A 288,358-nucleotide genomic window follows, 5' to 3' on the forward strand; every position below is an offset into this window, starting at 1 on the left:
GTTGGATGGTGTGAGGTTAATCGACCAGGAGCTCATCAAGGCATTCAAGAAGAGGTACCCAGATGGAAACTGCATGGCCCCACCAAAGACTTGAGAGTTGTCAAGAATGGTATTGTTGATATTTGAAGGCGCAAACAACCCATTTGTTGCTTGCTGGACTCCTGAAAGGGTTTACTTTTATCCAGGACAGTGTCGGTTGATTACAACACATTCTGTTGTATGTGTGAATGATTCAACAAATGAACGAACTGCTGTGACTTCATTATATTTTGAGAATTGACCTTGGAACTTGAAATAATTTTATCCTTTTCTTTATCTGACAACAAATGGCACGAGAATACTAAATTCATACATTATGAAACATTGCATAAGGGTAATGAAATTCAATAATCACTTTTTGGCACCCATTTCCTCGTGGGTTTTATGCAAAGATCTTGTAAAACACTAGATCAACCAATGCTGTTGATTGTCCTGATTGACCGAAGGCTGGAAGAACTTGCATGCAACATTCTCGGTCCATGGGAATGATGCACAGTTCAAACAATGCGTTGCTCATGTTTAGAAAATGAAAACAAGTCGCTCGAGTATGCAGATTGAACACAAAATGGTCTTTGAACTCCGGTGTGTATAATGCAAATGAACCAAAAAATACATACCACAGATTATTCTGTCCCCCATGACATTGTTTCAGCATTACTTGCAATTGTTTCACAGCGTGTCTACGAAAAAGTCAAGAAATCAACAGATAGGTCAAGAAATTATGCTCTTTTTTTCAGTATTGGGATTTGATAAAGATGAATATTTGGAAATCTAAAATTGTATTGAGTTGTGGTTAAAATTTGTTCTTTGTTTAAGAATTACATTTTTGTATCCGTGAAGTTTTGTAAAAATATTAAATAAAGTAATGTGGCCATTCCTCATCCAGGATGAAGTCTGAAGTATTAATAATTAAAGCCACTCTAAATCTCTTGTTAAAGTACAGCCTGTTTTCATGATAACCAGCCTTGTGGTAGGGGTTTTTCATTGAATAAAAATATCTATTTCCTTAATTTCCAACTGTAAGTAGGGGGGGGGGGGGGGCGATTAGATAAATGTTAAGAAAAAGTCAAGAATTTTAGATTTGGTATTTTGGTTTCAGCACTATGCATCATATTTTTGCACATTTTTAGAGCCACCTATTTATGGTGGAAAAAAAAAAATCAAGATTTCGGTATGAAAACTAGGCACATTTCAGGATCAAAACCAGTATATAAAATGACATTTTGGTGTTAAAATAATGAATAAAATCCTAAATTTGATTTCAAAACTATACTTATTACACAAAATAAACATTTAGCTTCTAATAGGACATTCATATAGTTATGAGAGTATTACATTTATTCCTGTACAAGGGAGTCCATTTTTGCTTTTCACATATTTACAGCAGAATTATCAAATTTTCTGTGAATTGGATAACTCGCAGCATAATTCTGACTTCAGAAAGTGTCACTAAACTCTAAATTCTGTTATTTCACATTTTGCAGTTGATTTCATGACAAAAGATGGTAGGGAAATGTACCTCACACCTTTCAAAAACATGAAAAATGAACATTACAGAATTTTGTTTCACATTTAGTTATGCATACCTCTGCTATTTTTTTTTAAAAAAAAAACATAAAGCACCCTTTGTTCATTGCAACATGGTGAAGGCATGTTGATCAGCATCATGCTCCAGCCACATTTATCCCCTAAAGTCGTTTTCACGTTCAGAAGACACAACGGCGTTTATGGAGAAACCGCACAGTGTTGCCAATACAGCGCTAGCTCATGTCGCCGGAAAATGATGACCTTCCTTCACAATGAAGGTGTTACATATGTTGTATATATAATGATAATTATATGTAATTATTAATATTAATATTATACTGTGAACGTTACAGTTACCCTTTTTACTATGATCCATTGCGATCACTACACGCGAGTGTAATGCACGAATATGACACTTCAGAAATCACTTAAAAAAGTAAAAATCACTGAGAGCTCACACAACTGAAAACACTTTTTCGAGAGAGGGAAAAAGTCTAAACAGACCAAAGCAGATCTCTCACTCAAGTAAGGGGAACCTGGCACATGGGTTAGATTCAAGTTGCAACCCAAACAAACAAATGAGTTATGGCCCACGTGAACTGATAAGATGTGAATGACTCAAGCAAGGCATGTCATATTTCTATCTTGAAGCCCCATCTTTTGTCACGTGTTGGAAAGCCTTTCAAAGGTTAATATGGTGTCTATGAATTTATGTGTACGTTGGAAACTGAAAGGTGATCTTCATTTCAGTACTAATGTCGACAGTAATGTAAACAAAAACAAGGTGTATTTGCGGCAGCACTAATGTTGCTCACAACAGCAGCATTGGAAATAATTGTCAATTATTAAATTTAAGTAATTTCAATTCTATTATAACAAACTGCATGAAGTTCATATTTTTACTGAATGGAAATAAAATAACTCGAAAACTTGGTGGTGATTAGCCGAAACGCTGCGGTGAGTCAGCTCAAGATGGCCAGACAACGTCTCCTTACTTCGCGTGCGGTTCGGGTTAAAAAGAAACTCCAAATGCATGGAAGTAATATTTCTGGGAACCTTTGAGTGGTTATAAAAAATAATTTCATTATTTTCTCCACAACTTTGTCGCTGGTAGTTTTTACTTGGAATTACAGAACAAAAAATGGCCAGCGACGACATTTTCTACTGCAGGAATATAAAAAATCTCCACATACTTTATTTGAATATTTTTTAATGCAAATATGCTTTAAAGTATTGATAAATTCTGAGTACCACTGTCACCTATGACAATTAAAAAACAGTGTCAATTTTTTTAATAATGAATGCTTCAATTTTACGGCATGTTTCAACATTAGGAATGAAAACAATGTAAAAATTGTATTTTCACAGAAAATTTGCATTTTTAATTTATCTAAAATTATGTAAGCAAGTTACCAGTTTTTTGTGTTCATCGTATTCTCTACAAAATTTTCTGTAAAACTGCAGGTACCGATTTTGCTTAAGCTAAATTTGTAAATCCAGAAATTTCACAACAGCATGCTCGTATTTCCCATAAGAGCCCATTGTGTCTTCTGAACGTGAAAACGACTATAGGTACCAATTCATCGAGGCTGAGTGAACTCCAGAGCCACTGCATGCCTGGAAAGATCCCATGAAATTACCACCTTGGGAATTGAACTATGGTCTCTTGCATGGCAGTTATATGTCCTACCAACTGCTTCTCATATATGTATATTGTAAATGCATTATATTTATGGTTGAGCTGACACTTTTCCGGAATTCTGGCCTTTCGCGGAGCCTGCAAAAATGCTGCATGACACTTTTGCAGTACAATTACCCTGGAAATTATACATTATAACTTTTCACTTACAGTAGAGCGTCAATTATCTGAACGTCGGTCAACCGAACGACTGCTTAACCGAACTGTGTACTCGCTCACTTTCAGATATCTGTAATGAAAAAAGTACGTGACTTAGCTGCTCGTAAGCATGTAGGCTTGCTTAGACAGACCAAAATAAAGGATTTTTTTAAACGTTAATTTTGTGTAGTGTGTATTGTTCATGCAAAATGCGTATGTAATATGTACATATTTTTGTTTAATAAACTGTACCACATACTATATATTCCTACTAAAGTTGCCTTTGTACGTTACTTTGTAATACATACTTAAAGAGATGCCTGTTTTTATGAATAAATTTACTGTACAGTACTTCTTTTTGGCAAATAAACATGTACAGTTCGATTATCCGAACAAACCAGTTTTCCGAACACCCATGTCCCCCAATTACTTCGGATAATCGACGCTCTACTGTATTTTGCTCCAGTATTTGTGTGGGAAAACTGTAATTTGTAATTACATAACAGGTATTTTAATATTCTCGTAAAATTCTTTAATATTTTGAAGCAAAACTTTGATAAATTGATGTTTATAATTGGAATAGAATGCTATTAATATTTTGAACAATTTTTAATTATTAGAATTTTCAAGCATCAGTAATGGAATAGGTGAGAATCAATAAAGGAGTATTGGCATCTGTATGGATATAGGTTCAAAATTGTATCGGTTCTGCTCCCCCTAATAGTATTATATATAGTTGTGTTTAGTAACGCTTTGTGTTCAATCCTACTTCACACTGGAGTGGCTATACTTATTTCACAAACACAAAGAATTGTTTTACCCTGAGTTGCAATGGTAGCCACCCATAGCTGAGGTAGAACCTTGTTTTCACATCATCAGGGGACAAACCGTTGTTACCAGCCAGATGAAAGATAAATACCATGACAGGCAACTGCTTTGTTTTTTAACTTTGTCTAATTTACCTTTTAACCTGTTTTAAGCCTAAATGTGTCAATATTCCTGAAAGCTAGATGGTTTCTTGTTTTTCTGTTAAAGACATTTGGTTGCTCTGCATTGCGAGCTCAAGATATGAAATTTAGCTGGAATGACCAAACAAATTCCCCAACTTCCCAGCTAATTTTGAAATAAATTACGAGACCATTCTGTTGTGCTTTAATGTAATCAAGTTTTAAGTGTTAAACTGAAGCTACCATCAAAGATAATTTACTTACTGAACATTGTTAAAAATAATCTAGATGATTGTGTTGTTTTTAACAGAACATTTTTGTGTAGAATATTTCCCTTCAAGAAAAGTGAAAATTATTTTCTTTTCCCAAATGCTACCATGTACAAAAAACACTATTTACCTGGACTTTTCCAGGTTTTTTAAAAATATATTTTAAAAATTTTCACTCGTGGGCAAATTTCCACATCAGTGCAAAATCGAGGGGGGTGCCAAAAGATGATAATTTTTGTGTGAAAATGTTGGTATGTGGAAAGGTATGCTCTATTGAAATTGAACTCAAGTGAATACAGATACATACCTGTGTGATGCTGCTGAGGCTAATTGAGTTTCTTTTTAATTATGCAAGTAACAAACACATTGGGTTGTCTGCTGAAAAATCTCATTGTAGTGTTTTCATGTTGTACATAATAAATCACTTCCTGAATAGAAACTGTGTGTAATCATTGAATTATAAACCCATCTTCTTCTTTTCTTTTCCTGTTTGTTCGAACATGTTGAAGATGAGTCCCAAAAAACCTGCATACACACATTTTTTTATTACATAGATCGAAAGTCTTTCACTTGGACAGAAACATTAAATAATAAAACATTGAAATAACTTGAATATATTTATTTTTAAAATTTACTTTCATACATATCTGGCAGCATTCAATTCTACCTGCTACGTGAATTCATTTATTTTGCAACAGGAAGGAATACCTTTGGAGGTATATGTAACAAAATAGATCATCACTTACTTTTAAGTACTTCATATTTGAAAACACATTTACAAGACTCACTGGCAACTTCATTCTATCCACGTCACACATTGAAATACGTTCGTATTGTTTCAGCCCTGGCACAATGTCATCAATTCATTGTAAAATAGTTGCACATGAAAATATTTCAGCTGCCCTAAGTAACAGCGTTAATATTCAATTTTTCTACATTTTTATGGACTTCAAAGTTCATAAAACCCTCAATTAGAAGGTAAAGATAAATAGACAAAAAATTATAATAAATTTGCACCTGTCAAAATAAGAGGTACACAAGAGTTATGTAATCAATAGATATGTTGCTCCTTTGCATCAAATATTCACAATCAGGGGTAGCTCCCTCCAATATTAAAATACTGTAACTTGGAATGTCGTCTTCATCCTTTGCCATTTCCTGGCTCTGGCTGGGTTGGAATGTATTGTTAATAAAGTGTACACCTCGACTTGAATCAAGGTAAAGTAAAGTACTCCCCTGTGCTTTGCACCATGCCATAAAGGCGTATAGTGGGTGTGGGGGTTAGGGCTCCACACTTTCTTGATCTCGGCCGAGCTAGGGGTGATGTGATTAGCACCATGCCCCTGGCTGCCTTCACCCCCCAAGTTTCCTCCAGGTACCCACTTTATATGATGCTGGGTGGGTGCCGGAGCTGCTTGAATAGGTTGAAAAAGTCCCGGTTCTCCTCCGCTGGGGATCGAACCTGGGTCTCTCGCATGATAGTCAGATGCCCTAACGACTCAATCCAGATATGTACTTTATTTTTGTTGTAAAACGAAGTTATTCACTAGAAATACAGATCAACAATATAACATGATTTAGGCACTTAAAGTGTGTATAAATGACAAAATATGTTTTGTTTTCCCACGAGATCATTTTAAAGAAATGTAAGACAATATGGCAGTGCAAAGGTAAGAAATGCTTTGCTTTTCACTGAATGATCGTAGTAGTTTTGTATGGGAAATCACAATGAAAGCAAAACTTTCCTTCGTATGAAACAGTATAGGTGTAAAAAAAATCGAGCAAGGCACAATGAGTCCCTGTAACAACATCTGCAGGTGATAATTCATACTTTCCTACCAGTTTGTGCAAGGCACAATGGAGCTCTGATTTGAAGCTCCCAGAGTTTACATTTTCCCATATATAAGCTTTACCTTCTTGGTCCCAATAAGGCATTTTCCTGCATTATACGTTCTTTAGACCCAGTCTTCCCTTTAACACTTGTCTAGCTGAGATTCCACTGGACATAAAATATGATAAATTATATGCTTTTAGTGTTTATCCCTAGTCTTGGATTGAATTTTTGTCATTGATGCAATTCTAGGACAGTCTAAGGAGTATTCAAGACTCAATCCATGTTGAGGCACATATTTCCATGGTTCACATCTCAAGTCAAAGCTCTTTCTCTGCCACTGCAAAATGTGGAATTCTTATTTAGTGCATGAAACACAAAGATGATTCCACAACAAAAAAAGTTTTCAAAAATATTTAAAGATTATTGTTGACATATGTCAAAGATGCAAATATTACAAGCGAACTCGCGAAATACATACAAGTTGTGAGAATCATCAGTTTGAAGTATTCACATCTATCTTGTTGCACATGCATTTTTTTTGTTGTATGTACACATTAATTGCATTGTAGAATTATTTCTCTTGTAGTCTACAGTTGATACAAGCATAAAAACAGTTTTCCATTGTGACGTTTCAGGAGAACACATGTCTTCATCAGACATTTATTTTTAGATTGATTAAAGTTCTCTTTTTCACAAATGGAGAAGAACTAAAAACATGAAGAATCTCTGTAAAAGGAATGAGGATTTTGAATTGCCTGATGATATTTGGGATTTACAATTTTTAAAAAATGTGATGAAAAATTTTCATCTTAAATAATAATAAAACAGACTGCTTGTTTCACAGTTAAGTTGCTACATTCCAACAACGTAACATTGACAAGATCCATTGTATAAGTGCTTCTTTTTTAACGATATGTAATCATTGTTATAACTGTATCTTTAATCAAACTTAAACTGTATGTCTGATGAAGGGAGTGTGCATTCTCCTGAAACGTCACAACGGAAAACTGTGTTTTTATGCTTGTATCAACTGTAGACTACAATAGAAATAATTGCACATGCAGTGTTTTATTCTAAAGCAAACTTCAGAGAATTAGAGGCGAGGTACACTCCTGTCCTATGTTGCACGAGTTCCTACAGTTTCCAATGTATATGATACAACAATAAAAGAAAAATCGCCCTTGTTGAGTTCGCCCCTTATATCGACAACGCCTCATGTGTTCTATAATACTCCTCTCACTGGGTGTATACAATGTTTCCTAATTTAATTTCTAACAAAAATATGTATGTAGTTACTAAAGAAGTGTACTGGCAGGAACTTTTTAAGATCGTTTACAAATCTTTTGATTCTGCATATAAATAGTGACACCAGAAGGAAATAAGTTCTGTATAAAAACAATCATGATTTGATGGCTAAACAATGTGCCTTTTTCTGTCTATTTCATAGTATAGTGTTCAATTTGCACTAGCAGCATCCAATATTTAAATTCACTTAATTCTAATACTTAACCCCTCTAAAAATTGAGAGAAAATATACAAAAACACACCTTGACACGAACGTATGAGTTATATTGAACTTCTAAGAATTGATAACAATATACCTGGGCTGATACAATCCAATTAAGATATTGGAATGTACTGTTCTACCCTTTACACATAACTCTTACTTTTGGACATGGAATGTATTTATATGAAAATTATAAAACTTCTTTCATTTTCAAAGGAACAAGGTACAGCTGAAAAAAAAAAAACAGACCATTCTTTTGTTGCCTATCCTACGTAACACAGTTTTATAAACAAGAGCTGCCTAAAATCAATTTCAACCTTAAAAATTCAAATGTAAATATAACATGTTGGTTACAACTTGCACTGAAAAGTAATACAAATTCCTGTTCCTTCAATCATGTATTGCTATTTAGTTCAATGGGTGCACAACAGCACCCTGTTTCTTAATAAATATCTTTGTGATAGGCACATTACAGTTATATATCGTCCATCCTTTTCATTATTTTCATATGGAATGTACCAGTAACAACTATTCAGTGATAGAAATCTTGCTATGTTTCTTCCAACAAGAGTATGGATGGTAGGCACATGTGGATAGCTGTTTTGAAAAACCTGCATAGCTTTCCGTACCAAGTTTACTTCAATACTGCTTTTTCCTTTACCGTAATATCAGCATAAAGGAGTTGGACATAACCGTTGGTATGTTGTAGTAAAAACTGAGGAAGGCACATAAAAATTCAGTTCATATTTCTTTCATACGCTTGTAGGCTACCATCAGATTGCTAGATAATGCTGTTCAATTTTCTGCATACCATACGTATATACTTTTTTTGTTTCTTTGTTAAAAAAGCAGTCGCGATAAAAAGTTCTCTTGACTTTTTGATCTTGATATGTTTTCAGATTACACACCTGCTGCACATCTTATTTTTTCTTTCTGCTTAAATTAATACTTCCCTATCAATTACGACTGTTTTTAAACACCCTCATTGTCGAATATGACCAACATTATGGTTCAAAACCATTGTCATAGTGTTTCACCTTCCACGAAAGTTTTTTTACATTTACCAAATGTGCATTTACAACAACAAAAATTGTTCTAAAAATAACTTTCTGCTTGCACATGACAAAAAATTCCAAAGAAAAAAAGTACTTCTAAACTAGTGATAATATTAGTTGCCAGGCATGGATGGATTTGTTGAGTATAAGTCACGCAATGGGCGGAATGTGAGCAACGTAACAATCTCTTAAGTATACTGGTCTTAAAAAAGAGGCACTCTTGAAATTACAAGCCACGTTGACGAAACAATGGATATAGTGACCTGCACTAAAATTTGCATGTTACCGATCATGTCACAACAGACACAAAATAACCAAATTTCATTCACGATCTGTAAACAACGTAAACACTGTATAGAAAGATTACACTAAAAATCTGATAATTCATAAAAATCATCTTACAAGGCATTTATCAAATGGTTATCATTCATAGACACACACACACACACACACATACTCATGTAGAGTAATGGAATTCACGCAGGGGCACGCACACATTTTTATATATATTTCTATATGTATATACACACATTGAATCTTTCACTCAACTGCACAATCACACACTCAAGCAGCACAAAATTTGACAAGAGATAGAGAAGAAGGATGCATATTGCAGAAGTCAGCAGAACATTTCCCCCTTTTCTGTATGTTGCAAATACGACTGTTATTGTGAAATGGTCCCAAAGTACCGTATTTAAAAAAAAATCCCACTTAGTCAACCTTAAGTAAGTTATAAATGTGAATCATTTAAAGCCCAGAACTTTAGTACCATATACGAAGTTCGAGCTACATTACATATCAGACTTATCATTGGAGTCTCAAAAAAGCAGAGCACCTATAAATTTCCAACTGTTCACTTCGTGAAGTTCATCTTCAACATGCAGTTCCCACTCACACGCTCAAAAATGACACATATCCACACAGCTATCTTTATGCAGGTCCGATCCATGTCTAGGTACGCCCAGCCTCTCGCTGACGTGCCACGATGAAATGCAACTTACTGAACGACTCGAGATCACTTGCGGTACGATTGCTCATAAGTGTAAGATCCCTTCGTCCTTGCTTTTGCTGCTCGTCGTGTTCTGGTCCTCCAGACTAAAACCGGTGAGATCGACTATCTCATCCTGATCGTACCTATCGTCATCCGAACCAGTCCCTGATTGCGTCGATTGGTGTGAACCAGAAGACACTTGTGATGTACGAGAAAATGAGCCTCGACATGGTGGGGGTAATGTTCTCTGATTCGCTGGTTTCACTGTGATAATTAAGTTGGAGCTGTTGGCCACCATCATGTCAGTTACCTTAGGAGGAGAAAAGGCATTATTTTACAATATTCAGATATAAATTAAAAGCAGTTTTGCTTTACCTGCTACCTTTTAGCTTTAATCAAAATTCACGCTCCTGCAATTAATAGCATAAACTTCACATGCAAATAGTATTATGAATATTTTTTTTAGTTTTGTGAATATTTTACTGCTTTTCCAGAAATCTGATCATGAATTCTTTTTTTATGATCCACAGTTTATTCAGCAAGCCAACGTAAACACTTATGGGAACACTAAATACTGTATTTTACTGTATCAAATTCATAGCAATTAATGTTTAATGCTGTTGAATCATTGTGAAGGAGACAACAATGAATTGTGACAGAAATATTACCTGCATGGAGGTGAATGTTTGTTCAAATAACTAAACATTTCATAAAACATTAAGATACTGACCAAGGCAGAATTTATTGTATAAAAAATTATATACACTAAAAAGCTAACACTTCCATCCTCTAACAGGGTCTTCTTCAGACGAATATTCACTAGTGTTAGTAAATATTGAATCTGGTTAGAACCAATGTTCTAAGGCAGCCACTAGTGTGAATATTCGTCTGAAGAAGACTGTTAGAGGGTGGAAACGTTACCTTTTTAATGTATATAATTTTTTATACAATAAATTCTGCCTTGGTCAGTATTTTGATGTTTTATTAACATGGAAGCAAGGCTTAACAGTGTTAAATATTTTAAAAATGTAAGAAAATACCTTGTGTTTATTAAGTTTACTAAAAGGTGCATAAGAACTCAGCAATAAAACTTAATTATAATTATGAGAAAACTGGTTGAAACTGATGTTGCCCTAAAACACAATCATTTTATTTGACATTGTATTTGAAATTTTTTGCATTGACATGAAGTAAGTTCGGTAGTTTTCAATAATAAAAGGAAACTTACAGACACACCATTTTAAACATACTTTATTTGCATTAGCAAATGTATATACCTTTTGTACAAAATGCATGAAGAAATACAAACAAAACAATTTCTACACATTAAATGTAAATATGTCAAGTAGAATGTATGTGATAAGGACACAATGCATAAGTGAAAGTGATATACACAGGTGAAGACATTGCCTGTCATGTCAATGTCTCATTAACATAAAGTGACACTTTGGTCCTCTTAACAAACAGCTGTAAGATCCACAGTTTGAAGCATTCCCGAGAGAGAGAAAGTCCATGGAAAATTAAGACCTACAGCTCAGAGAGTCATGTGATAAGGCAATCTATAGTAATTGACCATATTGATGTGATGTCACTGAGCAAGACTGAATCCAAACAAACTTGTCACGTGGTATTTCCCTGTGCAATAGCATTGGAAAATCCATTGAAAGGGGCAACTTTTAAAATGGTTACCGCAGTTGTGAAACAAAATTGTGGTGCATCATACATCACTGTAAAGATGATGTTTTGGTGAACATATCTATATATTATACATAAATTACAGAGGATAAGGCAAAGCATCACTGGAGTAATAAAACAAATAAAGCAAATGGTCCTAACTGGTGTCAGATCCGGAACTGCAGCCAATAGGTGGCACTGCTGCAATCACGCGAGGTGGCTGGACTCTCATCAGCCATCGCTGCAGTTGAGCTTCCGAACTGGAACGGCTTGTTTCTCTTTAAAAATGCACGATTCCCTTACTCCAGTTATCTTCTGTAAGGCATGTGTAATATGTAGATGTATTCTCCGAAAATTCATCTTTACTTTTGATGTATGATACAAATCCCAATTTTGTTTCATTACTGCTGTCACCATTTTGACAGGGAAAAAAACACGACAGGAGTGTTTGACTATTTTGTCTGCTGGTGATGTCACCACTAACATGGCCCATTATGACATTATCAGTCAGTTGTCTCAAAGCAGAAACCAGACGTTTATTATCTGGCAAATGACGGCAAACTTACAATTGAAAACTAACCTGATCAAGAGTTTTCCCTACAACTTCTATTCCATTAACTTCCAGCACCTCGTCATTGACTGCGAGCAAGCCTGTGCTTTCTGCCAGGCCACCAGGCACCAGCCTCGAAATGAAAATGCCCGGAACTTTTTCCAAGCCACTCGGCGTCACTCGCACGCTTGTTCCGTCGCGAATGTAGAACCCTAGAGGTTTGTCAGAACCATGCTTCAGAAGTCGAACACGTCTGCATGTCTCTGGCACAATGTCTACGTCAATTATTGCAGACACCTGGAAACAGAAAAATAATTAAGAGTTAATACTATGTACTACATATTAGATAATGCACGTATCTAATATGTGGTCATCACACATGTGGTTCAGTGTAAGTTAGATTTAATGACCCAGGTTAAAACCAATGTTCTAAGGCAGCCATGTCAAACTTGCGGCCCTCAGCATCCTTGGCCCGACGTACAATTCATGCATGAAATACTATCTATACATTTGTAGTTATCCCACTCTTGCTTTTCTCATGAATCAAACCTTGACTCATCCGAACTTCATGACATTGACCTCTTTTCCCTGCACATGTATGCATTCCATTAAGGTGTAGGTGTGGTGTTAACTAAGCAAGCTGATTGATAGGTTAGTTCTGAAGTTCAAAAGTATATTTCCAGCTGGGGGAGGGAAACGTGCATACTTTCTGTAGCCTATGAGTCTGTTTCTTGATTCTGAAGGGTTTACCGTGAAGAAAAGTCAGTTTCTGGAAAAGTTTCAGAAAACCAACCATGTCGAAGCCTTGTGGGAGTCAGAAAAGGACTACAGAAGAGGAATGTAGACTTCTTCAAGTGAAATGCTTAAACATTTTGTACCCTGATAAAGTGAATTCATTCAGAAATATTTACAGTTGTCAACCTCTTTGGCGGAGTGCTACGACACCAGGGAATGCAGGTTCGAATCCTGGCGTGGGCAGTCTTTGTATGTGTCCCTTCATCAATTTCATCATATCCTCGTCGTCGCCATTAGCCAAAAGTGGCAGAAAAGGCAAGCTATATAACAAAAATTAAAATAAAAGAAAAACAGAAATACAGTTGAGAGGAGAGGATTAACGACTCAGCAGGCAAACAAACAATTGAAAGCAAAGATTGCTGGTTTTGTTGCATTTTCGCTCACAGTAAATGAAAATACAGACGACATCTGTGGGGTAGCTCAGTTAGCTGAACTCATTCATGGATGCGATTCTCATCTCGATATGACAGAAGAATTACTTGAATGATTCCTCTCCGTGACACAACAAGAGATCATATTGTCAAACGGAGGCCATTTTGCAAAGGTACAGTCTTCCTTTATCTTAAATATATATATATATATATATATATATATATATATATATATATATATATATATTAGTTATAATTTGTCATTTCCCAACTTCTCAGGAATACCAGGAATACTTTTCCAAAGTAAAAATACTCCGAGATGAATTTGGAAACAGGCTTCAAGATTTCAAAGAGTGTGAATGGTAATTTTCTTGTACTGCTCTGCTCCCTTTTCTATTGATGATGCGTCTGTGTTATGCTCCATTATGAAGATTAGTAAAACAACTCAACGATCAAGGATGACGGACAAACATTTGCTGCCTACATTGAGAGTTTTCTGCCCACAAAAACTTATTGCGGATATTGAGAAGCTAGTTTCTAAAAAAATGTGTCAAATCTCTGGGAAACGAAAGTGGAATTACTCACAAACAGTTCCTTGCCAAAATGTTGGGACAATTGTAACCAATTTATACTTGAAACAAACATGTAAAATAGTACCACTAACTATGAAAAAATATTTGTTTGATTTTATTTCAATATAACATTATTCAATTCTAAGTAGGGTGATGAGAGCGTATTTCTCGCTTTTTTTGGTTTTGTTTTGCATTCCCCTGTGGTTGCTAATTTATGGCACTTGAGGGGGGGGGGGTCTATATATAATTTATATACCGATATTGCAATAACAACTACTGGAATAAATCTTTAGGGGCGAACCACCGAGTTCTGGACTTCAAGGGATTGGGGTTCGAGATGTGCGGCCCGGAGAGTTCATTAACGTTATGCGGCACTATTCATAGGGTGACCAGACATCCTCTTTTATCCAGACATGTTCTCTTTTTTAGGTCTCTGTTCGGCCTCCGGACAAATTTTTTAGAAATCGGTAAATGTCCTCCTTTTCGAAAAAGTTTTTTATCGACCATAGCAAACGTGCTGCATAGAGAACACATAACGATCACCATTTAAGGCATATCACTTGGGGCACGTTACGTATTTGAACAAAGCTCACCTAGCATCTGGGAGTCGAACATGATCACTTTCCCGACATAGTCATTAGTATCATTCTTACTGTTTGCTTCACCCTCCGAGACTGCTGGAACTCGTGTAGTTTTTGCAGTTCATTTTCGATTGATTGATTTGGTTTAATGAACTTCGCCTTTCTGCCCCTTTTGGCTAGTGATGATGTGATCATTTTGATGAAGAGACGCTCACAAAGAACACCCATGCCAGGCTGGGATTCGAACCCAGGACCCCTGACGTGGTGCAGTGTGCTAACCACTCCACCACGGAGGCCGGCCAGTTGCTTTTCGAGTCATACATATGCGATACAGAAACGGGTAAAATTTAAGTATCCCCGAAATGCATTTCTTCAAATTTACAAGAGAAATTACTTACCGAATGCAGTTTCTTTAGAATTGTGGAAGTTCGGGGAAGTGTTTTCTCGCATCGTTCATTCCATTTTGCCGGGAAATCATCTATTTTTCGATATAAATGTGTGACCGATGCACAAAAGCTCTTGCACCCATTTACTTCCAGGTTGAGGTAGCCTGTATGTGATGATGTAATCCCAGTCAATCCCGGTCAGTTTTTCGAAACACGTGTTTTTGTAACTGATGAAGTTACGTTTCCGCAAATGGTTTGTGGGGCTACGTAGGTATTTTTGGGTGGAGTGGGGTGGAATCACTGCATGCCGATTACCGTAGTGAAACTGTGACCGCCATTTAGCGTGTTACTGAAGGGGAAAAGAAACGAACAAAACTTACTTCATACGTCGAAAATATAGATTATTTCCGTGAAAATAAACAAACGAAATGGCACCTTCAAGAATCCTTAGGAATGCAGAATACATAAGTACCAATGTGAAAAAGAAGAAAATAAAGGAATTTCAGACGTTTCGGGGATACTTAACATTTAATATAATATAATATCTTATGTAGGTCCCGTATAAAAATAAGAATGAATTAATTTAAATATGTTTAATGATATACATATTTTAAAATGTTTAGAAACTTACATTTTATATGGGATAACATAATAAATATGTATCACATACGCGCGTGCGTGTGTGTGTAAATTAAGACATCCCCTATAACGATTTCACGCACTGACTCAAAGTAAATACTAGGGACATGATCCACTTACTTTCTGGCGGGATAAGCAACGTAAATACAATTAGTCATTACTTTACGGGGAAAACCGCGTGTAGCTACTGATCACTTGTAAAAAATCCTGTTCTACGGCGAAACGTTGAGTCATCCCACGCGCATTTTGTCAATGGCATTCCGCCCTGCTCGCAAAACGGGACAAAAAAGTCATACTAAGCAAAGATGCATCTCACGGCTGACGATCGCGCCAAGAAGCAGTTGGAGGTCCCCCAGCTGACGTCACGAGTGACGTTCAACGTTCCTTTTTGCGTGAGTCAGCGGCAAAGCACGCGCCCTCTTGGCTGACTCGACGAGCGTTCAAGGTGCGGCGAAGAATCAACAAGTTGTTGGAAAACACAAGCAGGCGAACTCCAAAACGCTTTCTCGCACTTATCAAACAAATTCAATGACATGTTAAGGGATGATATTCGCAAATCTATCTTTTTGACATTATTCTCCTTGCCACGACAGTCTTTTTACATATTGATGCAATAACAATATTTATTAATTTAAACATTATTTTCTTATCATCACCATTATTATTATTTCTGAGACACTTGCGTCGGACCGGTCCAAGCGATTGCAAGACTTGGGGATATTACACCCCTATTTCTTTACATGCACGGCCACTGATCACGGGACATGTTACATTTTACTTAAAATAAAAATAATCCCTCAAAATAAAACTACAGGTTTTATACAGTCTCGAAGCGGACCACATAAATTGTAGTGGAATGGATGTGGTGTGGCGAGCTGTTGCTTTTGGGCTATGCCCTTCAAAATTTACTTTCTAAGGCTTTGCTATGTAATGCAGGCAGGCACGTAGGCAGGAGGGCTGAAGCCCCTTCCGAAATTCTACAAATATTATTTAAATAGTGTATACTGGTAATTAATTTGACTTTCTTAGCAGGATTAAACATCTTGTGTAATATTTTGTAATATACTGAGAAATTCATCTTCAGGCCTTCTACCCTCCCACTTTTCGCCTTTAGATGGTGCAAAGATCCCGCTTCTTGTGACGCCATTAGACAATCTCTGTATCGGGTCTTTAGGCATGGGATGAGCCCCTCCCGATATAAAATCCTGGCTACGGGCCTGAACAGGGATCCTAGGTTCGATTCACCAATTCAGCAGTATGAATACTAACTTCTGCGAATAATGTGGATTTGTAAGCATAACAAGATCCCCTTTTAGATTATAGTTGAAAGCAATGCTTCTAGTTTTCTTGTTCCTCGGCTATTTCCCGGCAGCCTTTGAGCCCAAACGCACACTCCACCCGAACACTCATGTGGTTAATGCGACGCCGGGCACACCCGCGGACAAAAATGCTCAAAACGCCGGAAACGGAAGCGAAAGAAGGAAAATAAACGCGCAGTTCGCTCGGGGAACAGTATTCCACAAAACACGGAGGAAAAAACGAAAGTGATGGACTGTTGGTTGCTGAACCACTGTCTAAATGGAACTGCTGCCCCGTGCACCTCGCACCACCCTCCTGCCATGAGAACGCTTAGTTGGCAACTGCACAGCCGAAGACACTTCATACACGTGATTGTCAGGTTAATGCCCCTTCACTACATTCCAAACAACAAAATAACAACGAAAGTATTGTTGTTTTTAAGTTCACTTTATGCACAGATGGGCTAATCGGCTCTGGACATAGAGTTTAAAGTGGGATCCGAAACCACTGTGCAATGTGCCTCCACCAGGGATAATGATAAAGCGTTCAAAGACCAGGGATAATGATAACGCGTTCAAAGAGTGTTATGTCGACAGCTCCATACGTTTAAGTGAAAAGAGTTGACAAACGAAAGCTTACGTACATGGACTTCCGTATAGTGGGGGGGAGGGCAAACGAGGCATATTTACCCCCATAATAGAGTTACCCCGCTAAAAAACAACAACAGTCCTTCAGCTTGAAGTTATCATGTTACTGTAGCCACTGGCGTACGCAGAGGGGGCTGAAGGGGCTATAGCCCCCTCCGAAATTTTGAAAATCAACATTTTTAAATAAAAGCACTAAAAACTCGGGAACAATCAACCCATAAAATGATCCCCAGTTGTCATTTTTGACAGTGGGATGTTCTAAATATACGAAATATCTTATTGTGTATCCCGGCACTAGAAACTAGACACGGGATACAACTTTTGAAAAGCATTGGGTTCTTGTAAGTTTTAAAAAATCTCAAATTTTCATGTATCATGGTATGTATTAATGCACACCATACTCCTGCCAGCGGAAGGTCAAGAAACGCCGGGAGAAAAGTGTGCATCTGCACGGTGACTATGTAGCGAAGTCTTAAAGACCACAACTTCAAACAAAGTTTCTGCTTCATTTAGTTCATGGTGATAATTAACGATAACCCCTCGTACTTACAATGACAATTACAAGTTTTGTTGATTTTGTTTATTTTACTTCGCTCTCTGCCACTTTCGGCTAATTGCGAAGATATGGATGAAAGGTGGTAAGATGAAATTGGTGAAGGGACAATCGCAAACATGGACAGGCCCCACAGAGGGGTATATTGGCTGAGAGTCGAGAAGCCAGAGCCTCGCCAGGGTGCACTACGTGGAAGAGAAATTGGCATTTAGATGTCTTCACCCTACTGCGCAAAGTTTGTTTAATAAGCGGGATTTGTGATTTGGGAACAAACACACGAAAGCAATAATGAAAATGCATCATGTTTGAACATGTGGCCAAGGCATATTTTATGTAGTTCTTCACGATCATGAACATTAAGCGGAATTCACGCTCGATTCCCGATATTCCCTGAAATAAATACGCACATTGTTACTATAATTAGTTGACAAAACTTACTTGTCGGAAGTCCTGAGGATTGGATATGCACAGATGCGACTTTGTGCGAGGTGTTCCGAGGATCGACGAGATTATATTCCGTGGTTTATGGGTTCCGTAGCCATTCAGCTCCTCGATGCTTTCACCTGGAATGGAATACAAAAACAAGCCATTAATTTTCCACAAATACAATGCACATATCATTAAAGATTATAGGAAACTAATGCAATAAAATCCAACTAATCCATTTTCTCCCATAACCTCAGACAATACATTACATTTCCGCACTCTTCAATGCAGGCCCGTAGCCAGGATTTTATTTCGGGGGCTGGGGGGATCATCACCTATCAGCACAGGCGTCGCCAGAAATATTTGTAGGGGGGAGGCACAGGCCACTGATAAAACTATCTTAGTAGAAATAATAATGACAATAATAATTATTACCACGGTTATAATTGTCATTTTACAAAAATAACTATAATTTATTAAAAATAAACGAATTTTAATTCTAAATTTATTATTATTATATAAATAGAGACTTTGCTACTCGTTCCACCGTATGAGTGAATATCCAACACTGTTGTCCATTATTTTTATTACATTTTTTACAGCTAGTGTTCTGAAATTCATAGTTATTGTATTTTGTTATTAACTTTTACATATTCCATTTAAAAAAAGGCTTTAAAAGTTAGGGCCAATTCTCAAAGTTTATATTGTGTGATCTCTCACAAAGAAAACTATACATTTTCAGAGCTGTGGATCCATTTATTCGGTGGATTAAATAATAGAAAATAAAAATATAGCTAAAATCTGGTTCCTCTGTTGAACCTTGGCCCCCTAGTTTTGGAACCCAATCGCCTCCACTGTGTGGAAGTGATACAAATGTTTTCTACCAAGGAAAAAATGTCTGCAATTTCAAATTGATAAAACGTGATGAATATTTTAAGTGCTCCTTGACCAGTTTAGAATCTAAAAGTTGGGAAAGGTGACTGCGTGACTCACGTATCTGGAGACGGTGCAAAACCGGAATGAGCGTCCGCTGAAGATAAGCGAGCATCGAATTACAAAGCCTTCCAGTTACCCGTGGGTTTTCGATGCTTTACGGGTCAAAACTCAGGTCTACAGTTTTACTCGCCTACTCGCCAGCCAGGCGGGCCTAGTAAGCGAATTTGCCCGATCTGCAGTTCTCTGGACTGGTATCACCCTATGCAATTCGGAGAGTAAACGATCTCCTACGCCTCCAAATTTACAGTTTCCCTAACTTCGTTCCCAACCGTACCCTGTGGAGCACGGGACGCCCACAGAAAGAGGGCTACTGGGGCGCCTAACCCCCATGAGATATCTGGGAAAACTTCATACAATTCGAATTGTAAAATTGTAGCGTGAAAACATGGATGAGGGGTGTCATGAAATGCAACATATTACGTGGTCTCTGATACGTGAACACCGTGAAAATAGAAAAAGGCAAAGAACTGTTCAAGATGTTTAGGGGAAAGGAAGCAAGTCGAATCCAGTTTCTACTTTAATAGTGGACTCAAGTCTGAACAACGACAAGGTACTTTCAATTCAATTTCAATTTTATGACTTGTAAATAATAATAATGCAGTGCATTTCACGGTCGAGTCGTCCGTGGAGCGGCGACCAGCTCGTCGGGCAGGTGGGAGAGCGTCTGCCGGCATTTAGATCCACAGCTGTACGCTGACCTTGGCACTGGATGCGAGCTGGTGTCCAGTTTGCACGTGTTTGTGAAGTGTTAAGGTGTTAACCAGTGTTTTAGATTGTTTTGTTTTACTTTACGTATTACTGGTGCTTTTCTGGAGTCTAATAATGACACGCTATCCGTACAAATTAACCTTTTGATTACCAAGCCCAATGTAAGCCCTACGGGACCGGGCCAATTTAAAGCAAAATGCAGTTTCATTTAGATGACTGTAGATCGGAGGCTAATTGCCCTATACATACGAATGAAGTACCGTTATACGCGGAATGAACCAGAGATTCGGACTACATACAATTTATGTAAATTGAGTGTATACATGGATGCGGGGGGAGGGGAGGAACCGAAAAATTTCAAAATCTCTGAAAAATGCCCCTGGACAACAAAGTACAGGATATTGTCAAAATACACATGGAAATGATCGCAGGCATATTTGGAACAAGAAAATAATTGCATTATTATCATACGAGAAATAGAACACGACTTGTACTCCCCAAAAGACATGTCTATGAGCCAGTGACTCAGTTTCAAAGGAAGCCGCCATTTCCCTACCCTCTTTTTATGGGAGAACAAGACGTGCAAGAGTCTTTACGGTGCAGTATATGTGTTAACAATAATATAAAAGACGAAGACCGCAATTCCAGCGAAAAATAGGGACAGTATGACGTAAAAACTACGAACATGACAAGGTATCTTTTAAAAGATAGGTGGTCTCCGGGGGTTACAGGAAGGTATCTTTTGCAAGATAGGTGGTAAACAAGAGGTTAAAACAACGAATTTTATGTACTGTTTAAGTCATTACGAGTTCTTGTAGGGAAGGAAGTTATAAGGCGTTTCGCAGCAGAATTCCCAAATGTTTCTGCTCCATACAGAGGCAGTGTTCGAAAACGTGAACACATTTAGGGAAAGAGGGTTTGTTCTTGATAAGAAACGAAGGGTAAAGGCCGGTGTGCTTACTGAGGAGAAAGTAGACGGCGTTAGAGCACGATTGGAACATAATCCTAAAAAATCCTCCCGGCGTCGCCTCCCACAAGTAACAGACATTTTTAAGTTTTTAAACCTGAAGCCATACATTAGAAGAATTGAAAGAAAATATCAGATGTTACGCGGATGTTGCATCAAGTTTGCCGGCAGACGAGCTCTCGCTGCCAGGTGCGCTTGCCGCCGCTCCGCGGACGATTTGACCGTGAAAGGCACTGTAGTATGTAAAATATGAGTCTTTATGACTGAAGGGCAAGATATGAAATCTTAGTCTGTCGCCCAGTGCTCCACGGGGAAATTCCTAGCTGGGAGAGGGGATGCTTGTATGGATCCACATTGAGACAATGCACTGGGTTGGGAATGCCTATGCAAATTTTCCCTATAGTCAGGGATTCCCTCTACTTTGAGCACTGCTGCCCTCCTAGAAATAATCCTGCATGTGCCCTTGGGAGCAAGTGAACGAAAACAAGTCCTCCATCGGGTATCGAACCCGGGACCCCTTGATTAAAAGCCGACGACGCTACCACTGCGCCATCGGGGAAACCTAAGTAGTGACTTGAGACGGCTCGACTAATGAACACACAGAGGGGGCAACGCGGCTGCAGCTACCAGCCATTTACAGCAGCGCGCACTGCTGCTTTGCTCCGCCCACAAGCTCTCTCTCTTCTCTACTGCCATGCGCGGGATTGCTCCACAGACTATTGCGGTAGACTGCAGCTAGTAGCCGGGGTACGAAACTACACCATAAACATGCCTTATCGGTAGAGGCATGCAAATTTCGTTTTTGACGAAAAAACGAAATATGGAATAACATGCTGTAATGTTCATTTTTGTTTCTGAAAGGTGTGAGGTGCATTTTCCTACCCTGTTTTGTCACGAAATAATGCGAAATATACTCTTAAACACGAAATTTACCGTTTATATACCGACGTGACACTTTCTGAAGTATCCTGCGAGTTATGCAATTCACGGAAAATTGATTAATTCTGCTGTAAATATTTGAGAAGCAACAATGGACCCCTTTACACAGGAATAGACTTAATACTCTGGTAACTACATAAATGTGCTATTAGAAGGGATAAGTTTATTTTGTGTAATAAGGGCAGTTTTTAAATCAAATTTAGGATTATATTCACATCTTTAAAACCAAAATGTCATTTCAAACAGCACTTTTGATGTGATTATTCACAGCTATACCACCGGTTTAATTTTATTTACAGCTTTTGAACCCGAAATCCACTCTGTTTTTGTACCGAAATTTTGCTTTTTCATTTACCAAAATTATGTGCCTCTACTTATCGGTGATTTAAGTCCTAAGACCATATATGGGATTTCGGACAGTAATGGATGAGATGTTGACATCGTAAAAAGATAAACGACAGCGTAGTCCGATTTTCTAACCAAACACCACTATAGGTTAGTTAGACGACGTCCCTGCTAAACCGGCCACGTTGTGGCACTTAAGAAGTTGTAACGACCCTCATGCACTGGATTCTGGACGGTAATTCGTGCCAGTTCTACGTCCTTTACCTTGAGATTACAACAGAACAATAGATAAACTGGAACGACCAATTTGTGGAATGATTAATCGAAGAAGCGAGTGCTACAAAAGAGTCCACGGAGATAATTTCATCATGATAAAGTGTATGTACGTCATTTATTGACGTGGTTACATTTCTTTATAAAAGCAGAAGCTGCCTGGAATGCAAACATAAAGGAATGAATCACTCAATGAAATTAGTACCGGGTGGCGATTGAATCCATTGGTACTGTTGATTTCTAATCAAAAGACATCGGGAATAGTCATCATATGCGTAACATGAAACATACCCTTCCTATCTTTCCGAATAAAATGAGACGTTGGAAGAATACCGAACTAGAGGAACAGGCGATGGGTTAACATTGATTGATTTGGTGTTCTAAGTCCACTTTATGCACAGGAAGGCTAATCGGGACTGGACCTAAAGTTTAAAGTGGGATCCGAACCACTATGAGCCTCCACCTGGTATCGAACCCAGGACGCCTTTATTACAAGTGGACGACGCAACCACTGCGCCATCGGGGAGGGATGGGTAAAACATGTATCCAGGGTTGTTAAGGGTCCAGGAATTTTAAATAAATTCAATTCCGGTCCAGGAGAGGAAATCAGCAAGCGTAAATGGGTTCTGGACCGTAAAGAACCTTCTTATCTGTAAAATGTTTCAATTCGGTCCATGAACCTTTCTTTCCGAATGAATTTAAATACGGTCCAGGAACGTTTTTCTGGGTCAATTTAAATATGGTCCAAGAACCTATTTTTCCGTAACTTGGACCGAATTTAAATTGTGCGAGAAAAGGTTCCGGTCCCAATAGAACCCATCACAATTTATAGATTCCCGGACCTTGAACAACCCTGCATGTATCTACGCCTTTACATGGAATCTACCATCGGATCCCTACGGTTCGTAGGAATCACCACGGATGCCAACAGGGGGGAGGGTTAGCATCACAAAGTTTGATGTATTGCTTTATTTACGTCTCATCACGAAAAAAGTTTATATACCCAGCCCCCAAACCGAGCACGTTCCCGCGCTCGAATCCTGGCATGGGTGTTCTTTTGCGATTAGTCAAGAGTTAAGGAAGGAGACTCAAAATAATAAGATTCGAACCCGAGACCCCTGGCGTCGTAGCGAGAAAAGAGAAGATAGAGAAGGCGAAGGGAGAGAAACAGGAGGGAAAATAAGGAAAAAAGAAATTACAGTATCAAGAACGAACAAATAAATATTACAAGTGAGAAAAGGTCGAAGCAAAATATGCAGGGTGAGATCAAAGGTCAGGTTACATAGGGATTTATAGTCTATCTTCAATGTGTGAACCTTGAACAGCAATGCACTTGTGGACGCGACGTTTCCAGTTCTCCAGAACCTTTTGCAGAACGTCCGGCATAATCATGTCTGCTCATTCCACAATGCGTTCCTTCAGTTGCTGGATGCCGGTGTTCGAAAGTAACCCCTCTCTCGCCGCGGCCTTTGCGCGCGATTTTTAAATTTTTTACACTTATTTCAGAAAAAAACGTTATATCTCTGAGACTATTTGCGCAATCTACTTTGGATAACTTTTGTTGAAAGCAAAAACATCGGAGCACGCGACCGTGTACAATTCAAACAACCCAAGTGAGAAAAACGGGGTTGTGGGGCAACTCTCCAAATTCCAATAATAAAAAAAAAGGCGTTCACAAACTCTTCTCCTCTTATTTTAGAAAAAGGGCGCCAACTTTTGCATTGTTTTCAAATAATAGACCTTTTGCAACAAAGGGAAACTTCTTTCAAGTCTCTAGCCCTCATAAAGGCTGAAATATGACGCAATATAAACAATCCTGCATTTTGGCAAAAATGGCTAATTTGCATATTAGAGAATAAATTATTATATCTCGGAGACTATTTGAGCAATCTACTTCTGATAACTTTTGTTTGAAAACAAAAACATCGGAGCACGCGACCGTGTACAATTCAGAGAGCCCAAGTGAAAAAAAACGGGGTTGGGTGGGGATAAGTCCTCAAATTTTAATGAAAAAAAAATCTGGCGTTCGCCCCCTCTTCTCCAGTTGTTTTGGAAAAAAGGCGCAAACTTTTGTATTGTTTTCAAAGAGTAGAACTTTTGCAACAAAGTGAAACTTGTTCCAAGTCCCTAGTTCTCATACAGGCTGAAATATGACGCTAAACTATATAATTTGCATATTAGAGAAAGGGGGAGGGGGCGGGGTTTCTTCCACATGACATTTCAATGTCTTATCTCAACATCTGTCAGCGTTTACAACCTCACATACAAGTATGAAGGTCCTAAAGCCACGTGAATGTTGTAATCGGCACCATGGGTCATATATGACCCATTGGCTGTTTAAAGGTTAAATGACCCCAGTGGACAAAATCCGTTGATCTGGAGACCGCGGTGGCCACTCAAAGGGACAACGGCAACCGATACACGCATTCAACCATTCACGGACAATTAACGAGACAATGAAAACTTCCTATGTAACCTAACTTTTGGCTTTGGTTTTTCAGCTCTAAATTGAACACATAACAAAACACGCAGTCGCAGATACAAACTAAAACAAATGACAAAGAAGTCAATAACGCTGTTTTGGTCCCAAGAATAGCGAGATCAACCACAATTAATTATGTAAAAAACTAACAATGTTTGTATCATATTTACATATCGTTTACTAATAAATAAGAAATGTAAAGACGGGGGGAAACATAAAAAAATTACGCAACTGACGTCCTGGTATATTTTCAGGAACCAAGACAATAAGCGTCATACCCTCGAATGTATGCGGGTGGAAGCGGATTTACTTCGCACCCCCCCCCCCCACCTTTTTGACACGCTGTAGAACAAAAGAAAAGCAGCAGAATAGAGTAACAAATACAAGGACAGAAGGGGAGGGTAATTACGGATTTTGTCCTTAGCGGGGTTAAGTGCCTTTAAGTCCACTTTATGCTCAGATAGGGTAATCGAGACTGAACCTAGCCTAAAAAGTGGGATCCGAACCTCTACGTCAATCCAACGGGGATCGAACCTGCGAACGCTTGATTACAAGACGAGATACTACTAAACCATCAGGCCCTGACAAGAGACCTGCTCATTTTAGCTCGTTTATATGCTCGAGAGTCCATCCAATTTCACACGAGCAATCCTTAATTTGACAAAATGCATCGCGCTGCTTCTACAGACCTGTCAATGCCTTCTGCGTGATGAGGTGGAGAACAAAGATACTCTTCACGCACGGATTCCCAGGAGGGTATATTTTGAAACTTAAACACATGCAAAGGGAACAACATTACCAAAACAATGTAAAGTCGACTCGTAACCTCGGGGTTGGCTATTAACCGTGGGAGCTTCGTTTGCATCAAAATTTCACACGCACAAAAAAGCAATATTACGCATTCGCTGGAGGAAATATCCACATGAAAGTGTGTGAATGTAAGGCCCTGTCTTCTCTTCGTTGACCCTGACCACGGGCGCAACAAAGAAGTGGTCAAACGAGGATCCCACGTCTCGCACTGGCTCTGTAACCTCCTGAACGATGCTGGATTTCGAAAGCGTTGTGCTATGTGCCAACATGGACGACTTACGGACTGAGGGGGCGATGACCCCCCAAAATAAAGAACTGGCGTCAAAAATTAAGGTGGGTCTCTAAAACAAACATTAAATCGTGGCATGATTCACAGATTCACGATCAAAGTAAACAATACCACATTTCTGGGTGGATAAATATGATTTTTATTTAAATCACAGTTTGTGATTAAAAAAACAAATTTTTCGGCACACACACACACACACACCGGCAGTTAACGTCTGCCGGCATTTACAAGGCAGGTTATCTAAGTGTCCCCCTCCGATTTCCATGCAACTTGGCAGGTGTATAGAGGAACCCAAAGGAAGAAATACGTGTTTTTTTTGTTTCAGCTAAAAAAACTGTTTTAGGGGGCACAACCCGCCCTCAAATGTCAAGATGAGGAGAAATTTAAGTGGGGATCTGACCCCGAAACCACGTACATATGGCATAGGAAGAACACGCACATATAATTGGAACACACACAGCACAGAGTAGTGTTTGCCAGTGGTATGCACTTCATATCTCCCACTTGTGTATCTGAGGTACTATTAGCACAGAACTTCAACCGCCATGGTCCTTCACGATAGCACTTGCGTTTGGTACCGACCATCCTACAGTTCTGTGCTGTGTGTGTTCCAATTATATGTGCGTGTTCTTCCCATGCCATATTTACGTGGTTTCGGGGTCAGATCCCCACTTCAATTTCTCCTCATCTTGATATTTGAGGGAGGGTTTTGCCCCCTAAAACAGTTTTTTTTAGCTGAAACACAAAAACACGTATTTCTTCCTTTGGGCCCCTCTATGCACCTGCCAAGTTTCATCGAAATCGGAGGGGGACACTTAGATAACCTCCCTTGTTAGACCCACAGCTTTACGCTGACCTTGGCACTGGACGCGTCAGTGTTTCAGTATCCAGATAGCTGGTGTCCAGTTTGAACGTGTTTGTGAAGTGTCAAGGTGTTAACAAGTGTTTTAAATTGTTTTGTTTTAGTTTACTGCTGTCTGCTGTCTAATAATGCCACGTACAATTTAAAACAACCATTTTTATGTACAACTCATACTTCATTACGAATTCTTGCAGGGATGTCAGAAGGCGTTTTAGCAGCAGAATTCCCAGATGTTCCTATTTCAGACACAGACAATTTTTGAGGACTTATGGTCAAAGTTAGGGAATCAGGGTCTGTTCTTGGGAAGAAGCGAAGGGGAAACGCCCGCGTAATTACTGTGGAGAAACTAGGCGACTTTGGAGCACGATTGGAAGATACGCCTAAAAAATCCCTCCGGTGCCTTGCACAAGAAACAGACATTTGTATGACGTCTGCATGGCGAGCTACCAAGCCTTTAAACCTGAAGCCTTACATTATAAGAATTGGAAGAAAATATCAGGAGAGAAATTAAAGCAATTTCGGAAGGGGAACTGATACGTGTTAGTGAAAATTTCCTTAAAAATTTACGTACATGTGTGGAAGCAAGAGGACATCATTTCCAACACCTCTTCTACCAAGGTACGTGTAATTGTACAAGCTTATTTCATTACATAGCTAGCGGTTCCATTTACGCGGATGCAGCATCCAGTTTGTCGGCAGACGCGCTCTCGCTGCCCGATGTAACAGCCGCCGCTCCGCGGAAGACTCGGCCGTGAAAAAAGGTATATATAATTTTTTTTTGGCTTATCTTCCGTGATGATTTATTCTTATAACAACTCAATTCAGTTTATTCTTGGGCAAGATTCAGCAAATGCTCATTTACCAGCTGAGCCGATAAAAAAATATCACATAAATTGTAAAGTACTACATGAATGACATGGCGGCCTCGCCGCTGGCGTAGCGGTCCAGTTCCAATTAGCCTATCTGTGCATAAAATGGACCAAAAAACTAATGACACGGCATAGAAAACTCATAAAAATGCTACACAAAGAAATCGCAAAATTAAAAAAAAGGATACAATATAGATTGCATGCAAGCGTATGTATCAGAATATGAAAATTAATAATTATTAGTTTACCGATTGCTATTGAAAGTAAGGAAGTATCTAGTAATTCACAGGAATTTTCGTTTTTGATCAAACGTAGCAAGCAAGCTGGCTTGATTGAAATCAGGTTTATCGCCATTAGCGTATATTGTTGATTTGAATATTTATTGAATAGTAAAAAAGGACCGTCTGGTTGAAGAGTAAAAGTTCTTGATTAATATTTTATGTATATAATTGATCCCACTTTAAACTGTAGGTCCGTCCCGATTAGCCTTTCTGTGCATAAAGTGGACTTAAAACAACAATTCTATCAATCATGTATATAATTTTGAAGAGCAGTGTGCATATATATCTTAGGTATTGTTAATTAAACGCTGTATGATCGCAACCTAATCCTTGCCTTCGTGAAAGTTCGAAGCAACTTACAAGGAATGCCAAACAAATAATTTTGATTGTTGAATAATATTGTAACTTTTAGATATCTGGGAGGAGGGGAATCAGTTAATGTTTAGTCAGAAGAGAGAAGTGAAAAAGGAGGAGCGATATGGGAGAGAGAGCAACAAGCGATTAATTCAAGTGTTTCACTTTCGCACGTCAGCTGCCATGCCTTATCAAGCAATCCACTTGTACATGTCACAGACTCGGAAAAAAATGTGTTGGCATGTTTAGTTTCACCCTCGTGGTGTAGAGAGATAACGCACATTCTTTCACTCTCCAGCTGTTCACTCTTGCAACAAGCAGCAACTGTTGACAAACTTATCCGCATTTTCTGCACTTTGATCGGAATTCTGCCATTATCGGTTCTCATAATATTTGCATACTGCTAAACCGTTGCGTCTGGCCACGAGACACAATAATGAGGTTCAACCAGTGGCGTGCGGTGACATTTTTAATTGCGAAAGCAGATCCCGAAAAATTAAGAAAACCAAGAATTCATTGCTTCTACGTGTTACGTTATAATGAAAAAATAGCACTCTACATGAAACTGTTTCCACAACGTCTAAGGGAAAGTTGAATGTCCTGGAGCAGTTGTTAATTTTTTCGAATTTCAGTTGGTCTGTTGTCAAACGTGTTTAATGCAACAGACGATCGCGGATGATAAAAAAAATTTCAAGATTTTCACACATTGCAATATTCACAAATCCACTTTCGCACCACGTAGTTCTTTCCGCAGTAAATAGTAAACAATGCCAACACAAAAGTTTTTGAAGCAAACAAATAGAAATTCACCCGCCTGAAATGCCATAACTTTTCACCTCTCAAAGCGAGTTTTACCAACTCCATTTGGCGGATGTGTCCATGGACATGTTGGCTCTCTTAATAGACCGAACGCTCTGAAACGTTTATCTTCACATATAATATATCATCCGTATGTCAGCAATCATATTTTGTGTTTCTCCTGTGTTTTGAAACTTTATAGTCAATTTATGAATATAAATTTTAACTAGCTTGGTGGATATGCTACAGTATACAGTACACTTGGACACTTAATCGTGCAGTTCGCAACACTGAGGACATCAGCAGGCTGACCGATGGCAGGGTGGTGATACTACGCAGATGTTTTGTCAACACGCCGCGAGAGGGTGTTGATGGCCCAATATCGGAAAAGGACGAATCTTGGACGCTTGCAGGTTCTGTTGAGGCAACCGGGAAGAAATAATGAGAAACCAAAAGTTAAAGAATGAATTTGTAACAGTTAAGCTGTGTGCCACCACTGCTGGCCTTGCTGTACCGGAGTGCACACGCATGGGTTCAACACACCCTAGTTACTCCGAAAACGCCCATGGACTTTAATTAATCAATGTGTTGCTCTTTCAGTAAACCCGTAGTGAACTATGTAGTTGGATGGAAGGAAACCCATCTCTGTACTATGCTTCTTTGTAAATTTATGTATTTATTCCAGATCCTTGATGGAAATTGCGAAGATTAATGACGACTGGATGAAAAGGACCGTCAGAAATGAACACTCATGACCAGGACTCGAACCGACAGCACTCAACGCTGTCACTTGAGACGACAGGAAACAAACTTTTGAGCTTTCGACTTGATTAATGTTATTTAGCGTCGATTTTCTGCCATTTTTTTTGTCTAATCGCGAATTCGCGAATATGAGAATGAGTTATGGTAAGATGAAATGAATGGACACTCACAAAGAACACCCATGCCAAGGCCGGGATTCGAACTCGGGGCCTCTGGTAAACAATCCGCTATCGGGGTGGCAAGTATTTCGACCGGTATGGTGAATTCTTTAACTTGCGTGTATGCTTATGCAGTCCCCCCCTCCATCCCAAAATTTTAAAAATATGTGTTCTATCCCTAAAGTGGGTTGAATCTTTGTTCACCGTGTAGCGAGAATAAATAAGGTTAGTTAGTCGTAAGGACCGATAGTTAGATCTAGGTGGTTTATGAAATCTGCACTGTGGTTATTCTAGCTTCCATCCATTCCATATCTATCGTAGACTTCAGCCGAAGCGACAGACGACACGTGTCGCCCCGGTCTGGGGTTCCAAGGTAAAGTTCCCGATGAACATGGCACTGTGCCATGTAGGCACATTTAAGGGGGATGTGGGGCTATCCCCACACATTCTCGATCTCACCTTTTATTTTTTTTTATTTTTTTTTATTTTTAGGTGATGTGATCAACACCACGCTCCGGCTGCCTTCCTCCCCCCACCGGAAGGTAGTCGTTTTACTTGAGGCTGGGTGAAACCCGCGGCCGCTTATTGCAGAAAAAACTCCTATCCGAGATCACCCATTCCGGGAATCGAACAAGGGTCTCCCATGTAGCAGTCAGGCGCCCTACTGACTAGACCACGGCGGCTCCAAAATAAGTATAATATTTGGAATTGATTTGTTTGGCAAGCCTTTCGAGTCAGAGTCAGTCTCTTCTCGAATTTCAAAGCGCGTGTCCCGTTTCGTGAGCAAACAAAGGATAAGCTACTTGCTCTAGAACCTAAGGCCCCACCCCCTTCAGGTGGCACGGCTCTGACACAACACACCTGCCACACTGGCGGATGCTAACAGCGTTGCCAAGTCCTGGCTCTCCACCTATTTTAACTAATCCTCATTCACCCACGCACTCGGTCTTTTCTTTTTCAAGCCTCGGCGTACACATAGACCGGTGGCTGGCATACGTGATGCGGCGTAGACCCTGCCTGCCCCAAGGAGCAGTAATCGACTCCTGGGCGAGAGAAACGTGCCTCCGAACAACAATTGTTCTCCTGACTGAAAAAAAAGGCCCAGTGTGCCTGCCATGTACACGAACTGCACAAGTCAATTCCGCTCTGTTAGTCACAACGATGAGAATTAAACCTAGCTTACCCGCGTCCTGCATGGAACTAAATTACCTGAGAGTTTCAGAAGGTTTGATTTATTAAAATATTGAATTGTTTCCTCTACTGAGTCGACCGACCAGTCCTACCCCCCGCTAATAAATGTACATTCTGTGAATTTCAATGTAAAATGATCCCTGAATTTAATTTGGGATTTGTGTCTCAATTAAAAAAGTAATCATTACTCATCGTCACGATTAACCGAAAGTGAAAGACTAACCAACCAACCAACCAACCAACTAACTAACTAACCCTAGCCTTCTTAAACCCGAAGGTTTATGGCTACAGTGACACAAGCCTTTCATCTGTCCATAGGAAATCAGGTTGCCAACTCCAGAATCAGCATCATCATCATCTCACTGATATGAATAACATTTTTACAATTTGTGATCGATTTTCCTCCTGTATTTTATTCTTTAAACTTCAGGCTTCGCAGATAGCCTAGAATATACGCTCCTGAAGGCCACACTGAATCAGTGTTGCCACAATATGAGGGCACAATTTCCCTTTCCAATTGTTACCGAACGCTTAAACTGTCGAAAATTGTGCTCACGATGGGTACCAAAAATGTTAACCGAGGCGCACAAAAGCAAACGTTTAGGTAGCGCCTTGACTTTTCTTGTCAAGATCTCATCGCATCATTTGACTGGGAACAATTTGATCATCCTCCGTACAGCCCCGATCTAGCGCCCAGTGACTACCACGTGTTTCTGCAACTGACGAAGCATCTCTGAGGTCAGCGCCTCGATGACGACGATAGCCTCAAAACGGCCGTGTTGCAGTGGCTCTCAACTCAGGCGGCAAACTTCTATGACGACTGAATACAAAAGCTTGTTGTTCGATATGATAAGTGCCTTAATATTGGTGGCAATTATGTGGAAAAGTAGGTAAAAGTGTGGTCCTTCATGTCGCAATAAAATTGTTACAAAAAGTTTACTTGTTTTTTGTATATCAAAACGGTACTTAAAAAATACCCCTCGTATTTCCTTCAATTTCAGTTATTTTACGTCGCCTTTCTGCTTTTTGATTTAAACTCGGCGAAGAGGATCACTAATGAACTGATGACATAGACGGTGGTGGGGCGTCCCCGATGGCGCAGTGGTAGCGCCGTCGCCTTGTAATCAAGGGGTTCCGGGTTCGATACCCGGTGGAAGCACATAGTGGTTCGGATTCCACTTTAAACTGTAGGTCCAGTCCAGATTAGCCTTACTGTGCATAAAGTGGACTTAAAACCACTAATGTAACTTCAAACAATGGCCAACGATTACACTTCCTAACCTGAGACCACGAAATACAATGGCTAAGCAAAATAACAATGATTTCAGCCTGCAAAAAAAAATTGGATCCAAAAGTTTTCTTGCTCGCTTCGCTGGCAATTTATGTTTGTTCGCTGTAATGCATTGTAAATTACCAGACAGAGAAATTAGACTTGTCTTAATTGATTTTGTTTTAAATGCAGAAAGGGAGCGTGCACATTTGAGAGGCAATTTATGTAATTTTTGCTGTTGGTTTATTGTGAGATGGATGAATTGGTTGCGTAATGTATTTAAATAATATATGCTGCATATAATATTTATTAAAGAAAATTAGAATGAGTACACAATTTAGTCTCCACGTCATTCCACGTTGCATGTGAAACATACGTATATCGTGCATGAAAGTTATGTTAATGTAAAAAAAGGAATCATATTTGGAATGCATTTATCAAACATTTTCTGTCTTTCAAAAATAGTTTGTGCTTCTTTTCAGTTATTAATGTGAAATTGAACGTGCTAAAAAAATAATTCAAATCGTTTGTTCGAACACAAATACTTTACCACAAACATCTACCCCCTTTTTGCGTAATTTGCAAGGATAATAACGTCTTTGATGCTACCACTACTAATAGTAATAATAATGTTGGTCCTGAGTTCGAATCCCGGCTTGGGCATGGATGTTTGCGAGTATCCATTCATCATTTTCATCATGCCATCATCACTCATCCCCATCTTCGCAAATTAGCCAAAAGTGGCAGAATAAGCGAAGTAAAATAAAGCAAATCAATAATAACAATAATAATGTTATAACATTATTATTATTATTGGTACGTTTATCCTGGTACTTGCCCCCAGACAAAAATTCGTGGTTGCCCCTCTGACCCAGGATTTTAGAAAGGAGAGGGGGGTTACATATACTTTTTTTTATTAGTCAGCCCTCATTTTGCCATCTTTTATTGCCTTTGACGTTCATTTTTTAAGGAATATTGGACCAAAGGGAGGGGTTATGACGCCATTGGCTGTAAAATTGCATTTCTTTGACTTAAGTGCTTTTCCCCAAACAACCTAGAATTAAAATCGAAGTTTTGGGACAACAATCTTAGCACTACAGGGAACAATAAAAGTACTTAGGTTATTTTCTTAAGTGCGAGGATAAAGGAACGTTAATTTTCGCTGGAAGGCTCTTTGAGCACGAGGTGTCACTTGATACAAGTTCTTGGAATTCTATGGAGAGTTGCTTTCCCTTTCACTTCAACAACGTGGATAATTATGCTAAGCGCAGTCTCAAATGCATCCGAAAGTACCGGCACATATCTCCAAGGTATGGTTTCTACAAATATTACAGCACCGTGTTTACCAGGACGTACAGATGCGAAGCAACGTGGTGTTTAATGTTTTCCATCGCACTTTTCACGTAATGCATGTTGGGAAAACGTGGCATTTAAGCTGGACCTTTTACCGGAAGTCGAAAGCACAATTTCACAAAGCCATTTTACGTCTTAACCTCAGAACATCCGACAGACAGATGTAGCTCTATTAGCTAACTTAAATACCTCCCCCATAACTTTCACAACTTGTGAAAGTTCGGCCCCCTGTCCCTTGTTTTATCCGGCCCTCTGGATTACTTCCTGCCTTAATCCTTCAAACCTCTCCTTTCACCTCACCCTGGGTGCCAAGCGAGCAGATTATATTTGCGCCGGAATTACAAAGGGGGGGGGGGGGTTACATAACAATTTATATTTTTTAGTCCCTGGTTCGTTTGTACAGCAAGTGAATATACAACTGGTTTAAAATTGACAGGACTGTAGTTCTTGGAATCATAACATTTCTAGTAGGATATATTGGTTTATTATACTTTGTTACATATATATACATATTTACATACTGCTTCCATGTGTGTATTTACATAATCAATCAATTTCCTTAATTCAACATAATTGCGCACCTATGGCTTACACCATCGGCACTTCCTTTACCGCAGAGTTAGCATAATTATCTCTGCGTGCCTACCCTCAGCTGAAATAATATTCCGTTCATAACAATGCGTTTTCTTACGCCTTCACTCTTTCTTTCGGGCATCAATTATTCAACACGGAAATATCCACATATTCAAAGCTTTATCTAAAAGGGGACTTGGGACAGCAACAGGGGTTGGCTTACATCAAATGCTACATTATTATATCCAGTCTAGCCACCAAAAGTGGACTAAACTTGAGGAGACGTTTCTCTTTCGTCGATCAATGGGGAAAGACTGTTTTTTTTATATAAAGCCCACTGGCCTTTTTATAGTCGGGGTAAACGTCCGTGGACATGGACCCCGTAGCGTTGGAAAAGTTCCACTGCCAACGGTCTTTTGTAAGACAGCTAGCTCCCCCAAGTGGGGAGATAAAAAAACAGGGGAATCTAATATCCAGTAAAGCACAATCCAATAAGCACACACACTTACATGCAATAATAACACAAAAGTACACTCATGGAAACCTATTACTTAAGCCTACACCTTGTAGCTGGCCAGCAATTAATTATTACAATATATCAAAACCAGTAATGGTAAATCCGACCATTACAAACTTAACGGAAAATCAGTGATGCTTGTTAATCACTCAAACGTCTGTCTCCCCAAGGATATAATGATAACAATAACTTTACAGGACTCTTGTTGGGAAACCTGATGGTAAGAGACCTGTAGGAAGGCCAATGCGAAGATGAAGGGATAACGTTGAGATGGACATGAAAGAGATCGGCAAGGATGGGAAAAAATGGATTGATCTTGCCCAGGATAAGGACAGATGGAAGGCTTATGTTGCTGCAGCCATAAACCTTTGGGTTTAAGAAGGTTAGTGAGTTAGTTATAATAAAGAATATTTGTAATACAATTTATAATAGTTATTATTATTGTAACAAACGGTCTTTTGTAAGACAGCTAGCTCCCCCAAGTGGGGAGATAAAAAAAAACAGGGGAATCTAATATCCAGTAAAGCACAATCCAATAAGCACACACACTTACATGCAATAATAACACAAAAGTACACTCATGGAAACCTATTACTTAAGCCTACACCTTGTAGCTGGCAAGCAATTAATTATTACAATATATCAAAACCAGTAATGGTAAATCCGACCATTACAAACTTAACGGAAAATCAGTGATGCTTGTTAATCACTCAAACGTCTGTCTCCCCAAGGATATAATGATAACAATAACTTTACAGGACTCTTGTTGGGAAACCTGATGGTAAGAGACCTGTAGGAAGGCCAATGCGAAGATGAAGGGATAACGTTGAGATGGACATGAAAGAGATCGGCAAGGATGGGAAAAAATGGATTGATCTTGCCCAGGATAAGGACAGATGGAAGGCTTATGTTGCTGCAGCCATAAACCTTTGGGTTTAAGAAGGTTAGTGAGTTAGTTATAATAAAGAATATTTGTAATACAATTTATAATAGTTATTATTATTGTAACAAATTATAACCATGTTATAATAAAAAATATTATTACTAATCAAGTTTTATTAATGGCCTGACACCGCTCCCTACCATTTCTGGCGACGTCTACGATCGACGGGATCAAAATAGGCATTTAGGGCAAAATCCAAAGTTTAGTGCAGACGATGGCCATGTACACAAAAGGGTTCCCAAGGCTTCGTAGGCCAAATATGTTCATCTTATGCTTGAAGTTATGCAAGAAACGTCGGCTGAAGGCTTTTCCTTGCCATTGCGGTGGGACGTGAAGGTCGGTGGCCAAGGTGGTTCAGCAGACGAGGAATCAGGGTCAACGGCCAACGAATTCAGGTCAGCGCGCATCTCGACACGGGCTGGCCCACTTCGGAGGAATCGCTTCCGATATTTGGGAAGAGGTAACGGTGTGGCCCTTCGGAAGAGAGAGGCTTCAAAACTGTTGAGATTAGACTGGGTCTCGCTCACTCACTCTCTAGCCTCCTTAAACTCGAAGGTTTATGGCTGCAGAAACAAAAGCCTTCCATCTGTTCCTATCCTGGGCAAGACCAATCCATCCGCACCGATTTCCTTTGGATCCATCTGAACGTTATTCGTCTTGGCCTTCCCACAGGTCTCTTACCGTCAAGTTTCCCAACAAGAATCCTGCAAACTCTTCTTTCCCCTCCCACTCGTGCCATATGGCCTGCCCACCCAAGTCTTCTTGATTTAATTATTCTAATAATATCTGGGATTCGGCTGGGGTATAGAGCGAAATTCGGAGTGGGACAAAATGGAAGTCCCGTTCGACTCGGCAACAAAATCTATAACCACAGGCGTACCCCGGGAATTTTATGGAGGGAGGAGGTCAACCAAATGAAAAACATGAGTCTGCTTCCAGAATGTGCCTCTCGTTAAAAACCAACACACACTTGTATAGTTCTCATTCTCAAGCAACAACTTTGGTATGGGAAGAATTGAAAGTCCTACAAAAGAGTGCAACGATTGACAAATGCTGCTGTTCTGTTCCAGTGATGCTGTTATTTGAAAATTATACAAAGATGAGAAACTTTCCATTACAAAACTGTGAAGAAAGAAAAAAAAAGTAATTTGCTGTATAACATGAATGATGGCCTAAGAGAGGGGAGTTTTGACCCCCATAAACACGGACAATAAAAATGCCTACTAATACAATAAATTAAAATTATGCATGGCTTTAGATTATATTTATTCGTTTTACTTGCAAGTGAAAGAAAGCAGAAAGAAATGACAATAGGTCACCAGATGACGCGAAAGGAAGCACGACCGACAAACGGCCAAGGAATTAACAGTAGTACACCAACTGGTACTTCGTTCTCACTTCCGCACCCGTGTAAGTCAAAGGAGATTCGACCACCATGTGCGATCTTACAGCAATGTTGCTTAAGATATCGATGAACCTTGGGTCAACAAATATTTTTTCGAAAATTTCTCTGGTTTCCAAGAAACACCATTCATTATATTCCACAATCTGCAAAATGCATATTATGTTTTAGAATTCCTTCGAGGCATTCAAGTTAATCTACAAAAAAAAAAAAAAAAAAAAAAAAAAAAAGCTCACCGCTCAGGAGAAGATCCCTGCCGGAAGTCAAGTGACGTAGGGGCAGGCGACTCCACTATTAACGTTAGGGGAGTGCACCCTGGGTCAGAAACAAGCGCTGTGGTGTCGCTGTAAGCTTTAAGGCTTCATTCACATCTACGCTCAAATCACTGTCCGCGCACGGTCAGGGGGTATCCACATTAGCGGTCAAGGTATGATCATCGTCAATCTGGTATTGATTTCTTGACAGAGTACACAGATTTTTTCTTTGGATTTTTTTTTAATAAAGAACCTGACGATTGTACTAACTACAATGTTTAAGATATTTTTAACGACGGAATTGGCTGTCACAGCACTGGCGTTCGAAGAAAATGGCAAAGAAAAATAGGAAACATTTATTTGCACTTACAATGTGCAGAGCTACAAATATCAACAATGGTAAACATTACTTTGTCAATCTAGGTTTGGCATGAAATTTTTTTTTAAGGCTGATTGATTCATATCGACATTGTTGATAATTTATTTTATTCCAACAGTTCCGACACAACACGGCTAAATAATGTACAGGATAAGCAATACAAAAATATTCTGTACACTGAAAAGAAAAGACAGCAACCAATGAGAAATAAACAAATTCATAATTCAAAACGAATTGAATTCATGATGGCATTCATGTCAAAATCATTGAGAGTCACATTACGGTGAAGTAGTGTTTTCGTAATATTTCCGGGGGAAACAAGTTTTCTCATCGTGGCCGATCATTCCGTTCAAGCTATTCTTTCCGAATCCTCTTGATTGTCGGCTCCGACAAACCTGTTGCTGCAGACGCACGCTTGGTGCTCTGCGTAATTGACAGATTTCTTTTCTTCAGATTCACTATCTCAGAATTCAATAATTTTGCTGATAATCTCACGCGCTTCACTATGCACAGTAGCACCTTTCCTCCTTACACCTGCCATAACCCTTAAAACACCACGAAAACCACGCAAAATCCCCCAAAAATCACAATTAAACATCCACGCACAAGCACCTCCACAACGACAATGATCGCAGCGGAAGACTTCCTACTACCCCTAAAATCTGTAAATAGACCGGTCTTCCCCTGTCCCTCCGCACGTCCTCTCCCCTCATTTGGGGATCTTCTCGTGAGCGGTGAGCTGTACTTGTGGTTTGCTTTCGTTGTTAAGGCTTCTCCGATGGAGTATTGATTACTTCGTTACCTTGTAATCAAGAGGACCTGCATTCGATACCAGGTGGAAGCACATATAGTGGTTCGGATCCCACGTTAAAAGTGTAGCTAGTACCAATTAGCCTTACTTACAATAAATGAAACTACGAATACTACCGACACCTAGTTTCCTAGACCACAACGAGAACAAAAGGGTACAAGGATATTCACTTAAATACTCTACAAGAATTCTAAGATATGTAATTTCTTAGAATTTGGAACATTATAGCGATTATTTAGTCTGTTGATGAAACCGAAAGATCCAGCGTCTCTCCAGGGTGTTTCCGGGCTGATGATACAAACTTACACCGATTTTCGCTTAAAACTTTCGACTAAATGGTTTCCGGACCGGGGTTCATTATCTCAAATTGATACACGTGCCATTCTCCATCATCCCTGAAAGTTTGTATCATTAGCCCGGAAACACCCTGTATACAAGTCAATAAAGCACTGCACAAGCCTTCAATGTGCTGAATAAGGATGTCGCACGAAAACTTGAAAATACTAGAAACAGCACACTTAGAGCCGACTGGAAACCGGTGCTCGAAGTTGAAATTCATAGATGGGCGGATATCATCCCTCTCCCTAGCTTCGAGCACTACTGGAGATCCGATATCATCTATGGTCTGGGAATGAACTAAGTCCATGAGGTTGGTAGTTTGGTGTCTTCGGACTGTTTTGTACAACCAGTCTTTTTCAATTTCGGATTAGTCGACAAGCGACAGGCGACACAATGCACGATACTGAGAAAACTGCCCAGTCCGAGAGACACGTACAGTCGTCGCTTATGTACGAAATGTTATCTTTCTTCTGACATCTCGGACACGATGCCCATTAAATATACACAATATTACACTTCGCCTAGAACCCAAAAAAGGTAATTTTAAAGGGCTTGTTTTGTTGTTGTTTTATGCCAATTTTCAGGCCCTTTCCTCCGGTTTTCGGCATTTTCCCGTCATTTTTCGCAATATTCGGTGTATTGTTTCGTCATATTTTGTCACTTCTTTCATTTTGGTAATAGAGTATTTTCACCGAGGTGAACATAGGCCTATATATATCTTGCAGGATTGCAATTTACGAGCAAAAGAAATGCTGAACTGGTGACAGTCTTTGTTGTGTCCGGAGAAACTACTAGGTGTCCGTCTGGGGCAAACTCAGATTTAAGATAAGATTTTTCCATTGGAAATCCTCGTTGCATATTTTAATTGAATGTGCATGTTGTATAGTTTGGTGCCTTTTTTTATTATTTATTTTTAAGTAACATTGCATTTCGTTTAATTTCCTTTTCATTTCGAAACTAACAATTTAATGGTAATTTTTTGCATTTTTTACGTCAATTTTTCCCATTTTTTAGGACATTCTATAGGTCATATACCTATACTTTTTTTTTAGGTTATCAACTTCCGCTCTCTAGTTATTATTTATTTCTGAAGAGTCCTTTCCAAGTGCCTCGTGTCGCATCGGTCTGAAATTTCCCTTAGGGGCATATAAACGCGATTTCATCTGCTTTCTGGGCCTACTTTTATTAGAAGGAAGAGAAAACCCAGATCATTCGCGGCCTGGGAAGGTCGAGCCAACGAGCACAACAAAACATCTCTCTTTCCAGTCGACTAACTGGGCACGATTCAGCGACGATAACACACGGTCATTTTCGTCTTTCAAGGTCGGTTGCCATCTCGTCATCAAGCTGCTCTGGAGGCCAAATGCCGAGGCGGTGTCCGTAACACCGATGAGAACGCTAAGAAGAAGATATTCAAGCAAAAACATTGTTAGATCTGTGGATCTCTTGCGGAAATAAAATAACATAATAAGTCTCTTTTCAGAATCGCCGAATATTTTCAGCCTTTACGGAAACAGACGTGTTACTCTCTTGCCCCATATATTTCTATGACTTATCACGTTTTTTCTAGACACTCTTTAATTTTACTTTGTCCAGACTTGTTTCACTTTGGTTTTTGCTTTTGATGTATAAGTTAAGGCCAAAGGATTTAATATTTTATTTTATGTCGATGTACAGTGACGGACACTTCTGGGTTGTAACGATACCATTAGCATTCAATGGGATTGTTACAACCCAGCAGTGTCCGTGACTGTACTACGTCTTTAAATTTTTATTTGATTTCTTGTTTTAAGTCCACTTTATGTACAAGAGGCTAATCGGGACTGGATCTACAGTTTAAAGTGGGATCCGAACCACTATGCACCTCTACCGGGTATCGAACCCGGCACACCTTGATTACAAGGCGACGACGTTACCACTACGCCATCTAGGAGGCCCTATTACGGCTTTAGGACACACAAATTAGGAGCCTCCTCCACACCTCTGCTTACGTCACCTTTCCAAAAAATGCTACTAGCAATAAAATGTAACGACTGTCCTGTTCGCACATAGGGTTCAGTTTTGTTTGATTTTAACTTTTTTACCGTCCCAAGACGGTATCGCCGCCATGCCGCTATCTCCATAATCGCATTGAATAAATGTACTTCCTCACGTAAGGGAAGGAATTATCAGAAATTTTGGCTTAAAATCGGTGTCTGAACACTACTGTTCAGATACAAGTGGCACATTCTTCAACGGCCAAACCTATAAAGAGGCACACTTTATGTGAACAGGAGTGTACATAAGGAAAATTTCCCACCTCCCTATTCCTGGTGATAAAGGAGAGAAAAGCTAATTTTGGCATGCGTAAACTATAGTGGTGCGAACCCAACTCCTGTCTGAGGCGTAAGGGACATCATTCCTGAGGACACTCGCTTTCATTCTGGACTACTTTTTGCAACAAGCGAGGCTCTGGCGCCTAGACTCGCAGCCAGTATAATCCTCTGTGGGGCTTGTGTAGTGTCCCCCTTCATCCATTTCATCATATCTCCTCCATTCATCCTCATCTTTGCGATTAGCCGAAAGTGGAAGAAAAGCGCAGTAAAATAAAACAAATCAATCAACCAACCAACGATTAAGGCCGATTATTTCCAATACGCACAGCAAAATAAACCATTAAAGAGTGAGGTGACGTCACCAGCAGACAAATGAGCAAGTTTCAGTCCGAATGAACTTGTCACGTGGTGATTCCGTTCGATTTCTATTTGTTAACACATACTTGGAAGTTTTTGCGATTACCTATTGGGCTATTGTTTCAGAATGTTTCCCCCACCCCCCTTTCATATGACATTTCTTGACTATAGCTCTCGCCACGAAAACAGCCCAGTCAAGGTTGGAGCTTCCCCTTGCCTCCTCCACACCCCTGGCCCTCCTGGGTTGCCACACTACTACTAAGCTGGTCGGTCAATACTTCGTGCGTTGTAGAAGTCGAATTACTTTCGGAACATCTCCAGCGGACTACGCGAGTCTGTCTAGCGAGCCTAGTGGGCGTGTGGAGCCTGAGCAAATGGCTTAGCGATAGGTTCTGGGTTGAGATGACGTCAGCGGCTCGCTTCGTTGATTGGCTGCTTCGAGAGTTGTGACTCGTTCCGAAGCTTCTAATGCATACCAGCCAAATATGTTATGGAAATAATCTCTCTCTACGTATGCGGTTGATTTCGTCGGTTGAAATTGTTGCTCTAGCAGCCATTCGTTTAATGTCTTCATGGATACAGGCTGCTGCTGCTGCTACTACCGCGAGAAGTGAATTGGCATCACGTCCCTAATAACCAACTCCTATCACTGATATAAGATTAAGGCCGATTGCTTCCACTACGCACAGCAAAATAAACCAAATTAAAACGAATCCTTCGTGCGCTGACGGAGAGCGCGGTTACCTTATGCAATAAAAAAGGGGGGATGGGACAAACGTGCCGCTTATCCAGCAGACGCTTCGGTATGCCAAGGTTCTGCCCAGCCTCGAATGTTGATCACGTGACCCTAATACAAACGAAGACGTAAAATGTCAATAACTTGGAAAATGCCACGCGACAAAGCAAGAGCAAATTCAAGTTCAGCAATTTAGTTCTGCGATTAAAAAAAAATGTACCTTGGCAGAGCGACAGAGACCTTGACACATGAAGGAATTGCGTAGGGACTGCTCTAAGGATGAAGTTCCAATTGTTTACACCCAGCAAGTCTTCAGCTGGTTTCATTATACATGAATATATTGCACATATAATGTACGGAGGTTGTGATATTTCTTGCGATGTTTCTCAATTTTGACTGATGTACTCAGTCGAGGATACCTCCATCCACTAGCGTACGCAGGATTTCATCAAGGGGGGTGTTATTTCTAAAACGTTTTCCAAATTCACATTACCGTTGGTTTATTATAATAATAATAATAAAAAATAATAATCACAATTAATTAATAATACTTATAATTAATTAATTAGCTGAATTAATACTAATAATACTACAAATACCACTACTACTACTATTAAGTAGTAGAGATCTACATAAATATAGTATTTATGAAAACAATAGAAGGAAATTACTTTCTAGTCATTCGATTTTTATCAAATCCTGGGAGCATTGTTTTGTTTCTTTGTTACGAAATAATTGTCTGGTCAACGAGGTGAGATATTTCAAGGGTGTAGAAGATTCATAAATACAAGAAAATATATTAAATTAAATTGAAATAATCAAAGTATGGAACTCCCAAAGAGCTTTTGTGATCTGGTCGGTAGAGCGCCTGAAAAGTGACAATCACGCGGGAGATCCGGATTCGATTCCGGAAATTGGTTGGAATTTTTCCGGCTTTTTTCCCGCATAAATGTCCCCGATAATTCACATCTGGATTATCTCGCTGTTCTTACCAACAAAACAGTTTGCAATAGTTAAGCTTATTGTCGTTTGAATAATTGTCTAATCAACAAGGTGAGACATTTTAAAGAGAGAGATTCAAAAGTGTTGCGGTAAACAATACAATTGGAAGGCGGACTGGTGACTGATTTTTGTCCGCCTAGCCTTTGTCTATACATTAGCCTCTTACAACGTACCAATAACTTTATTTAGTTAATTCTCATTGTTCACACACAAAAAAAGTACATGTTCGTTGAACACTGGCGTACCTAGAGGGATGGCCGATGGTGTTCCAGCCCCTACCGAAATTTTGATAAAATCAGAATTTTCAAATAAAAATCCGTTAAGAACTTTAAAAAATCAAAATGTGTAAATGCGAAACCTCTTTTAAAGTGAATCCCGATTACCATTTTTGTCTTTGAATACAATTTTAATAGACTGAAAAACTCCAAAATGCGAAATATTTTATTATGCATCCTGCCCTCCAAATCGAAGCCATTTGCTATCCACATTTACTATTCCAGCCCCTCCCGAAAAAGAAAGCCTGCGTACGCCAGTGTGTTGAACATTGTTGCAACTGAAATACAAAGCAACTTTTTTCTCTTTTAAATCATAGTTACCCTAACCTAACCTCATAAACTCGTGGTTATTTTCAAGGCATCACTCTGAAAGACGCGTGTGTTTGAAATGCTGTGCTTTTCTCCATGATGCATGGAAATAATAACTCAAATTATTATTATTATTATTATTAGTAGTAGTAGTAGTAGTAGCAGTAATAGTAGTAGAAGTAGCAATAGTAATATTATTGTACCAGATCTTTGACTGTGAAAAATTGGCCATTTAATTTTTTCCACAGCATTTTTCTTAATATTTCACAAGCTCAAGGGGGGGGGGGTTTAAACCCCGTAACCCCCCCCCTTGCGTACGCCACTGCCTCCATCATCACAAATCTGATACCTTAATCATTTTTTTTAAAAAAATGCGTCTGCATGCCAAATAATGAAGAAGTAACCATTATCAGCTGCAAGCTGCTTTCATGGAAGTTGTGAATTAGTGACAACTTAATGAATATGAGAGTTGCCTCTTGTTGATTGGGTTTTTTGACTTCGCTTTTCTCCACTTTTGGCTAATCGTGAAGATGAGGATGAGTGATGATATGATGAGGGACACTCACAAGGAACACCCATGCCCAGACTGGGATTCGAACCCGGGACCACTGGCTTTATCTATGTTGTATGTCAGCTTTTGATCACGGAGGAGGGGGGGGAGCGGCTCTCTGTTAGGAGTAGACAAAATCCACATTACTATTATTACTAGTAGTCGCAGTTAGCAGTAGTAACAAAAAACATTAAGATAGTAAAAGCATAATTTCTCACACTAATCTTTCTTCCGAATAATCACTGTTCCATTCCAGGTTCCTGATTTTTTTAATATTTTGCATCGATTATTGAAAATCTAGAAGTCGCAACAGTACCGACCTTCCACACCCTGTGTTGGGGACTACGGCAGGTGAACAGTTAGACGCAATACAAAACCCTGAAAACGGAAACGTGCCAGTCTCCGAAACGTAGGTACGAATAGAAAGTAAGAAACAGTAGTTAAAAGTCCAACAATTAACATGAATCAATAACCACAGATCAGCTACAAAGATGACCTCAACGTAAGGCTTTAGTTTAAACACGCACACCTTTTTTATTATTCCGTAGATGAGAACAAAACATTCATTTGCGACTCAAGACGAGATGGTACCATATCCTGCTCAGTGACGTGCCCAAGGGGGTTGGTGGGGGTTATAACCCCTCCCCCTTTGGCCCAGTATTCCTAAAAAAACGACAAAGGTAGGAAAAGTTGGCGAAATGACTACCAGAAAAAGTGTTCATAATCCCTCCCTTTCGAAAATCCTGGGCTTGCCACTGCCCTGTCATAATGACTCATTATGTATTCCTTTAGCCCTCAGCGTATCTTGTGTTCATATGGAAACCTGGAGGATTTTGAAGAAAAGCACAGATTCTAGTACCTAGAACAAAACTACTGTACTTTGCATCTTCCTTCTTCAGACGTGCCATGCGGATATCTACCTGGTTATTTGCATACTCGTTTATATTAAAGGCAAAGTTAATTAAGTAGTGTCAATTGTGAACATGTGCTGCGTGGTTGTATATATATCCAGGATAAAAATATTTCTTAACGAGGGCTCGTACAGTCGAAATGAGGCTTCAAAATTTATCAAGTAAATGTGTTTGTCTTCCTGACTTCTATGGGATGTGAAATTGTGTGGCCACACGTTGTGTTTGTTGTCTCGTCTCGATACCCCACCACGGTTCTTCCTCAGTGATGTGTTTCCGGGTTACAGAGGTAGACATGTGATGACAAATTTGGGTTATTAACAGGGTTCGAAAAATCCGGGTCGCCAGGTCGACTAAAAAATTCAGCCTGGCGACTGTGATCTTCTGCTGTAATATTGCCGTTTTTTTAAAGTTTGCATGTACGAAATTTTGAAGATTCAAAGTTTAAATTGCAGTACAGCGTAAGTTAGCAAATGAGATTTTTTTTATCAATGTTGTGAACATTCCATAGAATCAGTAAAAATTTCTTACTCTTTGTCCCCCCAACCATCCATTTCCCGCTTTCTCACATGATTTAGCGATGTTTTGAATATGGTGATGCTCAGCTTATTATATAATAGCATACACAATTGGTAGTAGGTGGTTTCCTGGCGCCTGATTTTCAGAGCTGGCGCCTAGCTCTGATTAATATTTTTCGAGCACTGGTTATTGACTATACAGCGTGAAAGAAGCCCGCGATTCGGCCAATTCCGCCGTGGACAAACTTCATAAACTAAACGGGGCTGCTGCGAGAACGCTAGTCAGAAGTATCGCGGCAATAAGGCAGGCGTATCAACAGTTAAGATTTGCATTGCAAAGTACACTTTTCGCAATGAAGACTCGCGCGGTTAAGTATACACGGCTAAACGAATTAACTGTCAAGTACAGTCATAGACACTTCTGGGTTGTAACGATTCCATTGAAAGTTGATGGAATTGTTATAACTATGGCTCGGAAGTTGAGGAAAAATCCCTTTTTTTTCCTAGTGTCCAAAGACGAGGCCCAACATAATAATATATGTTCATTTTGGGTCATTGTAGGCCAGAAAAAGGTTTTATTTGTCGTTTTTTGCCTTTTTCGGCATTTCTTGGCTTATTGGTCCATTTTTAGCCTATTTTTAGGTCTTAACGGCTTTCTTTTGCAACTTCACCTTCTTTCCACTAGGTTTTTACTGCCCGATTCTCAAATCGAATCATCATCAGTTTATCGCCTCTTAAACATCCTTTCTGTAGTAAAGAAATAAAACAGAAAGAAAGAAATATATTTGAACCATCCCTGAAACGAGAGAAAAACATTCTTGGACCACTGAAGCAGGTACGGTACAAGATCCTTTAACCGTAACTTGTCTGGAAGGTGTAAGTGGCAACTTTATCTTGGTTTGAAGCTTTCAGCACGGTGTATATGACCAGACAGCACGCGCCTGAAAAGATCTCAAGTCAGATAAGGAGGTACGGCGCATATTCATTAAATACGTAATTAGAACTGAAGTTATTAATTAATTTGGATCACATTTATACGTCCTTTTTCCCGTTTTTAGGTCATTTTTTAAAAATATTTTTAGGTCTTTTTTTTTGGCAATTTATAGGTCTTCAACTTTTGAGTCCTAGTGATAACCCAGAATGTCCGTGACTATACAAGGTAGTCTGCGTACGCTTTCAGCGGGTTTATCCTCAATTTTTCATCTGTGGGGAGAGGGTATAGTTTGGTGTTTTGGGAGGTTGTGAGGGTAAATTTCGAGCCAAAATGGCCATAAATTGGGCAATTGTAGAACATTTTAGGGTGTGTTGGTGTGTGTAGGTGAGTGTTAAGAAATCACTGGTACATTTTACCACACTTTTTATTCTGTACATTTTTTCTCTCTTCCTCCGTGTGCGCGTATTTTGGTTTATTTTACTTGCTTTTCTGCCACTTTTGGCTAATCGAGAAGATAAGGGACAGACACTTACAAAGAACATCCACGCCCAGGCCGGGATTCCAACCTGAGACCCCCGGCGTCGTAGTGCGCTCCGCACGTGTGCAGAAACTAGAAACTTGCTCATCCCATATCGCGCTCCGCACGTGTGCACAACTAAAAAAAAGTGTGGACCATAACGCAAATGGGAAGGCTTTGTACGTTGCCGTGGGAACAGTTTTGCACCACACTGAGCAATCTCGCCATACAAGGACCTCGGTTCCAGCCCAACGAGAAAATGGACATTCTTTCTCATCTACTATTGAAATTAAGCATTCATCCTCTTTGCGGTGGTTAACTTAAAACAGGTACAAAAGCAACGTTGAACAACCAAAAGACGATGCTGTTCTATAGACCTCTTCAAAGAGATGACATGGTATCGAGACAGCAGAACACGGAAAAGTTTAACCCCTGTATACAGGAATAAATCCTAAGTAAAGCAGTATTTCGACCCACGTAAAGTTCGAAAACAAAGTTTTGTTTATATCGCCACGAAAGCCACGATAATGGTTCAAATTTTCCACGTTTGTGGAGCGTGTAGCGAAAAGTGGTACGTAGTTTCGAAAGCGCACAATAAAATCTTGAGAGAGGAAGCCTGTTACACTTCATAATCACACGCGAACACTGAAAACATCTTTCCCTTGGTAGAACGGCGATACTGGGTCTCCTCGCCGGAAGAAGCAGAAGTTGAACGCACAATTTTATTTAGTGTACTTAAAACCAACCCGTTCTTCTTGTAGGGCTATTTAGGGGAGGAATCGTATTGCTCTCTTAGTTATAACTTTTTAGGTTCTAAAAAGTGTGTTTTTAGGTTCCTAAAATAGGCTCTAAATATCCTAAAATAGGTTCGAAAACCCCTAAAATAGGCTCTAAAATCCTAAAATAGGTTCGAAAAACCCTAAAATAGGCTCTAAAAATCCTAAAATAGGTTCGAAAAACCCTAAAATAGGCTCTAAAAATCCTAAAATAGGCTCTAAAAATCCTAAAATAGGTTCGAAAAATCCTAAAATAGGCTCTAAAAATCCTAAAATAGGTTCAAAAAACCCTAAAATAGGCTCGAAAAATCCTAAAATAGGTTCGAAAAACCCTAAAATAGGCTCTAAAAATCCTAAAATAGGTTCGAAAAACCCTAAAATAGGCTCGAAAAATCCTAAAATAGGTTCGAAAAACCCTAAAATAGGCTCTAAAAAATCCTAAAACAGGTTCGAAAAACCCTAAAATAGGCTCGAAAAATCCTAAAACATGTTCGAAAAACCCTAAAATAGGCTCGAAAAATCCTAAAATAGGTTCGAAAAACCCTAAAATAGGCTCTAAAAATTCTAAAATAGGTTCGAAAAACCCTAAAATAGGCTCTAAAAATCCTAAAACAGGTTCGAAAAACCCTAAAATAGGCTCTAAAAATCCTAAAATAGGTTCGAAAAACCCTAAAATAGGCTCTAAAATCCTAAAATAGGTTCGAAAAACCCTAAAATAGGCTCTAAAAATCCTAAAACAGGTCCTAAAAAATCTTGAAGTAGGTTCAAAAAAAAAAACACACAATTGAAAATTCCTGAAAAATGCCAATTATGTATAGTCACCGGCAATGAAATTGGGACACACATCCTGAAATAAACACTCTTGCATAACGTTATGTATGTTGCCTAACCCTACGGCGATGGAAGAACTTACCATTGGAAATTTGCTTCGCCGTATAGTTAGGCAAAAATCTTTTTTCATGTTATCCACACTCAATCTCCGCAATTTTGTCTGTGAGGATCACAGACAAAAAATAATCTTTCAACAAAAACATAGTCAGTGGTGTAAACTTCAATGCTGAAATGTTAGTTTGCAAGGCGTGAATGTCACAAAGCACTGTAGTGACGCGAAAGTGAGCAGGATCCCATCAGAACACTTTGGAAAGTATAGGTGACAGTGGCACCAGACATTTTGCTTTGTTTAGAGCTTTGAAAAGTCACCATGGACTTGGAGGAAGGGAAATCGACAGAGAGTACGTTTCAAACACGTTCGTCATTGAATTTTCTCGTGACCAAACAAAGGAAATGCCTCTGTCTGATATAAAAATCCCGTAAAACCTTTAAAAGTATATAAAAACCTAAAAAAAGAGGCTTGATTTAGGCGCATAAACATAAAATAGGTTATTTTAGGCACTATAAAGCTTCATCAGTTGCTGCTTTTTAACGAAAAGCTGACATAACTTATTATTTCCTACATACCTGTAAAGGTAAAAATAGGTTAAAAACCTAAAAACGAGGTCTACTTATAACTACAGCCACATATCTATAGTGGCTCGCGGGATCAAAGCGGTATGTAAAATGCCATTTTGGTGGAGAAAATCTCAAATTTGATTTGAACACTATATATTACACAAAACAAAATAAATCCATTCTAATTCTTTCCTTCCTAATAGCACATTTATGTAGTCATTATAGTGTAAAGCTTATCCCTGTGTAGCCGGCCCCCGTGGCGGAGTGGTTAGGTTAGCACATCGCGCTACGACGCCAGGGTCACGGGTTCGAATCCCGGCCTTGACACGGGTGTTTGTGAGTGTCCATTCATCAATTCCATCATATCATCACTCATCCCCATCTTCGCAATTAGCCAAAAGTGGCAGAAAAGCGAAGTAAAATAAACCAAGTCAATAAATCAATTAATTATTCCTCTGTAAAAAAGTACATTTTTGTTTTTTCTAATTTCTCCAACAGATTTAATCAACTTTACGTGATTTTCAGGCTTTAGAGGATGTTGTGGCGGTAAATAAACTATACAATTCGGGTTTACAGTCTTATTTCGCATTTTGAAGCGACAGGCGACCTATGTCTCTTGGGAACGAACCAATCAACATCAATATTTCACATTGCAGCGGCATGACAAGACACGCGTGCTTGCGTTCGATTGATGAAATCCTCAATCGACACGTGTCGCATGTTGTTTCTGTCTGAAAGTTCCCTTAGGGAGATTGGATGACACCAAGGGCCGATTAGTTATTCCAGGGAATAAAATCAAGCGACAAAATTTTTATTTTGATGCTATACAAGTGTATACCCTGGCTATTTTTCTACATAGTAACCATGATGATCCAAGCATTTTTGGTACCGCGGAACAAGTTTTACGTAGACCCTCTGCGTAGAAATCTGCCGCCCGGGATCTCAGCCAGTCGAGAACTGAGGTCTTAACTACACTATCATCGAAACGTTGCGAAGCAAGCCACTTTTTGAGGTGAAGGAACAGAAAGTAATCACTTGGGGCAAGATCGGGACTGTGTGGTGGGTGATTAAAACGTTCCCATCGGAATTTTTGAATTGTCGCAACAGTACGGTCAGTGTGTGTGGGCGGGCGTTGTCATGAATAAGCAGAATTCCAGACCGTAACATTCCTCTTCGCCGGTTTTGGATGGCACGTCGCAGATTAGACAGTGTTTGGCAATACATGACTGTGATGGTACCGGTTCCAGGAATTCCACGATTAAACCTATTTGGTCCCAAAACACGGTTGCCATGATTTGGCGGGAATTTCTAATACAGCAGCCATTTCAACTTCCTTCTACTCACACGTACGCACCTCCACACTGACAAACATACCTCTGTTGCAGGCACAGAATACTAAAGCATGCTTCCTTGCACGCGCAGCTTCGTCAGTGTAGCCAGTCCTAAGTAAAAAATTATCGGCCCCTTTTTTTTTTGACATGTGCCTTGTACGATTGTATACACAAAATGTTTAATGCAAAGGTGATAACTGCATCAAACGCATGTTCCATTCCATATTGGTGTCACACCAAGGTCGTACGTACAGTTACTTCCAATAGCCCTCCTCTGGTTTCTCAGAATCTAGGGCTGTGTGAAACCAGGCTACGCAAATAAAATCAAAATACCATCTGATTGGAGGGTTTCTTCCAAAACAACCTGTCGACTGTTCATCGTTATCTTGCAACAGCGATAAGAAGTGTAAATCACACTAGAAAGAATCGTTCTTTGAAGAAAACAGAAGAAACGTTTTTACTAAGATTTAAAAGATTTAAGATAAAGAAATATAATGATAATGTGGACGCTTAGAACTGAATGTAATAGCAGTTCCCCCAGCCCCTTAAAACAAACAGACAAAGACACAAATATAGATATGATAAAACAAAAATAAATGGCGATACAGAAGGGAAACAGCACTTCCAGAGAAATAACTTCATAGGTCAAAAACCAGATTTTTATAAAGCTACTTCACCATTGCTCAAAGGAAATATTTTAAAAGGTCGAGAAACACAAAAACATATCAACGACTGGAAAAAACCATTGATTTCATTATTATTATTTAATGTCGCTTTTATGCTACTTTTTGCTAATCGCGACTCGCAAAGAACACCCACGCCCAGGGCGAGATTCGAACGCAGAACCTCTGGCGTCGTAGAGCTCTCTGCTAACCACTACACCACATACGTTGGCGGAAAAAAATATTGAAAATCCACAATACTAAATGGTGGCTGAGCACGTTAAGTATGCAACTTTCGATCTCGTCACCAAAGTTCACAGGTTCTAGTCCCGGCAAGGTCATTCTCTCTGAACGTCCCTTTGTCCATATCACCACTCATCCTCATCGTCGTGATTGCTAAATGTGGCAGGAAGAGGGCGCTAAATAACAAAAACAGAAATGTATAGGAGCGCGTGTGTGCACCGCATTTTTGTGATGTGACAAAAATTAGCTTGATTTGTTTTCAGTTAGTTTTTAAGTCCACTTTATGCACAGAAAGGGTAATCGGGACTGGACTTAAAGTTTAATGTGGAATCCGAACCACTATGTGCCTCTACCGGGCATCGACTCCTTTCTTGGCCCTATGATGTGAAAAAAGTTCTGTTGAATATTTCTTTGCGACATCAATGGAGGAACGATTGCCTCTTTTGACGTACAAAATTAAGCGATTGATTTCACGAAAAAAGTAATTGCTAACTAATAAATAAGAGCGCGGATTTGTATGTAATTACATATTGTATTCCTTTCTACATACATACCTTGAACAGGAAAATGTCAACGAATTATATTACTGACATGATTTTGCATAAGTTTTGTTACATATTTTTACATATTTGCCAGGATATTACATATTTTACATATGTGCTAATTTACTTTACATAAAACAACATATTTCGGTAATTGTTTCCTAGTCCTATATTTTCGATCTCTGAAATATGAAGAAAATTTGTAGCTCATGTGATGTCATATTATCTAATCAATGAGAAGTACAGTGTTTACGGTCCCCTAAAATTGACTGCCAAGTCGAAAGACAGACTGAAGAAAAAAAGCCGGCCCCCGTGGCGGAGTGGTTAGCACATCGAGCTACGACGGCACAGGTCCCGGGTTCAAATCCCGGCTTGGCATGGATGTTTGTGAGTGTCAATTCATCATATCATCACCACTATCTTCGCAAATTAGCCAAAAGTGGCACAAAACGCGAAGTTAAATAAAATAAAACAAAACAAAACAAATCAATCAATGAAGACAAAAATTTAAAAAAATACGGGAATTGTTATGTATGGAAAGTCCCCCCCCCCCCTTCTGGTTATATGTTCTCGTTTAGGCAAAACACCTAGAAACTTGGCATCGGTGGACAAGAAAGCTACTTTCTTGTACGTAGCGAGTTACACAATATGTTCCCTTGTATAAAAAGTACAAAAGTAGCTATGTATTTTCATTCGATTGTTCTTTCTGTAGATGCTTCTTTTCACAATTTGTTTCGAAAGTTACAAAGAGCTCTCTTACATATTATACAATAATTTGCTATGTGAAAAGTAATTAATAGTTGACAAAATTGTTTCTTAAATATGTGCACATTGCTGTGCTTTTTTGACTTTATAAATCTGATACAAATTTAAATAACTAATGTACTTAAAATTAAGTTGAATATTCAAATAAAAGAAATATCGAACAGAATTCTTAAAATGCCTTGGATACTCCATTGTTATTAATAAATTGCCAAAAAAGACCTAAAAAATCAAAAAAAGGATCTAAAACCGGAAAAAGGACGTATAGGCTAAATGTGATCCAAATTAATTAATAACTTCAGTTTTAATACCATATTTAATGAATAAAAAAAAATCAAAATCTGGTGGTATGGAACACACAGTGCGAAAAATCTATAGAATGAAATGCATCTTCCTTCAGTCCAAAAATGTTTTTCTCTCGTTTCAGGGATGGGTCAAATATATTTTATTTCTTTACTACAGAAAGGATGTTTAAGAGGTGATGAACTGATGATGATTCGAATTGAGAATGGGCAGAAACAACGTAGTCGAAAGAAGGTGAAGTTGCAAAAAAAAGCCGTTAAGACCTAAAAAAAGGCTAAAAAAGGACCAATAAGCCGAAAAAGGCAAAAAAGGACAAATAAAACCCACCTTTTTCTGGCCTACAATGACCCAAAATTGACATATATTATATTGGGCCTAGTCTTCGGACACTAGGAAAAAAAAAAGGATTTTTCCTCAACTTCCAAGCCCTAGTTATTAATATTACATATTCTTTGTTACTACATATTTAGTACTATGATATTACATAAAAATCCGGGGTCTATTAATAAACAACCAGTTTTCACCCGTGCAATATTATCTGCGGAGGCCTAGAATACCTGCTGACCAGGGGGGTGGGAGAAAGTGAATCACCAAGAGTTCTTCACAGGCGAACATCAGTGGAAGCGAAGCACTCGACGAGTACATAATTAACCTTTCAAGAGTTACGTAAGCACGTCGACGGGAAGATAACTTACTGAAGGACAATACAAACGCATTTGTCTCGGTCTATTCAGTGGATTACGCAAGAATAGACATCCCGATAAGGCACTCACAAAAGGCATGTGACGGCTTAATAGGGAACGAAGTGAAATGTCAAAATGAAAACGAAGAGGACTCGCTATTATGGAAAAGTATGCTGGAAGCTTTCATTAGCTGTGCATGATTTACAGGACACTCCGACACGTATCTAAAGACCCTGGATAATAAGAATGAAACACAATAAATTATCACTCTGCATCTGTTGACGTATTTCATTTATTTTGTCTATCTTTGATAGGAGTCGTGGTGACGTATCCATCTTACAATAGGCAAGGCACTTTCGGATCCCCCAAAATTCACATACGAGGGGAGCAGGGCCGGATTAAGGTGTGTGCTTTTGATGCTGCAGCATTAGGCCCATTCCTGAAATAGGCCCAGATGAAAACAGAAGAGAATTTTCCGAAAGCTGAACAGTTTTCTTTTGCTATATTAACCTGAAAATAAATCTTAGAATGAAATTTCGAGCCCCAATTTCGGATGCCTAGACACAGCGTTGTGTTTATTGTTTACCGAAGATTTCAAGCATCAGGCTCAATTTCGTCTTAATCCTTCCCTGGAGGGGAGAGTGAAAAAGTTTTGAGCCTCACAGGGAAGGGGTGTTTGAGCTACAGTTTAACATTATGATTTCTCTACATAATCACATAATCTCTATAATCACCCCCAGATCAATGCAGTTATGCATTCTGTGCTGCAATTTGTTTACAGTCATCTGGTAGAATGATTTGTCGTGAGTCTCACACCACCGAATGACCGCCTTCGTCAGTATGGATGTGACGTCCTCGAAGTGAACTCTTCATAGCAGGGAAAAGATGAAAATCTGACGGGGCAGGTCGGGGGAATAAGGTGGATGAGCAAGTGCGGAGAAGCCACACTCGACCAAAGCAGCGTGTGCAGTGAGGCCTTGCCGACAGAGGTACCGAATCACGGCCCTGTCGGCCACTATCTTCTTTGACACTTCATTCATTTTCAAACTGACAAAAACATAGAAGAAAACATGTGAATTTCATAAAAGTTCGCACAGAGTGTCCTAAAACTCAAACCTTACATCCTCCAAAACTTGAACTACCTAGCATCACTCCTTCCATGTGAGGCTCAAAACTTTTCACTCTTCCCTCGTAGAAGGACACATTTTATGTATATTTTCATATATACACAGAGAAAATGTTTGTTTGGATTAAGCAAAAAAAATGGTAGTGGTGAACAGATAGTTTGTTTAAATAGGCATCAACCAAACAATTGTTCACCAGTACCAAAAGATTTGGTCAAGTTCTACTTGTTTGTCGTAAACACTTTTGTGGTTACCAAAACCAAATATTATTTTGGTAAATCTAACAAAATGTAGCCCATTTGTTTAGAAAAACCAAATAATTTAGTCAAAATTACCCAACGATTTGTTGAATTATTTATAATCTGGCTAATTTTAGCTAGCTAGAGTGGATAGTTTGTACAAACTAAATGATCTCAAAATACAAATTCAGAATAGGAAGTTCACGAACTAACAGTCTTTGGAGTGTTTGCTTTTCTTCGCCACACTTAGCTCCTAGTTATATAGTCTGGAATCAAAAAGGTTGCTCATGGGAGATTCACTTTTATTTACTACAGTAAATTTTCTTCTTTAATTTGTAGCTTTAATGTTCACACATCTTTCGAAGAGTGTTCAGTATGATTACAACTAAACGTACAAAAACTTGTTTTTCCTACACATTTTAGCAGAACCATCTAGCGGCCGGTGTAGGAAGCTCAGTATAAACTATGTATATTCTTAGCTTTTTTTTCAGAATATTAGGTTACACAACAACATTATGACTCGCTTCGAGTAATTATCTATCTACATGAGTTTCAATTTTCGACAAAGGACTGTCACACTACACTCGACGAAACTAGACAATCGTTATTTCAAATTCGAAAGCACGCTCACGCACATATAGTAAATTTAACCAAACGTTTTGTTTCTCCTTACTTACATATGTATCATTTTGTTTACGAGTACCATATTTCCTCTGACCATTTTTTTTTGTATTGTTAAACAAAATGCTTTAGTAATTACAAGCAACATTTTATTGTCGGAAACAAAAAGCATAACCAAACAGCTCAACCAAACCTTTTTTGGTAATTCCAAACAAACCAGTTTTTTCTTTGTAAAGTATTGTTTATGCCGATCCCAATAATTTATCTTAAGTTCGCGCCTCTACATCCTACGTGAACTTTAGTTGATTTGTTTTATTTTACTTCACTCTTCTGCCATTTTTGGGAAATCCCTAAGATAAGATGGACGATGGGACAATAACAAACATATCCACGGTGTTCGGGAAAAGGCACTTTCAAGTCATAAATTGTGATTTTCTATTGCTTTCATTTCAGTCACGATCAATTAAAGAAAATATAAGTATGATTAAGTATGTAAATATTATAAACAGTGACGGCGCAACACGTATATCATAGCGGTTTTTAAAATTCGAGCATATTCTTCCAACCCTGAACGAGAACAAAATGCTAAACATGAACAGACGTCGCAGACTTCATTTCTGTTGTTTATACAGAATCGTTTGCATAAAAAAATTCCCGAAAATTTATTCGAGAAACTCAAAACCAGAAGGGAAATACACAACTACAAAACAAGAGGAACAGCGAAACTTGAACTCTTCAAACACTCGCTGGAAATTTTCAAATCGTCTTTTACACTTTCAGCGGCAAAAACATGGAATGAACTTCCGCCCTGCATTACCTCCCTCCCCAGTCCTAACAAATTTAAGAATAAAGTAAACAATTTTCTGTTACATGAGCAATATCTCTGTTCAAGCTCCCACGAGTAACACTACACAATACAGTTTAGACTACATACGAGCCTCGCCAATCCAATCCAATCCTTGACAAATCTACAACTATATTGTAATATTTACGTATGCGTTGTTCTATCGTACCTCACAAATGTTGAGAGAGAGAGAGAGAGAGAGAGAGAGAGAGAGAGAGAGAGAGAGAGAGAAAGAGAGAGAAAGAGAGAGAGTGAGTGAGTGAGTGAGAGTGTGTGTGAATGTTTTTTTTCTCTTTCTTCTTTATGTGTTGTCTTCATTTTTTAAAAATCTCGTCTTTGTTCTTTCCTTAACCATTTTTTTCTTTTTCTTTTTTATTGTATTTTCTTATATTTTTTATGATTTTGTTTATGCAAATGTCAAACGGGGTTAGGTGGGAGAACAGCCACAGGCTGAATCTCGCCCTTTAATAAAGAAAATTTGAATTTGAATTTCTCGAAAGGGGAGGAATTTTAGGAAACTTCTTGGACTGGCATCGGCCAAACGTCCAGCGGAGCCTTAACGTCGAGAATAAAGCAAAGAGGCTGATTGTTAGATAATCCAAAAACAAAGCAACAAACCACACACATTTGAATTATTGATAGTGTTTTTCGAATTGTGTGCTATCACAGCTACCTCCCCCGCGCTCTCCTCTTGTTCAGGACGACAGGGACAATTCAGATGTTAAATAAAGCCTCACACAATTAGCGGCGTACTCAGGATTTTCGAAATGGGAGGGCGGTATGTATACATTTTTTAGTAGTCAGCCCTCATTTTGCCGCCTTTGACGGGTTGTTTTTAGGAATACTGTGCGGGGGGGCTTGAGCCCTCCTTTGGGCACGCCACTGCACACAACGACAAAGTAGGTTAGGAGAACGGCGACAGTTTCCCGATGCTCACCTCCGCCATCATCTCCCGGAAGCCCGGTGATTCAAACCCTGCGTTTCCCAGCCTTCGCATGATTCTCGCGTCACCCGATCCAATCATCTCACGGCGATTCCCACGCCATCTGGAAGACGCTGCATTCCCCGACGTAGCAATGTTTCGAGTGTCTTTCTGGCACCCTTCGGCGCAAACTACTCTATTCCGCTCTGGTAGCTCCTGCAGCAGCTAAGCTGTTGCAACATCTGCAGTGGGAACGCATGATTTGCCTTTCTCGAAGCACGAATCGTGTGCCTGACTATCACGGCTTTTCAATCCCATCCCTCTCCTCTTCAGCTGATCTTTCCCATGCAATGGTGTAGCCCAATGGGTTTACCCAGAATGGAATTCTTGTTTTAACAGGGTGTCTGCCAGAAGAGCAAATCCAAAATTCTTGGACTTTTTCTTTCTTCTTCACTTTTCCCCAATCTTTCTTAACATTTATTTAATCGCCCCGTACTTAGGTATAGTTGCAAAATTTAGAAAATATATATTTTTATTCATGGAAGAACCCCTACCACAAGGCTGGTTAAGATGAAAACTGAAGCTGTATTTAACAAGAGATTTAGACTTGATTTAATTATTAATGCATGTAAAAATTAATGCTTCAGACTTCATCCTGGATGGGGAATGGCCACATCACTTTATTTAATATTTTTACAAAACTTCACACATACAAGAATGTAACTCTTAAGAAACAATGTGAACAAATCTTAACCACAATTCAATACAATTTTAGACTTCAAAATATTCAATTTTATCAAATCCCGGTACCGGCATATAACAGTGTAAAGTTCACCATACTGTAAAAAAGTAGCAAAAATTATTGACCAAAAGCATAATTTCTAGACTTTCTTGACACCCTGTTTAAGTTCACTTTATGCGCAGATAAGCTAATCGGGACTTGACCTAGGGTTTAAAGTGGATTCCGAACCAGTGTGAAATGTGCCTCCACTGAGTATCGAAGCCGGGAGCCCTTGATTACAAGATGACGTTATCATTACGTCATCGGGGAGTAAATTATCTACAAATATTGATCCAATAAGGCTCGGAAGTTTATGACCTAAAAATTTCAAAAAATGACGTTAAAATAGTTTCCGTTCTGGTTTTTTACAAGAGAGTAGTTTCATCTAATATATAAAAATGGATGTATGTGTGGGTGCGTACGTATGTTTGTTCCGGCATAACTCTCGAACACCTGGAGCTATTTTAACCAAACTTGGTGCATGTATCACTTGCAAGCTGGAAAGAAATACTGTGGGGGTAAGACACCCCTAGCACCCCTAGGGGTGGGGGTGGGAAGGGGTGACATGAAAAATAATCGAAAACGACCGATATTAGTGTGGAATCTATAGTTTTCGGGGTCGCTAAGATGAATAGTGACACTCCCAATGCCGTTCAACTCCAAGTTCATCACCTATCGGGATGGGGGATGAGAGGGGGTGAAAATTAAAATGTCACAAATGACCAATATTAGTGTCGAATACATAGTTTTCGCAGTTGCTAAGCTAATTGGTAACATTCACGATGACTAAACTTGGTACACATATTACTTACAATCTGGAAAGAAACACTGTAGGGGTAAAACACGCCTGGCACCCCTAGGGGCGGGGGTGGGAAGGGGGTGACGTAAAAATAATCGAAAACGACCGATAATAGTGTGGAATCCATAGTTTTCGGGGTCGCTAAGATGAATGGTGACACTTCCAATGCCGTTCAACCCCAAGTTCATTTTACACTATAGTTAGAATTCAATGTTTTCCTGTCTAATAGAAGATTGGGATAAATAAATCCCCAGGCAACGCCGGGCAATCAGCTAGTAATTCGATAAAACCCACTGTTCGCTGGTATAAACTACCCCTTCATTTTTACTTCTAGGTTACATAAAACACACGGCAAGGTTTAAGGCCGGAAAATGCAAAATAAAAACAATCTTTCCTGGTTCTAGCTGAAGGGAAACGGGCTACTATCAGGTTTAGCAATGTCTTCAATACCCAGAAGAAAAAAAAATACCAACTTCCAAGCCTTATTGATCAGTGTTGATAACGTTGGCAAAAGACTTGGAGCTCGAGCAACAATAGAAAACCCGCGTCGAATTTCAACCCCTTGGAATCAGTTGCTTACCATAATCCTGCGTTGCCAAAAGGTGCCAGCAAAGTGGACTAAAATAAAAACGCAACTTTTGGACAAATCGAGGCCCTATCCTCATCCAATCGGTCTTTCTCATTCAACACCACAAGTAATTTAACGGAGAACGCATAATTGAGAACCGCGCTTTATACTTATCGCAAAATCCATCGCGTTTAGCATGGTGCGGAATCGCGCTTCTAATTTTCCTCCCGAATTCCTCAGCGTTTTGTAATGCGTAACGCTGGGAGGAAAGCTTTCTACGTTTGACGCTCAGCTGCTTTCGTCAGCTTCGTTAACGCTTACACTGCCACGCGGTCATACCTGAGCAGTTTCCCTTTAATTTACAATTATATTAGCAATCGCTTTCGCCTCATTTTTAAAATTTAAAAAAATTAACCACAAGCAGCTCAGTACTAGGGAGTATCCCTTCTCTGAAAGCCAGAAAGAATGAATGATTTCTTGGAAGGGCTGAACAAAACCCTGCGACTGGGAACAAGAGATTATTTTCCATAGTGGAGAGAGTGAAAATATTATAAAGTTATCCCCTGAGCATGCACCGTGCCATAAAGGCACATGAGGAGTGTGGCGGTAGGGTCCCAGACCTTCTCGATATCAGTTATACTGGAGGTGATGTGATTAGCACCACGTTCCGAGAGGCTGGATGAGCTAGGGAGCAGGATTGATAGATTGACTTGGTGTTTCAAATCCACTTTATACACAGGAAGGCTAATCGGGACTGGACCTAGTTTTTAAAGTGGGATCCAAACCACTATGTGCCTCCACCGGGTATCGAACCCGGGACCCCTTGATTAGAAGGCGACGAAAAAAGAAAGAAAAAAACGATGCATCCAGGATAGGTTGTCATATCGGCAGGTACACTCCTGTTGACATAAAGTGGCACTCTTTATAGGGTTGCACAGCTGAAGTATGTGCCACTCTGTTCTTGTTGAGTTACTGTTGTAGGTCCACTTTATGCACAGATAGGCTAATCGGGACTGGGGCAACAGTTTAAAGTGGGATCCCAACCAGTATGGGCCTCCTCCGGTTATCAAAACCCGGGACCCCTTGATTACAGGGCTCCGCTTTATCTGAACAGGAGTGTACGTTAACACGAACACAAGTCGAACAGGAACATAAGATTTTCAGGTAGTGGGCAACCAACAACGATGGATCGGAACATTCCCGTTCAACAGTAAAATTATAACTTTGAACAATAGTGGTGTGCCAATCTCCGCTCATTGTGTGCACTCCACCGATTCATCGGAAGAATTGTGCCATTACACACATAGACAAATCTTGAGCCCAGTTCTAAAGTGCAAAACCAGTGGCGAGAACCGATAATTAATCTTTTTCATTGTAACGGTAGGATTGATAGCATTTTAATTTTAAATGAGCAGATAAGAGCATAGTTATCAAGTATGAGGAGCGATATGAAATAGGGAAATTGAATTGATAAAAACACCCGTAAAGAATTCCTATAGAATTTCTATTTGAATTTCACACAAGCAGTGTAATGATTTTCTCTATTTTGTGATTTAAATGTTGGATGACTAATTGAATGTGTCTCGAGATCCAGGAGCGTGATCACAAGCACTGGTGTGTCACGCACGGCTGCCCCATATGGCCATTCTACAGGTTGATGCAACTGGAAATATGTGGCATATTGCTCTAAGCAAAAGAGTAATGTTAATTGATTAATTTAGTTTATTTTACTTGGCGTTTTGTGCCTTTTGGCTAATTTGCGAAGATGGGGATGAGTGATGAAATTGATGAATGGACATTGACAAACAACCAAGCCCGAGCGGGATTCGAACCCGGGACCCTTGGCGTCGCAGCGCGATCCGCTAACCACTCGGCCACAGGGTCCGGCAACAGTGATGTTAACACTTATTGCCAATGTATATATCCATTTCTACTGTTTCCATATTTGTGATTCTTGTCATTTCTTCATTCCCTTTCAAATAATCCTTTACGTATTTCTAATTATTTTGATCCTTTTCCTTGTTCCATCGAAAGAACTAACCTAGACGAGACTTAAGTGTTCGAGACTTTCTCCGTGGTGGAGTGGTTAGCGCAGAGCGCTACAACGCACGGGGTCCATGTGATATTTCAAACATTTACGCAAACCAAACTTACTTTACTGTCCACCTTTTAAGACACCAAGCGAATATGAACGTGATTATTTATAGATAGCTTGTACAATCTGTTCATTGTACTTGCAAAATCAATCCATTTGTGGCAATTATTAACCCATGTAACGTGGGTCCGGTTTTTATAGAATCCGTTGCGTCGAAACGAGGCGTCAAAATAAAACATTAAAAGTTACCGATCTCTGCGGCGGAGTGGTTAGCCCAGCGTGCTACGGCCTGAACATGGGTGTTTTGCGAATGTCACTTTATCAATTCTACCACATCATCATTCATCCTCGTCATCGCGATTAGACAAAAGTGGCAGAAAAGCGAAGTAAAATAAATCAAATCAAAGTTGAAGAAAAGTTTTGTCTTATCTCTACGCACTGTGAGGCACAGTAGAAAGTGCATTAGAACTCCGTTTATAGCAACAAAACACGTTTATTATGGTGTATTTAAATGGCATAGGCATAAATACACTATACAGTACAGTACAGAGTCTGCGGGAAACAGAATTTTATCAGTGGCTGACTGCCTTTTCTTTGGGAAGTTCTCTTGTTGACTTCTAGCCACATTTAAAACCTTGCATTCTGCTTCTTCTTTTTTGCCTTTTTTCCCTTTTGCCTGTCCGGATTGACGAGGTTTTACTGTATTACTTATACTATACATTTGGAGACTTGTCGCCTTGTAATTAAGGGGTACTAAGTTCGATACCTGGTGGAGGCACTTCCGATCTAACTTTAGCATATCTGTGCAAAAATTGGACTTTAACAATAACCATTCCAAATTAAATATTTCGCACAACTTTAAGCTGCCCCTTGCCTTGCAATTAGGCATAAAGATTCATTGTTTAAGAGGCCTTGATGTGGAGCAGACATTTGAATATAAACTTAACGTGGGAACCTCTGAAATTACACGCGTTATTGTTCGAGATTGCACACATTGTCTTCACTACGAGACTTACTTGCTTTCCTCCATCTCCACAAAACCCGTTTTGGTTTGTAGTCGAACGACAACAACGTTAACCCCTTTTCTGCAGCTTTGTGTATAGTTCAAAACATTGAACTGCACTATAAAAGTTAACACAATTACAATGTGACCCACTAACTTGACAATGCTGTGTAAGGAAATGTTTACGTTGGTCTCATCAAAGAAGAACAGGGATACTGTTACCCAGAACATGCTCCTGTTATTCAACAAAGAATAACTGTTATCCAATATGAATTACAAGGAGATCCCTCCGTCTCCGAGCGCATTGAAACATTTTCTCGCAGTTTGTGTCGGGTTTAGCTCTAAACCCCGGTTGCAACTGCACGAATGCATACGGGCGCACGGCGAAGTGCAGCCAACAACTGGAAAATTACGACGAAAATATAGGGATGGAACTGAAGGTCTCCCGGCTTGAATTCCCACAGAAATAATTTCCGGTGACATGCCATCTCTGAAGACAGATACGCGGCGATACTATATTTTTAAAAAACAAAGTCCCTCGCGTGAAACATCATGTCCCTATTCTCTACAAATTTTTTCCTCACTTTAGAAAAGTTTCAGAACATCTATTATGAATAGCAAAAAACTGAAAACACAAAATTTAAAAAAAAGAAATGTGGCTGTATTCATGCCCATGTTTTGTTGTTATGCTTGCGTTTCTAGTTTTCAAAGTGAATCTCAGCACGACTCTGGATCTGACCACCGAAGTTCTCACGTTCGAGTCCCGGCGTGCATGGGTGTTCTTTGTTTGGTTGCTGTCTCAAGTCAACTTTGTGCACAGTAAGGCTAATCGGGAGTGGGCCTACAGTTTAAAGTGGAATCCGAACCACTATCTTCCACCACCGGAGACCCCTTGATTACAAATCGACGACGCTACCACTGCGCCATCGGGGAGGCCTTGCGTGTTCTTTGTGAGCACCTCCTCATCAATTTAATCTATCATCACTCATCCTCATCGTCGCGACTTGCCAAAATAACAAAAATACAAATGATAACACAACATAACGCTCGTGCCCTGACGAAAGTCGAACCGGAAACTTTCGATAGATATTTGTAATCACGCAGGTGAAGTGCATTTTAAAGCTGCAATAACTTCTAAATGTGTAGGCTATCGTAGTTCACTGTAACATTAACACTGGATAATAGATATGAACATTTAACATTAAGAAACGACACTGACTTCCTGAATTTTCTGTTAATATACTAATTAATTAAGCATCGACTATCATATATAAAGTACAACATAATAAATATGTTTTTGTGGGTGATATTTGTTGATTTGTTTTCTTCAATGCATAAACACGCGTCTTTTTCAAGACCAAAGAAAGACAGAAAAACAATTCTGTCGTTCTCTGTATGGGCGTCGGGAGGGAGAGTCGACACACCTCTCCTGAACACTGGAATCGTTCAAGTTACAAAAAAGCAGAAAGATTATTATTTTTTTATAGTTAATCACAGTTAGAAATTCAAGTATCATACATAATTAAGGTAGAAGGTATTTTACATATTGTTCGTTTATTTTTAACTTTTTGATTTAGTTTTGTTTTCTATTGTGTCCCAACCGTAACACCAAAAAAACAATTTCTTCCTCAACTACACTACAATATTCTAAGATCAATTACCCTCTCGGTCTTAAATAATTTATTTGTCATAATTTGAAAATTGAAAGAAATTAAAATAAAATTATTATTAAGTAACGAGGCAGTGTTTTACCTGTTCCACCCGTGACACAAAATTGTTCACTTACAGCTATAAACCTGGGAAAGTATTCTAAGGGTAGTTATGTTTAATCAACAGTATTAAGTTTCATAATTCATTACACAGAAACTGTAAGAACAATGTTGCTTAACTATCAGTAGAATAGTTACTTTAATGCCAGAAATGTAGTGCGTGTGTGTCCCACCCCTGACAATGGAATGAATGCGGCCTTGTCCCTGCATATAGCAGCTCCGGGATTTACCCAACCTCTAATAAATAGGCACCTGAGGGTTATCCTGAAGGGGTGGAAGTAAAGGCGGCCAGGGCGTGGTGCTGATCACCTCATCTTCACAAACAGCGGAGATTGATAATGTGTAGGGTCCTATCTTCACATATGTGCGTTCATGGTACTGTGCAATGTACCTTTCCCGTACTATCTCGCGGACTTTCCTTCACTTAGAATTTCTTCAGTGTTTCCCTCGAGTCACCATCAGCGCTCAGAGTCTAATCCAAGCTCCTGCACGAGTAACAGTGGTCCACATATCTTTAAATTAGCAAAGTGAGACGGCCTTCTTTCCCGCGCGGCACCTGCATTGCGAGATGCCAGACGCCTTCCTTCTTTCCAGCACTCGATGTAATTTCCGCAGGCGTCTCTTGTCGGGATCTCGGAGAGGTTGCTCAGACGCTTCTTCTGACGTAACGCATGGAGGAACGGAGACAAGTCACGCAACGACGTTCACGACAACGAAAATTACGAAGGTTGCAGGACAAAAGCATGGAATCTTCGGCGATATTAGATTCAATATCTCTCTTCCATCTTTCGGGCTACCGTCTCATTACGGAGCTATACGGTTGCTTCTGTGTTACAACCGGAGACCACATCTGAGTCGAAACCGTAACCATTTTTCATCTTTTACATTGCTTGCACTGTTATAAGATAAACACACTTTTTATTGTTAGGATCCAGGGTAGTACATGGCCCCTCTGCCAGACATTTACTTGTAAATTAGATTCAGTCATTGAAATGGCGGAGTGGTTAGCACATCGTGCTATGACGCCAGGGATCTCGGGTTCGAATCCTGGCCTGGGCATGGGTGTTTGTGAGTGTCCATTCATCAATTTCATCATATCATCACTCATCCCCATCTTCGCAAATTAGCCAAAAGTGGCACAAGAAGCGAAGTAAAATAAAGCAAATCAATCACAGTCATTGATTGAAATGAAAATTTTGGGTACGTCAGCACTTGGACTATTTGCCCCGTTACATTATACGGGACCAAGCCCCGTACTAAATCAACAAGTTATCCAAGGACTAAAATCCCCTTACCTAAGTCAATAGCCGAGACTGTATAGGGCACTCAGTACATATAAGGTCAAAACACAGCTCTGTAGGGGGTTATATTGACTGTAGGTCGAGACGCCAGAGCCTCGTTGGCCCGCAACATTGCAGTTCCGTGTACTACATGGAAGCGAGGTTGACTCTTGGGTGCCTTCTGAAAGGTCACTCCTTACACCACATTTGTAGAGATTTTTTTTTTTAATAAACAAATGCCACAGACCCAGCAGGGCTATCTTGAATGATTGAAGTGACAGACTGTTTATATCAACGCTCGGATCATTTGCTACGACTTCATTATAATTTTTACCCATTTTCCACATCGGAGATATCTTTACATAGTTGGTTCTAGATTTCGGTACATGAAACAGCCCGGGATTCGGTCCGGTTCTCATTTGAGGTACACGATATTGTAATGCAGATACTAACCCCATAGTGTCTATTTTGTTATTTGCAATTTTATATAGCGTGCTCATCAAATTTACATCAAACCTTTCTTCAATTTTTTCGATGTTAAACTGCGATACAAGCTCAGAGTACGGAGTGAATTTAGGATACACTCTGTACTTCAGGAATCTCAAGAATTTGGACTGAATCACCTATGTTTTCTTATCCCGGGGCTGCCATATTACTGATGCATATTCTACGAGAGAGCGTACTAGGAAGACATACAAAGTCATTAATATTGATGCACTTGGTAATCTTCCCCACATCTTGTTATGAACCTTTGTTTCTTGTACGCTTGGTTAACGATGTGATGAATATGTTCTTTAAAACATAAATTAGCATCGTATGTGACACCAAGATCTGTGAATTCAGTTACCCTAGTTGTTTGTTTCCCTCCCATCTGTTATGACAAGTTTATTATTGTTTGAGCGTTTGTTATAGACATTACCTGACATTTATCAAGATTAAATGAGAGTCTATTATTTTCGCTCCATTGTAGTAATGAGATGATGATGATGATAACTACTGCAACTATAACAATATGCGAATTTAACTAAAGCAGTTAGAATATTGTTTTTTTGTATAATTTGTCATTTCATTGCAAGGAGTCCCAACAACTTCATTAAGAATGAATAATGAAATAATTTTTCTACCTCTTTCATTACTAAAGTCCAAAGCCGCCAATTAAGAATACTGTCAGACTTCAATCATATCATTGAGAAGAACATTTTTTTTTTCAGATTGAGTAAAAATTCAGAGGAACTTAAATCTCATACTACCAAGTACTAGGTCCCGATGTCAGTGTTTTAACAAACGTTTTTGATTTTTGAGAAGCACTGGTCTTTTACACTATCTCTGAGGTAGCATTTTAGTGTCTCCTTACCTTTCAATGTGTTATGTGTGTTCTGTCCAATGTCCCTTTAGAACCTTACACTTTTAACTTTTCCCAAGGGACTTTTATATCCCTTTAAAATCTAGGAAAGGATTTTAGATAAGAGGCTGTCTTCCCATCGTTCAATCCGTCACCAAGGAACTTAAGAAACTCCGTCAGTTGAAATTTCACACTGACTATACTTGGTGGTGACGCCATGCGTTTATGGTTTTAAAAAAAGCCTTGAATGCTCAACATATAAAGCTCTAGAAATATCAGGGCAAAACCACAAAGCAACATTTAGGCAGTCGAGATTTAACGCCTACACGCGTGCATCATGACAATTATTGAGCAAAATGTATACAATTCAGTATTCCAGTCCTGAAGCCTTTATCGGAGATACGACAGTGGAAGTCTACCAAACGATCCTTTGTTAGTGGAAATCTTGTAGCAAAGGTACCTTTATGTAAATGAAACAGGGGCGGTGAATTGAATTTTGCATCGCACAACATCATGCTGTATGCTTCAAATAGGAAGTTGGCATGTAGATAGCGCATTCACTGAATTCTTAAACAAACCGATTCACGAGAATGTTAGCATTTGATAAGTCTTTTAGCACGCCAAACTTAATCCTCTTATCGCGAAGCAGTTTCTGAGGAATCAAGAAGTATCGAATGAATCGACTGTTGACCGTAAAACACCAATGGAGAAGCTAATTGAGAATACTTACTCCTTATATCCATAGAGTTGTTGTTGGTTGTTGTCTCTTAGCAAGTTTAGAGGAGGTGATGGAAATTCTTCCTTCACCAATATGTCATATTCAGTATAGCGAAACTCCAGCAGTTCGAAGCAAATGATTCAACTCAATATCCTTCTTTTTTTTCTTTTTTTTTAAGCTCTTCGGAGAGAACCGATAACCCCCACCAAAAAAAAAAAAACTCCACTTATGCAGTTAATGCTTCCAGCAGCTAGAAATGTATTTGCTCTACTATCTTTTCAACGCGCATGCATCTTTTTTCAAAAGTAACATAGAAATTCTGACACTACAAAGCATTAAACATTAAAAATCCTAACCGCTATAAAAGTTATATTGATCTACAATGTGGCGATATGGACGTTCTGCAACTTTAGACCTGAAATGAAAAAATTGTATGAAGACTGCCACGCATCTTTTTTGCAACCAACATTGGAAATGGGGGTATGGAGAAGAGAATAAATAGTTGCAAGAGATTTAATCATGGGAATGAATAGTACAAAGGATGCCATTACATAATTACATACCGCGCTGAAGATATGAGTTGATGGCTTGATGATGACGTCCAACAGATGACGACCATTTCTGCACAAACTATCCTGCAGTCGTAGAGAGAACATGTGTACAGGAATCACACGATTCTTCACTTGTAGCAGGTCGAGTCGAAAAGGATCCGTGAGGAAATAGCCCACATTCCCTCCACGACTGCAGGAATGTTTGTGCAGAAATGGTTGTCACCTATTGGACGTCATGATCAAGTCATAAATCTACCCATCTCTTCAGCGGTATCTTATTGAAGACCCCCGGTGCAAGAACCAGACAGCTCCAAATTATAAAAGTTTTCAGGAGACACGAAAAACTGAATAAAAGAATGAAATGTCGAAGAAGTAAGGGGTATTCACGTGCAATAGCTAGAAGGAACAGTAACATACATATTGAAGTGTGCGGTCTCGATAGCAACTGCTGCACGCTGCAGAGTGGCCGAACACTGAACTATAGCCGGTGCAAGAACCAGACTGCTCCAGGAGCTGTCTGAGATGATGCGCCGGCAGAAACACGCCAGACAACTCCTTTTCCATTCCTACAACGCAACAAATCTGTGGAGCTGTCTGATTCTTGCACCAACAGATGGAGCATTTTTTTCATGATAGATTACAGCAAAAAAACAATTTTGACCAAAAAATGGAGCTGTCTGGTTCTTGCACCGGGGTCTTCAATTATGTAATGGCATCCTCTCCACTATTCATTTCCATGATTAAATCCCTTGCAACCATTCATTATCTTCTCTATACCCACCCAGTCCTTTTGAGACACCCTTTACAAACCAAGACCACAACAAGGTATACAGGGTGGGACAAAAATGTTACCACTTATATGGCAATTTGAAGGGAGGTTGAGTTATATGTTTATATGCCTTGCAAGTGATTATTGGAGACATATTATATGAACAGAACTGGATCCTTGAGATACACTTTGTACCATTCACATTCCTACATACATACACAGGAGAAATAAATACCTAAAAATATACTAACCCTAACATAGACATATCCATTTCAGTGGTAACATCTTTTTGGCCCTCCCTGTATTTTGAACCTTGTTTTGTTGTTAATTTGAAAAAACGACACACTTACCTTTCCTCTGAATAATAACCCTGAGCAGGGGCCTCGCGTTCTGCACCGCCCGGCCGAAGTTCTCGTCATTGTTGATGGGGAGGAGGTCGCCGTCGCTGGGGTCGGTGTAGCTAATTAAAAAGGGTAGGTCTCCCAACTGGTGCAGTCTTTCCAACAAGCTCTTAAAATCCTCGTACTTTCCCGCTTGGTTCCTCGGCAGCGAAAACCTTCGAAACTCCGCGTCAAACTGAAAAGTACAAGAAAAAAATATGTACTAGTGACTCAAGGTTTCATTAACCCTAACATACCACCTCTGTTTGTTTCAATTTTTCTTCTGTGAAAATTTTTATCAAAAATTGAAAATAAATTACATTGTTCCCTAGGGTGTTCTGAATATTCTGTATTAGTTTTGTTCATTAAAAAATGTAATGTAAATAGGAGGCAAAATGCACAAACAGAGCGTATCAGGCGCCATCTTTAAAAGCTCATCAAGATACTCATCCTAGTGAGAATGTACAATTGCTTGGTAATGATTTTTTTTTGTAATTATTATAATTAATAAGCAACTGCCCCTCTATAAACCAAGAAGAATTAATAAAAAAATATCGTGGTTTTTGTGAGTTTCAGCGAATGGTAAAATATGGGTGACAATCATGCAATAATTGGGGCCCGGGACTTTATGTCATATAAATTGGAAAATATGTCATGAAAAATTACAAATATGTCAGAAAAATGCAGAAATATTCCCAGTAAAGCCAAAAATATGCACAACAGTACTCTCGAATTTCTCCCATACCCGATAGAGTAGAGTAGGGGCTGTAATGTAGCTAATGTTATTTTTACTTTTGACTGATTTCTGTGAAAAGCGAAAAAGGCAAAGGAATGAGAACGAAACTTCTTTACTTCCCGTGCAACAATGAGAGAGAATATTTTGTCTTGAGCAAATAATGTTTGCATGGCTATCAAGGGATAAAAAAAAGTGGGTGTATTATTGTTTTGTACTAAGAAAAGACGGCACCTTTCTTCCTCCGTATTTTCCATATCCTGCCATCGACAATATGAACTATCCGTTGTGCTAAAGCTACGAAGAAAAAATATGAAATAACCGATTATGTGCGAGAGAATTACGAAATTATACAGAAATATGTCTTATTACAACAAAATTGAAGAAATATGTTGTAAAAACGCGAAATTGGTGAAATATGTCAAAATATGCTTTGTCAAGTTTGTCTATTTCGGCTTATTTTCATCAGATATGTAAAGATCTCACCCCAATAATAGATCCGAAGCCAATTGAAAAAAACCTTATAACATAAAGTCCCGGGCCCTTATTATATTTTATAAATTATGGTAATTTTTGTAATCATTATAATTAATAAATAATTAAACATCTAAAAACAAGAAAGCAAGAAGCAATTCAATAACAAAGTGGTTTCTTGAATTTTAGTGATTAAAAAAGTGTGGGCCTGTGAGTACCCCTCCTCAGCTAAGTACCTTCAGGAACACAGGTGTAAACCTTGTGTGTTCAGTTGCGCCTATCTGAACAGGCTCAGAAGGTTCTTGCCTTCAACGTGGAATTAACATTGTTCAGACAATTGAAGCTTCCCTTCGGAGTAAACTCTGCCAGTGCCATTTTCCAAGCCACGATGGAGCAGATATTGACGGACACAGATCAGATCTGGCGTACACCTTTAGTCGATATACGACACCAGGTTCGATCCGGAATTTTTTCCACCTGTTCAAGCAGCTCCGGCGTCCACCAGCGTCGTATAAGTGGGTACCTGGAGGAAACTCTGGGGGGTAAAGGCGGACAAGGGCGTGATGCTGATCACATCACACCCACCTTTAGCCGTGGTCAAGAAAGTGTGGGGCCCTAACTCCACACCCCTATACCCCTTCATGGCGTGGTGCAAAGCACAGAGGACCACATTCCTTTTTTTTTTGTCAACCAATTCTACTGTTACAGACAGGCGAGTCACGTCGGAACACACATCCCACGGGGGAGAGAGGGTGCTTGGCACCCCACCACGTGAATTTTGCCTCCTATGTACGTTACCTTTATGATTTTATGAGCAAAAGTCATACAGAAACATTGGGAACACACTAGGTAACAATGTCATTTACTTTCAATTGCTTATAATAATATTCACAGTTCAACAATCGAAAAACGACGTCGTTGGCCTGGCTTAAGTGGACATATATAGCTCAAGTGGTTAAATATAAAGCACTTAACAAAACAGCGTATAAAAAACGACAAGCAAATATATTTATAGTAGTAATACTTTCTGCACACTTAAGACGCCTCTCGCCGGGTCGTTTCACATTGTAAACGTCTCCCCTTATCTTTTACAAAGCATTTCCATGCTGACGACTTTCACAAACATGTTTTGGACACGACACGGCCGACAAAGAAATCGGGATGCTCATGTAACAAACATCAGTCGCAATCTAAAGGCGGGAGAAAATGTTTAGAAAGAGGCCGAGTGACAAAGCTGCATTATGCAAAAGTGGATGTGGCGCCTCAAAATTTACTTTCGAAGCCTTCTCTAGAAACTTTAGACAAACCATACTGACGGCGATGAAATTTTTTGTAAAATTTATACAATCCTATTGTAGGAGAAGCAACATATGTTTGCATGGGTGTATTTATCGTCACAACAGAATGATCATGTCAATTGTGTACTTTGAGTTTTAAGTCAATTTTTATGCACATATAGGCTAATTGTATTCAAGTGGGATCCGAACCAATGTGCCTCCATCGGGTATCGAACCAATGTGCCTCCATCGGGTATCGAACTCGGGACCACTACGCCACCGGAAAAGCATAGTCGATATGTAGGATAGAGATTGATATATTTGATATTTTTACTTAGTGTTTCTCCCACTTTTGGCTAATTGCAAAGATGAGGATGAATAGTAACAAGATGAAAAAAGTACAAACGCATATGGACAGCACACAACACAAGTCCCATAGAGGATTATATTGGTCACGGGCCCAGACGTCAGAGCCTCGTTAGTCTGCAAAATGCAGTCCAGGGTGTAAAGTGACATTTGGGTGTCTTGAGAAAGGGCCACCCCTTATACCCCGCTAGAGAATGAACGTGAAACTTTACCTCTGTCGCCTTGTAACCAAGTGGTCCCAGATAACGCTCAGATAGGATACTAGGGTCTGTACCTACAGTCTAAAGTGGGGTCCGAACCACCGTGTAAGGTTGACAGGTTTACCTACGCCAACGCGGAAGTGACCTACATTCACTTACGGAATAGCAAAGGCTTGTAACATCTGGGGGAACCAATCTTGGAAGAATCGGGTAATAAAATCAGGACTCGGATCCGACCGGACATTCGTAGAGAAAAGCATTAAATGTGTCTTTGGAAAGTTCAATAAAATAAGAAAAGTAATAATATGAACAATATGCATCTACCTTTTACGTCTTACACATTAATTCCGCCTGGGCTCTAGATTTATGACATTTTCTTGTCTCGGAGACCTTTCCCAACCCAAAGGGCACAGACTTGGTGGATCACCAAGAAATTCGGATGACGCTGATTCTAAGGGTTAGGCAACTATGCACTTCTGCGTTGTATTAAACAACCACTTCTTTGGTAGAGATGTTACCGTGTACATTACGGTAACGAACTTACCAAACTATTCAGAATAAAGACTCCTTAAATAGAGAGAGGTTCAAAATTGGGAGAGGGTTGTAAGGGGTGACAACCTAACTTCCAGGTAGTACACCCGGTAAATGCAGCTTTGCAGGCCAACGGAGCTATGGCGTCTGGACTCTCACCCAGTTATCCTGTGTGCTGGCCACAACGAATTAATCAAAATTGGGGAGAAATTTTGTTTCACTTGCCAGACAATTCAGCCATTCTTGTCTACTATTTTTATCATTTTAACGTCCCTTTTCTGCCACTGTTGGCTAATCGTGAGGCTGAGGACGAAAGGATACTCACGCACAAAGCTCAAGCCGGGACACGAACATGGGTGGTGAGATCGAAAGTACACCACTTAAAACGCACGTCCACAGAGATGGTGTGTACTAATTCTAAATTGAATTCAGTACACTTACAACACAATTAAATTTCTGCGATTATGCAAACGTATGGACCTTTCGGAGCGTCTCATAGAGCTCGGCAACGAGGATGTGGACGGTGCTGTTCCTACGTCCCCGTTGACCACGGTACGAAATCAGAGGTCCTGGGTTCAAATCGTAGATAAGGTATGGTTGTGAAATAGTTTGTTCTATGACCTTGTGAAATAGTTTGTTCTATGACCACTTCATACTCATATAGGTTAATGGGTACCGGACGAGCACTTTAAAAGGGCCTAATTACTGTGATATGATCCATATTTTTATGTGACGTCACAACTTTAAAACATGTCACTGATATATTATACTTTTATGAAAGGACGCGTAAATGTTGTGTTATTATATGTAATATTGCACCCTGTTTGTAATATATATCTTTTGTTTAATGTTTATTGCATTTTATGCTCTGTTATGAGAAGTTTAATGTATCTTCATGTTTGCAAGAGTGCACTATACGAATTTGTATTTCTAAAGATGTATAGATGTCAGTTTTGTTGATAGTATCCTTTTGTAGATAGTGAGTGATTCATCTGTACTTTAATCTGTGTTCTCGAAAATAGTATAAAAGCGAGGATATCGCGTAAGAAATCATCACACTTTTTCGCCACGGATCGACGAAGCTTTTAAAATTAAAAAGAACTCCTCGGTGTTGTGCATACATCTTGGTATGGTAGTTCGGGGCGCAAGCTAGGCCTATGTGATCATAGGTACGCCGATAGCCATGCATTGATGATATGCACAATACTGCAACCATTCTACGTTAAATAATAAAGCTAGCCTGAGGATTAATTTGGAAATAAAAGGCTAAAGAGCAAATATTGGCTCAGTTATCATTGCATATCTCTTGGTGTGGTAGTTCGGGGATCAAGCTATGTGATCATAGGCTTGCCGATAGCCACGCATTGAGTTTATGCGTTTTAGTTGAGTCAATTCATCGACAAAGCGAAGTCCTCGCCTTTGTCTCAAGTACATTTGCATTATAACTGCAATAAATAAAGAATAAACCCTTTCAGTGTATACATACTGCAGTAATGTGGTTTTATTTCTCTGTGCTGTGAATATTGTCTTTGCCTAATACTATCCCTGTACCTTAGAGGAGTCTGTGTACTTCACTGAGTCTCATCGTTCACCGCATGGCATTATTAAGTTAATATTAATAGTAAAATAATACGACGCGTGAAGTAATTGCAGGAACGTATCAACTGTGCAATATGACCCTGCGAGAATCGAACCAGTGACCGCTCGATTATACGCTTGGATGTGTCCCTGTGTCTGTCCCATCTACCTTATCGTCACGATCAGCTAAATAGGTAAAAAAGCAACGTAAAACACCCCCAAATAAACGTACAAAATTAGTACGTCTCTAAAAGTCAAAGAATAAAGAAAACAACAAAAAGGCCATGCGTCTCTTAGGTTTACTGTATCGTTTCACCGAAATTAGTGACATCTCAGCCCTCACCTTGTACATCAAATCATTCATTTCCCCCAATAATAGAATACTGCTCTCCCGTCTGGTCCATGGCATGTCCCACGCAGCTCTCTAGAATCGATTCTGTTCTTAACTTTTTCCTGGCTATCGTTCGTTACAGGGTTCCCTCATTACGCAATTTTTCAACACCACACCTCCTGTCCTTTCTAAACTTACAGACTCCCTATCAGCGCCGTTTACTGAATGATTTTAGGTATCTTTACAAAATTGTCAATGGCAAAATCCGTTGCAACACGCTCCTCCAGGAATTCCACTTTCGAGTGCCTATGCGCTCAACACGCAACACAAATCTATTTTACACAAAAAAAGCCTAGACTGGAAATTCAAAGAAGATCGCTCTTCCACAGACTTCCCACCCAATATAACGACCTCCCATCAAGTGCTGATGTATTTTCCACAGAGTACGCCTTTCGGTCAACCATGCCAGTGTAAAATGGCTACGTGCTGTATCTGAAATAAATAAATTTACAACTCGATCAAGGTAAGAAAAACCCGGAAATCTAGTGAACTAAAGTGGACAGTATTTTTTTCTTCACGCGCTTCTTGGCTTGTGCTCGGGCTCCCGTGATGCCTTGTATATAACTTACATCTCTTGCTTCGTTGTCAAAGAATTATATCGCATTACATATTACGTCTCTGCTTTCGCTGTGTACGGTTCTTGCCCTTTACGGCGACACACACTTGTCACTCAATAAAGGTGACGAAGATGTGTTGAAGAACGCCGTACATTGTGGCAACGCAGGGGCATGATTACACAGCAAGTAGCTGATTGCATCGCTCTCCTCAGCTCGCTTATGGTTGAAAATTCGATGACAGAACCAGAGGAAAGAGCTGCACGTTCCGGTTTTATATGAAATGCATAACCTTAACAAAAAAATCTTTGCAGGAGCAGTCAACAATAATACTAATTGATTTATTAATTTGACTTCGCTTTTCTGCCACTCTTGGCTAAACGCGAAGATGAGGGTGATAAGTTGAAATTGATGAAAGGACCATCACAAATACAAATGAACACTCAAGACGAGGCCCACTGCGAGTTCAGACGCCACAGCCTCGCTAGTCTGCAAAATACAGTCGAGTGGAAGTATGGTTGACAATAATACTAATGTTCAGTGGCGTCTTCAGGATATTCGAAAGGGAGCAGTTGCGTCTCCTTTTTCAGTATCCTGTCCTACATTTGCCATTTCTTCCAGCATTAAAGTTGGTTTCTCTTAGAGATGCTGGACCAAAGGGATGGGGGTTACAACATCCACCAACCCTTACCCCTTGAGCACGCCACTGCTAATGTTGCTGCTATTGCTGATGCTACTACTACTAACAATAAATGCAGCCATATGTACTTGTAGAACTTTTCAACCCATACAGGTAATTCAACCCATACAGGTAAATGCCACTTCAACACATCTGCCGAAACAACGCCAGTGAGAAAAAAAGAAGTAACTACGTAATTATCTACTTTGTCTGCAAGCCGCAACAGACAACTATGCTAGAGCGCATCTGCCCCACGAGAAGGGGGGAGGGGGGACACTTAACACGTCGCTACAAAAGGAAAGGAGAGAAAAACGGGCCACTTGGAACTTTCACCGTATCATTCCCTCCACTTGAAATTTGTGAGCAATCAAGAACCCAGGCATAAACATTTCTGATGGGAGCCCCCCTTTCTCTCTCTCGCTTTGCAGTCATTGACACGGGGCACAAGGACTGAGGAAAATACTAAGCGACGAGCTCTAGGATAATATCCTCGAAATTGTGGGATACTTTACGTAACAGGGAGACGTCACGTAATCCACGTTTACAGCTATTGTTAGGTCACGTCAAATTCATTCGCATTTACTAAGCACGTACGTTTACAAGAGTTGTTTTTATCATGCAATCCATACATTTTGATAACCATAACAGGAAAAGTCCTTCCGAAAGATGGGAAGAACTCAATGTCTTGTTTTCGTCAAAGAAATATCCGGTGTCTACCAAAATAATAAATCCAAAATTCTTGACCATTTTTCTTAACATTTCTTTACTAAGATATAGTTGCAAAATTAAGAAAATAGATATTTTATTCAATGAAAACGCCCTTCCACAAGGCTGAAGCTGTACTTCAACAACAGATTTAGACTTGATTTAATTATTAATGCATGTAAAAATTAATGCTTCAGACTTCATCCTGTATAGGGAATGGCCACATTACTTCACTTAATATTTTTACAAAACTTCATGCATTTAATTCGTAAGAAACAAAGTGAACAAATCTTAACCACAACTCAAAACAATTTTAGATTTCCAAATATTCAATTTCATCAAATTCCAGTACAGGTATAACAATGTGGCTGAGCCGATGTATCGGTATCAGGAAGTATAGGTTGGAATTCATTTACCGATATCAGCCAATACTTTTTCGGCATATTGGTCTTTCCCTATTCAAACTTTATTTTTACTTTGAACCAATTTTGCACGAAAAACTATATTTTGTGATTACATAATATCTATTTTAATATTCTGATGCAATTCTTGAACATTCTAAAGCAAATTTATTGGTAAATTGATGCATATAATTGGAGAAGAATATTGGCACACCAATATTTGTCAATATTTTTAACAAATTTTAATTATTGCAATTTTCAATAAACGGAATCGGTAAGAGTTTCGGCATTGCTATCGGTTCAAAATAGTATCGGCTTCACTTCACTGTAAAAAAAAATCTTGACCACAGCCATGATTTCTTTACTGGAAGACACCCTGAATATATATAACTTAAAAAGTCTTGCTGTGTCTATTAGCATGGAAGTATTTCCTACCATTCTGTATTCTGGTCTTTTCCAACTAGGCTACCTTATTTGCGAAAATACTAATACTCTCTCTCTTTCACACACACACACACACAAACACACACACACACACACACACAGACACACAACCAGGGTTGTTAATGGTCCAGGAATCCATAAATTTTAATGGGTTCCTCTGCAGGACCGGAACCTTTTTTCTCGCACAATTTAAATTCGGTCCAAGTTGCGTATTTTTTCATTGAAAAACGTTCCTGGACTGTATTTAAATTGATCTGGTAAAAAAGTTCCTGGACCGAATTGAAATAATTTACAGCTAAAAAGGTTCTTTACGGTCCAGAACCCATTTAAGCTTGCTGATTATCTCTCCTGGACCGGAATTGAATTTATTTAAAATTCCTGGACTTTTAACAACTCTGATATTAACGTCTGTGCTCGGATAAACTAACGGAGATTGAACTCACAGATTAGAGATCCGATCCACTTCACAATGTGCCTCCATCTGGAATAGAACCGAGGCCCCTGATTAAAAAGCGAACCATTAATTAATCCCCGATAGCGTAGTGGTTAACGTTGTCGCTTTAATCAAGTGGTTTCGGTGGAGGCATATTGTGTAGTGGTTTGGATTACATTCTAAACTGTAGGCCCCCGTAACGATTAGCCTCTTTGAAATAATTTAATATTCCAGACATTAATGGGAAAGAATTCAAACCCGTCAACAAAGAATTATGGACCTGTCAAATTTCAACACTTAATCTGACTTGAAACTTTTTTACAAAATTTTCCCTATGAACGCATTTATTAGTGAATACATCCACTTGCAAATGGAAATTTCGTAATTTCCGGATATGTAAATACGACTCGACGATTACATTTTCTATTGCTATCGCAATGAATCTTAAGAGTCTACCCCTCCTTCTTGGATGTAGGTCGCACGGGATATCAGAGTGATCACGCAAGAGCTTCTAAATCGGACTACATCTTCCCACAAGTGGCAGACAGGCGAGGGAACAACAAAGCTTATCACATGACTAAGATGAAGGAAAACAGACCCTTCTGTCAATCAAAATACAGGCCTGCATGAGTACTGCAAAATCTACACCCATACACATTTATCAACTACTCCTTTTTAGACGTTTTAGTATCGTTTCAATATTGAACACAGTTGCACAACCTAACATCTGGCAGTGAAAAGGTTTGAAAGTCGCCGGAAATATTTTTCCTACACTTCTATGTAACAAGTTTTCACCCTTAAAAAGGTTTTCCAAATGATTGTGTAACTCAACACGAAATTTATGACAAAATTAAAAGTAGTGTTAAAAGCACTTAAAAAATCTTCAATAACATATTGCAACTATATCTTGTTATTTGATTGTGACGCTTCTTTAAATAGATGCGTCAAAAGACATGTCTACTGCTTGGGCCCCAACGCACTGGTCAATTGACTTTAAACTGAACTCCAAGCGTGTACGATTTGATTGATTGATTAATTTGCCTACTTTACGTAGCTTTACTGTTAATTTTGGGTACTCGCGGCGATGAGGATGAGTGACGATATGTTAATTTCATGAAGGGGCAATCACAAAGAATACCCAATGCCGGGATTCGAACCAGAAACCCCTGGCGTCGTAGTGCGCTAACCACTCTGGCACGGAGGTCGCAAGCGTGTATGTTTAAGTTTACAAGCAGACACCTACCTAAGAGAGATCTGCTTGTAAACTTAACATAAATACTTCAGAATCACGTAGATACGTTGCAGATATGAAATTACTACATAAGATCATTAATGGAAACCTAAGATGTAGCATCCCACTCCACGAACTCTCCCTCAGAGTGCCCAGACATAAAACACGGAGCAAGGAGACTTTCCACACTGCAACTCCAAGACTCTCTCACTCATTCAACGTTCACTATTTCATAGGCTACCGAACCAATTCAATATCATCTCAAACCAAGTAGATATTTTCAGTTCATATTAGTCTTTTATCACCAATTAGAAAAAAATGTACATAAGTAATGCATTGTGAAAGTAATCTGTTTATCTTGGTACTGTCTTGGCTTGTTTATGTTTCTATTTATGTATTTTATTTTGTTTCGTGTGTTCTTTTTAACACTAGGGTACTGTTTTACTGTTGTGTCTTTTCGGTTTAAAATAGCTTCTGCTGTACTGGAAATTGCAATAAATAAATAAATGCCACAACAATAACCTTCAGCCATTTCAGCATTGATTTATTCCGTGGGATGATTTCAGAAGTGCGAAGGTACTGTCAAACGGTCGCACACACGCGTAATATGTAATGGAGAATTATGTAAATGATTAACAAAGATATTGACCTAATCCGAGGAATAAAGAAAGTGCGGAGCCATTCACAGACGGGAAATAAATAACTTCACACCAACTTCCCCAAAGGAAACGCTGCCTATTACGTAAATCGTGGTCTTGATTATTGGAAACTGAATGAATTTTCTTCGGCAACGCGCACGAACGAATGAATTTCGCAACTAATTCAATTTCAACATGGTGAGAACATCCTTCGAATAAATATTTCACTCCCTCTGCAGATTAAGCGTATCGCCTTCCAGTTTGTGCATCAACTTTCCCGACGGTGGTTTCACCTCACAAGCATAGCGCGAGATCATTAACGACACACACGTTTCCAGATTTTTTTAAGGGAGAGACAGGCCATTGACAAAAACTTGAATAGTAGAAACAATAAAAATATTAATTAATAACAATAATAGCTATTATAAACGAATATGATTTCAAATTTATTATTATGATTATCATTATTAAGTGTCTCGGTGTTGAATATTGGAACTGTACTGAAGAAAGATGCCTTTGCTTCGAAAAGTACAAGTCTGATTCTCGGCTTATGTAACACGTACGTATATCGCATTGCTGCAAAGGGGCACCCAGGACAAACAAATACACCATGTATTATCGTGGTTGCGATAAGTCGCCAGAACATCGCTAGCCTGTAATTACCACTTTGCGCTTTACAGAATGATCACGGCTACGTATACTGACAATTGTGGCGTACCACCTCGAATCCTCTGCATCGGGGATGAGAACCATTCCATCAGTGGCGTGCCCAAGGAGGAGTTGACGAGGGTCATAACCGCCCCCTTAGGTCCAGTATTTCTAAACAATGTTTAGTTTCAGTCAAAAGCAGGAAAAGATGGTAAAATTAAGGGTACTAAAAAGTATACGTACCCACCCGTTTCGAAAATCCTAGGCATACCACTGCATTCACCCCCCCCCCCCCCAGTTGCAAGGTGTAAGTAGAAGAAAAAAAGACTTCCCAAGTATCGCTGATACTTCGTTAATAAAACCGTCACGTTAAAAAAAGCGCTAATGCTACAGACACGATTCACACACAGAAAAAAAACAACTTTATGGCTTGCGACTGCTGGTGACTCATTGTTCTCTGCAAATACGGCCACAGTTATGAAAAGCAGCACATGTGGATGCCGTGGCCTTCGGTTGGAAAACAATAGGCCGAATCCGCATTAGGTAGCAGTAGGCATGCACAGATGTCCTACTGCGACCTGTTAATTAATGAGCGCTTGATGCTTGGGAAAATGAAACGATACCTGTTGATTATAATCAGGAGATATTTTATATACAGGGTAATTCAAAATGAATGGTGCAACTTTACAGTTATTATGATGTTACTATTTTTGATAGAAAATCAGACAAGGCCTAAATATAAAGAAGAACTCTGGAAGTTTTATTCCCACTTAGCGGGCTTATTCTGCTTAGCCGATGCTCCACATGGATCGCCAGTGTCGCAAAATGACCAGCAGAAGGCGTATTGTGTGTTGGAGCTATCGAGAACTGATTCAATCACAAAGGTGCGCAAAGACATTTCCGTATGCGTTTCTGTTACACGTGGTTTCCATGTTGAATCTTTATAATGTGAGTAAAACTTCCAGAGTTCTTCTTTATATTGATGCCATGTCTGATTTTCTATCATAAATACCGTCATAATAACCGTGTAAAGTTGCACCATTCATTTTGAATTACCCTGTATAATAAGTACGGCGGCTCGGAAGTTGATGACCTAAAAAAATCATTTTACAAAATTACCTATAGAATGACCTTAAAATTATTTTTAAAAGACCTAAAAATAAATTTCGCTCTTAAAATCAAAGCTCGATATTTTCATAGTTGAGTAGTTGAATAATTCGATAAAACAACTCCTGAAGCAAAGGGGGGAAAGAAATTAAGTTCTAATGTAGTTTTCTCCATTCTTACTTCAAAGTTACAAAATACACCGCAAGGTTTTTCTGTATGCCATTCACCTCCTTCCAGAATGGGCTTTGCAGGATACAGTATTCGGTCAGCAACTGAAAATACAGTAGCAACTGAAAATACAGTTGTGTTTCGTGTACATCCGATTACATACGAGGTGTGGCTAGAAAAAAAACGGATTGATATTGCTGTCGACAAATGGCAAGCGCGTCAAGGATAAGCGGTGCACTGGTGTATAACGTGATATCTTGCCTACCGGCTGTGTGATTGCCCAGGGTGCGCGGCGCTCAGTTCTTCTGTAGTTTGTGGACGAAGTGAAGCTTACATCTGTGCTCCGTCGGAAAACAAATTAAGTGTGAAAGTGGAACAGCGTATCAATGTGAAGTTTCTTATCAAACTCGGAAAATCCGCCACAGAAACTTATGGTTTGTTGAAGGAAGTGTACGGAGATGTGTGTTTATCACGCACTCAAGTATTTGAGTGGTTTCAAAGGTTTAGAGAGGGACGAGAAGTGATTGCGAATGACAAGCGTCCTGGACGGTCTTGAACGTCAAAAACGGAATCAAATATTGCAAATGTCAGTGAATTGATTCGAATTGTGTACCCGCAGGTCAAACTGTCAACCAACAATATTCCATTACGATGCTGACGACCTTTCGTGGGCTAGTAAGAAGACGACGACCTGATTTGTGGAAAAGCAAGTCATGGATTCTTCATCAGGACAATATTTCTGGCCACACGGCATTGTCAGTCAAGGCTTTATTGGCCAAGTATGGGGTCCCAGTGTTAGAATATCCACCCTATTCGCCAGATCTCGCTCCGTGCGACTTTTTTTTATTCCCAAAGGTCAAATCAGCACTGAAAGGAACCAGATTTAAGACCGTAGAATGTGTGAAAACAAAAGCGACGGAGGTCATGAACATGGTTTCAGAAAATGATTTCAGCACTGTCTCCAGCAATGGAAGATTCACATGGAGCGGTGTATCGATAGTGCAGGAGAGTTCTTTGAAGGGGGTAATGTTCATATTGTACAAAATAGCCAATAAAAGATTTTGTAGCAACAGTCCTGTTTTTTCTAGTCACACCTCGTATATCCTTTTTGTATTGTGACTAATTTTACTTGAAAACCAAACAGATGAAAGTGATAATAGTAGCCAGCAAGGAAACCTCAGAGTAGGCTTTACACAAATTTAAATTTGGTGGGAAAAAAAATAGCACAATTATTTACTCCATTGCCAAACATTTCGGTTAAACATATTGTGCTTGTGCATGGACTGAATTTTCGAATAACAGCGACCTTGCTAAATACTGTCAGGAAATTGAAATAAGTTATGCAAACAAATTCATGTAAACAGTGGAAGAAAAATGCAACAAAAATGAACTAAGCGCAAAAAAAAGGGGGGGGGGATAAGGCGAAAATGAAAAAAAAATTGTATACATTGAAAAACACTGAATATACATATGGTATAATAGAGACTGGACCTTCACTTTAGAAGTCGTATCCGAACTACTTTTACTGAATACAGAAGACACCCTGCAGGATAAAATAAAATATAAACTCATACATCGAACAATGCCACTCTGAGAAAGGTGTTTAAAAAAGTCGACAAGCATCTGAATGTATAGTTTACGACAATGCCTTGATCCACCAATCAAAAGAGAACTCTCAAATAACAGTGAGAGAATGTGCTTTCTAGGAATTTAGTCATTCCCCCTGCACTCGGGACTACTTTCTCTTCACACGTAAAGCAACACTTCCGCTGAAAGCAATATCCCAGCAGATGAACGGTGTCCGTTCTCACTCGTTTCGATTCCAAGAGCGCTCTCGGAATTTCAGAGGGGGGGGGGGATACAACATTTAACTGTAGTTACATTGAAATTACAATGCACGGGCGCTGACGATGCCTTTGATTTCGGAGGCGACGCCAATGAAAGCTATTCGGTAAACATTTTACAGGAAAGAGATTTTTTGGATTTGGCTGATCGCAAACATGATGTTGAATGATGATATGGGTGACGGGACATTCACAAACATGCCCAGATCGGGATTCGAACCCGGGATCCATGGCGTCGTAGTGTGCTGTGTTGACCCCTCCGCCACGGAGGTCAGCTTACAGTGGAGAAAAAAACTAGAAAAAAATATCGGTAATATTTGTCGTAACTGGTTTGATGCTCACCCACCTTGGTCCTCAAGGCCTGTCCAACCACGGGTTATGGACTTGATATATTTTGTAATGATGTTTCACGCAAGAGTTTTCTACAGGCATACAGCAAGTGAAAGTTGAAAGCGAAGTCGGAAAAGACATCAGACAGGTCCCATGTTTCTTATCTTATCTTCCTGACTCTCTACGCTAATTCGGATGATGATGAAGAGTTTCAATTGAATTCATGTTTTAAGTCCACTTTATGCACAGGTAGACTAATATGGACTGGACCCACAGTTTTCAAGTGAGATCCGAACCAGTGTGCAACGTGCCTCCACCAGATATCGAACCCGGGACCCCTTCATTACAAGGCGGCGACGTTAGCACTACGCCATCGGGGAGGCCAGGATTATGAGGATGAATAGAGATCCGTTGAAGCTGGGGCTAAGCCCAGCCATTGGTTGGATTCTATTTAGAGATACTTTCTCGCGTTTGGATCATTAGCGAAGTCCACAAAAATGCCAGGTCTGGACTTCGGCGGAGGCACTTGGTGGTTCGGATCCCAATTTAAACTGTAGGTCCAGTCCCGACTAGCCTATCTGTGCCTAAAGTGGACTTAAACAAAAAAAAATCAAACAAACTCTTGACTGTATTTCCATTATACAATTATACACAATCGCAGTAATAAGAATTGTTGGCAAATACCTTCGTTTCAAGGCAATGCGCTTTCAAAGTACACAACTTGGAAACCAAGATGTGTGCGTAATTTACGAAGCGGCTTGATTATACCGCCGTGCTTCAAGACTGCAGCAGAATGCGGAAGAACGAATGCAACACGGAAGGCATGCTTCTTCCTCCTCCCCAACTTTTAATTCTTCCCCTCATGACAAACCTCTTGCGTTTACGACTTATTTCCTCCAGTTCCTCATTCTTAAAGCTTCGGGTAAACAACAATTCATTTCATTACGGCCATTGTTGCTGTTTTCAGGGCGATTTTGGTGACACACAAAAGCGTCCACCCTCTTATCATCATCCATGAGAGTTGATTTATTTTACTTCGCTTTTCTTCCACTTTTGGCTAATCGCGATGATATGATGAAATTGATGGAAGGGACAAAGAACACGCATGCCCAGGCCGGGCTTCGAACCCGGAACCCTGGCATTGTAGCGCGCTGTGTTAACCACTTCGCCACCAGGAGCGTATATTCTAGGCTAGCTGGGCTATCTGCGAAGCCTGAAGTCTAGAGAATAAAATACAGGAGGAAAATCGATCAGAAATCTAAATATTATTCATATCGGTGAAATTATTTACAAATAATAATTTGAATAACAAGGGTTATTGAAAAACGAAATGAAATAGAAGAGAAATATAATTTAAAATAATGCTCTAATTATAACTAAACGGACGGCCATGAAAAAAGGCGGGTGGCAGAAGTTCGCGCTGTTGCCACGTCGGAGCACAACCCCGTGTGTTCGGAGGTTTAAGAAAATGAAAGATCTCGTTGAAGAGTTGGTCTTTGTAATCCACGTGATACAAACTGACAGTATTTGCTCCAAAGGTCAGGGAGAGAGGTCTGTCTGACGCTCGAACTATAATAGGCAACGCAGCCCGGTCGACGTTGCAACACAGTGCGCGGGAACCAGCGTCTTTTGTCCAGCTCTCGCTTTGCTTTTCCCATGTGTGGCACCAACGCAATTCTGCCCAGCCGCCTATTCTCATGGCCGTGCGTTTAATATCCAGCACCTAAACACATAGAATAACGCGTAAAATACATTTTTAATGTACACATGTTATTTTATATTATTAATTCTGTGCAGGTGTTTCTTTAAATTACACTGGGTCAAGGTCGAACTTTTGAAAGCTCCAACAGTGAATTAAACCCGAAAGGCGAGAACGATAACCATTTGGCTACCAGGGAGCCCATACTAGGCGTGCTTCTCTAAAGTGCACTTTATGCAGAGAGAGGCTAATCGGGACTGGACCTACAGTTTAAAGTGTGATCCGAACCACTATGTGCCTCCACCGGGTATCGAACCTAGGACCCCTTATTACTAATTGCCATGTTAAAAATATAGCATTCGAAATTCTACGGAGATCAGCTTCAGGACTTGAAAACTCTAACTTCATAGGAAAATAAATGTACAACTGTTCGGATAACTCAAGTCACCTTTGTATTTCGATGAACTGGGGTGGAGGCCACAACAGAGATTGGACTTTCTGGGAAAAGTTAACGAACTCTTACAACAACAATAGGTAAACGTGAAGTGCATACGAAATGGCGATAACTACATAATAATTGTAAAATATACCCCACGGGGATTACTGAGGGAAAGTACGCCATTTAGACAGGCGCGGCAGAACACAATGAGGGTTCTGAGAAATGTTCTGTTATTCATTTCCTCCACATCAGATTACTATACATTTTCTAAATCTCGTGTAGATTGGACAGTTGGTTATGTGTATGTCAACTTCTCTCTTCCACGTAGTACACCCTGGACTAACGAGGCTCTGACGTCTGGACTCTCAGCCAGTATAATTCACTGTGAGACTTGGGCTGTGTTTTCTCCATGCGCGAGATCAATTTCGTCTTATCACCACCATTCATCTTGAACTTCGCGATTAGCTGAAATAGGTAGAAAAGCAAGTAAACTAAATCAGAATCAGGACACACACACACTTTTCAAAGCTGCACGGTGCCACTCCGATGGCGTAGTTGTTATCGTCGTCTTATTGTAATCAAGCAGTCCCGGGTTCGGATTACTTTAAACTGTAGGGCCAGTCCCGATCAGCCTTTCCCGGTGAAATGTGGTGCTACATTCTTTGATTGCTTGAATTGGTTTATCGTCGCTTTTCTGTTACTTTTGGCTAATCACGAAGATGAGGATGATATGATGAAATCTGTGCTCACAAAGAACACCCATGCCCAGGACGGGATTCGAACCTGGAACCCCTAATGTGGAATACAAAACGCAATGATGAATTTACCCATCCAGCGGAAAAGAAGGCAGAGAAAGGACTTCAAAACGAAAGACAGAGGACCGACGCAGGGCAGCCATAACTAGGGACCACCCCTGAAATTCTCTAGCGGAGACACTGAAGACCCGCTCAGAGAATGGTCCACAATTTTAACCGACCAGCAAACCCACGAATGAGAGTGTGGGTCGTGCAGAGCTTTTATGTGGCCTTTGGAATGCACGTACGCACCTGATGAGTATTTCCGCAGTAGGTTATTGCCTGTCGCAATGCTCCCCCCTCCGAGAAACCATAAAATACATCTCCTTTTCAGGGCTTCCTAGAAAGAAGCCCACAGCTTGGATTTCGCAACCTGATCAAGGAAAGATTCTCGGCACTTAGACAAACATTTCTCCACTCAAAATACGCTGGTCTAGCCCTGAACCGTAGATCTGTCTCGACAAAAAAGTTTTCCGATTCCTTGTATATGTACGTTTGTACACTAATTGTTTTCGTTCTGTTTATGTTTTTTCTGTGTAAACCAATATACGTATGTGTGTGATTATCTGCCTTTTTGGGGGTCTTCCTTCTGTTGAGGACAGTTCTTAGTTAAATAAAAGTCTTTGTTTCGAGCAAAAAGAGGGGGAGACTTTCACACAAGATGCCTTCTCTTCCACGATGGATAGCATCCTTGCAGACTAACGAGGTTCTGGCGTCTGTTGTACTCTTTAAGTATTTGTCGTTGCTTCCTAGAACAACGCTGCACAAACTACGGCCCGCGGATCCGTCAAGGATTTTTATGTGACCCAAATGGAAATTATTTTCTGAGGCATTAGATACAGTATGTTGTGTGTAAAATGTATGGCCCTTGACCTTACTAGCCCTGTAAAAAAAGGTTTGATATAGACAATGGTAAATTTCAACATTCCCTAACTTTTCCGGGTTGTCCAGAATACTGAATAATTCTGAACAACACGAACGCTTTTTAAGAAGTCAAGCATACTTGAGGCTAGATTGATTGGTTTATTTTACTTCGCTTTTCTACCACTTTTGGCTAATCACGAAAATTAGCATGTGTGGCGATATGATGTAATTGATGGACACTCACAAAGAACGTCCATGCCAATACCGGGATTCGAACCCGGGGCCCCTTGCGTCGTAGCGCGATGTGTTTACCACTTCGCCACAGGCTTGAAATGCAACAGTGAACAATTGCAGGTGCTCACACAGGCACCAAAAACGCCATGATGACGAAAGCGCCTCCAAGTCTGATGGGATCATGGAGGTAAGAAAGGGACAGGAGTAAGCCCTGCGCGCTTTTTCTGAAGCCGGGTCACGTGACAGAACCGGAGACGTCAGACCAAAACATTCTAAGACGCCGTAAGAAAGTATGTAATTTTGTGTACTTTTGAATAAGGTATAGGAAGCAATGGTGCCTGCTCAACACACGGCTGTACTAACAGAAGCGACAGAATACCTGAAGGAATAATATTCCATAAGGCAATAAAGGTAGTTATAGTTTGTTTTGTAGTATTTAAGTGTAAAGTAGACCTCGAGTTTTCGTTTATAGCCAGAGCCTACTTCCATGCTCCTTCCAGCCTGCGTGCGCTTGCAGCAGCCGATGCGATGTTCTTCTGTCTGTTGAAGTCATTGGTTGAAGTAGATGCGGCCATCTTACGCAGACAAACTTAAGCTCCGCCCACTGGCTTCAAAACAAAAGCAAGGAGTGATATGAGACTGCAGGCACCTGGACGGGATTCACCGACGGGCCAACCGGACAACTACACGATGCAGCAGCCTACGTAACCGCACCAACTTCAGCTGCAACGGGCGACAGGTGAACTCCCACCAGAATTATTTCCTGTTTCCTCTCCAGCGATACAAAGGACTCCTCTCGAAAGCGACAGGGAGAGGCGCTCTTTACTGGAAAAGTTGAAAGGAGCTGCGAGTATGGCATACAGTGGGATGTATAAATATTAGCAGGCAAATTGTCCATCACAGTCTTCATTTTTTTCAATGCGTCGAGAGGTTCGGCAGCTTATTTCTAATGTTTCCTCTCCTTACGAAAACCGCTTTGACATTCCAAAATATGAAAAATTACCATGTGCTCATAATACTTTCAAGAGCGTTCGCATGAATTCATTCGCTGTGGCCTAGACATAAATAGTTTCGTGGTTACGTAAGTCTATTATGCTATTGGTAGGGACATTGAATTTTCGCGATGCGCGAAATGTGAAAAAAAGATGCAATTTTGAACATTCTGCACGTAATTACACCCCCAATGATGAAATATGCATGAGTTTTATTCGCGAAGTAATGCAAAATGTGTGCTTTTCCACGAAATGAACGCTTTTTCGCGAAATAACCGTGAAATATCATCAAATTAAGTAGAAAACACGCAAAAACCGGCAATCGAGGTTGTGCGCGCAAACTGTCGATCTGTAACGAAACGTTTGCCTAAAGTTTCCTACCACTTTAACATTTTATTTACCGCTCTCCTCAGTTTTTATTTACCATAAATTCGTCTCCCTAGCTATTGGTAATACCTAGACAATGGCGAAAGCAAACCACATGAAGATTCTCTAGAAGGAATTTAAGCATAGGTAATTTTTCATATTTTGGAATATCATAGCTGTTTTCCAAAGGAAAAATTAGAAAAAATTTGATTAACTCATTTGGTTTCCCTCACATCCCTTCTAGGCCACTTTTGGCTAATTGCGAAGATTATGAATGATACGAGGGACACTCACAAAGAACACCCATGTTGCGATTCGAACGCGGAATCCCTAGTGTCGTGCTAACCAGTCACGTATCTTCAATTTACTCACTATTTTTAAGATTCCTAAGAATTCATATTTCATCTCTCCTGTAAATTTGATAAATCGGAGTTAAATGTTTAAAAACAACAACTTTTTATTGGGATTTTTTGTCGGGCATTTTCCTCCTCGTTTTAAGTAGCAAGCCAACTTGACATCGATAGATGAGACTCAAAACAAAAGTTCTTACAGTTTTAAATATATTCCTCAGAGTATGTGCTAATCCAACACACGATATATGTTATCAAATGAGGACATCTTATAACCGCTATTTCAGTTTATCTGTGGATCAAAACACTTATCGACGGCATTTTCCCACATACGATCACAATTCAATTTCCAACTTATATCAGGAGCAGATAAGTTTGACAAAGCTGCCGTGTACAAGATTACATATCCTTAGAATCTTATCGCCAGCCACAATAACAAGTTTATGGGAGAAGCCTTGTTGTCATCCCTCAAAAACCAAGGCCCACTGATTGATACAGTATCTGAATTCACCACTTCCTGTAATGTGTTTTTTCTTTCAGTGTAGCAAGTGTAGTTTATTAATGTTCTGTAAATCTCAAATACATTTCTGTTGAGGAAAAAAATCCATTCAGATCACGATATCATTTATAGAATGTGGACTCGAAAATAAATGTGGGTGTAAGGGGAAAAAAATGCCCAAATGTCAGCCTCTCTTCCCTGGAGTGGACTTTGAAGGCTAACGAGACTCTGGCGGCTGGCCGGACTCGCAGCCAGCATAATCCTCAGTAAGGCCAGTATTGTGTCCTCCCTACGTGTTTGTCCCTTCATCCTCATATTCGCGATTAGCCATTAAGGCGAAACAAAAACACATCGAGCAATCAAATCACTTGAACCATTCGATTGACTGATTTAATTGGGTTATTTACGTCGCCACTTTTGGCTAATCGCGACAATGAGTGATGATATGATGAAATTGATGGACACTCCCAACGAACAGCCATGCCCTAGGCTGTAATTCGAACCCGGGTACGCTGTCGTTGTAGTGCGCTGTGCTAACCACTCCGCCACGGAGGTCAAACTGACGGGAACTCGTAACTGCTTTAAAATTATCACTGGACCTGAAACTCGGAGGGGAAAACTTGTCTTGTTGATTTCTACTGCCATTCTAATTCCGAAAACCCTGACCAACCAAGCCACCCTGGAGGTAGTTCTTTGGGGAAGGCGGGGTGGTCCTCCCCCCAGCAGGAATTCATTCAACAATTAATTCTCTATATGCCGGCACGCGACTTTTCACACCAGGGTTACACCCTTCCCAACGTAAATCATGTCTTATACCTGGCCCATTCATCCGACGTGTTTCCCACTTCACGTCGAGCGGAGAAAAAAAAAGAAAATGGACCCACGTTTTAGAACGTGAAAGTGCAAAGGAAAACTGTGACGTAGGCGAGGTGTTTCGAGAAAGTGTCTGCCTCGCCGCAGATCGCCCGTGTCGTTTAGTTTACCAAAGCGTGGTTCCGACCTGATTGCAGCCAAGTCGCCCAAACGAAGGCATGCTTCGGAATCTGACCTTGGGAGAGGTTCCACTTGATTTTCTGCGAGGAAGGCCACACCTTCGTCCAGGCGCTGCCACGTTATTTTGCGAAGATACCAAAAGCCTGTACGAAACTTTTCCCCCCGCATCACTGACCACGTTATTACTTTCTTCGTTATGTCCGTCCGATCAATGCTCCCAAAATGTTTGCAGGATATGTGAATCTTGGAAGTATTATAACTTATACACCACTGATGATACTTGTGGGGGGCGAACGTACAATGCTTAGCTAGCTCCCGCCCCAAAGTTCTACAAGAAATTAACTTTAACCCCAAATTAGGGTGACCAGACACATACATTTAAAAAAGAGGACAGAGCATGGTGAAAAAGAAGGACAACGTCATAAGAAAGAGGACATCGCAAAAAATGGCTATACATTTGCAATTACTCATAATTTAATCAATATACAAAAATCATACCAATATTTTGCTCACAGATACTTTTCAGAAGATCTCTTTCAATATCTTCCTCCTACCTTTAACCAAAGAAAGCAATATCCTAATCTGTTATTTAACAAATGATAAAGAATATCTATAATTTAAAGCACAGAATTTTACCCCTTTTCTAATTCTTGGCTATTAGACTGAAATATCCCCACAAGTGAATGCAAATAACAAGTAAGATTCGCTTAACTTATTTCGAAAAGCCAAATTAAAATTTTAGGTAGTTTAGATTGGGTGGAGAAATATGATTTTAATGCCAAGAACATTTCTAGCACTCTTTCAACAGCAGGGAAAAGTGACAGCCACCTTACACTTCACATCATATTCGTTTCTTCCCTCCTTTAAAATTTAAATATTTTCATGCGATCATTGATGAATTTACACTTTCGCTTCGTTATTTCATAAAAGTAAATATGACTTAATAATCAAAATTCTCACTACGCGTTTGTGTATCGCGTATGTATGACTCGAAAATGAACTGGCCGACCTCCGTGGTGGAGTGTTTAGCAAACCGCGCCACAACGCCAGAGGCCTCGTTTCAAATACCGATCTGGGCATGGGTGTTCTTTGTGAGTGTCCTTCAAAATCATCATATCATCGCTCATACCCATCTTCGCGATTAGCCAAAAGTGGCAGAAAAGCCAATTAAAATAAACCAAATTAATCAACAGAAAAGGAACTGCACAGAGCCATAGACTACATACGTTCCAGCAGTCTCAGACCTTAATGCTAATCACTGGGGTGCGGAAATTTGCCTATTTTATTCCTTTGTAGTAAAACATAGGTTTTCATGTTTAAACTTTAAAATTAGTTTCATGGAGTTTCTATTCCGAAAACACATTTTTATAGTGCCTATAAATCCCTATTTTGATGGTTAGTGCCTATTTAGCTTAATCGTAGCAAAAAAGGATATTCTGCAATTTTTGCATTCCTCAGTTTTTTTTACGTGCCTTTGGCTTTCCCTATATTGAAAGATGTAAGGCTTTGTTGATGTTATACTGACTGAAATCTGGAATTCACCAGATTTGATGGTCTAATTGGAACATTGCTTGCAATATTTTTTTGTTACAATGGTGCAAATTGTTTTTTCATCATTTGTTCAAATTCGCACAGTCGTAAGCACAAGCTGTTTTTGTGAGAATTACTTTAACTGACGATTTCCTGCAAATGTGAATTTCAATCAAAAGAGTACTATAGTATGTTAATCGTTAGCACACTTTTATGTATAAACTGAAATGCTAATACAGTATAACTGCATTATAAGAAGAAAATTTAAATAAGTTCACATCCATTGCCTATTTTAATGTCTTTTTTTTTTAATTTTAGGGTGCCTATTTTCATCATTTTGGTGCCTATTTCAGAGGTTTTTAGTGCCTTAAATACACGCCCTACTAATGACTCAGTCGGGAAAGTGATCGTGTTGAGCTCCCAGATGCTAGGTGAGCATTGCTCGAATACTTAACGCGCCCCAAGTGAAGCATTCTGTATGCAGCAAATTTGCTATGGTCAATGCCATACTCTTTCCAAAAAAAGGAGGACATTTACAGAATTCTGAAAAATCCGCCCGGACACCGGACAGACACCTAAAAAGGAGGACATGTCCGGATAAAAGAGGACGTCTGGTCATCCTACCCCAAATACCCCACCTCCCCCCCTTTTTTTCTGTATCAGTGTTATAGCTTCTGGAAACTAAATGACGATGGTCTGAATCTGATACATAACTGGAAAAAGAAATCGTAAATATTTCTTATATACTTCAACACAGTGATACACCTAGAATTCTTGCCAGATACGATTTTCTTTAAACATTAGTTTACACAATCCACAGATTTTTTTTTAAAAAAAAATACTGTTCGGGGAAATTTGTTTCAAGAATAGTAAACACTCCTCTTTTGGCCTTTGTGGGTGCGCCATCAGTCCCTTGGCTGCGCCAGACCAAGACTCAACGGAAGATTTTTCACAATTGTCTTCTAATGCTAATGACGGGTAATAAATTCAAGCAAATTTACCATTTCATTTTGGACCTCCAACTTGTTGGTGTTAACCCAGCATCACAAGGTCAATAGAATTCTACTAGAAGGAAATAGTGCGGAATCCAGTTTTGAAAGGCAGGTAATAGAACAGTGACGAGAGACTTATTTACTGAAAATGCGTCACTCAATGAAAGGTAGAAGGACGGACTTGACAACCAAAAAGGTTGGTACCACAGGGACACGGTGTTATTATTCATAATTTTAACAATGCCATTATTTTTCGATATACTAATGAACATATATTATTGCACTTTCTCATGATACAAGACCTGGTCTATTAATAGATCAGTGCTCGAAGTGTGGGGGGGGGGGACGGATGCAGGGAAATGTTATCTGCCAGTGAAGAAAATTTTCATAAAGCATCCCCCACTCATTTTATTGCATCCATGTTTATCCATACAAACATCCTCCCTTCTATCGTCTAGTGTAGATCATAATACATTGGAAAAGAAGAATTCACTCGATATAAATGTCCAAAAAAATTCAAAAAATCTTCCAAAATAATGGTGACATTTATCTCATACTCTTCATACCCTGGGCGACAGAAGAGGGAGTACTGGCCCTTAGGACAAGGGGATAATGCCCCCTGGGCGCCACCTCCTACTGAGTTTTGGGATCCTTTGAAGTAACACATAACAGGCGTGGACTACGTAGGAAATTTATCTCATCTCTTATTTCAATAGGAAAAGGATTGGGGCCCCCATTGAAAATATTTGGTTTGCATTTCAATTTTAAGTACCACACGCAAAACTAATATTAGTGGTAAAAGTTCATGAATTACCAAGTGTAGTTGTTTGTTGTGTAGTAATATGGCATGAACTGGGTGAGCAACTGAATATTTGTACTGGATTCATAACTGTAGACAATTTACACACTATAAGTTTACGACAAACGGTGTTCGTGTAAAGGAATGAGATGAGGGATTTTTTCCCTATCGATAGCCATTTGTGAGCATGCCACATGTGCCCAAGTTGCCCAGATCCCTCTGGCTGAGCAAGTACGCGACCATACTTAGTATTGCAGACATCGTCTTATGATATGTTACTGGAAACCAGATATCTTTTTCGTAAATTGAATTTATTTTGTAAGCGACACTATCTGTTGAATTTCCTGGATTAAATAAAATTTCACGAGTATAGAGAGAGAACATTGTAGCACATCTAGATATCAGTTCCCACTGCATTGCAGGGGTGGCCACTATGCCACTGGATGCCTTTTGACCATCAGAGTACTTGCACTGTAATTTTGTAAAAAGGGAAACTACAATATCAATTTTTCAGATTCATTTAATTTCGATCAGTCATGTAATGTGTGACAAACTTAATTACTTTTGATTGACAAATTATGTGTTTGTACCAATTTCTTGTTCTGTATTTGTGTATATTTTTCTTACTGCTGTGGTATTGTCAGTATAAACGTTGTACTCATAACGTGGCAATTAAGACATAAGCTGATTTACTGTCCAGTAAATGAAAGCTTCATCTCTTATAATTATTTGCCAGTGGCGGCATCATTTATTAAACAAAGGCATGTTTTCTGTGTCCAAAAATATATATATAAAAATTAATTGCAGCCTATATCTACAAATATAACCAATGCTCTGAAAGACATGTCAATACTAACTTTGTAAAGTACAAACAAAGTCTTTAAGTGATTAGCTTCAACAAGACACTGGCCGAACTTCAAATGCTACATCCATAACAATGGATTGTCCTACAGTTGTGAATGTGTTTTATTGTATTTTCTATCTACCCATTTCAGTGACCACGATAAGTGGATGAGAAATGAGAACTAAACTGCATAGAAGCATCCACACCTTGACCAAGATTTGAACCCAGTGGCCGCAGAAAGGTGATATCCTACTATGCTGTGCAGGTTGCTATCTGGTAAACCCCAACACACATATATTGAAACTATTTGATTGATTGGTTTGTTCTTTTTTATTTAACTTTTTCTGCCACTTTTTGCTAATTGCGAAGGTGACAATGAGTAATGATGTCATGAAACTGATAAAGAGGCACTCACAAAGAACATGCGTGGCCAAGTCAGGATTCAAAACCGGGACCCTTGGCATCGTAATGTGCAGTGCTAACCGCTCTGCCACAGTGGTCAGCTTGAAACTTGTATGTTTAATTTAGTGGCCAGTCACCTTTCTTGAGATACATAATTTACATGCATCAACCTATGTAATTTTACCTCATCTCAAGGCAAAATGGCAGAAGGATGCAATTACTGGCAAGTGAAACACTTTCTAAACTGCATTAATGTACTTAACTTTACACGACTTCTCTAATATTAGTAGATGCATTAACTGTTATGTCTACATTTTGAAAGACTACTAGACAGCAGGGTATCAAATTATAATACATATGAATAAACAGCGGCCCACCCAGCGTCGAATAACATGGGTACCTGGGGAAACCTGGGGGGTAAAGGCGGTCAGGGGCATGGTGCTGATCACATCACCCCCACTCACGACCGGATCAAGAAAGTGTGGGGCGTTATCCCCACACCCCCTATACGCCTTCATGGCGTGGTGCTAAGCACAGGGGAACACTTTACTTTACTTTTTTTTAAACAGGAACTAAACCGTTCTCTAGATTATCACTTCATTTATTAGGGTACTTTTCTAGGTGCTGAGTCTGTCCCATATGCATTCTACACTTCAGCATGCCTTCAGACAGTTAAAGTTCCACTTTGGCTCCTTGAGTTTGAAATCTATTCCAAAAACAGGTTACAATCTAAATCACCTGTTTTGTTAGTTTTATTAGTACAATAAAATTACACTACTACCATGAGTATATTATTTACTTAACTTTAAAGAAATGGTAGCAATAGGTTAATGTTACAGCACTTTACATTACGTTTCTCTGTATTTTTATTTGCTTGAATTCTTAATTCTCGGTGGATGTGCAAAGGGGTTAGGTCAAAACCTCTAGGGAAAAAAAACAAACAAAAAACGAATTCTTCATATTGCATTGTCACACAACGTTGTAGCATTGTACATGTAGAAGAGATGAAATACATGCTTCTTGCAAAGATGCTTTTCTTGTTTAAGACAACTTGGCATAGCTACCCAAAAATTACTTATGTATGCCACTTGAAAGATTTCTGATGATCGCTTCTACAATCACTTAACATTTCCTACCTGGTGAGGTGAGACCTGGAATCTTTCATATTTAAATTGACAAAGTTTCATGCTTACGAATGAATTATTTACTTTCTATGTGTTTCTGCCACTTTTGGCTAATTGAGAAGATGGGGATGAATATTAAGATGAAACAGATTAAGGAACACTCACACACACATAAGGACAGTACACACCACAAGTCCACAGAGGATTATACTGGCAATGGATCCAGACGCCAGAGACTTGTTAGCCTGCAAAAAAACAGTCCAGGGTGTACTCTGTGGAAGTGAGGTTGACAGTTGGGTGTCTTGAGAAAGGATCACCCCTTTGATGCCTATCTTTAATGGTTTTCACAGGATGTAAATACCAAAAAGCAAATGCAACAAAACACCTGTTTCTCTTTCTTTGTTCAATAAGCAACATTATGTGTTCTATTGTATGATGCTTATCACACAAAATAATATTTTTCTTCAAAGGTTATTTATACAGAGCATTCCGTGACATTCACTACGAGACTCGGCAGCAAGCGGGCCGGCGTCAGCGCTTGTCTTTCCCGGTGAACGGGGTCCACGACAGTCTGCTATTGAAATTACAGTTTGCATATTGTGTACTAACCTTGACTACAGAAGGTGTTGAAAATGATGTCCCTCTGCTGCAACACATTCCTGGTATCTCCGAACGAAATTGTCATTTACAGGTGCAAGTTCGTCTACTGTAATTCTCTCGATTCCTCATACAATACTCTCTTTTAACTCACGGATGGTGTGCGGATTGTCTTTGTATACTTTATTTTTTAAATTACCCCCTAAATAAAATCGCAGGCTGACCCTGTTACTCTAAACTTTTTTACAAGGTTTAATATAGTAGTGGTCATATGTGGAACGGGAACACCAGGAAATTTCGTTGCGAAACGTCATCGCACTTCTCCACAATTCCTCTTTCTGAAGTAACACTCGACAAGATAAATCCTTTGTTGTAATGTAAACTTTTGTGGTGCCATATTAAGCCACAATCTTCAACACACGGACACGACACAACACATTTTCCGAGGGAGGATTATACTAGTGTCAGTCAGAAGGCTGGGAGAGCGAAAAAACACTGTAGCGTGTGACTGTCGCGGACCCGTTCACTGTGAAAGACAGCGCTGACGCCGGGCCGCTTGCGACCGAGTCTCGTAGCGAATGTCACGGAATGCTCTGTAGATATAATTTAACATATGCACAATATGAAAAGTAAGTATTCACTCATGATTTTCGTCAAGTAAATAAAAACATGAAGCTTAGCCACTAGCATACTGTGCATCTATAATTGAGAGAATTTATTCTGTGATAATCCCTATTGTAAAGGTCCAATGCTAGTAAGTAACATACTTTTACATGCAATTCGTGACTGCTAATTATCCTACTACCATCTGCTTGCACATAATTTATGCCTAAATGTTATATCTGATAAACAAAAGCCCATTTTATACACTGCAGTTGATGCACCTAATAACATTAGTAAATATAGGATAAGGCAGGCACAATCAGATGATTTGAAGTGTGTGCTATGGCAATTCAAATTCAAATTCTTTATTTGCGTTGGCGAGGTTCAGCCTGAGGCTGTTCTGCCACCTAATGCATTGGTAGGTGGCACACCAGAACACACATGGTGGATACAATCATTCACAGTTGTCAGTAGTTGTGGAATATTGGTCACGAGAACAGCGAGTGTTTGAACATGTTTTAAAACAACAATTCTACCACTGTAATGCAGCATATGCTAAGGAGCCAATCCATTTGTCAAGGGTGATACATTTTCAGTTTCCTATAAAGCTAGTGTCACTCACTTTTCTATAACAACTGTAACAGAAACAGAAGTAGTACAAATAATTGATTGATTGAGTTGGTGTTTTAAGTCCACTTTATGCACAGTAAGGCAAATTGGGACTGGACCTACAGTTTAAAGTGGGATCCGAACCACTATGTGCCTCCACCGGGAATCGAACCTGGGGGACCCCTTCATTACAAGGCTACGATGCAACGTTCTTTGCAGGTGGAAATATTGAAATAAACAACTCTGGTCCCTGAATTAACCTGAATGTTGCGTGTAAAGAACAAAAATTCTAGTTTTAATTTTTGAAAATATTCTTCAATTCAATATTATAGAACAAAATATCGTGTGTCATGGGTGTTACACTTGTTTTGTCACGAGTGCTACAAATAATCTACAAATTCAAGTTCAATGCCAAATAGAAGTGAAACAATAAACTCATTGGATCCATACAATTTGATATTTTTTAAAAATGTATTTCAATATATATTCCCACTTTTCATGGATTTGCTCTTAAGCTACATTTATCCACTGGAAGAAATGTCCATGTTCAGGGCTCGAAAAATTGTGGTTGCCACGTCGCCATGGCGACTAAAAATTTCAGCCTGGCGACTGATTTTTTGCTGTAATATTGCATTTCTTTTAAGTTTGCATGTACGAAATTTTGAAGATTCTAAGTTCAAATTGCAGTAAAGTGTAAATTAGCAAATAATTTATATCAACGCTGTGAACATTCCATAGAATCGATAACTATTTCTTACTCTTTGTCCCACAAACCCCAATTTTCTGCTTTCTCACATGATTTAGCGATGTTTTGAATATGGTGATGCTCACCTTCTTATAATATGCACAATTACTGCTAGTAGGTGGTTTCCTGGCACCTAGCTATGAAGAAGATTTTTCGAACACTGGACCAATATGGCCAATCTTATTGAATAGGGATAAAGCATTTAGTAATATTGCATCCATTGTTTACATAAAGTCTCTGGGTGCTAATGTTCACAAATACCACACCTAGAATATGCATTGCTATGGACTCCTCACCATTCGTTGGAACTTAGACATTCTTCCACAGCAAAAATGTTGCCTAAATGCACATTGTGTTATAGTCTCAGATTATTATTGTTATTTTTACATATGTCTTTGGGAAACACTTGCTGTTACCTTAACCAACACTCTACACCAGACTATGAACTGCATTCTGACATATTGGGAAAGTGTCCAATAAAAATGGTCTAATTGTTTCTACCACACCCTGTTTTTGATAGTGATTTACAAGGATTTTAGTCAATGTACTTGTAAAACTTTTATTTCGCAGGTAAGTAACTACAATTATGTTAGTCTACATTTCAAAGTAAACCGGGATGGCTACTAGCTCCTGAACTAGACTTGCAAGTTTCAAAGGCTATATCTGAAGCCCAGACTAAATACAGCAAATAATTGTTTAGCAAATGTACTGATGCTTCACTCTCAAATAACGACCGTGGGGGAAACTATAGTTTATAGGTGCCTTTACTTTAAACTATCACCACGCTTCTTCTTGAAAGATTCTTCCCCAACCAGCACCTGGAGGAGACCCTTTATGTATTTGTGGTGGCTTCTAGCTTAAGCGCTGGACAGGGAAGTCTTTAGTTCACCCCGGAGATAAAACCTTCCAGCGATGCCAATTTGCTAACCAGCATGGGATTTCCTCTTGGAAACTACAATTACAAGAATGGAAAAAGGGTGGCATGTGACAGGGAAATTATCCTCTGGGCCGAGAACAACCCTGCCCCATTGAATATTCAAGTCATCTGACTGACCTTTTCAACCAACCATGCTTTACAATGGTGACTGTTCGACCACACTGAAGGATGTTTATGAAAATTATGTTCCTTACTGTGCGTATTTTATTTAGTGTAATGAGTGAGTGAATTATATATGTTTTGAAGATCTGTGATGCGTCGTGTAGTGAACAAAAATGGGTCATATAATTAATGAACTATTTACGAAACAATTTACTTGGTTCTTGATTCAGGATAAGCTTCAAATTGGGAAGATATGCAGGCCTCTGGCATCCCAAATAAGAGAAGAATGGATTTGATTTAGTTTTATTATTTAGCAGCTCCTTTCTTCCACTTTAGCTAATTGTGAGGATGAGTGACAATACGAAGGAATTGATGAAGGGACATTCACAAGAAATATCCATGCCCAGATCTGGACTTGAACCCAGGACCCCTGGCATCATAGTACACTGTGCTAATAATCATTTTTACCACAGAGGTCGGCAAGAGAAAAATAGAGTTCCTGTTCAAATAAAATATTCAAGGTAAAAAGTTTATTATATATTTTATTCTCGCACGTAGGCCTACATAAATATTTCACAATATGGGCCTCTATATTTTATAAATAACCATGAAATACTTGAATTCCTTTCCTTACTGTTTCTATATTAATGAAACAATGATATTTTCATAATTATTTGTAAATTGTAATAAAGGGTCTTCCAATAAGGGCAGGTCGATGTTGGCAGCCTGTGGCGGCCATGTTGTTTTGGTGGCGTCTGTCTAATCTGTTGTTTCTTTTTCAGGCACTGATGCCAAATCACCATGGCAAGTTACACGATTGACCAGCGTGTCCAAATGATAAAACTTTATTATCAAAATGAGTGTTCGTTAGTGTAAACGTTGTGTGCGTTGCGCCCATTTTACGGCAGATGCTGTGGCCCTTCAAAGTCGACTCTCCAACGTTTGGTGGCCAAATTCGAGACGACCGGTTTGGTAAACAATCAGCCAACACCCGTACGTCAAAGGAACGCCAGATCGGTTGAGAACATCGCCGCGGTTTGTGAAAGTGTGCAGGAGAACCCGAGGCAGTCAATTCCTCGACGTGCACAAGAACTCGGCCTTTCGCAGACTTCAACTTGGCGAATTTTGCGTCGGGACTTGGGCCTACACCCGTACAAGATCCAACTGATCCAGGAGCTCAAAGTTAATGACCATAGACAACGCCGTTTGTTCGCTGACTGGGTTTTGGAGCGTTTGGAAAAGGACCCCAATTTTGGCCGAAAAATCATCTTTAGCGACTAGGCGCATTTTTGGATGAATGGCTACGCCAACCCACACGAGGTCCACCAGGTGGCATACATCCAGAAAAAGTTACTGTTTGGTTCGGATTTTGTGCCGGCGGCATCATTGGTCCGTACTTTTTTGAAAACGATGTTGGTGAGGCCATCGCCGTCAACGGCGAGCGCTACAGAACGATGATAACCGATTTCTTTTGGCCCAAATTGAACGATATGGACATAGACGACATGTGGTACCAGCAGGACGGCGATACGTGCCACGCAACGGATGCCACGATGGACATTCTGCATGAACGATTTGAGGGTATGGTTATCTCCTGCAGAGGTGACGTGATTTGACCCCGCTAGACTTTTTCTTGTGGTGTTTCCTGAAGTCGCAGGTCTATGCCAATAAGCCGCAATCGACCGATGCCCTTAAAGTCAACATCACCCAGGCCATCGCTCAAATTCAGCCGGATCTATGCGGCAGAGTCATTGAAAATTGGACCACTCGGATACGTGCCACAGTGAGAAGCCACGGCATACATTTGAACGATGTTATATTCCATACATAATGGCATACATGGGCCTTTCAAATAAAAAAATAATTTCGTTCATACCTCACACACATCTTGTTTTATTCCATTTCAACATCGACCCGCCCTTATTGGAAAACCCTTTACATATATATGTATTCTTAATCACAATGTCACATCTCTTCAAAATCAAAGAAATTGAACAAAATAGAGCCTCTCATTTGAACATTATGATATGAATAGATAGCCTATGTTTTGAACCCAGCACTGGTTTGTGTCTTATGGATATAGCGATTTGCATAACTCCCTGATGGGGTTGTGGGTTTGAATCCTAAGAGGCATGGATGCTTTTGTTCTCATCCATCCTCATTGTCTAATTAGTATGTAGAAGATTGGCATAAAATGACTCTAAAATATATTATTTGGGGCCGTTGACCCACTGTACCCCATCCATGTTTTACATAATATACAATTGGTCCCAGTGAGCAGAAAACACAAAAAATTGAGTTATTAAATCCCAAAGTATGGCCCGCATAAGTAAAAACTTGCCATATCGAAGTACTTTCATTGCTTTTTATTAGTAAAAACAATCTTTATGCACACTGAAATAGTGAAAGATCGCATCGAAAATAACTATCGGTCTAAAACCTAACAACATAAAATTATAGCTGCTGTTGTGGAATATTGTGTTGGGTGCTATATTCACTTGTGCAGAGCCTTCGGACTGTTCTGCTTCACGGTAAGGTAACAGCCATGCTTAAGTTCACAACAACACATTTTCACGAGCTAAAAACAACTGAAAAAGTTCATACGCAACATAATTTTCAAAAACCATGCAAAATATTTCACTTTCTTGATGGGGTACAGAGGGTCAATGTATCTATTATTTTAGTGGAAGCACATGTTATACTTATCATGACCTCACTTGAAAACCACAAGTTTAGCTTAAAGACTTAATCAAAAACAGTGTCAATAATTGTTAAAATCTGCAACAAGAAAGAGAAGGGGAGAGTGATGAGACTTTTCTCATAAAATTGTGTAATATCCAACAATGGATACATACTTTTAGTATTACCTTTCGTCTTGGGCTCTCTCCCGACTGCCAGTCTCCCTCCCACAATCCTACCTAGAGGTGTGGAGTTCAACAGGTAATGGGGTGACGTGGGGTCAACATGAACCCTCAGCTGTTATAGGAGATTTTTATGATCGGGTTACGGTACTCACTCGTAGTTCCCCAATTTCCTCATGATGGTGGGTTGCCACCGGTCCTATACACAGGCCGAAAACCCAGGCAGAGCCCAAAGCACAGCACCTTAGACTGCACTGCCACGGAGGACAAATTTAATATTACTAATAAAAATATATCCCTGAATGGTTACATTCAGTGCTGTGTTCAATATTTCAGCAATATATTCATCCATGGAAATGTAATTATCAACTCAAATTGACTATTCTTTTGGGATTAAAACTTCTGCATAGTAAAAATTATTCAGTGCAAGAAACTAACTCCACTAATATCCAATCTTGGTACATAATTTATATGGTTGCAAATTAAGTTTGAAATTTTGATGTAAATTTTTGCACCCTGTCATGATTCTCTTCACAAAACACTGAATGTTTAGTGTCTTCAGATAATTGAACAATGGGTGGAATTTTTTAGCCAATCAATTTCGTTTGTATTGTGCTTTGGTTACATTATTGTTATACCCTAACGATGAATATCAATGAATATTTTACTGAAATTCAAGACATCAACCACAAAGATGTCTTACACAGGATTTGAAGAAAAGAAAGCTTTAGCTTTTTTGCACCAATCAAATTATCCCCCCTTGCCTTAAATGTTAGGATAACTAAAAAGTTTTACCTTTTCCAACATGCAAAAACATGAAAATCAAGAGTATTTTTTAAAAAAAATGAAGATTGTATTGATTTTATTTCTTGCATGGTATAAAAATGCCAAAACTATTTTTTTAATAGAGGCAGGCATTCCAGCATTACTACGTGTGTGACATTCACACATAAAATATAAGGTTCTAGGCATGCAGTTGGATTAAAATACTCATAATGAACTGATTTCATAGAATTATGAAGTGCTTTGCGGTGTTTGCTAACAAATTAATAATAATAAAACGTGAGTATGCTAACATAGCCAGAATACAGAAAAACATTAACGAAAATGTGTTACGTGGGTGAAGCTTTAAAACCGTAGCAAAGTTTGACTTAATTTTTGACTGTGAACCTTACAGGCTACAGATGCTAATGGTTTTTGTTGGTGAAATATGCTAATTATATGCATTCACAAACATTTAAACCTGAATGCAATTGAAAATTATAATAATTTCCAGATGGATCCTGCAATTTTCATGGAGTGGAAATGTTTTTTTGTCTACACCAATTGTGGTATTAGACATCTTGCTACTGAATGCATGATGAGTGGTCAGCTCAGCATGCTGCAAAGAGATGTCAGGTTTGAATACTGTTCAAAACACAACAGTTTCACTGTTTTTGTCCCATCATCTTTCATTCTTATTGTCGTAAATCATCCAAGAGATAGAGAATTAATACAAATAACCAAAACATAAATAGAGATAGCTACTGAATCTCAGTGTGTAGAAAGTTTTCAGCTTCTGGGTCTAAAATTAGTTGCCAAATAGCACAAGATTTTAAAGTTTATTTCTGAACCCTACAGTGGATAATAACCACATATCAGCCAAATGTGAACATCCCTTTTGGCCCAAGTTCCTTTTGTTTTATTGCGATTTGATCATGCTAAGAATAAAATTATTACATGGTTCAATTTCGATGTACGTCTGTTAACACATACTGTGGAGTTTTAGCGATTACTTAAGGTTTTGTTCAATATATGCTTTCGTGGTTAGGTTTGATTCCCTTAACATTAAAATAAAGTCCCTAAATGCATTCTACTTAGGTTCCGATTTACTTCTACATTCATTCCCACGCTTCTACCATATTTACTGCCGGTTGTCGATGGAGAATATCTTGTCCATGAGAAGTGCGTAAGGTAATTTTCAAGTTGTTTTTTTCAACATAAAAACTTCTTTTGGGTCCAAACAGTGCTCATTACCTTAAGGAAGGTTCAAATTTCGTGCGACAATGATTTTCAAAATTCTAAGATAATTAGTCTTTGTGCTAGGAGAAATCGTAAAACAATCGAAACCGTTACCTAGCTTTTTTCCCCCAAGTAATCACCTACACACTGGAGAACAATTTGGGATTCGTGGAGCCAAGAATTTTGCCATGTAAATTTTGAAAAGTAGGTAATTCTATGACACAGAAAACCTATATTTATGTGTGTTTCCTACTTGAAGGTCAGAATAACAAAACATTTGTATTGGTAGTTTGGTGACGATGAAAATTGAATATGCATTATGTAAAAACTAACACCACTATTTGTTCTACAAGTATGGCACTTTTAGTATTTTGTGTGCATTTTGCTACGTTTTCTGCCACTTCTTGACTAATTGCGAAAATGGAAATACGTGGTGATTAAATGAAGTCGATCAACGGACACTCAAAAAGAACACCATGCACAGATCAGGATTCGAACTTGAATTCAGTTGAAAGATCAAAAGTACAGAACATAACGTGCTTGACTACAAAGCCAGCAGGAGTTTTAGTGAACACCTATGCAGGCATACTATTTCTGTCTGACAATCAGCATATTTAATTGTAAATGATTAAAAAAATAATTTGAATTCATGATACTTGTTAATATATTTCCCCCCTACATTCATGTCAATGAATATTGACTGCAAATTGTAGAGCTTGTTTCATAAGTATAGAAGTGCCTAAAGTGCTTTTTCTTTCTTTCTTTCTTAGCATTCAGATGCAATTTAATGCAGTGTAAGGAACTTTTTCTACAGATAACGGCCGATTTAAATCCAAGGCGCAAGGAAGAGGAAATGATTGTTTAGATATGTGTGTGTGTGTGTTTCCTACATTTTTACCGTAACAAAAAAAACTAGTATTTACATAAATGCTGTGATACTGACACCTACGCCCACCATCATTCCATTGTGAAAAAAATAAAAGATGTAAAGGTTCGGAAAAGTGTATACCTCGTTCAACTTGGTTTGTAAAGGAAGTCTAAGAACAACATAATTGGAATTCTTTAGTTTTGTATACAGTGGGACAGGTTAAACTATAATTCACGGTTTCATTAACGCAGTGCGTGGTTGCATACGTCAGAAAGCAATCGTAACGCGAACAATTAACAGGTAGTTTCAAAATGTATACACATGACAAAGCATCGCAAATATGTGACTAAGGCAGATTCATTTTTGTGGAATTACGTGTATTATCTATTTCTACGCTAACGAAGGATAATGACCCCTTACTGATCTCACGTGATGTGTTCTGACACAAAACTAAACCGGCTGAAAGAGGAAAGAGTTCATCACGTCCATTGGGAGCGAGGTTAAATCTCTCGCGCTCAAAAATACACCTACATTAATTCCAATATACCAAACTTATAAATTTATATATTCCGTGTACAATACAAAATATAAAAACCTGGTGTCAAAGAGTAACAATGATTATTGTCATGTAGGTAAGAAAACCGTGCATTCCATCAACTCAACTCCACATTCCACAAGCCAACTAAGCGGCAGAATTAGGACTCACCTTGCTCTTCACTTCCACGGTACCGCTGTCAATTCGAAGATGATTCTTGGAGCTCTTCGACATATCGGGAACATTTACACTTCAGTTTGCACTTAATCTAAACACACGAAACATAATAAAAACCGAAAGCAACACAACACTCACAAGGTCACACAAACAACTAAAACCAACTTCATACTTCACTTCGTCACAGTGGTGGAAGCGCAGTGGAAATGAGTGTACACAATATGGGTGACGTCACTCGCACCTGTTACAAAACTTACCAAGTCAGAAAGTTTCCAATTCAATGAAAATAATCCAAGTGCAAATGATTTAAATATATTAACGCAATAACATAAATATTATAACTTTATTATGAAGCTATATTGCGATGTTATTATCTTTCAATTGAAAATATTTTGGTTTCGAGATTATACATGGCGGCTCCCATTTGAGATATAAACAAGGTTTATTTATATTAATTTTCTTGGTTATAAATATGAAATGTGCGAGTTGTTAAGGCATATATAGTTGGAATAATAGCATGTGCAGCTTTTGTGTTGTATCTAAATAGAGAATTTGATCACACAGTCAGTAAATCTTATATTTTTCTAAAAAGTAGGATTTAGATGAATGCTTGGCAATTAGTTTTATTTTTAAATGCAGTAATCTAGTAATGATGCTACATTTTATGAGATTTGTATCTTGAGAATTAATTTTTGAAAACCACTGCTGGTTAAAGAATTAAGCTCTTCTTGATGGCAAAAATAGTACACCCTGATCTGTCAACATTAGACCTGTCTAATAATAAATAAATAAAGTTTTTAGTTCACATACTCACGTTATTTTTCATTTTTGTAGAGCTTACCTGGAATACCATGGGACTTCTTACTGACCCAGGAGCTGGGCAAGGGAAACTAATGAATATATTGGTCACATACCATCACAAATTATGTGCCTTATTGTACTTGGGAGGCCTTGTGTGGTTTGCTCTACTGGCCTATGAACCATATAATGCAGGTAGGTAATAGAGAATACAAACAGTGATTCTCGTAAATATTTGGACACAATTTTAGATAAATCTTCAATATTATAGGATGTACAATCAGGGTGCGAAATCATTTAAAACTGGTGGGGGGAGAAAGATCTTAATCTACAAACCGCCTCCCCTACAAACATACATATAAATTATACGATATACATATTTATAATGTTTTTTAAAGTAAAAATAAATTACTAAATTAGTAATTAAAAATAGTATTATTATTGGTAACAGTTTCATACATAGGAGGCACATTTCTTCAATTTTACACAAGAAGCTACTTACGGGAATGAGTTTCTCCAAGGTTTACAACATTCGTCGAGGTATTTTCTTTCATCCTGGAATATATTTGACCGGGAAATCATTTATTTTTCAAGAGAAATATCTCACCGATGCACAATTGATATTGCTTTCATTTGCTTGCCCTACGACAACCAGATGCTGCTTACTTTTGATGACGTAAGCCCCTGCCAGTGTTTCAAACCCTTTATTTTTTACTATCCTTGCCTAATGTAACCAAACCTAACCTAACCTTATCGGAAATGGTTCGTGGGGCTATCGGTCAGCTACCGTGCATAATGGTTCGTAGGGCTATCCGTGTATGGTTCATGGGGCTATCCGTCCGTCAGCTACCCTTGCATAATGTATAATTTCCACCGGTGACAAACATGATAGTAGGTATTTTTCGGTGAAGAAGGTTGGGTAAAATTTTCGTATCCCCAAAACATATTTCTTCAATTTTACAGGAGAAAGTACTTACCGAAATGGGTTTATTTATACTTTAGGAAGGTCTTGGAAGTTTGTTTTCACCTCGTTGAATTTTTTTTGCCGGTAAATCATGTAATTTTCGACATTAATGTCACTCCGATGCACGAAAGCTGTTCCCTTGATGTCCGTCTACTACGTGAACCAAATATTTGCGAGCGTTTCGTGACGTAACAACCAGTCAGTGTTTCCAAATACATGGTTTTGTAACTGTGTAACAGTTGTAGAACGTAAATAAACGTGAGTTACTGTTCATCATTTCTGATTAGGAACTTGCGACAACATGACGTGCACAGGATCAGTGGCGTGCTCAATGTGAGGTTGATAGGGGTTAAAACCACCCTTCCCCTTTCGCCCAGTATCTCTAAGGCTATTTATGAATGGTTCGTGGGGCTATCCGTGAATGGTTCTTGGGGGTATCCGTCAATGGTTGGTGGGGCTATTTATGAGTCGTTCGTGGGGCTTTCCGTGCATGGTTCGTGGGGTTTTCGAACCCGAAAAAAAATTCTAATTTTGAAAAACAAATTTAACTATGTTTGCCTAACCTAACAGAACCTAACCTAACCTTGCCGTGCATGGTTCGTGGGGCTATTTATGAATGGTTCGTGGGTCTATCCGTGCATGGTTCGTGGGGTTTTTGAACCTGGAAAAAAATACAAAATCACTAACACGAAAGTAGGTATTTTTCTATGAAGAAGGTTGCAACACTGCATAACCACTGATCATGGACTACGCTAGTCAAGATTTCTCCGTCATATCGTGTGTAATGGAAGCAAAAGCGAACAAAATAAAAATACTCGATATTTCGAAAATTGGGATTATTTGCGTGCTAAAAACGAAACGCGAACTTGAAGAACCCTTAGGAATGCGGAATACGTAAGTATCAATGTGAAAAATAGGACAATAAGGGAATTAGAGATGTTTGGTGGTTACTGAAATTTTAATGAAGGTTGAAACTGCATACCCACAATGTGAGTCAAGGTGTGCCCGCCATATTGTGTGTTCTGGAAGCGAAGAAAGGAATAAAAAAAAAAGCATTCAGAATGTGAAAAATTGCGTTTGTTTTTGTGTAAAAAGCATAAAGGCTCCTTGAACTATGTTATGCAATACACAATTGTTAAGTACGAACCATGCAAAACACAAAATATCAGATTTTAATGTGTCTCCGATCTATGAAACTGGTACCTTATTATTAATTACACACAAAGAAATACATTTGTTACTCTTATGTATATCAGATATTTTAATGTAGCAAACTACGTCCTTTACTAACTGGTTAAATATGTTAATAAATTATGAAATAGTTGAAGTGGTTTTATCATGTGTAAGTTTTTATTTAGTTTTTGCTTTATGTTAATATAAATCAGTTAGATTTCATAGTAATTATTGTTTTGTATTCTTGTTTTACTTTTATTGTGCGTATTGATGTAGATTTGTTTACGATCTCTTGAGAGAAAAAGCATTGAACACTCACAACTACACTAATTTGTGTATGTTTTCGATATTATTCTTAGTACAGTATATTTGAAATTAAAAGTAATTGCTTATCTTTTGTTTGTTATACAAAGAATTTTATTTCCTAAACAGTATACAAGATATGGTTACATAGAACGATTATTATTTTATGTATACGGATAAAAGTAGTCAAGCTACTTTCGGAGGTATGCGCTTATGCCCTGGTACCTGAAAATTAACTCAGGGCGTCAGTTCCGTGAATTTTTTACGGATTCCCCCACTTTTCTTTGATTCATCCTCGATTTCCATTATTTTTTTTAATTACAATAATTCACTGTGACATTGGCAAGAATGTCCCAGTGTGAAGAACCAAATTTGTTCGGTTTTCCTGAACAAAGTTGGTTTCACATCATTCTACAAGGTAAGAAGATTAAGATAAAAGTTAGATATAGTAGGAAGTAAATAAGTGTTAGTGTTTAACATTAATATTATTTATGATCACAGATACGAAATTACATAAGTGTGTAATTGGGTGGGTAATGTTTTCTTAGGATAAGTTTTATTGTGTGTCGTGTGCATTAGTGTTGATGGATGAGATGAGGAATGGACATTAACACGATTCTATGAATGTTAAGCAGGGTCTATGTTCTAGTATGTTATGTTTGAGATAGTGAGAGTATTATTGGCTTTGAGATGTACGTATTAATAGTAGGAAGAGATATGAAAGAACGAGTGGTACCTGATGCAAGGAGACTTGCGGGAGACCAGCAAGAGTTGGTCGGACTGGGATGAACATCGGTACGACGTTGGTACCCGGGACATCATCAGGAAGGGAAGAAGTAGGGAGGGATTTCCTGGGAAGTATCGGGTACATTAGTACGTTCAGTAGTGGAAATGTAGAGAATTGTCAAGAATCAGTGAGAGAAGTTTGCAGTGTGTTTAGTAACGAGAATAAAGAAGGGGGTGTAAGATTACAATTTAAGAAAGAAACGAAAAAGAAAAATCTGAGTTAAATTCGGTTGGTTCCTAGGTCGAGTCCTTGCAGTGTTATCCTTTGCCTTTCTCCGGGGAGGCGTAACCTTTTTTCGTTTTGGTGTATTAGTGTCTCCTTCTTGATGTTCCTGTGGGAGGTTCTGCTTCATTATCCTCTTGGTGTTTGTTGTAACAAAAGCTCTCCCCCCGGAAAATTTTTGGTGGAGAATCCATTTGTCTCTGAACACATCATTGAGGTATTCTCTTAAAATGGCCACCTGAAATCCAGATCTGACATCTTATGTTAAGGAGGATTTCACATCGCACCTGGAGGCGAATAATACTGTGCCATGAAAATGGCGGTGTGCAGACAGATCCTCTGGAGTAAATGGTGGTGATTGGTCTGATTTAATGGTATACCATCCTCTCATCATATGCATGCTGTTAAAATAACATTTTGCAGGTTTGTCTACAATTCAAATGGGGGTGGGTAATGGGACTTTTGGTACACCCTGTATACTGTACATACATATGTATCTCACTGCATACATGCTGTTAATTTTGGAACATTGCGAAGAGATGCATAAAAATGTTCCATGTCTGAATATTATTGTGAATCATTGTTTATGATTGTGTGTGTCACACACATGGTGCTTGTATTTTTTGCAGAAGCATGGAACTGTGGACAGTGCTAACACAATTTTTTTATAGCTGAGAATAAAAACTTAATACATAATAATTTATGCACATATATCCATGCATATAATCTTGTATGAAAATACTATAGAATTGTTGTTTGTGTTAATACTTGTAATTGGGGGATTAATTAACTTGAAGTATTATAGCTAGTATATTTTTGACATATTATGACAACTGTTCTAAAAGAAAGTGTTCCAACTGTTGTAAAAGGAACTGTTCGTATATAACTACGTTTCCTTTTAGAACAGTTGGAACTTAAGTCTTGTTGCTTGAAGAAAGTAATTGCTTTTTGTATCAAAGTGCATGTTTTTTCAACTTTTTCCCCTCAGGTACATATTTCTCTGAGAATGCTCTGCTACCAGGGCTAGTTAAGGGGGAGTACACTGAAGACTCGTATGCCAAACAGTATTTAGCAGAGCTTAATGAAGAATCAAGCAGATATGAAACAGGCATACCATATTCTTGGATTTTGGCAAAGTTCAACCAATTGGGACTGGATGCATACACACACAACTTCACACTAAATTATCCCATGGGACAAGGACAGGTTAGTATTTTTTCTAGGGGTGCATACAAGATCCAAGCTGAACATCAGATAAAATAATTTTTATTTTAAACTAACTAACTTATTAGTTTTTTACAATTGTTGTCAGGCGAGAATTAGTGTTTACTGTTGTATACCATAGTTATTATTCTTATTGGCATTTGTCTGGATGAAAGCTCCAAGAATTGATTGATTTGGTTTATTTTACTTAGCTTTTCGGCCACTTTTGGCTAATCGCGAAGTTGATGAGTAATGATATGATTTTGATGAAGGGACACTCACAAAGAATACTGTGTGCAGGCCAGAATTTAAACTTGATACCCCTGGCATCGTAGAGCTCCATAACAAGATGCAGCCAGTTCAATAATTAGATGAATTAAGAAGAATTACATAGGCTGGTTAAATTTATTTATTATAGCGATGAAATCCATTAATTGGTAGATGTGAATATTGATCAATAATGCATACTGTAAATTTGGTGGTAATTTTAATAGTCCAATAGTTTTTACTGCACTGCATTTTGACATTTTGTTAATCATACTAACCCGTCAAGACCTAACCGCATGCAGCCAGGTTTGGGTGTTTATTGGTCTCCATCTTATTTTTTCCCACTGTTTCTCACCTTTTAGTGTTCTCCATTCTACTCTCCTTCCTCAGTATCTTTCTGCATTTCATTCTTCCACTTTACCCCTTTTGGTACTTTAGTATTATACAGACTAACTCATTTGTCTACGTTAAAATTATATTCCCCTCGCAAAGACACCTAACCTAACCTGAGAATCGTATTTGGCGGAATACATGTGGTGGTGGTAGCATCCGCTTTCAACCAGGTAATCTGTAATAATACTAAAGTACCCCCCTTTTCCCTGCTTTTTTTATTACGAATGTAAAAGCATTGTTAATGGATGCAATTTTTGTAAAATAAATGTCTTCCTATAGAAGTCTATCAGAATCCCATGTGGGATTGTTTTTAAGCTTTAAATCCCTTGTGTTGGGTGGTGTTCAGCCATATGCCTTTCAAACGTACAGTGTACACAAAAAAAAAATCGGTAAATATGCGATATCGCCTGAACAGATTTCTTCAAATTTACAGGAGAAACTACTTACTGAAATCAGTTTCTGTAGCATTGTCGAAGTTCTTCGAGGTATTTTATTTTGCGGAAACTGAAAACTTCACCATTGAATGCTGCAGAACAAGAAATAATCACTTTTATGTAAGGAACTTGCATTTACTGTAAAGCGACAATATTATGCTGTTGTTTCCATTACGTACCTGCAGATGGCGTGAGCGTCGAAAGTCATGTGGTCTCGCCAGTGTTTCCAAACGTGCTTTTTTTTAACTATGCTTACCTAACCCAACCTAACCTTGCCGGAAATGGTCCGTGGGGCTATCGTGAATGGTTTTTGGGGCTATCCGTCAATGGTTCGTGGGGCTATCGTGAATAATTTTTACGGGGCTATCCGTCAATGGTTTGTGGGGCTATCGTGAATGGTTTTTTGGGGCTATCCGTCAATGATTTGTGATGACATAATGAACACAAAAGTAGGTATTTTTCAGTTAAGAAGGTTGAAACACTGCATACCCACTCCAAATCGACAAAACACAAGCACGACGCACGATGATTCATGACGAGTGCACGCCATATTGTCTGTTACCCAAGCAGAACAAGGAAGACAAATAATGACTCGTAACATGAAAAGTTGACACTATTTTATGGAAAAAGGCATAACTTCACCTTAAAAAATCTTGCGCAATGCAGAATAGGTAAGTATCAATGCTAAAATGAACAAAATCAACGAGTGAGAGGTGTTCGGGCTATATCACATAATTACCAAAAAATCATTCCAATGCAACCGAATACCAGCCATTTTTCAACCTGGTTGCAACAGGATACATGCAAATAGGGGTATGAGAACTTTGTGGACATTCTGTGTATAAAAGAGAAATGAAATCTCAAGGGTTATTCCAGAGGTCACATACACTTAAGTGTTAATGAAGGGGTTGTTCATGAAATGTTTGCAATTTTATTTAAGTCCTAAAATCATGTTCATATGTTTCTAATTTTTGTTTTTTCTTTCACAGAAATATTCTGGGAAGAATGTGTATGGTATAATAAGAGCTCCGAAATGTTCATGAAATGTTTGCAATTTTATTTAAGTCCTAAAATCATGTTCATATGTTTCTAATTTTTGTTTTTTCTTTCACAGAAATATTCTGGGAAGAATGTGTATGGTATAATAAGAGCTCCGAGATGTGCAAGCACAGAAGCGCTGGTCCTCTCGGTGCCGTACAGGACTCCATCAAGCATCCACCTGGGTACAAACCCAGGCATTGCACTTGCCCTGTCGTTGGCACGTTTTTTCAGAAGTAAGAGAATGAACATTATGGCTGCTTTTAATGTTGCAAATATTAAGTTGTAGATGCATAAAGGAATTAGCATTATATGGACCATTACTAGAATCAAATATAATCAAAAATTTAAGGTTCAGTTTCACAAAGATCACAGCACTGTAGCTGTATCAGCATTTAAGTGGTACATGCATTTGTTATTTACATAATTTATTAGTGTCATTGGGAAAGGGAAAACCAGCTCCTGTACTGAAAATAAATGCTTGTGTTTTTTATTGTTCTAATATAGTGAAAAATAGTGCATTTATTGTTGATTATATTGGATATAATGCAGATAAGTTGACAGTATTAAAAATTTGAGAAGAGGGACATATCTTGAATAGAAATGTAGTAACATTTGAAAGCTTTGAAAAAGTTAAAGGGATACTAAGAAAAAAAATAAAAAGGTCAATTTCCCCATGCATAATGCACGGTGCCATAAAGGCACATTTAGGAGTTGTGTAGGTCCCCACACATTCTCGATCTCAACTTTTTTGGAGGTGAAGTGATAAACACCATGCTCTAGCTGCCTTTACCCCTGAAGCTTACCTCCAGGTACCAATTTATTTGGGGTTGAGTGAACCCCAGAGCCACTTTATGCAGGGACAAGGACAGAAAAAATCTGAACTTAGATCACCCACCTGGGAATTGAACCCAGGTCTTCCACATAGCGGTCAGATGCCCTACCGACCAGACCACCATGGCTCCAGTAGTAGTAATAACTATGCATTTTAAATGTTTTAAGTCCATGTTATGCTCAGATAGGTTAATTGGGACTGGAAGTGAAATTTGAAGAACTGTGCACCCAGGAATTGAACCTGGGACCCTGTGATTTGAAGGCTAAGTAATTCAATACTTAACTGTGATTTCATTTTGGCCTGGGGCTTTTTGAAAAGGACATTTGAGTAAAAAATCAATCACAAAAACTTGCGTGAAGAATATTATAACTTCATATTTATAGTTTTTCTTGTATGTATGCATTGCTTGCATTGTAGAATTATTTTCCTGTAGTTTACGGTTATTACAAGCATAAGAAAACAGTTTTTCTTTGTGACGTTTCAGGAGATTTTATTTTGACTCAAGATACAGTTATAACAATGGTTAGCAATTTTTTAAACAAAAAGAATCCGTTATATAATGGATGTTGTCACTGTTACATTGTTGTTATAACTGTATCTTTAGTCAAAATGAAAATAAATGTCTGATGAAGGGAACGTGTGTTCTCCTGAAACGTCACAACGAAAAACTGTTTTCTTATGCTTGTAATAACCGTAAACTACATGAAAATAATTCATATTTATAATATACTAATCTATTCATGATTGGGGAAAGAGAGACGCGGTAGTATATAAATACGGAGAAAACTAGTACTCACTTTTATCCGCGAAGCTGTTTTTTCTTCTTTTTCGATTAATTTCAGTGGCCACTGCCACCATCCTCGTTGGAACTTGCTGCGCTGTTGCAAGTTCCAACGAGGATGGTGGCAGTGGCCACTGAAATTAATCGAAAAAGAAGAAAAAACAGCTTCGCGGATAAAAGTGAGTACTAGTTTTCTCCGTATTTATACTAATCTACTTTCCACAAATCCCTCGTGTACTATTCCGTGTGCCAACATTTTAATTTGTAAGATTTAGATATTTAGCTTCTGGAGTGATTGTACACCTCTCCACTGAGCTTTTTTTATAAAAAAAAAATGTAGTTTAGTTTGTGGTGTTTGTTAAGGATTATTTTTATTGTGTTTTAAGGGCAGCAATACTTAGCAAAGGACATAATTTTCCTGGTAACGGATCACGAACAACTAGGTGCTCAAGCATGGCTGGAAGCATACCATCAGGTGTCATGCGGGAGGGGAATCCTTGATCACGGTGATATCCTGGGACGTGGAGGAGCTATTCAAGTAGGTTTATATTAAATGTAGTAAGAAATACTTGAACCATTTGTATAGTTTGTCAGTTTTATACACAAAATCAACTTCTACTTTGCACGATTCAATAAATATTTGGGTCTGGATAATCGTTCATTCCCTATATCCCCTCCTCCTCTCAAAATTCAATGGGAATGATTAAGCCTGGTATTTTGGATGCTTTTTTTTTGTTTGTTTTGTTTTGAAAGCCGAATGCATAGCTCAGTTAGATATTCATGGGTTTCATAACAAAAGGAAATGAAGCAACTTTCATGAGGCATTTTTTGTCGATTTTGCAGAATATTGCATTTTTATTGGGTTTATTGGCCGCAGTGGCTCAGTCGGTAACGCGTCTGACTACCATGCTCAAGGTCCCGGGTTCGATTCCCGGCCGGTTCAAATCCGGGAACTTTTCTAACGGTGTAAGCGGCCCCGGCACCCACCCAGCGTCGAATAACATGGGTACCTGGGGGAAACCCTGGGGGGTAAAGGCGGTCAGGGGCGTGATGCTGATCACATCACCCCCACTCACGACCGGATCAAGAAAGTGAGGGGCGTTACCCCCACACCCCCTATACACCTTCATGGCGTGGTGCTATGCACAGGGGAACACTTTACCTTTTTTTTTTTTATTGGGTTTCATGGCATTTTGGTGCATTTTATATATACATTATCTTGTTTGTTTTCTGTTTTCACAAGAGAAGAAATTTCTTAGTGTTTTTATTTGGTTTCTTAAAAAGCAATCCACTTGTTTCTTGCCACTTGGATCCAGGAAATTGGGTAAATTCTTCCTTCTGGAACAAAGAGACTAGTGTAAAAATGCAACAAATGACTTCGAAAAAAATCATGGGTAATTGAGAAAGGAAGTAGCCAAGAAAATTATTCTGGTTTTGAACAAAAATGAAGGGTTTAGTATGCTATGTTCAATTGATGATGTTTTGTCTGAAAAAGTTTTCTACTGGAGAACTACCAGGGGATTTGCAAGATGGTTACATAATTTACTTCAAGTATGCTCCTCTGGTGTCCAGTGAGGTGGAAAGGAACTTTTCAATGTTTAAGTCTTTGTTAAGAGAAAGTTGCTTCGCTTTGACAACCTACATACATTGTTAGAAGTGCATTGCAATGCAGGACTGGTGATACGAACACTTAAGTTTGTTCATTAAAAGTGTATATAAAAATACAGTAGAGCGTCGATTATCCGAAGTAATTGGGGGACATGGGTGTTCGGATAATCGAACTGTACATGTTTATTTGCCAAAAAGAAGTACTGTACAGTAAATTTATTCATAAAAACAGGCATCTCTTTAAGTATTACAAAGTAACGTACAAAGGCAACTTTAGTAGGAATATATAGTATGTGGTACAGTTTATTAAACAAAAATATGTACATATTACGTACGCATTTTGCATGAACAATACATACACCGACAGAAGTGTGCTGATTGTTGAAACACAGCGACTGGCGGCTTGGCCGGTCAGCAGCGCCTTATGAAGGCCCCATTAGAAGCAATGTTCCGCCAGCGGTGGCTCAGTGCGGCGACTACTGTGGGAAACTTGGTTTGGGAGTGAGGGGGATGATGGACGGTAGGGTGGGAGAGTAACAGGTGCGAGCGAGTACACAGTTCGGTTAAGCGGTCGTTCAGTTGACCGACGTTCGGATACTCGACGCTCTACTGTGTATATATAAAAATACTTACGTTTCATGAGTATCTGTTTTACAAAAGAACGACGTTTTGGGATCCAACTGTTCCTTTCTAGAGGTTCTCATTCTAAGCCAGTATGTTCACTACAAAGCCACGTCAATTAAGACATAGTGATCATATTGGCCTAGAATGAGAACCTGAAGAAGGGAACAGTTGGATCCCAAAACGTCATTCTTTTGTAAAACAGATACTCATGAAACGTAAGTATTTTGTGATGTATATATTTATACATACTTTTAATATGCATAACGTGAGAAAGTCGCACACGCCTTGAAAATGAGTAAGTTTGTTCTAAAAGAGCAGTTTGGAAATGTTATACAGCATTTGTTTGTGTTTATAGACCATTATTGCATTTTTATAGAGTATTTTATGGTGATTTAGAATGCATTAATTTCCTAACTCTAGTAAAGATACATTCCTTTTTCTCTTTCAGGCTGCAGTCAACCTGGAACTGCACTCTGATAAAATTGGCCACTTGGATGTCAAGGTGGAAGGACTGAATGGTCAGTTACCGAATTTGGACTTGGTAAACCTCTTTCACAAGATGTGCTCCAAGGAAGGCGTAAAGCACACTTTCAAGAACAGGGTGAGGATTAGCACTTGTTTTTATTGATTCAGTCATAATTTACCTAGTTTACAAACCAATCTCCATGGTGGAATGGTTAGCACAGTACATTACGATAGCAAGAGACCTGGGTTTGAATCCCATCCTTATCTTCACAATTAGCCAACAGTGGTTGAAAAGTGAAGTGAAACCAAGTCAATCAATCACATCAACTAGGGTAAATCGTTGAAATAGAAAAGGGAACAGGTCTGAAAAAACATCAATGCCTTATCAGGATTAAAATTGAGAATAAACTGGCCTAATGTTCACTATTCTTTAAAAATGCTGTTAATAGTTCAAAATTAGTAAGTAAGTTAGTACTTAAGATTTTTTTTATGTTGAGATAACTGCATAAATCAATCGAGGAATATTTTAGAGCAAACTATAGTAAATTAGCTAAAACTTTTATAACTTTTTGGTGTGATATTAAACTGCTGATATGTCCAGGTATGAATGAGTAACATCAACTGCTCCAGCTAAATTCATATCCCAATAAAGCCATAATTTTCCACATAGTCTCTACTGCATTATATTGGTGTTGTGTATGTAAAATTGTGCCTGTTCTTGATAGATACAAATTATAAAGAGAAGGTAACCCAAGTTTGTAATCTGTGTGGGTTACCATGACTAAAAGACTTTGTTATATGGAGGGATGAACGTGGAGTAAAAGTATACTTGAATACGTTTTTATTGTGTTATATTATGTGCTATATTTACACAATTAAACAGGTGTTATCATCATTCAGTGTTGTTCTTAATGGCTTTTATTTATCATGAAGTAAGTCTAAACAACGGGGAGCGAGATGATATCAGTTCTGTAATATTTTTTTGTAGGATGATGCTCCAAATCCTCTCTCCTGGAAAGGCTGGATCCATTCCCTGAAGACACTCCTCTCCATGGTGTCTACCCAGGCTACGGGCATACCTAACGGAAATCACGGACTCTTTCATAGGTCAGGACCAGAGCCTTTTCCCCCAATTTGTGTTTCTGTCTCATCAGGTTAATTTTATCACAATTAACTTTTATATTTTATATACAGGGTGATTCAAAAATGAATTTACAAGTTTAAAAACATATAGAAATCTATTCAGATGACTTACAGAGTCGGTTGAGGTGCCATTGCAAAGCAAAACACATCAAGTTTGTCATACAACATTAATGTTGGGTCGATGTGGCTACCATTTGTAATGCAGCATACATCCCACCTGAAGTCGATTTAATTCCAGACTTTCACCAGTAAGTCAGGCGTCACTTCTGCAGTGGCTGCATTAATTCAAAGTCTCAGCTCAGGTGGTACAAAAACCCGATCTTTAATGAAACCCCAGAAGAAAAATCTAGCGGGGTCAACTCTGGGGGAGCGAGGTGGCCATGCAACCAGTCTCAACGAAGGTTTGGTGCCAAGATTAAATTGTAGGCCGACTAGGAGGCGCCTTACAATACTCCGTACGAAACTTATGTTGCACTGCAGTTGCTGATTGCGTCTCGTGAAACTAAAACACACAGCGAGCACGTTCCGCACCAGTAAAAGTAGCCATTTTCAAGAACAATGCTGACAGGGTGGGTGAGTTCGGTACTAATGAACTACGTGAGTAAAAACTTGATGTGTTTTGCTTTGAAATGACACCTCAATCGACTCTGTAAGTTATCTGAATAAATTCCTATATGCTTTCGAAGTTGTAAAGTCCTTTTTGAATCACCCCGTAGAATTGTAATTGTAACATTTCATTGTCATCTAAAATGATCAAACTTTTTTTTTCAATGTATGAAATATGAAGGAAGATTAATTATTTAAACTGCTGCACTTTATTAATCTAAATTCCAATATTACACTGGAAACTCATGAATGTAAAATAAATATTTCTTTTACGATATTTTAAGTATTATAACTTTTCTAAACTTCTTTACTATTTATTGTTGTTAACTGTTTGATGACTTTCACTTCTGAAATTTAAGTTTAATAAACTAATTATTTTGACAAGACCTATGACAATGGGAAAATGTTGTTGTGCTTGTATTTTTTATTGTTAATGCATTCTTAACAAGAAATAAAGAGACTACAACATTTTTTCACAGTAACATCTAGTAGTAAATGAATTGTGAACATGAAAAGTACTTTAAAATTAAATATTATCATTTTGCATTGGATACTTTGTAGAGAAGTCAGCATACATAATTTCCATGCAACTGAATGTAAGAAAGTATTTGTACGAGGCACATGTCAAAAAAAGGGCAGATATTTTTTTTACGTGGGGCATGTTCAGGAGCATGCCCTAGTATTCTGCAACAGAGATAGATTCGTCAGAGTGGGGTTGCATACGTGCGAGTAGCAGTAAGTTGAAATGGCTGCCATAATACAAAATCCCGCCAAATGTGAAGTGAGATCGTCATACGATTTCTGAACGCCAAAGGACAAAATGCAGCTGATATCCATTGGGAATTGTGTGCCATTTATGAACCGACACTGATGAGTGAAGGGAATGTCAGGCAATGGTGCAGTGTGTTTCGGAAAGGGCGTTCAACTGTCCATGACGAGCGTAGCGGAAGGTCTAGTGTTCAGACGAATAATCTGGTGGAACGCGTTAACGAGAAAGTGTGTTCGAGTTGCCAGTTCGCATTATCTGAACTCGCCAAAGATTTTTCAAAAGTGTCTGCGAAAACAGTGCATCGAATTGTGACTACAACCTGGGGTATCACAAACTGTGTGCGAAGTGGGTACCAAAAATGTTGACAGACGCTCACAAAGAACAAAAAAGGACAGCTGCACATGATTTTTTGGCCCGTTGGGGGGAGGATGGGGATGACCTCTTTTCGCACATAGTGACGGGGGATGAAACGTGGATATCGTACGCCACTGGGGAGTCGAAGCAGCAGTGAATGCAATGGTGGCCCTCTGGTTCTCCTAAAGCGAAGAAATTCAAACAAACCCCATCAATTCACAAAATCATGGCAACCATAGTTTGGGACCAAAAGGGTGTGATTTTTGTGGAATTCTTGGAACCAGGACGAACAATTACAGTAGAGGTGTATTGTGAAACACTGAATAATCTGTGACATGCCATCCAAAAAATCGGCGGAGAGGAATGCTACACTCTTGAATTTTTCTGATCCATGACAATCCCCGCCCACACACAGCTGCTCGTACTGTTGAGACAATTGAAAGATTTTGATGGACACTTTTCAATCATCCCCCTTACAGCACTGATCTTGCCCCCAGCGATTTCTTTCTTTTTCTTCACCTGAAAAAGTAGCTTGCATCGAAGCGTTTCAATGACAGTGACTGGCTCAAGACAACAGTTCTGGACTGGCTGCACTCTCAGGCGGCAGATTTTTACGCAGATGGTATACGGAAGCTTGTGGCATGCTATCAGAAATGACTACGTCGAAAAATAGCCAAGGTATGTACTTGTTTATCAATCGCAATAAATTTCTTCTATCATTTTCTTGTTTTTTAAAAAATATCGGCCATTTTTTTTTTTTACATTTATGTTAATATTTTTCATATCAGCAAACAACTCTACCACACTTTCCATCATCCAAGAATAGTACATGCTATTTATTGTGCTGTTAACCACCAGTTCTAACTGAGAAAAATAAATTACAGGTTTGGCATTGAAGCAATAACCATTGAAGGCTTTGAGAAGAAATCCAAGGCGCATGGTGTAGGATTCTACCAGATAGGAAGGTTGGTATATTAAGTATGAAGAAGTCTACACACACTTTACAAAAGTACTGCAAGAAGCTTATGTATCAGCCGTGAATACAACCATACCTCCAGTCAAAACATGGCTACTTGGTAACTTTCTGAATTCAAATGCAAAACATTCTCATTCTCTCCACACTCTCACATTGCCTGGGTAATAGGACCACACTATTTTATGCCAACTTTCATCATGATCCTTGTAGATCTATCCCTGAAGATGGGGCCCTTCTGCCACCTCCCTCCCCACACACGCTTGAACGCCTCAAGCCACAATGCTGGGGGTCCCAGGTTCGAATCCCAGCCTGGGCATGGGTATTCTTTTTTAAAGTCTCGTCATCAATTCCATCATATTGTCACTCGTCTTCATGATTAGCCAGAAGTAGCAGAACCAAATCAATCAATCAATGCAGTGGAACCTCGATTTTACGTTTCCCACAGGACCAAGGTGAATAAAAATCTTTAAATGCCAAATCGGGGAAAATATTATAACATTTTGCTCTATCGGGACCATGAAAATTGAATGTAAAAAGCAAGAAAACTTAAAAATCTGGGTTCCACTGTGTATATCCATCACAGTCTTTATTAGCTTATATGTATAGAATGAGCTTTGAAAAACTTTACATAACACTAAAAATACAAAGTAAAAATTTGTTAATGTGCATTTCACTTGGATAAAAAAAAGGAAATTAAAAATTACTTGCAGTATTTATCTGCAGAACATATTTGAAGTAATCATTTCTTTTCTCTAAAGGAAAAACATTAAGTTTCTACTGCGTTAAGTATTAGTAGCATCCTAATATACTGTGGTATTTTTACTTACAGAGTAATGGAAGGCATTTTTCGCAGCTTGAACAACCTCCTGGAAAGATTCCACCAGTCATTCTTCTTCTACCTCTTACCATCAACAGACAGGTACATTTCAATAGGTACGTAATCATGTAACACGGTTTTGAATCAGTTTGAGTTGTACAGACATTTACTACCAAACTTTACATACAAATTGAAAAATTCCAAAGTTCACACATGAGCAATCAATGTGCATAGGCTGTATTTTTTTTTACTTATCTTGTAGTACATTTATCGTAGTTCTTGTGATTGCTTGGTGAATATCCCACGGAGGTGGATGTGTTGCAGTCTCCTGACTTTTTTTTTTGCACTGTTTTTACCTTCCTTCATTTCCCATGACAATTCTTGAGGAATGCATGGAGCATTCGACTTTTATTATTTTATAGCATGCAGTGCATTGCAATTTATTCTTGGCCATTCTTAACAAGTAAGAACATGTTCCTTCCAGCATTTGCTAAAAGAAGGTATTCCAGTGAAATACAGTAGAGCGTCGATTATCCGAACGTCGGTCAACCGAACGACCGCTTAACTGAACTGTGTACTCGCTCGCACCTGTTACTCTCCCACCCTACCGTCCATCATCCCCCTCACTCCCAAACCAAGTTTCCCACAGTAGTCGCCGCACTGAGCCACCGCTGGCGGAACATTGCTTCTAATGGGGCCTTCATAAGGCGCTGCTGACCGGCCAAGCCGCCAGTCGCTGTGTTTCAACAATCAGCACACTTCTGTCGGTGTATGTATTGTTCATGCAAAATGCATATGTAATATGTACATATTTTTGTTTAATAAACTGTACCACATACTATATATTCCTACTAAAGTTGCCTTTGTACGTTACTTTGTAATACTTAAAGAGATGCCTGTTTTTAGGAATAAATTTACTGTACAGTACTTCTTTTTGGCAAATAAACATGTACAGTTCGATTATCCGAACAAACCAGTTTTCCGAACACCCATGTCCCCCAATTACTTCGGATAATCGACGCTCTACTGTAATAATGGTAGTTACTGGTAATTGTATAGCCATGTTTATATTTAGTGTCTCCCTCACCATGTCCGTGCGATCTAAGGCATCATGCTTCAGCCATTGGATGCACTCAGGTTCAAGTCTCCTGGGGGAAGCGTAACAACATTTCTCCTGAGATTTCGACATGTGTATGGGACTGGTGGCCACCCCCACCATCGTGGGGGAATTAGGGAGCTACAAAAGAGTAGCATAACCCGGTCACGGAAACCTACGACGACTGGGCATTCGTCGGGCTTCAGGCAGAAGGTAAGATTGTGTCCATAATCCTGTGGGAGTTCAGTAGCCTGTACCCAGGATCTAGTTTGTTTTGAATTGTGATGATAGAAAATCCCAAGAACGATATTAAATCGCTAGGTAGGACACTGTTGCATGTCGTGTATCGGATTCTTCTTTCGTAGGCCTCTACATGCCACCGTTGGGTTTGCTTGGTGGAGGATTGCTTATCCAGGCATTGGCTATTTGGCTGAAAGTGCAAAAGACTGCAGCGATGGAAGAACAGGAAAAGTTAGAAAAGATGAATAGTTCAAAATCAGAGACAGATGGAGCAGGTGATGCACCGGCTGAAAAACAAAAAGTAAGTTATTATACAAAGTCTGTTGTCCCATATTGTTATTATTAAAGTTTGAAGTAAATATTTGCCTCGTTTGTTCCAAATAATCATGCTACCAATCTTCCTTCAAGTTATGAAAATTTAACATTGATTTTCAATTGAAAATTTCAGCAACCCTGTGACTGAAAGTTGAATTGCTTCTATCAGCAGCTACTTTTCCAGAGTGCTGGTATCTCGCAGAGATATCAAAAGAATAATACAAAAAATGCCAGATTTTTATTATGTGGCAAAAGTGAATTTGGGATTCAATGGTGGCTAGAACATATACAGTCTGTAACAAAATAACTGCAGCACCGCTCAAATGATGGGAATATTGAAATATGTTTAAATTGCCATTGTAATAATGTGGAAAACAATGGCAAATTGCACCTGAGATTGTTCCTTGATCCTTTTTTGTTATTTTTGTTCTGCTCTCTTTCCAACAGGTGTCTCTGACGTCTTGTGTGCAAATGGCTGCCGCCTGTAAGGGGTGGCATACCAAGTTCTGAGTGCCATTTGTGTTGTAATAATTTTCACGTTTCTCTTAATGTTCAATGGTTATTCCCTAGCATATACATTGAGTTTTGTTAGCAAAAACTAAAAAAAAAACTAGCTAAAAAAATTATGGTTGAAATGAGATTTATTAATAATGTCAGTTTGTTCAAAATCAAGAGGTAATGATTATTTTACTGAAAATAAAAGAAACAAATGACAAAAGGTCAACATCCAGGCTTTAACAGACACATAAAACAAAGCCCAGGATTAATCTAAAGTAAAATATGAGCGGTATAATTATCTACATATCAACTAAAACACAGTTTGCGTTCCATTGTGTTACGTGGTGCAGTTATTTTGTTACAGACTGTATATCTATGTTTTTCCCCTATTGAGTACAAATCACTGACAGCAAAGATGTACATTCTTAGTTTTTTACGTTATATGCTGAAAAATAAAAACAAAAAACAGTAGAGGGATTCTTACACAAAATTTAAGGTCTATAAAGTACACAGTAACATAGTAATTAATTTTCCGAAAAGAATCGAAAAACTTACATTGACTGTGATACATACTTCCATTTCTGCGCACATGCACCAAAAAGGTTTAAATGTTGTTACAAACTGAATATAAACTAACTAACTAACTAACTCTCTAGCCTTCTTAAACCCGAAGGTTCATGGCTGCAGCGACACAGGCCTTCCATCTGTCCCTATCTTGAGCAAGTTCTATATACTCTTTTCCATCTCTACCAATTTCCTTTCGGTCCATCTCAACGTTGTCCCTCCATCTTCGTCTTGGCCTTCCTACAGGTCTCTTACCATCAGGTTTCCCAACAAGAATCCTGTGAACTCCTCTTTCCTCGCTCATTCGTGCCACATGGCCTGCCCACCTAAGTCTTCTTGATTTAATTATTCTAATTATATCTGGAGATGAATACAAATTATGTAGTTCTAAATTATGTAACCTTCTCCACTCACCTGTCTCCTTATCCCTTTTAGGTCCAAATATTTTCCTAAGGATCTTATCTTCAAATACTCTCAATTTGTGTTCCTCTTTCAATGTAAGGGACCAAGTTTCACACCCATATAATACTACAGGCAAAATTACTGTTTTGTATATTTTAACTTTTAGTTTCTTAGATATTAAACGAGAAGACAAAAGTTTATGAAGAGAGAAGTAACATGCATTTCCTGAATTAAGCCTACTTTTTATTTCCTCTTTAATATAATTTTCATTTGTTAATATTACTCCTAAGTATTTGAATTTGGAAACTGGTTCAAACGAGTTGTTATCAATAATTAGATTTTGATTATTACCTAACACTTGGTTTCGGCCTGTAAGCATATATTTAGTTTTCTCTTTGTTAACTTCCAAACCTATCTCTTTAGCAGTTTTGAAAAATATTTTAGCATTATTCTTAATTGTATTTATATCATCCCCTAATAAGTCTACATCATCTGCATATGCTAACAACTGAGTCATACAATTTAATTTTAGTCCTTCGTTAGTTTCTTTTACCTTCCTAACAGCATATTCTAAGGCAAAATTAAAGAGCAATGGAGATAATGCATCTCCTGGTTTTAACCCATCATGAATTGTAAATTTGTCACACATTAATACCCACGTGAATTTTACTTTCCATTTCACTGGTGCATACTTTTATCATACTGAATATAAAGTACTGTACATTTGATGGCGCAGTGGTTAACGCCTTGTAATCAAGAGGTCCAGTGTTCGGATTCCACTCTAAACTTTAGGTCCAGTCCCAATTAGCCTATCTGTACATAAAGTGGACGTAAAATAACAATCCATATTTATAGAAACAGGTTTTCATCTGGGGCTGGTTTTGTGAAGATAGGCTCTGTGGCATTCAGTCACAACGGCATTGGCAGCAGCATACACATGACTTATTAGCAGGAAGCAGGCTAATGCCTAATGTCCTACATGTATCCAAAATAGATTTGCACTGAAGGAGGTGATGCCTCGTAACATCTATTGCTTCATACGCTCGTGTATTTAATAAAATAATTCTCTTGCAGCGCACACACAGTTTTGTACCTGTCAGCATCTACTGTTTGGGAACGCACATAGCAGGCATCTGCCTTCAGAATTCAGCTGAAGCTTTCAGTTACATAGGAAGAGAATTCCAGTATTTAACAGAGGATTCCCTTTGTGTGGGTTTTCTGGTAACCTCAGCAGCTTTCCTGTTTTTGCCGAAAGTAGTACAGAGGTACGTTAATATTTTATTTTATTTTGTGCTAAAACTGTTTAGTGAAATAATGTTTTTTAACAAATCAAACTGTTCTGAACCATTACCAAAAAAAATGTGCCTTTTGTGCCGGCTTGTTTCATTTTATTAAATTTTAGTGATTTTTATTTCGAGGGTTTCCACTCATTTTCACAAAACAAATTCCTGGACTTTTGTAGGTAATTTTAATGAGGTACACAAATTGTATTGTAATAAAAATAAATATACAGTGTTAGCCTAAAAAAATAGACAGTTTAAATGCTTTATAAATTGAAATTTGTTTGTTTTATCAGGAAGCATTTAGTACTGTTTTACAGAGAAAGTCTTCAAGTTTATGACCTCCACTTTTAGTTTGTTTTTGTGACGTCAGCATCACGTGAGCACCCTTGACGTCAGTTTAGCAATATGGCCCCTAGCCAGGTAGGAAAGATTTTCTGTGTGCTTGAGTTTGCAAGAACTAATTCTGTTACTGTCATACTTCGTAGTCTTAGAACAAGGTATAGCAAACCACCAGCCACAAAGTGGAAATGTCCTGGCAGAGGAGAACTGAACTATCTCATTGATATCTGTCGTGTTACAAAAGGATCATACATACGAGGTGCATTCAAGTTCTAAGGTCTCCTATTTTTTCTTTCATAAACAACTTACACAACAGAGATGAAACTTCATTCACTTCTCAACATAGTCTCCCTCTACACGTACACACTTTTCGCAACGTCGACCCCATGATTGTATGGCCGCCGCGAACGCTTCTTTACGGGTCTGCTTGCCCCACTGGAAAATTGCCGATGCAATAGCAGCATGAGAGGAAAATATGCTGCCCCGGAGAAAGTCCTTCAGCGTTGGGAAAAGCCAAAAACCACTAGGTGCAAGATCAGGGGAGTATGGACGGAGCATGTGATTAACTTCAAATTTGTTTTCCGTGAAGAGCGGTTGAACAATGGCCCCCAATAAGAAGGTGTGTTGTCCTGATGAAAGAACACAGCTTCAGCCATTTCCGGCTGTTTCTTTCGCAACGCTGGAAGCAACTTGGTCCTCAAATCAGTTTCATAGTTTGTACCCATCATTGTGGTACCCTTAGCATAGCAATGCGTGAGCATAACGCCTTCGCTGTCCCAAAATATCTTTTCTCCGCAATGGAGTAACTGTCGTCTGGTTCGTGGGCAAGGCTCCTTTGGTTTGTTTACAAACGACGTTCCTTGAACTATTGGACCCACAAACGCACATTGCCCACGTCCATGACACCACCATAGCATGTCTCAGTCAATTTAAGATGAATATCCATGCAGGTGAAGAAAATGGATAATAACACGCTGTTCTTTCGATGTAAGTGATGTCATTCCCAGTATCAAAAACATGTCCGTCGTAAGCACCACTAGCTTACTATGGGCCGTTTCGTGCTGTCATCTGGCTTAGTCAACCTTCAAGAATGGATGCTGCTTCTCAAACAACTCTCACGTCTATAACTGCTTCTAGTAATGAAGAAAAATTTGGAGACCTTAGAACTTGAATGCACCTCATAGAACACTTGTAACTTACCAATGTATGAGTATTTCAGCCCTATTATTAAAAACTCTTCTTTCTGTAAAACTTTGAAAGTGTCTATTTCTTTTATCCTAACCCTGTATAATTCTAATATTGCATTGCAAATAGACTCACTCATATTGTTATCTACAGGGGAAGCAAAACCTTTGATTACAATTTGGAGTTACTGAATATTGCTGCTCTGCTTGAACTGGGAACCCTTCTGTTGTCTGTGGCTATGTACAACTTCTCACTCGCCTTGGTGGCAGTCATATTCTATGCACCATTGGCTCTTGCAATATCTCCAAGGCAAAGCAGGTAATTATATTATACAGTGGAAACTCGATTTTACGTTTTTCAGGGAACCAACCTGCATGAACTTAAAATGCCGGAAAATGTAAAATCGAGGTAAATTTTGCTATGTTGGGACCATGAAGATTGAACGTATAAATGTATTGAATGTAAAATCGGGGTTTCACTGTAACAAAAAAAACAACATTATGTACGTTATGTTACTTTGTATAAGAAAAATGATGTCTTTCTTAAGGGCAGGAGGAACAGTTTTGTGTCCCACCAAAGTTTCCCCACTGCGAGCTGAGGAAGAAGAGGTCTGCATATTGGATGGTCATAGGAAGCGGGGAAAACTCATGGGAGTATTATTTTATTTGTTCCCTAGGGAATATCAAACTCCTGATGGCGCAGCAAAACATATCAACGGAAAGAACTTTAGACATTCCTCTGACAACTGAAATTTTCAAACTCCCATTTGATTAGTTGTAACTTGAAGTTAATTCTTCATAAGAAATATATGAGAATCTGTAAACACCTATCAATCATAATTTTACAGATTGTATCTTGCTTAATATTAAACTTTAAAAAATCTTCCACTTGCCCAATCCAACGATATTGAAATAAATCCACACCTGGTGCAGTCACTCTTTTCCCGAACACATTCTGGACAAACGACGAGCATAGCCCATCAAGTAACTACTGTCCAATAAGATGGGTGATGGGCTTAGCCTCCTGCCCTTCGCTTTACACTCATATTGTGAATGAAGGTGGGCAATAATCATACCTAATCCCATACGTGTTGTAACCACCTCTTTCAAATTTGAACCGCTACATGTCAAGTTTTCTTTGTTGCTAAATTTTACTTTTACTCGTGTTGAATTACATTGCACTTTTGCTTATACTCTCGAGAATAGCATTGAACAAATTATATGCACATTGTGGAAACTCTTTACTTCGGATTTCACAATTAATGATGATTTCAAATCTGAAGAGGATAAATTGTTTCTATATTACATACTGAAATATTTTCCAATAACTTATTACAATGTTTAATTTTTTTCTTTTAACAGAAAAATATTCTTAAATGAGAGAAAATGTAACTGGAAAGAGAGATCTTATATATTTCAGAAAGATTTGGTAAATCATAATAAAGTTAGCAACATATATTCTATGATTTTCTGAAAATTGATTTGTTACGTTTGGAAATAAGTTGTAGAGTAAATATGTAAGTAGTGAAAAAATTGTGGCTTATTGAGATTCAAGGCTAGGATTCAATTAGTTCTTATTTTCAGTAATAGTGTTCTTAGATAAAGCACAAAATTATCTTGAAGCATGGTAAATTTGTTTTCCGTTTACTGGGACAAGTTTTAAATTTGAAATACAAATAATACAACATAAATCCTTTAATTTCAGGTGGAAGAGTGCATTGCTTAAAATAGGATGGCTACTTCTTCATCCTTTAGTGTTTCTGATGTTAGCTGTGATGTCATTCTCTGTAGCATCCTTCCCCGAAGAGTCCTGGCGTATGATTGCCGTTAAATCTTTGTCAGCTTTCAAACATGCTCTTGCATTCGGTGTGGTGGACAGCTACATATATGGGAACTGGTTGTATAACGTGGCATGTGCTGTTATGTTTCCCAATTGGTTGTTGTTTTGGACAGTGTTGCACGGAAAGTCAAAAGTACAAAGTTAGTGCTGTATGTGCTAACAGTTTTATGTTGGCTCAATATTTATCCTTCAAAAAATTGTTTATTCCAGTTTGATTTTTTTTCTGTTATGCATTTACAAAGCAAATGGTACCAGTATTAAACTCTGTGTGTATGTCAAACCATAAATATACGAAAGATGTGTATGTGAACAGTTCAAATTCAAAACTGAAGATGATTTTCATTGTTTGATGGTGCTCCAATGTGTGTTTAATTGTTTCATGTTATTGTTTAATTAAAATGTCAATGCCAAAGTTGTTTTTTTTACCGAGATGGATAAAATTATGTTGACATATTTGAGTTTTCTTTGCACTAGAAAAATAATACGAGGGTTGGTACAAAAGTCATGGCAACTTTCCAGACTTGAGAAGAAATTTCCATCTCCGTGATGTGTCCCAACTCTCACCTGCTGAGACAGATGGTATTCGATGCCTCCCACATTGTTGGCAGCATGTTGAGGACACTCTCCGGGACTACTTTGAGGGTCCTTTGTTTGTGCCTCTTGTTTTTGTACTGGCAGTTTAGTATTGTGTGTCCTGCATCCTCGCAAGGGGGGGGGGGGGGGAAGTTGCCAACCCTTGTATGTAAAGATTACAGCAGTACTGAAGGGGAATGGTATAGCCTGACCAGCTAAGTCCCGATTTGCACAGATCGCTGCAGAGCAGTTCTTATTACATCATCCTCCCCACCACTCTTCTACCTACTAGTCTGGCCTTGAGAGTACGAGTGGTGCCAACTCGGCAAGATTAAGCTGAAACAAATATGACAAACTATATTTACTGTGTAGATTGACGATGCCTAAATTGTTTACAATGTTGCAACATATTTGCAAAATCAGAAGGAGTTACATAAACTTAAGTATAATGTTGTCGAGTCCACAAGCGCCGCCACGGAAGTATCTAAATGGATGGTTTCTCAAGTTTTAAAAGAATTGGATTGATTTGTTGATTTAAGTCCACTTTATGCACAGTAAGGCTAATCGGGACTGGACCTACAGTTTAAAATGGGATCCGAACCACTATGTGCCTCCACCAGGAATCAAACCCGGGACCCCTTGATTACAAGGCAATGGCACTACCACTGCGCTATCGGGGAGGCAAAGTTTTAAAAGAAGGAAGAGAGTCTGTGGCGAAAGGTGAGCTGAATTTCTGTACTCCGACAGGTAGAAAACAGCCCAGGAAAAAGCTAATACAAATTTAGTTGAAAATACTCAGACCATTCCGCTCCCTCCAGGTTGCAACACTGCGAACCAACTTCGCTGCGAAGAATGAAGTGGGTAAATGTTGTGTGAGATGCACAACAGCTATTTGTAGCATCTTGTTTTTAAACTTGTCAAGTTATAATAGGTGCGGTGCAATCCAACATTTTGGCACATACAAGGCCCTCTCCAATGTCATGGGCAGGACCTTGTGGCACACACATTTACATAATGTTGAAAATGTCTAAACCCTGGGGGATAGCACAAATTGACATGTGAGAACCAGAGGGACATAATTTATGAAATTTGGTACGCCTCATGTACTCGTATATTGGATACAAATACTGAATGCATTTCTGAAGCTAAGGACAGGGACATTGTTTTTTATTTTTGTTCAAACCTGTGGATTTTCCAATCCTCATTGGCTCAAGTTTCAAGAATTGGCTACAGTTATTTGAGAAGAACACGTACCTGTTATTCAAAATTGTGCATCTCTAATGTCTCTGTTTCAAATTATTAGTTCAGTTGTGTGCGTAGTGGTGTGCATCAGCCAGCATCTGTGGTGTACTTGAAGTCAAGTGTCAAGATTTCAATCCCAGTTGCGGCACGAGTGTTCCTTTCCGGTTGGTTATTTCATCACTATCACAATTTAAAGCATTATGGAAACCCATGAAATATAGCTTGCAATGAGATTCTGTTCCTCTTGTTTTGATTGGCTAGTATGTGCTAACATTCTCGCTGGAAAAATTCATTTGCAAAGACCAAGATCGAAATAAGCTATTTATTTAAACAGTTCTCTCAAAAAATAAGTACTAATCTTAAATAAATACATCAAAAGTAATCCATAACATTAACTACTTCATGAGCTTTACATCACACATATAAACCTTCACAATACAAAGGAACATGGTTGCACTATGTACCACCAAGTATATCAATCACAGAATATATGGCAGAATTCTATCAAAACTTATAACTATGTCTTCTATAAAAATGATCATGTATCACACATGTGAATATATATTCATGAAAATAGCCTCTCATTCAAGTACTTCTTCATTATGGCACCTGGAAATTTTTTACGTGAACAAATTTTGAGTTCTGTATAAAATGATTCCTTGTTCAAAATTAAATTATATGCACAAAGTGGCATTTTTGTACAATAAAGTCAACATCAAATATATTAATCCGGATAACCATATGTAAACTCGCCAAACTCAATGCTTGTTACTGTACTCCCCTTTTCTCTAATAGAAACCAAATTGTTACGCTCTTATTCCTGCATTTCCTTCTGTATACATATGGAAAGAAACCAAATTTACGTAATTTTCAATGAAGTTGGTACTGCCTGCATATCACTTCTTGATCTTAACTAAAGGTTATTAGCATAAGTTTTATTTGGCAAAAATAAATGAGACCATCACAAGTTCAGAACAATCGCTATTTTTTTTGGTTCTTAATACAGAGAGATAACCCAGACAATTTTAACGAAAAGTTAATTCACTGGTATTCTAGTTAATTCTGAATATTGCTATGATCAACCTTCCGACACAATGACCTATCAAAAAACTAACCATCAAATTCAAATATTTGGTGTAGTATTTTCTTCATGGCTCCAAGTTTGTCTTAGTTTAATGTTATTTGCTAATATTTTCATGGAGTCTCATTTATTATTGCATATACAAAATATACATAGTTCTATTTTTGTATGTAAAATGTTATCTTTCACATGTATCATACATAAATTCAGACATCACAACTATCAACACATTTTTTTTATTCAAACCCTACACTGGAAACCATGATTGTGTCATACTAAGAGTTCATTTATCTTTCTTTCACTTGTTTTCCAGTTTGTCATCTCATATCCTTACAAATACAAGTACATATATATTTAAGGCATGAGTGTGCTCCCTTAACCTATTGATCCTATATTGCTAGTTTGCAATCTGCAGAATCCCTATGCAACCTAAAAGGAAGTCCCCTTTCCACCCATCTGAAATGAGCATTATATTCCCAGGGCTGCCAACTTACGGCAGTGATTGAAGCAAAACCAATGGCATTCACTTTATTTTTAGTTTTCATGGAAATTGCAATGTAGACATTACTGACAAACTGACATTACTATTCCAATTAATACTTTCTATAAACAAATTTAATGTGGCTCAACATTCATACTTGTGTTGTTTTGTATGCAGTAATGCAAGAGTGAAATACAATGATTAATACTATGATCATTTCAAAGGCTAGCATTAAATATAAATGGCGAACGATCTGATTGTAAAAAAGGTTGGAAATGTCTGTAGCATTTGTAGTAATCAAGGACTCGGTACCGATTAAGATTACTGAACAACTTCCATCAGGAAAACCAGTTTCCTGTATGCTATACAGGCATAACAGTGTGTGGGTACTCAATACCATTGTTTAACAACTGCTAAAAAATACTTGGATTATTGTAATTGCTCCTTTCGAAATATCCACAAATCTGTTTATTCGTTACAATTATTTTTGTGTTGCTTTGTTTTTCATTTGATAAAGATGGCACAGGCAGTATTTACAAATTAGAAAAGCTGGCAACCCTGACAAAAAAAAACAACTTTAAATAATACTTCTTCACGTATTTGGTAAGAGTAACAGATACCAGGACCATCTCATTTTACACTACCTCAAGACTATGTTCTGTTACCAGCATAAAAGTCCTATGAATGCTGTTTGATGAAGTTGATGAGTCCATTGGTTGAGGCATCGTGGGAAGAGACAGCTCCTGCACTTTTCAATTCTGGTTCGATTGCTTTTGCTAACTGCTTTCCCAATTCAACACTAAAAAAATAATTAAAGGAATTGTACATACTGAAAAGGCTTTTTCACAAAAAACAACCAACTTAATAAATCAAACATTACACCTCTCGCATGTACTGCATATTGAACCATCAGATGACCATTTGATATGAAGATGTCAGATATGTTACACACATTGGATTAATTACAATAATTATACAGGGTGTCATTGTAATGGCACAAACATGTAGAGGACATCAAAACAAACAACTTTTCTCTAACATTTTTATCACCCGTGCATCATTTCGGTGCTACAGTCGTTCAAAAAAGCCCATTTTGCCACCTGAATGCTGGCAACCCAACACATTTGATTGCATCTTTGGCTTCATTTCCTCTGGTGAAACAAGCGCACGGCAGTGTTGCTACAGGGTGGCTACTCTAGGACCATGATAAAACTCAAGTACACTGCTCTCCATAAATTAAGCAACAAATGGTGAACATCCAATAGAATCAAACACAAGGCCGGAGGGTGTACATAATTTATTTGTAACGAAAGTGACCGTTGTCTGACACTAATAAGGGATATGATCCCTAACGCATTCGTTGCTTTCTTTCAGCGTGCCCACCACTCTTCTTCTCTTTTCTCCAACTGTTTTCTCTTTTACCTCACATTTTATTGTTGTTGCTTAATTTCTGGAGGGCAGTGTATAATTCCCGGTTTTCAAGACGAACTATTCAAAAATTCAAGCAGGTGTTTTCTCTATTTCCACCTTGCATATTACCGCCTCTCAACATCCACACACAAATATCTTAATAATATAAGGAGTCCATCTGATTCCAACATCCAAAAATTCTTATTCAATTGATCGGTATACTTAATATAATTAAAATATTGAATTTAAGGTGCTGAGTTTCTATTTACAATCTGAGGCGCAACCACGAATTTTTGTCTTGGGGGGAACAAGTATCAGGATAAACGGACTTATACTACTAGACCTAATAATAATAATAATATATTTATTATTATTATTATTATTGATTTGCTTTATTTTACTTTGCTTCGTGTGCCACATTTGGCTAATTTGCGAAGATAGGGATGAGTGATATGATGAAATTGATGAATGGACACTCACAAACATCCATTCCCAAGCCAGGATTCGAACCCGGGACCAACATTATTATTGTTATTATTATTATTAGTAGTAGTAGTTATATCAAAGATGTTATTGTCCTCGTAAATTATGCAAAAAGGGGCTAGAAGTTGGTGCTAAATCATTTGTGTTCGAACAAACCATTTGAATTATTTTTTCAACACGTTCAATTTCACAATAATGGAAAACAAGCACACAAACTATATTTGAGACAGAAAATGCTTGATAAATGCATTCCAAATGTAATTCTTTTTTACATCAACATGTATAACTTTCATGCAAGATATATGTTTCACATACAGTATATGCAACATGGAGCGACGTGGACACTAAATTGTGTATGTATTCAAAGTTTCCTTAATACATATTATATACAACATATATTATTTAAATACATCACACAACTAATTTATCCATCTCACAATAAAGCAAAAGCAATAATTACATAAGTTGTCTCTCAAATCAAATGTGCATGCTTGCTTTCCTCAAATCAATTAAGACAAGTAATTTATAATGCAGTACAGAGAACAATGATAAATTGCGAGCGAAGCGAGCAACAACATTTTTGGATCCAATTTTCTGCAGGCTGAAATCAATATTGATTTAATATGGAGCAAATAATTTCACGGGATGCCAATGCATTCTCTCTTTTACAACTTTTGTGCCTCCCCGATGGTGTAGTGGTAATTGTCTCCTTGTGATCAAGGGGTCCCGGGTTCGATACCCGGTGGAGGCACATGGCACAGTGGATCCCACTTTAAACTGTAGGTCCAGTGGACTTAAAACCACAAATCAATCAATCAATTTTAAAACTTTTTTTCATTTAGATCGTTCGGTGCCCAGGGCAGACTCCCGTCGCCCCCTAGCTATGGTTATGAACTTGATAAGACAAAGAAAAGCAGGAACTGCGAGCAAGAAAATTTTACCAAAGTACTTTTATTTGCATAAAATGTGAAGTTGTGGGTGGTAATTGCCCCCTGCAGGTCCACTTGGCGGTCGAAGGTTGCTCCCCTTGCCCCCCTAGAACTCATTTGCATCCAAGGTTGGAGAGGCAATGCCCCCTTTCCCCCCCTGTAGCTGCGCCATTGTTTACAATTTCACATAATCAGACTCGAAATACATCTACAAACACAACTCACAGATGTTACGAGATGTACTAACCTACAAAAAAATTGTGAATTGCCAAACTCGAATTTACCTAATCAGCCTCAAGATATATCTTGCAATAATCTTTCATCTGTCAGATTGTTCTGGAAAGGACAGTAACAAAGTAAACTGTTTGAGAGAATTGTTTTATTTTTCACACAGCTTTTGTTGCCTTCCTAGATAAAAATGAAAGCTCAACTTTGAAAAACTTGCCTCAGGGTATTTATAAATACAGTAGAGCGTCGATTATCCGAAGTAATTGGGGGACATGGGTGTTCGGAAAACTGGTTTGTTCGGATAATCGAACTGTACATGTTTATTTGCCAAAAAGAAGTACTGTACAGTAAATTTATTCATAAAAACAGGCATCTCTTTAAGTATGTATTACAAAGTAACGTACAAAGGCAACTTTAGTAGGAATATATAGTATGTGGTACAGTTTATTAAACAAAAATATGTACATATTACATACGCATTTTGCATGAACAATACACACAGTACACAAAATTAACGTTTAAAAAAATCCTTTATTTTGGTCTGTCTAAGCAAGCCTACACGCTTACGAGCAGCTAAGTCACGTACTTTTTTCATTACAGATATCTGAAAGTGAGCGAGTACACAGTTCGGTTAAGCGGTCGTTCGGATAATCGACGCTCTACTGTACATGTATAATTTGAATCGGATTTGGATTAATAAAAGTTGTAATTTTTCACGTCTACGGAGAAAAATTCAAGAAGAATTCACACAATTCCTGGAATTCAAGAAATTCCCAGTGAGTAGCCACCCTGTACTAGGAACACATAAATTTGTGAAAAATTACAAACTACCAATCACATTATGTGCTGTGAAACAAAGCAAGGAACACGTCCAGTAAACCAACAATATAAAAAATGGTAGAAACAACAATACAGAAACCTCTTGTATTTTTCAACAGTACTGACTGCCCTAGAAACCAACATGCACTTCAGCACCATTGATTGCCTACCTTTTAGGCAAAATTGTTAAAACTAAACACGATAAATTTTAAGCAATACTAAGACAGACATCAAAAGTAAAACTCACCCCCATTGGTCATATGAATTAATGTCCCAGATTACACCCTGAGTGAAGATCTTGTGCTCATACATTGCTGTAAAGAAATCAAATTTATTACACTTTAGATGTTATTTGCAACTTTATTTACACACAACTTAACTTTCAACATTTCACAATTAGGTTCTCTGTAACTCGACATGGTCTGAAGATACAGCCGCCTCCCTGATGGCATAGTGGTAATGTTGTCGCCTTGTAATCAATGGGTCCCAGGTCAGATATCCGGCAGAGGCACATAGTGGTTCGGATCCCACTTTAAACTGTAGGTCCAAACCCAATTAGCCTCTATGTGCATAAAGTGGCCTTAAACTTTAAACAGTCGAGCCGGTTTTCGAAAGTAAACCCTCTCTCGCCGTGGCCTTTGCGTGCGATTTTAAAAATTTTACACTTATTTCAGAAAAACATTATATCAGACTATTTGAGCACTCTACTTCAGATAACTTTTGTTTGAAAGCAAAAACACCGGAGCACGCGACCATGTACAATTGAGAAAAACGTGAGAAAAACGGGGTTGAAAGGGGCCAAGTCCCCAAATTTCAATGAAAAAAAATATCAGTCGTTCACCGACTCTTCTCCAGTTATTTTGGAAAAAGGGCGCAAACTTTTGCATTGTTTTCAAAGAGTAGACCTTTTGCAACAAAGTGAAACTTGTTTCAAGTCTCTAGTTCTCATACAGGCTGAAATATGATGCATTATGTACAATCCTGCATTTTGGCTAAAAAGTGGCTAATTTTTCATATTAGAGAAAGAGGGGAGGGGGGTTTCTTCCACATGAAATTTCAAAGTCTTATCTCAACATCTGTCTGCGTTTACAACCTCACATACAAGTATGAAGGTCCTAAAAGCACGTGAATGTTGTCATCGGCACCATGGGTCATACATGACCCATTGGCTGTTTAAAGGTTAAATCAAGAATTCAAGCATAGTTTGTTAAATATTACGGGGGAGTCAAATGAAAAACATTGAAGGTATAATGCAAATAATTACCTATTAGAGCACCCAATGTAAATGGTGTCACCTTCTGGACCACAATGGAATTTGTCGGCCTGTTCCCGAGGAAAACCTTGTGCGGCAGGATCTTATTCAACGCATCCCCGCTCATCCCGGACTTCTGAAGCTCCTCCTTTGCCTCAGCCTCAGTTTTCCCCTTCATCAGAGCCTCCGTCTGAGCCAAGAAGTTCGCCAAAAGGATCTGTTACAATTGCAACACACAGAATCAGAATGGTTTCCAAAATTATTCATGCACAATAATCATACTTGAACAATTTTTACAATGAAAAGAACGCTTACAAATATATAATTAGGAAACAGAAGAGCACGGTTATTATTTATTCTTGTCAAGAAGAAGTACAGAGACAGCTTGATAGTTGGAATGAGAAAATCAGAAGAGCAGGAATGTAATTCAGTGCAGAAAAAAGCGAGGTGATAATAACAACCAAGAAACAGCCAGAAAAGAACCAAGAATAAAGATGGATATGGAAGAGTTGAGGGTAGTGGAGAGCTTCAAATAGGAAGCATAATTGAGAGAAGTGGAAGAATAGATGAGGAGGTAAACAGAAGAGGACAAATGGGTGGTGGACTCTTATCAAAGCATTTGAAAATTAATATGGAACAGGTATGTACCTATGAAATGCAAGAAGGTAATATACAACACATACTATGTGCTGATAATTATGGATGGAGCAGAGACTTAGACAATGACAGCGAGACAAAAGAAAGATGCAGGCAGTGGAGATGAAATTTTTAAGGAGTGTATTTGGGAAGACTAGAAGGGACAGACAGCAGGTGTGGTGAAGCTTCAGGACAGGATAGATCAGGCACAGATGAGATGGTTCGGACACATGAAGAAGATGGATGCAGAAAGACTACCAGTAAGAGCTTACCATGAACAAGGAGTGGAAATAAGGCCAAGGGAGAGACCAAGATGTCTGTGGAAAGAGCAGATAGCAAGAGTGTTAGGAGAAGAGAACAAGATTGGAACACCGTGGAAAGAGAGGAGTGTTGGAAGACCAGGAAAAAATGGAGGGGCTTGACTTCTATGCCAACCCAGCCAGAGGCAGGAAACGGCGAAGGATGATATGATGTTCGCAATTAACAAAAAGCAGCAGACAAGTGCAGGCCAAGGTACATTACGTGAAATGGAGGTTGATTGACATTTGCGTGTCTTCGGAAAGGCTCCCCCATACACCCCAAACAGCAGTCTTGTGTAATGAACTTGTTGAAATTCTGGTTAATGTTGATCAGTGCAGAAGCCCACCCTGAAAGGGTTTTTCTGTAGAGATGTTTTTACAGAAACTTCAATTTTTGTACAAACAATGAAACAAAGACATGCTGGAACTAGAAAGAAAGCAATAGAATGGCCAATCTAAATACAACCTACTAGAGGGTTTATATGGGTACGTTGACTACATATGAAAACCGTGATTTTGAGACACAAAAGTACGCTGATATTTGTACTTACCTTATGATGTAAACCTTCTTGGATTGGATTGTGAGTTTTCACTGGTGCAATGAAGTCTGCTGGAATTAGCCTTGTTCCCTGGTGAATTAACTGATAGAAGGCATGCTGGCCGTTGGTGCCTGGTTCACCCCATACGATGGGACCAGTGGAATAGTTAACTTGAGAGCCTCCGCGAGTAACATATCTGGAAAGGGAAAAAAAATATTTTAAAGCAAAACCCTTATGCTCACTGGTTCATAATCCTTCCACAATTATATCAACTTTTTTGTGAATACACAATCAAAATATCTTGTATGCTGCTTTTAGATCATTTCTGAATGTGTTTCTTGCATGTATCTATTGCTTTCATTATAGAATTATTCCTTTTATAGTTTACAGTTGTTACAAGCATTTAAACACATTTACGGAGAATGCACACACTTCCTTCATCAGGCATTTATTTTTAGTTTGATTAACATTACAGTTATAACAATAAAAAAAAGAAGCAGTAACATAATGAATCTTGAAGGGAGTATGCCCCCCCCCCCCCTGGTTAAATGCTTGTAACCAACAAACTACAAGAGCAATATTTTATAACATGTAAGGCAAAGTCATCTGGTTGCATATGTTCCAAGTGGAAAGTTTGCTTTGTTTTATATCAAATGAAATGAGCACACTATCTGTTTTCAGTGGCTTATTTTATATCACTACTTATCAACAACAGTATAATACTGAAGGTAAGCCCACCCCCTAAATATATTGTGGAATGTAACAAGGGAGCCTTCATAAAAACTCAATTTCCAAGCCATCCATCAGAACTTGGGTCAGTCGTAACAAATAACATTCCTTGGCAAGATCAGCAGTGACGTAGGAAACGCACAGCATTCTTAATCCACTGCCGGGTAAGATGGCTGAAATAAACAAGTAAACAGTCACCAACCCGGAACGATTGATCAGCAGAAACGCAGCAGTACGATCGGTGCTAAATAGGCCAGCAAATTTGGAGAAGGGATCAGTGGCACGCAGAAGCTAAGAGTGATAACAGAAGTTCCAGAAGAGGTCGGCTGGTACAGAATGCTGTGATGAGCGTCAAGGAGTACTGCAAGGGCAACCGCTACACTGCATTGCCCCACACGGCAGCCAGCCTTGTTCTCCGGGCTGACGAGGACAGCCGCCAGTTTAGCACCGAGAGGTCGGGGCTCTTCATCTTCATCACAGCACCCGGACAGACTGAGTCCGCACGGCCATCCTTCGCCGGGAGCCAGTCAGTGTTGCCAAGTTTCCTGACGTGCCGTTGTCTCGAACATGAACCGACACGCCGCAAGGAGTCACAGCTGCCGGCCCCCAGTCAGCCTGCAATGCCACAGTATACGCAAGAACTGTTGGGCATACTTCTTATCCCGGACGCCACAAAATCTGAAGATTGTGGGCATCACAGCACGAGGCCGAACCAGGACATCAACACCGGACTGACTGACCGAGAGGTGAGTTGGGCAGCACTCAACATCCCTTGTGTCCTTCCACGCCACTGGCTAGGGGTTAAGGGAGATTGTAGGGGGATCTTAAACCTGAACCTTCTTGCTCTATCATCTGGGTCCTACTGCATTCACGGTAAGGTCCCACGTAACAGCGAAGATCCAGTGAATGCATCAAAATATATATATAAAAAGTGAAAGAGGAGAGAGGAAACACTCACCGGACAAAGAAAAAATTCAAATTTTCGTGATGGTGTATCACATCTTCAGGAGTAGAGAGAACTCTGTCAGTCGTAACAAATAACATTCCTTTGCAAGATCAGCAGTGACGTAGGAAACGTACAGCATTCTTAATTCACTGCTGGGTAAGATGGCTGAAATAAACAAGTAAACAGTCACCGATCCGAAACAATTGATCAGCAGAAATGCAGCAGAACGATCGGTGCCAAATAGGCCAGCAAATTTGGAGAAAGGATCAGTTGCACGCAGAAGCTAAGAGCGATAACAGAAATTCCAGAAGAGGTCGGCTAGTACAGAACGCTGTGAAGATGTGATACACCATCACGAAAATTTGAATTTTTTCTTTGTCCGGTGAGTGTTTCCTCTCTCATCTTTCACTTTTTATTTAGCCCTTGTGGCCCTCCTTCCTTTTATCCAAAATATATATATATATATAAACTTCACAAGACAGACACCACATGGCATTACATAAGGTAATCTGTTCATTGTCCACATTCAATACAACAAAAATACTTCTTCATAGATGTACTTACTTTCCGTTCGACTCCATGTCACCTTGCTGGAAGTAAGCAGCAAATCTATGCAAATACTGGTCATATGGAAGAAGCGCATGTGTCTCTGCTCCATAGAAATTGTGGTACCAGACACCCAAAAGGGCCAAGATCACTGGGACCTGAAGTTACAACGAATATTGTCATTTTTATTTGTTTGTTATAAAAAGTGGAAACACATGCCACATGTACATTCACTTATGGGGAGTTTTATATGAGTGTTTCTGTTCTAAATCCCAATGTATGGAAACTTCAAGTGATGATATTTCAGTTCCACACATATGCAACTTTTAAATATAAGAAACAATATAACAGTACTCTTTTTACGTTCAGTCAATTTCGTGCTGTCTAGGATGCCCTATCTACAAAAGTTGCGACTGTCTTCTACACTCACAAATAACAAGTTTAAAAATTCTGCATCAATGTTAATATCTTAAAGTTGTTGATTTGAATTCTTTTACAGTATGGCTGGATATAAAATACACCAAAATGCAGAACATGCAGTGTTTTGTTTAATTTTGTAAGTATAATGAAAAACATTACATGTAGCAACACAACTTCTGAACATAAACAGAACAGTCAGCATACATGTTCCAAGTGTTGTCTGTCTTAACACCAAACATTTGTTGCAACAACCCTTGAAATTTGCAAAATTACAGCAATTTTATTAATGCATTGGCCAGTGGCCGCGGTGGCTCAGTCGGTAACGTGTCTGACTACCATGCTAAAGGTCCCGGGTTCGATCCCCGGCCGGTTCAAATCCGGGAACTTTTCTAACGGTGGAAGCGGCCCCGGCACCCACCCAGCGTCGAATAACATGGGTACCTGGGGGAAATCCTGGGGGGTAAAGGCAGTCAGGGGCGTGATGCTGATCACATCACCCCCACTCACGACCGGATCAAGAAAGTGTGGGGCGTTACCCCCACACCCCCTATACGCCTTCATGGCGTGGTGCTATGCACAGGGGAACACTTTACCTTTTTTTTTTACAGTTCCGTATGAGTGGAAGCAATGCTCAACAACAAACACCTTCTCTCAAATACCCAAGGTCTTTGAGGATTGAATTTCAAAATAACTGGTCTCTGTAAGAACCAACAGTGTAGATGTATTTCCTCGCTTCCTACACAATATTAACGATGTACAGAGTTGACAACTTTTGGTGTACTTTATTTCCGGACCTACAGTAGGAAGATTGATAATGTCTTGCGTTTAAAATGCAAACTGCCATTACTTCCAATGATATACTAAGAAGTATAAAGTATGTTTTCATTCTAGCAACAGAACTTCAAAAGCCAGTTGAATGTTTATTTAAGGACTTGAAATTCAACTTTTAAATTGTATAAAAGTCTACTCATTCTTCACGTCATATGAACTACAAATGCAGTGTAATGCACAGTTGCAAAGTGGACAATTTTGCATTATTATGCTTACGTTCTTCTCCAATGGAGCTGTCTGGAAGTGCTGGTCCATGTAATGAGCGCCAGAGAGCAGCTTCTCAAAGTTGCTGAATCCTACGTAGAGAGCGATGGAGAGACCAATGGCTGACCACAGGGAGTAGCGCCCACCAACCCAGTCCCAGAAGCCAAACATGTTGTCCGTGCTGATGCCAAACTCCTTCACCTTTGCAGCATTGGTCGAGAGAGCCACGAAATGTTTCGCCACAGCAGAGTCCTGAAAGACAGATTTTCATAAAACATTAGAACATGACAATAACAGAATCTGCCATGTTAATTCAAGACTCAGTAAAACATGATGTGCATGGGAATGCATAATTCGTTTTTGACAAACACGAAGAGTGAAATAACATGCTGTAATGTTCATTCTCAGTGTTTCTGAAGGATATGAGGTGCATTTTCCTACCATGTTTTGCCACAAAACTCTCTGCCACGGAGATGATGAGCCTATGGAATATAGGCTTATGCAGTGTATGACTGCTGCAATGTGTAACATAAATATTGTTTGGGTTGTTCTCAAACAACATATGTTGCTTCAGTGTCAAATCTTCCATACTGAAATGCTGGCAAGGAATCAAGATTGAATAAGGCAGCTTTTTTTCAGGTTTGAAAATAAACCCGTCTGGTAAGGTGTGTATTTTGAAGGATGAATAAAATGAACAGTACTTACATCTTGAGCTGCTTTCAGAAACCACTGCTTGGCAGAATTTGCATTTGTAATAGTTTCCTGGGTTGTAAAAGTTTTTGAAGCAATGATGAAGAGCACAGTCTCAGGATTGAGCTTCTTCAACGTCTCCGCCAAGTGGGTGCCATCAATATTAGACACAAAGTGGACTCTAGGGCCCACAGCAAATGGTTTCAGAGCTTCTGTTACCATCAAAGGTCCCTGAAACGGTATAAAAGAATATTAAACAAAGCATGCACTTTTATACCATGGCATCTGGAGGCTTGTCAAAACTCTTGAAACAACTTTAGTATATACCAGCACAAAAATAATTTTGTGAATAGAACAGAGCATAAAGTATATATACGGGGTCTACGAGAAGTCCTGTTACTCATAGATTATATTACATAGTACACATTAATTACCCACTAGATTTTTATTATAAACTATGTATCTATTTATTTACATTATAACTAGGGCTGAGCCGGTATCGGTATTGGAAAGTATCGGTTGGAATTTATTTACCGATACCTGTCAATCCTTTTCCGGCATTTTAGTTTTTCATAGACTCCGCAAAAATGCCTCGCAACACTAATTATCCTGAAAATTATGCAAAATGCAAAGTTTATTTTAATTTGAACCAGTTTTGTGTGAAAATACTGACTTTTGTGATAATGTAACATGTAATTCAATATTCTGATGTAATTCTAAAATGTTTTAAAGCAAAAATCCTGGTAATTTAATTCATATAATTAGAGTGTAATACTTACACACTAAAATTAATCTATATTTTGAACAACTTTTAATTATTACAATTTTCAAGCATCTGTATCTGTGGGAATCTGAGAGAGTATCACTATCGTTATTGGTTCAAAGTGGTATTGGCTCAACCCAAAGTATAACAATTATGAATTTTACATTACAGTACATTGTCCGATGCATTGTCGTTTGTGCACCCACACACATGCTAGCAGCCGTTCCTCAGCACTGTAACAACTCACATATGAATTCAAGTGAGTGTTCCATGCAGGGATACCAATCATGGAAACAAAATCATTCCCAAGCAACTGAATACCGGCCAACATGCAATTATGGGTACGGGAACTTCTTAAGACATACGGTACATCTAGGAATTATTTTATAGCAATACTATGGTTAAGTTAATATGTTCATGTGCTTCATAGTACATACCAAGTCAGATCCGCCAATTCCTATGTTAACAACATCCTGTATAGGCTTCCCTGTGTATCCTTTCCATTGGCCTGAGTGTACCTGTTAGAGAATGCAAGAAGGAACACAAGAATAGATTATGTTATAAATACTTAATACAAGTGTATTCCCTTCTAACATGTAGTTATGAGAGATCCAAACATAACATAACCCATGGCTCTACAGCCCTGGAAGGGCCTTGGTCTATCTCCAGTCTCCCTCCCACAATCCTACCTAGAGGTGTGGAGATCTTCAACTGGTAATGGAGTGACGTGGGGTCAGCATGTCGAACCCCCAGTGGGTTGCCACCGGTCCTATACACAGGCCGAGAACCCAGAGACTGGACCCAGGTGACTCGAACCTATGCCATCCTGCAGTCAGAGTCCAAAGCACAGCACTTTAAACTGCATGCCCACGGAGGACAAAATACTACTTAATAATAATAATAAGTATTATACTTAATATTTGCTATAAATGTGTTTCTAATGTAGAAATTTGAAGTACGCCATATTTGGGAAAAACATAGCTTCAATACTGCTTCCTAATTTTACTTCTGAACTAATGATTTGAGGATATATGCTGTACTAAGAATCCCGACAGAACAGCTCTGACAACCAGGATGCAATTCTAGATCATTGCTAGTAATGGATTTGTAATTATCCTGTAGTAGTTTTTCTTTGTCATGCTCCTTACAGTTTGAGTGTAACATGATCTGTGTATGAGAATACCATTACCATTTAAGAAAGCAAGAAGAAAATGTTTGCACAAATAAAAGCACTTTAAATAAAATTTCTAAAAATAAATTTGCTCTCAGAATGTTGAAGGTTTTTAAGTAGGCAACATTTTTAAAAAAAATGACTACCACATCATTCTGAGAAAGCATATGTTATATTAAGATGAGAAAGAATATATTTAAATTCATAGCACAAACAATTGAATTCTATTCTTACTAATTCCACGTGAAAAAGCACTTTATTCACCTACCGATTTCTGTAACTCACTGTGAATGACAACAGTTGAGTTGCCAAAATCGATAGGTAAATAAAGTAATTTCACAAAAGTCACATGGAATTATTATACATGTAAGAAATCTGAAAGTATATATTTCATCTAATAGAGAAATCAAGCTGAAGACAATGAAAGGTTGTATCTGTACATTCCAGGCACAGATTCTTTTCTATCGTTTATTCTTACTTAAAAAAAAAACAGTAGCTATACCTGTGCAGAGTACAAAAACTGAACATACCTGATTGCAAAATTCCTTCATGTGTGCCAACACAGCATTTACATCAGGCATGATATCACTTCCATCCAATAATATTGGTTTGTTGCTTCTGTTCCTCAATGCGATGTGCAAAACAGCCCGGTTTTCAGTAAAATTGATCTTCTGTCCCGAGAACATGGCATCTCGTGCTGCCTCAACTTTTCTTGCTTTTGCCTGAAACACTCACACACATTATACAAATTGCAAGGATGTTTGCTGAGTGAATTCATAAAGCGAACAATACATTGCTGTGGGGAAAAAAACTATATGATTTAATGTAATAATAGCAGAGGCCTACCCAATGGTGTAGTGGTAACGTCGTCGAATTGTAATGAAGGCATCCCAGGGTTGATACCTGGTGGATGCACATGGCACAGTGGTTCGCATCCCACTTTAAACTGTAGGTCCAGTCCAAATTAGCCTTTCCATACATAAAGTGGACTAACAGTTCATATATTAGGTTAATCAAAAAGTAAATGCAATGTTTTTCCTTTCTTCTGTAGGTTGGTTGTACAGCTTTCTGCGCTCGCAAGCCGATAAGATAGTATCGTTGTCTTCGCCTGTGGCAGGTTACAGCGTCATCACTTCAGTTCGATCTGCAGTATTGCCAAGTAAACATGGCTGCACCACTGTACGTGTGCACCACAGAAGAACAGCGTTCTGTAATCCGTTTTTTTGTGGTCTGAAGGTGTACCAGGAACTGAAATCGATAAAAGACTTTCAGCACAATATGGTGACAATGTTTTACTGATGCGAAGTGTTTACCAGTGGATTGAAAAGTTCAAAAGTGGTCGAACAAGTCTGAAGGACGAGGAAAGAGCAGGTCGTCCAGCCACATCCACTACTGATGACAACATTGAGCAAGTCCGTGAGCTGGTTCTGAATAACCGACAAGTGACTGTTGATGAAGTGGCAAACCATATGCACGTTAGTCATGGTTCTGCATATGAAATTATCCATAACAGGCTCAACTTTCATAAAGTCTGTGCGAGATGGGTCCCTAAAGAACTCGCTGACGAGAACAAGCGAAATCGTGCGAGAATCTGTCAGCAATTATTGGACAGACATGCTAACGAAGGTGAAGTCTTTTTGAAACTAATCATCACTGGAGATGAAACATTGATCCATCACTTCGAACCTGAGAGCAAACGCCAGAGCATTGAATGGAAACACCCTGAATCTCCAGTGAAAAAAAAAAAGTCAAGCGTCAACACTCTGCAGGAAAAGTGATGCTCATACTTTTTTGGGACTCAGAAGGGGTAATTATGGAACATTATGTGGAAAAGGGGACAACAATAAACAGTGAATGATACAGTGATATGCTTTCGAACAAGCTGAAGCCTGCAATTCGAAGCAAACTACGAGGTCGATTGTTGCATGACAACATGCGTCCCCATACCGCCGCCAACACCGCTCAAACTCTTCAGAATCTGGGCTTCGAGGTGTTAGAGCATCCTGCATACAGTCCCGATCTCGCCCTGTTGGATTACCATCTGTTCGGTCCACTTAAAGATGCTTTAAGAGGCCGTCGATTCGACACAGATCAACAGGTGAAGGAAGCTGTGCATACGTGGCTTCCTGCTCAACCGAAAACCTATTTTTCTCAGGGTATCGGAAAGCTTGTGGAGCTTTTGAAAGCTTCAACAAGTGTATTGAAGTGCAGGGGGACTATGTTGGAAAATTATATCATTGTAAGTTTTCTATTGTTGCTGTGAAAAATAAAAAAAAAATGATTGCATTTACTTTTTGACTGACCTAATAATATTAGTATGCACAAGACAAATTTTCAATTACATTTAAATCAACTGACATCTGTAAGTGAATATGCAATGATTAAGATGGAAAGCCAGTCTCCTCTCCCAAAAGATTTTTCTGCATCTAGTTTTGATGGTTCTTAGATATGATCTCTTAAAAAATGCCAGTTAGTAGTGACATAGGATCACAATGATTTCCTTGCAGTTGACATAGAAGTTGCTTTTTAGAAGCATTAGGGAGATTCCAGATTGAAGCAACAGGTGACAAGCATCACATGTAGCTTGAATATTTCACCAATTGAATGCAGATTTGTGCAGCCTGTCATGCCGCTCTAGTGTGAAATGATGTGTGGTCTGTAATTTCATTCCAATGTGAGATGTTGCTGTTGACTGGTTCATTCCCAAGCGATATGTAGTAGGTGTCGTTTCGGTCTGAAATCTCCCTAAAGTATAACACCTTACGCTGGAATATTTTGCACCTGTATTAAACATGCCAAACTTGTGAATACATAAAAAATGCTCACATTATGGTTTCTGCATATTGTTACAATATGAAACTTCATTCTCCCACCCTTCCAAACTTGAAAATTAATTTCTACATTTCTATCATAAAGAAAACATGTACAAGAACAAACAAAGAAAAAAAAACCTTATGAATGTGTACCCTATTTGATCTCTGAAGTGCAATTTATTAATACATTAAAAATGTGATGCACCAGCTCAGGTCCGTACCCAGCATTTTATTTCGAGAGAGGCTCATCCCTTATCAGCAGCCATCATCTAAAGGTGAAAAAAGGGGAGGTGCTAGAAGCCCTGAAGATGAATTTCTCAGTATATTACAAATTATTATCAAAGATGTTTAATCCTGATAAGGAAGTAAAATTAATTACCAATATACACTATTTAAATTAGATATTTGTGGGATTTCGAGGGGGATAAGCATCATCCCCCTGGCTACGTGTCTGCACCAGCTAATGCATAAATTATGTCAACATCATTGAAATGTACAGGATGTGTAAAACATTCACCTCTAACTGAATAAAATATGCACATTCTATATTGCTTGGAAAAGTTACAAAAATGACGATACAAAAATCTTACCAATTCAAAGAGTAATCCTAAAACTTTGTCATTGATTCTGTTCTTCGAGTAATCCAAAAGAACATCTCCATCTTCAGGTGTGGAAAGCTTGATACTGGGAAAGAAAAAAGAAATTTTTACTTTGTAAGCATTAACGAACAGCACTGATTAATTTCTTAAAAAATCTGATATGAATTTCAAACCAATGAACCATTCAAGTTATTACCTAAGGGTCATTCCATGTCAGTTCAACCAGACCATACCACCCACGATCTCAGATTTTGATGAAACTTTGCACATTTAATCCTTCTCCCATGGTGGTGAGAAACCACATAATATTATTTGTCTCTAAATTGTCTGGTTTCATTTTTATGCCCCCTCAAACTTTCAGTGATTCATCTTTTCTTCCATTCCCATAGCCTCCAGTGAGCTGCACCATCTTGGAAAAATAATTATATCTTCCTTAAAAAAATATTCAATAGTTTTGAAACTTCACAACATTGTACGTAAACATTTTACATTAATCTATAAACACACTAATAAATCAATAAAATTATATCAGATTTTTTTGGACTGAAAACATGGTTTACTAAAATTTGAGTTATCATTGAAAGTGAAAGTAATTTTAAAATGAATTTAGATACATGATCTAACTTATCCAGAAAATTGATGGCTTTTTCATTCCTTCTGAAAATATGACAACTTATTTCTGAAAATTAAAAAAAAAATGGCTACTAGATTTTACATTTTTCAAATTAAATCAAAATCTACGAATCTAGCTTCAAAATATCATTGAAAAAAATATGTTTGCGCTAGTTGGACCAACGTAGCTTCAAGTTTTCGCTAACAGCAAGACGTACGTGACACAAAGATTGACGTCCAGATTAGAATTGCAGCCACGTCTCCACAAATCAAGTGTAAGCTGCTTCAGTTCCCAATTTTCCATTGAATGTACCAGGTTTTGGACGTACAGGCAAGGTCTGTGTGAAACAATTAACCCAGTGTGCCCTGATGGGAAAGGAGTGGTAGACGAGGGGGCAGAGGACAGCCTAATTTTAAATCTCTTCTTTTCCATATACGATAAGACGAGACTAGATCCTCCAAGACTTGTCGAAACGAGACAGACTTCTGTAAAATCAAGAAGCGAACAGAACGGGTATTTACACTTCAAGACGAGACCCAGTACAAGATAAGCATTTACAACTGGAGAGAAGACCAAGAACGAGGTAAACCTCTCCTTTAAGACAAGACGAGAGAATGACAAGTACAGTCTCGATCATATCAGTGCTGTTCCCTTATAAACAGAATAACTTTACGGTGCCCCCTTCCCAACATAACAGAAGACATATATGTCTCCTGTCCTCAATTATCTCTACCATTTGCCTAAAGTTCATTCCAGTGTTTCAATCTTTCACCCCCCCCCCCCCCTCGAACCCCTCCTCACAAAATTCAGCACTAAGCCCTTTAGCTACAGACATACCAGCCATGCCGTAAAATGTCATATTTGCCTAGTCTGTGGTATTTGCTATTATTCAATCTAGCTGTGCAAAGTATTTATCAATATCAGAGAAATTTGAATTAGCCGCCCCCTGTGAATGAGATCCATGCAAACACACACATACACAAGATTTTCAGGTGAAAGTTGACACACCACAGACTGACCCAATCTGCTCTTGCAGCATAGGTGCTGACTCCATGGGGCTTGGGGGGGCTCGAGCCCCCCCCCCAATGTTAACGATGTGGGGGCAGAGCCCCCAAATAATTTTGCTTAAGAGGATCTAATGTATTATTTTGCTTCTCTTGTAACGTTTGCTCTGAATTGTGCCACATGAACTTAACTTTAAATACACATTTGAAATGTTCTACACCATCAACTTTGGGGGGCTGAGACCGCTAAACCATCAACTTTGGGGGGGGGGGGGCTATGACCAGAGACAGCAAGACACATGACTTATTACTAGGGCTTGGAAGTTGAAGACTTATAAAAAGACATAAAAATATAAAAAAGGACTTAAAAACGAAAAAAAGGACGTATAAATGTGATCCAAATTAATTTAATAACTTCAGTTCTAATTACGTATTTAATGAATATGCGCGGCACCTCCTTATCTGACTTGATATCTTTTCAGGCGCGTGCTGTCTGGTTGTGTACACCATGCTGAAAGCTTCAAAACAAGATAAAGTTGCCACTTACACTCGTTCAAAAATGTTTTTCTCTCGTTTCAGGGATCAGTTCAAATATATTTATCTCTTTCTCTCTCTTTTTTTTTTTTTTACTTCTTTACAACAGAAAGGATGTTTAAGAGGTGATGAACTGATGATGATTCAAATTGAGAATGGGCAGTAAAAACGTAGTCGAAAGAAGGTGAAGTTGCAAAAAAGCCATTAAGAACTAAAAATAGGCTAAAAAAGGACCAATAAGCCAAAAAAAACTCCGAAAAAGGCAAAAAAGGACAAATAAAACCCACCTCTTTCTGGCCTACAATGACCCAAAATGAACATATATTATGTTGGGCCTCATCTTTGGACAGTAAGAAAAAAAAAAAAAGGATTTTTCCTCAACTTCCGAGACCTACTTATTACTATATACTAAGTATATAACTATGAGTATTAACATTTTTACTAAAAAGAGTTTCAAAAGACGATGTGCATGTACTAGGGGAGTGGATGGGAGTTCGAGCTACAAATGGCTCTCACATGACATTCAGAACGAGATCATTGATATATTAGGGAGATCTGTTTTGCGCTCCGTGGTAGCAGATATTAAAAGTTTGGAATATTTTGCTATTATGGTTGACGAAACTCGTGACATATCCATCCGTGAACAATTGACATTCTGTATTCAAACTGTGAATGAAAATGTTGATATTTTTGAGGAATTCATTGGCTTTTACGAGATTCCGAACAATGAGGGCAAAACTTAAAAAAGGGAGGGAGTGAGTCATTCATTAATTTATCAGAGCCTCCCCAATAATTTTGACAAGTCTGTGCCCCTGTCTTGCAGCAATTTTGGCAATAACCTCTGGAAATTACTTATCTTTCAGCGCCAGGAGCCACAGTCTTAGTCAAGCCAGGGTTCCAAGGACCAACGCTTTTCCGAAAATTTTCTGGAAATTGCGATCGATGCATCGAGTATATTTTTAATGCATCCTTGTATGTGTCTTAGAAGGTTATAAGATAACGTTGCATTTCATTCCCTGGGCGCATAGCACGTGCCATGTACACACATTTAAGGAATCACTGCCATTTTGGAGGTGATGTGATGAGTCGGCTTTACCCCTCCCCCAGCAGGGTTGTCCCTAGGTACCAGTTGATTTGATGTTGGGCGAGCCCCGGAGCAGTTTTATGCGGAAACAAGGTCGGAAAAATTCCCACCCTAGGAATCTAAATCTGGTCTCCTAAGTGGCAGTCCGACTAGACCACCACAGCTCCGGAAAGTTGGCATTTTATTCCAACTGTGCAAATTATTTTTCAAAATTTGAGAAAGATAAAATTAGGCTCTCTGCGGAAGATGCTCACGACGCCTCCTCAACAAGCTTCAGAGGGAAGGGGTTAGTCTATTTTGAAATATACAGCTACGAGTAAGAAAACATCCCAGCCCTTTTTTCTTTTTTAATCGTGTTCGGTTTCTTGACATAAACCAACATTCCAAGCTGAAGCAAGAGGCGACGTAGGTCAGGAAGCCACATTCACTTTGCCAACACAGTAGCCAACGAGCCATTCAGGAACAGAGTGGTTTAGGATCAAGGTTCATTTGCAAATATCCTGACCGCTACTTCAGTCTTTGTGGAAATAATCCTTCCTTAGGAACCCCACAGGCAAGAAGGGCATTGGCCGTGCAAGAAGCATAGCATATTCTTGGAAATTTCATTCCCCTCCCCTTTTGGTGGTACACTTATTGTCCCCAGAACAGCTGCATTTTGAATGCCGGAATGTACAGGAAAAGTCACGTCGGAAGATCACTGTACTGAAGTCAGTCGCCTGATATATAAGCACTAGACTGGTAAGTTGTACTTCTCTTCTTGCATTTTATTGACTAATTTCGTTTCTGTGTTGAAGGACAGATAAGGACGAGACTAAGTACAGTCTCAATATATCATCCCTTCTTTGCGCTCTCAGTTTTTAGTGCTGCAAACTTTGAAGTGTTTATTTTGTTGTTTATCCAACCTATAGTAATGAGTAGGGCTTGGAAGTTGAGGAAAAATCGTTTTTCCTAGTGTCCAAAGATGAGGCCCAACATAATATATGTTCATTTTGGGTCATTGTAGGCCAGAAAAAGGTGGGTTTTATTTGTCCCTTTTTTGGCTTATTGGTCCTTTTTTGGCCTTTAGGTTTTAACTGCTTTTTTTTTTTTCAACTTCCCCTTCTTTCGACTACATTTTTACTGCCCATTCTCAATTCGAATCATCATCACCATCACCTCTTACACATCCTTTTTGTAGTAAATAAATAAATATATTTGAACCATCCCTGAAACGAAAGAAAAACATTTTTGGACGACTGAAATAGGATCCGAAGGCCTATTTCTGTAACCCTAGTGTGGTTAGGCTAAATATGATTCTTCAAATTATGTTAATCTAAAAAAATATAAAATGTCTGAAAGAAGATCCATTTCATTCATATAGTTTTTTCGCACTGTGTGTTCCATACCACCAGATTTTGAATTTTTTTATTCATTAAATATGTAATTAAAACTGAAGTTATTGATTAATTTGGATCACATTTATACGTCCTTTTTTCCATTTTTAGCTCTTATTTTTGCCAATTTTTAGGTCTTCAACTTCCGAGCCCTAGTAATGAGAAACAGAAAATGCGGATATGAATAAATATTTTCATTCAGTTTTCTTTTTGGTAACAGTGTTGTATGGGCACAACATATTTCTTCATTTTTACAGAAGAAACTACTTACGGAAATGAGTTTCTGTAGCATGTTGAAAGTTCATGGAGGTGTTTTCTTTCGTCGTGGAATCTATCTGATTGGGAATTCGTGAGCAGATAGGTAAGTAGAAATGTCAATAATTGACGAAACTCAGAAGTTATAGGTGTCCGAAGGATAGTAAACATTTACCCCACAAACCATTGACGTTAGCCCCACAAACCATTTCCAGTTAGGTTAGGCAAGCATAGTTTGAATTTTCGAAAAATAAAAAATGTTGCAAAAAAAGGCGTGTTTGGAAACATTGACAGGGGGTTACGTCATGAAAAGCACGGACCATCCTTGACATATAGAAGCAAATGGAAGCAACAGTAATTGCGTCTGAGAGATATTTTTATAGAAAAAAAGTTCACGTTAAAAAATATTACACGGCGAAAGAAAACACATTGAGAAACTTCAACGATGATACAGAAAGTGATTTCCGTAAGTAGTTTCTTCTGTAAAAATGAAGAAATCCACTATACGGAAGTGTTACCTAACGTACTTCTGTCTATTTCGTCAAACTGGTTCCATACATTTTCATTAAATTTACGATTAACTGGGATAACTATTTTGTTGGGTGTAGATTTCGAATACACTACATACAATACTTGCACAAACACTTTATTAATGTTGATCACACCCCTTGACAGCCACATAAGTCGCTTCGAAACGTGAATTAATCACTAAGGTACACGATAGCATCGTCAATTCATCTCTGACGAAAAGTGGCTACGATAAAACAGCATTCAACCGGCGATGTTTACACCATTTAATTTATCGTAGAGAATAAATCCTGCGTGTCACACCAGAAGCAAATCGGTAATTGAAATGTCTCCTGGAACAGACACAAAGCTTTGGCGTCATAAGCAAGTTTTAACTTTAAAAAGTTGAAAATCTCTCGTAATTTTTGCCAGTTTTTCCACCTTATATTACTGTAATGTTGGTTTCATTTACCTAGAACTATTCTCAAAACGTTATTGAATTTCGTTAATACTACGATCGAGAAACAATGTAAATAAGGTAAAGTAGTGAAAACGTTTTTATATTCTGTATGTCAGGTCATACTTTCACCGCAAATTATACAAATTACATCACCGAAACAGCAAAGTCAAATGAAGGTCAACTCCCTCTTGCACTTAACGTCAACATACCTGTATTTATCAAACCTTCCTGAATCCTCCTTGAACGACTGATGTATGTTGAATTTTTTGCCTTCTGTGTCATAATATGCTTGTAGATTTTTCCAAGCTTGCTCCTCTGCAAGTTGCGGCTTTGCTTCCATTTTGAAATGACAGCTTCTCTTGCGGCTTTTTACTCCTTATAATGGGCTTCGAAGTAGATCAAGGCAATGAAAGGACAAGCCCCCCAATAGCAGACGAAGCAAAACCACAGACAAATTCCTCTGTGCCACAGGCACAGATCATACAAGGCAGAAAACGCTCGGTAAGCTACGCGTCACAATCCCAACAGGAAATTCTAATGATCTCCCAATACAACACCGCAACCACATATCAACTCTCAAATTAAAAAGTGAAATAAGCCCAAACGAATGATGAATCTCGATTTCGGGGAACAATTTTTCAGGATCTCGAAAATGTCTTGAAAATTGGAGTATTGATTACATAATAATAATAACGTTCAGGAAGAAATGGTTTGTTGAGTTCTGATATTTCCCGGTCCGATTTTGTCACGAATGAGAAAAGTTTTGTCCCGTTCGCATTTCTGATATAGGCTTTGCCGTGCAGAAAACTGAGAATACAGTACTTAATATATATAACGGTTCAAAACTTTCCTGGCTGTTTGGAATCCCGAAAATTTGGAAATCATTTGACGGGGTAGGGAGTTTTTTCTCATTTCGTGATCGCACATATCTATCCAAGCGAGATTATCGTTTGCAATAATTTGCGCCACCTGCTGAAGTAGCAGTGGCGTGCCCAAGGAGGGGCTGGAGGGAGTTATAACACCCCCCTTTGGCCCAGCATTAAAAAAAATCATCAAATGTAGGAAAAGATGGCAAAATGAGGGCCACAAAAGTGTTCGTAATCCCTCCCTTTCGAAAATCCTGAGCACGCTACTGTGAAGCAGTGGCGATTTCTCTGGGTGTGTAAGTCGTGTGTCAACGGCCAAAGGAAAATGAAATAAAGAAGAAAGTATCTGTACTTTTATAAATTACGATTTTGAGCGTTTTTCTTCAATTGTCAGTCACGAGCGCCCGGTAGTTTTCGAACGCGGCACAGCGCGCAGTGGTTGTCAGGCAGGCAGATCGGTCCGTGACGGGCAGGGCGTTGCGAGGAAATCCAACGTCTTACCACTGCCAAAACATAGGATGACCGCGCATGCGCACCCTGCCACCCACCAGCATGGTTACCTTCTCAAGGCGTTGTATTTGTTCCCAACGATTTGGGTTTCATTCGCCCCGCGTTCCGCGTTGTTTTGCTCGTGATTGTTGTGCATTATTTTTTAAACGTGTGGTGTGAAGTGATGTGATTATTTTAAGATGGAGAATAGTGAAAGTGTTGTGCAAAAGTATTTAAATAATTCATTTTCTTCGCTTTCGTATTCAGAGAAGAAACAAGTGATTGACAATAGTCGACCATGTTCGAATCTCACGATGTCAACATATGTTAAAGGAAAAAGTTGTGCTGGAAAAGGTTTTGAGAGACATTTTCGAAAAGAACTCTATGAAATTTCAGACTGGCTTTGCGGGTGTGATGTGGTGAATAAATTTTACTGTTGGACATGTTTATTATTCTAGACTAAAAAAGGTGTTGGGAATTATCAAGGGTATGCGGATTTGAATCATCTCAATACTGCAGTGAGAAAACACAGCGAGTCTGAATTGCATCTTTATAATAAAGTTTCTTTAAATTTAGTAGTTTCGTTGCCACCCCTACTAGAATTGACGTTCTTTTGGATACTCAACGAAAAGCTGAAATAGAGCTACACAATGAAAAAGTAAAAGAGAACAGGGAAATATTAAAGAGATTGATTAACGCCGTCTGCTATTTAGCAAAGCAATATCTGCCATTCCGAGGCCATGAGGAAAATACAGCATCTCTAAATAAGGGCAATTACATGGAATTCCTTATTGCAAGTGTCGGGTTTGATCCCTCATTAAAATAACATTTATTAAATTCTACAGTTTTTCGCGGAACTTCGGCAGGCATTCAAAATGATTCAATAAATTCAGTTTCGGATGTTCTGAGAGATGAAATCTACAATGAAATTCAAAACACAGACTTTGTGGCTATCATGGTCGATGAAACATCAGACATTAGCAAAAAATCTCAGGTGTCAACAGTGCTACGTTTTTTCTCGGCCTCGCAGAAAAAAAGTCATTGAAAGATTTCTTGGATTTCATGACATGAGCGCCGATAAAACTGCAGGAGCTCTTTTTAGTCACGTGACTGAAATAATGGATAAATGTAAGTGTGGGGATAATTGAATTGCCCAGACATACGATGGGTATTCTGTAATGAGTGGTCATTTGAATGGCCTTTAAAGTAAATTTTTGGAAAATTATCCGAAAGCTTTTTATACGCATTGTTATGTTCATGTAATGAACTTGGTGCTGCAACAATCGTTACAATGTAACAAAGAGCTTAAGGTGTTCTTTTGTGATCTTAAATCACTTAAATCTCATTCTCCAAAGAGGTTACACGAACTTCCTGCTTTCATGTCCAGAAAGCTCCCGTTATTAGCTCCTACCAGATGAATTTTTACCTCTAGGCTAGTGTGGACAGACAGTCAGTGACAACAGAGAAGCACTGCTTATGTTTTTTGAACATGTTAGTGAAAGTGGAGACTTCGATTATTTGACTGCAATGACTCCAGAGGATTTTCTAGCTTCTTGAAGGACTTCGAAAATATATTTTTAAAAAAGGCTTTATCCAACTTGCTTGCCTTTTCAGACGTATTATTCAGTATATTGCAGTCTAAAAATGTTGATATTTTGTATTGCAGTAATAAAATAACTGAATTTCAACAACAGCTGAAAAAGGAAAGTGAGAATTTCCAAACACTATGGAATTCTATAACTGATGCAGTAGAAAAGGAAGAGATTGTTGAAATGAAAAGGAGGCGACTGAACAACGAATCACAGAAAGACCACTGCCGGAGGCTTTACTTTGAAATCATTGATAATATCAGCAACCAGATAACAATTAGATTCGCATCATTTGAAAAATTGCAATATTTTGATTTACTAAATCCCACAAAACTTGAATAAAAGAGAAAACTTTCCTCACTATCTCGTACATAAATTGTGGGAAATTTATGGCAGTGTGTTTAATTTAACCAAACTGCAGAAGAATGAACTTTATGTTTGGTATGCTTCCACTGAAGGATCAGAGAAAACACCAATTGAGATTGTAAATTATCTAATGGACACGAATCTAGTCGCTGTGTTTACGGAAATATATAAATTAGCAGTGTTGATCGCAATAATTCCTTCCACGACGTCATCTGTCGAGAGATCGTTCTCGTCACTGAAGAGGATCCACACCAAGGTTATTAGAAGTATAGGTTGGGCCAATCCGTTGTTTACTCGTGATGACGAAACGACGGTAAGAGGTGAATTTATCCATGAAATGAATTCCAAATCTATGCGCTAGTGTTGCACTATGCAGATAGGAAACAATGCCACAAACTGAACACACGAAATCGAGTGCACAAATGAGCATTTCCACCCATTTACATTTTGTGGCTTCAGACAAATTGAAAATAAATATAAATAGGTACTTATTGTAATGCGGGATAGAATATTATTGATCGGAACGGGAATTTTTTTTAAATCCCGACATTCGGGACGGGAAATATTCGCAATTTCTCGACTACTCGGGAAATCTCAAATTCTCATTTTCACCTTAAGTGATTTTCTTTGCATTTCTGGAATGAAAACTAACAATTTCCGATAAGTTCCAGACACTTGCAACGTAGAAAACGTCAAGAATTAATACCGTTTTAAAATGACCTTTCGGTATTTCCCGACTGCTCGGGATCCAGAAAAGTAGGGAAGTCATTTGCTGTAGTCGGGATAGGGACGGAATTTTTCTTTCCGATTCCGGTCCCGACTTTTCGAGATACCGCACACCACTTGTTATTATTATTTATTTTAGTTCAGCACAAAATACATCTTTCAAGTACGTTGAACATAATATATACGTTATATACGTTTTTCAAAAGGATTCTTCGGTCACCGAGCTTTGGATTCGTGTGGGAACGCTAACGTGAATCATGCTAATGCTAGAATCTGCAGTGCGCATTTCTGCCCAGAAGATTATGTACGTAATCTGAAAAGTCAACTTTTAGGTTTACATCGAAGAAAGATCCTTAAGCAAGATACCTTCGACTCCTTATTATGAGCAGGAATGTAGGGAGTATAATCCTGGTAAATACTTCGCCTACCATTTCTTCGGCATTGGTGTACAATTCTCTCTCGCTTTTTCCCTACATATTCACATAAAGCAATAAAAATACAAACTGCTAACTTTTCATTCCATTTTGGTTATTTATTAAACGATACGTGTTTGTATTTATATTTGATAAATATACTTTGCTCTTCCGGCCATTTAAGTCAATAGAGATAATGAAGAAGTGATAAAATAGATGAATGGCCAATCACAGTTCCCCTTACTTACAAGAGCGACCACAAGAAAAAGAACCTTCCTCCTCTTCCGTTCAACTCGGACTATAAGAGAGCATGCTCCACTCTCCCCCTCCCCTCAACACTGGAGTACGGTGCACAGGAGTCGCGAGTCTGCGCAGGTTTCTTTGCTTGTGGTTCCACTATAATAGTAATATAAAATTGTACACTCACCTCACTTAGTTCTCCGGCAGTTTGTTTCTTTATACATCATATTTGAAGAAGATACAATGGACATTTCCACTCAATTTTTTTTACAACATATTTAAATACTACACCCTGGAAAAATGACCCCTGCAAGTTCTCGCCTTTCTCTGCGTCCAGTTTAAGGCAGAAACGAGACTTCCAAAGTTCCGAGGCTAGCGTTGCGCTGAAAACACGCCCCCGCCATGTTACTACGTCACTCCTTAGGGAGAGCTCGTTTGTCGTCTGCTTCGAACGTCCAGTTCCGGGTGGGTAGCCCACGGTGAGCGAACACGTGCAGCAGTTTTACAAATTTGTACCGATTTAAATAATGGAAGAAGGGGCGATAGGAGAAAGGAAAGCTATGCTTTGTAATGATCATTCTTCTATGAAATATCCGTGCTGCTCACGTGCAAGATAAATGAAAGGGTTCAGCTGCGTGTGTTCTCAGGCCATGCGAAAAATATTGCTTATAAAATTGGTTGCTGACAAGACACTCAAAAATATTTTTTAAACTTATATTTATCGATATTTACCGTAACCTATGTAGTGCAAAATATGAATTTTCACATTCTTCACTTTATTTATAAAGCCTATTTAACTTTATTTTCCATAAAGCAATTTCAGTTTGTGTTCCATTTCTGTTGCGCAAATTATGATCAAATATTTTCGTGCAGATAAGAGAAAATACACTGAGAAGATTACATTAGTTGCACAGTACATATCTATATTTAGTTTATGTATAATTATTACAAGGAAATAATGTGTATAACCATGGGCGCATTTAAGGGGGATTCTTTTTTTGGTTCACTAAAATTACCAGTTTCCTTGTTCTATCCGCTTGTTCATAAAAAAATCCTTCGGACTTATTTCATTCTCTTAAATTAGAGACGTATAGGACGGGATACGGATGGGAAGGAAATTTCGGTAATTTCACTCACCAGATGGGACTGCAGACCAATATCTGTAATTTCCTGATAGTTTCGGAATTTCTGCGATAAGAAACAATACTTCGTGACTACAAACACACAACTTTGTCGGGTCCAACATCCCCTCCCCCCATGCTCCCCAACAAGCTTCCGGCCAGCAGTGTCCTAGATTTTCACGAAATAAAGCAACCCTAATCATACCAAAAGTTGATCCATCCCTCCCCCCGTGAACTATATATACGCCCATGTGTATGAAAAACGTTTTAAATCCATTCATTTTACAGACAATGACACAAACATGAGATGTGCAAAATATCTCGGCGATATTTGTTTCGGTTCTCGAGAAACACGCCTTCAAACACCGCTGAAATTCACCTACTACGTCACGGATTTGAAAACGTCCTCTCCACAGACAGGAGGTCCTCTGACGTCATCACTTAGAAATGCGTGTAGGCGGGGCTTCTGCTCGTCCCGTCAACTTAGCATGAGTCGCGGAATCGACAGCAAATTCACTTGTTACTGCGTAAAACAAGTATCTTACAACTTCCAGTGCAAAAATCTGTGCTCCATTTCTTGGAGATGAATTATGCCCTAGCAGTATAGTAGTATTTACCATAATTCAGCCACTCGGTAGAGAGTTTTCCCATTAGGGTGACAAAGCAAACCTTGTAACAGTCAATGGCTGAACACGTGAACAGCCTTGTTCATTGCGAATACATAGGTTAGTTCTGACTGGCAAGAACTTAATGTTATACGAATGCCTTTTCTGGAATTACAATTATTTTCGTCATAATATTTTCTTCACAAATTTTAAGATAATGCTTTTAGAACACACTGGTTTACACGCCAATTTCTACAATATAAGAGGTGATACGGTATAAAAAGGTACGGTGAGTTTTTAAATTTCCTGCAGTAAATGACAGTTTTCTTCAGTTAATATATATATATATATATATATATATATATATATATTGCAAACTTTTGTATTTAGCCTACTTTTACGGTGCTTTTCCGTTCACTTTGTATAACCGAAACGATGAGAACGGATGGTTAATTTATTATGTATCATCTCTAACATCACATTTCTTCCCACTTTTGGCTAATCGCTACAATGAAGATGAATAATTACAAGCAGTATTCGAAGTCGGGATGCAGGAGTACACCCCCCCCCCACACACACACACTACCACCAACTGCACAATCTAAGTATCACCCAAGCTGCCATGCTAAGAGACGAACTTTTTGTTCTGTCCCATCTCATTTTGAAAACATTTACTTGTCCCATCTCCTTTTATGAGACGAGACGGAACATGCCTCGTCTCGTGAGCAACACTAACATTAACAATAGAAGCATCCCCCTAGCTGTTCCCAAAGTCTCGAGCAAACATCCTCCCATGTAACAATTTCCAGTTCAATGAAATGTCACTCACAAGGAAACAGTCATGCCCAGGTCGATAGTCAAACCTGGAACATGCGACTTCCTCAGATAAATCATGAATTTTGTGTATAATAATTACAACGCCAGTTCATTCCTGGTAATTCTGAATCTGCAGTTTGGTTATATAAGTAGGATAATATTTAGTTTTCGAGGGCTGTACCGTCGAAACAAGGAGTCAAAATAAAAATAATAAAAAGAAAGTTTTTTTTTGTATTTATAATGATAAGCCTTTGCATACGTGTTAATTCTATATTTGACTTGAGACGAGAACGAGAATTGCCCTCCCAAACCGAGACGGATGTTTATAAATTGAGACGAGACTGTCAATGAGACATTTACAAATAAACACGAGACAGACATTTACAACTCTCAACGAGAACGAGACCAAGGCTGCCATGTCTCGTCTCGATAAGATCCTTAGTGGTGAAGTTGTGAACCAACCAATTAATGAGTTAGGGGTAACGAGATGAGGCGGCCTTTTTCGCAGTACAAAATTCAAAATAATTATATCGTACCATTTCAGTATGGGATATTGTTATGCACATGGACGTATATATAGTTCACGGGGGGGAGGGATGGATCAACATTTGGTATGATTAGGGTTGCTTTATTTCGTAAGTGAAAATCCAGGATACTGCTGGCCGGAAGCTTGTTGGGCAGCATGGGGGGAGGGGATGTTGGACCCGACAAAGTTGTGTGTTTGTAGTCAGGAAGTCACGCTACTTAGTATTGATACTTTTCTGTTCATCTTGTGTCACTACGTTTTTAAGAACCAAATTTCTTTAATATGATTCGAGGGGGGAAAAATAACTGATTTGACAGTCTCAATGCTGTTTCATATCGCAGAAATTCCGAAACTATCAGGAAATTGCAGATATTGGTCTGCAGTCCCATCTGGTGTGTGGAATTACGAAATTTCCTTCCCATCCGTATCCCGTCCTATACGTCTCTAATTTAAGAGAATGAAATAAGTCCGAAGGAATTTTTTATGAACAAGCGGATAGAACAAGGAAACTGGTAATTTTAGTGAACCAAAAAAAAGAGGGGGGTTGGACCCGTTGAATCCCCCTTAAATACGCCCATGGTTATACACATTATTTCCTTGTAATGATTATACATAAACTAAGTATAGATATGTACTGTGCAACTAATGTAATCATCTAGTGTATTTTCTCTTATCTGCACAAAAATATTGATCATAATTTGCACAACAGAAATGGAACACAAACTGAAATTGCTTTATGGAAAAGAAAGTTAAATAGGCTTTATAAATAAAGTGAAGAATGTGAAAATTCCTATTTTGCACTACATAGGTTACGGTAAATATCGATAAATATAAGTTTAGAAAATATTTTTGAGTGTCTGGTCAGCAACCAATTTTATAAGCAATATTTTTCGCATGGCCTGAGAACACGCAACTGAACCCTTTCATTTATCTTGCACGTGAGCAGCACGGATATTTCATAGAAGAATGATCATTACAAAGCATAGCTTTCCTTTCTCCTATCGCCCCTTCTTCCATTATTTAAATCGGTACAAATTTGTAAAACTGCTGCACGTGTTCGCTCACCGTGGGCTACCCACCCGGAACTGGACGTTCGAAGCAGACGACAAACGAGCTCTCCCTAAGGAGTGACGTAGTAACATGGCGGCGGCGTGTTTTCAGCGCAACGCTAGCCTCGCAACTTTGGAAGACTCGTTTCTGCCTTAAACTGGACGCAGAGAAACGCGAGAACTTGCAGGGGTCAATTTTACAAGGTGTAGTTTTTAAAATTGTTGTAAAAAAAATTGAGTGGAAATGTCCATTCTGAGTGGACTAATCGCAAAGGACATAATCAGCTCAGATCCTATTACTTCTTCATGGTATGTGACGTGAAGTTCCCGCCCAACCGTTTGACGGCGTTAGTGGCTACCGTATCTCCTTTTCCACAGCCTGTAGTACACATCCTCATCTAGACATTGTTCTTGTTCTGGTGTTTAATATCTGCATACTGCAACACTGTCGTTTTGTCATTTCACGTGACTTCGCATTGAAGTGATGCATTCACTTGGCCGGTTACACGTCATCGCACGCAAAAACTTCAACCGTTACCATGGTTTTGGGCCAGGGCTGATCCACACATTGGTTGGAATTACTACCACAACACTTTTTCCTTGTCTTCTTCTAATACGTAGCGTAAAAGGTAGGCATGCGCATGTGCTAGTGCAACGTCATAACAATGACGTCAGACTTGAACTTAAATGTGGATCTTGAATCTTAAGGGCCAAACAACACGATTCAGGAGCTCTTGTTTTAAATGGCGGCGTAGCAACATCATTACTTAAAAACTTGAACGAAGAAAGAAGTAATTTATTGCGAAAGACTGCCCTCCAAAAATAGGCACAATAAAATTGGAAATAATTAATTTAAAACTAAAGATTGCCTCACATTCGGTACATTTTAAAATTGTATCAGAATTCTTAGGTGACAGATTAATCAACACACTTGAGCAACAAACTGTTGTGGCAGAAATACATTCAAACCTCTCCTGCAACAAAGTGTTGTGGCAGCAATACATTCAAACCTCTCCTGCAACGAAGTGTTGTGGCAGCAATACATACACGTTTCGTATCATTCCCACTAAATGCTTGCCACATGTCGAGAAATATTTCATTTTAAACTTTATTTCTACATATTTTCAAGGAGTTCTGCCACTATTTTGTGAAATAATGGTTACATTTTAAAGAGCGTCTCCCATCAACCCAGAGTGTTGTGGCAGCAATGCATACTCGTTTCTTATCTTTTCCACAACATACATGCCATATGTTTTGAAATATCAGGTTTAAATTTCATATCTACACTCTTCAATGATTTCCGTCATTTCTTTTATTTTTCTATGTCGGATAAAATTTAATTTTAAAAACGTCTTCCTTCAAACCGCTCCTACAATGAAGTGTTGTGGCAGCAATACCCTATCCGTTTCGTATCTTTCAAAACTAAATGCATGCCACATGAAGAAAATATTTTATTTAAACATAATTTCTGCTTTTAAATGGATTTTCTCAAGGAATTATGCCATCAATTTGTGGAATAACGAATATTTACAAAGAGCGGCTTCCTTCAGACCACTTCAGCAACAAACTGTTGTGGCAGCAATACATTCAAACCTCTCCTGCAACAAACTGTTGTGGCAGCAATACATTCAAACCTCTCCTGCAACAAAGTGTTGTGGCAGCAATACATTCAAACCTCTCCTGCAACGAAGTGTTGTGGCAGCAATACATACACGTTTCGTATCATTCCCACTAAATGCTTGCCACATGTCGAGAAATATTTCATTTTAAACTTTATTTCTACATATTTTCAAGGAGTTCTGCCACTATTTTGTGAAATAATGGTTAAATTTTAAAGAGCGTCTCCCATCATCCCAGAGTGTTGTGGCAGCAATGCATACTCGTTTCTTATCTTTTCCACAACATACATGCCATATGTTTTGAAATATCAGGTTTAAATTTCATATCTACACTCTTCAATGATTTCCGTCATTTCTTTTATTTTTCTATGTCGGATAAAATTTAATTTTAAAAACGTCTTCCTTCAAACCGCTCCTACAATGAAGTGTTGTGGCAGCAATACCCTATCCGTTTCGTATCTTTCAAAACTAAATGCATGCCACATGAAGAAAATATTTTATTTAAACATAATTTCTGCTTTTAAATGGATTTTCTCAAGGAATTATGCCATCAATTTGTGGAATAACGAATATTTACAAAGAGCGGCTTCCTTCAGACCACTTCAGCAACAAACTGTTGTGGCAGCAATACATTCAAACCTCTCCTGCAACAAACTGTTGTGGCAGCAATACATTCAAACCTCTCCTGCAACAAAGTGTTGTGGCAGCAATACATTCAAACCTCTCCTGCAACGAAGTGTTGTGGCAGCAATACATACACGTTTCGTATCATTCCCACTAAATGCTTGCCACATGTCGAGAAATATTTCATTTTAAACTTTATTTCTACATATTTTCAAGGAGTTCTGCCACTATTTTGTGAAATAATGGTTACATTTTAAAGAGCGTTTCCCATCAACCCAGAGTGTTGTGGCAGCAATGCATACTCGTTTCTTATCTTTTCCACAACATACATGCCATATGTTTTGAAATATCAGGTTTAAATTTCATATCTACACTCTTCAATGATTTCCGTCATTTCTTTTATTTTTCTATGTCGGATAAAATTTAATTTTAAAAACGTCTTCCTTCAAACCGCTCCTACAATGAAGTGTTGTGGCAGCAATACCCTATCCGTTTCGTATCTTTCAAAACTAAATGCATGCCACATGAAGAAAATATTTTATTTAAACATAATTTCTGCTTTTAAATGGATTTTCTCAAGGAATTATGCCATCAATTTGTGGAATAACGAATATTTACAAAGAGCGGCTTCCTTCAGACCACTTCAGCAACAAACTGTTGTGGCAGCAATACATTCAAACCTCTCCTGCAACAAAGTGTTGTGGCAGCAATACATTCAAACCTCTCCTGCAACAAAGTGTTGTGGCAGCAATACATTCAAACCTCTCCTGCAACGAAGTGTTGTGGCAGCAATACATTCAAACCTCTCCTGCAACGAAGTGTTGTGGCAGCAATACATACACGTTTCGTATCATTCCCACTAAATGCTTGCCACATGTCGAGAAATATTTCATTTTAAACTTTATTTCTACATATTTTCAAGGAGTTCTGCCACTATTTTGTGAAATAATGGTTAAATTTTAAAGAGCGTCTCCCATCAACCCAGAGTGTTGTGGCAGCAATGCATATTCGTTTCTTATCTTTTCCACAACATACATGCCATATGTTTTGAAATATCAGGTTTAAATTTCATATCTACACTCTTCAATGATTTCCGTCATTTCTTTTATTTTTCTATGTCGGATAAAATTTAATTTTAAAAACGTCTTCCTTCAAACCGCTCCTACAATGAAGTGTTGTGGCAGCAATACCCTATCCGTTTCGTATCTTTCAAAACTAAATGCATGCCACATGAAGAAAATATTTTATTTAAACATAATTTCTGCTTTTAAATGGATTTTCTCAAGGAATTATGCCATCAATTTGTGGAATAACGAATATTTACAAAGAGCGGCTTCCTTCAGACCACTTCAGCAACAAACTGTTGTGGCAGCAATACATTCAAACCTCTCCTGCAACAAACTGTTGTGGCAGCAATACATTCAAACCTCTCCTGCAACAAAGTGTTGTGGCAGCAATACATTCAAACCTCTCCTGCAACGAAGTGTTGTGGCAGCAATACATACACGTTTCGTATCATTCCCACTAAATGCCTGCCACATGTGGAGAAATATATCATTTTAAACTTTATTTCTACATATTTTCAAGGAGTTCTGCCATTATTTTGTGAAATAATGGTTAATTTTTAAAGAGCGTCTCCCTTCAGCGCAGAGTGTTGTGGCAGCAATTCATACTCGTTTCTTATATTTTCCACAACATACATGCCATATGTTTTGAAATATATTTTTTAAATTTCATATCTACACTCTTTAATGATTTCCGTCATTTTTTTTATTTTTTTTTTGTCAGATAAAATTTAATTTTTAAAACGTCTCCCTTCAACCCGCTCCTACAATGAAGTGTTGTGGCAGCATTACCCTATCCGTTTCGTATCTTTCAAAACTAAATGCATGCCACATGAAGAATATATTTTATTTAAACGTAATTTCTGCTTTTAAATGTATTTTCTCAAGGAATTATGCCATCAATTTGTGGAATTAACGAACATTTACAAAGAGCGGCTTCCTTCAGACCACTTCAGCAACAAACTGTTGTGGCAGCAATACATTCAAACCTCTCCTGCAACAAACTGTTGTGGCAGCAATACATTCAAACCTCTCCTGCAACAAAGTGTTGTGGCAGCAATACATTCAAACCTCTCCTGCAACGAAGTGTTGTGGCAGCAATACATACACGTTTCGTATCATTCCCACTAAATGCTTGCCACATGTCGAGAAATATTTCATTTTAAACTTTATTTCTACATATTTTCAAGGAGTTCTGCCACTATTTTGTGAAATAATGGTTAAATTTTAAAGAGCGTCTCCCATCATCCCAGAGTGTTGTGGCAGCAATGCATACTCGTTTCTTATCTTTTCCACAACATACATGCCATATGTTTTGAAATATCAGGTTTAAATTTCATATCTACACTCTTCAATGATTTCCGTCATTTCTTTTATTTTTCTATGTCGGATAAAATTTAATTTTAAAAACGTCTTCCTTCAAACCGCTCCTACAATGAAGTGTTGTGGCAGCAATACCCTATCCGTTTCGTATCTTTCAAAACTAAATGCATGCCACATGAAGAAAATATTTTATTTAAACATAATTTCTGCTTTTAAATGGATTTTCTCAAGGAATTATGCCATCAATTTGTGGAATAACGAATATTTACAAAGAGCGGCTTCCTTCAGACCACTTCAGCAACAAACTGTTGTGGCAGCAATACATTCAAACCTCTCCTGCAACAAACTGTTGTGGCAGCAATACATTCAAACCTCTCCTGCAACAAAGTGTTGTGGCAGCAATACATTCAAACCTCTCCTGCAACGAAGTGTTGTGGCAGCAATACATTCAAACCTCTCCTGCAACGAAGTGTTGTGGCAGCAATACATACACGTTTCGTATCATTCCCACTAAATGCTTGCCACATGTCGAGAAATATTTCATTTTAAACTTTATTTCTACATATTTTCAAGGAGTTCTGCCACTATTTTGTGAAATAATGGTTAAATTTTAAAGAGCGTCTCCCATCAACCCAGAGTGTTGTGGCAGCAATGCATATTCGTTTCTTATCTTTTCCACAACATACATGCCATATGTTTTGAAATATCAGGTTTAAATTTCATATCTACACTCTTCAATGATTTCCGTCATTTCTTTTATTTTTCTATGTCGGATAAAATTTAATTTTAAAAACGTCTTCCTTCAAACCGCTCCTACAATGAAGTGTTGTGGCAGCAATACCCTATCCGTTTCGTATCTTTCAAAACTAAATGCATGCCACATGAAGAAAATATTTTATTTAAACATAATTTCTGCTTTTAAATGGATTTTCTCAAGGAATTATGCCATCAATTTGTGGAATAACGAATATTTACAAAGAGCGGCTTCCTTCAGACCACTTCAGCAACAAACTGTTGTGGCAGCAATACATTCAAACCTCTCCTGCAACAAACTGTTGTGGCAGCAATACATTCAAACCTCTCCTGCAACAAAGTGTTGTGGCAGCAATACATTCAAACCTCTCCTGCAACGAAGTGTTGTGGCAGCAATACATACACGTTTCGTATCATTCCCACTAAATGCCTGCCACATGTGGAGAAATATATCATTTTAAACTTTATTTCTACATATTTTCAAGGAGTTCTGCCATTATTTTGTGAAATAATGGTTAATTTTTAAAGAGCGTCTCCCTTCAGCGCAGAGTGTTGTGGCAGCAATTCATACTCGTTTCTTATATTTTCCACAACATACATGCCATATGTTTTGAAATATATTTTTTAAATTTCATATCTACACTCTTTAATGATTTCCGTCATTTTTTTTATTTTTTTTTTGTCAGATAAAATTTAATTTTTAAAACGTCTCCCTTCAACCCGCTCCTACAATGAAGTGTTGTGGCAGCATTACCCTATCCGTTTCGTATCTTTCAAAACTAAATGCATGCCACATGAAGAATATATTTTATTTAAACGTAATTTCTGCTTTTAAATGTATTTTCTCAAGGAATTATGCCATCAATTTGTGGAATTAACGAACATTTACAAAGAGCGGCTTCCTTCAGACCACTTCAGCAACAAACTGTTGTGGCAGCAATACATTCAAACCTCTCCTGCAACAAACTGTTGTGGCAGCAATACATTCAAACCTCTCCTGCAACAAAGTGTTGTGGCAGCAATACATTCAAACCTCTCCTGCAACGAAGTGTTGTGGCAGCAATACATACACGTTTCGTATCATTCCCACTAAATGCTTGCCACATGTCGAGAAATATTTCATTTTAAACTTTATTTCTACATATTTTCAAGGAGTTCTGCCACTATTTTGTGAAATAATGGTTAAATTTTAAAGAGCGTCTCCCATCATCCCAGAGTGTTGTGGCAGCAATGCATACTCGTTTCTTATCTTTTCCACAACATACATGCCATATGTTTTGAAATATCAGGTTTAAATTTCATATCTACACTCTTCAATGATTTCCGTCATTTCTTTTATTTTTCTATGTCGGATAAAATTTAATTTTAAAAACGTCTTCCTTCAAACCGCTCCTACAATGAAGTGTTGTGGCAGCAATACCCTATCCGTTTCGTATCTTTCAAAACTAAATGCATGCCACATGAAGAAAATATTTTATTTAAACATAATTTCTGCTTTTAAATGGATTTTCTCAAGGAATTATGCCATCAATTTGTGGAATAACGAATATTTACAAAGAGCGGCTTCCTTCAGACCACTTCAGCAACAAACTGTTGTGGCAGCAATACATTCAAACCTCTCCTGCAACAAACTGTTGTGGCAGCAATACATTCAAACCTCTCCTGCAACAAAGTGTTGTGGCAGCAATACATTCAAACCTCTCCTGCAACGAAGTGTTGTGGCAGCAATACATACACGTTTCGTATCATTCCCACTAAATGCTTGCCACATGTCGAGAAATATTTCATTTTAAACTTTATTTCTACATATTTTCAAGGAGTTCTGCCACTATTTTGTGAAATAATGGTTAAATTTTAAAGAGCGTCTCCCATCATCCCAGAGTGTTGTGGCAGCAATGCATACTCGTTTCTTATCTTTTCCACAACATACATGCCATATGTTTTGAAATATCAGGTTTAAATTTCATATCTACACTCTTCAATGATTTCCGTCATTTCTTTTATTTTTCTATTTACATTTCCTTAGGGATTCCAGGTCTGCACTTATACATGTCATTCTGCTCTTAAGAACAATCAAATAAATCCTTCAAATCAAGAAATATTAACATTTATTACATTTTTTAAAAAAAATACTACAAGCAATTTTAAAACATGATAAAAATGTATAACTAACTAACTAACTAACTCTCTAGCCTTCTTAAACCCGAAGGTTCATGGCTGCAGCAACACAGGCCGTCCATGTTTCCCTATCTTGAGCAAGATCTATATATTCTTTTCCATCCCTACCGATTTCCTTTAGGTCCATCTCAACGTTGTCCCTCCATCTTCGTCTTGGCCTTCCTACAGGTCTCTTACCATCAGGTTTCCCAACAAGAATCCTGTAAACTCCTCTTTCCTCTCCCATTCGTGCCACATGGCCTGCCCACCTAAGTCTTCTTGATTTAATTATTCTAATAACATCTGGACATGAATACATATTATGTAGTTCTAAATTATGTAACCTTCTCCACTCACCTGTCTCCTCATCCCTTTTAGGTCCAAAGATTTTCCTAAGGATCTTATTTTCAAATACTCTCAATTTATGTTCCTCTTTCAATGTAAGGGACCAAGTTTCACATCCATATAATACTACAGGCAAAATTACTGTTTTGTATATTTTAACTTTTAGTTTCTTAGATATTAAACGAGAAGATAAAAGTTTATGAAGAGAGAAGTAACATGCATTTCCTGAATTAAGCCTACTTTTTATTTCCTCTTTAATATAATTTTCATTTGTTAATATTACTCCTAAGTATTTGAATTTGGAAACTGGTTCAAACGAGTTGTTATCAATAATTAGATTTTGATTATTACCTAACACTTGGTTTCGGCCTGTAAGCATATATTTAGTTTTCTCTTTGTTAACTTCCAAACCTATCTCTTTAGCAGTTTTGAAAAATATTTTAGCATTATTCTTAATTGTATTCACATCATCCCCCAGTAAGTCTACATCATCTGCATATGCTAACAACTGAGTCACACCATTTAATTTTAGGCCTTCTTTAGTTTCTTTTACCTTCCGAACAGCATATTCTAAGGCAAAATTAAAGAGTAATGGAGATAATGCATCTCCTTGTTTTAACCCATCATGAATTGTAAATTTGTCAGACATATTAATACCCACACGAATTTTACTTTCTGTTTCACTGGTGCATACTTTTATCATACTAACAAGCTTCTTAGGTATTCCAAACTCTACTAATATATTATATAGTTTATCTCTTTTGACCGAATCATATGCTTTTTTGAAATCAATGAATAGCTGATGGACATTTTGATTATATTCCCACTTTTTTTCAAGTGTCTGTCTGATGTGAAAAATTTGATCTGTAGTTGATCTGTTACGTTTAAATCCACATTGATAATCACCTATAATTTCATTAGCATATGGGGTTAGTCTTGTTAAAAGAATGTTAGATAATATTTTATATGTTGTTGAGAGTAGAGAAATTCCACGGTAATTATTGCAGTTCATTTTATCACCTTTTTTAAACACAGGAACAATTATGGATTCTTTCCACTGTTGAGGGATTTCTTCTTTATTCCATATTAAACAAATTAATTTATGAATTTGACATATTAACGAATTTCCACCATATTTAATTAACTCAGCTGGTATTAAATCAATGCCAGGTGCTTTGTTATTCTTTAGCCTTTTAATAGCATCTTTAACTTCAGTCAAGTTAGGTTCTGGAACTAAAGGTTCTGCTGTGTGGACTTCATTTACTTCTGATTTATCTCCTACATGGACATTTAAAAGGTCATTAAAGTAGTTCTTCCATCTATTTAGAATATCACTTGGGTCAGCTAGAAAATCACCGTCTTTATCTTTTATCAAGTTTACTTTAGGCTGCCACCCCTTTCTAAACTCATTTACACCTTTATATAAATCTCTGATATTTTTATTTTTGCTGTTTGTTTCAATTTCGTTAATTTTGGTTTTCAAGTAATCTCTTTTTTTACTTCTAAATGTGCGGTTAACTTCTCGCTTTATTCTATTATAATTGTTTAGATTTGTATCATCAGAGTTATTTAACCACCTAAGTCTAGCCTGATTTCTTATTTCTATTAGATTATGACATTCATTATCAAACCATGGCTTACTTTTTCTCGGTTTATGGTATCCTATACTTTCTTTAGCTGCTGATTCTATTGCATTACGTATGTGCTCCCAATTCTTATTTACGTCTCTTTCATTTATATTTTCATCATCACTTAAATCCTGCAAAACATCAAATCTATTTGACAGTTTAATTTGGTAATCTTTCTTAATTCTTTCATCAGTAAACTTTCCTGTATCAAATTTTAGAACTTTTAGATTTTGTTGCTTATGATTTATCACTGAGAGTCTTTCTCTTAATTTAGCAATTACTAAATAATGGTCACTGGCACAGTCAGCACCTCTATGTGTACGAACGTCAATTATACTAGTATGCCTTCTCTTATCAATGAGAATATGATCTATCTGATTATGAGTTTTACCATCTGGAGAAGACCAGGTATATTTATGGATATCTTTATGTTTAAAAGTGGTACTTTTCACAATTAAATTCTTTGAGGTTGCAAAAGTAATCAATCTTATACCATTATCATTACTTAATTCATGAAGACTTTCTTTACCAATCGTGGGTTTGATAAAAATGTATTCCTCTTCCAAAGATATCTTTGTCGAGTTGTACCAGGAGTATGGTTTGGTGTGAGTGCAATTCTTCATGAATCCAATACTGAAATAAAAAGTTAAAAAACTTTAAAATCCAAACCACATAAATACATTACATGTAATTTTTCTTAGAACACGTCACCTTATGGCATGTACAGTCACTGACACTTCTGGGTTATAACAATTCCATTAACTTTCAATGGAATCGTTACAACCCAGAAGTGTCCATGACTGTACAAACACTTGAAGGTTCTATACAGTCTATTATCTATTCAATGAATCAGTATGTACAAATAATTTTGTTGACCTTAGATTCAGAGCTTGAGTTACTTGTCTTTAGAGTGAAATATACAGCAGAGGGAAAGAAACAATACAGGAGGTATGGTGAAATCAAGAACAGCATATGTTTGCGATTGCCGTAACTGCTTCATCATACTGATACTGTACGAATGCAGTAGACGTTATTTCTTGTGAATCCTTATATTTGACGAATACACATGATTGTATACACACAATAACAAATACAACTAAATTGTGTTCGCGCAACACACATGCACGTCTTAGTTGAATGTTTGACTGCAGCCGAATGAGTGTCTTGAGGCAGTGTTGCCAATTGTACATGCTGCTTCACTGGCATGCTGCAAGTCCCACTAAAACCTGAACATAAAAACGCAATATCATCATCATGGCAAGAAATACACTAAAATGAAAGTAATACTTTTGGTTGATTGATTGATTTAGTTTATTTTACTTCGTGTTTTGTGCCTCTTGGCTAATTTGCGAAGAGGTGGATGAGTGATGAAATGGATATTCACATCAACCAAGCCCGAGCGGGATTCGAACCCGGGACCCTTGGCGTCGCAGCTAACCACTCGGCCACAGGGTCCAGCAGTAATACTTTTGGTAATACTTATGCACAATAATAAAAACATATCTAGTAGAGCAGGCATGTTTCCTTGTCTGGGTGATTATTACAATGCAAAAATGTAATATAACAATATACATTGATTAAATGTAAGCTTAACGGATATGGATTGATTATAAATTCCATTTAAATCTTTGTCTACAACAACAGAAAGGGGTTAGCTTCTACAAATGTTGAGAAAGCCCTCAACACAAACTGAGTCTCATTTAATTTTATACAAAAAAAGAATCTAAATGGCCTGCCATTACTTTGCCCATCCTCACATAAAACTGCATATTACTTGATAAGTGCCATCAACAAATGAAATATCAGAGCACTTTTGACATATTTTTCACACATCAAAGGTGGATGACATTGGTTGGAAATTGCCATCACACCATGCTTTGAGATCTTTTACAAATTCTTCAAAAGACCCAAATTCGGCTTGTAGATCTTTACTTTAAACTGCCTGCTACAAAGAAACATGTCAGAGAGTTCTTTCATTATTTTAAATATCCTTGCAGGTAGCTTTAACACAGAATTTAGAGCCATGTAGAAATACAGCTTGCAGCAAATATGGAAGGAAGACATCAATTTCATTAAACGTAAAGACTTCCAGAAATAACAGAAGGAAGCAAGAAATGTTACACAGAAAAGGAAGACAGGCTAAAGAAACACAAGAAAAACCAAATGCTGCATATAGCCACAGGAATAATTGACCAAACAACACTGCTAATAACAGATCTTCACCTTTGTTAATCCTATATATGGGATACATATATGAAGAGATGAAATCCAATTCTTGAGATATGCGGAGGCAGCTAAGGCTTTGAAACACTAACTTAGTCATAAAATTTATTGTGTGAAGGTTAACTGGGGAGTAATAGAATTCAGTATCATTTGTGTCGAATGAATCATTGGAATAGTTCAAACAGGTAATGAGGGCACCTAGGGAAGCTATATTCATCTGCTTTGCACTAGAAAATATGAGAACAAATTAGGTACATCAGGGCTCAAGGATTTCAATGAACAGCAAATTATTTACAATGAAAATGATTCATACGAGTTTCTCAGTATTGCTGTCTTTGTCGTGCAATGCATTTATTCTAGTTGTAGCAACATTTGCACATGAACTTTGTTTTGTTAGAAGTGACCACAAATCGTTTAATGATAGCCAGAGGAACATTTAACTCCAAAAATGAATTTTTAGGTTTTGTTTAATTGATCTCCTCTGAAAAGATCTATTTGGAGTGAGATCAACACCTCCATCTCTTCCACTTATCAGTAGTCATGTATCTACAATTTACTAATTTGACATTGAATACCAATGCGACACAAACTTCTCACGTCTCATGATTGCTATGTAATCTATGGAATGTATGCATACTACACAATCTGTCAAAAGCTATCTTAAGTAATTTTTCACATGAGTATGACTAATAGAGCTGAGCCAATACCACTTTGAACAGATATCCGCATCCAAACAAAAGTTCTCGGGTTACCAGCTAGGTTAAGCTGATGTTGGCTTCCAACGTTTCAAGCGTATACATTGCTCTCATCATTAGGGAATATAGAAATGGAGGCCAGTGTAGGGTAATCCAAGAACACTTGTTTGAATCACGTCGCCAGGAAAGCTACAATTCCTAGACATCCACATCGATGCCAAAGCTCTTACTGATTCCCAAGATACCAATGCTTTAAAATTGTAGCAATTAAAGGCTGTTCAAAATGTTGATCAATATTAGTGGGTTAGTTCTCCACTCCAATTACAAGCACCAGTTTATCAGAGTTTTGTCTAAAATTATTGAAGAATTACTCCGCCCCACATCAGGCTTTCAAGTAATCACAGTTTTCACACAGATTATTGGTGAAGTATAAAGTTCATAATTTAAATAATTTTCAAGATAATTAGATAATGCCATAAGTGTTACATGGCATTCTTGCAGAAAACCATGCAAGACCAAATGTTGGAAAAGTATCGGCCAGTATTAGTGAATAAAATACTTTATGATACCAATACATTAGCATTGGGATTGGCTCAGCCCTACTTATTAGTTAGCTATAGTTGTTTAGATTGGTGACACTGGTAAAAAGGTAGGCTCCATCCGGAAATCCTCCACCCTCGAATTCTACCACATTTCAAATCTTTTTGTCCAAAATGTAGTTTCTTAAGAAAGGGTGTTTTTAACTAGCGCGGAAGGAAATTTTTCGAGATCTACGTGCTACGAAACTTGCATTTTTTTAATATTAAAATTCCTTACATACATAACGTCATTATGGTTTTTCAGGGCTTCCATCATGGATTCAGTCACATTTCTTTTTCTTCCTATGACTGACTTGTGGAATGGTATAATTTGCGATATTTAATTTTTTGGTACCTTGAGTGAATTGTCGAAAAATAGTGTTGGGCAGGTTCTAACATGCCTTTAAAGGGATGCTATAGAAAAAGGTGGGGCTGCGGAAGTAGTAGGGGGTGGTAGGTTGATTAGCCCAGGGACGGAGCCTGGAATCTGTGGCCAATTTTTATGGTTTAGGCCTGAAAAAGCGACTGTTATATATCTATTGGTACGGGTGCGGGTGGCTGCTACGAAACTGACATGGCCGCAAGTAGACTTCCAGCTTGCAACTTTAAACGGCTGTATCTCCACTTTAAACGGCTTTATACTTGTAAATATTTGTTTCCACGCTACAGAATTTTCTTTTCAACAATATGCAACACACAATCTTGCTAAAAATATTTCACTACCGAAATCGAGGGTGCAGGATTTCCGGACGGACCCAAAAGGTATATATGGAGTAAAATATGGAATACTGTAGACTTTTGGTCACACATGCAACTAGTATGGAAGTTGTGCAAAGTGATCTGAATACGAAGAGCAGAAAATTCAATAAAATATATAAAATTCAAACTATGAATGTTGAGACTTACCATATGAGTTTATTCTTGACACACGGTAATGTTCTGTGAAGATGGAAATACCATATTCCAACTTAAAGTTGTCTACTACATGTGGGAGAACACCTGTAAATTATGAAATTTGCATAAGCATTGTTGACATAGATTTATTTGAGTGGTAAGACAAACAGATTTGTATGACAATTTTCATCCATCTTGGCAAGCTTTGTGTGTAATAAACGAAAGATGAAAATTTAACAATCATGGCAAAAATTATTCCTACATACAAATTATATGCTGGATTACACACTAACAGCATTTTATGAAGAAAAACTCATAATGCAGAAAATTGTAAAATTCTGGAAAATATTAAGTAATTTATTGCTTTATTGGGATTTAGAAAAATTTCTTCACATGGCATAATTTGCAATAGCAACTACATACATCTCATTCCACAATAAAAAAACCTAATTTCTATAAAGTAGAACCTTGTACTTACAGCCATTGTACATTCACAAACTGACAATGGTTCATATAGTGTCTAAAAGAAAAAAATACTCAAAGCAAATTCTACATAATTGAAAAAGATAAGTACATTAGTTTATACAAAATTTATTTTCTGAACTGAATATAGGGCCTTCCCGATGGCACAGTGGTAGCGGTGTCGCTTTATAATCAAAGGGTTCAATACCCGGTGGAGGCACATAGTGGTTCGGATCCCACTTTAAACTGTAGGTCAAGTCCCGATTAGCCTTACTGTACTTAAAGTGGACTTAAAACACCAAATCAATCAATCAAACTGTCATATAAGGCAACAGATCACTATTTCAAAGCATTTACCTGAATCAGTTAATTGTTATACCATTGCTTCTTACAAGTAGACTAGATATGGGACAAAATAAAATTTGAAGGAACATAGAAACAAGCAATCAAAGCTTTAACTAATTTTTCTCTCAACAATAACAACCAAGACAAACTCCCCTTCAGTGAGACTGACAAATCCTCCATGAGACAGTTTTGAATTATATTAATGATTAATTAAAAGTTTAGTAGAAATTATTGAAGTTGCACACACAATTCACAGAAAATAATGCTGAACATTTCTATATTGAGCACCCAGCTGTGTTTAAATTCACTTATTTCCTCCTCCCAGAAATTTTACTCATGGGCGAGTCGAGGCCTACACTTTCTGTATAGCTAGTTTAGTCTTGCAGTTGTTATCATAGCTACAGAATTGAGCGAAGCAAATTGTCTGTTAGGCAGATAAAAACTCAAGTGTACAATACTGTACAGAAAAAAAACTTTCATTATGAAGATGTGGGAAAACTGTGCTAACGGAAAATTAAAAATAAAACCTAAGAAAAAAAGACAAACATAATGAAATAGTGTGAGAGTGGTTTGTCTCTGCCAGAGGAAAAAAAATCACCACATACTGGGTCCCATGTTACAGTAATATGCTAAAAATGCCACTCAAAAAATGTGTAAGACTGAATTCAAAGCATGTAATGGATGGTTGGACATGTTTTGCAAAAATAGACCATTATTGAACAGCATTAATTTGCCTTACAGCAGAATGATTTGGATATGCTTAGTGTGGTTTCTCAGGCTAAAAGCATTTGCGGAAAGTCAAGCAGCCAAGAATCTAAAATGTGTGCAGAAAATCCTGTTCCGCTACTGGTAAAAAAAAATTGTTGTGTGCTATTCAGTGCAATGTTAGCATTTGCGAATAAATACTGTATGGGAATATAGCACTTACTTAAGGTAAGACTGCAGAATATGGGCTGCTTAGGAGGAACACGGTTCATAATTTTTTGGTAACGTTTTGTAGTTAGTAATCGGGAAAAGGAAGTTTTAAGGTGCGGAAAAATTTTTTTCTTTAAAAAAAAACAACAGAAAAACGTGTCCAGGTTGGGTGGTATTGAAATCGTAGCAACGAAGGAAAATGCATATTCCTGCACAAATCTAGTGAAAGCAAAAAATGCCTATGTTGTTAGGTAGCTAGGTTTAGTTCTCTTAGCCTAAATAATAATTAGTCATTGTATTTATGCTAATGAAACCTAACCTAACAGGCCTAACCTAACCTTGTACGCATTCCTCGAAGAAATAATGAAAGAAACTGTGCGTAAGCAATATGGACACGAACGAATGGAGATATGCATTGCTTTTAGTAGCAGGAAAAACATTTTTCATTGTATTTATGCTATTGGAACCCAACCTAACAGGCCTAACCTAACCTTGCAAGCATTCCTCGTCTGAAATAATGAAAGAAACTGTGCGTCTGTGGGTGGAATCCGGAGCGACAAATCAACTCGAATGCCGTGAAACGAAGGGTCTCACTTATCGCACAACACTTGAGCGTGTAAACAATATAGACGTGAACAAATGGAGAAATGCGTTGATTTCAGTAGCAGGAAAAACATTTTTTATGTGCAATAATATAATAGTAATCGTAAAAGGAACACCGGAAAATGGAAGTAGAAGGTACGTACGTATAAGTGAGACCCTTATTTAATGTAATCTCAGTTTTTATATATAAGTATACTGGTCCCTTCTGATTCAATTTAAGGTGTGTTCCACTGTATTTTCAATAAGTAAGGCTTAAGGTAGGCAAACACAAAGAATAGTTTCACCACTATATTTTCATGAAACATCAACACATACGAAGTCCAAATATGCATGGAATTGTAACTGTCATCAAGCTGAACCCACAATATGAAATAAACAAGTTAAAAATTACAAACCCCATGAAATCAAATTAATTTGCTAACATAAAATATCTAATAACATAAAACTATTATATCTCATGGTAAAAATCATGCCTAAAAATAAAATCTGATAGTGTTTCAGGGTCTTGAGAGGTTCATTAGGTCCAGTTGATTTCCTATATTTTACTTCACTTCTTGTGTCACTTGTGAAGATGGGGATGACTGATGATTTGATGAATGGACACTGATAAACATCCATGCCCAGGCCAGGATTCGAACCCCGGACCCCTGGCATCGTAGTGCGATGTGCTAATCACTCAGCCATGGGAGCCGGCCCTTTAGATCCAGTGGTTGACAACTAGTTTAAATTGTTCTATTTGTCAACAATCCTAGACATAATCGAACTATTACCACAGAGAAATTAAATTTATAAATTTAATTTCTCTGTGCCATTACTCTTCATTATTATACCAAGATTTGAAAGGTGCATATCAATTACAGCAAAATAAATATATTTTTCAGGTGTTTTTGGTATTTTCACCAGGTGGTAAAAGCTAGCTTTTGACCTATTTTCACCAGACTTTAAGCTGCATGTGTATGATCTGCAACCTGGCCTAGCCTAATGCACATATGTGTGTATTCTTTAGTTGTTGATGTGTGTGTATTTACTTTTCGTGCAGGAGACAAGTACTTTTTTCTGCATGCCATGGAGTTGGAAAACTACCACAAGGTGTTCGCATGTGGACTGGTGCTGCTACTATGTCACATGACATAAGTATGAAAGGGTATGATGTTCTTAATGCTTTCAATCCTAGGTTAGGCAGGTTAGGTTTATGGCTATTAGCATTAAAATTATTTCGGTAAATACTTCCGGTAACAGTTTACTATACCGGAGACGGATTTCTTCAAATTTACAGGAGAAAGTACTTACGTAAATCATTTTCTGTAGTGTTGTTGATGTTCGGGAATGTAGTTTTGATCCATTTTAATGCGAATGCATGTGGTTTTCTACGAAAATCTATTTCCGATGCGCTATTGCTGCTGCCGCCATGATGTTGTCCGTATATGCTAAATTGAACGAAAGGAGTGCTAATGGAACCTAACCTAACCTAGTAGGCATACCTCGTCCCCGTGATGGTTCGTGGGGCTTTCGTGAATTTTTGGGCTAACGTCAATGGTTTTTGGGGCTACCCGTGGATGGTTTGTGAGAAATATGGAACAACAGTAAGTACGGTACTACTTTACTATACCTGAGACACCTGGGAATGATTTCTTTTGCACTTTTTTACATTGCTAACGTACTATTCTGCATTCCGGAACACTTATTTAGGTGAAATAATGTAATTTGTAACGAAAATAATGTATATTTCTTACATTTACGAGTACTTACTGTTCTTGTTTATTTCCACACACAACATAGCGATAGCTTACCCTTGATTGTTCGTTGTGCCAGTGTTTTGTCGATTTGGAGTGTGCATGCAGTGTTGCAAGCTCCATTACCGAAAAATACCTACTTTCGGGCCGGATTTCAAAGTATGCTCAAATAAAAAAAAAATTACAAAATTATTTTAAAAAAACCTCAGGAACAAACCTTTGACGTTATGTTAGGTTAGGTAAGGCAAGCATAGTTTAATTTTTTTTAAAAAAATTGAAAGCACTTTAGGAATTTTAAATTAACTTTTTTACTTACTTACGGGGACGAGGTATGCCTACTAGGTTAGGTTAGGTTCCATTAGCACTCCTTTCGTTCAATTTAGCATATACGGACAACATCGGCTTGTAGCAGCAGCAATATCGCGTATTGTGCTCTCGTGCAGAAAGCAAATCACGGCAGCAGCAATAGCGCGTCGGAAATAGATTTTCGTAGAAAACCACATGCATTCGCATTAAAATGGATCAAAACTACATTCCCGAACATCAACAACGCTACAGAAAATGAATTCCGTAAGTACTTTCTCCTGTAAATTTGAAGGAATCCGTCTCAGGTATAGTAAAGTGTTACCAAAATATAATTAGCCTTCGAAAACGCGTGAGTGAATAAGTCAAACAGATTAGGATAGATGGAATAGTATATCCGCACTGCAATGTACACTAGAAAATAAAACGTTGATATTATACAAAAATAATAATAGTATTACTCACTTATATTCGAGGACCTGCAAAGTAAATAAAACTTTGATATAATGCAAAAAAGAATAGTAGTACTCACTTATATTTTAGGTCCAGCAAGTATTTTATGTTATTTTTTCCTGAACGATCGTTGATTCTTCGTGTAAATTCCTCTTCTTTAATCAACGTGGAGCTCCAATTCCGAAAAAAAGACTTCTTTCTTGTTGCTTGTTACCGGCTTTTACCTCAAACAAAACACATGTGAAGTTCAAAGATTCATTTACGCTTCCAGCAAGGCAGTACGTCATTAATGCAAACCAGGACGTCATTAATGTGTCCACCAATGAACAACGAGTTCGCGTCAACCAATCGGATGGCTTAAAACTGGTGTGGCAGCAATCACTACCCCACACATTCTGCCGATCTACTCAAACTCAGAACCGGATGACGAATTTAAGTCTTATCTCCATCCAGAAAGAATTACTTTCTAAGCTGCGAGAAGGGGATAAATCCAAATTTTATGAGGCGGTGATCAGCGCATTTCTCTCTAAAGAAATTCAAGTAACTAAGTAATGAGCAGTTGATTTTTCAAATTTTACATTTTGGAAGGATAAATGAAGGGTACGGGGAAAATCGGGAATGTGCATTTTAGCGATTTTTCAATGAACGGGTCGTTCTTATGTCCACGGTGTTTTTTTGTGGGTGATAGGTAGGAGTTCCACCAACCCCTCTGGTTGCAAACTCGTGCTTTAAAAATTAATTGTATGGCGAAGTATTGAACATATTAATTTTCTCCTTACCCTTCAAATATATTAATACTTTAAATGAAGCATTTACTTCATTTAAAATAATTTATGTAATTTAATGTTTTCTAAATATTTATAAATTTACACCAAAAAGGTACGGAGAAAATTTGTAATATTGGCTCACAGAAATGAGAGGGGGAGGGGTTAACATTCCTTCCTTGCCAACGCCTGAAGTTCAGGGTCAGGAGACGCCACTGCTGTGAAGTAGTAACTATTAAGATTATCGCGGTTATCCTGCGACCAATGATATACATTATATACGCACGAACAGGCCCGTAGCTAGAGGGGGGCAGGGGGGGCAACTGCCCCCCCTGAGAGCCTGCTTTGCCCCCCTGTGAAATATACAGAACACCTGATATTCTCACTAATCTTTACAATTATATCCTGTATTACTCTAGCAACATAACAAAGACACTTATTGATTTTGTGTTTTAATGAGGTGGGTGGGATTCCAAATAATGTACTAGGATTCAGACTTTTGGGAAATTATTTCGTAATTTTCAGTATCTAGAACAGTTATGACATTTTGAGAAGTCTTGTATTAAAGGTGCCTAATGTGTTTGGATGTTTTTCTTGGATGTGTTGCTATGAAGTTTGAACTACTTAATTTTTTGTTTACCAAGTCTACCATTTGGTAATAGTGATTCATGCAGTAGAGAGGGGGAATGGATATTTAATTTTTGTTACTTAGCTTTGCTTTTCTGCCACTTCTAGCTAATCGCGAACATGAGGAATGACGTGAAATTGATGAAGAGGAACTCACAAACAGTGCAGCAACCACAGGGGAGCAGGGAGCATTGTCCTCTCAACCTTGAACGGAAGTCCATTCTAGGGGGGCAAACACTTAAGTAAAAAACAAGACTAGCAGAATCTAAGAATAGTAGGACAAATGGATACTCAAGATGGAATTAGCTTTTTCTTCCAGACGGACAAGGGAACTTGCAGGTGGGGGAAACAGGAAATTGCCCCCATTCATTTCAAATTTTCGTAAAATTTTCTTGCTCGCTTCGTTCGCAATGTCTGCTGTTATTATAGTCCAAGTTGAGAGCCATAGCTATGGGGCAGAACGGTCTAAATGAAATAAAAAATGTGTTAAAGAAAATTCCATGCTGCTCTGTGAAATTTTTTACACCCTATTAAGTTTACAGTTTAAAAAATTTGGATCTAAAAATGTTCTTGCTCGCATCGATCCCAATATGATTGTTTTCTGTAATGCATTCTAAATTACCCGAGCATGGACGTCCGCAGGATTTTTCCCAGGGAGGGGCAAGGAAGGTATTTTTTCAAGGGGGGGGCAAACAAGGCACATTTTCTCCCAAAATAGTGTTGTTCCCTAAAAAAACATTGCTTAAATTTGAATTTATGATGCTCATTCAATAATTAACACATATTATTGTGGCTAAAATGAAATTATATGTGTGAAGTACATAATTTTGGTTGACTTTAATTTTCCAGGGGGGGCACGGCCCCCCTTGCCCCCCCTTCCGGACGCCCATGTACCCGAGAGAGAAGTAAGACCAAATATGTAGCTACTTCAGACTGTTGCTGCTAAAAAGGTTTCTCTCAAATGCACGAATAATTCTTTTGAGGAAAAGGAGACAAAATATGTATTATTTTTACTGTTGATTTTTTATGAGGCGGATGAATTGATTATGTAATGTATTCTCATTAATATATATAAAGAAACTTTGAATGCATACACAATTTAGTGTTAACATGTTGCATACTTACGTATTTTCTTATTTTACGTTGTTCCATGTTGCATATGTTGTACATGAAAGTAATACATGTCATATGTACAAATAGAATTATGTTCATCATGCATTTTGTGTCTTTCAAAAATACAGTTGTGTGCTTGTTTTCCAGTATTAGCTAATAGCTAATGTGAAATTGAACGTGTTGGAAAAATATTTTCAAATCATTTGTTCCATCACAAATGTTTTAGCACAGACTTCTAACCCCTTCTTGCGTGATTTTTAATAACGTCTTTGATGCTACTATTATTACTACCACCACTATATTACAATTATTATTTTTTGCACGTTTGTCCTGGTACTGGCCAACCTCCAGACAAAAATTCGTGGTTCCGCCCACTGGCGAACGCAGGATCTTTTTTTCTGGAGGGGCTGTAATTGTATAGGTGGATGCTTTCAGTGGCGCAAACTTATAGGGATCCGTGGGAATATAGAGCACCTAATAATTTGTCGTGTTATATATATTTTCGTATTAAAATCAATAAATAATATTTTTAAAATCGCGAGTATGTTGCATATTAATATCATAATACATGGAAGGCAGAATTTGAGATTTTTGAAACTTATAAGACCACAATGTTTTTTCACAATTTGGCATCCCTGACTGGTTTCTAGTGGGCTGCATACACAATAAGATATATCGTATATTTACAACTTTCCACTCTCAAAAATGTCAACTGGGGATAATTTTGTAGGGCTTGAATTTACCACTCTGGTTTTTCCAGAGTTTATGGTGCTTTTACTTGAAAATGTCGGAGGGGGCTGTAGCGTACGCCAGTGGTTTCGCCTCTGCTCACAAAGAACACTCATGCCCAGGCTCGAAACTGGGACCCTTGGCTTCGTAGTGTGTTGTGTAACCATCCCACCCTACAGGTTGGCTGGTGAAAGATGTAGGACAGCTTAGTTGGTCAAATAATTATCAAACATGATGAAAATGTGATAGTGTTTCACATTCATTATTACATTCATTATTATGGTTAAAAAACGACAAAATATGTAGTTGGATTCTCATTAGATTCCTTTGTGCGTAAAATTCTTGCATACTGGAAACTAGAGGGAATCATTATGAAGCACGATTTATAAAGGGCTCCCTTAATCAGCTCTGCAGAAAGGCTCAAAGCTGTTGATACATGTTAATCGTCTATTAACATTATCGACCTGTAAATATCAAGTAGCTACAGTCCCGACTAGATTTTATCTTTGTATTCTTTGGCAGTCCGGAAAGATCATGATCGAAATACTGTTATTTGACGTTGCTCTAACTTCATTTGTTCGTCGGAGTTTCAAGATATCATTCCTTTCCTGTTACTTATAGATTTTGTTATATCTGCCAATGCGACAATATATTAAAAATTTCCCCCCTCTGGGATTGACTTCCCCCCCCCCCCCTACTAAGAATTCCTGGCTACGGGCCTGCGCACGAACCAAATTTTTGGTCATGTAGGTCCTAAATTTACCCTATACTCCCAAAAACGGAAAATTCTGAATAAACCCTTGGCTGCATCCCCTCAAAAGAGGGGTAGTGGGAGATACATAACCAGTGGCGGATCCAGCAGTATTAGTTGGGAGGGGCGAATTTAATTCGGGTACCTGACCACAATTGCACTGGTTTATATAAACAATACATCATACTATAAACAGGAACCACGTTAGCATCCATATTTTAGAGATTACAGAGTCATTTTTCAAAAATAAAGTTCCAGGAATAGATGGTTTGATTTCATTTTATTTTTGTTATTGAGCGTATTTTTTCTGCCACTTTTGGCTAATCGCAACAATATGGATGAGTGATGATATATGAAACCGATGAGAGGATACTCACAAAGAACAAATTCCTGTCTGGGATTCGAACCCTGGACCTCGGGCTGGAATAAATGGTAATTATTGTGTCGTTAATGTATCATAATTCCTTCCATTGTCACAGTAAACTGAATGAACATATACAAGGAATAAAGTGAATAAAGAAAGAAAACAAAACCCTATTATCTCTAGGGGTGTCCGAGTCGATCCGCTTTGAGGCATATTGCAGAGTTGTTAGCATCCGGTCCAGTTCCGATTAGCCTATCATGAGTCGAAAGTGGATTTACATGAAACTTCAAAAAAAAAAATTGTCGAGTATGTTAAACTTGGTGATAAAAGGAGGAACATTTGAGTCTTCAAAAGTATTAAGCATAATAATATATCAAAGTTCCTGGCAGTTGGGAGGGGCGATTGCCCTCCCCGTGGATCTGTGCCTGTACATAACACCCACCCTCCTTTTTTATATTTCAACTATATATGTAGGTATATATGAACACATGCACGACACATCTTTCTTCTTCACATTATATTGACCACCAACCTCTATGTATATCAAGCATTCGCCACTGCATTCACACATGTACCAGAGTTTGTATTATGAATTGCCTCAAACATCAAAGAAATGACACATGCCACTAATATGGATATTGCAGATGCTGCAGTGATAATTCTATCATGTTTCCTTTCCAGTGGATGAATGGAGAAGCGTAAACAGTGCCTGGAGTAACAGGAGCTTTTGTACATAAATTTTGAAGTAGAAATAAAACCATAGCTATAGTGGAACCACAGGAAAAAAAAAAAAACCTGCGCAGACTCCCATGAGGTGAGGAAAGGTAGGGTGAACCATGCTTCCTCATGACCCAAGCTGAAGGTGTGCAAACAATTTTAGCCGAAGGTTTTTTTTTTTGTTACTCTATAGAGGAGGCAATCACTTGGACACCAACTGAATCAAAAACAGAAAAGCTTGGAAAAGTCAATTTCATGGTATAAGGAAAAATGACTGTCATCCCATGATATTCATATTCATGTATACATATATCGTATTTCATGGTACTATTATATTGCGATGTCTATGATACTGTAAATACAAATTGACCTTCGATATCACTGCATGTAAATGCAAACAATGTAATTCATGGACGAAATAAATCAATGTTCAATGTTATAGTAAATTCTTTTTTGATGATTGCTCACAATACAAATTTCTGGAGTTGGATCAAACTTGTTGTATAAAAAAAGTAAAAACTTAAGCAAAAACCTCCATCTTCCCACAAACTCTTTCACTGTTCTCAACAGTGGTGGGACAAGGATTTTCGAAAGCAGAAGGTTATATATACTTTTTTAGTAGTCTGGCCTTATTTTGTCATCTTTACCTGTCTTTGACATTTTTTAAGGAATACTGGGCCAAAGGGAGGAGGGGATTATGACACCACCTCCCCCAACCACACCTTGGGCATGGCAATGGTTCTAATTAAGACTTGCATGTGACCTTCTTTCCCCTGTATGTTTTAACAATCTGATTTATTGCTCAAATTTGCATAATTATAGTTTCAGTAGTAACATATTTCACTTCTTTCTGAATTCTATGTCTATTTACCTAAATCATACATGTATGTTCGATGGAAAACTTTTGTAACATTTTATAAATAAAGCACTACACACACTATTTGCAAAATTTAATATTTATTCTTCCAAAAAAAATTACAGAAAGTTGACATCACATTAACATTTCACACACTTCACAACACAATCAGTGATAGAAAATTAAATCTCAGCCCTGAAAAGTAAATGGTCCACAAAGAGGTTTCAAAATGCAAACATGACAGAAATAAAAATTATGTGTACGTTTTTTTTTTTTTTTTTAAAAAAAAGGAACTGAACACTTAATATGTAAGATATCTTATAACTACATCCATGCTATACAAACAAAACATGCAAATACTGGATAACAATGTGCACGTATTGATTCTCAAGAATATTTTGTATTTAATAATATATACAATATGATATGTGCATGCACTGAACAAATGATGTATCTCATTTCAAAACACTGGCTTGTTAAAGTAGCAAAAAAATACCAATTGTAGTCAGAATATGGTTGTTCAAAATTCATACCAGTACATAAAAAATGGCTGAAACGACCAGGGAATAAATAATATTGCCTAGGCCTTTGCATTCCAACCCATACAGTGCAAACCAATTACAGTAGCATTCAATATACAAAAAAAAGTACTTGTAAAACATAAAATTTCACATTAATGTAACTTACCAGCATCCCTGTAAGCATAAATTACAATGAATTAAATTATAGTGTACATATGGTATTTTGTATTAAAATAAAATTCTGATTGGAATAATCTTACGTTAAGTCCATGCAGACCTGTGCTCACATTATGTAAACACTCATGAAAAATGAACTAAATTTAACACATTTGTAATAAAGAATTTTTTAATTGTTATATTGGAAAAACATACTTGGATGCATTACACTTGCATTAGAAAAATTACATTTTATAAACAACTGCAAGAATTTGCATTCCTCTCTTTTAGCAAAACATGCTACTCATTACATGTAAACCAAAATTATGTAGGGAATTTGTACTCTGTCGAAATTTGTTTTTGAAAAAGAAAAACAATGTTATATGAATGAAATAATGTTGAGAAATATGAAACAAGAACCACCAATGCAGACTTGTGAACCTTTTCCTAAAACTTACAAATGTACAAACAATAACAATTTTGGAATAATTCTAAATGTTTACTTTACAGGTACATAAAATCATGCAATTATCTTGGAAGTGTGACATATAGCAATATAGCACACAGGAATCCTGCAAACTCATTTGTTTTATACATTTTCAGCAACATCTTGACTTTCCCTTGAATTAATGTTAACATTTAGACCCCAAAATGGCAATAAAATATGGAAAGAGTGAATTTCCACTATGTAATTCTTTTGTGCAATTTTTATTTTGTTAATTGAACTGAATTTTTATTTAACTAATCTGTTTTATAAACATTAAATAATAACAGTTGGGCTGAAAAGTTCGTAGGCTGACTCATAGATGGCGTTACTAGAATTAAATCCATGTGATTTTTACTTAGTACTAACCTTCAAAAGATATGTGTATATATTTCACAGCTGCCGGATAATTAGTTCGTGAGATATAGCATTGTGAGTGAAGCAGCTTTTGTTATTGTGAAAAAATGGATAAAAAAGAATTTCGTGTGTTAATAAAGCATTGCTTTTTGGCGAAAAAAAATACTGTTGAAGCCAAGGCTTGGCTTGATAAACATTATTCGGACTCTGCACCAGGAAAATCAACCGTTGAGAAGTGGTTTGCTAAATTTAAACAAGGCGAAATGAGCATCGAAGACAATGCACGCAGTGGACGCCCCAAAGAGGCTGTTACCGACGAAAACATCAAAAAAGTCCTCAAAATAATTTTAAATGATCGTAAAGTGAAGTTGATCGAGATAGCTGAGACTTTAAAAATATCAAAGGAACGTGTTGGACATATTGTGCATGAATATTTGAACATGCGAAAGCTGTGTGCAAAATGGGTGCCGCGCGTGCTCACAATCGATCAAAAGCAACGTTTTGATGATTCGGAGCAATGTTTAGCGATATTCAACCGTAATAAACACGAATTTTTCCGTCGATATATTACAATGGATGAAACATGGCTCCATAACTACACTTCAGAGTCCAATCGACAGTCAGCCGAGTGGACTGCATGTGATGAACCGAATCCAAAGCGTGGAAAGACGCAACAGTCGGCTGGCAAGGTTATGGAATCAGTATTCTGGGATGCGCATGGTATTATATTCATCGATTACCTCAAAAAGGGCCAGACCATCAACAGCGATTATTACATAGCGTTGTTGGAGCGTTTAAAGGATGAAAGCACGAAAAAACGGCCCCATTTGAAGAAGAAAAAAGTGCTGTTTCATCAAGACAATGCACCATGCCACAAATCAATGAAAACGATGGCAAAATTATATGAATTAGACTACGAATTGCTTCCCCATCCACCATATTCTCCACATCTGGCCCCCAGTGACTTTTTCCTGTTTGCAGACCTTAAAAGAATGCTCGCTGGAAAGAAATTTAGCACTGATGAAGAGGTAATCGTCGAAACTGAGGCCTATTTTGAGGCTAAAGAGAAATCGTACTATAAAAATGGCATCGAAAAATTGTATGACCGCTATAATCGTTGTATCGCCCTCGAAGGCAACTGTATTGAATAATAAAATCGAACTTTGTCAAAAAAATATTTTTTACTATGTTAGCCTACGAACTTTTCAGCCCAACTGTTACAAGAGCTCCAATTGTCATATGCCATTTGATGTGTAGGTAAATTATAAAGTTCGCATCTCAAAACTAGGAGTTATTTTACATGAAATTTATATTAGTACCAAAATATTGGTATTGTGACTATTATTATTAGTTTGCATGTTCTTTCAACATATAAAAGCAACGAGCAAAGCCTATCTACTTAAATTAATGCTGAAAACCTAAAAGTAATGGATACCAAATTTCAAGATATCTTACATGAAAGAATATTCCAAGAACCAGAGTGTTAGAAATTCTTGTACTAGATGCTCCAGACTAACGGACTTTAAAAATAATTGTGAATACTTCGCAGACATTCATTTGGACTCAAGCTGCTAAAAGTCTGAAATGCCTGAAAAATAATTTGAAATTATATTGAATGTTTACAAAAAATAAAATAAGAAGGAACTTTTCAAAAACAGCTTTACTCTTCACACTCAAGTTGCTAATTCATATTAATGAAAAAAAAAAGAATATTTTACTTGTCTCTTATGCAGACAATTGTACGAGCGTTCTGATTCCTTTAGAGATGATCTATATCTCTGTTCACACTTGTAAAAACATTCATGCAACTTGCACCCTTGTTTACTGATTGTAAACTAGAAAACTTTTTGTTCCGGTGTATTTTTCAGCAAAGCTCATCCCAGATAGTGAAGGATCAGAGAAAGCCATATCATTGATTGACAGAATCATTCCAAATGCATATTGTGCCCTGTGGAAATAAAGATAAGTTATTAGAATTAGTATGAAGTAAAACAAAATATTAGCTTTTGAACTGATGTGGTGCAATTTTCACAACTCAGTTAACTGTAGTCACTAAAAAATTACAATCATGTGTACTTTGTCGATTATCTTCAAAAAGCGACAAAATTTGGCAAAGCAAGAAATTACACAAGTCACATAAAACACAAAAAAAATTAAATGTAGGTTTTAAATTAAATATACAGAATTAATTTCTGAACTAATTGTTTGTCTTTCTGGGGTAACTTTCAAAGTATTCATCCCATATAAACCAGAATATCAATTACCAAATAATTACTTTCTGTGCATACATCAGACTTGATGTATGTTAATTAGGGATGGCCAAATCTGGATACAATTTTATCCAGATATTGGATAATTATCTATCCAGATTTCAAATATCCAATATTCGGATTATCCAAAATGTCCTGATAAAAATGATGTGTGCATTATCCAGACAGTTTTATCGTTTATCTGTTTTTAAAGGTATCCACGTATTCTTTTTATTCATCATTTTGTTATTCACTACAGATTTTCTACAAATCCTTAATCAAATCTGTTCTATCTGGATATCAAAATTATACGTTGCATTGGAAATGGATAATGGATAATTTGAAATCCATATATCTGTTATCCGGATATTGCGGCCAACCTTAATGTCAATATACCTGTACACCAAAGAGAATAGGAGTAAGGCTGCTCAGTTGCCTTGGTGAGCATCCTAACTAAGCTTCTAGTAATTTAGCTGCACACCAACAGATGTCTCTGTCTTATGCACCTTTCAGTCAATGATGGTAAATAGGTAATGCACCTACAACCTTGGTGACAATGAAGTTCGACCAGAAAGGAATACGTGATTAAATGCACAGAGGCATAGGCGGTGGAATGGGTGACCCACAGAAGTGACGCATGTGTGTAAGAGGAGGCATGTGAGCAGGCAAGAATCGTGATCCCAGCATGTTGCACCCAAGGTCACGTAAAGAACGAAAACGGGGAACTATACGCGTGACATTGAACTTCGACCAGGCACCAGACCCATACGGAAAATTCCAGATAGTGGCGCATTCCACGGAAGCATGACGTCACGGACATGATAAAGGAGTCCGCCGTATATAAGCGCATGCTGTGCACCGAGGAACCGCAGTGCATCGTTACCATGGCCAGGGGCAAACCTATTGACAACACCGTGATTAGAAGAGTGGTGGAGTTGCAACGGGATGGACTCAGTGAACGGGAAATAGGGCGCCAACTGAACATACCCAAGTCAACCGTCCACTGCATCATCAAACACCACCAAAATACGGGTTCTACAGAGCAAGGTAAGGCCCCCGGTCGAAAAGACCTGCTGAGCGTGCGTGACCTACAGATATTTAGGCGCTATATCCAGACCAACAATCATGTTTCTGTGGCCGAATTACGACTGTGGACTCGAGAACGCTTTCACATTGAAGTGTCAACCAGAACCATTCGCCGTTACCTACAGCGATGCGGTTACCGAGGGTACAAGGCGAAACGTAAACCCTTCCTTTCCATGTTGAACAAAGGCAATCGACTACGGTGGGCACGAATGTACCGGGGATGGACATTTCGGCAGTGGAACAGGGTTTTGTGGACGGACGAATCCATTTTCAATGTTGTGTACGGGAAAATACGGAAAACAGTCATTTGTCGGAAGGAGGAACAGAATGAAGCAAAATGTTATGCACGTCGGGTACAGAAACCTGCGTCAGTGATGGTATGGGGACGCATGACGGCATCTGGGGTTGGCCCACTACACGTCTGTGAGGGCATTGTGAATGCACACGCCTATACACGCATACTGGAGCGGCATCTTCCCACAGTGCGAAGGCACCTGTTCCACAGGCGGCGTCTCATCTTTCAACACGACAATGCCAGGCCTCATACAGTGCGGCTGACAAGAGAATGGTTGACTCGCCATCACGTGCGAACTCTGCCATGGCCACCATCGAGTCCCGAACTCTTGCCCATTGAGAATGTGTGGCATGTTGTTATGCGACGTGTGCAACAGAGGGGACCCACGACAGTGGCTGCTCTTATCGCCTGCCTGCAGGAGGAATGGCACCGCATCGATGTGGAATACCTTGAACGACTCGTCCGCAGAATGCCCTGACGCATTGCCACAGTTATTCGCCGACGGGGCGGCGTCACACCATGGTAAACAGGATCCCCTCTAACAGTGGTCGAACTTCAATGTCACGTGTAGATGGACGAAAATGTTTTATTTTGTGTGGACACCATACATTGCTGCGTTGCAGCGGAAATTTATGTTTTCCTTTGTTCCATGTAGCCTGCTCAATAAAATATGTTCAGCATATGCATGTGTTCCCCTTCTTTCACAAAGCACTCCTATATTTGTGACTGGTCGAACTTCATTGTCACTAAGGTTGTATATCTTGTAGTTACATGTAAGAAGAATTAAAAAGGTTACTCTGGTCCTAGGAAAGACAAAACGTAGAAGTGCTAAATTAATGTCATTTCTAAACAAAAGTTTGCTAAAATAAAGAGGGAAACCACTCTTTCATGAATTATGAAGGGACAAGTGTTTGCTCACACATTGCTGAAATACTAAATTCTAGTGATTCTTGGACTTCAATGGTTGAGTCTTGTTGCAGCACTTTGCTGTAATTTGAATACAAGGATTGACTAAAAGTAGATGTAGGGCAAACTTGTCTTATTTAGATGAAAGCAGTTATTAATATTTCCCAAGGGGGTCAGGGGTCAAACACCAGTATACCTGAAACTTAACAACTCTGACTTTGTTGTTGTTCATGCGAACACAAATCAGAAAGAGCACACTGTGCTCTAGTTTTGACTTCACCACAGACTGCACCAGCGCAAATATATGCTTCGATAGGATACAGCATAAACGATAACTGATCAGTAGGGATAGGATTTTTATGACCTAAAAATCACCGAAATAGGCAAAATAAAATATGCTCTTATGACCTAAAATTGTACAAAATATGCACTATAATTTGAAAAATATGCCCTTATAACTGAACTGTTTCAAACATCAATGTCTAAATGCTGAGATATTTTCACATACGTACTATATTTAGCTCACTTTATGGCCCTGAGTTGCAATCCACAATGAATACTTTCTGTAAATTTTCAAATGAAAATGAAAAAGATCTTGCTGCAGTAAAAAAAAAAAAAAGCCACTAGTGAACCTGGGAGTAAGAACGAATCCTTCTCCTCTCTCTCTATTATCAACTCTGTTCCCTCTACTGGCAGATTATCGCTACTTATTCTTTTCCCCGGTTCTAGCCCATCTGCCAGATATTCTAGTCTTTCTGCTCCACTTCGAAGATGACTGTATATTTCTTGAAAAAGCTAAACTATGCTGAATATGACCGAAAATCCATGAAAATATGCTCTATCATGCAGAAATGGCTAAATATGCCCTTAAGAAGCAATATAAATATGCTAAGTCATGAAAATCTTTCTCCTATTGTCTTTGTTGTATACCAAAGGAAGCAAAGTTCAGTATTATGTAAACCAAGTATAGTATAATTATTTTCTAGTACCTCAAACAATTCATCAGCCGAGTAGCAATGTTCTTACGACGATGACTGGCAAGTGTCCAAATTCTGCTTATGCCACATATTGTAGCCTCTGGCGTACTTGAACAACAATATGGCCGTTTGGACTGAGAATCTTCTTGGTCTGCTAAGATGCGATAAGCTTTCGATATAGGTTCCGCCACCAGGCAGCCCACAACTTGCTTCTCGCTGATGTACAGTAGGACCTACAGCGTACGGAATGCGGAAAAATCATGAATGTGTACAGGAGCTATTAGAAAATTTATCACAACTGTTTAACATTATAATAATAATCAAAAAAACTTACTGGCAATGAATTTTAATAGGTAAATCAATACTTCAATGAAACACCTACATATGCTGCTTGCATTCCTCAGATCTTCAGAAAATAAAAAAAAACATTTCTCACTTCTGCTAAATATGCATTTAACAAGAGAACCTGTAAAGTTTGGTAACATGCAAAGACATGCTCTATATTATTTTTTATTTTTAACAAGTAATGGAAAATTTCCTTGAGGTCTCAGGAGTTTCCAAAATTGTAAATTGTTCACGATTAATGAAATTAGTTTTAAAAAAATCACATTTCAAAGAAACATCTAAATATAAACATCTGTTATGTTCATGATGGATGCGATAAACGCTGTTTAAAATTACTTACGTAAAATTTAGAAATTTCATATTTCCGCATTGCACAATTTAATGGTTAAATCCTATTAATTTCCAAGATCCACTGTCATCATTCACAAAAGGGTACGACATCTAGAACGGAGATGGTATCGCATCACTGCTTTCTTTGTTCCCAGGCAGCACTGGTGTGTGTATCCCGGATTGCATCATCTGCTTCCTGTTGTCAGGTGGCGCTGCCAGACGGTGGTTGGGGGGCTGGGTCGTGCTGCTTGGTGTGGTGCAGTTCCTGTTCCCCGCGTAGCTGGAGGGGGTCGAGTATGCACACCGCATCTTTTCTTTTTCTGGTCGGGGATCTTTTTGAGGACAGGGTGCCAAGTCGGGTGTGTCTGTCCATTGTCCAGGTTCAGTGCTGGTTTCTGTTGAATGATAGCATGGGTTTCCTTGACAAGTTTTATTTTAAGAGAGATACTACCTACCCAAACTTGCATCCCCAGGTGTCTACAAGGCCACATGCCAATGCCACAACACCTACATTGACAGAACCATTTGCACTGTCCAAGAACGGATTAATGAACATGTAAAAGATGCCAAAAAAGACACCAAAATCAGGCCTTTCTCAACATTTCCACTCCACTAACCACACAATCTCCTTCATATCCATACTTAGCCAACCAGCTCTGTCATAGAAAACACTGTCAAAGAAACCCATGCTATCATCCAACAGAAACCAGCACTGAACCTGGACAATGGACAGGCACACCCGACTTGGCACCCCATCCTCAAAAAGATCCCCGACCAGAAAAAGAAAGATGCAGTGCGCATACTCGACCTCCCCTCCAGCCACGCCCGGGAACAAACAAAGCAGTGATGCTGTACCATCTCCGCTCCAGACCCCGTACCCTTAGTGAATGAAGGCAGAGAATCTTTGAAATTAATAGGATTTAACCGTTAAATTGTGCAACGTGGAAATACAAAATTTCTAAATTTCACGTAAGTAATCTGTTATGTGCTTTATGCAGCTTCTATGCATAAATGGAAGTATAGTTTAATATCATACAACTGTTAATTTTTTCAATTATTATTGAAAACTGAGTACAGTATAACCTCAAGTTTATGGTTTCTGGAGACTTTGGCTAAGAAACTTATACGCGTAATGTAGGAAGAAGAATTATCTAGGAAAATATTTTACTTCAATGGGACCAGGAAAACCTAAAATCTGAAAACAATCAATCAGGGATTCACTGTCAAGACTATAATACTGCTTGCTAAATCTCTAATAGTTTCTCAAGTCTTTACATTTATGTACAGGGGTTGGACAAAAATATGGAAAACACCAGGTATAAAATAGGTAGCCATTTCAAACACGATTTGCGTCTGAATGGTAGGTGGCTCTGTGGTCACTGGCACTTCCTGCAAGGTATACACCCTTGCCAACCTGACAGATGGGCCAGTTACAGTTCAGTGACCGGTCCGTGCAGGTATTCATGAATCATGTCTGAGCTGACAGAGTTTCAAAGAGGGCAAATTGTAGGTGCGCGTATGGTGGGAGCTTCCATGATGAAAGCGGAAATGTTTGGTGTATCAAGAGGCACAGTCTCGAAGATCATGACTGCCTATGAGACTTCCGGAAAAACCGTATCAACAAAGCACCAGCGTGGACGCAAGTGTGTGTTGCGTGACAGACGCACGTTGGGTAGGATTGTGACCAAGCAGATCACCACGGCTCCAAAAGTCACTGCTGAGCTGAATACAGTGCTTACAAACCCTGTTAGCGTCAAAACAGTCAGAAGAGAACTCCACAAGCAGGGTATTCATGGCAGATCTGCAGTGGTGCAACGCCCATCAAAACTGGACAATGGAGCAGTGGAAGACTAATCTGGTTGGATCAGTCATCCTTTACATTGTTTCCAACTGCTTGCTGAGTCACATGTGGAGAACGCCAACACAAGCTGTACAATACAGACTGTTACAGAGAGTGAAACATGGCGGTGGTTCAATGATGATTTGGGCAGCCATCTCCTGGTATTCTGCCGGACCCATCGTCACCCTGCATAAACATGTCACTGCCAGGGACTACGTAACCATTTTGAGTGACCAGCTGCATCCCATGGTGCAAACTTGGTTCCCAGATGGTGATGCCGTGTTTCAAGATGACAAGAGCCCCTGTTCATACAGCTCACATCGTCCAGGACTGGTTTCATGAGCACGAAGATGAAGTGTCACATCTGCCATGGTCTCCACGATCGCCAGACCTCAATATTATTGAGCCCCTGTGGTCGGTTTCGGAGACCAAGGTGCGAGCCTGCTACCCACCACCATCGTGTCTACAACAACTTGCAGCTGCTTTAGAGGAAGAATGGTACAACATCCCTTTGACAACCATACGCGACCTGTATTTGTCCATTCCACATCGACTGCAGGTCATTCTGTGTGCCAAAGGTGGTCTTACTCGATATTAAGAAAAGTAATGTGAATTTCTGCAGGTGTTTCCATATTTTTGTCCATCCCCTGTATTTATTGTCTTAGAACTGCTAACTCCTCACAGTCATATACAGCATGGGGTTTCAAACACTGAGTATATTATCTTTTTATAACACCATTAAGCCTTGTTTCCATGATATGAAAAACTCAATATGCTGACCAAGGCAGAAATTTATTTTATTATAAAACATAAACTAAACGTATCGTTTCAACCTTCTAGCAAGGTCTTCTTTAGACTCTGTACCAAGTACAAATGAAACAAGGTACAAAACAGGAAAATATATATATATACACACAAAAATCACTCCCCTCCAAACACAAGATTATTAGAAAGTTGTTTTCTCTGGAACATTCCAGCAGGTGGTCTTCCCTTGTCAACTGTACTTTCACCTGACAGGCGATTAAGCTCAACATTTCCTTTCATCTGGAAAGTGGTAGGACTCTTTATCTCACGCTCTTTTTCCTAATACTTTCTTTCTTCATCCCCCTTCCTTCTTCTCTTCTCTTTTGCTCTTGTCCTTTCCACTTATTCCTAACACCTTCTTCCATTCTTTGTATTTCTGCCTTGGTCAGCATATTGAGTTTTTCATTATTTTTTAGTGTAATCGTGAAGTAACAACAAGCAAGTTTTACTTGACACATTCCTCAACAGATAGCAGCAACGTCACATAGCTGTACAGACTAAGTTATAAGCTATTCACACTGAGTATGGAGAGAAAAAAATCAAAATCCTGCGCCAAAGAATAACCACAACCATGCATGAAATTCCTGTAGATATGCCTACTCAAGTGTGGACTGAAGTGGAATATCAGCTTGATGTCTGTAGGGCTGTAAATGGTACACACATTGAATTTGATTAAAGGAAATGAAACTTTGAACACTGTCCTTCAATAAAATACATTACATAAATGTATGATTGGGCACACTGTATCTCAAGAATTTTGTTCAAAATTTCTATTTTTTTTTTTATTAGGGATGGGCCGATATGAAATACTGATAAAAACCCGATATAAAATTTACCGATACCGATAACCGATCCAATATAAATAAAATTAGAAATGGTCCTTGAAGAACCTGAAATGTTCATTGATCTCTTTATAATAAATGTGCGTTTCGAGGTGACTGCAGTGCAAAAGAAGTTGAATATTTAGACATTTACTTTTTTAAAAAGAAGGACATGAAGATTATTCACAAAAATTACAACAAAATGGCAGAATTTTGCACTAAATTATAAGATATTTATCGATATATCGGATTGGTAAAATAAAATCGGTAATTTTACCGATACACCAATATGCCTATATTGGTAGATACCAATAGAGTATAGCATTTTGTAGCTTTGGTGTGTATTACTCACAATTCCAGAATATAAAAAGACGTTAAAAAATTTAACGTTAAAAACTGTACTTACGTATGCGAGTATGTTGTTCCTATTTTTCTTTCTTTAGAACTACGTTTCGGAGATTAACTATCCCCTTCTCCAGGTTCGTATGAAAAAACTAGGTACTTAGCATAGTACCACGTCGAAATGTAATAAAAGAATTGTGGACAAGGGTTGTTGTGGATACATTTAAAATATTATATCCTCGCCCCAGACGTATAAAAAAAGCTCGTCGTTCACTAAAAACTTGCACAATAAACCTATTCTCATGTAGAGTACTATGAGTACCGATTAATCGGACCCATCCCTAATTTATATCTACTCAAACTCGTACTTTTTAATCTAACCAACTGTTGGCAAATATCTCCCTGATGCACACTTCTTTTGGACAAAGCAAATGAACTGGAGCAACAAGCAGCGTACTTTACCTTGCTTTGACTCAAATTTCGGATTCCAACTTCCACAAATCCCAAGTCCCTATCAACCACCTCCAACACTTCGGACACTTTCCTCCACCACATTTTATTGTCGCCTGGATTCACCATCACGACCTGCCCATCCAAGAAGATTCCCACCACACGTTCTTGCTTCCAGCCCTACAATTAAAAAAAAGCAATGAATTGGAATAAAAACTATACCTAATAATTACATACAATATTTAAAATAGGGTAATATGAAATTATCACCAATAAAAACAAAAATATTGATACTGATGCTGGTGAGAGAGAAAGATTTCAAGAATCATGAAAATGATTCAATTGCCTTGCTAATGTATGGGGCATTAGAAAAAAGAACGGCACATTCAGAAATTTACATTAAATAAAAAAGCAAGATGTTGTGTATGAATTATGCTAACAATAACAAAATGAGACACATATGTACTAAATTATAGATATGTTGACTAAGACTGATAAAATTCAAGGTTCAAAAATTCCAAGGTTTTTGAGGTGAAATTTAAAAAAAAAATCAAGGTTTCTTAATACTAGAACTGGTTAGTATTAATATTTTACACTGAATTTACAACAGTTTTATTTCAAGTCAGGCATAATATATTAATAATTTACAGACATGAAAGTAATGCACTAAAGCGTTTAAAGATGATATCAATAAATTGTTTCAACTTGACAACCTTTATGCTTATACAAAATATTATTTTGTTGTCACCATGTAATCAAGGGTTCCTCGATTCGATACCCATCGGAGGTGCAAGGTGGTCCAGATCCCATTCTAAACTGTAGGTCCAGTCCTTATTAGCCTCTCTGTGCATAAAGTGGACTTAAAACAAATTCAAACAATCACAATAATACTTTGTAATGATCCTGAGAGATCACACTCATTAGTAACTAATGTTTATTTACTCTGTGTAATATGTAACCATTGTTATTATGGTCAAAGTTATTTTATTTACTTGTTCAATGTTACATGTGTTAATAACTGCTTTGATAATTGTGTCATTCCGTTTATCAGTAGTAATTTTTTATTATCCTGTTAATAAGGCCCTGCGTGGTTGCAAAGAATATGTAATGTTAATCTTATAATTGTATATTAATGTTTAGCACACATTTAATAAGTATTTATAGTTTGTGAATTGAGCATGTGGTTCATCCTACTGCCGTAGAGATGGCATTGCCTGCTCTCACACGGTTCCACGTAGTTCATGTGAACAGTCTGAACTGAGGCTATAAGAGGGTCACTATTTATATTTTGAGCCTAACAATGAAAAAACATGAATTTGGCATTGAAAACTGCTTTATTGTTTTTCGAAGTATTCTCCTTTATGGTCAATACACTTTTGCATTCGTTCGAACCATTTGTCAAAGCAGTTTTTCCAATCTTCTTGAGACACCTCCATAATATGGTTTTTGAACGCATCAACGGCATCTGCTGCCGACGAAAATCGTTGTCCACGCAATTTATTCTTGACGTTCGGGAACAAGAAGAAGTCATTGGATGCCAAATCAGGACTGTACGGCGGATGATACATAAATTCGATTTTTTGACTGTTCGTAAAGTCGGTTGTTGGACGAGATGTGTGACAGCTGGCATTGTCTTGATGAAGAATGATCCGACGGCATTTGTTTGTTTTCCGTATTTGACCGAAGACCTCTGGCAAACAAATTGTTGTGTACCATTCAGAGTTGACCGTTCTACGTTCCTCTAAAGGCACAGTTGCCACATGACCAGTTTTCCCGAAAAAACAGGCAACCATTTGTTTCGATGTGCTTCGAGCACGAACAACTTTTGTTGGATTGGGTTCATCTTGAAACACCCATACGGTCGACTGCTGTTTACGTTCCGGCTCATATGCATATGTCCATGATTCGTCACCTGTTACAATCTTATATACGTCTTTTGAAGCACCACGATTGTATTTATTGAGCATTTGTTTGCACCAATTGACGCGAGCGTCTTTTTGAGTTTTTGTCAAATTGTGTGGGATCCAACGAGAACATACCTTTCTCGCAGCTAAATGATCATGTAATATTTTATATATGCTGGTGGAACTAATGCCTATGGTTGCCTCAATCTCACAGTATGTCACATGATGATCTTGCAGTATTAGGTTTTGCACAGCATCAATGTTTTCTTGAACAACAACTGATTTTGGACGACCTTCGCGAATCTCGTCGGTGAGCGAATGGCGGCCACGATTAAATTCGTTATACCAGCGTTTCACAGTGGCAAAGGATGGGGCTTCATCGCCAAATGTGGAAGTAAGTTGATCGATGCACTCTTGTCTTGATAATCCACGTCGAAAATCGTAAAAAATCATTGCACGAAAATGTTCACGAGTTAATTCCATTTTATTGTTGTCGCGCAATCTCCATTGCAACATAAACAACACAAATCAAGCTATTGACAAAACATTTGAAGTACGTTATGGTCAATAATGCCAGACGATTCTGTGCAAACGTCAAATCGCGCCTAACTTCAATCAGTGTTGCCAAGGCTCAAAATATAAATAGCGGCCCTCGTATAACCAGCCGCGCAGCCGATTTTCCTCATTTGGCTTTCAGGTCTGTTCACGATAAGATCTCTCTTAAAAACTGACCTGGAAGAAAAGTTGCACTCTGCCTTAAGGCGAGAGAGGTTGGACTCTGCCCACTCCACCTTCAGGTAAGAAAAGTCACCACTCCACTTACGAGCGAGAGAGATCTCACTCCGCCTGTTGGCGAGAGAAACAAACTCCACTTTAGGGTAAAAGGACCCAGTCCGCTTTGCGAGAGGTTTCTGCCACTATCCACCAGTGGTACCCCACCTGGGGATTGAGGCATTGGGTTACTAGGCAACTGCTCATAAGGTTTACCATTGTGTACCTTGTTATCGTTAACGCTGGGCATAAATGGAACGGTAATTGTAAGTACAGGCATTGCCGTTTACTGCTTAAACCCCATCGCAAGGTGCTGGGCTTTATTAGGTCGTATAAAACAAGGGTAAAAGTAAAGGTCAGAAACAGTACGACGGTTATCGTGAAGTTTACCTCAATAAATGCCCTTGTTCCCCAAAAGCCAACAGTTTCCTGCAAAAAGCCTGCAGCTACAGAAGTCGGTGCAAGTAAAGGACTGCACATTCATAACGAGTGTTGGAGTTACGGTTACGATGGCAGAGGGCAGCAGTCAGTGTACCTGTTCCCAGTTTACGGCAGTTTGCAGAAGCCATTCTCCCCCCATTGTGTGGCAGTATATTGGTCCAGTGAGTGTAATATCCTATACGGGCATGTGCTAAACTTACACAGTTTACAGTTGCATAAGTGTATCCAGCTACAGTCATTAAACTTTCTCTAACTTTAGACAGTGTACTTTTTCCCGAACCCTGAGTGAAATAGAGTCTCTTGCCACCGCTAGAGAAAAAGTTAGCATGATGGGCAAAACTTTGCAGTGCGTTTGGTGCTACTGAACGATTATTGTCAAGCTAGTTGGTTTGCACCTCCGCAGACGTACTAGTGCAGGTGTAGGTGTAGTAGGCACCACAGAGAACGTTGCAACTTGTTAAAAACAACACAAAATGCCCGAACAGCACGATAAAAAACACTTCAAGAGAAAGCCCAAGCTTTTAATTGGTTGAGGGATGAAGAGGGTGCAGTTGCGAAGTTTTAGGTGCTACTTGCTGTATCTTCCGGAAGATGTACATATCTGCAGTGTTGGTAAGTTCTTGTTTGTTGAGATTGATGGCTGAAGAAGATGGGTTTTTAAGTTGAACCGAGCTATACCATGATAAATAAAGATTTCCACATAAATTATTGTTGAGATTATGTGTTTTTGATTATGTGTCATGTTATTTACTGTCAAAACACAATAATATATCATATTAAAATAACTTTCAATAAGATGAATAATGAACAATGTAAAGAAGCAGTCGAATTTTCATTATAAAGCTTACAAAATGTTTGATTTGGTGCTAAGACAAGGTTTTCCGTGACTGCTAGTTACTGTAAAATAACTCCTCTGCTAGCAACATTGCAAGTCAGGTTTTTGGTGAGCATTATTTTTGTTTTCTACAAAAGAAAAACTCATGACAGTAAAAATTAAAGCAAAATAACTGTGATAAGTATGCATCAGAATTTTTACAAATATCTAGATTAATGAAATTTGAATTTCTTGGTGCAACAATTTTGTTTTACATTTTGGAAAAAAAATCATGTAGAATTCCTGGTCAGTCAACATCCAGTAGAAATATTTGACTGATACTAATACATGCATAAATATTACCAGGCAAATTGTCCATTGGTTTATGCAATGAGAGGTAGTGTAATTTCATTCCTTAAAAACTTGTGGAATGTAAAATGAAATGGTAATGTTCCTGATAATACATGCACATCCAACTGTACCATTAAATCAGCAAATGAATGAAGGTGCCCCAATATTTTACATAAACAGAAGCACGCCAACAAATTGCTGCCACGTTCCCAGCAGTATTGCATTCACTTTCCTAAACTTATATTCTTGTTTTGTACTCTCAACCTCAAAAGAGTATGGGGAAATAACAACGAAAACACTTACACTGTACTTCAATTTATACACGAACCCATTGTGGAACTCTGAATGCATCTTCTCATCCTCCGTTTCCCCCATGCTATAGACCAGGCTGCACGTTGAGCACTGGGTCGCACCAAACTCCTTCTGCCCTGCATCAATAATCATCTGGTCCATGCCCGATGAGGGTTTGTACAACTTGAAACGTTTCTTCTTGGAACTTGGAGGTGAGGTCTCATTTGACATGCTGCTCGAAAAATGGTTAGATTAAAATATTATACTTTTATAAATTAACATGATGATGATAATACAGTCCAGTCCCAATTCTAAGTAAAATCAAGGTCTCACTGCATAAAGTTATACATGATAGAACATAAACAAAAGTAAATCAGAAATTCCACTTTTGCCCCACAGTGTTAGTGTAAAAGTAGTGAAAATCATGCATTTCATACAATTTTGATATTTTAACTACATGAAATTGAATATTTTCGACCCTAATTGATGCCTTGACTTCCCAAATTATAGCAGTAGTGTACCGATGGACCTCCATGGCAGAGAAGATTATTGATGCATTTCAAGTTACTGTTATCCAAAGTTTGCAGAAAAATAATGAAAATCGTCAAGAAAAGTTGCAGCCAAATATTCATTGTGAATTGCAACAAAATAATGAAATAATGTAAAAGGAGTTGCAAAGGGACTTGCAACAAAAGAACAAAATGTTGAAAATGGATTTGGAAAAAAATAATGAAAAGCTGGAAGAGAAGTTTCAAGTTATTAGAAACGAATTACAGCAACAACATGCATGTTTGTAACCACTAATGCAGTGTTCCTACACTTCTCTGATATAATCAATCGGTCCTTAGTTTTGAAATGCACCTCGTACTTTGCCATGGAGGTCAGTATATCTCGATTTGGTTGGATGATATAAACAGAGTACAGGGTGCATTTGGAGTATGTGGTACAAGATAGAATGATGCCTTAAATTACTAGTGTTGCCAACTCCATTGTAAATTGTAATTGGTAGTTTTAATCAGTTAGGTTTCAATGTTTCTTCTAAATATTATGGAAAATCTTGTTTTTGCAATCCAATACGAACGCGGGCCAAGGAACTGGAGAGTTCGGTAACTTTCTCGGCAGTTGCAAAAGCAGACAAAGTTGGAATATTACAAGTGAAAGATTAGAGTCAAATTTTAAGTCAATCTTGAAACCTGACCAGCACTAATCAGAAAAAGCTTCATGCACTACTCACTCAGTCAATGTCTTCCTACTTGGTGTAGTTTTCTTATAGAAGAGGGAGAAGTACTTCGTTCCCTCTGTTTTGTCCTCATTTTCTTTGTTCCCTTTGTCTTCTCCGGAGCTCATGTCTGCCAAAGGCGAACATGCCTCGACAGACTCAAACATTTTGCCTTCAATGACACAAGGGGCTACACTTCCAAGTTGACTGTCATCCTGAAGATTTGCAGCAGTGAATTGGTTCTCAACACCAAATCTGCACCCACCATCGGCATTTTGAATGTTGGCGTCATTTGAAAACAAAACACTGGCATCATCTATTATAGTCGAAGGTGTAGTTTTCACTCCATTTACAGCCACGTGGGATTCTCTCTCTTCACTGTCGTCCAACTCGTCAAGAATGTCCTTCACACTGTCCTGGATATTATCGTCCATCTCGACGTCAATATCAAACATGTTCTCAGCTTTATCGTGGCTGCGTTTTTTGTTCAGAAGATTGTTGTTTAACAGAAACTTACCATTACTCACTTGTATCCTGAAATAAGAGGTAAAAAAAATCACAATTCATGAGCAAATATATGTGCCACATCAAAGGAAATGTCATCATGCAGAAATTCCTATCGAACACTGTACTCCATATTTTCAGGGAAGAAAAGATGCGGTAACAAGTCTATACACAGGCTGCTAGAAAAGTGTTCAGAACTGTCAATCAGGAGTGTTGCCAGGAGAAAAGAACTGTGTTGCCTACTCTAGTGTCTGAAGCAGTGTTGCCAAGCCACTGGGCTTTAGCCATTAAGGTGGACAAAGAAATTTCAGCCACTGATGCTTTAGGGTTTCTCTTTTATGTATGTATTGCTTGCATTGTAGAATTATTTCTCTTGTAGTCTAAGATTGTTACAAGCATAAAAACACGTTTTTTGTTGTGACGTTTCAGGAGAACACAGGCTCCCTTCATCAGGCATTTAATTTTAGTTTGATCAAAGACAATGGTTAACATTTTTTTAACAAAAAAAAATATTCATCTACAATAAAAACAGACAGCTTGTTTCACAGTTATGTTACAACAATGTAACATTGACAAGATCCATTGTATAACTAAGCGGTTCCCAAACTTTTTACGCCATGGAGCACTTTTCAATAGAAAAGTTCATCACGGAGCACTAATTTTCACCTAGTACTTGTATGACCATACTATTTGAGGATAGAAGATAAACATTCAGAATTTAGAACTTTAGACATGTGAAACATTGTTTTTATTTCATTACAAAAAAAATATTTTCAACTCTAATTTCACTACATACATTAGAAAAAAAAAACATTAAGGTAACACATTTTAAAACGAACTAAAAGCAAGTATTGTAAATTATATTCTCATAGATCTGGTACATAAAAAAATCATTTTTAATGTTGCAAAACAAAAAATGCTACTTGGGACCATTCTAATGAGAGGGGATGAGACTGAATTGATTTACATAACTTAGCAATATCTGGTTGAATTTGGGACAGCTGGAGCCGAATATCTGGCTCCGCATAGAAACGAGATCTGTGTTTTGTTTTAGTACCTGCATAAGCAGAGAATCCTGATTCACATAAATAAGTTGTTGCAAAGGGCAAAAGGATGGTTTTAGCTTTATCAGAAAACTTTAAATTTGTATTTTAACTGAAAAATTATCTTTTATCATAGAATCTGATGTCAAATCAATCAAGCATTCATATTGCTGCATTGTCAGAGAGGCTGGTTTTTCTGACACAGCAGAGAATGGATTTACAATCCAAAATTTTTCTTTCGTTTTTTCATGGAGTTCTTCTGGAAAATAATTGTTGAAACTACCAAGCAAACTTTGTACATGAACTTGAAACTCATTTAAGATATCTCCAGGTATGTCTGAAGCTAGTTCTTCTATAAATTCTTTTACCATTGGCAAGCTGTCAAGATTGCCATTGTACACTAATATTCTGCCCAAAACTTGATTTTTTTTTTAACCCTTGCTGGCGTCAAACACTGTTGTTGCTTTTCCTTGAAGTGAGAGACTTAAATTATTAACTTTCTGAAAAATATCACCTAAATATGCAAATTTTATTAGCCAGCGTTCGTCACATAACCTGTCTCCCAAAGCAATGTCATTGTCAGTGAGGAAGGTTCTGACTTCAGCCCTCATTTCAAAGAGCCGAGTCAAACTTTTGCCTCGAGAGAGCCACTTTATTTCTGTGTGAAGAAGTGAAGATGTAAACTCCACATGTCATCACACAACACTTTGAATGGCCTGGTATTCTTAGGTCTTGATGTAATAAAATTAATTAATTTCACTATTTCATCCAGGCTTACTTTTAGGGAAGGTGGCATCTTCTTCACAGCAAGGGCTGCTGCACTCCTTCGCTTTTCGAGATAACACCAGACGTAGTTCCAGTCATGGCCTTCGCGCCATCTGTGCACAGATCGGCACAATTATCCCATGCGATGCCATTCACTATGAAAAATTGATCTATTCTTTTAAAAATTTTAACGCTAGTTATGGTAGTCAGTAACGACTTGCAGAGAAGCAGATCCTGTTGAAAAGACTCCAAGTACCGGTAGCGCACAAAAACTATTAAAATTGCCAACCCAGCAACATCTGTTGATTCATCCATTTGAAGCGAAAATTTAGTGAATTTTGTTCGTGAAAGTAAAGTAGCTTTCATGTCATCTGCTAAGTCCCTGATGCGTCGTGAAATAGAAAAGGAATTGTGTCTATTAATTTCGTGGCTTTTCCATCCAGCATAACGCCGAACGGCTTTATCGTCTTGCAGCAACGTTCGACTTCCATTGTTACCTGCGGAAGGTCAAGTATGCACCTCAATTATTTCCACTCGATTTTTACCGACACACGACTCATGGCCGCACAAAATTCAAAATTTTAAGACCTGGTTATTTCTTTATTCTTCCAATTTCTTCGAGGAGCACTAGAAGATGTTTCACGGAGCACCAAGTGCTCCATGGAGACCGCTGGTATAACTTATTATTTTTTGTTAAAAAAAATTGTTAACCATTTTTATAACCGTATTTTTAATCAAACTAAAAATAAATAACTGACGAAAGGAGTGTGTGTTCTCGTGAAACATCACAACAAAAACTATGTTTTTATGCTTGTAACAATCGTAGGCTACAAGAGAAATAATTGCTTTAGGATTATAAAAGTGGTTTAAATGAGTCATCGTCACTGTAATGGTAGTCACGAGCTACCATTGCATCATCACATGCAACAGTGTTATGTTGGTTTCATGAATTTAAGCATGCTCACACCTGACAGTAGTGACTGACTAAAACTGTTACTGTGGAGATAGAAAAGAACCTATTCAATCACTCTTCGCAACTACCTTTGTCTGAGGGAAGCAATCAAAAACTAGCCTCAGAGAATCCTGTTGCATCATGCAACACTTCAACCCAATCTTCCAAAGTGACAATCGACTTCTTGGAAGGCAATCCAGTTAAATTGGTTGCACATCCACCTTACAGTCCAGACCTCACACCATGTGAATTTCCTGTTTTAAGTGGTAAAGGCAAGACTTGTAGGCAGTTGTTGTTGCAGGTGGCCAAGAAACGTTGAACAGTTTTGGAGAACGAGGCACTGTGTGAGATGTCAGGGAGAATATCTTGAAAAATCTAATAAAGAAATATCTCTAATGAGTAAAGAGTAGGGAGTGGAAGTTGATGAAATGTCATCTTTTATCTGACATCATAAATATACACAATATTACATTTCGTGTAGAACCCAAAAAGGTAATTTTAAAGTACATTTTTCTTGCATTCTTTTGCCAATTATGAGGTTTTAGATCATTTTCCACAATTTCAGTCATTTTTCACAATATTCGTTGTATTGTTTTGTCATATTTTGTCACTTCTTTCATTTTGGTAATATTCTTGAGTCTTTTCACCAAGGTGATCATAGGCCTATATACTCTATGTGATCAAAAATATCCGGACACCAGGCAAAATGTGTGTTGCGCATAGTAGGCCATTCTGTGGTGCCATCTACAGTGAGGTGAGGCAAGCAAAGTGACCACTACAGGCAGCATAGTGCACTAGACAGCAGAATAGGTTGGTCAAAGGAACTTGCAGACTTCGAACGTGGTGAAGTGATTGGGTGTCACAGGAGTAACAAGTCAGTGTGCAAGATATCCACCCTCCTAAACATCCCGAAGTCCACTGTTGCAGATGTGATAGTAAAGTGGAAATGTAAGGGGACGTGTGCAACCGCAAAATGTTCTGGCCGAGCACCCATGCTGACAGACAAGAGACCGCCAAGTGTTGAGAGAACCGGCAATCAGCAATTGCCACACAGGAATTTCAAACCAGGGCAGGATGTAATCCTAGCAGCAAGACTGTACGACATGAGGTACGACGACTTGGTTACCATGGACGAGTGGCTGTTCGTAAGCCCCACATTACCCAACTAAACACATAGCGCTGCCTCGCATGGTGTAAGGAGAGGTGCAACTGGTCGTTAGAACAGTGGAAATCCGTGATGTGGAGTTACGAATCACGTTATACCATGTGGAGATCCGATGGTCGTGTGTGGGTGTGGCGAATGCCTCATGAACGACATTTAGCATCCTGTGTTGTGCCGACAGTGAAATTCGGTGGAGGTGGGGTGACAGTGTGGGCATGTTTTTCCTGGAAGGGGCTTGGACCCCTCGTTGCTTTGCACGGTACTGTCACAGCACATCATTATGTTGACATTTTACAAACGTTCATGATGCCTACCATCGAAGAACAGTTTGCGGATGATGATTGTGTGTTTGAACACGACAATGTGCCCATCCACACTTTGGGCCGTGTGGGACAGTGGTTTCAAGAGAACATCGTCCCACTTATGGCCTGGCCTGCGCAAAGCCCCGAATTGAATCCCATTGAACATCTCCGAGATGTTTTGGAACGACTACTTCGTACCAGACCATGCCGGCCAACATCCACTGCTCTTCTCATCTCTGCACTCTGCGAAGATTGGGCCGCCATTCCCCAAGATACCTTTCGCCAACTGATTGCCAGTATTCCTGCGAGAGTGGAGGCTGTCATCAAGGCTATGGGTGGCCCCACACGGTATTGACTGCCAGTGCATCTGATAGAGGATGCTTTGAACTTCACGCCCTAATTCCAGTGAGTGTCCGGATATTTTTGATCGCAGAGTATATCTCGCAGGATTGCAATTTACGAGCAAATGAAATGCTGAACTGGTGACAGTCTTTGATGTCTCGGGGGAAAACAACTTTTTCATTAAATTGTTTTAAAATTATTCGGTTGTTTCCATTGGAAATCCTCCTTGCATATTTTAATTGAATGTGTATGTGGTATCATTTGGCACCTTCAATTTTTAACCTGAAACTAACAAATTTAATGGTCATTTGTTCCCATTTTTTAGGACATTCTATAGGTCATATACCTATATTTTTTAGGTTATCAACTTCCGCTCCCTAGTAATGAGTGTAAACACTTTTCTTACTGACCCGTGTACACTGGATTGAAGTAGTTACTTTTCCACAAAACAATCTATAAATGGTTTGGCAGCAAATGAACAGCCACAGAGGTGCACCTAGTGGCACACAATAAAACAATGCATGCTGAAAATGTGCCACACAACAGGTTCCCAAGCGGATGGTGGCAGTGGCCACTGAAATCAACCAAACAGCACCAATCAATGCCAACACATTCAAACATTGAAGTACTGTGTATACATTGGATTTTGAAAAGTTACACTGATCAAAATGCTTCATATTTCACATGTTACAATGGAAAAGCAATGAGCAGAAATGTATGTTTGTCATATATCAGTAAACCAGTTTCAACAAAGAGAAAATGATTCCTGAAAGATGAAGCAGCATGAAGGAATTCGTGAAAAATTGATGCATTTTTTAAATGAATTGGGATAACCTTCAATTATACAAACCCTTCTTTGCCAGATTACTGAGGTAAGACAGCACAATACTCTTTCACAACTGAATGCACCTGACTGGCACCTGATACAACAGATTGATTGCACTATCCTCTACAGTGCAAAAAATGCTCAAATGCTGACTGAGCAGTTTTACATTTTCTCTGCAAAAGGAAAGTTTCACACCGTTACAGTAATTTTACATTTAGGTCAGGCATGTTACGTTGCCACGGATGGAATTTTCATGTTTCTCTTGAGTTTATGTGAGTTACACACACATACACAGGCCACATTTTCTGACAAACTATCTCGGTTACAGCTTTACCAAGATAAGAGAAAGCGAGAGAAACCAAATGACTGTGCACATTAGTTTGCTAGTGTGCAGGGGCATTCCTATCTTGGATCTTGAAAGAAATTTTACTCTGCATAAAATATCAAAATTCAATGATAAAAGCAACAATTTTTGACAGCTCATCCCCCAGATTTCATACGAATAGAATATCGCACTGAAGTTCCAAACTGAATATAATACAGCAAATTTACAGTTACCCAACATGCAACAAATCTATGGTCAGCTAACTGGTGTATTTTTAATCTGAGACTACTTACTTGATGTTCTTGTTGACCGTGACAGTTGCTGTTTTGTTAATCTCCATGGTCCTATTTGTTTTGAAGAACTTTTTGTTTGGATCAACAGGTGGGTTGTCAGGAACTTGAGTTGTAGTTTTACGTAGTGGTGTTTGCCTTGAAGTCTTCAAGAAAGGTTTTTCAGGGGCATCTATTTTGAATAAGTCTCTCTGTGTTGTTGGCGATACACTCTTGTGGTTATCAACGGAATAAGATTCGTAGATGCTTTGTTCTTTCGCATGAAAGTTCTTACGGACACCATTCTGGTTAGGCTTTGTTTTGGCCTCAGGCTTCTTAACAGCTGTGGGGGAAATTTTTGGAACTTTTGGCCTTTTCAGGCCATGCATTAAACCTGGGAATATCGACACTGGTTTCTTGCGCTTCGGATTGGTGTTGGAAGTGCTACGTTTGCGTTTCTGTTGAATTGCCGGTTGTCTGTCGAGAGCTGCAAAGTCAATCTTTCTCTGGGGAAACTTGTGCTTCGATTCAGGGAAAAGAACTCTTGCGCTACTCCTGTAGAACTTGTCTGCTGGCATTCCAGGGTCTTCCGGTGGAGAAACTTCTTGATCGCTGGAACTTTTAGAGGCTGAGAGTTTTGAAAAGCGATGAGCAAGTTCTGCAGAGTTGCTGACAAAGCGACTGAGCCTCGGTGACCTTCTAGGTGTCACTTCTTTGTACAGAACTTTAAAAGGAGTCAACAAAACCTGACTTCCAGGATTCTTCACTGGAGTTTCGGCTACACAGTCTGGAGATGGAGGAGCTGGACTGTATCGGTCTGGAGACGACGAAAGCAAAAGAGGAGACATGCTGCATGTCTTTCCGGGAGTCTGTACTTCACAATCGGTGTCATCACCATAGTGTATCATGTCGTGGTCTACCCTGCCATTCCCTGTCAATAACCCTTCCATGATTAACGACATCTCACGGTTCTGCTCAGCTGAACCAGCCAGAATTTCAGCAACTGCTGCCATGACACAGCAACTGCTGCAAATAAAAAAATAAAAAAAAATAATGCTATACTGTATCACACCTTCATGAGATGGCATTACGTTTTTCCACATATCCCATCTCCCTGTCCTGCATTCCGGCTGTAAAATTAGTTCCTTTCAGTGTCACTAACTAGGTGGATTGATTTAAATTGAGATTTGATTTTTTTTAAATCACTTAAAAGAAACAATTTATACAATAATGTACGTATGTAGAAGTCAGAATAACTTTTGGTGAAAGTACATTAATCTCGTAATCATTGAATGGTGTTTATTAAGCTCTAAGATTGGAAAAGCAACTATTGCCAACTTTTTAAGAAACATTTGTGCACAATTAGCAAAATAGGTAACTCACGATATGGTTAATTCATGTGAAATCACCGGAACAGGTTGGGTAAAAGTTCGGTATATCGGAGACACATTAAAATCGGATATTTTGTGTTTCGCATGGTTCGTACTTACCAACTGTGTATTGCAGAACAGTTCAAAGTGCCATTATGCTTTTTACACGAAAACAAATATAATTTTTCACATACAGTGATTTTTTTTTACTCACTTCTTCGCTTCCGGAACACACAATATGGCGGGCACATCTTGACTCACGTTGTGGGTATGCAGTGTTTCAACCTTCTTCACTGAAAAATACCTACTATCGAGTTAGTCACCGGTGGAAATTATACATTATACACGGGTAGCTGACGGATAGCCCCACGAACCATTGACGGATAACTCCACGAACCATTCACGGATAGCTCCACGAACCATTATGCACGGTAGCTGACGGATAGCCCCACGAACCATTTCCATCAGGTTAGGTTAGGTTTGGTTTGGTTGGGTTAGGCAAGCATAATAATAATAATAAAAAAAAGGGAGTTTGAAACACTGACAGTGGGTTACGACATCGAACGTGCGGAGCATGCAGTTCACGTACGGGAAGCATGGCAATTGTGCGTCGGTGGGATATTTCTCTTGAAAAATATACGATTTGCCGGTCAAATAGATTCCACGATGAAAGAAAATACCTCCACGAACGTTGGAAAGCTTGGAGAAACTAATTTCCGTAAGTAGTTTCTTCTGTAAAAATGAAGAAATGTGTCTCCAATATAACGAACTGTTACCATAGTATTTATTAATTACATCATGCAAATGGGATGGCAAGTCCATTAGAAGCTATTACGAATGAAAAAGTGAGTAGGGCAGAGGTTTGTTTGAACAGGTTAAGACATGCAAGCGGAGTACCATTAGTGGAAAAAAGCCGTGAAAGCTTCCTCAGATTTTATAATATAATATGTACCCATTGTAGTTATAGTATGCACTAGCAGTAACTTACCAAGTTATGCAAACTTATCAAATAATATTAACTCAATCTCTTCCAAGAATGTACTTGATTCGAATTCGAACCAAGCGAATGCATAAAGTGGTGCGCGGCAGCTGGAAAATTTCCCGCTAAAGTTCTCTGCTTTTATAGTTTTTGTACAGCGCTGTGCAAAGAGAATGGGGATTATTCTCTTTGGTGCTGTGTATCGTGAGGTTCGACAGGATAGGAAATAAATGCTAAACTGAACACCATTAATGAACTATAGTGAACACTGATCAGTGGCGCTACCACAGGGGGTATTAACTCCCCAACTTTCGACGGAAATCAATTCTAGGGGATAAAGGAGTGACAAACATTGAAGAAAAAATTGCAAGACTAGCATAATCTTTAAGAGCAGCAGGACAAAGGATACTTTTAAGAGGGAATTACTTTTCACGTATTTCTTGCATTTTTTTCCTTCCAGATGGCCAAGGGTACCTGCAAGAAGGGGGCACAGAAGTACAATGCACATTTCCACTCATTTTTTTTTTACAACAATTTTAAAAACTACACCTTGGAAAAATGACCCTTGCAAGTTCTCGCGTTTCTCTGCGTCCAGTTCAGGCCCGTAGCCAGGAATTCTTAGTAAGGGGGGCGAAGTGAATCCTAGAGGGGGCAAATTTTTAATATATTGTGTTGCATTGGCACATATAGCAGGGTCAGAGGCGTGGCGTGCATGTAGCCGGTGTTACCGCAGGTAACAGCAAAATGTAAAGAATTAAAAAGTTGTTTAAATAAAATTACAACATTGTTAAATATGTTAATGAACACCGTTGTCGTAGAGTAGATATTGCCTAGGACATTTTTTCTGCAGCCGACGGAAGCGAAGAGGGAGGCCGTTCCGCTACCGTGAAGAGGAAACAAGGGAGAAGAGGGCGCCAATGCAAGGAAAGAGCGGGGAAGGACTTTGGGACATAGTGTGCTATGGGGCTATTCATATGCCTGTTAAGGGGCCCTGTTGCCGTTCAGACCTACCGGATCAGCCAGTGTTGTCACATCGGATTGGCAGAAAAGAGCTAAATCCCGCCTAAAATAGGAAACCATTTCTGTGAAGCAACTAGATTTGTTTGTTTGATTTGGTGTTTTAAGTCCACTTTATGCACAGCAAGGCTAATTGGGACTGGACCTACAGTTTAAAGTGGGATCCGAACCACTATATGCCTCCACCGGGTATCGAACCCGGGACCCCTTGATTACACGACAACGACGTTACCACTGCGCCATCGGGGAGGCCTCTGTGAAGCAACTAGAGGTAGACTGCAAAGCCAAGGGGATTGAACTACAACTGAGACCAGTTAGGTAATAGACGAAAATATACTTCCTTGGTGTGATTTGTGATTTGGACAAAGCTTGCTCCAAAATACTAAGTTGGCAACAACAGTAGTACGTAGGTTACAACTGGGCTTCCCTTCCACAAAGGAGCGGAAGTCTGTCGCCTGCTCAGTGCTCACCACACAAACGACAAACTGACCCGAAAAAAGTGTGCATCTTCTTATTCCCCTTCGCACCTCATTACAAAGAAACAAGAGACAGAGGTCCACCACGTTCATTGGATTTTCATGGTAACTGTCTCATGAGTTGTAGTTCTTTCCAGGAGTGTTTGTGGCTAAATCACTGTGCTGATTGCAAAACAAGAACGAAATGAACAAATATCTAGCTCGAAAACATGTTTTCTTTACTGGGGAGGGGGGGGGGGCAACGTCTAGCAGGCATAATTGTCGTACTGATAGCCGATAACACTTTTGAAAAAGTCACGCCACGCCACTGAGCAGGGTACAGAGGGGCACTTGCCCCTCCTTCAAAAGTGATAATTGAAAGGAAAGGGAAGATATCTTGAAACTCTAATGAACAAAACAATTTCGAGCAACATCAAATAACATAGGGTGACCAGATATTTGTTGACCAAAGAGAGTATAGTCTATAGGTTGAAGGTGCGCATGCACAAAACATAAAAAGAAAATGAAAATAAGAGTGGCTATTTGTTATTGCTTCTATTATAGCCCCTATAAAATAGGCCTATACTCTACAGAGTCAAATTACTTATGGGTCTAGCAGTGGCGTGGCGTGGATTTTTAAAAGTGTTACCGGTTATCAGTAGGACATTTAAGGGAGACTTGGGCGCCTCCCCACCTCATGCCCCCCCCCCCCCAATGTCTTCCAAGTAGTTCATATAATATTAATCTGGTACGTATGCAATTCAATACTAGATTTTGGTAAAGTTATTAATCAGGGGAAAAAAAATGTTGACATAAGGACTAAAGTGAAATCGCAAACATTGGTTGTTGACACAATAATACGTAATTTGATATAGGATGAACCCGCCACCTCGGAACTCGGAGCAAGCTTCATTAATTAATTGACAATGCCCGAAAACAACATAAAGACGAAAGACACCAGTCACAAAACTCCCATTGCACAGTCCCTCCCACAAAACCGTTGTTTACTTTTGTAACACGTGAAGCACCCTCCTTGCCCCCTCCCCTCTCAGCATCGGCCCTTCCCCAATATTTCCTTCGGAACCTGCAAGAAGTCCATTTCTACTAATGTTGCCATCTTAGTTATTTTGAAACCAGATTTGCCCAAATCGCGAAACTTTTCGTTTCAAATAAGACGCATGTAGAGTAGATGTAGTCTTCATCATAGGCGTAGCTACGGAGTGTGCCGGGTGTGCCTAGGCACACCCTAATGGGCTGCTTTATCAAAGAGAATTAAATACAGATATTTCAATAAGAGAGAAAATAAGCGGCAGTTTGTAAGAAGTTGAAAATGTCATTACTTGGTAAAAATGTGTGCATTATTGCTGATGAAACGAGTGTCTATAGATTTAAATTTTTTGATGTCATTGGAGAAAGAAGATATTTACTGCATTCTACTCTGTACTGCAGCGCCCTTCTTCTATACCTGTCACAAGCTGCACGTGTGAGAGAGCTTTCTCCAAGCTTAGCCAAGTTAAAACTAAATTAAGAGCAACTCGGAAGCAGGTTAGATTGGAAGCCCTGCTCTTACTATTTGTGGAACAGGAAAAAGCTTAGTCTATTGATGTAAATGAAGTTGATGAGTTTAAGAACATTGTACCTTTTGACAGACGTCTCTTGTTATAGATGACGTGTATTTTGATGTATTTGTTTGTAACATTTATAAACATTTTGTGTGTGTGTGATTTCTATACAATTTGATTTTTTTCTACTACATATATTCAGAAATTTTCAACACTGTCATTTAGTGAATTTATATTCCTTTACAAACATCAGTGCAGTTAAAGAGCCAAATGATTGTGTTGCAAAATATACTATTATAAAGGTACAATACCTCATTTTTTTTTCTTTGTGCACACCCAAATATAAAGTTCTAGCTACGCCTATGGTCTTCATCTGTTTCCTAACTACTCCCACTCCCATGTTTCGCTAAATCCACTGAAATCTCATTTCTGACACCACTACTATTTCGTATATTTTACGTCCTTTGCTACCTTTAAGGCTTTCGCTTTATAGGATAATCGTGACGATGAGGATGCATGGTGAATTATTGAAATAAAATTATTATTTCTTTGTGTATGTAATTATTAATTTTTATAATTATGTAAGAAAAATAATAACAACGAACATTAAAATAACCATTTCTTGCTGAGGATTCGAACCTGCGACACCTGACACTTCAGAGCGTGCTAAGATAACAATCGGGAAATTATGCTTGTAAGTATTGTTTTCACCCAAAAACAGTTCTACCACCTCAAAAACATTGCTTCAATCCGAAATTATTGCATTCCTGCGACAACGTATGTCAATCTCAATCAGTATTATCAACAATTATCACAAATTCCTGTAACCGAAATAATATTATATGTGTGAAATATAGAATTTTAGGTTGACATTTTTAGGACAGCGGACCCCTTGACCATACCCATCCCTCTCCTCTCCTTCTCGCCCATGATGTCGAAGAAGGACAAAGAGGACTTTCATAAACGCTGATATTTAGTGTAAATACAAAATATCACTTGGTAGTTTGCTTTTGTCCCAGCGTGATTTGATTTTTTAAAATGTTGATTTGGCGATTTAAGTCCACTTCATGAACAGTAATGCTAATCGGGACAGTTTAAAGTTGGATCCGAACCCCTTGTGCCTCCACCGGGTATCGAACCCGGAATCCCTTGATGATAAGGCAGCGACGCTACCACTGCGCCATCATTCCCCAATGTGACTGGACACCTTCAGAGTAAGATAGACCCGATTAGGCGACTTAGCTCTTTTCTGACAATTGAATATGGCAACACTGGTATGTTTCCAGTAAGGATCACAGGCAACTGCGCCGGCTAAACAGGCATGCCAAAAACCTGCCTCCTCCTCCCGCGGTCAGTCTTTGCCGCAACGCGAAGTCTTCCTTGCTTGGGCTCAGGGCCCTTTCCTCATGTTGCCTGTGGAGGGTACCGGATCAGTCCTCCTCTTCGCTTTTGTCGGTGTCAGAAAAAATGTCAGTCTGCAATGTTTACTTTACGACAATATTACCAGTTTATGTACGTAATAATATTTTAAGATGGGTTCTTCAATTCTTTATATTTTGGTGTTACCTGCGGTAACAGCAGCTTCATGCACGCCACGCCTCTGGTCTAATGTAATTAGCTAATTACAAATACTTACTCACCAATGGCACCATCGTTCATACTTCTGGGATGATTTAAATCGTCCTTTATTGCCAGTCCAAACTCTTCACAGGTCATGACCACATTGAATTTCATTTTCATTACTTGTTCGAGTGTTGACACTAGGAGTGTACTTTTTTCCTCTCGCCGATAAGTTTTAGTAACACTGAAGAGTCTTTCACAACCAACATTTGTACCAGGCAGAGTAAACAAGAATTTTATAAGAGGCACAATCACTTTTAAATTTGACCCAGCCTGTACTAAATCTTTGCACACTGACCTCCACTTACACATCATTGATTCTTTTCTTCCCCCCCCCCCCCAATCTTCAAGATGTTTTTCAAGGGCTTTTGAAATTACACAGTAAGTTTCAGAAATATCATTATTATGGATCAGCCAATACCAGTGGTATCGGTATCGGAAAGTATCGGTGGAAATCAGCTACCGATACCAGCTGATACTTTCCAACATTTTGGTCTTTCACGCGGTCCGCAAAAATCCCACGCAACTTCTTGACAGTCTAATTATCCTAGAAATTATGCAAAATTAAAACTTCCTTTTTATTTTACACTAATTTTGCACGAAAAACTATATTTTGTGACTACATAATATCTATTTTAATATTCTAATTCAATTCTTGAATATTCTAAAGCAATTTTCTTGGTATGTTGATGCATATAATTGGAGGAGAATATTTACACACCAATATTGATCAATATTTTGAACAAATTTTAATTATTGCAATTTTCAAGTATCGGTATCGGTGGGAATTGTTAAGAGTATCGGCATCTTTATCGGTATCGGTTCAAAGTGGTATCGGCTCAGCCCTAATCATTATCATTAAATTCCAATGAATTTGAAATTGTTTTGCTTGTTGATGAAATATGACTCTTGATATTGTTCATAGGAAATTCTTGAGTCAAGGAGTAAATACTTCAGTTTGTTGACATCTTGACGTTTTCCGTTCTGTGATTTTTACGCGTAAAATAATGAATGAAATTAAATAGCAAGGAAAAGAGTATATGTGGGGATTTTTCCAAATTGAAAAGAGTATAGAGTATATGAACCTCTAAAAGAGTATGTCTGGTCACCCTAAATAACAATATTTTGATAATGACTTTTCGGACTACCAAAGAATACAAAGATAAAGTTTAACATAAATAGGCTAATCTGGACTGTATCTACTTTATATTTACAGGTCAATAATGTTAATAGACGATTAATATGTATCAACAGCTTTGGCTTCTCTGCAGAACTGATTAAAAAGTCCTTTATAAATCGTGCTTCATAATGTTTCCCTCTAGTTTCCAGTATACAAGATTTTTACGCACAAAGCAATCTAACAATTATCCAACAACACAATTGTCTTGTGTTATGCAAGAAAAATCGAATTAATTAAATAATAATAGTTACATATTATCCACACTTTGATCAATTGTGTAAAAATTTGTAATACTTTTTTTTTGTAGGCCTACTTGCTAAAACATTAAAACATGGGTCCCTTATACTCCACCACGAATTCTATTTGCTTCAAATGAAAGACTCTTGCATCACTACAGACAATGTTTACCTACTGGTTACGTTAATCATTTTGCAAAATATTGTGATGTTGAAATACATGTGTTTGACACCCGACAAACAAATAGGAATTCCTTGATTGATCAATGACTTCTTGGATTACAGTGTCATCAATCATTAATATTTCATATCAAGTTTTATAGAGGGAAATGTTGTATCCTTTTTATATTATGAAAAAAAATACCTTCCTTAATGACTATGGTACGAAAACGAACGATATTAGGGCCTCCTTCGCCTTAACCCATTTCCACGGCACGAGGTCTCTGGGTCGCTTATCGCCACCATTTTTTGAGCAGAAGCGTACAAACCCCAAATATCAGGGTTTTTGTATGCTGATACTAATTTCTGCCAGTCACACAATGGCTTAAGATATATGAATAAAATTAGGAGAATCCACTCCACAGAAGAAGAGTTGACATAATTATTTGTCAAAAAATTAGGTTGTGCCTGAGGTACTTTAACAGACAACGTCTGCTACAGACACAATGTAATATTATAAATATAATAAAATAAATATAAAAAAAAGATTTTCAATTGTATTTATTTCACTGTAGCTTGTTTCTACTTGTCATTTTCTTGAACTTATATTCATAGGGTGCCACCTGATAACACCGACAACTTTCACAGTGTGTACAGGACATCAACACAAGCAACTTTTCTCAGTCACTATTTGCTTGTTTAATTCTTCTTTCGATGTATGGCATCTTCTGTCCATAATGTATGCATTCCCATTGATAGCTTCGCAGTTGCAAATGTCATTTATTTCTATACTGCCGTTTAAAATTCTGAGAGCAATGGAAACGATATCATGCAAACAGTCAGGGTTAAAACTTAACTTTCTCTTTATAAAATGGATATTATAACACACACCTAGGTTGCTTATCATATTTGATGCGTTTGCGTAGAGAAATGATTCATAAGATTTGAAATTGATATTTACACTCCATAAGATGCTTAGTGTAACCCGTATCAAACTACAAATTTTATCGCTTTCTAACCGAAATAATAAATGTAAAGCACTATCACATTTTCATCGTGTTTAATAATAATTTGAGCCAGTAAGCTGTCCTACATCTTTCACTAGCCGACCTCCATGGTGGGATGGTTACATAACACATTACGAAGCCAGGGATTCCAGGTTCGAGCCTGGGCATGAGTGTTCTTTGTGAGCAGAGGCGAAACCACAAATTTTTATCTGTAGAGGGGGTCAAGTACCAGGGTAGTGGTAGTAATAATAGTAGCATTAAAAGACGTTATTATCGTCGTAAATCATGCAAAGGGAACAGAAGTTGGTGCTAAAGCATTTGTGTTTGAACAAATGATTTCAAATATTTTTTCAACTAGTTCAATTTCATATTAGCTAATAATGAAAAACAAGCACACAAGCTGTATTTTTGAAAGACAGAATATGCATGACGAACATTATTCTTTTTGTACACATGATACGTATAACTTTCATATAACATATATTTTACATGCAACATAGAGCGACGTAAAATAAGAAATACATATGCAACATGTTAATGCTAAATTGTATTTGTGTACGTATTCAAAGTTTCTTTAAAATATATATATTATTTAAATACATTACATGATCAATTCATGCCGGCCCCTGTGGCGGAGTGGTTAGCACATCGCGCTACGATGCTAGGGATCCCAGGTTCGAATCCTGGCCTGAGCATGGATATTTGTGAGTGTCCATTCATCAATTTCATCATATCATCCCCATCTTCGCAAATTAGCCAAAAGTGGCACAAAAGGCGAAGTAAAATAAATCAAATCACAAAAAAATCACATGATCAATTCATCCACCAAATTGTCTCTCAAATGTTCATGCATTTAAGCAGCAACAATCTGAAGTATATATCTGGCCTTACTTCTCTTTCGGGTAATTTAGAATGCATTACAGAAAAGAATCATATTGGGATCGAAGCGAGCAGGAAAATCTTTAGATCCAAATATTTGCAAACTGAAAACAATATTGATTTAATAGAGTGCAAATAATTCCACGGGGTGCCATGGGATCTCTTTAACATTTATTTTTCATTTAGATCGTTTTGGTCCCCATGACTGACTCCCCCCCCCCCCAGATATGGCTCTGAACTTGGACTATAAGAATAGCAGATACTGAAATTGCGAGCAAAGAGAGCAAGAAAAGATTACGAAATGTACTTTTATTTGCATAAAATTTGAAATCGAGGGGGCCCCTCTGAGCCCTCTGAAAGTGCCTTTAGCCGTCTGGAAGAAAAATGCAAGAAACACTTGAAAACTAATTCCATCTTGAGTATCCATTTGTCCTGCTATTCTTAGATTCTGCTAGTCATGTTTCTTTACTTCAATGTTTGCCCCCCCCCTAGATTGGACTTCAGTCCAATGCCTCTGCCCCCTGCCCCTCTGTAGTTGCAGCACTGTTTGTGTGTGTCTCTTCATCAATTTCACGTTATCACTCATTGTCACGATTAGCTGGATGTGGCAGAAAAGCAACGCTAAGTTCTAACTGTTCTAGATACTGAAAATTGCGAAAACATTTCCCGAAGTCTGAATCTGGAAGGGAATTTTTTCCCCCATCCTGATACAACATTATACGGAATCCCACACACCTTCATAAATCACAAAAACAATAAATGTCTTTGTTATGTTACTAGAGTAATACAGGATATAATTGTAAAGATTAGTGAGAATTCCAGGTAGGAATGTGTTCTGAATTTTTCACAGGGGGGGCAAAGCAGGCGCTCAGGGGGGCAGTTGCCCCCTGCCCCCCTCTAGCTACGGGTCTGGTCCAGTTTAAGAGGGAGGTGGAGTTTGGCGAAGGTCGCCGTGAAAAGTGCTTAAATTTAACATGGGCTTTTTTGCATTTTGTTGAATATAACGTTTTAGGACAAAAATTTGCCGGAAAACACTCAGTAGATGTGAACTTACTTTATGAAACTTTGAGTACATGACACATTTATGCAATTTCAGTTCGATAAATGTGCACAAATTCCATTATTTTTTTTCAATTTCCCATAAGGAAATACGTAAATAAGCACAGAATGGTTATAGGATTTGTGGGTAGCACCAACGAAAATGGCCATTATGATGCATACTAACGTAATGCTCAATCCTTCTATGACTAAGCTAGGGAGGGCTTTTCTTTCAAAAGTCACTTGCACAGCCCAAAATGATTGTTTAAAAATGTCATGTATTATCGATGGCGAAAGATACGGCCGCTTCAGCCGAATTTCATTCATGATAGTTCGCCACTTGGCCACTAGATGTCTCTGTTCGAAAATTGCCCCAGGCTGACGGGAGGGCTAGTTCGTGCGGGTGTTTTAATTCTCTGCACAGCTGGGTTCCGTCCCCTCGTCAGAAGGTCCCGTAGCTGTCACAGCTTGATTTATTGCCTCTTTCCCAGGCAAGAAACCAAGAAAGCAGGAAGGCCATGAGTTTGTGTATGTTTGAGTGTAGAGAAGCAGAGCATATTTACCGTGAATTGCAACCAGTGACACAGTAACTTTATCTCGACCCCTATATAATTTAGTTCTGGATTTTAAGGTGTTGGGGTTCTAGATGTGTGGCCCGGATAGTTTTGACATTATCGTTATGCGGCCCTACTCACGAATTGAGTTTGACATTGCTGGTCTATAGGACCTGTTGAGGAGATATATGTGTGTGTGTGTGTGTGTGTGTGTCATAGAACATCACTACTTCCAAACAAACTTGATGTGGCTCTTACAGAAACATCTGTTTTTGGAGTGGAACGATTACGAAAAGGTTTACACTGGCCTCCCCGATGGTGCAGTGGTAGTGTCGCCGCCTTGTAATCAAGGGGTTCAAGGTTCGATACCCGGTGGAGGCACGTAGTGGTTCGGATTCAACTTTAAACTGTAGGTCCAGTCCCTCTTAGCCTTACTGTGCATAAAGTGGACTTAAAACACTAAATCAATCAACCAACAAAAAGGTTTACTGTTTCTTTGCAAATCTTCAATTAATGTAAAATTTAGTATAAAAACATAATTTTTGCTGACTTTCTAACTTGACAAATTATTACTTCGAATTCTTCATAACACTTATAGTGCTGACCTTGAAGATCATACTATCATTAGTTGGACTGAAATTTCACTTGGGAAGCAATCAATTAACATTGGGAAAAATCACAATAGGAGAAAGCAACTAATGTGATGCAGGAACTGGTCATATGTTTCCACAGGGGATTCCCATCACCAATGAGAGTTTGTCCCCACCCTAGGCCGATTAGCCGGCCCCGTGGCGGAGTATTTATCTCATTTCGCTACGACGCCAGTGGTTCCGGGTTCGAATCCGGTCTGGGCATACGTGTCCTTCGTGAGCGTCTCTTCATCGATTACATCATATCATCATTAGCCAAGAGTGGCAGAAAGGCGAAGTAAAATAAACAAAATCAATCAACCTTGGCGGATTAAAGCTGCTGTGAACTCCAACGATGAGAACTGTGCAAAGGGACTTAATTCAGATCATAACAAAGAAAACTACTTCATCAAAGTGTAAGTTCAATATTATACTATTGTTTCCTGACATCTTTGTTACAACTGTACATTTTGTTACAGTATTTTGTCCGTCTTTCTCCTTTTCAGTTTTTCCATATGTTATTACGCATGTCCACGTTTCCCCTTTTTATATTCCAGGTAGTTTCGCTCCTGCCAATCTCTAATAGGGACTCTATTCGCTAATAGTTGAAATAATAATTGTTACTAATTATTGCCTTATTATTATCATTATTATTATATATCGATTTTGTATAAAAGAACACCCCCTTAAAAAAAAATACTTTCTTTCAACTGATATTCTCTACCTCCTTCTTTCCTTCTTTACTCTCAATTGATAATTCCAATCTCAACAAGAAAATTCAACATAATTATAGTAGCCACTGTAATCAACCAAATTTATTCAGTCAAAACTTCAGTGATGAAGGTTCCGCCTCGGGAGCCTGCCACTCTTCTCGTTCCATGCAAGAGTCAGTCAGCAAGCAGTGAAATGCGAATTGCTTTGCCAGTGGAGAAATTTTAGCCTCCGAAACCAGAATGAAAAGAAACAGGTGGGTGTCCTTTTCCTGGAAACCTCACTGCGGGAGTCACGCGGAGGGGAGGGGGTGGTGAAGGGAGGAAGGTTCTCTTCCTAGTCCTCTGATATGTCGCTAGGTGTCTCTGTATCGCATCGGGCCAGGAAACTACTTTCATGCCAACCTCCAGGCCACTCTTAAGGCAGAAACGAGCCTTCCAAAGTTGCGAGGCTAGCGTTGCGCTGAAAACACGCCGCCGCCATGTTACTACGTCACTCCTGAGGGAGAGCTCGTTTGTCGTCTGCTTCGAGCGTCCAGTTCTGGATGGGTAGCCCACGGTGAGCGAACACGTGCAGCAGTTTTACAAATCTGTACCGATTTAAATAATGGAAGAAGGAGCGATAGGAGAAAGGAAAGCTATGCTTTGTAATGATCATTCTTCTATGAAATATCCGTGCTACTCACGTGCAAGATAAATGAAAGGGTTCAGCTGCGTGTGTGTTCTCAGGCCATGCGAAAAATATTGCTTATAAAATTGGTTGCTGACCAGACACTCAAAAATATTTTTTAAACTTATATTTATCGATATTTACCGTAACCCATGTAGTGCAAAATAGGAATTTTCACATTCTTCACTTTATTTATAAAGCCTATTTAACTTTCTTTTCCATAAAGCAATTTCAGTTTGTGTTCCATTTCTGTTGCGCAAATTATGATCAAATATTTTTGTGCAGATAAGAGAAAATACACTGAGAAGATTACATTAGTTGCACAATACATATTTATACTTAGTTTATGTATAATCATTACAAGGAAATAATGTGCATAACCATGGGCGTATTTAAGGGGGATTCAACGGGTCCAACCCCCCTCTTTTTTGGGTTCACTAAAGTTACCAGTTTCCTTGTTCTATCCGCTTGTTCATAAAAAAATTCCTTCCGACTTATTTCATTCTCTTAAATTAGAGACGTATAGGACGGGATACGGATGGGAAGGAAATTTCGTAATTCCACACACCAGATGGGACTGCAGACCAATATCTGCAATTTCCTGATAGTTTCGGAATTTCTGCGATAAGAAACTGCATTGAGACTGTCAAATCAGTTATTTTTTCCCCCTCGAATCATATTAAAGAAATTTGGTTCTTAAAAACGTAGTGACACAAGATGAACAGAAAAGTATCAATACTAAGTAGCGTGACTTCGTGACTACAAACACACAACTTTGTCGGGTCCAACATCCCCTCCCCCATGCTTCCCAACAAGCTTCCGGCCAGCAGTGTCCTGGATTTTCACTTACGAAATAAAGCAACCCTAATCATTCCAAAAGTTGATCCATCCCCCCCCCCCCGTGAACTATATATACGCCCATGTGTATAACAATATCCCATACTGAAATGGTACGATATAATTATTTTGAATTTTGTACTGCGAAAAAAGCCGCCTCATCTTGTTACCCCGAACTCATTAATTGGTTGGTTCACAACTTCACCACTAAGGATCTTATCGAGACGAGACATGGCAGCCTTGGTCTCGTTCTCGTTGAGAGTTGTAAATGTCTGTCTCATGTTTATTTGTAAATGTCTCATTGACAGTCTCGTCTCAATTTATAAACATCCGTCTCGGTTTGGGAGGGCAATTCTCGTTCTCGTCTCAAGTCTAGAAAAGTATAGAATTAACAACGTATGCAAAGGCTTATCATTATAAATACAAAAATACCTTTCTTAATATTTTTTTATTATTTTGATTTTGACTCCTCGTTTCGACGGTACAGCCCTCGAAAACTGAATATTATCCTGCTTATATATGCAAACCAAACTGCAGATTCAGAATTACCAGGAATGAACTGGCGTTGTAATTATTATACACAAAATTCATGATTTATCTGAGGAAGTCGCATGTTCCAGGTTTGACTCTCGACCTGGGCATGACTGTTTCCTTGTGAGTGACATTTCATTGAACTGGAAATTGTTACATGGGAGGATGTATGCTCGAGACTTTGGGGACAGCTAGGGGGATGCTTCTATTGTTAATGTTAGTGTTGCTCACGAGACGAGGCATGTTCCGTCTCGTCTCATAAAAGGAGATGGGACAAGTGAATGTTTTCGAAATGAGATGGGACAAGTGAATGTTTTCGAAATGAGATGGGACAAGTGAATGTTTTCGAAATAAGATGGGACAGAAGAAAAAGTTCGTCTCTTATCATGGCAGCTTGGGTGATACTTAGATTGTGCAGTTGGTGGTAGTGTGTGTGTGGGGGAGAGGGAGGGTGTACTCCTGCACCCCGACTTCGAATACTGCTTGTAGTTATTCATCTTCATTGTAGCGATTAGCCAAAAGATGGAAGAAATGTGATGTTAGAGATGATACATAATAAATTAACCATGCGTTCTCATCGTTGCGGTTAAACAAAGTGAACGGAAAAGCGACGTAAACGTAGGCTAAATACAAAAATTTGCAATATATATATTAACTGAAGAAAACTGTCATTTACTGCAGGAAATTTAAAAACTCACCGTACCTTTTTATACCGTATCACCTCTTATATTACAGAAATTGGCGTGTAAACCAGTGTGTTCTAAAAGTATTATCTTAAAATTTGTGAAGAAAATAATTGTAATTCCAGAAAAGGCATTCCTATAACATTAAGTTCTTGCCAGTCAGAACTAACCTATGTATTCGCAATGAACAAGGCTGTTCACGTGTTCAGCCATTGACTGTTACAAGGTTTGCTTTGTCACCCTAATGGGAAAACCCTCTACCGAGTGGCTGGATTATAGTAAATACTACTATACTGCTAGGGCATAATTCATCTCCAAGAAATGGAGCACAGATTTTTGCACTGGAAGTTACAAGATACTTGTTTTACACAGTAACAAGTGAATTTGCTGTCGATTCCGCGACTCATGCTAAGGCTCTGTCCGAAAGGTACGAAGTACGTACTTGAAGCATGGTTTTGGCGGAAATGACGTCAACCAGTACAGTTCGAAAGCGCCAAGTACAGGAGTACGCAAGTGCATATCTCGCAGTGCAGATGGAAGCTGACTCGGTCACGTGATTTCCGCACTCGTTGTTCGTTTGTTTAAAATCGCGGAGGTAGAAGGTCAGCAACACAGGTTAAATATACGTTACGTTATGGGTTAGCAAGTTGTTGGTTAAAGTGCTTCTAATGTGTGGAATTGTATGTGTACGAACATTTGAAAATGAAACGTGATTTCTATGGTGAAAAACAAGTGTTTATAACGTGGGGAAAACAAAGAGTACTAAGTTTTATCTAGTGATCGTATTTGGCGCTGCAGTCGAAGTGCAATTCGAAAGACTTTCACTTCCAGTCCACGACTTCAAGACCGTACTCCAAGACCATACTCGGAGGATGCTTCCTTCAAGTACGGTCTTGCACCTTTGGGACACGGCCTAAGTTGACGGGACGATCAGAATAAGTGATGACGTCAGAGGACCTCCTGTCTGTGGAGAGGACGTTTTCAAATCCGTGACGTAGTAGGTGAATTTCAGCGGTGTTTGAAGGCGTGTTTCTCGAGAACCGAAACAAATATCGCCGAGATATTTTGCACGTCTCACGTTTTCATGTCAAAGTGGAAATGTCCATTGCACCCCCTCGATTTCAAATTTTATACAAATAAAAATTCATTTCGTAAAATTTTCTTGCTCGCTTCGCTCCCAGCTCTTTATCTCATTTTATTACAGTCTCGTCATGTTCGGAGCCGTAGTTATTGGAACGGCGGGAGTCGGCCCTGGGATCCGAACGATCTAAATTTAGAAAATTGTAAATGAGAATTCCATGACGCCCCGTGAAATTATTTGCGCGCTATTAAATCAATATTGTTTTCAGTTTGCAAGAACTTATATCTAAACAATTTCTACTCGCTTCGCTCACAGTATTTCTGTAATGCATTGTAAATTACCATATAGCCGCGGTAGCTCAGTCGTTAGGACGTCTGACTACCATGAGAGAGACCGGGGTTCGATTTTCGGCGGGAGAGAACCGGGACTTTGGCCGAGGCGAAACCACGAATTTTTGTCTAGGCGGGCAAGTAGCAGGACGATAAATGTGCCAATGATAATAATAATAATTGTAGTATTTTTATTACTATCATTTTTTTCTGGTATTTTTTCAACACGTTCAATTTCACATTAGCTAATAATGGAAAACAAGCACACAAACTGTATTTTGGAAAGTAAAAAAATGACGAATATAATCATTTTTGTACATATGACATGTGCAACTTTCATGTAGAACGCACGTTTTACACATATGCAACATGGAGCGACGTAATATAAGAAAATACATATATGCAACATGTTAACACAAAATTGTGCAGGCATTCAATGTTTCTTTAATACATATATATTATTTAAATACATTACATAATCAATTCATCCATTCACCTCATAACAAACCAACAGCAAAATGATATAAATTATCTCTCACACGTGTCATCTCCTTTTTCTCGAAACGATTGTTCATACATTTAAAACAAAACTGTTTACCAACAACACAGTCTGAAGAACATATTTGGTCTTACTTTTCTCTGTAGTAATTTACAATGCATTACAGAAATAGAAGAAAATTGCGAGCAAAAGGAGAAAGAAAATTCTTAGATCCAATTTTTGCAAACTGAAAACAATATTGATTTCATAGGGCGCAAATAATTTCACGGGGCGCCATGGCATTCTCTCCTTTACACCTTCTTTATCATTTAGATCGTTTGGTGCCCAGGTCTGACTCCTGCCGCCCCTTGCTACGGCTCTGAACTTGATGAGACTGTATGAAAAGCAGTTATTGCGAGCGAAGCGATCAAGAAAGTTTTACGAAACGTATCTTTATTTGTATAACATTAGAAATCGAAGGAGTGTAGGCAAAATGCCCCCGTGTGGGTGCTCTTGGCAGGGGCGGCGCCAGAAATTTTCGTCCGGGTGGGCAGAAGCTCCACATTGATAGATGAGGGTGGGCAGTATAAATGTAAGACCATATATAGTATATATGTGTATGTAAGACGTATGCATCCCCCTCTCTCTTGCACTCCCGATTTTCCTCTTACTTCTTTTCCCTTTCCTTTTCTTGTTTTCCTCTTTATCTTTTCTAATCTATTCTCGCATCTTGTTCTAGTTCCTTTCGCTTTGTCTCTGATGTACACAATTATTTCAAGGAAGTGTTTACCCATGCGCAGCCATACATTCTAGTCACATTCATTCATGCATGTTAATAGAGTAAAATAAATGTGAATTAAGTTTATTTAAGCTTGTTGCAAATACTTGATTTTATGTATTCGGCGACAATGATAGAAAGTGCGATGGTAGACAATCGTGAAGTTTCTCGTAATTTAAATGCATGTTCCTGAGCATAGTATTTTCATGGAATGAGTTTTTGACTGAAAGAGTTTTCTTACTCTTTGGAGGTCACATTTTTTAGCTTATAAGGTTTTTACAACTGAGAAATCTATCTGAATGTTTGTAGTAGCGGCGATTGGGTGCCAACGTTTGAGGGGCAAGGACAATATACTTTTCCTTGGTAGAAAAGGCTTAGCATAATGAGGTCATAGTGCGGGGTCAAAAGTGGCAAAATGTGGAGGGGGAACTGCATCCCCCACTTCCCGCTCCTCCTAATCGCCGCCACTGAATGTTTGGATGAAAATGAACGTCTTATTAGCAATGATTTAAAACACACACGGATAACCAATTGTTTGTTCATTGTCCATGAAGTATTCCTAGGCTAATGAAAGGCTATTTTGACAAAATATAACTCATAAGTAATAAACAAGTAAGATTGAAAAATCTGTTCAGAATTGAAGAGATTATTAGCTAAGTTGCTATTCGTTTTCTGAACTTTCGTGTTACTAATGCGGGAGAAGCAATACACGTATGGTTACATGAACATATTTTATGAGGTAACAAAATGATTTAGGACACAAGGAATTCATCAAAGTTGATTACCGTACCAGTAATAATTCATCTATTTTCATAGATGACTTAGGTTGCCCCCTGTGGTTGCACCACTGCTCCAATCCCCTCTACACAGTTTCAGTTATAACTTCTCGTTAAGTTACATGGTGTGGTTTGTTATTATATTTTTCCCACATCCGAAGTACCTAACTTTCTTTTTCATTATGTGGTACTTTTCAAAGCAGTCTTTCCCAGTGAATCCCCGGAGCTGCAGTCCTCAAGTTCACCCTAAATTCTGATCTAATCTTGATTATACCCTGAATAATTTTGAGCCTCCTAAGCCTACTAGCTGCTTTTAATCATGGAAGTGTTCATTTGATCACAGTTTTTGTTTCAATAGCTCTAGTAATTACTTTCACTTTCTAATGACAAAATTGGCTTTTTATCGGTTGATAATATGTGAACATTTCTAGCATAGATACTATTCAGAAGTTAAAAATACATGTTATGTACACCAGAATACATTTACTTATTGAATCATTCATATATCCCCAAGTATATGTACTTATTGAATTTGATTGGGTGGGCAATCGGGTGGGCACAGGAATTTTTGGGTGGGCGCTTGCCCACCCGTGCCCACCCCTGTCGCCGTCCCTGGCTCTTGGCCACCTGGAAGATAAATGCAATAAATACCTAGAATTGGTTTCCGTCCAATGTTGATGGACAATGCCCCTTTTGTGGTTGCGCCATTGGCATACGTATGGCTATAAGGCTAGCACATGAATAAAGGCGAACTCTTTTTATTAACTGTGTTATATTATTTTAATAATCACCAGGTTTTTCTGCCCCACCCTGTACTTTACATCAGTGGCGCAACCACAGGGGAGCAGAGGCATTGCCCCCCAACCTATGCCGGAAATGAGTTCTAAGGGGGTAGGGGGGCAAACATTGACGGCCAAGGGTACCTGCAGGAGGCAATTACCGCCCAAAATTTACAATTTTATGTATAATAAAAATACATTTTTGCTCGGTTCGCTCTCAATACCTGCTTTTCTTACTCTTATCAAGTTCAGAGCCGTAGCTAGGGGGCAGCGGGAGTCGGCTCTGGGCACCAAACGATGTAAATGAGAAAAGTTGTAAAAGAGAAAATGCCATGGCGGCCCGTTAAATTAATTGCGCCCTATTAAATCAATATTGACTTCAGTCTGCAAATAAAATTGGATCTAAGAATTTTCTTGCTCTCTTCGCTCGCAAATAATTGTTGTTTTCTGTGCTGCATTAGTGCATTGTAAATTACCAGATAGAGATTTAAGACTTCTCTTAATTGATTTTGTCTTAAATGCATAAACAATTAATTTTAGGAAAGGGAGCTTGCACATTTCAGAGACGATTTATATAACTTTTGCTGTTGGTTATGAGGTGGATGAATTGATTGTGTAATGTATTTAAATAATATATGTTGTGTATATATGTATTAAAGAAACTTTGAATACGTACATAATTTAATGTTGGCACGTTGCATATGTATTTTTTTTATTTTTCGTCGCTGTATGTTGCATATGTGTGAAACATATAACGTGCATGAATATTATACACGTTAATGTAATATATATATATATATATATATTCGGAATACATTTATTAAGCATTTTCTGTCTTTCAAAAAGAGTTTCTGTGCTTGCTTTCCGTTGTGAACAAATAATTCAAATCGTTTGTTCGAACACAAATGCTTTAGCACCTTAGAGTAGGCCAATAGCACCTTCTATACTCTTAAGTTTAGCACCGACTTCTACCGGGGCCTCCGAGATACTTATACTTATGTATACGTCAGTGGCGTAGCGCACTTCTCTGGGGGCCCCCTTGCAAGCAAAATATTGGGGGGCCCCTTACTGACAAAAAAATATGATGCCGGAGTGGGACGGAAGTACAATTTTTATCTAGTCCCCCTTACCGCCCTCCCCCAAGTTGTACAAGAAATTAACATATATACCTTAAATACTCTCCTTTTTGTTATCGACTTAAACATTAGTGGATTACCTCATTGAAACTAAATCAGAATGGTCTGAATCTCAGCTAAATAACTGGAAGAAGAATCTGGAAATCGTTTCTCGTATTTAAACACAGCGGCACTGCGAGGAATCTTTTTGGAGGAGGGGAAAGCTTCCCATTGCCAAATATTTTGTTCGTGATCATTTGTGTTTTTTGCTTGAAACATTTTTAATGAGGTTACATATAATACACAGATATTTTTAAAAAAATCTGTTGTGACGGGCATTGTTAAGGGATAGTAAACACTCATTTCATGGGCTTTGAGGTGGTTGCGCCTTCAGCCCCTAAGCCATCCATGGCTGCGCCAGGTCAAGATTCAACGTAAGAGTCGCTCACATTAGCCTTCTAATATTAATATGGACCAATAGACTCAAGCAAACTTATCACTGCAGTTATGGGGGTTCAACTGGACCTCTCGATTTCCGTTGGTGACCTAACATCACACAAAGTCAATTGCTATCTGGTACGAAAAAATGGTCGCGGTCTTCGGTCTTGGGAGATAAAGCTGCGATAGGATCCTATTCACTGGAAATTTGCCGCTTGGAAGGACTGAACCCCCCACCCAAAAAAGGTTCGACCTTTATATCATTATTCATAATTTTAACGCTGCCACTTCTTTTCGATAGACCATTGATCATATATATAACCGTTTTATTAATAGATCATCAGTGTTGAAATTTGCATAAGCATCCTCCTCCACACACAGCATTATCTTCCTTCTATCCCCAAACTCTGAACAAGGAAATTCGCAGACAAGAATTTTCAATTCGAACACTGCAGATCACAAAATCGTAACACATTGGAAAAGAAAAACTGGTTCGACAGAAATGTCCACATAATTTCAATATATAAGAAAAATGAACTTCACAAAATTACACAAAATAATGGACACATATAGGAAACTCATACGCTGTATACCCTACGTGGCAGAGGAAGGGATAATGGCCCTCAGTCAGGGCAAGGTGGTAATTGCCCCTAGGCTCCATCTCCTAGTGGGGCGTCAAGTTGAGTTATACGTGCTGCTGCGCTCGTCGGAAAATACCTGTAGATAATTGGGAAAAACTTCTAAAAACCTGCCACACAGACGATACGAACATCGTAAGTATCTCAGGACATAGTGTAGTGATAAACAGGTGAAAATTAGGTATAACTTAAGGAAAAATCATAAAAATGCCAGGCTGTTGTAATTGTTACAAAGCAAAGCTGGAAATAGAAAAACTGCAACGTGAACTATCAACAAGAAATGAGATCATCAAAATTCTCGAAGCAGACAAGTTAGAACTGTTAAACCGGAAAGGAGAAGAGAAGATGGAACATGGTACATGGTCAGATGTGGTCAAACGAAACATAAACAAGAAGTCCGCGATAAACTTGTCCAACAACAACTATGCAGCCAATCACAGTGTATCAAATACAGTTATGCATCCAAACCCGTTTGAAGTGCTAAACAATGCAGAAGTTAGCTCCATAACAACTTCATCGGCTCACATATCAAGTGCAAATGCTTTCCCATTGAAACACATCGGCAAAATGAGAAATCGACACAAAACAAGTAAACGTCCTGAAACCAATAAATACGACCAAAACACTATAGTCAATAAAAGTTACAAAGGTAATGTCTTAATTTTGGGTGATAGCCATAGTCGTGGTATTGCTTCTAAGTTGGGCGAGAAGTGTAGTGAATACAATGTATCTGGATTTACTAAACCTGGCGCCCCATTGACAGAAGTTGTTAAATCATTACCTGACATGTGCAAGGACTATGGAAAAAACGACCATGTGATCATAATGGGCGGTTCCAATGATATATCAAGAAATGAAGGAAAATTGGTAATCTCAGTAATTAAAAACTGCCTTGAAACAACAAAACATACCAACGTCGTCATTACTGCCATTCCTCACAGATACGACCTAATACCAACTTCCTGTGTAAATTTAGAAATTAACAGTGTGAACTCTAAAATCTACAAAGTGTGTAAATCCTCTCCCACAGCAAAAATGCTAAGCGTTAGTGAAATTGGAAGAGATGGCCACACAAACCATGGCCAACATCTGAACGGAAAAGGGAAAACACTTCTGTGTGATAATCTCTATGCACTATTTACTAATACACAACCCTCGCAGAAATCAGTGTACCCTCTTAAGGAAAAACCAGAAAGTGAAGTGTGTGAAGTGCAGTGTGATACTAACCTCGTAACTCCAAACAAAAATGATGATACGGTAAAAGGTGAAGAAAAAATTAGTGTCAGTGTAGGCAATGTAACCACAATAAAAGGAAATGGTGAAAATGAAGAAACAATTGAAAACAATAAAGGTACCCTTCGAAAATCTACGAGGGAGAAAAAAGTACCAATAACACGTGATAATACTTTTTTATGGGTAAAGTAACCAGAACACTGGATGGTATGGTAAGCTCTAAAAAGTCAGAAACCTTGAACATATTTCATCGAAATGTTCAAGGCTTAAATACAGATAAGAAAATGATGTTAGAAATCCACCTATCAAATTTCTCAGAAAAAATAGATGCACTATGCCTCACAGAACATTGGCTAAAGCAAGAACAACTCAAATATATAAATATCCCATGTTATAATCTCATATGTAGTTATGCTAGGCCAACCATAAGTAGGGGAGGGTCATGTATATATGTAAAGAACGACATAGAGGCAAATGAGTGCACAAAATTTTTGCATCTAAATTTAGAAAAACATTTCGAAGCATGCGTAATGGAATTACCAAAACATAAACTGGTTATTGTATGTATATACAGAACCCCAGACAGCGACTTAAAAATATTCATAAAACACCTGGATATCATCTTAAATTACTACCAACAGAGTAACAAACTTGTAGCAGTTATTGGCGATCTAAATATAGACTTTCTAAAAGGAAATCTAAACAATAATTTAAACACACTCCTTAACATGTATAATTTAGAACACATGGTCAAGCAACCCACAAGAATCACCAAATACACAGAAAGTGCACTTGACCAAATACTCATAAACCAACACCTATGTAACTGTGAGACATCTGTATTTGACACAGGTTTCTCTGACCATCAAGCTCAAATGTTTTCTTTATCACCAACCACAGTGACTAATCCAAAACACAGTACCAAAAATGAAACACAAGTTGTAAGCAGAAGGTCATTCAGCAAACAAAATATTAATTATTTTCATTATTTATTAAGCAAAGAAACATGGAGTGATATTCATGAGTCCAATGATACAGATGAAGCATATAATTCATTTCTAAAAACGTTCACTTATTATTTCGAAATAGCTTTTCCCAAGAAACAAGTTAGAACTTCAGCAACCCAAAAGAACCACTGGATAACACCTGGAATTATTAAATCTAGTGAAAGAATGAGATATCTAAGCAGAATCAGAAAAGATGGAGATGCCACAGCTGATTTTGAAACATATTTCCACAAGTACAAGTCAATCTATAGGAAAATAATAAAAAAGGCTAAGCAAATGCACAATGAGAATACCATCATAAATTCCAAAAATAAATCTAAAACAATGTGGCAAATTGTAAGCACAGAGCTACATGGAGGCAGCAAAAGAAAAGAAAATATTACACTACAACATAATTCTGAGACTGTAAAGGAACCTCTCGAAGTTGCAACATTATTAAATGAATACTATGCAAATGTTGCGAAAATGTACTCCACCCCCAACACTAATACCAGTCACAACACAAACAACTTAAAGAAATTAGGAACGTGCACCAAAACAATGTACTTGCATCCAGCAACTACTATGGAGGTTGAAAAAATCGTACAGAAACTCAGACCTACTTGGTCGAGTAGTGTAGATGAAATCCCCACTTATATTGTCAAACAATGCAAAGAATATATTGCAATCCCACTGTGCCACATAATCAATTTGTCCCTCACCGCAGGAGTTTTTCCACAAAAGCTGAAGGAAGCAAAAGTAATTCCAATATACAAGAAAGGAGATAGAAACAACTTAACCAACTACAGACCAATATCTCTCCTCTCCCCATTCTCGAAAATTTTAGAAGCTACCATGAACAATCGAATTGTATCATTTTTAGAAAAACAACAACTTATTTCAAATACTCAGCATGGCTTCCGCAAAGGGAAATCAACTGAAACTGCTGTGTTTCAATATTTGGAATATATAAGAGAAACATTAGACAAAACGGGACAATGCACGGGACTCTTTCTAGATTTGACAAAAGCCTTCGACTTAGTACCCCATGAAAAACTATTACAAAAAATAAAACATTATGGCATAAGAGGCATCGCACATGATTGGCTCACATCCTATCTTAGCAAACGCATGCAAATAGTCGAGATTATCCACAGAAAGGATGACGGTGTGCAATCTAGCTTTGTCTCAAAACCCTGCACAATATCAAGTGGAGTTCCACAAGGTTCTATTATTGGACCATTACTCTTCTTAATATATATTAATGATTTGCCAATAAATTTAAATTCAGCAAAAACCACTCTTTATGCAGATGATACAAGTGTAGCCATCACTGGTGGTAAGGAACAAACCCTAAACTCTAATATCAAACATGTAACAATCAAACTCAGCAAATGGTTCTCTGACAATAATTTAGTATTAAACAGCAGCAAAACTGTGGCTGTCAATTTCCATCACACAAGGAATAAAATGATAAATGAACCAAATGTTACATTAGGTAATATGACAGTAAATCACGCTAAAACAGTCAAATTCCTGGGAGTATGGATTCATGAAAGCTTAAAATGGGACCCACACATAGATCACCTCTCCGCAAAACTAGGTAAAATTATATTTGGCATTAATACACTGAAAACAATATCAAACTTAGAAACATTGAAAATACTATATTACACCTTGTTTCAATCTTTATTAACATACGGTATAATCTTCTGGGGAAATTCCACTAATAGTAATAAAATTTTTGTGCTGCAAAAGAAAATTGTCAGAATAATAGCAGGAGCTAAGAGAAATACACCCTGCAGAAGACTGTTTAAAAATTTAGGCATATTACCCTCACCATGCTTGTATATACTTCATCTGCTGATGTATGTGAAAACTGACTTAGATTCCTTCAAATGTAACAACTCTTCACATAAATATTATACAAGGAATGGCAGCAACCTCACAATACCATCACACAACACCACATTATTTGAGAAAGGACCTAAATACATGGCTGTTCACTGTTTCAATAACCTTCCGAGCGACATAAAAATAATAGAATCAGCTACCTCATATAAAAAGCATGTAAAAAAATACCTATTAGATCATTGTTTTTATTCTGTTAAAGAGTACCTGACAATAAATTGCAAATTGTCACATTTTAAATGAACTCCTAGGACATGTATATGTATGTATTGATTTTATCTATTATATGTATGTAAATTTAATGTAAACCTTGCAACTAACAGCAAGAACAAGGAGAATCAATTATAATGTAATCAATGTTTTTTTTAAATGTTATGTATAATATCTTCATACTTGTACCTATTTGAAAATAATTATTAACGGTAATGTGCTGACATGTTCCATACCATGTGTGGAAAACAACCACTGTACAATGGTCAAAGGAATGAAATAAATCATATCATATCATATCATATCAAAACGTAACAAGTGTAGACAATGTGGGAAATTCATTTCAACTCGTATTTCAATATGAAAAGGCTTGGAGCCCCCTTCAAAATATTTAATTTGAAGTTAATTTTTAAATATCACGTGTAACACTAATATTAGCGGTAAAAGGTAGTGAATTACCAAGTTTGATGTTTATTGTGCATCAATAAGGAATCGACTGGTTGGGCAATTGAATCTTTCTATAGGATTCATAACTGTAGACAATCGACACACTACACTACTTTTACGACAAACTGAGTAGCTATAACCATAGATAACTGTATGAGATGAGGAATATTTTCCTATCGATTGCTATAAGTTAATTCTGTATTTCAGAGGGGATCCATATGACAAGTTACCCGGACCCCTCTGGCTGAGACAATAGTCCATTGCTTATTATCGCAGACGTCGTTACATGATGTTACTGGGAACCAGATTTCTGTTTCGCAAATCGATCTTTTTTTTTTTTTTTTGTAATCGACACTAACTGTGAAATTTCTGTTATTATATAAGGATTCGGTTTTCGGCGTTCACAGTGATAGGATCAAATAGTGATCGAGTGCGCTGAAACTGTAGCTTTGTGTGTGAGATAGGAACAATACTATTACTATAAGTCATATCCCGTTGATACGTGTTTCAGTGTTATTTCTGTGCATCTTGCGGGAATTTAAATTCGTGTCGTGAGGAAGCCGGCAATTGCCGGCCTCATTTAACTACCAACCATGATGGACGAACAGGAACGGTCTGCAGCTGCCGGACTTGTAGAATTGGCACAAGTCGGCCACACCAACCCCCACCTCGACACAGAAGATATATCCATGCTTGAACTAACAAAAGGCCCAGGTAAACGGACACATGAGGAAAGTGAGGAGCCTACAGTGCACGAAAAAATTTCGCGGCCCACACAGGATCCACGCAGTCCCTTAGTTTACTGGTACTCTTCAGATATCCCTGGACCCTATGTCGTGTTATTAGAGGGATTGAATCGAAATATTGGCAAACTTTCTGCCGGCAGTCTCGGCAATAGGCTGAGAAAGGCCGATATTCCTGTCTATTTGATAGAACAAAGTGGAAAAAACCGAGTGCGTGTGACATTTAATTCCGCAGAACATGCCAACGCTTTTGTCAAAAATGCCCCCTTCCTCGACCTTCTTGAAGTCCGGGCAAAAATTCCTCAAAGTTTAGTTCAACGAGAAGGTTTAGTTTATGGCATAGAGTTGGATGTAACAGAACAGGATGTCCTTGACGGAATAGCTTCACCCTTTCCAGTTATCAGTGCGAAACGTCTTAAGAAAAAACTTTGGAATGACGATGGAACAGCTAGATTAGTTGATACCAAATTAGTTTGTCTCACCTTCCATGGAAAATTTCTTCCGGAAAAGGTGCTTATCAACAGTGAAGTCTTGGTAGTCAAACCCCGTGTCAGGGCAGTGTTGCAGTGTTCCGTTTGTATGAGATACTCGCACGGCAGGGCCCAATGCAGGTCAAAACCTATCTGCAGTAATTGCGGATCTGAAAGCCATGATACCCCTTGTAACAAGCCCCCCTTTTGTATTAACTGTAAGCAAGGTCATGGTGCCCTTGATCGCACCTGTGAAATTTGGCGCCAGGAATCACAAATCCAAAATAAAATGGCCATGGAAAATTTATCCTACCATGACGCAAGACAAAAAATCTTGGGAACATATTCGGCCCCTCCTTCCAGGGAAGCGATCCTAAACCCGATTTATAATAAACGGGACTTTCCACCCCTCAAACCTAGCAAACTCAATACGACTCCTAGTCAACTTGGGCCACTCAGTAGCGCTTGGGAAAATCCTTTCACAGCGTTGACAACAGAAGAACCTAGTCTTTTACACCCGGAAGCAGGCCCCAGTGTCACCGACACCTCGGTGGGTCTCGCCAACCACAACAAATTTTCCAGACCCCGCCATCGGCCACACAGAAGTTTGATAACAAAGGTTAGGCGTCCGGGTGCTGAACACTTGGATTGTCGGCATGCCTCCAGTTCCAGTTCGGACACTGATAACGACATAACTTGTAATGATGCGATCATTACTGGATCCTTTTTTATATTATAAATTGTGTATGCCTATGTCTATGTCCTGTACGTTTGAGTTCTTGGCCGTTGGGGAGCGGTAAGTTTCCAGTAACGGTTTAGGTCATTAGCGGGGCCTATAAAAGGAAGGGAAGGCAGCAGTCGGCCTCAGATGTTTTGGTGCGATACGGCGAGGTAAAGAGGTGTCTCTTCTCTATGGGGCGAAACGAAGACTTTTCTTGATAATATGAATAGGCGGATACTTTAACTTTCTCTCTTTCTTTTAGTACACACACTTGCTCTTTTCACATTATTCCAATAGTTTATTTCATGTGGGAAACCGGGTACACAACACACATACCTTCAGCCACCTTTTTTGGTACTGAGGGTTATATTTTTTTTTACTCGTGGAGCCAGTGGCTACGCGAGTCTACACACTCTCTTCGGGAAGGGGGGACAGGGTACACCGGAATGTAATTTTGCGGATAACGGCCAAGAATTAACTTCTGTAAATATAATATGAATAAACCTATATATATCTAAAAGGAAATGGGCGTTATGTTGTAATTTGAAGAGGTACGTGTCTATTGCCTAAACTAGCATCCACAGAACTTCAGGTACTGCAAGTTTTGAACCTCGGGACAAGGATTCAAAAATGTATGGTTGTGTATATAGTGTATGTTGCTGAGAATCAGCTTAAAAGCACAAAATATACCGTTACAAACTGTGGTAGCACATCCCTCTCAATCGATAGGAAAGGATGAAATTTGTCCTTCCTTACCCGTAGGAAAACGGGCAATTCCCCCGGTATCTCCACGGCCGCGGAACCTTCAGCTTCCGCTAAAAAACGCTATGCCAGGAACAAGCCTCCAGTCTCAAGACGTCCATCGCAGTCGTTCTGACTATCAGACATTATCTAGCGACCACCAATCTCTATATCACTCTCTCCTGGACCTTATCCCGCACCTTTGGAATTCGGCTATTAAACTTCACGATTTCACAGAACAAGAACAATTAATTCGCAAAATTCAAGATCTTACGACACATTTACTTTCTATTATATCGGGCCGTTAGAATGTCCCGGTATAGACCGCCTTTATGTGTTCTTTTTGTTCTCTCTCTCTCTCTCTTTCCTCCCCCCATGTTATTTCCTGTCATTTTTCAATGGAACGTCAGCAGTTTTTCGGCCAGAAAATGTGAATTACAGCGACTTATGGCGGATTATAAACCCCACATTCTTAGCCTACAAGAGGTGAAAGGCACACGATATGAGAACTACAGATTACCACATTTTCTTTCCTACGGTCCTCCTTTCCCCCCAACACAACGAGGTGTTGCTATCTACGTACATGAAAATATTCCACACTCTCTTCTTTCTCTCCCCCCTTCTCTCCCTTTGGTTCAATATTATAACGTAGAAATTGTTGCTGTCCGCATTCAATTCCATCATCACTTATTCACACTCATATCCCTTTATATTCCTCCCCACCACTTTTCGCAGACCATCCCGTTATCCACCTTCAATGAACTTCTTACTTTCCTCCCAGGACCCTATTTAATAACCGGTGATTTTAACAGCCATCACCAGCTGTGGGGCAATGTCCTGACAGATCGATTAGGTTACACCATTGAAAACTGGATCATTGAGAATGATTTTATTATCATGAATGACGGTAGCATTCTACCCACTATCCACACAATGGTTCCCGCCCGACCAGTATCGATCTCACATTAGTATCCCCTAACCTTTTCTCTCATATCAATTGGATCAACGATTTTGACTTACGAGGGAGTGATCACACTCCGATCTTTCTTTGTTTACCGAATAATTTCTCGAATACAGGCGTGACTGACATTCCTGTCCGTCGATGGACACGTAACTCTATTAACTGGACCACCTTCCGATCTTATTTTCTTAAATTATATTATACGGATACTATACCCTCCCAACGGACTATGACATATACCAAATTCCTCCACATGATTACGTTAGCTCTTGATCGGAGCGGCACTCGCCAAAAATTTTTTACCATCGATCGATTTCCCAAGATTCATTGGTGGAACACTCAATGTGCCGCCATCAAAAACAGAAAAAAAGCACTCACAAAACTTTATGCCAAACACCCCACGCCCGAAACCTGGCTAGTACTACACAACATTCAGACTATCGCAAAAAATACATATACCAAAGCAAAACGACAGGCATGGAAACTCTTCTGTCAGTCCCTTGATGTGAATCTCCCAATCGGAGTCATTTGGCGCAAATTCAACTCTTTACGACACCCCCATGTTCCTCGTCCCCGACCGATTAATACTGCCTGGGAAGTTGAATTTATGGATCTCCTCACACCTCCTACAGTCACCTTACCTCCCCCCTTTATAGACCAGACAAACATTACATTCACAGCAGATTTCCCTGCTGTTACAATACCGGAACTTCAACATATTCTAGAGAACATCCCATCTACTGCCCCAGGATATGATGGTATCACTTATGACATCCTCAAACATTTACCAGAACAAGGACTTAATATTCTCACTGCGATTTTTAACTCTGTTTATCGTAGGGGTAAAATCCCGCGAGGTTGGACCCAACATGTTGTTATTCCGATATTAAAACCAAATAAACCAGCTATACATGCTACGTCTTACCGCCCTATTGTTCTCATACCAGTTATGGCTAAACTATTTGAAAGAACTTTACAACACCGAATATCTTGGAATTTAGAGAAACGCAATTTTTTTCCTCCCTCCCAAATGGGTTTTCGCACCGGGCTTGGCAGTCAAGATGCTATATGTACCCTTACAGTGGCACTTCAGAATAGCCAAATATTGCGACAATATTGCTTTAGTTTATTCATAGATGTTGCTCATGCCTACGATTCGGTTCAAATTCCAATATTATACCAAATTCTTGATACTCTTCATATTCATCCGGTGGTAGCACAATTAATATGGCATTTATATCAAGAACGCATACTGGTTTTTTGGTTTCCCCATAATGTCACGGGACCACGATTAATCCGGAGTGGTGTCCCACAAGGCTCCCCACTCAGTCCAATTCTTTTTAATATATATACACAATACTTACATCAAACACTAAATTCTAATCATCATATCCTTCAATATGCTGACGATTTTTGTTTCTATAATAGTACATCAGATGCCACTCGAGGCATCTTAGACTTACGCAACTTTATCATTCAATTACGAGATCAATTATCGCTACGCGGTTTATCATTTTCCCCGGAGAAATCTCAGATCATTATTTTCAATCAGTATATGCTTACTCGTTATCCTAACAATTTAACTCATTTACATCAAATTCCGGTGGTTCAAACCTGTAAATACTTAGGGATTCATTTTGACCGTAAATTAACTTGGCAACCACATCTTACATATTTGCTCACAAGAGGGAAAAAATTGTTAAACATTTTGAAAGGGCTTGCCACTACCAAATGGGGGGGCCACCCCTCCATTATGTTATTGTTTTATAAGAATTGTTTTCGTTCACTTTTTGATTATTCGGCTCCCGTATTGGGCGGGATGTCTGATCGCTGGCTACAAAAAATGGATATTTTACAACGTCAGGCACTCCGCCTTTGCCTCGGCTTAATGGCCTCTAGTCCCAATGTTAGCGTTTATGGAGAGAGTACTGAACCGCCTCTCTCCTTCAGATACCAATACTCTACCATGAAATACATATTGAAAACATGGGAACGACACCCTCACCCCTTCAATACCGTATTCGCTATTCAACGACAACTGAACGAAACTTTAACCCTCGATCGCTTTCGCCCTCGGCTTTTCTTTTTGTCTTGTTATAATATTGATCGAGACGCCTACCATCTCAGCTTCACATTTACATCTCCTTTGATTTACACTTTACCGATACTCACCGCCCCTCTCCCTAATATTAATTATACCGATTTCGGTCGACACGAATACTACAAAGAATTATGGCCCGACTACACTTTTATTTACACAGACGGTTCCAAAGATGCCGACCGCGTTGGATGTGCCTTTTATGTCCCTCGATACAATGTTGTACGTCAATTTTCCTTATCGTCAGAAGCGTCTATTTACTCGGCAGAGTGCTATGCCATTTATCAGGCTTTGCTCCACGCTCGTGAAGCACACTACACGCAAACTTTAATTCTCACAGATGCCCTCAGTGTATTATTTACGATCGCTCGTTGTGGTAAGGCAGCTTATCGTTTGCAACTCTTTCCCATCTTAATTTTACAGGAGTACTTTCACCTCCACCACAACGACCAACGCGTACAGTTCACTTATGTCAAAGCGCATAGCAATCTTAATCCTTATCAAGACCTAGTGGATCTTTATGCCAAAACAGCTGTGGACGTTCCTTCCCCCTCTCCTATCCGACTTGCCTATACTGATCTTTTACCTCGGGTCAAAAAAAAAATTCATTCCCAGTGGGAAAATTGGGCTCATGCCGCAGTGGCAAAAACCACTACTTATAAATGGTTCAACGATAAACTCCCTATTCGACCCTGGTTTCATCACCTAAAAATGCCTCGTGAAGTGATCACTTGTATCCTACGCCTTAGAACGGGACACGTGACCACAAATGATCATCTGGCAAGAATTCACCAAACTCCCTCTCCCAATTGTACCTGTGGAGAACATAAACAAACCCCCACCCATTTATTTTTTCAATGCCCGCTATGGAATACACAACGTCAGGCACTCTTTCACAGACTCCTTCGAAAAAAGGTTCCATTTCCTCTCTCCTTGCCCTCTTTACTTTCATCACCTTCCCCCTCTACTATGTGGATTCTCTATGGATTTGCTCGACAGTGTGAACTTCGCTTTTGATATCATCCCTCATCATTGCAGTATTATAGTGACAGTGAATTGAAGTGGAACAAAATATTGTGCTGTTTATACTAGTGCGCGAATTTCCAGCCCTCAATGTTTTCAGACCGTTGCCCAAGACTGCTACCATACAAGCGGTGAGGGGCATGAAGAAGAAGAAGAAGAAGTTATTATATAAAATTTCAGAAGCACATTGCGAGGCCCTATACTTCGGAGCACCCTCCCCGCATTCCGGGGTTTGCGGTGGCGGCAGCTACGCCACTGGTATACGTATTTCGCCAAAACACACAACTTAGTACTATAACTACTACTACTACTAATAATAATGTAATAATAATAACTATTATTTTTATTATTGGTACGTTCCCCAACCCAGACAAAAAATCATGATTGCGCCTCTGCCATGTCCATTGGCTACTGCCCAAAATTTTCTAGAACCGCCCTTGGCTCAATTTCTTCAGCCCTCGGTGCCTGATCTCTGGTGTCTCGGTGTTTCGGTTCCCGGGACAGTCCCGATTGCGGGATGATAAACGAAACGAGTTTCATTCAGTTTCTTTGTCATGATTCATAAATTACGGTAGAGTTCATTGGACTAATCTTATTTGCCATACCAAGAACCCGAACAAATGATTATACTTTACAATGTAAACAAGATTCTATGATAATATAATGTTACTAACCCAAGTCCACGTGATGGACCTTGTGACTGAAAATATTGACTCATGTGACAACCAGTGTTGCGATTTCATGCTTCTAAGCACTAAATCAAATTCCTGAATTTCGCCTTCTTTGCATGGACATATCTATTATTTATGTATAACAACTTGACATATTTTCAATGTCTCGGGCTAGCAAGACCTAAAAGACACATTGTTACGTATTAAAAACAAAACAAACCAATATGCTATTAAATCTGTCTAGACTTTTTCTAACTTACAGTTGGCTACAGTGTAGGAAAGGAATGAATCCACAGATGCAAGGAAAGTCCTTGTACTGCATTGATGGTGTGATGTGCAATCGTGAAGGAAGAATTTGGAAAACAGTTATTGAAGTATCTTTGTAGTGTAGACGGGTGAACCACCGTGTACATTGAAGAAGGATTAAGATGGTACCTCTGCTGTTAATTGTGGCAATTTGTAAGTTATTTTTGTGAGAAAATGTGGAAAAAATGTTCACATATTCGCACGTCATGTTTATGGGTAAACCGCATAATTGGTGAGGAATAAAATACATGCTGCGTTCGTTCTATTTTTAAAGGTCAGCAGCTATGAAGTGAATGTTCTTGTTTGTATATTTTGATTTTTTTAGTGTTCAATTGATTATTCCTCCAATCCCGTTAGGGAGTAATCTGTGTTTCAACGTCTTGGCTGTAATCTGGCGTGCGTAGTAAATATACGACGGTGCTTGGAGCTTGATAATTGCAAAGTGTAAGAATAAATCAAAAAGACTGATAGTAATCAAGTCTTAACAAGATCGCGTAATCTATACACTGCAACAGTCTTTACAATGCATGTAAAAGACGTTTTATCATGCTCCTTTCCAAATTGGTACAACGTTTTCAAGAGGAACACCATTAATGCTGTTGTCTTACCCATACCAGAAAATGTAGTGCGGTATCTTTGTGAGGATGGCTCTTTAGTGTTACCACAAGGAACTTACTCTGACTCCAAACGCAGAAATTCCAGTGACAGCGAAAGCTCTATAGATTGGGAGTCTGTTGCTAAAGAAACACCCGAGTTAGATACTCCATGTTTCCCAGAATTTGACAGTGAAATTAAAAATGGAATATCAAAACTAGGAGGCAATGTCTTCATAAAGCTGGATTGGAGTGCCCCAAAGGATGCTTCTTGGATTGCTGCAAATAATTCTCTGAAGTGTTCAAACCCTGGTGATATATATCTTCTGCTCAAAAGCTCCGATGATATAATGGAAGACCTTTGCAAACCTTTTCAGCATTGCGAAGATTCAGCTACCCGTGTGAATTACAGTCTGGTGCTTAAAGAATGGAAGGATATCCATCCTGCTTGTGAATTTCGTTGTTTTGTTGCAAATAATGAGGTGATTGCTATTACACAACGTGATTGTTCATCATATTTTGAACATGTCACAAAGTCCAAAAGTGAAATTGTTGATGACATTGTTCGATTTTATGAGAACAAGGTAAGAGGCAAATTTCCTTTGTGTGATTATGTTTTTGATGTGGTTAGGGAACACAAGGATAAAATCTGGCTACTCGATTTCGGCCCTTTTGGAAAGAAAACGGGTGCTTTGCTTTTCACGTGGGATGAATTGCTTGATTTAAAGACAGGACTGGAAGAAGATACATCAGCTACTGAAAGTTCTGAATCATCGTCTGATAACTCCAGTTCTTCTGAAAGGAGGGAGAATAATGCAGAGACAGATCATGAATTAATTTTGACTAGTGTGAAATTGCCCACGTTTAGATGCATTGATGAAGATATGTATGTCCAACCAAGTATGTGCAAACATCATGGTGTGCCACAAGAAGTAGTAAATATGTGTTCTCAAGCACATTCAGGTGACTATACAGTAACGGACTTCTTAAGAATGAAGATCCAGGAAGAAAATTAGAAGAAAAGCTAACTAACAATGCAGCATGCAATGTACTTTTTTGAAACTCAGTTTTTCCAACTTCCACAACTGGTTTCATCGGTGTATGTAATGGGAATAATAAAATATTGTTAATTCTTTAATATGCGTTTATTTTAAAAATTACTTGGCAATAACACTGTTGCATTTAATAAATACAGTAATATTTATATTCGGGTAAAATATTCAAAGCCGGGAAACTGATTTCTTCAAATTTACAGGAGGAGGTACTTACATAATATAGTTTCTGTAGACTTGTGATACGTGGTACAAGTGTTCTCTCTCATCAGTCAAGTTATTTCACCGTTAATTCATGTTTGTATGTGAGTGCTAATGGAACCTAACCTAACCTCGTAGGCATACCTCGTCCCTGTGATGGTTTGTGGGACTAATTGTAATGGACATCAGCCATCCACGGGTAGCCCCACAAACCATTGACGTTAGCCCCAAAAATTCATGAAAGCCCCACGAACCAACATGGGGACGAGGTATGCCTACGAGGTTAGGTTAGGTTCCATTAGCACTCATATTCACCGAAAAATACCTATGGAATGGGAAATACAAGGAAGATTAATTACTCAATATCTCGAAAATTGAAATTATGTTTGTTAAAAAAAGCCAAATCCCTTGTTAAACAATCTTTTGCAATGCAGAATAGGTAAGTACGAATGTCAACAATTACAGAATAAAGGAGTTACAGACGTTTCCCGCTTTGAAAATTTTACGAACACATGAAAAGAAAAGTAGTATTCATGAACATGGAATAAATGCCAGAATATGTTTGAAAATGTGGACATTTTGTGTAAAAATAAGTAACAGCTTACTATAGTGGAACCACAAGCAAAACAACCTGCGTAGACCTGCGACTCCTGTGCACAGTACTCACACGAGGGGGGGAGGGTGGACCATGCTTCCTTATAGCCAGAGCTGAACAGAAAGCTGGGTGGGGACTTTTCGTCCAATGTTTTTTTTCCTTGTGGTGACTATAACCTAACCTACTCCCGTGAGCATGTAAAAGGGGATGGAAAATTTTTCTGCACATAAGACAGTAAGTAATCAGAAGACTTATTTGGTATGTGATCATTAGAGATCCGCATGTTTCGTTTTTGACAAGAGACATGAAATGTGATGTGGGCAGGGGCAACATGCTGCAATGATCATGTTTTTGAAAGGTGTGCGAGATGCATTTTCCTACCATGTTTTTGACACTAAATGATGCGAAATCAACTACAAAATATGAAATAAACTCTTAAACTTGAAATTTAGACTATCTGAAGTCTATGGAAAATTGATTAATTCAACTTTTAATATTTGAGAGGTAAAAATTTACTTCTTTACACAGGAATAAGTTTATACTCTACATAAATGTGCTACTAGAAGGAATTTTTTTTTTTCTGCAATAAGTACAGTTTTTAAATTAAATTTAGCATAATATTCACCATTTTAACGCTGAAATGGCATTTTATGTCACTTTGATCCCGAAATCTGCTCTGTGATTATAGGCTTGCATGTACAATTCAGTTCACTTCACATAGAAAACTCATTATGAATTATGATATTAGATTTAAACAACTGGAATTTGGGGCAAGATTTGTTCTGTTTCCTCAGGGAGTGTCCATATTATATGTATATTACATATCTTTAGACTTGAGTTACAGTGCCTTGAATAACGTAGTGTAGAAACTGGTTCCCGAGATGGATGACAACATAGATGGCAGTGTAATCAGTACGGTTGCTAATTTTCTTATGATAGTAATGCGGCTTAGTTAGTTTTTGGAATATATTGTGTAAATTTGTTTGTCTTGAAACTCAGTACATGAATTCATGGAAACAGTTATATTTGTTGAGTGATTTGCAGTCATGAAATGGCATTAATTTGGAAAGAAAAGTAAAATAAAATTAATAAGTAAATAGCATGTGTAACACAAGAAGAAACATCGCAATGTGATTCCAGACATGAGGTGTTGGATTGCGTACTAGAGTTTATTTTTCTATGTTATTAGAATATAAATAGTATCCTGAGAGATATTTCATACCGAGCCGACAAACCACAAGTGTTGCTTGGAAGAGAGCAGTCGGTAATCAACCAATGCAGCCTTTCAAACCGTAGGGACGCAAGCTCTGACTGCACAGTTTCCTCAAGGTGATTTTAGACCAAAGCGACACGTGACAAACGATTGGGGGTTTCACACCAAAGCAACACAGGTCCTTTGGTCCAAGGCAACTTTCATACAAAAGCGACATGTGACACATGTCGTGGTAGACTGTCTAGAATGTTCGTTAATATCTTCGCGACCGCTATACCAAATATCATAGCAATTATGACATTCATAGAAATGCTTCATGTAAAAGAATGAGACGTTGCAGCGAAAACTCCATTTACTTCCATTATAAGCAGACGAATGCCATGCGGCTGTACCGACAGCAGCGCCTCTAGTGGTATCATATTCGTGTGGAACCAGCCAGAGTGCCCAGAACTGTGTCGTTTCCCACACTACGTTATTCAAGGCACTGTACTTGAGTGTTATTGCACAGAGCAATGATGAGGCAAATTTTGTCTGAAATTAGACCTTCAAGCTTTACCTTATGTGTCGTTTGAGTGAGTGGCAGTTACATTTAATCATTAACATTAACTAATTCTTTTAACAGTGAAGATCACCACTTTGGACAGAAGCCATCAAGGAAAAATCTCTCTAAATTAATTTGCCTGGTTTATTTAGATTCCTTCAAACTGAAATAATATCTAGGTATGAAATATGTTGACTTATATTTCATGGAGGATTGAGGTGGGGCGGGGGGAGATGATATATTATATTGATAGGAATCTTAAAGAAAAGTAGCCTGACTTGTCAAACATGAGAAACAAACAGATATGGTGAAATCTCGATTTTACGTTTTTCAGAGGACCAAGCTGAAAAACCTTGAAATGCACGAGAATGTAACATTGAGGAAAATTTTATAACAATTTGCTATCAACCTCAAGATTGAATGTATAATGCGGATAAATGTAAAATCTGAGTTTCACTGTAGTAACATGTTATAAATCTGCTGTTACACATGCAAACTGTATATTTTTGTTTAATATCATGCCATAATGTTGTGGCGAAAGTAGCAAATTCATACTTTTTTAAAGAAATTCTGGAAGCTTGTGCATTTAGTCAAATTTTATTGGCATTGAGCATTATATCTAGTGATAGGTGTGCCAAATGTTCCAGAAAGGAATTAGTTAATGTTTGGAACCAATGCCACAAGATTAATTTGTGTTATGGTTATTTTTATTGTAACATTTATGAGAAATAAATAATAGCAGACAAATATGAGAACTTTGAAACCAAAAATATATTTGTCCATCAGAAACTGTTGTTGCGATATAGATTTTGGCAAATGTACATGTTTATTTTTTTGTATTTATTTAGCAGCCATTGCCCATGGAAGTGTTGTTGGAAATTCTGTATTCAGGGATGAACCGGATAAATCTCCACCAACTTTTGGCAGTTCTTACACCGTTCGTGGCACATTGACCATTCCTTATGCAGAAATTAATGAACCGTTCATAGGCTACTATAATCAGGAGCAAGGGTTGAGCAGAATTGATTATTATGGAGGTAAGTCCACTGTGTGTAGAAAGAGTGCATACTATAGGTCTTTTCCACTCTTACGGCGGCCGGTCCTAGTTTTGTCAACAGAAGTGGGAAAGGGGATTACGCTGCAACCAACCAGACAACAGCGGTGCCAAGAGTCATGACATCGAGGGGAGGAACTACTACGTGAACCTCGTTCTACTGGCTGTTAAGTTTCTTATTGTGCTGGATTTCCCTTGCCAGCATTAGGATCAGCTGCGGTAACAGTAGAACTTTGTCACAAATAGGTGGGGAAGGAAAACTCGAATGTACTGCCACTGGTGAAAGAAAAGTTGGTAATATAGGGATTCAGAAATGTGGATACAATTGAAAATTTTCAAATATGAGACAATTGACGCACTGCGAAATATTTTCGGAGGATGCGGGACATAAGAATAATGAAATGATAAGGATATCTAATCAATGGTTATATGAAAGTAAACACATACTTAATAGTAATAACATTCAAACCATACATTTTTTTCTTGAGTAAAATAGGTGAAAATATAAATAAAGAGCAATCTGTCAAGCTGCTAGGCATTCATCTTGATCCCGAACTTGCATGAAAAGTTCACACCGAACAACTATGTAGTAAATTATGTCGTGTAATATTCCTACCCCGTAAACTGAAATTGGGTGTAATGAGAGCCAGATTATTGATACATACATTCCCATGTACAGTATGGTACAATACTGGGGGGGAACTCGGCTGGAGCTTCCATGGTATTTAAATGGCAAAAGAAGGCAATAACGTGTATCAAAGGTCTAACAAATATGACATTGTGTAAACCTATTTTCAAGGAACTTAAGATCATGACAGTTCCCTCATTATATATTTATTCTGTACTTTCATTCATAAGAGAAAACATCTCTCTGTTTACAAAATGTAACACAGTACATAATTATAATACTAGGAGACATGATCTTGAATGTGAATTTCTTAGACTGCAAATCCCAAAACCGCTATAGATATACTGGTATGGAATTGTACAACAAACTACCTCAGGAGATAAGATCACTCACTAAATAGTTTTCCTAAATGCATAAGGAAATGGCTAATAAATAATTGTATTTATAATATAAAAGAATTTGAAGAGGCAATTTGTAATGTAATGTAACTTGCTGTACAGTTTATATTATTGAGCTATGGTCTAAATTTATTTTGTACTAACAATGTATCCTGTACTATATTATATTTGTATGATACTGTCTATTGCAACTTGAGGTTGCTTAATGAGAATAAAGCATTCTATTCTATTCTGTTACTCTAATATGGGACCGGCCTCCCCGATGGCGCAGTCCTAGTCTCGTTGCCTTGTAACCAATGGGTCCTGGGTTTGATTACCGGTGGAGGCACATAGTGGTTTGGATCCCACTTTATACTAAAGGTCCAGTCCCGATTAGCCTTACTGTGCATAAAGTGGACTTAAAAGCACCAAATCAATCAAATATGGGACTGTCCCCTAAAACATGGAATGCCTGGCAATCGTGAATACATCGTTCATAGGGGGAAGGAGACACATCCGTTCAGTGATCAAGAAAAGGTATATCTTATAATCAAGGAATAGATTTACATGTACTAAAAATTCTTAAATATGTAAATATACATTTAGTTATTTGAAATATGGACTTCCAATTGTGAGAAATGGCAATTTTCATTAAACAAGTGACTTGTCTAGTTAAATACATTTGGCTTACATGACATTAATTTAAATGCAAGATTGAAATACAAAATGTGGCAAATTTTCTGTTACCGAAATACATTACCATACTATGTTTATGAGACATTAATTATAATGCAAAATTCAAATACAAAATATTTGTTTTTGTTTTCAAATCAATGTGGATATCTTCCTGTTGTCCCTAAAGACATTACATTGACTGAAACTGCATTCAATGTAGCATGAATTAATGGGAGTATATTTAAAATATGCAATGGTTTCTACCGTGAAAACTTAAGCTTGTATTCTCTATTCTTGAGAATAATGTTAAAGTAACAAATGTATTTTCTATTGTCAGGGTTTAAAATAAACAGTACAAAAAGAACAGAATACAGATGGATGGAAAATCTTTGGTATTTAACAGAATAAAGGAAAATTTAATAATAGTATGAACAACGAATGTGTGTCGGAAGATGTGTGAAAATATGGAAAATAAAGATAGATTTTTTTTACCTTGCCATGATTCATAACGATAATAAAAAATGACTGACTTGTAGCAACATGCGAAGTTATGTATTTACATATAAACCTGTTCCCTGCTTATGACGATATGTTCATAAACACACACCTACATGTCACCCACTGTAACTCGAAGATAATGCCACTTCTGTTGCAACTAAGCATGTACTATCCGAATTTGGAAGTAACATTTATCTCCTTCCCAAGAATTTTATCATCTAATGCTACTTTACTCATTTTGCACAAGGGTCTACATTACTCTTTATGACATAAATATGACAATGTGGAGATAGCTATGTTTATATGAAATCTGAATTCACCTGTAAAATTGTATTTGGCTTATTCCAGGTATCGTGAAAACCTACCAACTGAGCACTACAGGAACGTTTGGGGTGAGCAGGAAGGTGGCCCCTGTCACCACTGAAAAGGAAGAAAACAAAGTGACCTGCCTTGAAGTGAACGGGACAAAGGACGTCAGGATCTCAACCCAGAGCATATTGCCAGATCTGAGTTCATTTGTGGTATGATATCCTTCAAGTATTTCCAAAGGTTTCTGTCTGGTATTCTACATATTATGTGCATTGAGTAAGGATTTACTCATTCTCAACATCAGAACGGACAGAGTATGATTAGCACATACATTGTAAGATTTAGCGGGAGGGGCATGGGGGCAAGTGCCCATCCCAAAATGTATCACTAAGCATTACAAAAAGTGTTGATAGCATTATATTACATCAAATATCCTATTGTGAAACATTCTACACTTTTTTTCTTCTGAATAGTGGATACTTCTTAATAACGGACATTTATTTTTTCCCCAGGCCTGTCCGTTATTGAGAAGTTTTACTGTACTTGTAAACACAGTAGCAATGAAAGCAAAATATCACAGAAAAGTTTGCCATTACTCACTAGATCAGTACTCTACACGTTGTTGTTGCATTTTATATTTGTATGGCCGCATTTCAAATGTGTTCTCCGATTCTGATATATATTTTTAATTTCAGTATGCTGGAACAGAATTGGTGTCTGGCAAGACGTGTGATAAATGGAAACTGGTGCAAACCCAAGAAAATGTTATAAATAAATACACCATGTGGGTTCAGATGCAGGTAAGGATCTTTTGAAATTTTGGGTAATGTGGATTTTCTTAAATTGCAATGTTATTTTAATTCTTTGACTTTCCTACATATCGGCCTTTGTCAAAACTAAGACTAAGGAATTTTTACATTATGTAAATTTGTTTGAATTATACTTGTAAATGCAGTCTTAACATATTGACTGTTATAATAGAAAAATCCCTTGGGCCACAATGTTTTATTACGAGAACATAATAAAAACGTTGAAAGCAATATGTTTCTTGATGATTAGATGAAAAATTGTAATTTTTAATTATTACGCTGCATGCCATGCAAGTTACATTTGTCTCACACATATTTATTGTATTTACAAGCACTGCTATTGTTTTTTTTCTGAGCATTGAGTCTTTTGTTATTTGTAACATGACTATGCCTAAAAACACTAAGTTGCTGACCAAGGCAATTTATTATTAAGATAAAACACTTAACAGGTAACGTTTCGACCCTGTATCAGTATCAGGGTCGAAACGTTACCTGTTAAGTGTTTTTATCTTAATAATAAATTGCATCGGTCAGCAACTTAGTGTTTTTAAATATGGGAACAAGGCTTAATTATATTACAATTACTATGCCATATACTATTGTATCAGCATCGCTTGAGCATAAATTCAAGACCAAATGCACAATCGGAAAAACTTGAAAACAGTTCATGAGTGAAAATTTCAGATTTAAGTGAAATTTAAAGGCAAAAATAATAATGAAAGAAGTTAATGTACACTCACCGGCAATAAAAATGGAACTCCTAGATCCTGAAACATTCGCTTCCCTGTCAGACATTATGTGTGTTGCCTAACTCTGGTGGGGGTAGACATTGCCATTGAAATTTGCTATTGAAACCCACTTATTGCCGTTGAGTTAGGCAACACATAATGCCTTCAGAGGAAGCTAATGTTTCAGGATCTAGCTGTTCCATATTTACTGCTGGTGACTGTACATCTATTCACTTGATCCACACTTTTTAAATTGTTTATGTTGTAACAATAACAGCATCACTAAATAAAATTTGCATGAACCATCTGCAAAATTTTGTCCACAGGGCCACTCTTCACGTAACATGCATGTTATAGCGTGAGTTTGCGGTGCACCATGAGGCTCCCAAGGTAAAGAGACGTGTGAGTCAGATACGCTTCATGAAGCTCCGGGTGTAAAACTAGTTTAAAGTCAACTCACATGGCAGTTAAGGTGTTTTCCCATTCTTTACAGAAATCTCTACTTGACCCTTTCTTGGAGGAAGCTTCTCCTGTTCGCTACGAAATGAAAGGCTACAACACGCTGCTGGGCTCCCACTACGATCATTACTACTTGGAGTACGACTTCTTTGATCCTCAACCTCCCAGCGCTAAAGTGTTTGAACTTGATGACAAAAGTAAGTGTACTTCGATGAGAAAAATATCTTTAAGTGTAGCTTGGATTTTGATACAACCATTTTCCTTTGGAAGGCCTCCCCGATGGTGCAGTGGTAGCGCCATTGCCTTGTAATCAAGATGTCCTGTGTTCTATACCCGGTGGAGGCACATAGTGGTTCGGATTCTACTTCAAACTGTAGGTTAGTTCCTGATTAGCCTTACTGTGTATAAAGGACTTAAAACAGCAAATCAATCATTTTTCCTTTGAACTAAAATTGCAGATCACATTGCACAATGGTTTGGATCCCACTTTAAACTGCAGGTTCAGTCCTGATTAGCCTTTCTGTGCATAAAGTGGACCTAAAAAACAAACTCAATAAAATTTCAATGTTCACTGAACATGAATGGTTCATTAACTTCCTTAATTAATGTATAAATTGAGGTGCCAGCAATAGGAAGTGCATATTTAGATACTTTACAAAAACAGGACATCTGAATTAACGTATCGTGAAAAAAATTTGCACAAAAAGAAAACTCTGTGGTCAAGGGCAAAAACGCACAGATGTATTTCGTGTGCTAGTTGGTATACAAGGGTGGTATCTGAACATCAATGAACAAACACATTCACACTGAGTCTGCTGACCTTGCGACAATTTTGGGGCACTTTTTGCATAGATGGAGCAAATGTTGATGGATCAACATCGCGCAAGCGTCTGCGGATCCATTGAATGAGGGTTGCAACGGTTCGTGGTTGATAATTATTGGCATACACCATCTGCTTTAAATTTGCCCAGACATCTTCAATGGGGCACAGTTGGGAACATTAGGGGGATTCTGTTCTTTGCATATGTAAGGGATACCTAAGTGCTCCATGGCTGCAAGACTGTGTGCAGCGTAATGGCAGCTGGTTAAATCTGGCCAAAAAACAACATTGTCCCCACGATGGTATTCATTGATAAACTGCTTCACTTTAGGCAAACAAAACTTTACATACCGGTCGGCGTTGAGTGCAAGGCCAGCCTTGAAAAACTGAGGTTTCGACAGTCCTTTCTCACTCATGGCAAGCCATAGCAACACCTTCTGTGGGAATTTGGTTTTGGCAGCAAAATGCACTGGATCGGGCACAACACCAGTTTCAGGATCATTGTAGGTTTTCGGCTGCCACTTGTTGCCATCTAGGGTGAAATAGGTCTCATCGTCCATGATACAAATCACGTCATTTGTTGCAGCGAATTTTTTTGTCACAAGGGTTCGTAAACGCTGTTTCTGGACAACAACTGTTGCTCCGTCACTTTTGGCATAGTTTTTCATTTATATCTCCGTATCCCCATCTTCTGTAATGCTTTCTTCACTGTGTTTTTATCTCACTGAAACCTCCTATCCACTGCCCGGCTTTCTTTCCACATTGATTCCCTTCTCCAATTGTGACACAATATTATAAACCGTACGAAAATCCTACATGTTGAAAATGTTTCACAAGCTCAGACTTTCGAACATCACGATTCTCTGTCCAATATTGCACAATCATTTTCCGACAGTCGCCTTCTTTCAGCTCCATACTGACTTGTTTGTACACCAACCTTCTCTTGCTCTTCACACTACATAACTGGTAGACGGTACAATCCTACACAATGGTGTGCCAGTGTTCAATATTGCCAGTTCCACAGGGTTGCAAACTTTGTGCAAATTTTTTTCACCATATGTTATGTATTGATATTAATAAAAGTAATAACAAAATTGCAGAATTTTTCACTAATTGCATGCTATTGAAGAGCCCAACTTAAGAGGTCAGTATGGGGCTTATGGTGACAGCGTTGCCTCTTGATGTGCAGCAGAATACTGTTCCTTCTCACATTGAACGTGTGCCGTAGTACATACCAAAACTAAAGTTAGTGTCCACACAGGTCCATACCCAAGGGTGAGGTTGCCCAACATGTGTTTGCAGCAAGTGGCAACAGGAGGAAGGCTGTTATTTTTAACTCCTCAAATCATGGTAAACACAAAGGAAAACATCTTTTTTAGATGGTGTGAATTGTAAAGGAAGGCGAGACCATCAAAACTTGACATTCCCTGTGCTTATTGCATATTTATTTTTTTCGCTTTGAATCTTAACGACCTTCCTTTCTGACAGAAACAATGTTATTTGGGAGTGGTGGCAACAAAAGTAAGAGGCCATAACAGCCCATACTGAACTCTTAATTTGGGTTCCACAATATTTATTGTCGTATTGGATACATCAGTATTGGCCAGTACATATACATTATCAATTAATCTGTCCCATCCTTAATTTATACTTTTTTTTGGAATAATTCTGAAAAAAAAAGTCCTGATGGTTCAGAGTTGGCAAGAACCTGTAAGGATACCAGTATTTACTCAGAATGAGTTGTTCTATTTTTAATTGTTCATTTTTTATAGTTATTGTGTAAACAAAATTAACTACTTTATGTGTTATATGATATGTTGGGACTGATCTTATGTATATGATCCTCTACTTGCATGTATTCTGTTGCAACTGTGTTGAAAATTGGTCAGTATTCAGTTGTTTGGGAATGATTTCATCTTCATGGTTGGCATCCTTGCTCTGAAGGTCACATGGAACGCTCCCGTGTCAGTTGTTGTTACAGTGCTGAGGAACGACTAGTGATGTGTGCGAGTGCACGGATGACAAGGCACAGGGCAAATGCTGTAATGTAATGTAAAGTTCGCAAGTATGTTATAATGTAAATAAATGGATGCATATGTTATAATAAATAAATGTCACATATATTAGGCGCATCCAGAAAGTAAGTTTCCCTGGGGTCGTGCACAAAAAGGAAACATTATTTCATTCAATGATTTATTGCCACAGATACAGCACTTGTCAACATAATTCCTGCCGTAATTCAGGTACTTGTCATAGCGTGGGACAAACTTCTGTATACCTCCGTCGTAGAAGTCCGCCGCCTGGGCCCCGAACCACTGTGTGACAGCCGTCTGAACCTCTTTGTCGCTGTGAAAATGTTTACCGTACAGGAACTTTTCAGGTGCAAGAACAGGTAGTATCACTGGGAGTGAGATCCGGGCTGTACGATGGATGATCGAACACCTCTTAACCAAACCTGTCCAGAAGGGCTGCAGTGAGCTTAGCCATATGCAGCTTCGCATTGTCGTGCAGCAAGATCACCCCGGCACTGAGCTTACCGCATTGCTTATTTTGAATGGCTCGTCGCAATGTCCCCAGTGTTTCACAGTCTCACCTCTGGGCAGAAACTCAATGAGCAGAATGCCTTGTCTGTCCCAGAACACCATGCACATCACTTTTCGCACCGACACAGTCTGTTTGAACTTCGTCCAGCATGGAGATCCACTGTGACGCCAATACATGGACTGCTGCTTGCTTTCTGGGGTGCTGTATGCAACCCACCTTTCATCCCCTGTGATGATCCATGTGAGAAAATCCTCATCATCATGGTAACGCTGCAGAAATGTCAACGCCATACCCATGCATTTACGACCTTGAAATCTGCAGGAAATGGCTGCTGAGTTCCGTGACGCGACGATCCTCCAATATGAGCTGCTGCACCTGCTCCACAAGTTCATCCATAACGGCCGATGGCCGCCCACTGTGCTCGTCGTCATACACATTTTGCTGGCCTTCAGTAAATGTCCTGCACCAAAGATGCACCATCTGCTTGCTTAGGATGTCTGGTCCATACACCTGGCACAGCTGACGATGAATTTCGATCGGCTGTACGTTTTGTACGTTCAAGAACCTCGCACGGGCCAGGAGATGGAATAAGAGCCGCCATGTTTCATCTCTGCCGCGACACTACTGAGGACTTTCGGGAGGCGTCTTCTAGGACATTCACTAGCCAGGGCATGTGCCTCTCAGGTATGTGCAAAACCGGTTTCAATACACATGGCCTGCAACCTGTGGGCGAGTGGGAAACTTACTTTCTGGATGCGCCTAATATATATAGTAGTAACTAACTAACTAACTAACTCTCTAGCCTTCTTAAACCCGAAGGTTCATGGCTGCAGCAACACGGGCCTTCCATCTTTCCCTATCTTGAGCAAGTTCTATATACTCTTTTCCATAATATATATAGTAGTAATATAATATAATCTAGGGGTAAGGGAACTTCTCAAATTGCTTGAAATTTAGCATGGGGAGAAGTAGAAGTTCAAAATACATTTTTTACCACATTTGCCAAATGAATATAAATCTGAGAACTGTGCCAAATGATGGAATTGCATTTTAATTTAATATAACAAAGGTTATGTTCCTTTTCCTAAGAAAAAAAGCAACTTCTTTTGCAGATATGACATGTGAAAGCTTCCCAGGTCCAGGCATTGATCACATTTACACCTTCAACCCAATGAAGGAGTTCGTGCACAACTATGATGGCCATGTGGATGCTGCCTTTGAGCAGTTTAAGAGAAGGCACGAGAAGAAGTACGATGACCAGGGTGAACATTCCAAAAGGAAGAATGTATTTCGCCAAAACATGAGGTAATGATTCCAATTTAACATTTCACCAGATTATACATTACATTTTCTGGTCCCCATCCAAGAAACCCGGGGTGGTTTTTCATGAATTTTTATATTTTCCTGCATTTTAACCTCTAGCACAGTCCTCTGAAGAACATGCAGGCTGGGTGAGTAAGGGGAACTAGGCATTGAAAATTTGCTGTAGTTTTTGAAATATTTAAACAACCTCAATGAAACTTTCTGTACGTATACATTATGGAATAGGATTATGTACGTATATGCCAGCTCAGAATTTAATGTAGGCACCAGCTTCGTCCAACGAACAGTGATGGAATCATTCCAGAACATTGGTTGGGAGGACAAGGACCTCACGAAAGGCCTCTCAGAAGTCCAGACCTCGTGCCCTGTAACATTTTCCTGTGGAGCTGGACAAAGGAGGAAGTGTACAAGACAAAACCCCACACCGTGGAACAATTGGAGGCACAATTTAGGATGTTATCACAAACGTCCGGAAGGAATTCCTACAGAAGAATTCCCATCCCGATTCGTTGGAGCAAGCTGGTGGATGCCATCGGTGCCTACATTGAATTCTGATCTGATACATATTTAATCCTATTCCATAATGTAGATGTACAGAATGTTTCATTGAGATTGCTTAAATATTACAAACCCCACAGCAAATTTTCAATGCCTAATTACTTCTCATCCACCCTGTATAATTGAGATTGTACTCTAAATTGTATGTTGTTATATTTCATTCTAATTTGAGAAAATACACATTAAATGTGTGAAGACAAGATTGAAGCTTTATGTTATTACATAGTATCTTTATTATTATGTTATAATAGTTTGTTTGAATAAATACCCCTCCTCTGAAGGGGTGACATATAATAACAACAAGAAAATTATTCAGGTACTCACGTTTTCTGCGAAGCTGTTTTAAGTTACTTTAATTTCAGTAGCCACTGCCACCATCCTCGTTGGAATTCGAGAAATTAATAGAAAATTACTTAAATCACCTTCACGGAAAACATGAGTACCTGAATTATCTATTACCATGTCTTTCATTCCCATAGTAAGAAATTATGTTTAATGGTCGGTTGCTGACCTCCATGGCAGAGTGGTTAGCACCACATGGTATGATGTGAGCGATACTGGGTTCTAATCCTGAATTGGACATGAGTGTTCTTTGGGAGTGTTCCTTCAGAAATCTCATCCTTATCTTTGGCAGAAAACCTAAGCAAAATAAACCAAATGAATCAACGCTTGAATGTTGTAAGCTTAGAATCTTATTGCTCTGAAATATTTTGATTTCACTATATATATATATTGGTGAAGCATGCGCTTCTTCTGAGGGGTAGAGCCATGGCACGGAAACTCTTTTCTTAGATCCGTCGCTGTTAACAATCACATGGAACCATGTGGTACCTGTGCATCTTTAACAAATATTTAAAGAAAGAACAGTAAACAAATCATAATAGGTAGGGATGTGAAGTTTTAGTTTTAACGATAACACCGAAAAGTTGAGGAAAGCAAAATAAAGTGTTTAATATGTATTTGGGTAGGTTAAGGAGGCAAGTTTTTTGTGTTTCGTAATCACTAAATAATGCAAATTATGCCATTTTTCAGAATAACACCAAATTTTGTACTTTAATGCGAAATATGCACTATAAACTGGGCATAACACTTCTTCCGTTCAAACAGAACTATCAGAAGTGCTATGAGATTTATCTATGTATAGTCTAGCTAGTGAATGTTCGATTCAAAAGAGTTTGTCATGCTTCGTGTATTTCAGTTTGGTGCAGAAATGACTGACAATGGTTTGACCTCGGCCTGAAATAGAATTCGCCGCGGGGATCTTCTCAGAAGGGAAGTTTTGTAGGAACAGGAAAATTTTAAGGGAGAAACACCTGTTGTGTGGGGAGGGGCATAGGGTTGTGGGTGCATGTTTGTACACCAAACTATATTTTGAGGTCTGAGAAGGATTTTTTGTCATTGTTAGGGATATTTCAGTCAGTCAGAATCACTGAAGCTGCACAATTTGTGCATTGTCTTTCATTTCCTTTTCCTTCTGTGGTGTACTCCGCAGCATCCCAAAGCCAGCAGTGAATGCATTAGTTTGCTCCTGAAAGACTATGCTTCAGATAGAACTACATTATTTTGTAATCACTGAATTACAAAATAACATGGGAGCAGAAGGATTCCTTGATTAAGCGCAATGGATGTAAGAGGCTGTTTCACGACCACTTTATGCACATAAAGGCTAATCGGGACTGAATCTACAGTTTGTTGAATCTGAGACAATGTGGTGCCTCCACTGGGTATCGATCCCGGGACCGCTTGATTACAAGGCGGCGACGCTACCACTACGCCGTCAGGTAGGCCCGAGAAGAAAAGTAAAGCGAGCGAAACAAACCGGCAACTTTATGTCGTCTTCAAAGGCTTCGAGAAGCTTAAAAGAAGGAAAGAAGACAAGGTGTACATTACACTTCGAACTGTGGAAGCCTTTGTTAAACAATCATTCCATTGGAGTGAATGGGAAGAAAAATATGCTATCTGTCTATTTAGAAGTGTTTTTTATATAGGAAGTGGGGTGAGTGAATACTGTGAACATTTACTATGCACCATCTGTGCATGCGTGGAAAATCATCAATGTAAATGTAAACTGAAAAGTCAATTTAAGAAAACAATTTTTGAAAATTTTATTCTATGAGAGTGAATAGTTTGAAATGTGATTGTGTTCAAAGATTTTGGTGATATCCTTCAATAAACATTTCACATTTAGTGACCGATGAGATGAAATAGTTTTCCAAATGCAAGAAATTGGGTAATTTCTCACAAAGGTAAGCCTTCGATTTATTTATTTTTGTCATTAAAACTAAAATTTGTCTTAATTTTCCATAACTAAAGCAATGTGAAAATTTTATGCATAGAAGAAACCGTAAAAACGCATGTAAAAATAACCGATTTTCAATTAACAACACCGAAATTTGCTCTAAACCATGAAAAACAACACCGGATTGCAGTAAAAAATAACCCCGAAATTTAGGGAAAAATAAAACTAAAACTTAACGTCCCTAATAATAGGTGATATATAAAACTGATCTTTTTTTTTTTCAAGTCAACACAAAAATAAATGTGATTGATCATAATTGTTGGAAGTTGACTGTTTGTGTTCTTTTTCAGATTTATTCACTCAAAGAATAGAGCCAGTTTAGGATTCCAACTTGCTATGAATCATTTAGCAGACAGAACAGAGGATGAAATCAAATACTTGAGGGGCCGTACACATACCGAAGGTTCTAATGGTGGACTTCCTTTCCCTTACTCTGCTGAAGAACTTAACAATATTAAGAATGGTATTCCACACACATTCGACTGGAGAATTTATGGTGCTGTTACACCTGTTAAAGGTACTGTTTGTTTCTACTTTTTGAATATACTGTTAAGTAATTCCATGGTAAGTTTTGTCTGTAATGGAATGTAACAACTCTTTTAAGTTGTGACATTAAAAAACTTCTTACACCACATGCTGGCAACGTTCTTTTTAAAAACCTCACAAAACACATAGCAGCACAACAAGAAACACTTTACAAGGGGTGTGGTTCTAACAACCAAAATGCTTAAATTTAAATTCCAACAACTTAAGAGTTAAAAACTTCTTGGGTGCTGGCAACATACTTGTTAAAAACAACAAAAAAAACACACAAACAGCATGATGAAAAGTACTTTAGGAGTTCTTCCATGCTTTCGATTCCATCTCTGAATCATCATCAGGAGACAACTGAAGGGACGTTTTTTCGAGATTGAATCGAAAGCTTGGAAGAACTTCTAAAGTGTTTTTTATCGTGCTGTTTGTGTTTTTTTTAACAAGTATCTTGCCAGCACCAAGTTGTTGGAATTGAAATTTAAGCATTTTATTAAGCTATTACATTTATGAAAGAAAAGTCTCTAGTATGTCATTGAGATTCTGTTTTATTTATTCTGAGAAACATTGACAGAAATGTGCCGACCTCCGTGGCAAAGTCGTTAGCACTGCAACGATTCGAGGGATCCTGGGTTCAAATCCTAGCCTGGCCATGAGTGTTCTTGTGAGTATCCTTTCATCCTCATTGTTGTGATTAGCCAAAAGTTGCAGCAAACCGATTGTAAATAATAAAACTTAAATAGAATCAATAGAAATGTGTTACATAATAGCAAAAAAAGTGTCCCCACAATACAGATATGTGTGAAAAGCTTGTCACAGCATGTTCATATTATCAGGTACTGTACGTTGTGGAGTTTGGAAGAAATGTAGTGAAACAGTGGCCTTTATGGCAGAAACTGTGTATGCATTGCAGCTCTTGCGTTCTTGTCCAAATACCGTGCGTCCATTTCGATCTTCAGCCGAGAGATCGGGAGAAGCGTGGCGGGCGGCGCTGACGGAGATGCCGACATTTGCGGCCTGTAATGCCCGCTTATTTTTATAGACATATGCAGACATTTATATAAATATTGCAAAACTAGCACTAACCTGTGTTATAACATGCAAAAGTTCTTCTGTAATTCATCCAAGTTCTGCTCTTATATACACAAAAAAATACGCTTTAGAAACGATGTTAAGAGCCACAGATAATAAAACATTTTAATCATAGTTTTGACCAGTAATGTCCTGCTTAAGTTTATATCCTTGAAAGAGTTTTGTGGCCATGGGAATCGTTTGGAGGTTTCGAATGTGCAACACTGTATCAAGATTACGCTGCAGACGAAACCGTTAAAAGTCAATGGTTTTCGTGAGCTTCCTTGCAATCTGAAATATCCGAGCTAGAGTTTTTTTGTTCCTTCGTGACTAGATGAAGACAGAGTTGTGAATATAGTGGCGACCAATGTAAACCAAGAGCGTGTTAATTTCGTACTGTCTGCAAGAGTGTTATTCTTGGTTACTTGTCGTTACTTGTTTGTGTTATTGCAGTGTGTATGTGTGTTGTGTCAGTGAGACGATTGGATTGCCAGCTGCAAGGTTCACGTTAGAACAAAAAATTTTTATGTGTGACACGTACGTGAAAACACTCGTGTCAAGACGTGTGTAGGCAATTTGTACAGAAATTCCCATGCGTTTCAACTCCACACAGAGATACGGTTCGACATCTTGTCCTTAAATTACGAGAAACTGGATCGTTAAATTTTAAAACACCTAAGCAAAAACGACGGATTCTAACCGAAGCAAAACTCGATGATATTGGTGCAGCGTTAGAACGTTCTCCAAACAAACCTCTACGCCGTGTTTCAAAAGAGGTGGGCGTGTCAAAATCATCGGCACATACAGCCACTAAGCTACTAAAATTAAAACCGTAATCTTATAACACAGGTTAGTGCTCGTTTTGCAATATTTATATAAATGTCGGCATATGTCCATAAAAATAAGCGGGCATTACAGGCCGCAAATGTTGGCATCTCCGTCAGCGCCGCCTGCCACGCTTCTCCCGATCTCTCGGCTGAAGATCGAAATGGACGCACGGTACAATACCATTATAGTTTACTGTTACACTGGAGGAGTTGGTTAGAGCATCGTATTTGTAGTAGGTGCACCATAGCTTTGATCCCCACCACTGTCAAAAAAAAAAATTGTTCATATGATGGTGCGATTAGACATGCTCTCTCAATACTTAGTGTATTACTCAATACTTAGTAACTACAGGTAAAACAACTAAGAGTCCTATTTTGCTTCTGATGAAGCATCATAATTGTCGTAAAATATAGATGCAGCATAAGAAAGCAAAATTTCTTTTTTGTAAATACTTCAACAGGATAAAAGTATTTCACTAAATAAAGCATACATTCATACATCACACCTTGCACCTGTGATGTGCAGAGATAAGAAAGTTGTATATATCTGTTTTTGAATTTCAGATCAATCTGTGTGCGGATCTTGCTGGAGTTTTGGAACAGTGGGAGCCATCGAGGGAGCTTATTTCTTAAAGTTCCAACATTTGAAGAGGTTTTCACAGCAGGTAAGGGAACAAATCTCTCCAGTGTGTGTTGCAGAGATAACTTTTTAGTGTTGATATTGACTTAGTTGGCTATTCTCACGCTGCATGTTTTAACAATAATCACTATACTCTGTTGCTGGAATCTGGGGAGCAAAGCTGCGCATAGCAGCAGAGAAGGGGGGAAATCGAGTGGACAGAGTGAAGCAGTACATGCTGGTCGAAGGCTGCAGTCGCCCCCCTTTCTGCGCAAACTCATTCCCTCTTGCATGTTCATTGGTTTGTCTGGCATCACTACTTGCACAGAAACATGTTTTCATTTGCTTGCTCTATAGATATCTGGAACAGGATATAGACTACGTTACTGAAGTAATTTGCTACAGCATCTATTGTAGTAGTGTTTCTTGTCAGGTAATTCATATTTCTACTGGGGTGTAAGGAATTGGCCTTCTGGTAAGGCACCAAACCTCACTTCCACAGAGTACATCCCGGTAACTGCTCCTTGCAGACCAACGGTGCTCTCGCACCTGGACCCATAGACAGGATAATCCTTTGTGGGATTGTATTGTTCTATGTTTGTCGTTGCGTGTTCTGAGTGTCCTTTTACAGCCTCAGATTTTAATAGGTAACGAGGTTTTATCCTAGGAAACAGTACAATTTTAATTCTTGTTTAGATGCAAAATAATCTCTCACAGTTATTTTTAGTGGTTTTTATTTTATTTTATCTGCGACATTTCGTTCTGGTTTCAGAGAACTTTTTCAAGCTACACTAAGATATACATACAATAACACAACCTCACATGGCAAGTCACTCTACACTTCTAAGGAATGAATAACTAACTGTGTCTCCTTATTTCCTCCTAGGTAAACTGGTTTTTCCTTTCAGGTGTCATAGCTGGCTGTTTCTCTCCCTCCCCTCCATCCTGTAACCTAATCTTCTTGTCTTCCCTCCCATCCTCCTTCCAGTTGCACTGACCTTTCCTTTCTCCTTTAAGCCATCTGGCAAGTTGAAATCCTCCATTTTTGTGCAGAAAATTGAAGGTGGCTCAGGAAACTTAACCAACTTACTTTCCACATGCTTTTTTATCAGTTTCACCCATTTCACTCCAATTTCCCCTTCGTTTTTGTTAATTTTCTCTCCCCTGTTTATGCATATGTGCTTTGTTTCTGCCACTCTTCCCTCTCTATTTCATTCCACATTCTTATTCTTCATTTGTACTTTCTTACTATTTGTGCCCGCATGTCATCATATGCTCACTCAATGCTGTTCTTTGATCTTCCTCTCTAATGTCTCTCCTATGTTCTTTAATTCTCTCGTTGATGCTTCTCCCTGTCTCTCCTATGTATTTGCTTGTACATCCACCACATTCAACTCCATATACCCCTGCTGTTGCTAATTCATCACTCTCCTCTCCTTTGTATTCATTAAACCATTTCTCGATGCTCTTTGGTGGCTTGAAGGCTGCTCTTAGTCCATACTTTGCATAGATGATTCTTCTCTTTTTCTCCATGTTTTCTTCTGAATTGCACACTCGCATACTTCTTCCCTTCCTGTGCATCTTTATTGTCTTCTTTTTCCTTATTGTTTCCCTCTTTTTTCATTTTCTTCTTTCAAGAACATAGAAAATTCTTGTTTAGTAGTAATGAATGAATTAAATAATTCTAAAAATTTGGCACGGAGGTTTTTAATAGATGTCTTTCATTTTATTTTCCTGTAGTTGACTGTTACTACAAGCATAAGAAAACAGTTTTTCATTGTGGCGTTTCAGGAGAACACACACTTCCTTCATCAGACATTTATTTTCATGTTGACTAAAGATACAGTTATAACAATGGTTAGCAATTTTTTAAACAAAAAGAAAACTGTTTTCTCCATCAAGAAAGATGGAGAAAAAGAGAAGGATCATCTATGCAAAGTATGGACTAAGAGCAGCCTTCAAGCCACCAAAGAGCATCGAGAAATGGTTTAATTAATACAAAGGAGAGAAGGAGAGTGATGAAGGGAGCGTGTGTTCTCCTGAAACGTCACAACGAAAAACTGTTTTCTTATGCTTGTAATAACCTTAAGGTACAGGAAAATAATTCTACAATGCAAGCAATGCATACATACAATAATAAACGAAATCAAAAAACAAGTCGCAAGAAAACTAAAGGAAAAGTGAAATACCGACAAAGATGAAAAATCTGTTAAAAATAAAATTGTGTGCATTCCATTCCACAAGGGATTCTCACATAAAATTGCCAAAATTTTTAGAAGATTTAATTTCAGAATTGTTTTTAGATCACCAAGAAGTTTGAAATGTACATTTAATGAATTCAAAATGAGAAACTCTTTCAAAGGATTATGTAGGACAAACAGCAAGGAAAATGGCAATAAGATGGCACAAACATGATTTGGACATTATAAATCTAAACCCAAGAACAGGTTTGTCAGCTCACATCATCGAAGAGGAGCATTTGATTAAAAAGAGAAGGGTTTTAAAAAGATTGACGGGATACATAGAGTTGAATGTCTGGGAAGCTTCGTTCATTGGAGAACACTGGCGTTCATTGGAGAACACTGGAATAAATTAAATAATGAAAATGGTAACATAGATCCAGTATGGAGTTTTCTTTTTCACAAATGGAGTAAGCCACCATCTTTAAAATTTAATGTAACAGAAAACATCAAGAGACTTTGTGAAAACAATGATGACTTTGAATTACCTGATGATATTTAGGATTCATAATTTTAAATAAAAAAAATAATGTGATCAAAATTTTTTGTCTGAAATAAAAATAAAACAGACTGCTTCTTTTCACAGTTAAGTTGCTAAAATTTTTTGTCTGAAATAAAAATAAAACAGACTGCTTCTTTTCACAGTTAAGTTGCTATATTACAACAATGTAACATTGACAACATCCATTATATAAGGGATTCTTTTTGTTTAAAAAATTGCTAACCATTGCTATAACTGTATCTTTAGTCAAAATGAAAATAAATGTCTGATGAAGGGACCGTGTGTTCTCCTGAAACGTCACAACGAAAAACTGTTTTCTTATGCTTGTAATAACCTTAAGCTACAGGAAAATAATTCTACAATGCAAGCAATGTGTACATACAAGAAAAGCTGTCTTTCATTTTGTTGTTAGGGGCCTGTCATCATTTTTGTTTTATTTAAGGAGCTCATCCCCATATTCTACAACAGGCAGTGATATCCTATGTGCTGATATCCTTATAATATAAAAATCAATCAGTCATATTTCTACTACCATTGCTGAAAGAGCTCTACCTGATCTTTTCCAATCCTGCACCCTGTGTTCACTGTGGATCATAATGGATTGAAATTCAGTACACCCTCTTTCGTTTGTGAATACCAATTCATGGTTGTGTAACTAAATATGATTGTTTCCTTCCGTTTCAGGCCCTCATTGACTGCAGTTGGGGATTTGGCAACAATGGCTGCGATGGTGGGGAGGATTTCAGATCCTACGAATGGATGATGAAGCATGGTGGAATTCCCACCGAAGATGAATATGGTCCTTATCTTGGACAGGTAATGAACCATTCACCATTTCTATTTAGTGTGAAAATCTTACCATTACTGATAAAGTACTCAAATCTACCAATAATTGCATTTTGCAGGTTTGGTGCATATTACTCAATTCCAGAATATAAAAAGTTGTTAAAAAATGTACGTTAAAAACTGTACTTACGTATGTGAGTATGTTGTTCCTATTTTCCTTTCTTTAGAACTACGTTTCGGAGACTAACTATCCCCTTCTTTATTACATTTCGACGTAGTACTATGTTAAGTACCTAGTTTTTTCATGCGAACCTGAAGAAGGGGATAGTTAGTCTCTGAAACATAGTTCTAAAGAAAGGAAAATTGGAACAACATACTTGCATACGTAAGTACAGTTTTTAACGTCTTTTCATATACCAATAATTGACACTATCAGGCCATATCAGTTGCAAATGTTGTGTAAGAAACTGAATTATTTAGTAATCTCCTAAATTGATATATACCCACAGTGGAATTCTGATTGGAAGTTCGTGTATTCTATTTTTTTCTCGTTATAGATTCAGTCGTGATGCTCCCAATGTACCAAATGTGACAAAATTTTCCACAATATTACAGTGTCCGCCATTTTAATTTTTACACTTTGTTCTTCATAAAATCAAGGTTTCATTGTACCTAGGTACTTTCCTTTAGGAAAACAACCCATATACAGTTGAGACTGCTTTATACGTAACTCAGTTCTGCATAATTCTGATTCATACGTAAATTACTCTATATCCCGGCAAAATATAATTTAAAAACATGTTAATTAAATCTTATTTGTACGGAATGCATTTATATGTAATTCGTTGTAAAAATACAGTTGATTTGTACGTAACCAAGCTATAACAATGTCACAGAAGTATACATTTCTTGTTGTTACAAAAACACGAGGCAAGTTTCAGATACGAAACAGGATAGGCAGGTGGGCATGGAAATGGTTGGTCTCGAGTTGCGAGAAAGACTAGTGCTGTGCGGCGGTGTCACAGAGAAGGCAAGGAGAGGCAGTGCGAGACATGAAATCAAGGAGATAGATTTGCAGCAGTTGTTCAGAACATGAGACTCCTTTTCTTTTGTACGTAATTGCAATATGAAAGTAGACACGTTAAAAAGATGCAAATAGATGATGTTTGTGGTGTTCCATAATATAAACAGAATCGCTCTTCCTTCAGTGAATGTTTTCAGTTGCTACTGGTCAGCTATGGAGAAAAGAAAGAGGAAAAGTTACATGCTTGACTAGAAAGTAAAATTTATACGGAAGTGGACGCTAATCTACGTAAAATTAAAACTGAAATCTGCAGATTTAGGCATCCCTTATACCTAGAGGCATGCAAATTTCGTTTTTGACGAAAAAACGAAATATGAAATAACATGCTGTAATGTTTATTTTTCATGTTTCTGAAGGGTGTGAGGATCATTTTTCTACCCTGTTTTGTCACGAAATAACGCGAAATTAACTGCAAAATGCGAAATACACTCTGAAACGCGAAATTTGCCGTTTATATACCGACGTGACACTTTCTGAAGTCTGAAGTATCCTGCGAGTTATGCAATTCACGGAAAATTGATTAACTCTGTTGTAAATGTTTGAGAAGCAAAAATGGACCCCTTTACACAGGAATAAACTTAATACTCTGGTAACTACATAAACGTGCTATTAGAAGGGATAAGTTTACTTTGTATAATAATGGCAGTTTTTAAATCAAATTTAGGATTATATTGACATCTTTAAAACCAAAATGTAATTTCATATAGCACTTTTGATGTGATTATTCACCGCTATAACACCGAAATTTTATTTTATTTACCGCTTTTGAACCCGAAAACCACTCTGTTTTTGTACCGAAATTTTGCTTTTTCATTTACCAAAATTATGTGCCTCTACCTATACCACAGTCTGCACGGTCATTATATTAAAATAAATGCTATTTTAGATGAATTTGGTAAATTTTGAAATCAAAATTTATTGCTTTAGCCAGAATAGTTAGAAATCGCAACTGTCTGCAAAGGCCAAAAATACCCGAAGTCAAAAAAAAAAAAATACCAGCATTTTTAAACAAATTAGGACACAAGGGGTCCCGACCTGGGCATGGATGTTTCTGAATGTCCATTCATCACTTTCATCATATCATCACTCATCCCCATCTTCGCAAATTAGCCAAAAGTGGCACAAAAAGCAAAGTAAAGTAAATCAAAATCAAAAATAAAATAAAATTTTTAAACCAAGTCAAGTTTTAGAAAAATAGAGCTTGCTTCGAACTACAATTTTAAAAATTGATTAGTAAATCAACAGAACACGTTGAGGGAAGATATGCAGATTTGGAAAAAATGCTTGTTACCTGTATTTAAGAATCAAACTTTCAGATTCGTTAATTTACCACTTTATGACAGTAATAACCTGTATTACGTATATATCTTGTTCCTCAAAATAGATAATGATATGACCCGGTATCTAAATCTGATTTGTAAGTAATTCTCAGTTGTATGTATTATTTTCTCTTCACCTTGACTTACGTATAACTCAGGTTCATCTGTATGTAGACATTTACTTTACAGAGCAACATATGCACCTTCAAATCCATAAAAATACTAACTAAATGACAGAACTTTGCCCTTAAGTAACAACAAATGTAGTGATATAAAGATTGAATGCATAATGTAGGAAAATGTGGGGTTTCAGTCAGTGTAGTATGTTAATTTTCCATTGTTATCCCTTCCCTTGTGTTATTTTACTGGTGCTGGAGTACCTTGTCCTTTTTCTTTCAGTTGCAAAAAAAAGTGAAAGAACAAGGTTATGGACAATTTGCATATTACAAAATGTTTATGCTGACATAGTGTACAGCAACAAAGTTATTGCATGTCAAGTTACATATTGTCAAGGTTTCTTCTAAATTTCAGGATGGCTACTGCCATATTGATAAATTGCCATTGTCAGCCAAGATTACAGGATACGTGAACGTCACATCAGGAGATGAAGATGCGTTGAAAGTAGCCGTTGCAAAACATGGACCGATCTCTGTGGCTATTGATGCTTCTCACAAGACGTTCTCTTTCTACTCCAATGGTATATACTACGAGCCGCAGTGTGGTAAGTAACATTCCTTAGTCTTTACTGTGATCTACCAGAAATGGCCAGATACAAATTTCATTTTATAAAGATGAGCCACGGTATCTCAGTTGGTAGAGCATATGTCTTATCATGTGGGACCCCAGGTTTAAATCCTGGGGCAGGTGATCTAGACCAGAAACTTTTCCAGCAATTTTCTCGTTTCTGTGCAGCTCTGAGGCCCACCTAGCCTTATATAATGGTCACCTGGGGCGCAACCCTGGAGTGTAAAGGCAGCCGGGCATGATGCTGATCACATTTCCTAACTGGCCGAGATCAAGAATATGTGAAGCCCTATACCTCCACATCACCCCATATCCCTTCATGGCATGTGTGCAAATGCACTGGTACCTTTACCTTCCAGATACAGGATATTTATTTGGGCTCCGCATGGAGAAGTGACCACAGATTTGATCGCCAGTAGAAGCTCCAGATTCATGGGTTAACAGAGCTACTTGAAGCTATGACACTTTTGCTACAAAAAAGTTTTTTTTTACCTCACTTCCTAATGTCTAGGGGGGAGGTAGAATGTATACTATCTACCAAAATGTAATTGGTCACCCTGTGACTAGGCTTTTCGACTCTGCGGCTCATGTAATTATCACAAGATACTACAAAACATAAAACATGATAATAGGTTAAGGTGTTATATTCTAACAATCTGATACAAAATTACAAATGTTTTGTGGAAGAACATGAATAGTTCATTCACTTACGCAATGTGGTAATGGAATTTACCTTTGAAAAATAATAGCATAATTAGACTTTTACTGTAGAGAAACGTGTTATATCATACATATTTTTATTCATAAAATTAATAACCAAAAAGATTGAAATTTTGCACTAAATTACAGCCTATTTGTAGATATATTGGTAATTTTACTCATACACTTGTATTCTGTTATATTTTTTAGGAAACAAACCAGATCAGTTGGATCATGCTGTGTTGGTGGTAGGCTATGGTGCCATAAATGGAAGACCCTATTGGCTAGTCAAAAATTCATGGTCCACGTACTGGGGTAATGATGGTTACGTTCTGATGTCGCAAGAAGAAAATAATTGCGGAGTTGAAACTGATCCCACTTATGTTACTATGTAACAATGTACTATCAAGGAACAATGGAGCCACGTTGATGACCTTTGGAAACTAGATATTATCTGAGCTGTGTAAATCTGTGATACAGTTACTCATATTTGTTGTCTCTCTCTTACTTGTAAGTTCCTCCCCTTTATGGAATTTGTGTACGAATTTTTTGGGAATTATCATCATTAGCGTAATTTTTTGCAATGTAGATACACCAGAAGTAGTAGATTGTTTTAGAGTTTGATAATTATTTCACAGAACCAAGTATTGTGCAGTGTTTTTGTGTGCACAGTGAGAATTACCTGCACTTTTGAAGCACAGTGTATTGTGATTATTATTGGTTTTGTGATGCTAGCAGTGAAGTAATTATATTTCTTTAGCATTGCATTTACTTTCATATATTTATCTCATTACAGTTTGTACTTACTTTCCTTGATTCAGTACTTGTTAAGGAAACATTCTTTTCAAAGTTTGGGTAATAATAAACTCAGACTACAAGAACGTTGAGGAATGCTATGTTGTTGTAAGTAATGTTCTTTGAACATTTGGATACAGAATTTGTGTGAGTTTTCTGATAACCACTTTGTGATACATTGTGTACACAGTGATTTTTTTTTTTTTTTGCCATGTAATAGTGTGTAAGAGAATACAGTCAATGTATGAATAAATAGAAACTCTGTCCATTATGCTTGCTTTGAATATTAAAGCTTTCTTTTCCTCATTCGTCTCATATTTTTCTTTACTTACTGGATCCAAAATATCTGTTTTCTTGATTGTCTTGAGGTAAGCTGGTGCCTAGAAAATTGATATTACAAATAATGGAAATCCAGTATTATTATAAATGAACTAATAATCAGTTATGGTCCTGCAGCATGGCTCTGCAGTCTAAGGTGCCATGCTTTGGGTTATGGCACGTGTGCAGGTTCGAGTCTCCTGGGGGAAGCGTAACAACTTTTCTCCTGAGATTTCGGCCTGTGTATGGGACCGGTGGCCACCCACCATCGTGAGGAAATTGGGGGAATAGGAATGAGTAGCATAACCCAGTCATGAAAGCCTACAACAATGATTGGGGGTTCGTCGTGTTGACCTCACATCACTGTACCGGGATGGAGGTAGTAGTCAGAATCTTATATTATTTAATAGTGGGATGATTGGATGATCTCCCATCTCTGGTAGCAGTGAGGCTGCCAGTCTAGGTAGCCACTGGACCTCATGGATTTAGAACTCGGATTTTTAGGTTTTAAAGAGATTGCTTTTAGGCTTCTAAAATAGGCTCCAAAAATGCTAAAATAGGTTCTAAAAGTTCTAAAGTAGGTTCTAAAAATCATAAATTAGGCTAGAAAAATTATTAAAAACAAAATTTTACAAGAACCGTAAGAATTTTTAATAGGTATATATATACAACAATCAAATATTAATTTTCTTACCAAATTTTAATTTCTTTACATCACTTTCAATGCGGGAATTTTGATAAAACATGATAAAAAAGATACAAGCAGAGCAAGAAGTAAGAGTGAGTGCACAGACGTGGCGTCAGACATTTTTTTCTTTAGAACTTTGAAAAACATTACGGAGCGAGAGAAATCGACAGAAAACATGTTTCAAACATGCCAGTCATTGAATTGTTTCATCACAAAACAGAGTAAAAAACTTCGTCAGTTGTTGCAGTTTTTAATGAAACGCTGACATAACTTGTTATTTCTTATTTACCTGCAAAGGAAAAAATAGGTTAAAAACCTAAAATCTGCAGTCTAGTTATTACGTAAAATTCAGATTTCATTTATTTTGTACCGCTAGTGAACGAAAATTTGTATTTTGTGATTACATAACTTGTAATATTTTGATGAAATTCTTGAATATTTTTGTGCAAAACTGTGGTAAATTGTTGCTTATAATTACAGTGGAACGCTAATATATACATAACTTTCAGTTGTTACAATTTACAAGCAATGACATCACTATCTGTGGGAATCTATAAGTTTATTGACATTGGTATGGCTATCAGTTCAGTTCTATTTTGATCCAATACTGAAAGTGACAGTTGTACAGTCACAGACTCTTCAGTGGTATAGTTACAACCATGACTGTACGCTCAATGGTAAAATTAATATTAGGTGAATTGCCTGTTACAATTTTCATCCAGTCTGGCTTCCAGTATGTGATGATTATGAAATGAAAATGTCAATAGGTAGAAAACAACAACTGCTTTGCATCAACAGAATTTAATTCCTTAAAACAACGCAGCATGTAAAATTTAAAACAGTGAATGAAAATATTGATTGCACCTTTTTCTGCTGAAACGGATTCTTAAACATTATAACAAATTTAATATTATCCAGAATAGTGAAAGTGAAGAAATATATCTTAGTTTTTAACTATCAAATCCGAAAGAAAACTTTCTTTCATGACTCTGAAAACGATACATGCACAGTGGAACCACATTTTTCTTTCTTTCTGGATTTTACAATTTCCTGCATTTTCCGCAACCGCTTGATTACTATTGGAGAGACTGCCGTAGTATAAGTAAAGCAAGATTTGAGCAAATGTACCAGGCTGTTGAACAGTCAAAGTTTTTCCTGGTCAGTGGATTGGCAACAATGTAACCGCAGGAGAGGTAATTTTTCCAGATTCAAGTAACACTACGTTAGTCTCGCGGACGATTGAGGCTGCAATTGGTGTCTTTTTGGTCTGTCCTCTGGCATCGCTAGAGGCACATATTTTTGGCAAATAAAAAAAAAATAATTTGGTACAAAAGCAGTCAACTTTTGGGTTCAAAAGTGGTATATAAAATGACATTTTGATTTTAAAATTGTGATTATAATCCTAAATTTAATTTAAAACCACTTATTACACAAAATAAATGTATCCATTCTAATAGCACATTTATGTAGTTACCAGAGTATTAAGTTTGTTCTTTTGCTTCTCAAATATTTACAGCAAAATTTTCCGTGGATTTCATAACGCTCAGGATAATTCAAACTTCAGAAGGTGTCACGTCTGTAAATAAACTTAACATTTTATGTTTAAGATCCTGGTTCACATTTTGCAGTTCATTTTGCATCATTTCGTGACAAAACAGGGTCATGCCTTTCAGAAACATGAAAATGAACATTGCAGCATGTTATTTCACATTTGTGTTTTCGTCAAAAACGAAATGTGCATGCCTCTAGGCATCACACATCACTAGAACTTCCTTCAGTCGAACTCACCAGAACAGGACAGTGTAAAAGACTGGCAGAAACTGGATTCAGTGCGACCATAAGGTATGTTTCTAGAGTCCATGAGAATGAATCAAGAAGTAGTGATAATGATTGAATGAACAATCACTGTGGTCTTATATCCCATCCGGCAGTGATATGCCGTAGACTATAAGTTTATGTCTACATCCGTTGTCTATGCGTTATCTACACGAAGATTACATTGGCTCATAGTTTACATAGTCTACCGTAGACAATGCAAACAACAGGGAAGAAAGAAATCCCAGTGGTCTTTGAAAGCGAAAGTATTTTTTTCTTCAAACATGTCGATAATCTGGGCCTATAACCAACTTAAGACCATCCGACGTAATCAAAATTATCGAATTTTCACTATCGAGAGGAAAAGGGATTGCCAGAAGAAAAACAAATGAAAGCCATAGTGAAAACTGACATTATCTTTTACACTGACAAAATGGAAGGCTAAAAATATATTTTTTGACTTATTACTGCTTAGGAAAGTGCATGTGTCTTTAAAGCAGATTTTTCCACGTGTGAAATGGTAGAAATTGAAGGAAAACAAATCTTGTCATTCTACGAACATCGCATTTTTTTGGGTATGTCGCGAGAAGTTTATTTTGCAGTTCAGATAATACCTAGTGAATTGGTTGAACTTAAATAAATACTTTAAAATGCTTATTTCCGGACAGTGGAATACTTCACGCTCTCTATGTCCACCTGCTGATGCTTGTTGCTGCTTCTAGAATGATGCTCGTGCCTTGCACGGAGAACGCAGAGCGCCATGTTGTCTACGTTGATTACATAGTCTACACGTAGAATGTAGACAAGCGTAGACGCTCATCACTGAGCCATAAACAAAAAAATGAGACATTCTCTTTTTGGTGAAAAGATTGAACCTAAACTAAATTACATAGTAATATATAAAATGCAATGCAAATAATAAACTCTATAATGTAATTGATGAAAATTAGAAAATCATTTTATGAGTTTCATGTTAGCTACAGACTAATCACAAAGGGCATTCAGGGCAGTCTTATTAATTCTTCATGATTTGTGCACCCCTGAGGGTGGCCCTGTGCGGCTGGAAGTGATTGTGTATTATCTCTATTAAGAATAGAGTGGCATAATCTGCCGGCAAACCAGCTGTTTTCACATATATATAAATTGCCAAAAAAATTGAAGTAGTCTCACTTTTGCTTTTGGTTTACTTGCATACCTGCTTTGGTGTTTTAGTTCTATTGTATCTACTAATTAATATGTAATAAATACATACAATAAATAAGAATTGTTGCAGTAAACGAGGTCACATTTTTGGAACATGTCACTGTAAGAACGTTCTACATGTCCTAGAATCTGAGGAAGTAGTTTCAATTGAATCCCCAAAAATAGTTGTCAATGACACAAGTGAGAGGAATGACTTGTCATTCACACACGTCTTCATGCATTACAAAGTCAGAGAAATCTTGAGGCATCGTTCTTTTCTACAAGTTTTTAAATTGCGAATAAGGCTGTAGAAGCATGGGTATGGAGAATTTCAGAAAGTTAATGATGTTTATGCGGTGATTCAAATGTCAACATAAACTTGGACTTTACTCCAAAAGATATATTGCATATTTGAAATTTATTCCCATTATTTTGTGTGATTTGAATGCAGTTTCCGTGAATATCAATCTATCTTTCGGGAAAACGAGGAGATTTTTGTTTCGTCGCACTTGAAAGTTTGAACAGAAAATATAGCATATTTTGTATTTGAATTTTGCATTACAATTAATGTCATGTACAGTGGGATCCATAAATATTACCATGCAAATTGTCCATCACCATGTTCGTGCACTTTATTTGACCCAATAGAAGCTTCAAGAATTAAAATAAAACTCAAAACAAGCTGTTGACAACTTCTGCACCAGCATACATAAAAATCCATCGCTTAAGAACACACAGGATGTAAGAGAAAAGTAATACTCATGGATTCCACTGTACCACTGATGCATTTTATTTAACTAAGTGTGCTGCTTGCTTAGTGAAAATTGCCATTTCTCTTAATTTAATTCCATATTTTGATGATAATAATTACATATTTTAACACTTTAATACATATAAAAATCTTTTCTCTGTAAATAAAAATCAATAGGAGATAATTGATAGAAAAATAACTAGTTTGATCTTGTTTCTATTATTGAGATTATAGTGACACTGGTAGGGACGGACTAGATTAAATTTTTCGCGAATCTTGGAAAGGGAACATCATCCACCTTTGTTACCCCAGTTCCTTATGAATGGAGCAAAGAGCAATCTCCAGAACAAAGATTCTCTTTGCTCCAGAAGGTATTACAAAGAAGTAATTCTTTCTGCTGCCAATAGGTGTCACAGTCAACAACCGTATTGCTCCTGCCATCTACTGGCAGAGCTGTGCACTCAGTGGCGTGGCGTGGATTTTTAAAAGTGTTACCGGTTATCAGTAGGACATTTAAGGGAGACTTGGGCGCCTCCCCACCTCATGCCCCCCCCCCAATGTCTTCCAAGAAGTTCATATAATATTAATCTTGTACGTATGCAATTCAATACTAGATTTTGGTAAAGTTATTAATCAGCAAAAAAAAATGTTGACATAAGGACTAAAGTGAAATCGCAAACATTGGTTGTTGACACAATAATACGTAATTTGATACTTACAGAAACATCGAAGGCTACTTATAGAGCAGATCAATCCGACTTTGAAAATAGTTATATGATGCTGGGATCCCGGGTTCAAAACCTAGCTTAGGCATGGGCGTTTGTGATGTCTATTCATCAATTTAATCATATCATCACTCATCCCCATCTTCGCAAATTAGCCAAAAGTGGCACAAGCGAAGCAAAATCAATCAAATCAAATCAAAAAACTTCTATGATGCTGTCATAAAGAGAAGTTTCTCATTTGAATTTGAATTTTTGGGTGCGTCATGGTCATGGTCCATGTTATCCACATCTGAATTCGACACGCTTTTTTTTTTCACCCGAAAATAGAGTACATGGCCAACAAACAGTGGCGTATGCTGGTTTTAACTAGTGGGCAATCTCACACACTTGATTCATCCACCCACTCCTGAAGTTTCCCTGCAAATTTACCTCAACATTCATACAGGATTTACGAATGTATGTGTGAAAAATGTTACCTTATTGTTGCGACCACTGTCGAATAATTGTTGTGATTGCACTTGCAGTTAATCTACGTTTAGAATTTCAAACAATAAAACAAGATAATATAATAACTCTATAAGAAAAAAACCTGTAACAAAGAATATGAAAGGAATTCGGTAGTGAAATAAAAACCTGGCTCAGGCGGTAACGCGTCTGACTACCATGCTAAAAAGGTCCCGGGTTCGATCCCCGGCCGGTTCAAATACGGGAACTTTTCTAACGGTGGAAGCGGCCCCGGCGCCCACCCAGCGTCGAATAACATGGGTACCTGGGGAAAACGCTGGGGGGTAAAGGCGGTCAGGGGCGTGATGCTGATCACATCACCCCCACTCACGACCGGATCAAGAAAGTGTGGGGCGTTACCCCCACATCCCCTATACGCCTTCATGGCGTGGTGCTATGCACAGGGGAGCACTTTACCTTTTTTTACCAATATTAATTGAAGTGTAAAATTCAAGTTACCCCAGTACCCAGTTACTCGTGCATTCCTGATTTTTGTTTTTATACACGGAAGTTTGAGTTCAAGACCTGTGGTACAAGAGATTCTACTGGCCTACCTACATTAACTATTTGCAATTTCTCCGGAAAAGATCCCGTTCCAAATATTTTCGCACGAAAACATTATATTATATCCATTGCCTTTAGCTTTAAACACAGCACTAGCACGAATACTAAACCACTAACAGCTAAAGAAATATTAAATTCTCGAATCGCTACAACACGCATTCAATTCCCTGCGCCAATCTTCTATTGTGGTTCCTTACTGCTTGACAAAGACTTCATATTCCCTGCGATGCGCGAGGTTCTATAAGTTGGAATCATTGCGTTTTTTGTTTATATATTTTACATTCAAACATCTTTTATCATTATGATCATTATTAATCTAGAGAGGGGGGGAGAAGCAACTTAAATTACCTAATATGTGTGTACGTATATATATAATTTATTTCTGATAGCTTTTCCTTTTAAAAATTATTCATTTCTGTGAAAGAAATACTCTTACTGGTTTTGAAGGCTACAAAGAAAGTAATCACGCATTTTAAAATACAAAAATGAATAAAAGTAAGCATATAAATAGTTTAATTACTTCATTAATCGATTTATTAAACTGTTATTTGACGTCGCTTTTCTCCCACTTTTGGCTAATCACTACGAGTGATGATATGGCATTGATGAAGGGACATTTACAAAGAACACCCATGCCCTGACCGGTATTCGAACCCTGGAGCTCTGGCGTTGAAGGGAGCTGTGCTAACACTCCGCAACGGAGGTCGGTGTAATTTCTTTAATTTCTAGTTAAAATTTTAATTTATTTAATTACCGTCATCTTCAATATTACAGCTTTTTTTTTTCCTATGACAATATCTGTTGAAATAGCAGAGATCAGGAAGACAGAAGCAAATGTAAAATGAGAATTAACATAGAATTGGTTCGCAAATGTTGTTCACATTTCCCTGTTTCTCGCGCACTTTCAGATGTATTTTCTCTACTTTCCTTTTCAGTACGTAATTTGCGAACCCAAAATTCTGTTTCCTGAGAAATTTCCCTGTCGTAAACAACACAGCTCCTACGATACAAAGGCCACCGGGGAAGAATGGCAGAAGAGGGTGCCAGCCGAGGGAACGGCAAAGGCTCTGGGGTGGAGAGTGCGACCGATGGACTCTCTCCAGAAGGAGCTTACCCTTGCCACGGAATAACCGCGCCTGAGAAGCAGTGTTTCCTTCCCCTCCCGTCAAGGGATTTAAAGGGAGCCGGTGGAATCTCACCCTGACGTCACCAGATTCCACCAGCTGGAGAGTGGCTGAAAGCCTCTCGGACATTCAGCGGCAAACGTTTGAAAAACATTCGCGCGCTGGAAGTAAAGAAATATGCGAATCAAAGATTGGTTGGGAAGAATATTGCAAAGAAATAAAAAACAACTTTTTAAAAAAATTATAGTCGGGTCATCTCCGATTACCTAGGTGACCCAGAGTATACGCCGCTGCCAACAAAAGAGTTTCGACAACTGCACACATCCACATAACCACGGATAGTCATTATACCACGAAACATTGAAATGTCGGTCATATCCAGCAGACGACTTGGTTTTTAAATCGTTCAAAATAGGCTTTGCCCTCCCTTTCGCCACAATTTCGATTTTTTTCTGCAAAATAACGAACCGAAAGATTGCTTCAAAATATCTTCTATCGCACGATTACACACACTGTCTAGATAGGATGAACCCGCCACCTCGGAACTCGGAGCAAGCTTCATTAATTAATTGACAATGCCCGAAAACAACATAAAGACGAAAGACACCAGTCACAAAACTCCCACTGCACAGTCCCTCCCACAAACCGTTGTTTACTTTTGTAACACGTGAAGCACCCTCCTTGCCCCCTCCCCTCTCAGCATCGGCCCTTGCAAGAAGTCCAGTTCTACTAATGTTGCCATCTTAGTTCTTTTGAAACCAGATTTGTCCAAATCGCGAATATTTTCGTTTCAAATAAGACGTAGATGTAGTCTTCATCTGTTTCCTAACTACTCCCACTCCCATGTTTCGCTAAATCCACTGAAATCTCATTTCTGACACCACTACTATTTCGTATATTTTACGTCATTTGCTACCTTCAAGGCTTTCGCTTTATAGGATAATCGTGACGATGAGGATGCATGGTGAATTATTGAAATAAAATTATTATTTCTTTGTGTATGTAATTATTAATTTTTATAATTATGTAAGTACTGGTCTAAGATCTCCACGCTACAACAGGTGACGGAGGAACAGTGTGGGAGGGAGACCAGCAGTCGGTAGGTAAGCCAAGGCCCTCACGGGCTGTAGAGCTATGGGTTATTATTATATTAATTATGTAAGTAAAATAATAACAACGAACATTGAAATAACCATTTCTTGCTGAGGATTCGAACCTGCGACACCTGACACTTCAGAGCGTGCTAAGATAACAATCGGAAAATTATGCTTGTTAAGTATTGTTTTCACCCAAAAACAGTTCTACCACCTCAAAAACATTGCTTCAATCCGAAATTATTGCATTCCTGCGACAACGTATGTCAATCTCAATCAGTATTATCAACAATTATCACAAATTCCTGTAACCGAAATAATATTATATGTGTGAAATATAGAATTTTAGGTTGACATTTTTAGAAGGACAGCGGACCCCTTGACCATACCCATCCCTCTCCTCTCCTTCTCGCCCATGATGTCGAAGAAGGACAAAGAG

At 38.3% G+C, this 288,358-nt stretch overlaps 7 protein-coding genes and 1 long non-coding RNA gene across 9 annotated transcripts in view; 4 read left to right on the forward strand and 4 right to left on the reverse strand.

The window, feature by feature from the left end:
* Mettl3 (methyltransferase like 3) overlaps positions 1-1,656 on the forward strand; it is a 28,343-nt gene extending 26,687 nt beyond the window's left edge. The window contains exon 12 of the mRNA XM_083112994.1: positions 1-1,656. This exon is cut by the window's left edge and continues 18 nt beyond it. Within this exon, the coding sequence (XP_082969120.1) occupies positions 1-94 (94 nt within the window). The 3' untranslated portion in view covers positions 95-1,656.
* A 7,111-nt stretch (positions 1,657-8,767) lies between these two features.
* Positions 8,768-108,296, reverse strand: par-6 (partitioning defective protein 6). The gene is made up of 5 exons (XM_083113339.1): positions 108,084-108,296; positions 70,372-70,597; positions 18,512-18,636; positions 12,261-12,527; positions 8,768-10,316 (listed from the first exon to the last, which is right to left on the reverse strand). The coding sequence occupies exons 1-5, from the start codon at positions 108,144-108,146 to the stop codon at positions 10,050-10,052; spliced, it is 948 nt and encodes a 315-aa protein (XP_082969465.1). The 5' UTR covers positions 108,147-108,296; the 3' UTR covers positions 8,768-10,049.
* Positions 108,297-108,520: 224 nt separating this feature from the next.
* On the forward strand, positions 108,521-132,861 carry GAA1 (glycosylphosphatidylinositol anchor attachment 1). Its single transcript, XM_083113338.1, has 13 exons — positions 108,521-108,652; positions 108,924-109,082; positions 113,325-113,542; positions 115,748-115,907; positions 117,674-117,825; positions 119,968-120,120; positions 120,973-121,091; positions 123,741-123,821; positions 124,662-124,765; positions 126,111-126,286; positions 128,839-129,029; positions 130,725-130,889; positions 132,276-132,861. The coding sequence occupies exons 2-13, from the start codon at positions 108,941-108,943 to the stop codon at positions 132,553-132,555; spliced, it is 1,941 nt and encodes a 646-aa protein (XP_082969464.1). The 5' UTR covers positions 108,521-108,652; positions 108,924-108,940; the 3' UTR covers positions 132,556-132,861.
* Positions 132,862-134,533: 1,672 nt separating this feature from the next.
* Pgi (glucose-6-phosphate isomerase) lies at positions 134,534-158,353 on the reverse strand. The gene is made up of 11 exons (XM_083113403.1): positions 158,134-158,353; positions 152,086-152,179; positions 149,213-149,404; positions 147,949-148,029; positions 146,764-146,979; positions 146,071-146,310; positions 144,622-144,761; positions 142,395-142,578; positions 140,921-141,125; positions 139,904-139,970; positions 134,534-136,586 (listed from the first exon to the last, which is right to left on the reverse strand). Exons 1-11 carry the CDS (start codon positions 158,262-158,264, stop codon positions 136,466-136,468), a joined length of 1,671 nt encoding a protein of 556 aa, XP_082969529.1. The 5' UTR covers positions 158,265-158,353; the 3' UTR covers positions 134,534-136,465.
* Positions 158,354-176,780: 18,427 nt separating this feature from the next.
* On the reverse strand, positions 176,781-185,677 carry LOC145979976 (uncharacterized). The gene is made up of 3 exons (XR_014440821.1): positions 185,527-185,677; positions 180,646-180,738; positions 176,781-176,876 (listed from the first exon to the last, which is right to left on the reverse strand). It is a non-coding gene; the product is annotated as an uncharacterized LOC145979976 (long non-coding RNA).
* An 8,851-nt stretch (positions 185,678-194,528) lies between these two features.
* LOC145980288 (uncharacterized) lies at positions 194,529-250,385 on the reverse strand. The gene is made up of 7 exons (XM_083113301.1): positions 250,359-250,385; positions 215,637-216,638; positions 209,138-209,656; positions 207,916-208,135; positions 203,344-203,511; positions 198,412-198,632; positions 194,529-194,834 (listed from the first exon to the last, which is right to left on the reverse strand). Exons 2-7 carry the CDS (start codon positions 216,623-216,625, stop codon positions 194,708-194,710), a joined length of 2,244 nt encoding a protein of 747 aa, XP_082969427.1. The 5' UTR covers positions 216,626-216,638; positions 250,359-250,385; the 3' UTR covers positions 194,529-194,707.
* A 265-nt stretch (positions 250,386-250,650) lies between these two features.
* CtsK1 (C1 family peptidase 26-29-p) lies at positions 250,651-279,463 on the forward strand. Of its 2 annotated transcripts, none has more exons than XM_083113302.1 (11): positions 250,651-250,814; positions 255,705-255,893; positions 258,437-258,609; positions 259,093-259,197; positions 260,428-260,590; positions 264,870-265,062; positions 268,228-268,454; positions 270,931-271,031; positions 274,412-274,543; positions 277,448-277,637; positions 278,570-279,463. In XM_083113302.1, exons 1-11 carry the CDS (start codon positions 250,784-250,786, stop codon positions 278,752-278,754), a joined length of 1,689 nt encoding a protein of 562 aa, XP_082969428.1. In that variant the 5' UTR covers positions 250,651-250,783; the 3' UTR covers positions 278,755-279,463. The 2 variants fall into 2 exon arrangements, with proteins under 2 accessions (XP_082969428.1, XP_082969429.1); XM_083113303.1 differs by having other exon boundaries at positions 255,708-255,893.
* Positions 250,840-252,359, forward strand: LOC145980290 (translation initiation factor eIF2 assembly protein-like). Its single transcript, XM_083113304.1, has one exon. It carries the CDS (start codon positions 251,185-251,187, stop codon positions 252,268-252,270), a length of 1,086 nt encoding a protein of 361 aa, XP_082969430.1. The 5' UTR covers positions 250,840-251,184; the 3' UTR covers positions 252,271-252,359.
* Positions 279,464-288,358: the final 8,895 nt, after the last annotated feature.

Source organism: Lepisma saccharinum, chromosome 27 (genome assembly GCF_977018435.1).
Source record: "Lepisma saccharinum chromosome 27, izLepSacc3.1, whole genome shotgun sequence".
Lineage (NCBI taxonomy): Eukaryota > Metazoa > Arthropoda > Insecta > Zygentoma > Lepismatidae > Lepisma > Lepisma saccharinum.

What these genes read in the sequence shown, in the direction of transcription:
- par-6 (XM_083113339.1), bottom strand. Translation starts at nt 108,146, where the DNA reads ATGTCGAAGAGCTCCAAGAATCATCTTCGAATTGACAGCGGTACCGTG. An exon ending in GGTTATTATTCAGAGGAAAG is followed by an intron (nt 18,637 to 70,371) that starts GTAAGTGTGTCG and finishes ATTCCATTCCAG; the next exon opens with GTGAAAGCATCGAGGAGCTG. An exon ending in TAGGGAAAACTCTTGATCAG is followed by an intron (nt 10,317 to 12,260) that starts GTTAGTTTTCAA and finishes TCTCCTCCTAAG; the next exon opens with GTAACTGACATGATGGTGGC.
- GAA1 (XM_083113338.1), top strand. Translation starts at nt 108,941, where the DNA reads ATGGGACTTCTTACTGACCCAGGAGCTGGGCAAGGGAAACTAATGAAT. An exon ending in CTATGAACCATATAATGCAG is followed by an intron (nt 109,083 to 113,324) that starts GTAGGTAATAGA and finishes TTTTCCCCTCAG; the next exon opens with GTACATATTTCTCTGAGAAT. An exon ending in CACCGGCTGAAAAACAAAAA is followed by an intron (nt 126,287 to 128,838) that starts GTAAGTTATTAT and finishes ATTCTCTTGCAG; the next exon opens with CGCACACACAGTTTTGTACC.
- Pgi (XM_083113403.1), bottom strand. Translation starts at nt 158,264, where the DNA reads ATGGAAGCAAAGCCGCAACTTGCAGAGGAGCAAGCTTGGAAAAATCTA. An exon ending in GGAAGGTTTGATAAATACAG is followed by an intron (nt 152,180 to 158,133) that starts GTATGTTGACGT and finishes TTTCTTTCCCAG; the next exon opens with TATCAAGCTTTCCACACCTG. An exon ending in AAGAAGGTTTACATCATAAG is followed by an intron (nt 141,126 to 142,394) that starts GTAAGTACAAAT and finishes CAATTGTAACAG; the next exon opens with ATCCTTTTGGCGAACTTCTT.
- LOC145980288 (XM_083113301.1), bottom strand. Translation starts at nt 216,625, where the DNA reads ATGGCAGCAGTTGCTGAAATTCTGGCTGGTTCAGCTGAGCAGAACCGT. An exon ending in ACGGTCAACAAGAACATCAA is followed by an intron (nt 209,657 to 215,636) that starts GTAAGTAGTCTC and finishes CTCTTATTTCAG; the next exon opens with GATACAAGTGAGTAATGGTA. An exon ending in TGTATAAATTGAAGTACAGT is followed by an intron (nt 203,512 to 207,915) that starts GTAAGTGTTTTC and finishes TTTTAATTGTAG; the next exon opens with GGCTGGAAGCAAGAACGTGT.
- CtsK1 (XM_083113302.1), top strand. Translation starts at nt 250,784, where the DNA reads ATGGTACCTCTGCTGTTAATTGTGGCAATTT. An exon ending in TGAAGAGGTTTTCACAGCAG is followed by an intron (nt 271,032 to 274,411) that starts GTAAGGGAACAA and finishes CTTCCGTTTCAG; the next exon opens with GCCCTCATTGACTGCAGTTG. An exon ending in ATGGTCCTTATCTTGGACAG is followed by an intron (nt 274,544 to 277,447) that starts GTAATGAACCAT and finishes TCTAAATTTCAG; the next exon opens with GATGGCTACTGCCATATTGA.
- LOC145980290 (XM_083113304.1), top strand. Translation starts at nt 251,185, where the DNA reads ATGCATGTAAAAGACGTTTTATCATGCTCCTTTCCAAATTGGTACAAC.